Source organism: Cryptomeria japonica, chromosome 5 (assembly GCF_030272615.1).
Source record: "Cryptomeria japonica chromosome 5, Sugi_1.0, whole genome shotgun sequence".
NCBI lineage: Eukaryota > Viridiplantae > Streptophyta > Pinopsida > Cupressales > Cupressaceae > Cryptomeria > Cryptomeria japonica.
Genome location: NC_081409.1, coordinates 395,255,329 through 395,543,686, shown reverse-complemented (window position 1 = coordinate 395,543,686; position 288,358 = coordinate 395,255,329). Strand labels below are relative to the sequence as shown.

At 35.6% G+C, this 288,358-nt stretch overlaps 1 protein-coding gene across 1 annotated transcript; it reads left to right on the top strand.

The window, feature by feature from the left end:
- Positions 1–86,080: 86,080 nt before the first annotated feature.
- Positions 86,081–232,443, top strand: LOC131875938 (glycine-rich cell wall structural protein 1.8-like). The gene is made up of 3 exons (XM_059220677.1): positions 86,081–86,125; positions 140,974–141,172; positions 232,169–232,443. Exons 1-3 carry the CDS (start codon positions 86,081–86,083, stop codon positions 232,441–232,443), a joined length of 519 nt encoding a protein of 172 aa, XP_059076660.1.
- The last annotated feature ends 55,915 nt before the right edge of the window (positions 232,444–288,358 follow it).

Genomic DNA, 288,358 nt, shown 5'->3' with positions numbered 1-288,358 from the left:
TAGTCTTTAGTTGGTTCAACTTCACCCTACTTTGTCTAGTAATCTATGTTGGTGATGATGAACCTAGCTTTAGAAAGTTGTTTTGGAGGGCCTATAGGACCAATAAAATTAATGAGCCATTTTGTTAAGTGATCTATGTTTGTGATATTGAACCTAGCCTTAGAAATCTTTATTTTGCAAATGGAACTTGAGATAGAATTGGGTGTAGGGGTATTTAGTAGGTCATTTTGTGCATTGACAAATATCATAATTTTTAGTATAATTGTTAACATCCTTATATATGTTAGGCAACCATAATTCAACTAGTAATATCTTCTCAGCATTGGTGTCTCCATAATTATGTCTATTGATGATACCTTCATGTGTTTCCTCGAGGATTTGATCTTGCTTATGTTTATAGAATACTCTTTGAAGAATATCATATTTACCTTTTTGTATAATACCACTTCTTTCAATGTAAACAAAAGTGACTTCCATAGTAATACGTGTTTGTCATGTGTGCTCATATTAGGAGGTATTCTCTTGTAGAAAGTAATGTATAAATGCCATGTAACTCTTTCGGTATCACAGTTATTCGAAACATATGGGTGCCAAGTAATTTTTTAGCTTCTTCAAATTATTCTCCTATGTGAATGAGATATAGATAGTCCAGACCTTGATTTTTTTTCCTTGGTTTCACCATAATATTAAAATGAAACTCTTGGAGTAGTAATATCCATTTAAAAATTATTCCTTAGATTACTATTTTATTTAGTAATAAAATTCTCATGTTTTGTGTAAAATATAGAGGGTGTGTGTAGATAGGAGATAGTGACGAAATTTATGTAATTCATAGACCATAGTCAAAGCCTCTCTTTTGGTGGTAGTATATTTTGTTTCTTCTTGAGAAAGCTATTGTCTGAGAAAAGAAATGAGATGATCTTTCATATGTTAGAAGCAAAGAGGAGGAAAACTGAGAGAGGGGGGGGGGTGAATCAGTTTTCACTGGATATATAAAATTAACTAAAAAAATAGATTTGATAAACTCCAGCAATAGTAAGGATAAGAAAATTGATAGCACGACACACAACACCAAGATTTTGATGTGGAAAACCCGGTTAAGGGAAAAACCACGATGGGAACCTACTCATAGTAAGATGATACTCTACAGTAGTATGTGAAAATATTACAATGGGGAATGCACATGCATTTAGGCACATTGCCTAGAGGTCACTGCTCAAAAGATAATGACCCAGAAGACTACAACCCTCAGGGAAGTCTCACAGACTTACAACAAGATTTAGACTACAATCCGAAAGAAATGAAATAATAACATCTCCAAATGCCTGATATTAGTTCTGGTTAAGCACATATGTCTACTCAACAACACCAATATCTCCTCAATCACAATACCAAAGGATGAATCCTTGTTCACACATAAACCTCTCTCTAATAATGCAGCACAACCTCGATACCAAAATTACATGAATATATCACCTATTTATATAATTCATCAACCTTGACAACAAGGTCAGCTAAACCCTCAACTCATAATTATAAAATTACATCACATGATACAAAGATCAACCACTGAATCAATATAATGATTTACATAACATAAAATGGACCTAATTGAAATTTCCAAACTCTCAACTCCATCGAAAATCATGCCAAGATCAACTACAACATACTATACCACCAGAAATACCGTATAACATGAAAATCATCACCGGTTCATAGACACCATAAAAAAATTGCACAAAAATCAATGTTGATTACCAAGACAAATAGAACATGACTAGGAAACATCAACTATTGAACACAATGTATCACTGAGAGGGGGGTGAATCAGTGGTTCCTAAAAATATTTTCTTTTCAAACCAAGCTTTGAGTACCGGTTAACAACCTAAACACTAAGCAATCAAATCGGTAAGATATGTGAGGATATCAAAAGAGGAAAACACACAAATGCATAACCCACAACACCAAATGTACGAGGAAAACCCAATATGGGAAAAACCTCGGTGAGAAATGCTGCTAGAGTCTACTAGATCCAATCCAGCCTCACGATGAAACAACAAATTACAATGATTTAGGGAACCAACCCAAGGAGCACCAAACCCTACTACTTTAGGGAGCCAACCCAAGGAGAACCAGCCCCTACTGCTTTAGGGAACCAACCCATAGAGCACCAACCCATGCACCAAGCACCAAATCACTATAATACAATGAAATACAATTTTAATGCAATGATAGCACCTAGTTGCAAATGATTTCTACAACACCTGATTAATTGTTGTCTATCGGTTACCACCTTCCTCTATTTCACTAGTCCTACTACTACTGGTTATCAAAGTTCTCTCTCTCTGATCACTTACCAATTACTCTCTTCCTTTCTTCTCTTTCTCAGAACCTCACCCTACACAGTCCCACACTTGGATGGCTTCCTAACCATTCATTCTCTACTGGTACACTTGAGTGTTAAGGCTATAACAGTTCACTAGTTTTTTTGTCTTTGCCAGTTAGAACCTCTCACTAGTTCAGCGTGCTAACTCCACACTTGACTCTCTATGAAAGGAACTCTCAGATAGATAGTCTCTCTTCTTTCTTAAGCTCTCTTTACTCTCACAACTCACATCTAGCATCAACTTATTCAGTCTTTGAGTTCACATATTTATATTTGAGGGTTCCCACCAAAAGCAATATTCAAATGGTGGCATGCTAGGGTTTTCCTCTACCAGCTCAATTTGTATCAGATCTGATCAGATCTACTTTTCTAGAATTATGATCTGCATCATATCAATCGGCATCGTCATATCCTTTCCTTCCAATGCATGTTTTCTATTTTTAGACATCTGCAACATGTGTTTCGACCTTTCTCTATACATCATCATTAATGCTTCAGTTTTTTCCTTCGAGCAACAACCACAAGGATCAGATTGTCTTGCAAGCTCCAATCAATCATCTTGCCTCTCTATCTTCTCAAGTCACAACATCCTTCCATTGTTCCATGATTTGTGGGTTCTTCATTAATTTTGACCTGCTCATCAAATTACCACATCGATGAACACTTCACCGACCTCTCTGTGCTTGCCACCTGGTGTCCACCTATCATCATTGTCAACATCCACCTATCCTCAGACTGCAAAGTTGGTTTTACATCCTTCATCGACCAAGAATTACTACCGGTTCAACTCACCTTACCGATATAGCGTAACTTCATAGGTGGACTTTCATACCTATTGACCTCTTCTCTACTGGTGGATCAACTTGGCCTTCCATCAAACATGTTGTTCCATCCATTGAGTCCATTTACTGATTACATTATACTTCTCTTTGTCTACCAATGATCACATCCCTCTGTTCTTCTTTGCTTCTTTTCTTTCTTTCTGGTGCTCCTACTTTATTGGTAGATGCTGCACTTCATATGTATCGGTAATATACTTTTTCTATCAACTTACACACTCCTTCCTTCATACCAGATGAAATAATTACTTAGTTCACCCATATCAGTCACCACTACTTACTCACCAGTGACCATTCCATACCAGCTGACATCAATGACAACCTAATGCCAACAATCTCCCCATTTGGTATTAATGTCAACACACCAGTAGATTTCTCCCCCTTTGACACAATGACAAAGGGTCAGGGTATGCCATTATTAAATTTATTCTCCCCCTTTGATTCATACTTAACTGGGTAGACTGTGGGTACTCCCCCTTAGTCACATCTCCTCTTTGTGGTTACAACCGGGACTGAGACATAAAATCATGAACACTCACTGTGATCAATAGGTGGTTCAAGAGATATAGATACTACAATGAACTCCCCCTAAACCATATATCTCCTTAGAAACTTAAGAGCATGAGGCAGGTGACACAACTCCCAACTTGTGTCTCAAGTACTCAAAAGTGCTTACCGATAGTGGTTTGGTGAAGATATCTGCCACTTGTTCTCATGTAGGGACATATTCCATAATGACTTCTTGTCCTTCAACCCTCTCTCTAAGAAAATGATACTTGATTGCTATATGCTTTGTCCTTGAATGCATCATCAGGTTCTTTGATATGTTGATGGCACTTGAATTGTCACACTAGATGGGAATATGATCAGAGATGTTCACTTGTATGTCCTTGAGGGTTTGCTTCATCCAAAGCACCTAAGAGAAGCATGTGGTAGCAATAATGTATTCTTCTTCAGCAGTTGATAAGGAGACCAAATCTTGCTTCTTGCTATGCCATGAGACCAACCAGTTACCTAGGAAGAATGCACCACCACTTGTGCTCTTCCAGTCATCAATGCAGCCTACCTAATCAACATCAGTGTATGTTTCCAAGATGAATTCCCCTTGCTTAGGGTACCATAATCCATAATTGAGTGTCCCCCACAAATATCAAAAAATTTGGTTGACTGCATTCATATGTGACTTCTTAGGTGCTTCTTGAAATCTAGACACCATACCCACTGCCTGCACTATATATGGTCTAGAAGCAGTAAGATACAATAAACTTCTTATCATGGATCTATACAAGGCATGATCCACTACCGATGACTCATCATTCTTGCTTAGTTTTCTTTTGGTCACCATGGGGGTACTCACCGGTTTGCAATCCTCCATTTGAAACCTCTTTAGCATGTCCTTTGCATACTTGTTTGTGAGATGAAGATTCCCTTATTTAGCTGAGATATCTGCAAACCAAGAAAGTATATCAACTCTCCAAGCATTAACATCTCAAACTCTGACTGCATCTAATCAGCAAAATCTTTGTAAAGAGTGTCCTTGTTGCCTCCAAAAATGATGTCGTCTACATACACAACCACAATGATCATGTGGTTTTCATCTACCTTGATGTATAGATTGTTGTCAATACTTCACTTTTTGAATCCTTTCTCCTTCAGGTACTTATCTAGCCTTGAATACCATTCTATAAGAGCCTGCTTTAAACCATACAGGGCTTTCTTCAACCAACACACAAAGATTTCATCATCATGTAACAGAAACCCTTCTGGTTTCTCCATGTACACTTATTCTTCCAAATTTTAATTGAGGAAGGCAAATTTTACATCCATTTGATATACCTTATAACCCTTGTAGGTAGAAAAGCTAGAAACATCCTAATTACTTCTAGTCTAGCTACCGATGCAAATATTTCTTCAAAATCAATGCCCTCTACTTGAGAGTAACCCTTGCATACAAGTCTAGCTTTATTCCTAACAATTTTACCTTCTTCATTCATCTTGTTCAGGTAGACCCATTTGGTGGCGATGATGTTCTTGTCTATCAGTCTAGGGACTCGTTTGCAAGTCTTGTTCTTCTCGATCTGCTGCAACTCTTCTTCCATGGCATCCATCCATTCCTAACTTTTCCTGGCCTCATTGAATGTCTTAGGTTCCATTTTAGTCATGAGGCAAAAATTGAATTGTTCATCATTCCAGGCAAGTCTTCTTCTAGTCTGTACACCATCACTCTTATTACCTAAAATTTGCTCTTCTGGGTGGTTTTTCTATACATTCCGATTAGGGATCTTATTGGATGCTTCTTCCGGTTCATTGTCTGACTGAACTTCTTCACCTTTATCACTAGAATAATCATACTAGTTCACTTGTGCTTGTCTTCCTTTATGCATATCCTCATCAAATCTTACCTGCACACTATCAATGACTCTTCTTAGTCTTTTTTTGTAGCATTGGTAGGCCCTATAATGAGTTGAGTAACCAAGGAAGATCCCTTCATCACTCTTGGAATCAAAACTACCTAAACCATCCATGTCTCTTTTGATAAAACATTTACTTCCAAATACTTTGAAGTATTTGATTGATGGTTTCCGATCATACCACGGTTCAAAAGGTGTCATATTGTTGTTTGTTCTCAATTGAACTTGGTTCAAAGTATATGCTCCAGTATGAACCGCTTCCTTCCAATACATATCTGGTAAAGTTGCCTCATTCAACATGGTTCTGGCCATCTCCTTGACTGTCCCGTTCCTTCTCTCTACCACACCATTTTGTTGTGTTGTCCTGGGGGTTGAGTATTGTCTTCTGATTCCATGTCTCTCATAGTAATCTTCAAACTCATTTGATGTGAACTCTCCACCCCAATCAGATCTTAGGCATTTTAGCTTGCATCCACTTTCCTTTTCTACCATCTTCCAAAAGATCTTGAATCTATCAAATGCTTGTGATTTATCCTATAGGAATGTGACCCATGTCATTCTTGAATAGTCATCAATGAAGAGCATAAAGTATCTCCATCAATGAAGAGCATAAAGTATCTCTCACCGGCAAGAGCCCTTGTCCTAGTTGGACCACACAAATCTGTATGTACCAGTTGATGAGCCTAAATAATGGCTCTATTTTGATGGATTTTTATATGATACTCTTGTCTAGGTCTTATGATTAGATGACATTTGGATTATAATACTCTCCTAATTTGATACCTTTTAAGTGTTTTTGAAACTGGTTTAACTTATACCTAAGGATGTCATATAATGGTTTAAAATGATCTATCTATGCAAATATCTAAAATTAGTTATAAATATGGTTTACATTATATCATGTTAGCATTAGTATATACACATGTTTGTTCTACACATTAATATCATGATGTAGGATCAACAAAGGTGTAGTAAAGACTAAATGGCGGTTTAAAGGAGCATCAAGTATATGACCGCAATACAAACCAAGTCAGAGAAATTCAATAATGATCAAAACCACTTGACTGGTTCTTCAGCAGATTGATTTATGAAAACATTTATAACTATTCTTAGTGGAGCTTAGATCTAGGAAGTGAGTCATTCTATATTTTCTCGGCTATAGGATAGATGTTGTTCTATTTTCCTGCACTGACTTCTTCTTCTTCTTCTTCTCCTGTTAATAAATCTTGTTCACCTATTCCGTAGGAATGTAGTCAATCAGTTAGAAGTTTGTTATAAGTTTTCCTATAAATAAAGGGATCTCTCTCCTCTCGGGGATAGTAGAGAATGACCATAATATTTTGTAATACATAGTCTTCTGGTATTTTATGTATTTTTCAGTCAAGATGAAATAAAGTGATCGATATGATTTTGAACGATTAAATAATTGTAATCTAAAGTTCTGAAGATACTCACTCAAGGGGGCCCACTTGGTGAGTAATCCTTTGTATGTTCCAGTTAGTTTCATACTTATGTAATAGTTGTTTCTGCAATTGTTTGTTCCTACAGCCATTGGAAACAATTCCTGTGTCTGTTCCTATAGCCACAACAATAAAGTAGTTCCTATTGCTCGCTAGAACTTTATCATTTAACAGTAATTGTTTAAAGTAATTTCCAGTTGTAAGATTAAGTATTAGTTCATTTAAGATTCCGTGTGTTTACTTTAAGAAGAATTTCCTTTCCTGCAATAATATAGAATGGTTGCAATATGAACTTGGTGCACATACAGTGCTGGCCCATTTCAAGTTTACGTCCCTAGTTGATAAATAAATGAGCCTTTGTCACAAGAAAGTTAACTATTCAAGGATATTCAATCTCTGAATTGTGTTTTATTACCTAGTTGACATTCAAGTTGTGAGGACCAACACCAGTTCAAGTGGTCTTGAGGTGTTATGCCCCTTAGTTGTGAAGCTCACCTTAGTCTGCTTTCCTTTCACACATTCATCATAAAATGTGCTTACTACTTTGATGATTGGTGGTATATTTCTCACATAGCCCTTTTTGCTTACTGCAACTAGATTATCAAAATTTATGTGACCTAATCTTCTATGCCACAACCAACTTTCATCCACTTGTCCCAACATGCAATGGGATTCAAAACATTCTTTCAAATTGTATACATTTCCATATGTCCTCTTACCTTCTGCTAAAACCTGACCGATACTCTCCTTCTTTATCTAACAACCGATAGAATCAAAGGAAAATTTATAACCTTTGTCACACATCTGACTCACACTCAAAAAATTGTGCTTCATGCCTTCCATATAAGATACATCATGTGCTTTCATTTTTCCATCAATATTTAGAGTACCTTTTCCCTTTATCTTGATAGATGAGTTGTCTCAAAACCTCACTAGGCCACCATTCCAATCTTCAATCTTGATAAATTTCTTTTTATCACTAGTCATGTGCTTGGAATAGCCACTGTCTACAACCCATAAGTTTCTTCTTTCTACATGTAGGGCAGTCTGCACTATCAGAATTGATTCTGCTTTGTCCGTTTCTTTCTCAACCCAAACCGGTTGAGTTTCCTTCTTCTTGTCAACTGCAATTTTATACTCCGGTTTGGCTACCAATTCCTGTTTAAGAGCTATCCTCTTCTGCTTGATTTTCCTATTCTTACAATGCTTTACAACATGTCCAAACTCATGACAATTATAACACATTACATTTATATTAAATGATGAGTTTGGAAAACTATTGTAGGAAACCGGTTGACTTCTCCTACACTCATAACTCCTATGACCCGATCCATTACACTGATAGAAGATTACATTAATCTCCTGGAGTGTAGAAAAAGAGTTTCTATTTTCATAACTCATAGTGGGCTTATTAATTAATCTACTGTTAGCTAACCTATGTCCAAATTTGTTACACCGGTAACTATAACCATGAAAGTTTGGAACATACTAGTTTGGTTGCCTTGGTCCTGCAAATGTCTGTCTCATCGAGGGTCTTCCTTTCATGCTGCAGATACCCCAAACTTATCTCTTAAATAGAAATATGTATCTGTAGGCAAAGGCTCAGTGAAAATATCAACAATTTGTTCCTTTGTAGATACATACTCCATCTTTACTTTTTCTTCACTAACTTGCTCTCTCAAGTAATGATATTTTATTGACACATGCTTAGTCTTTGAATGTTGCACTAGATTCTTTGACATGTTAATAGCACTAAAATTATCGTAGTATATGATAGTAGGCTCATCATAGATAATTCATATATCTTTCAACATTTGCTTCATCCAAACTACCTGCAATTACTAGCAGCAACAATGGACTTAGCTTTAGCAGTAGATAAAGATACTGAATCTTGTTTCTTACTAGCCCATGAAACCAACTTATTTCCCAAAAAGAATTCTCCACTGGTACTTCTCTTCCGGTCACCAACATCACCAACCCAATTAGTATCAGTGTAAGAACATAAAATGAAATCATCATTCCCCGGATACCACAAACCATAATCCATAGTTCCCTTCAAGTATCTTAATATCCTCTTCATAGCAGTGACATGACTCTCTTTCGGATCAACTTGACATCTAGGAGCCATGCACACAACATGCATAAAGTCTGGTCTAGTCTGAGTAAGATATAACAATCCACCAACCATAGATCTATACAAACTCTGATTAGCTTTCAGAGAGTCATCATTCTTAGACAATTTACAACTAGTCACAATAGGAGTTCCAACCGGTTTGGAGTCATCTAACCCCCACACTTGTTTAACAATTCCTTCACATACTTAGTTTGAGATATAGATATACCCTTTCAAGTCTATGAAATTTGCAAACCTAAGAAAAATTTCATCTCACTAATCATAGACATCTCAAATTATTTCTGCATATCATCGACAAACTTCATGCTCAAGTCATCATCTCCTCCAAAGCTAATATCATCAACAAAGACTTCAACAATCAGGATGTTATCATTATCAATCTTAAAGTACAAATTACTATCAGCAACACCTTTATTAAATCCCAATTTCAATAAATACTTATCTAGTCTAGCATACCAGGCTCTAGTGGCTTGCTTCAATCCATAAAGAGCTTTCTTCAATTTACATACCATGTCTCCATCATCTGATAATGAAAATCCATTACGTTGATCAATGTAGACTTCTTCCTCATGATCACCATTCAAAAAGGAAGATTTGACATCCATCTGATATACCTTGAAATTTTTATAGGCATCATATGCAAGCAATAGTCTAACAGCTTCAAGTGTGGCCACTGAAGCAAAAGTCTCCTCATAATAAATTCCTTCTTTTTGAAAATATCCTTTGCAAAATAGTCTAGCTTTATTTTTGACAACTTCACTGGCTTCGTTCAATTTGTTCATGAATACCCATTTAGTACTAGTAACATTCTTATCCTTAGTTCTAGGCACAAGCTCCCATGTATTATTCTTTTCAATCTGATCTAATTCTTCTTCCATAGCTCTCATCCAATTTTCATCTTTACAGGCTTCAACAACATGTTTAGGTTCAACTTTAGAAAGCAAACATACTTCTTTAGAAACTAACCTTCTTCTAGTCATCACACCTTTATTCTTATCACCAATAATCTGATTTTCAGAATGATTCAATATTACATACCTTAGAGTCTTCTGATTGTTCTGATTTTTCAGGTTCCTGCACCTCTTCACTGGCAACAACAACATCTAGGTTAACTGTCTCTACTAGATCAGTTTGCTTAGGTTCTTCAGTCTAATGGGTTTAGAACAATATGCTGACCATCATCACATCCACATGCTTTGATCTCTTTTCCATGGTTTTCATCCACCTTCACATTTGCACTTTCCACTATATTTCTCAATCTCTTATTGTAGCATTGGTAGGCTTTTCTTTTTGTAGAACATCCCAAGAAAATTCCTTCATAACTTCTAGCATCAAAATTTCCTATATCCTCATCTCTCTTGATATAACATTTTCTATCAAATACTCTGAAATATCTCACAGTAGGAACATGACTAAACCATAACTCATAAGGGGTCTTATGGGTATCACCTTTAATATGATCTTTGTTGAATGTGTAAATAGCAGTGCTAATAGCTTCTCTCCAGTATATCTTCAGAACATTTCCTTTAATCAACATAGTCCTTGCAGCATCCAAAATGGTTATGTTCTTCCTTTCAACAACTCCATCCTACTGAGGGGTTCTAGGAGCAGATAATTATCTTCTAATTCCATGCTTCTCACAGAATGAATTGAACTCACCAGAACAAAATTCTCCACCTCTATCAGATCTTAGATATTTCACCTTTAGTCCAGACTTAGTCTCCACCTTTTCTTTGAATATCTTGAACTTGTCCAATGTTTTTGATTTCTCCTTCAAGAAGACAACCCACATCATCCTGGAATAATCATCAATTAGCAACATGAAATATCTGTCACCCTGCACACTTCTAACATTTTTAGGTCTACATAGGTCAGTATGCACAAGATCTAGCAATCCATCAAATGTATACTATTTTCTCTTGAAAGAAATCCTTGTTTGCTTACCCAATTGACATTCCTTACATATCAGATTAGTAGGCTTAATAAGCTTAGGCAGATCTCTAACAACTTGTGTAGAATTGATCTTAATAATTGAATCAAAATGTACATGACACATTCTCCTATGTCACAACCAACTCTCATCAATCTAAGTAATCAAACAAATTTTCTCACCGACATTCAAATAAAAAATGCTACCTTCAGTCTTAGTTCCAGATGCAATATCTATACCAGAGGCATTTAGGATTTTGCATTTTCCATTCTTAAATTATAGATCATAACCTTTATCAACCATCTATCCAACACTCAAAAGATTATGCTTCAAACCTTCAACATACAAGACATCATCAGTATTATGCTTACCATAAAAAGAAATAGAAACTCTCCCATGGATCACACAGGCTTTGTCATCTCCAAATATTACTATTCCACCATCATATCTTTATATACTCACAAATTTTCTTTTATCACCAATCATATGATGTGAAAAACCATTGTCAATTATCCATTCATCTTTCTCTTCAACTTTAGCAGCTAAAGCTTTCTCCTCAACAGTACAGCTAGTGGAATCAATAGGTACAGGTCCATCTTCTTTAATGGCAAGGAATACAACTTCATTCCCTTCAAATTCATCATCTATAGCACCTTCATCAACAAAATAATAGTAGTTCTTCTGATTTCTATACTTTCAGCTAGGTTTGTAAGGCTTGCAATACTTCTCATGCTTCTCATATCTATCATTCCTATCATGCTTATCAAACTTATCATGCTTGTCATACTTAGCCATTCTCTCTAGGCATCTAGAAGAAAAATGTCCTATCTAATTGCAAGAGAAAATTTTCAAAGGTAATTTTCCATCATACTTACCGACTCCTTTAGGAAATCTCTGGGCAATCAATGCTTCAAGATCATCTAGCTCTTTTTCTTCATCTTCCATCTCTCTTCTCTCTCTTTCATATCTAAATATTCTGCAGTCATCAAAATCATACTTCTTCTTTCTGGATACAAATGCTGATGCTCTAAATGCTATCTCAGAATTTCCATGTGATTCTCCAAACCCACTTAGCTCAAATGCAACAATCTTCCCAACTAGCATATATCTTGTCATGGTAGTCACACTCTAGATCTCAGTAATAGCAACAACTATGTTTATAAGTAGGAGGCGAAGATCTCACCACCTTGGCAACTATCTCATCTTCTTCAAGGGTTCCACTGACACATCTATCAGATCATTCATGTTTGGCATGAAAGACTATATATTTTCATCTTCTCCCATCTTCAATGTCTTATACTTTCCTTTCAAACTCTGTAACTTAACAAATTTCACTTGTTTATCACCTTCATATAGGATTTCAAGCTTCTCCCAGATATCATGCGCGGTTTGAAGTCCCATTAAATTTGTCATCTCAGAATCAATCAGGAAACTAAGCAATGCTTCCTTCACTCTATTATTATGTTTAGCTTTATTGATCTCATTAGCAGTAACTGGTCCTTTTAGAGGAGTAGAATAGGCACTCTTTGTAATCTTCCAGTAATATTCTCCAAGACATTTCAAGTGCACTTTCATCCTATTCTTCCATATAGAATAGTTACTTCCATCAAACCTTGGAATATCCTTCTTAAAGATAACACCTGTAGCTTCCATCCCGGATCTCCTCAAGCGGTTAAGCTTCTTTCGGAGGATCTAGCTTTGATACCAATTGTTAGCAGCAAAGAAGAGGAAAATTGAGAGAGAGGGGGTGAATCAGTTTTCACTAGATCTACAAACTTAAATACAAAAATAGATATGATAAACTATAGCAATATTAAAGATAAGCAAATTGATAGCACAACACACAAAACCAATATTTTGACCTAGAAAACCTGGTTAAGGGGAAAACCTGGTTAAGGGAAAAACCACGATGGGAACCTACCCACAGTAAGATGATACTCTATAGTAGTATGTGAAAATATTATAATGGGGAATGCACATGAATTTAGGCACACTACCTAGAGCTCACTGCTAAAAAGATAATGAAACAGAAGGCTACAACCCTTAGGGAAGTCTTAATGACTTACAAAAAGACTTAGACTACAATCTAGAAAAAATGAACTGAAAGAATAGCATCTCCAAATGCCTGATAATAGTTTCGGTTAAGCACAAATGTCTGCTCAGCAACAACAATCTCTCCTCAATCACAATATCGAAGGATGAATCCTTGTTCACACATAAAACTCTATCTAATAATGCAGGCACAACCTTGATACCAAAATTACATGAATACATCACCTATTTATACAATTCATCAACCTTGACAACAAGGTCGGCTAAACCCTCAACTCACAATTATAAAATTACATCACATGATACAATTATCGACCACTAGATCATGATAATGATTTACATGACATAACATGGACCTAATTCAAATTCCCAAATGCTCAACTCCATTGGAAATCATGCCAAGATCACCGCAACACGCTACACCACCAGAAATACCACATAACATGAAAACCATCACTGGTTCATAGAAACCATCAAAAAATCACACAATGATCAATATGGATTATCAATACAAATACGAAATGACTAAAAAACATCAGCAAGAACATTAGAATCATCATGAACAACTACACCAACACCACTTATCAAATCTTCATCTTTCAATGTTTGAAACTCAAGAACACAACCAATCAACAACTGTCACAAAGAAAGATAACTTGTGAAGCACCAAATCATGATCCATGTGAAATGAAGATACACAAGACCATTCTAAGCAATCTCCCAAAATCACAGCTCAATATCTTATCACACCATAATATATCAGAGGAAATACTGAACTCTGCAAAATAGTGATCAACAAAACAAAACTGCAAAACCGGATCATAATATCTTCTCAATTTGCAATCACCAGAGAAAATAATAGGAATATGTTGACATCAATGAGAACAACATATCCTAGTAGCAACAATGACCAACATTATCCAACATATTATCATTGGGCAATGATTGCTCCTATAGCTATATCAAAAATATCCACATGGACATGGAAAGATATTGTTCAATCCATAAATACGAGGATAGGAGATTTTTCTATCATTTGTTCAGTCCATAAATAGTTCTTTTAGGGAGGTTGGTAGGGTGGCATATCCTATGATAAAATTCCTATGATATCTTATGTATCCTAAAAGGTTTTGATGTCTAGGGTTGTCGTAGGTGGTGACATTGTCACAATTAAGGCAATTTTCATTGGGTCTACCAGTAGTCCTTTTTAAAATATTGTGTGACCTAGAAGTGTATCAAATGGTACCAAAAATATGCATTTTTTGATGTTAGGAGATATTTGCATGCTTCTTCACTTTTATAACATGTTTCAGAGATATTTAATTTGGTTCTTGACTAATCCATAAACCATCCAATCATAAACTCTGTGAGTCTATTCACTATAATCCTGCTAAATATCGTCAAAGCTTTTTTTCGATTGAAGGTCATAATTGTATACATAAAGAATCCCCATTTCATAGAAAATTTTATTTTTGGTTGGTCTTCCTCCTTAATCTGGACGTGATGATATCCAAAAAACCTATTAGTGAATTAATAGATCTCTTTCCCTGCAAAAAATTCCAAGATCTCTTTTGTGAAGGTGGTAGTAAAGGGATCATGAATGCATTCTTTATCGATTTCCCATAAATCTCTACATATTCATATTTCACCTATCTTTGTGTTTTGAAATGCCATAGGGCTAATCCATTCAGAATCCTCCACTAGTTTTATGATACCTACTACCAACATCTTATCTAATTCTATCTTCACTTTATTTTTCATGTTTGGATTAAGAGCTAACATATTTTTATATGTGGTCTAGTCCCCTCCTTTAGTTGTATCTTCATTGTCCCAACTTCTTTTATGCCTTTCATTTCTATAGAAGTTCAAGCAAATAGATCTTCATACTTGGTCAATAATTCAATGTTTGATGCAATAACTTGTTCATCCTAGTAATCTATGATCTTTTCTAGTTTTAGATTATCTATAGAGGCTATATTCTCCATTCTTAATTTTAGAGGTTGATTAAAATTGTGATCCTCGAAATTGTTTTTAAGTTGTAATTCCCTTTCTCCATAATTCCTAAGTTTCTATTTCAATTTTCGGGTCTCGATCCTATTCATCTTTTTGTCTTGTGTAGCATCTATTTTCTACCAGATGTGTTTGTTTCTCCAACCATTCAATTAGTTTCCATATCCCTTGATTATGAGGTGGTGGATTCTACAATTGTGGAGTAGTGTCTATATCTAAAGTTGGTCTAAAAATGATTTCCTTGATTTTTGTTTAATATGATACAAATTTGTTTATTTTTATGCTAGAAGGATAATGTGTAAATAAATTTTTATTGAAATTCATCCCAATCTTTAGTCTTTTCTCTTCTTTCTTGATTGATGTACTAGGTTTGTTCTATTGGTTTTAAGATCTAGTATAAAAGTTGATTGGATAGGCAGTGATCGTATTCCCTATACCCTTTCCATGTGGTAATAAATGCTTGAAGGTGATCTACTAGGGTACTTAAACCTGTATTTTGGGATAAGAATACACTCTCCTTCATTTTTGATAACTTAGGGGTACCCTTGCATCTCATCCCAATGTTGGAAGTGTGTGTTGATGTGTTGCTATGGTTGTCATTGATGTCAAACTTCTTGTTTCAGTTTGGTCTAGAATGTTTGTGGTGCAGAGTTATCTTTCTATTTTGTTGGTTCATTTATTCTATTGGTTGGGTCGAAAGTGCTTGGGTCCAGAATCTGGTGTTGGTATTGAGTATTATTGTTATCATTATTGGTTATTTTTTTGGTATCATAGATATGATAATTATGTGGTTTTGAAACATCTTTGTATTCTCTAGGTGTTGTGGTATTGTTCGTTGTCAGTTGTGATATTCTATGTTTGACCTATCCTTAGGTCTGGATATGGTTTGTGGAAGCATGGCTGATATGTTATGGGTCTCATTGTAGCATGTGGAGATCCAAATTTGAGTTATGTGCATTGGAGTTTATGTTTGTGATCATGATTACTTATATTGATGTGTAGCGTGTGGATGTGTTGTTGGTTAGGTTTGAGTGATTGCGAATCAGTGTATTAATCATTAGGAGATGTGTTTTGGTCCCCTCTTTCTTTTGGAGTAGACTAGCGTGTGTGTTTTTGGTTCATAAAGTATATTTTAATTCAGACTGACTTGGTTCAAGATTTGATGATCTATCTTGAATATAAGGCATATGTGTGTTTGAGTTGTATAGGTGTGAGAAGCATGAGATGTGTGAGAGTGTAGATGATGTGGTAAAGAGAGAAGATCAGAGGAAGTTTGATTATTGAAGAAGAGTTGTGATCAAATGATATGCAAGCTATATTGAAGACTATTCTAGAGAGTTGAGACATAGCATTGGCAGTTGAGATCAAAATTGTTTGTTGATATTAGTCGCTTGATGTTCAAGGACAACTTCATGATCAAGAGATTCTTCTTTTCAGATCATTTTTCTGCATCTTTCCCTAAGTGCAGTTAGCTTTAGGTTTTGCAAGTCCTTGTTGTATTTTGTCCCATGAGCAGTTAGCCTTGACATGCAAGTTCAGAGTAGTGGATATGTTCTTGTGGGTTGACTCCTACCGTGATTGTTACCTGTTTAGGTTTTCAACATATAAATATTGGTGTTCATGTGTTGATATGCATTGTTTGTTAATTATTTATATGTTGTATTAATTTATTTATTTAGATTAATTTACCCCCCCTCTCAGTCTTGCCTTGGGTTCAAAAATTGGTATTAGAGGGTGGTTCCTCTTGAGTAAGCTTAACTATTTGAGGTAGATTTTGTATGGTGTAGGACATGCATTACAATTTTCCTATCTTTGATGGTACAAATTTTTTGTATTGGAAGGAGAGAATGGAGTCACATTTGGAGACATTGCAAAATGAAATTTGGAAGATCATTAAAACTGGATATATAGAGTTGCAGGGTGGTGCTAAGACTCTGAATGAGATGAAGTCGAAGGAAGATAATGCAAAGGCTATAGCTATAATTTTTAGTAGTATAAGTGATTCAATGTTTAAAAGAGTAAAAGGTTTGAAAAAAGAAAAAATTGCATGGAATAAATTGGGTAGAAGTACAAAATTGTGTCACGTTTTAGACCAGCTTTTCAGCACAAGTGAATTTAAGTAATTCTAACAAAAAATTAATTTTAGTCAAACATATACTCTATATAGATTCATTATAGCTAAGTTACATATGGACCACAATGTTTTCAATTGGAAGTGTCTAATAAATGTATATTTTCTACCACTTTGGGTCTAATTATCATTTTTTTTTTTTAAACTCAATGTTTCAACAACTACTCTTATAAACAATATTTTTTTTGAAACTTAAAAGCACCCTTATATAGATCTATAAGTGAATTTTTCAATATATATCTTTTAATTTTTTAATTAGTTTTTCTATTTTGTATTGTATTTTTATTGAAAGTAGGTCATCAACCCTAAAATATAAGGTTGGTTATCTTGTCAAGTAAAAATATGAAAATTTATTTAAATTTTTTGAAAAATAATGATGCACTAGAGAAAAGAATCTATGTCAAGATGATATAATTATTTTCTAAATTGGACAAATAATTAAGAAAAAAGGTGGCTCCAAATGGAAAGAGTTATATTTCAGTACACAACATTTCAAATTTATTGAACATATATATATATTTATAAAAAATAGTAAGAAAGACATCCATGCGCTAAAGTCTCAAGTTATCCATATACACATGAAAATTGAAGAAGAAAAGGTAAAATTTTTTATATAAAGTGTGATGCCTTGTGTAACTTCAATTTCAACATTTTATCAACAACTAAATTATAGTCTTTACTTTATAAAAAATCACATTCAAATAATTTTTTTTTTTTTTTAAAATTACAAACATAAAATACACAAAAAATATACATTTTATTAGTTTATATCATTCCAAAATTCAAAACATATATTTCACTTTTTATTGATTCAATTTAAAAAGTTGAATCAACATTGGCCATTTCCTTTATAAAAATATGACATAGCTTTGTACTTTTACCCAATTGTGTTTGGCATATGAAGGAGATCTGAAGAAAAAGTAGGCTAGGTTGATGAATTTGAATCCAAAGTATGAGTACCTAAGAAAGCTTGAATATGAAGGAGTTGAGAACTATATTCAGAGAGTGACTGATCTTGCTGATTACATTAAAGTTGTCAGAGGACATCTGGAGGAATGTAATGTCGTGCATAAGATCTTGTTGACTTTGCCTAAATCCTACAAGCCACAATGATGTTGTATACATGAGATAAATGACTTGAGAAAATATACAATTTTTTCAGCTTATTGGTACCTTAGCAACCTATGAGATTTCAGAAATGGAGGAAGAGAAAAGACAAAAGAGAGAAGAAGCATTCAATGTTTCAAGATTTCATGATCCAGAATGCAGTGGAGACCTAGATGAAATTGAAGCAAATTTTATGAGAAGATTGCAGCGAGGCACTGGGAAATACAAAAGTTACCTTTGAAATGTTTTTCTTGTGGTAGAATTGGACATTATGCTTCGAGTTGCACTTACAAAGAAGATTATAAGAGAATAGATGATGATGAGAAGAAGAAAAAGTTTTGGAGATGCAATTTCAATAGAAAGGAGCAGAAGGGCTTATGCTCTATTGAAGAACATATATCCAAAGAAGAAGAAGATGGTGACTTGAATGAAGAATCCTTGTTTTTAGGAATTGAGGATAAGGAGAGTTCTTTGAAAAAACCGGAGGAGGAGAAATTAGTTAAGACTACATTGCATGCTAAGATAGAATGGAATACATGGATTATAGACTCCAGATGTTCAAATCATATGAATGGTGATAAAGACAGGTTTATTAATCTCAAGAAATATGATGGAGGATATGTAAAGTTTTCTAGAGAAGATGGTGCAACTATTTGAGGTATTGGAAGTATTTCTATTGATGGTAAGCATAAGACTGGTGATGTTTATTATGTTGAAGTATTAAGATAGTCTTATAAGTGTTAGTCAGATGTGTATAAAAGGGTATGAAGTTTTGTTCAGTAGTATCAGATGTGTGATTAAAAAAGAAAAGATTGTTAAAAGAGTTACAAAAGGAGTTAGAATAGGTGGAAATGTTTATTACATTAAAGATAAAGAGGAGAATAAATGTTTTATTTAGTGTAGAAGATTGAGATATTTCTTGCAGTTCCATAGAAGACAAGTGATTCAAAAGAAAGCAAAGAGAAGGAAACAAAAGAAGAAGAAGAAGAAGAAGAAGAAGAGAAATATTCAGTGAAAATTCCTACCAAGTACGTTCAGAAGCATCATTTAGAGAATTAGATAATTGGAGATAAATCCAAAGGTGTTCAAATAATAAGGAAGATTATAGAATCTCAAGATCAAGCTAATTACTATTTTCTATCACTAACCAAGTTGAAGACTTATGAGGAAGCAAGCAAGGATGAAAGTTGGATAAAAGAAATGGAAGAAGAACTACATCGGATCCAAAAGAACAAGACTTGGGAGATGGTATCTAGACTGGTGGACAAGAGTGTAATTGGAACTAAGTGGGAATTCAAAATTAATTTGAATGAACAAAGACAAGTGACAAGAAATAAAGAAAGGCTAGCATGTAAAGGATATTCTCAAGTAGAAGGTATAGAATTTGAAGAAACTTTTTCTTCTATAGCAAGGATGGAAGCTATTCACATGTTTCTTGCATTTTCTTCCGACAAGAACTTTAAAATTTATCAAATGGATGTTAAATGAACAATTTTGAATGAAGATATAGAAGAAGATGTTTACATTGAGCAAGTGGATGGATTCAAATTGATAAAAGACCTAGATGTGATATGTAGATTGAAGAAAGCTTTGTATGGACTGAAACAAGCACCTAGAGCCTATTATGCAAGGTTGGACAGGTATTTACTTCAATAAAATTTTAGGAAAGGTACATAAGACAATAATCTTTATTCCAAGATTGGTGGAGATATGTTGTTGATTGTTATAGTTTATGTTGAAGGAGATGATAACTTGTGCAAAGAATTTGCTAAGGAGATGCAAAATGAATTTGAGATGTCGATTGGTGAGTTATCTTTCTTTCTTGGGTTGCAAGTTAATCAATTAGAAGATGATTTTTTTTTTTAGAGAAAGAAAGTGAAGGAAATGTTGAAGAAGTTTGGTTTTGATGATTGCAAACCGGTTCCTACCCCTCTAACCATTGGATGCAAGTTGAACAAAAGAAGTACAAATCGATGACTGGTGGATTGTTATATTTGACTATGTCTAGTCCAAATATCATGGAGGTTGTTTGTATAGTAGCTATATTTTATGCGAATCCGAAACTGACACATGAGTAAGCTGTGGAAACAAATTTCAGATATTTGAAAGGTACTGTAGATTTTGGATTTTGGTACCAAAAAGGTAGAGATCTCATGTTGAAAGCTTATGCTTCTGTAGAGTGGGCTGGAAATATTGCTGATCAGAAGAGTACTAGTGGTGGTGCATTATTTTTAGGAGATATATTGGTGTCCTAGTTCAGTAAGAAACAAGAGTTAGTTTCCCTATCTATTGCTGAAACAGAGTATATTGCAACAACATCTTGTTGTACTCAGGTGATCTGGATGAGATAGACTCTTAAGGATATCAAGGTAGCATATGATGAATTAGTTCCTATTTTGTGTGATAATACAAGTGCAATAAATATTTCTAAGGATCCTGTTATGCATTCAAGAACAAAGCATATTTCAATCAGATATCATTACTTAAGGGAGAAAGTTGCTGAGAAGGAAAATCTATTGGAATACATTTATAGAATGGAATAGGTTGTGTTATCAGTAATTTGGGTGGTGTTGTAATATTCCTGATATCTTTGAAAGTTTCTGCAAATTTTCAATGTTCCAAGTCTGCAGGTTTAGGGTTTAATGAATTTAAATCATAAAAAAACCTTTATATGTCTCTTGCCTTAAGGGAAGGTATTTTTAATAGTTACCTTTTTCACCACTTAACCGGAAGGGTCATTATGTCATTAAAAGGGGCCATTTAAGTCTTAAGCTTAGGCGGGTTTCATTTTTATTAAAGTTGGAATGCTTTAATATTCCCCAAGTCCTAAATAAGATCTTTAACGCATGTATCAGGTTCTTAAAAGTTAGGAAGTTCTGAAATAATCCAACGGTGGTCGTGAAACCATGAAGGTAAGTTGTGCATTGAATAGTCTTTGTGACTCAGTGACAAGCTGCCAGTGGCAGGGCCGGGTGGAGATCAAACAGTGGAGCAGTGGCAGTCAAGTGGTGAAGGTGTCTTAAAGTTTGAGTGATAAGGATCTGATCCAACGGTAGTCGTGAGACTGCAATGGGAAGGTGCAAGTATTTTACCCATCACGACTAAGCAACTAAAGGAAGACATATATAGTATGGCGGACCCTCTTTACAAGACTTAAGTGATTAAAGGGCATGTTAGATTTGAGCAATCTAACGGTTGTCGCTAAGCCATGAGTGAGAGTTGCAAGTTCTTTACTCTTCGTGGATCAACGACTGAAGGAAAAAGCACACTAAAGTCCCTTCTATCTGTTTGAGTGGAAATTTTGAATTTCAAAAGAATTAAATGCAGAGCATGTGGCTTGGTTAATGAGAATTAATGTTGATTTGCCACCGAGGTTGCTTCATAGAATCTCATTTTTTGAGATTTTGATTTGTAAAAGGATTTCACAAAGGGTTTGCGGAGACAAAGTTTGCAGCTTCTGTGGGTTTTCTGGTGACAAGTAAGTTGTTCTATGACTACTATATTTGCAACTTCCGCTCTTGTGTGTTGGCATTGTCTGGTTCTGGAAAATTTGAAGGGTTGTTTGAATCAAAAAGTTAAAATAAGATAAACCCTAAATTATCAAAATGGCACCACGATGGGAATTCAAAGAAAAAATAGGTTATTAGGAAATGGCCATCTGTGATGATTTTTTAGAACAATTGGTTTAGTCTATGAATAGTTCTGCCAAACAAAAAGAACTTGTACCCAAATCTTTTTGCTTGCAAATTGGTGATGGTTTGTTCGACAAAGGACATTGGTTTAAGAGATCCCTAGATAGGCATGTCTAGTTTAGGCCTATTTAGGGTGGGGTTTAGTCAGCAAAACGCATCTGCTCCTGCAAACAACCTATGACAATTATATGTCGGGAAATTGGTGGTCCCTAGAGTTTTTATGGATGTTGACTTGTTGACCCAGATTGCAAAGAAGTATGACTCTGTTACTAGAATTGTAAGGAATGTGAGTGGAAGCCCTTTGATTGAAGTTACAACTGATGAGATTAGAAGGGTTTTCTGGCTAAATGAATCTTCAAATTATCTAGAGTCGATTGATTTTGAAATGTTAAAGAAGGTCTATGATACTCAAAAATAACATCTTAGAGGTGGACCAATGAGGGAATTATTTGCAAAAATAGGAGGGCTAACATTGGTAGGGCCCAATACAGTTGAATCTTTCCCTATGAATTTTTTCACTTTGAGGGCTAAGGGAATATATTGCTCTCTGTGTTAGATTTTTGGAGAGGATGCAAAAAATACTATGCCAACTCATTATATGCTCATGATGGCACAAATTCATAATCCATCTATAGCAGTAGCTTATGACTTTGCACCTTATCTAGCAAATGTGATCCATGAGGGTTTGATTGGGATTTATATTACCAAGGTGGATAGACCTTTTGGCTAGTATTCTTTATTAATGCACATGTTCTTGTTTAAGGGTGTAGACTATTTTGCAAAGGGTATGGACTTACTGAGAGTAAAATATGGTGAAAACATGCCAGTGCAATTATGGAGTGCAGATCTATCTTGGGATAGAGAAGATGCCAGCTATTTAAAGTTTGATAGATGCTTTACATCAAGGTTAAGAATTCTCTTGTGTCAAGAGAACCCCAGGATCCCAAAAGCTCTTCTTAATTTTATTAGACCCAAGGAATTTGTAGAAGATATCAAAATTGTGCATAATTGGGGTGATATAGTTTTGTATCCTAGTTCTACTATTTTTAGAGTGTATGGCTTTAGGGGAACTCCATATTTTCTCCCTTATCAGGTCCCCTTGAAAATAGGTATTGCTGAGATCATAAGGAAGATTAGGGGTCTGTAAGAAGCAAAATTGACAAATAAGGGCAGAGGAACAATTTTTCCAACTGTTACCATTGCACACCAATTTGTGATTACTAAAGGGGGTTGACTGCATTTTGACAAGTTCTTCAAGCCCTATAGATTGGCAACAATAGTTGTAAGATTTGCTGACCCAGAAGATTTTTTCAATGAAATGTTCAAAAAGAAGGTTAGGTGTGGTGCTGAAAATCATCAATTCCACTTCCCTGAGGATTTAATAAGAAATGAGTTTAATTTGGCAGAGCAAGAGGCGAGGAAAGAAAAATGGTTGGTATATAAAAAACCTCTTGACTTTGTCTAGTATTTTGATAAAAGCTATGATCCACTGAAGAGCTTTCATCCATTTGGGGAAAAGGTAAAGTTTTTAATAGAATATTTTTAGGACACCATGCAAACCCTAAATGAGAAAAAAGATGTAGTAACAAAGGCGTATCCTGAAAAGGCCAAACTCATCTTGACTAAACCTATTTTTTCTAAGATCATTCCTCCTGGTGAATATGTAATGTATAAAAAATCAGGCTATAATGTAGTGATGCCTAGGAGGGATGAGCCTTCTACATCAAAGGGAAAAAGGCCAATGGAGGATGCTCCTAAGTTCCAAACTTCCCCAAAGAGGCAAAGATTAGAGGAAAAGGCACAACTAGGTGAAGCTATGTATTCACCTTCCCAATCCCCATTACCTATAGGTGGTGAGCAGGCCGTAGCTGAGCAACTACTGCAATTAGGAAGCTTGGGACAAATTTCTTTTACTTATGGAGAGTTGCAGGAGGGAGTGCTAGAGGAGCCAACAGGTGCTAAAATGGATTTAACTATTGAGGAATTTGCTAGAAGAGAATTGGATCCTGTTATAAAATAGGCTTGTGATGAGTTTTTGGCCGATGATAATTTTGTGAAATCAAGAGCCTTTTTGAAATTTGTTTGGAGAGAGCATATGGATCAGTTTAAGGAGAGATGTGAAAAAAGACAAGTTGAACAACCAAATAAAGATCCATCTTGTATTGAAGTAGAAATTAAATAAGAAATGCTAAAAGAATTTGAGATGATTACCCTAGAGGAGGGGAGAAAATTGATTGAAAGTGTTGGGGTACTAATTCTCCCAGAGTGGGATATAGCAGATGCTACGATTTTTGATACAGTAAGAAAAGAAATGAAGCCCCTGGAGGGGATAACCTATAGTAATGACCATGCAACTCTTGTAATGTGGTCATTAAAAAGAGAAGAGAACAAAAGAAGGGGTGAATCATCAAGGTTTGATTACTCAGGGGGGGGATGATAGTGAAGAGAGTCAAAGATACAGGGGCAAGAGAAGCTGCTAGCATGACTCTAGAGTATGCTAAGTTTTGAATGGCAATAGCGGAGAAGGAGGCAAAGGAGAAGGCAAATCTTTAGGTAAAATTAGAAGTAATTCTCAAGGCTTACAATGATGAAAAGATTAAAATCACTTGTAAGGACAATACAATTGTAGAATTAAAAGGTAGATTGGAAGACAACAACAAAAGGGTGGGTCCTCTCAATTGATGATTGCATCTTCTCCCACCAAGCCCCCTTCTTCTAGTCCTATCATTGAATTTCCTCCTTCCCCCATGACTTCTATCTTTCAGTTAATAGAGAGTGTTTAAGATGAAATTGAAAAGTTAAAGCAGGCTCAGTCAATATTGGCAAATAAGTATGAAGAAAAAGTCAGAGACACTATTTTGAAATTTGCCAATACTATTCAGGTAGCAATTGTATATTTGAACATGAAAAGAATAATGAATCTCTTGGATTTTTTGGAGGAAAATGATACTTTGGAGCCAGTCTTAGACAAGTGGATTGCAAGAGAAGTGGACTTAGTGTCAATATATTCATTATCTCAAGAAGAAGTAGATATTGATGATGCAATTAAGTCTACTTATGAATTAGTGAAAGACTTGACTTGGTTTGTGGCTAAAAGAATAGATATTGAAAGAAGGGCAAGTTTATTCTGAAAGGAATATGCCAAGGAAAAATTTGAATTGTTTCGGAGAGGTTTCTTAAGCGCAAACAAAATGAAAGACAAGGGAGTATGGATTGAGGAGCTAGATCACAGGCTGTCTCAAAGGATAAATAATATTATAAACATGGATAATACCTTTTTGTTTATTGAAATTATTGAGGAAATTGAAAAGGCAAAATCATATATTGGCTTTTTAGAAAAGGAGGTTAAACAATTAAGGATGAAACAGAAAAGTTTGAATAAACAAAAGCTTAAAATTATCAACTTTCTTTGGCCCAATGATGAGATGTTCAAAGTATGGGAGAGAAAGTACATTTTGAAAGAGACAGGAGAACAAGAAGGTCCCACTGATGCTCTAGCATATGATAGTTCACCGACATCTTGAAGCAGTTGTTTTTTTTGTAATAGATTTTGGGTAATTGGAACCTTAAAGAGTTGAGGACACCTGGCACCTGATCCGTGAATATAGGGAGGTTAGTTATCTAAAAGATGTTGCACGCTCATTTTGAAAAGCACACTGGTATCTCCACCACAATTAATAAATGGCTAATCAAAATATCTTAAGACAAAGGCACCACATCTCAGGAACCTACCCTTTTGGCTGTTTTCTAGCTGGATGACCAATCAGTTATAGAAGCACGTGTTCAAAAAATAGCTATGCTTCTCCCTCAATTGCAGTCTTGTAATCAGTGTAAATTTTGGAAAGAATGATTATCAAGATAGGAATATTCTTCTAGGGAAGTCCGAAGCTTGTTGCATCCAAAGTTATATAAAAGGATACCAGGACTACCTAGAAATCATCACAAAATTTTGTAGCGAAGCTCTGGTGAAATATATGCAGAATTTGTTTTTGGCAATTTGAATCATTCTTGTATCTCTGTAATCTTTGATGAGGGAATAATATACAGTCAAAATATTTTGAGCTCAGATCTGCGTTGTCTTTATGTTTGCATGCTAGTTTTCATTTTTAATTAATTAATCAAGGATTGTTTAATTAGATGATTTGCAAGTCAATTAATGGGAATGTTTTAAGTCTTTTTCTCGAGGAAAATTAAATATACTTAATTCATCTTCATTGATATCAGTATATTCACATGATTTTGATGACTAGGTCTAGTATAGATTAGAAGTCTGTAAATGTCAGGCATATACAAATTTAATAGATAAAAAATAGTGATATGTATATGAATTCTGTTGTCAAATTTCAATCTAGTTTTTGATGACTTTGATGCCTGAATAAGGCACTAGTCTAAATTGCTAGTATTTTTGACATCTTTGTGGTCCCATACAATCAAAGAAAAAATTCTTTCATGTTTGGTTGCACTAAAATGAAGAAGTTTGCAAAAACTTGCGCTAGTTTTCTATAAACCATCTACTAGGTTGTGAGAAAGTAGTCACAATTAGGTTCACCCACCTAAGCTTTGTAAAGCTTTAAGTGTAGGAGGTTTTTTCCTTGTAAACCTCATTAATGTTGTCTTGTTTCCTATTTTTGTTGTTCTCTTCTTTTGTAAATAGAGGCATAATTTGTGAAGAGAAAATAAAGTAGTCAGAAATCAAGACCAATAGGTTGCAAATATTTTCACTAAGGAATTGGCAAAGGATACATTTGAGTTTCTTCAAGAGAAGCTTAGGATCATTTCACATCCTTCTAGCTAGGTGCATTATGGGATGCATCTTTCTAGGGGGACCTTTCATGCCTTTTTTTTCATGTGGCTACTCTCAATGGATGCAATGGTGTAGTGGTATGTGTTGATGTGTTGTTGTGGTTGTCATTGAGATTATTGGAAGTATGCGTTGATGTGTTGTTGTCATTTATGTCAAACTTGTTGTTCCAGTTTGGTCTGAAATGTTTGTGGTGCAGAGTTATCTTGTTTGGTTGTTGGTGTAGTTATTCTATTGGTTGTTCTAGAAGTGCTTGTGTCCAGAATTTGGTGTTGGTATTGAGTGTTATTGTTATCATTATTGGTTATAGTTTCGGTATATAGATATGATGGTTGTGTGGTTTAGAAACATCTTTTCTTTTCTTTGGGTGTTGCAGTATTGTTCATTACTGGTTGTGATATTCTATGCTTGACCTATGCTTCGGTTTGGATATGATTTGTGGAAGCATGGTTGATATGTTATGGGTCTCACCATAGCGTGTGGAGATCCATATTTGAGTTATGTGCATTGGAGCTTATGTTTGTGATTAGTGATTGCTTATATTGACACATAGTGTGTGGATATGTTGTTAATTAGGTTCCGGTGATTGTGGATCAGTATATTAATCCTTGGGAGATATGTTTTGGTTCTCTCTTTCTCTTGGAGTGAATCAACATGTGTGTTTTTGGTTTGAAAAGTATATTTTGATTCAAGCTGACTTGGTCCAAGCTTTGATGATCTATCTTGTATATAAGGCATATGTGTGTTTGATTTGTAGAGATGTGAGAGTATAGATGATGTGGTAAAGAGAGAAGAATAGAGGAATTTTGACAAAAGCAGAAGAGTTGTGATCAAATGATATGCAAGTTATGTTGAAGATTGTTGCAGAGAATTGAGACAAAGTGTTGGCATTTGAGATTAGCATTGTGTGTTGATGTTAGTCACTTGATGTAGAGTTCAAGGACAACTTCATGGTCAGGAGATCCTTCTTTTCAGATAATTTTTCTATATCTTTTCTTGAGTACAGTTAGCTTTAGGTTTTGCAAGTCCTCATTGTATTTTGTCCCATGAGTAGTTAGCCTTGGTGTGCAAGTCTAGAGCAGTGAGTTCTCTTTTGTAATCATTTCTATCTATAGTGGATATATTCTTGTGGGTTGAATCCTACCATGGTTTTTCCCTTTCTGAGTTTTCCATGTATAAATATTTGTGTTCATGTGTTGATATGTATTGTTGGTTAATTGTTTATATGCTGTAATAATTTATTTATTTATATTGATTCACCCCCCTCCCAGTCTTGCCTTGGGTTCAACACCTAATAATTCCCACTAGACCTTGTTAGGATAACCGGTGGACAAATGAGAGCGGGGGGGGGGTTTTATCAGTTGTCAACAAATTATAAAAATTTAAGCTCACAAAACCTTCTACTGGAATGCATAAACCAAATACCGGAATAGCAGCTATAACAATTAAGAATAAACATAAATTATAGAATAATTAACCAACCATCCATAATATATAACACCAAGATTTGTATGTGGAAAACCCGGTAAAGGGAAAAACCACAGTGGGAAGCCTACCCACAGTCAGATAATACTTCTATAGAAAGTATGTGATTACAATAAGAGGGGCCTACACATGTTGGAAGGCACACTACTCATCACAAGAGCCTCACTAACTATAAAGGAATCCAGACTACAATCTGGAAAGATGAGTGAACTGCAAGAATATCATCTCCTATGCCTGAATACAATTCCAGTTAAGCTCAATACTGGAGGTCTTAAACCTCTTTCACAAAACCAATTCTATCACCTATGATCAACCAAAACCTCTGGATATGAGTACAACATTATTCACACACAGATAATCCTATATCCCATAAAACCACGATCTACAAAGAGATATTACATCATATTTATACCAACCCAGGACCTAAACAATTAAGTCGGCCACCTAAAAGATAATACAATAGATCCATTACATAATCCTGCAAACCAATGATAAACCAAGTTGACTTAAGACCAAAACAATAAATCTAACTGGTGATGCATCGGGAGCATCAACAAACACATTACACAAACTGGTCCATAACCTAGCAGAATAAGACCAAACCTATAATAGGTCGCCATAAGACAAATGAAACACCACCAATCAGCTAGAATATGAAAAAGATAACCATCAACATATTGATAACTTTCTAGAAGCCGCACCAACACCACTTATCAGTTTCATAAAAATATCTTCATCAAAGTGCTGCCGATAAAACCCTTACTGGTGACCAAAAGGCTTACTAGATCAAATGATAGCATCCAGATCATCAAATCCTGAACCAACTAAATGTGATACACATCAAGAACACATGAATAAATAATCCAAGCCAAACCAAATCAGAGAATACCAGAGATGGTCTCCAGATCAATATCATAATCCAAACACTCTACTAGAAGCTAGTAGACAAAAATATAGCTAGTGTTGGCATCAATGACAAAACATCAATGCAACACATAATCAATTCCTTGTAATTTCCAAAAATCTCCCCCTTTGGCATGGATGGCAACACTAGATGTGAGAAACATCTAAGTGCCAAGAAAATGCCAAACAAGTCTCCCCCAATGGAAGACATCCAACAAACTCTCCAAGAAGATATGACAATGAAGTTCTGAACAAAAAACCTAACTCCCCCTAAGAATGATATCATAGTAAAGCTCCATTTTTCACATACATCTCTCCCCCTTTGACATCAATACTAGAAATCTAACATAAACATCAAAGAAAAATCATAAAACCTCTGAACCACACAACTGACTACTCCCTTTGAGTAGTAGCAAAACACATCAATCCATAATGAATGATAGAACTTGATAAATGCATACCAGACTGATGCCAATTAACATCACTCAAGTCTCTACCGAATGGGTAGAAACTCCCAATCTATCTCTGAAGTAATCAAATGATTCCACATAAACTAGACTGACTTCATTTGCTTCCACCTTCTCCTTCAGAAAATTATACTTGATAGAAATGTGCTTAGTCTTGGAATGAAATACCAAATTCTTTGATATATCAATAGTAGCAGAGTTATTGCAGTGAATAAATACCGGTTCATTGTAATCAACCCTTATATCCTTCAATATTTTCTTCATCCATAAAACTTATGTATAGTTAGTAGCAGTAACAACATACTCAAATTCAGCAGTAGATAAAGAAGTACATTATTGTTTCTTCCTGATCCATGAAACATGCTTCTTTAAAAGAAAGAAAGCTCCACCAGATGTGCTCTTCTGGACATCAACATCTCCAACCCAATCAACATTTGTATATGCACATATTGTAAAGTCATCATCTTTAGGATACCACAAACCATACTTAGTTGCTCTTTGCAAATACCTGAAAAATCCTTTTCACTGCACACTCATGATTCTCTCTAGGATCACTCTGATATCTTGATACAATGCCAACATCATTCATTATATCTAGTCTAGTATGAGTCTGATATAAAAAACCTCCAATCATAGATTTGTACCTTGTAGGATTTACCATAGCTGATACATCTTTCTTTGTCAATTTCTCACTTATAACCATAGGGGTACCAATCGGTTTAGAATTTCCCATACCAAATTTCTTCAAAAACTCTCTAGCATACCTAGTTTGACAGATGAAAATACATTTATCATTCTGAGTAATCTAGAAACCTAAGAAAAATTTCATCTCCCCAATCATAGACATCTCAATTTCATTTTTCATATTTTTAGAAAACTCCATGCATAATTTATCCTCACCTCCAAAAATGATATCATCAATAAATACTTCAACAATCAATATGTCATCATCAATGATTTTATAATATAATTTACTTTCAGCATTACCTTTAGTGAAAACAAGCTTCAAAAGATATTTGTCCAATCTGGCATACCAAGCTCTAGGGGCTTGTTTCAATCGATATAATGATTTCCTTAACCCGCAAACCATGTTTTTATCATCTTAAAGTGAAAAACCATCAAGTTGCTCAATATAAATTTCCTCTTCAAGATCTCCATTAAAAAATACACAATTAACATCCATCTAATAAACCTTGTATTTCTTATGGGCAACATAAGCAAGAAATAATCTCACAACTTCAATCCTAGCTACCAGAGAAAAAGTCTCATCATAATCAATTCCTTCCTTCTAAGAATATATTTTACATACGAATATAGCCTTATTCCTCACAACTTATCCATCCTCATTAAATTTCTTCCTAAAAACCCATTTAGTTCCAATAACATTCTTATTTTTAGGCCGGGGAACTAAAGTCCATGTGTTTTTCTTTTCAATCTGATCCAATTCCTCTTCCATAGCTTTCATCCAACATTCATCTTTACAAGCTTCAATGACTGATTCCGGTTCCACTTGAGAAATTAAACATACCTCATTAGTTCCCAACCTTCTTCTTGTCATTAATCCTTTGCTCTTGTCTCCAATGATCTGATCTTCTGAATGCTTCAATCTTACATACCAAGGAGTCTTCTGACATTCTATTTCTCTACTCTGATCTTTAGTCACTGTTGAATTTTTTAATACTGTTGGAGTAGCTGGTTCAACATTCGATTCCGGTACAGGTGCTACTGGTTCAGTTATGATCATCTCCACTTCTGGTTCTTTCTCATAAGTTCTGATTTGACCTTTGTACAACTCATCCACCTTGACATTAGCGCTCTCCATAATTCTCTGTAGTCTCTTATGTTGGTATTATGGATATGTTGCATTTGTTTTATCATTGATTTCAACACTTATCAACAATTATCCTTCTAGAGATCTTTGATTATGTTCATCGACAAGTTCAATGACTTATGCACAGTCACCGATATTTGGTTCACTGGAAGGTTATATTGTTCACTGACATTGAGGATGACTTGTTATCATCTGGAGATCACTTGGTTATGTCAAAGACATGGTTTGGACACTTGGTTTTGGAGATTTGGTTATTGGTCTAACCGGGTTGACATCTTTGCTATTATCGGTAAATTGGTCTAGATTATGGACTGACATGCGTTATCTATTCTAGATCAGCACGATACGTAATGGAGATAGTTTAATCAATTAATATTGTTGTTGAGCCGACATGATGCATCACATCTTGACTTGTTGTAATTTATTTTATTGTATTATTTTTAGTAAGCCGACCTACACATTTGGTCTTAGGTTTTGGTATATATGTAAGATCTCAATTGTGAGATTCATATAGAGATGGTATGTAATAAGGTATTATAAGGTTGTGATATTTGGTATATTTGAATATAAGTAGAGCTGCTCACATAGAAATCATTTGAAGATTCAAGAAAGGTTTGAAGAAGACAATCAGAGCTTAACCGGTACTGAATCCAACATTGGAGATGCTACTTTGAGCAGTACATCATCATTGGATTTAATCATCCAATTTTAGTCAGTGTGACTCCTATTTTGTGATTGAGCAGTGAGCTCTAGGAAGCTGGCCTTTCTACATGTGCGAACCCCATTTGTAAACACCTACTATCTGCACTAGTATCATCTGATTGTGGGTAAGGTTTCCCACCATGGTTTTTCCCCTTACAGGGTTTCCACGTACAAATATCTATGTTATGTGTTGTAGATATTGTTTCTCTTTCTGTTTCATGCATTAAGTTTCACCGGTACTATTATTAGCTGTTAATCTGTTTACCGATATTAAGTTTGGTTTACTAGTATTAAGTATCAAGTTTGGTTAAGTTGTATTTGAGATAAAATTATTAGACAACAAATTCACCCCCCCCTCTCAGTTGCCTCCAGGTCCTAACAATTGGTATCAGAGCTAAGTCCTCTTTTGCAGAAGTTTAACAACTTGAGGAGATTCTATGGCAACTAACTATTTTAGGAAGGACAGTCCGAAACTTGATGGAACTAACTATGGTATATGGAAGATTAGAATGGAGACACATCTAAATTGCATTGGAAGAGACATATGGGATGTTACACATAATGGTTATGTTGGTCCTACACCAGGTCAACCTAATCCACCTACATTGGCTAAGGATCAAGAGAATGATTGCAAAGTAAGAGAAGCACTCTTGAGTGACTTGTCAGATCAACAAATCATGGGATTATCAGACTGGTCTACTGCTAAAGCTATTTGGGACAAGTTGGAAACATTGAATGAAGGAGATACCAGTGTCAAAATTGCAAAAAATGAATGCTTCTGGGTTAGGTATGAAAATTTGAAAATGGAAGAAGATGAAAGAATTTTTTCTTTTATGGAAAGGGTTAATGAAATTGTTTTGGGAATAAAATGCTATGGAGGTTCCTTAAGTGAAGATGAAATTGTTTCTAAAGTTTTAAGAGCATTGCCACCAACATACAAAATGAAAGTAACTGCTATAAATGAGTTGAGAACCATGCCTAATACATCAGTGTTTAGAGATACCTTGGTTGGAAAACTTTCAACATTTGAGCTTGAGGAATTTGGTCCTATTGCTATAATTAAGACAGATTTAGCTTTCAAAGCATCATCATCTGCAACATCCTCATCATCAGCTGATAAATTTGATTGGAAAGCACTTTATGTAAGAGATCTTGAAGACATCAGGAATGAAAATGAAGAACTTGAAGAGCTTGAAGCACTATTTGCAAGGAAAATGCCTAAAGGTCCTATTGGAAGTAAGTATGAAGGTAAAACACCTTTTAAATGTTTTAATTACAATAAAATTGGTCATATGGCATCTAGATGTCTGGACAGACATGCAAGATTGAGAGAAGAAGCTAAAAGAACATATAAGCCTAACCCTGAATATTAGAGATACGGATTTAAGAAGAATAGAGACAAATCTTGTTACTATATGGATGAAGGAGTTACTGATGATTCTGATGAAGAACTAGGAGACAATGGATGGGCTTTTGTTGCAATAATAGAAGATCAACCGACACCTACTATTACATTGGTAGAGCAGGCCCTGGAAGCTAAAATAGAAGAAAAGGATGAATGGATTATAGAATCCGGATGTTCACATCATATGACTGGTGATAAAAGTAAATTATTATCTTTTTAGGTATAAAATGGAGGTCTAGTAAGATTTGGAGATGACAAAGCTTGTTTGATCAGAGGAAAAGGCACTATATCTTTTGATGGTAAGCACAATAATGACAATGTTTATTATGTTAAAGGTTTGAAGCATAATCTTCAAAGTGTTGGTAAATTTGTTGAAAAAGGATTTCAATTGCAATTCAAGAATGGTAAATGCAAAATCATGAATAGAACTAGTTTGGAAATTTCAACCGGTAATCAGACTAGAGGTAATATCTTTCATTTGAATAACATTGAAAAGACATACTTGATTGAACATATTGATGAAAGTTGGTTATGGCATAAAAGACTTTGTCATGTGAATTTTGATTGCATTGTGAAGATTAGTTCATCTAAGGAAGTAAGGGATTTACCTAAGATTGTAAAACTTCATAATTTGGTATGTAAGGAATGTCAAATGGGAAAGCATGTTAGAACAACTTTCAAAAGTATTTCTGAGAAAACCTATGATGTTCTTGATTTAATTCATACTGACTTATGTGGTTCGGAAAGAACAAGAAGTCTATAGGGAGATAGATACTTTATGCTTATCATTGATGATTATTCTAGAATGTGCTGGATTACTTTTCTCAGGGGGAAATCATAAGCTTTTGGGAAATTCAAATTATTCAAGGCATTTGTAGAGAATGAAATCGACAAGAAAATTAAATGTTTAAGATCAAATCAAGGAGGTGAATTTACATCTAAGGAGTTCAATACATTTTGTGAAGTGAATGGAATCAGAAGACAACTATCAACACCCCAGACACCTCAGCAAAATGGAGATGTGGAAAGGAAGAACAAAACTATTCTAGATGCAGCCAAAAGCATGATATCAGAAGCAAATCTACCTCATGTGTATTGGAGAGAAGCAGTGAATACAATGATTTTCACTTTCAACAGAGTTCACATCAAAGGTGAAACCGGTAAGACACCCTCTAAATTATGGTTTGGTAATATTCCCACTCTTAAGTACTTCAAAATATTTTGAAGCAAATGTTACATTAGGAGAGATGAGTATATTGGTAAATTTGATCCTAAAAGTGATGAAGGAATATTTCTTGGGTATTCATCTAAAAGCAAAGGATATAGATGTTTTAATAAGTGTTACTACGTTATTCATTCCTCATAACAAGAGCGAGTCATCCTAATAATATAAAATTCCATTCAGAGTCCTTGTCTTTCTTGTCACACCTTGGTTCAAGCCCTTAGTATGTTTGTAAATCATCTTTCAATCAAAGAGGTCAAGTTTTAGTATTTGGTTGAACTCTTCGAACATGTTGAACCATCTTGAATCGGGTTCAACAAGTTTATTTATGTTCCATAGGTTCCTAGGTGTTCGGGAAGGTTTTCATACTGACATTTTCTTCAAGTGTCTTGCAATGGCTCTTTAAAAGTTTCTTGTTCGGTAATGTGTTTCTTCATTTCTCTCTGGGCATTGAACTCATTGAACCAAGTTCAAGAGGCTCAAATGTGTTCAACATGTTCAATATAGCACAAATGGTCAGCAACTTGGCATAATTAATTTTTTCGGCAAAGATTTTCCTTGAGTGTGGTGTACATCTTGAACTATTTGAATGCTAATGAAGTCTGTTCAGGATGTTCATATGTGTATGAAGTTGGTGGGTCCCACGGGTTAAATGATTTGATGCTGCATTTATTGCCAAATATGAGGAAGGTGAACCATGTCTTAAGTGACGTCAATCCTTGGCTTTTCAAAGTAAGTAATCATTTTGGGAACTGGCGGTTACTTCAAAAACACCGCCATGCATTCAATGCATGCATGCGAGGTCCAATCCACAAACTTAACACACTCAGACTGACAATTAGAATTATTGCATTTAATGGTTCTGTATCATTGCCCTCATTATAAGGTATGAAAGATTATTAGTGCTCTGCATTTGTTCCTCGCTGTTGCGGTTTTGTTTTTCTTGGATAGGAGTCTTGTTTGCTGCTAGTCGTCGTCTGGTTGTTCAACTGTGAAGGTGAGTCCTTTTCTTGTTCTCTCCAGTAGTTTTTACTTGCATTTTCTCTCTCATAGAAAGGTTTGCTGCAACCAATTAAGGCTTATTGCTTTGAATTATGAAGTCCACACTACATTTGTTCGAGAATGTTTTTAGCCTCGCATGTACTGAACCCATAGTTAGCGATACTGACCTTAAAGGGGAAAATATTGAGGTTTTAAAAGAGAGGGTGTTCAAGGGAATTGACAAATATTTTGGTGTGGAAATTTTGAGTAGTGGTCTCATATAAGCGGCAAATTTTCCCCCAGCCATTCCTTGCCCAGAATTGATTCAAGAATGTATTGCTAGATACGACCCAGTCTCTGAGACCATTAGGAGAGACAATGGTGAAACCCTTCTTGCCATAAATCATGAAGTAATTTCCTCCATCTTCAAGATACCTGATTACCAGTTCTCCAACTTTTCCCCTGCTCAGTCAATCACCGAGTTCAACGTGGACAAAACTAGACACCGTAAAAACATAGCAAAGTTCTAGTTGAAGGTTCCTCAAAGAGGTGGTTCTAGGTTACCCAAGAATCCTAATAAGAATCACATATTTCCTCACATTCATGATGTTATGCTTTTGTTGCACTAGGCCAGAGGGTCTACTGAAGCTTACAACTTCGACGACTGGATTTATTGCTACGTGCAGCTGGTTTTGGAGGGGAAGCAGTAGCTTGATTGGGCTGAATTGATTACTGATTCAATGAGAGAACAACTGAGTATGGCTAAACAATTCAAACAAAACTTCTTTATGTCTTCATATCTCTTGTATTGTTTGGCATGTGTTAAGGAGTTAGTTGGAATACCAAAATATCTCACTGAGGAGGATGTTCCCATGTATGAGTTCTATCCCATGCTGCAAAAGGATAAGGCCTTGCAGGATTTCAGAAGGGTGCACAATGCTTTTTTGGGTGACTTGTGCCATGAATTGAAGAATATAAAAGCCAAAAGAATCTCCAAGGATGCGCAGACATTGATAAAGAGGTTTGGCAGTTTCTATATCCAGTTTCCATGCTTCTGTTACATAAGGATAGGCAGTTTTGAAGAGGAGCCTTTCAAGCTCCCTCATTTTTGTTTAGATTGCTTTATTCTGGCAGAGATATGTAGGTAGTTGACTTCTGTAATAAAAAAGGCACAACCCAGGGATAAATGGGAGAGTCATTTTCCCATCCAATTGGGTGTGTTGTCCTGCAGTTCGATGTTCAACACTTTGAGTATTGGAACAAATCTCAGGAATTTCAACTTTTCCTTGTATCTTGAAAGGAAAGGTTTTGATAATAAGGGTTTTTCCTAAAGTCTTGGTCTAATGCCATACCTCCCAATGCCACAATTAGAAGACTTCTGGGAAGATTGTAGCGATGAGCTCAAGGTTTTCAAAAAGGAAAATATTAGGATGGTGTTAGAACAAGTTGGACACTAAGGGGCTTGAAGAGGACTATCTAGAGCTATTCAAACTAGGATACTTAGCCCGTGTAGAAATTGAAATGCCTCCAATTGACTGGGACAAGGAAGAGAAAGATGATATACAATTAAGGACCAAAGGAGTTTTGGAAAGGACCGGATCGTGGGTTGCCAGGAAGAAAGCAGTGAAATTAGGCATTAAGTCTAATTCTGCGAGAAGTAATGAGATCCCTCTACGTTCACCAAAGCATCTTTCTAACAATGCTTCTATGTCTGTTCATGCAGGTAAAGATAACAGGCCACCCTAGCTTAGACATAGGTCTAATTCAGCTTTAGATTTCTGTACTCCTTGGCATACCCGATCCCGAAGTGCCACTCAAAGAAAGATGGATCAAGCAAAGGATACAGGGGTGAAAGATATAATTCTTGATGCCCAAATATTTGAAGTTGAAGACTTGGATAGTGATGTTGCTAATGCCCTAGATTCTCATACAGTGAGCGTGGCTATGACACCACCTTCCAAAGTGATCGAAGGAACAACCAGTTCCAGTGCAACTCCTAAGTGGTTGACCACTTCGGTGAACAGAAAGCGGAATTTTCTTCCCATGACTAGTCCAATTCAAGAAATGGTCGTTAAGTACACAGAAAAGAGCCCCAAGCCAAAAAGGTTCAAAACCGCCGCTCGCCTGGACAATGATGAAGGAACTAGAAAATGGGTCGCTGAAATCGTCTCATACAAACCCAAGGATGAAAACAAGGAAGCTAGCCCTGATGATTTTGAGATCATGAAGGTGGAACTAGAAAATATGAGTAGAGACTCAGACAATCATTTCTTCCAGGTATCGGCAAAGAAAATGCTCACCAGATCGAAGAAAGATGGGCGGGAAAAGAGAGAGCTAAAGCGACACATAAATGTTCTTGCCCAGTTCATCGATAGTATTGGTTGCTTTGGGGCACTCCCAATATCTCATGCTATAGAGAACTTCGACCCAACTTCGCTAGAAAATAAAAAGTTAATGAGTCAAGTTCAACGGGCCAAGAGTATTGCAGAAGCCGTGGAGAAATGGATTGAGGGAATAATCAAGGATGGGGAGAAGTATATCACCGACTCCCAGAAATTATGTGATGAGATACAGAGTCTTATCGCCAAAGTTCAAAATCATCTTATGCCATGGGAGAAAGAGGAACACAAGTGGTAGAATATCTTGCCATTGTTCGCCAAAATAGAAGAATATGGAGTTACCAGGTTTCTGACGGAACACTCAATCAAACTAGTAGTGGATGAATGTCAGCTCTTTATGTTGAAGAAGACCATAATGTGGTGGGTGCTTACCTTCAAGTCTGTGATCTCTGATGCTAATACCTCTATTTATGAGCTCCAGGATCTCCAGTGCAGTATAGTTAATGATAACAAGGTGGTTAACCTTGACCATGATTGGCAATTGGGAATTTGTGAGTTGAACACACAGGATGCAATTAGAGCTTTTCGGATAAACATGGAGAAAATCAAAGCCAAAGGTAATTTCACTTCAGAAGATATAACAAGGGTGGCTAGGATTGAGTCCATGACCTTCATTGGAAATGATTAGTTGCTGAAACATGCTGAAAAGATGGTGAAGCACTGGTGGAATAAGGAGGCGGCAAAGGAAAAGCTCAATGTGATGAAGGTTCCAAACCAATCTATTATTCAGGAACTCACAACCGCCCATGACACCCATGAAAGCGGAGAGGATGATGATGATGGGAAAGCGACATAATGCATTGATCCAGGCTCGGTTTCCTTTATTTTTGTAATTTCTCATGTTTATGCAAAGACTTCGGGACATCTGTCCCAAAAATACATCTTGTTAGTTTCATAATTGTTTTGGGGGAGGTCAAGTTTTCAAGGAGACCTCCCCTGTTCTAAAAACTATAAATTAAGGAAAGATAGATAGAATAGGGGTTAGATTTGGTGACAAATTTTGGTTAGTTTTTGTTTTTCCTCTGTCTTGTAAAGTTTCTATTTTGTAGAAGGAAGAATCAGACTTTTAAATCTGGAATGGAAAAGGATTTATAGATGTATTATCATGGCTTTGTCGCATAAGATTATATATATATACAAAGATCATACTATTTTTGGGAGAAGGACAATCTATGGGTTCTGAATCTATGTAGACACATATCTTTGCATATGCCTATCTAATCAAATAACAGTAATGACCTTTCTATTGTAGAAAATTATTATTTTTCTGGTACTCCTTCCTTTGAGTGTTTGTTTCTTTTAGAAAAGATTCATGTTTGAGAATAGATTCGGTTTCTCTTATCTGTTCGTTCTTTATTGAAATTGTGGAAATGGTGTTCTAAACTTTGATTTAGTTACTTTCATCTCTTGTGTTGAAAAGATTGAAAAGATTGTTTTTCTCAGAAATATGTGTGAAATATTGGCCTCTCATCCAAGAATGAAGTAGGTAGCCTTACATGCTTTCAAGTTAAAAGCTACTGCTCAAATAAAACTAATTAAATTATTCCTTGAATAACTAAAATAGGGAGCTGTACCTATGGAAAATTCAGAGGGAAGTGGTTTATACAACACTTACCCAACTATTTAGTGGAACTCTTATCTTTAAAAGAAGGCGACAGAGTTTAAAATTGATCATTTTAAGAAAGGACAAATCTATTCACTAACAATAAGAGATTGCAAAAAATCATTGAGAGTGCAAATGTGAAGATTGATGAACACTTTAGAAGAAATTCAAGGTCTATGGATTCTAAACCGATAATTGAGATAATCACAAATGAGCCTATACAGAGTGCACCAGTAAAGAATGTTGATCCAGTCAAACCGACATCATTAGAGAATTCCATAGTGACTAAAGAACAACAACAAGTGAACACACCCATGTATGTAAGATTGAATCACTCTAAAATTCAGATAATTGGGAATAAGTATCAAGGAGTTATGACAAGAGGAAGAATGACAAATGAAGAGGTATGCTTAATTTCTAAAATTGAACCAACATCTGTCATTGAGGCATGCAAAGATAAACATTGGATTAAGGCTATGGAAGATGAATTGGAACAAATTGAAAAGAACAATACATGGACATTGGTTCCTCGGCCTAAAAATAAAAATGTAATTGGAACTAAATGGGTATTCAAAAATAAACTTAATGAAGATGGTAAGGTAATCAGAAACAAAGCAAGATTAGTGTGTAAGGGATACTCACAGAAAGAAGGAATTGATTACAATGAAACCTTTGCACCGGTAGCTAGAATTGAGGTAGTCGGATTATTTATTGCATTTGCAGCACACAAAAACTATAAAGTTTATCAAATGGATGTTAAATGTGTATTTCTGAATGGTGATCTTGAAGAGGAAGTTTACATTGAACAACCTGATGGATTTTCATTGACAAATGATAAAGATATGTTTTGCAGATTAAGGAAAGCTTTATATGGATTGAAGCAAGCTCCTAGAGCTTGGTATGCTAGATTGGAAAAATATCTTATGAAGCTTGGTTACACTAAAGGTAATGCTGACAACAACTTATATTTCAAAGTGACTAATGAAGACATTTTGGTTATTGAAGTTTTTGTTGATGACATCATTTTTGGATGAGAAGATGGATTGTGTAAAGACTTTTCTAACAAGATGTAGGAATAATTTGAAATGTCTATGATTGGGGATATAAAATTCTTTTTAGGATTGCAGATTTCATAGACTGATAAAGGTATATTCTTATGTCAATCAAAGTATTTGAAGGAATTATTGAAGAAATTTGGTATGGAAAACTCTAAACCGGTACGTACTCCTATGACTACAACTGATAAACTATTATTGAAGGATGATTCAACTCCTATTAATCTGACAAGATACAAATCTATGATTGGAGGTTTACTATATTTGACACAAACAAGACTTGATATAATGAATGCAGTGTGTATTTTTTCAAGATTTTAGAGTAATCCTAGAGAAAATCATGAATCAACAGTAAAAAGAATTTTCTGGTATTTACAAGGCACAACAAATCTTGGTTTATGGTATCCTAAAGATGAAAGTTTTGAGTTATGTGGATACACTGATGCTAATTGGGCAAGGGATATAGATGACAGAAAGAGAGCCACCAACGGGGCATTCTTTCTTGGTAGCAGATTGATTTCATGGTTGAGCAAGAAATAGAGTTGTACATCATTATCAATAGTAGAATTAGAATATGTTGCAGCAACAACCAATTGTACTCAGGTATTATGGATTAAGCAAATGTTGAAGGACATAAAGGTAAAATGCAAAGAGCCTATAATCATCTATTGTGATAATATGGAAGCAATTGATATATCTAAGAATCCGGTATTTCACTCTAAAACTAAACATGTTTCTATCAAATACAATTTTCTTAAAGAGAATGTTGAAGCAAAAGAAGTGAGATTGGTTTATGTGAATACTAAAGAGCAGATTGCAGACATCTTTACTAAGCCTTTGCCTAAGGACACTTTTGAATATCTCAGAGAATGGCTTGGGGTCATACCCTCATTGGTAGAGACTTAGACAGTTGATGCTTGGCATAAAACTGATAGAATTTATAGAGAAACCTTTTTCCGGCTTTGATGGAGAAGAGCTACTTCTCAAGGGGAGTAGTTGGTTAAGTTGGTATTTTGGTTCTATGAACTAATTTTATCTGGTATATGTATTGCTTTGGTATTTGATGTCAAAGGGGGAGAGATATCTATGGAAAAACATTAAACACACTATCCTTTGAGGAGAGATTGTTACTCTCTACATTTGTATTTTAATTTCTGGTATTGATCTATTCTGAAGATTGTTGGTTTTTGGTCTATTGGCATTTCTGCTTTGGCACTTAGATGGTTTTTCCATCTTGTGTTGCCATCAATGCCAAAGGGGGAGATTTTTAGTATTATGGATATGTTGCATTGGTTTTGTTATTGATGTCAACACTTATCAACACTTATCCTTCTAGAGATCTTTGATTATGTTCACTGACAAGTTCAGTGACTTATGCACAGTCACCGATATTTGGTTCACCGGCAGGTTATATTGTTCACTGACACTGAGGATGACTTGTTATCATCTTGAGATCACTTGGTTATGTCAAAGACATGGTTTGGACACTTGGTTTTGGAGATTTGGTTATTGGTATAATTGGGTTGACATATTTGCTATTACCGACAAATTGGTCTAGGTTATGGACCAACATGCATTATCAATTCCAGATTAGCATGATAGGTTATGGAGATGGTTTAATCAATTAATATTGTTGTTGAGCCGACATGATGCATCGCATATTGACTTGTTGTAATTGATTTTATTGTATTATTCTTAGTAAGCCGACCTACACATCTGGTCTTAGGTTTTGGTATATATGTAAGATCTCAATTGTGAGATTCATATAGAGGTGGTACGTAATAAGGTATTATAAGGTTGTGATATTTGGTATATGCAAATATAAGCAGAGCTACTCACATAGACATCATTTGAAGATTCAAGAAAGGTTTGAAGAAGACAATCAGAGCTTAACCGATACTGAATCCAGCATTGGAGATGTTACTTTGAGCAGTACATCATCATTAGATTTAATCATCCAATTGCAGTTAGTGTGACTCCTATTTTGTGATTGAGTAGTGAGCTCTAGGTAGCTAGCCTTTCCGCATGTGCAAACCCCATTTGTAAACACCTACTATTTGCAGTAGTATCATCTGATTATGGGTAAGGTTTCCCACTGTGGTTTTTCCCCTCATACGGGTTTTCACATACAAATATCTATGTTATGTGTTGTGGATATTGTTTCTCTTTCTATTTCATGCATTAAGTTTCACCGATACTGTTATTAACTATTAATCTGCTTACCGACATTAAGTTTTTTTTACCAGTATTAAGTATCAAGTTTGGTTAAGTTGTATTTGAGATAAAATTATTAGACAATTGATTCACACCCCCCCTCTATATTGCCTCCGGGTCCTAACATCTTGTTATAACATTGATATGCTTTTATTTCATTAGAACAACCAATAAATATCTCTTCGTCACATCTAGGATCAAAATTTCCAATGGAATCATCTCTTTTGATATAGCATTTACTACCAAAGATTTTGAAATACTTAACTGAAGGTGTATGGCCAAACCATAACTCATAAGGTGTCTTACCGGTGTCTCCTTTGATATGAACTCTGTTGAATGTGTATACCACCGTGCTCACAACTTCTCTCCAATAAACATGAGGCAAATTAGCTTCCATGATCACATTTCTAGTTGCATCCAAGATAGTTTTGTTCCTTCTTTCCACAACACCACTCTTATTGAGGTGTATGGGAGGAAGATAACTATCTCCTTATCCCATGCTTCTCACAATAATTGTTAAATTCACTGGATGTGAATTCACCACCCTAATCTAACCTTAAGCATTTAATCTTCAACCCTGTCTCTGTCTCAACTTTAGCTTTAAATATATTAATCATTTAAAAAGATTCATATTTTTCCCTCAGAAAAGTAACCCACATCATTCTAGAATAGTCATCAATGATTAGCATAAAATATATATCACCCTAAAAACTCTTTATTCTAGCAGGAACACATAAATCAGTATGAATAAGACATTAGATTTATCTTGAATACTCTTAAAAGAAGTTCTGACTTGCTTTCCAAATTGACATTCCTTACATACCAGATTATAGGGCTTCATAATCTAAGGTATATCTCTAACAGCCTTAGTTGAACCGATCTTTACAATGCAATCAAAATTCACATGACACAACCTCTTATGCCATAGCCAACTCTCATCAATTTGTGCAATCAAACATGTTTTCTCACTAGAGTTTAAATGAAAGATGTTACCTTTAGTCTGTGTACTAGTTGCAATCTCCAAACTAGATTTGTTAATGATTTTACATTTTCCACCCTTGAACTGTAATTAAAATCCCTTATTCACCAACTATCCTACACTCAAAAAATTATACCTTAAACCTTCAACATAATAAAAATTATCAGTATTATTCTTACCATCCAATGATATGGTTCCTCTTCCTCTAATCATGTATGCTTTGTCATCTCCAAATCTAACCAATCCATCATCAACTTATTGCAAAGATAAAAACTTCCTTTTATCTCTAGTCATATGATGTGAACAACCACTATCTATCACCCATTCATCCCTGTCTTTGTCACAACCCTCCTTTATCACCTTTTTTTGATTTAAAATACAAAACTTTATTTATACTCTTTGGATGAATTATTGAATGAATATTGTAAGGGAATGAATTAATAAACCACACACACATGGAAAATGCTTATATATTTTAAATTGTTATTTAATTTCCCTCACCCAAATTAAGGCACATGTTGTAGGAGGAATAAGAAGCTTCTAGAGGCTTCTCCACCTCCTTGCATGTAACTCCTCCCACTAAGCCTAATTAATTTGCATGGAGGCCAAATTGGGAGAAGAATCTCTTTTTTTGAATTAAAAAAATAGGTAGTGGGAAATCGTAATTTCTTTTATAAAATGGGAACAAGTTTCAAAGGAAAAGCTAGCTAATCTTGATAAGAAATTTCTGCAAGTTGAATTCTCTTTGGTAGTCCACTTCATTGGCAGCTAGGATTTTGTTGGAGGATTTTTCTTCAAATTGGAGGATCAAGGAAGACTCCACACCATCTTCAAGCATCCAGGTTCCTCCAACTTAGTTCATGCATCTCATTTTTATGGAAGATTAGATTTGATTGGATTAATTATGAGTATGAAATTTTAATTGTATTTTGTTAAAGAATTAGTTTAGATTTTGTAGAAAATGAGAATCCTGGTTTTAATAAGATTCATTGTTAAATTTCTTGATATGAATTTAGTTTTTAGATTTTGTAAAGAATGAGATTTATTGTAAAATAAGATTCATTGTTAAATTTTTAGTTTCAGATTTTAGAAAATAAAATTCATTGTTTTGTCTTAGATTTTGTAGAATGAAATTCATTTCTTTTGAAAATAAGATACATTAGTTTCAGATTTTAGAGAATAAAATTCATTATTTTGTCTCAGATTTGTAGAATGAAATCCATTCTTTCTTGAAAATAAGATTCATTGTTTTAATTCTGATAAGAAATTAGTTTTAGAGTAAATGGAAATTAGATTATTATCTTCAGTTTATTTTGATAAAAATTAGATCTCCCTGTGTGTATAAATAAATCTCCTTCCTCTGTGAATGAATTTTCCCTGTGAAAAATAAAAATAAAAATGGATAACTCTCTCTGTGAATGAAATTTTTTCCTGTGTAAAGGAATGAATTCCTTTCTCTGTGAATAAGTTTTCCCTGTGTAGGAAACAAAAGAAATGAGGAAAAGAAATAAACTCTCTTTATCTGTGAATGCATCTCCCTGTAGAAAACAAAGAAATGGAAATCCCTCTGGTTACTGCTTCATTCTATCCCTGAAATTAACCTACAAACATTGTTAATTACTTATTATTACCCTGCTCTGAGTAATCTTCAAATATTTTTTTTACAGATATAATACTCCTGTATAAAATGATAATGATAATACTGTAACATATATATATATCTATATACATATATATATATATATATATATATATATGCATATAAATAAATAACCAAAAAAAAAGAATAGCAAAGAAAAAAACAATTCGAACTCCATATCTCCCCTCGGGCTCCGTAACGCACGGCGTTTCACGTCGGCCAGCATGCAGCGGTTACAATGTAACCGTCGCAGTATGTACGGGGGGGAACCCGCGGGTCCCCTCATCTCTGCGGACCTGCGCATGCAGGGCCGCAGGGGTGATGGGACCCGTGGTCCCCACCCCGCACCCTATGCCATATTAAAAATAACATGCGTTAATTAAAGTTGTTTCTTCTTTCCTCTAAATTTTAATCGAAATTTTTCTCTTGGGGTTTTGTTTCATAAATAGATTAATACTTTATGTTAATTGCTAAGTTATTAAATTTTAGTTGATAATGACATTTAGGAATTAATACTTAAGTCATTTACTAAGATATTTAGTTAAATTTTTTTTTTGTAGATAGTAATGGCATTTAGGAGATGATGTTTTTTTGATTATTTTGGTTAACCTTAAGACATTGTATTTCGACTTAGAAAAATTGGGCTAATATGTAGCAAGCTCATAATTTAAATTTCCTTAGCAAGCTTTTTTTTAAAAAAAAATTGTAGACTATTTTTAAGTTACTCAACCCATTAAGAATCGTTGAGACACTTGATTGGTCTTTAAAACAAATGCTTAAATGTAATCGTTATTTTGGACCCATAGCATGCGAATTTTTTTTTATAGAATATTTATATCTTCATGAAATTATTATTATGCCAGTTTCATTGTTATGCAAATTACACCTCAAGTAGTTACTTCAATTATTTACGCTCTCATTTTGTTATTCGTAGTTAGAAAACTAAATAAAGGAAGTTGGAAAACCAAAACTAGCAGCGTTCGGTATATATGGTGCCTCTGGGTCACGCTTACGGGTAATGCCGTCGTGTTGAACTACTGCACTTAACGCCTAATAAAGCTGCATTAACGACGTCTGTGGCATCATCCCTATAAATCGTCGGGGAGTAATAAGGGACATTTGGAAGTTAAAAATCCAAGGGGCGGGTAATCCCTCTTGGATCGATAATTTAATAAGATAACTTTTAAATGAATTTCACATCCGTTGAGATAAACCATAGTAAACCCCTCTTAGGGATGGTCAAGTTAAAAGCTCTCGTGAAATTTACTTTATTTATTTATTTATTTATTCACCTCGAAGGGATATTGGTGATTTGCAATTGGGTGACGTTCATGATAAGTATTAGGTTCTAGTTATTTTGTTTAGGCCACAAGCAATAGGCCATCTTGAGCCTTCGCTTGAGTGCTACCTTCGTGGGTAGCAACCGCAGAGAAACTGTCTGGGACACTGACCCTAGAAAGGGTTGCGTACCCACAAAATCAGTTTACATCTAACCATAGATTAGAAAACAGAACTACATACTTTACGCCTTGATCCCGTGCCGAAGCGGGTATGTAGGCAGTCTTGGGACGGAGTTGTCCCTCGTACTCAGGCGTTCGTGGGTGGGGTTTAGGCTTGGTTGAGTAAGAGTCCTAATTGAAAGATAAGATAATCAAACTTAATTCGATGCATACTCGGAAGGAATCCCGTATGGATTCGCTTGACTTCCCGAGGCTTTAAGCCAAATTCCGAGGCGGAATTCAAGCTTGTATTATTTTCTTATTACTCCTAAGAACGGCGACCTCGGTGCATTCTTGTTAGAAGAATGTAGTACTTAGTGAGTGGCTCAGGACCCGAATGGTCCCGATGAGTCTAAGTCTCTGGCCAGAGCATCTCCTATCCCGTTTGGATGGATGCCTACCCCCGTATGGGTAGATGCCTATCCCGTATTGGATAGATGAAAATTACGTCCCGTATGGACAATTGCCTAACCCGCATGGTTAGGAGCTCATCCCGAATCATGAATGCCCAATCCTATTTGGATGGATGCCCAGAGTATGCAATTGAATAAAACATAATAAAAAAAAATATATATATATATATATACTCAATTTTTGTTGGATGAATTAGGGTGGGTTATTACATGTGGTATCAGAGCAAAGGTTCAAATCTAGGCCTTGTGCTCACTTCAATTTATTCAACTAAGGGAATGTTTTACAATAATAGAAATTAAATTTTATTCCACAAAAAGAAAACTAACTACATAATTTAACTTTCAGGTAAAACCTAGAATGGCAAGAGGAAGAGGAAGAGGAAGAGGAAGAGGAAGAGGAAGAGGAAGAGGAAGAGGATGAGGAAGAGGAAGAGGAAGAGGAATAGGAATGGGTAATGGAAGACGTAATAGGAGTCAAAGGGAGGAAAACCATGAGGAAAACCATGAGGAAAACCATGAAGGGAACCATGAGGAAGACCATGAAGAGGCTCGACACAACCTAGGGAATAATGGAGATGGGGTCCAAGCTATAATCGACCTTCTAACCGAACAAAGAGATAAAATCAACTTCCTGGAACAATCACTGCAGGACCTTAGAGAAAGGCAGAATGACTATGAGAACAGAAGTGGTACCGAGAATGGAAACCCTGGTAGCAATCAAGGAAATGTGATGGGTAATGGGAAGGAAAATAACATATTGGAACTCTCCAAGGATTTAAAGAAAATCACCCCTCCTAAGTTCGATGGGAGGCAAATTGGTGAAGGGGCTGAGAATTGGCTAAATGAAATGGAAAAATATTTTGAGTTAAGAGATTTTAGCGAAACAACTAAGGCTTTATGGGGCTCCTATCAACTCACAGGGGAGGCGGCTAGTTGGTGGACCAACACCAAGGAACAAAATGGGTATAACAGGGATACAATCACATGGGATCAATTTGTTCACCATTTTCGAGATAGGTGGCTCCCTCAATTATTCTTTGATGAGAAAGTGACAGAATTCCATAACCTACGTCAAGGGTCCCTATCCGTTCAACAATATTGGGATAAATTCGCCAAGTTGCTTAAGTATGTGCCTATGTACCAAAGGGATGAAGAAGGCCAAGCAAGGAAGTTCATTTTGGGGCTGAATACCAACATAGGGGCAGAGGTTGATATGCATGGACCCAGAAATATGAATGAAGTACTTGAAAAGTCCCTAAGGCAAGAGAGGAAGATTCAGACACTAGCAGGACGGAACTATAATGGGAATCACTCATTCAAAAGGAAGCAAGAATTCAATGGAAACACTAACTTCAACAAGGGTCAAAGGAATAACTCTTCCGAAAGGAGACCACCACCTAATCAATATCAGAGGAATGGAAATGATAATAACAGGGGCAACAATAATAGGGGCAATGATAACAGGGGCAATAATAACAGGGGCAATGATAATAGAGGCAACTATAACAGGAATGACCAGCAGAACAGGATAACTTATCCACCCAGGGGAAATGAAACAAGGAATGATCCCCCTAGAAATCAAGGTAGGAGAGGTCCTCCAGGTGGATGTTTTATGTGCGGGGAAAATCATTTTGCTAGAGACTGCCCCAGGATGCAAGGGCAAATTAGAGCCAATCAACCCCAACAAGGGCCCCAACAGAGGATTCATGCAGCAGTTAGGAACCAAAGAAGAAGATACCAGAATGTCCCCGTGGAAACTACAGGTACACTATTTGAACAACCAATATCAATTCTAATTGACACTGGATCATCTGAATGTTTCATCTCACCTGAATTAGTGAACAAATATGCATTAAAAGTTAATCAAATGGAGTCATCATGGACGGTTCAATATGGGGATAAGGCAACTAGAGAAGTAACTAAGTGTTTACCAAGGGCAAAGGTACAATTCCCTGAGTTCGAAACAAGGGTAGATCTCTATGTGGCACCCTTAGGATTATATGATGTAATTATGGGAATGAGTTGGTTAGCAGACCATCAAGCTAATGTAGATTGTTATAGCAAAATTGTTGAATGTTTGGATGATGGGGGGAAAAGGGTCAAAATCCAAGGAAAGTTTAAACCCATTAATATAGAAACTATCTCAGCAATGCAATTAAAGAAGGAAAGGAGAAGAGGAGGACAAATCTTTATGGTCGAAATTGATGAAGGAAAGGAGGAAAATACACCAACATTTGAAAATACCCCTTTCTTAAAGGAGTTTAGGGATGTTTTTCCAGAAGAACTACCCGGTTTACCCCCTAAGAGAAAGTTTGACTTTTCTATCGAAGTACTCCCAGGAGCTGAACCAGTATCAAAGGCACCTTACCGGATGAACACAACCGAATTACAAGAGCTCAAAATGCAATTAGAGGAACTCTTAGCTAAGGGATTAATAAGGCCAAGTGTATCACCATGGGGAGCGCCAGTTTTATTTGTTAAGAAGAAGGATGGAACCTTAAGGCTATGCATCGACTATAGGATGTTGAACAAAGTTACCATAAAGAATAGGTATCCCTTACCTCGCATAGAGGACCTTTTTGACCAAATGAAAGGAGCGGCAGTTTTCTCCAAAGTAGATCTTCGGTCAGGGTATCATCAACTCAGAATTAAGGAAGAAGACATCCCGAAGACAGCTTTCAGGACAAGATATGGACATTATGAATTCACAGTAGTTCCTTTTGGAGTAACTAATGCCCCAGCTGCATTCATGAACCTGATGAATAGTGTATTCCATGACTACTTAGATAAGTTTGTTTTGGTATTTTTGGATGACATATTGATTTATTCTAGAAATGAAGAGGAACATTTAGCGCATCTACAAATTGTTTTGCAAAGGTTAAGAGAACATAAGTTATATGGGAAATTGTCCAAATGTGCCTTCTTTGAGGAAAAGATTCACTACCTTGGGCATATAATATCAAAGGAAGGAATAGCAGTCGACCCAGATAAAATAAAGGCGATAGTAGAATGGCCAATCCCTAAGAATGTTTCAGAGGTAAGAAGCTTTATGGGGCTAGCAGGTTACTATAGGAGGTTTGTGGAAGGATTCTCTAAGATAGCAAATCCCATCACCTCGTTGCAAAGGAAGGGCAAAAGGTTTGTATGGACCGAGCAAAGTGATAAGGCATTTCAAATCTTGAAGGGAAAACTAACTTCAGCACCCATTCTAAAGGTACCAGACCCAAATGGACACTTCACAGTTGTAATAGATGCTTCTATTGAAGGGTTAGGAGGAGTACTTGTCCAAGATGAAGGGGTAGTGGCTTATGAATCTAGGAAGCTAAAGACTCATGAAGTCAATTATGCGCCCCACGACTTAGAGTTGGCAGCAATTGTGCATGCCCTACAAAAGTGGAGACACTTCCTACTAGGGAAGCCCTTTGAGCTTAAATCGGACAACCAAGGACTAAAATACATCTTTACCCAACCTCACTTAAATGCCAGACAAAGGAGGTGGTTAGAGTTTCTAAGTGAATATGACTTTGAGATTGAATATATTAAAGGGAAAGAAAATAGGGTGGCAGATGCCTTAAGTAGGAGGAGACACTTGATGACTATAGCAACCTTCAAAACCTCTTTCAAAAGGCAAGTAATGGATGAGCAAGGACATGACCCATGGTATGAGCAAGTCAAATTAACTATAAGACACAACCCAACCGACCCTAAGGTCGAAGGGTATACATTAGATGAGGATGGGTTGCTCAGATACAATAACAGAATCTATGTTCCTAATTCAGGGAATTTAAGGGAAGTAGTCTTATCGGAGGCTCATGATGCCCCTTATTCAGGCCACCCAGGAGTTAACAAACTTTATGCAGATCTAAAGAAGCTATACTTTTGGCAAGGATTGAAAAGCGATATTGTCAAGCACGTAGCTAAATGTTTGGAGTGTCAAAGAGTTAAGGCAGAACATAGGCACCCCACTGGATTGTTACAATTGCACGATGTACCTCAACATAAGTGGCAAGTTATTAGTATGGATTTTGTACAAGGGTTACCCATGTCACCTTCTAGGCATGATGCAATAATGGTGGTAATTGACAAACTCACTAAGGTGGCACACTTTATACCAGGGAATCTGACAGATGATGCACCCACCTTGGCTAGACGTTTCATTAAGGAGATAGTTAGGTTGCATGGAGTACCAGAGAAAATCATATCAGACAGAGATGCAAGATTCACCTCCAGGTTTTGGACCACTCTTCAATCAGCTCTAGGGACTAAACTAAATTTTAGCACCGCATACCACCCGGAAACCGACGGTCAGACAGAAAGGACAAATCAGATTATGGAAGACCTGCTTCGTATGTACTGCATGGACCAACAGAGAAAATGGGAAGAGTACCTACCTTTGGTAGAGTTTGCCTACAATAATACATATCAAACATCTTTGGGAATGGCACCTTTTGAAGCCTTGTATGGTAGACCATGTCGAACACCTTTGAGTTGGGATAGTCTTGAAGATAGAGTGATTATTGGGCCAGATATGTTGAGAGAAATGGAAAGGAAAACTAAGGAAATTAGGCAAAGGTTGAAGGAAGCCTCGGATAGGCAGAAAAGTTATGCAGATAAAAACAGAACACCAAGGGAGTTTGAAGTAGGAGAGAAAGTCTTCCTAAAGGTTAGGCCACACAAGAGTTCCGTAAGATTTGGGAAAAAGACTAAGCTTGCACCTCGTTATGTCGGACCCTTTGAAATATTGGGAAGAATTAATCCAGTTGCTTATCGGTTGGCCTTACCTCCCCAATTGAGCCGAATCCATGATGTCTTCCATGTATCTCTTCTTAAGAAGTATGTACCTGATGAGAAACACATTTTGAATTGGGATGCTTTGCAGGTCCAAGAAACGGGGGGAATAATGATAGAGCCATTCAGAATCTTGGAGAGGCGCCACTGCCAGTTGCGCAACAGAGAGGTTGATCAGTGCAAAGTGCAATGGGACCAGTATGACGAGAAGAATGCCACGTGGGAGGATACTAAGGAGATGCAGCAGCTATTTCCCTTTTTGTTTTGAACATGAACTATAAACTCTTTTGAATGCATTTAATAAGTGCATCGGGACGATGCACCGATTAAGGGGGGGAGGATGTCACAACCCTCCTTTATCACCTTTTTTTGATTTAAAATACAAAACTTTATTTATACTCTTTGGATGAATTATTGAATGAATATTGTAAGGGAATGAATTAATAAACCACACACACATGGAAAATGCTTATATATTTTAAATTGTTATTTAATTTCCCTCACCCAAATTAAGGCACATGTTGTAGGAGGAATAAGAAGCTTCTAGAGGCTTCTCCACCTCCTTGCATGTAACTCCTCCCACTAAGCCTAATTAATTTGCATGGAGGCCAAATTGGGAGAAGAATCTCTTTTTTTGAATTAAAAAAATAGGTAGTGGGAAATTGTAATTTCTTTTATAAAATGGGAACAAGTTTCAAAGGAAAAGCTAGCTAATCTTGATAAGAAATTTCTGCAAGTTGAATTCTCTTTGGTAGTCCACTTCATTGGCAGCTAGGATTTTGTTGGAGGATTTTTCTTCAAATTGGAGGATCAAGGAAGACTCCACACCATCTTCAAGCATCCAGGTTCCTCCAACTTAGTTCATGCATCTCATTTTTATGGAAGATTAGATTTGATTGGATTAATTATGAGTATGAAATTTTAATTGTATTTTGTTAAAGAATTAGTTTAGATTTTGTAGAAAATGAGAATCCTGGTTTTAATAAGATTCATTGTTAAATTTCTTGATATGAATTTAGTTTTTAGATTTTGTAAAGAATGAGATTTATTGTAAAATAAGATTCATTGTTAAATTTTTAGTTTCAGATTTTAGAAAATAAAATTCATTGTTTTGTCTTAGATTTTGTAGAATGAAATTCATTTCTTTTGAAAATAAGATACATTAGTTTCAGATTTTAGAGAATAAAATTCATTATTTTGTCTCAGATTTGTAGAATGAAATCCATTCTTTCTTGAAAATAAGATTCATTGTTTTAATTCTGATAAGAAATTAGTTTTAGAGTAAATGGAAATTAGATTATTATCTTCAGTTTATTTTGATAAAAATTAGATCTCCCTGTGTGTATAAATAAATCTCCTTCCTCTGTGAATGAATTTTCCCTGTGAAAAATAAAAATAAAAATGGATAACTCTCTCTGTGAATGAAATTTTTTCCTGTGTAAAGGAATGAATTCCTTTCTCTGTGAATAAGTTTTCCCTGTGTAGGAAACAAAAGAAATGAGGAAAAGAAATAAACTCTCTTTATCTGTGAATGCATCTCCCTGTAGAAAACAAAGAAATGGAAATCCCTCTGGTTACTGCTTCATTCTATCCCTGAAATTAACCTACAAACATTGTTAATTACTTATTATTACCCTGCTCTGAGTAATCTTCAAATATTTTTTTTACAGATATAATACTCCTGTATAAAATGATAATGATAATACTGTAACATATATATATATCTATATACATATATATACATATATATATATATATATATATATGCATATAAATAAATAACCAAAAAAAAAGAATAGCAAAGAAAAAAACAATTCGAACTCCATATCTCCCCTCGGGCTCCGTAACGCACGGCGTTTCACATCGGCCAGCATGCAGCGGTTACAATGTAACCGTCGCAGTATGTACGGGGGGGAACCCGCGGGTCCCCTCATCTCTGCGGACCTGCGCATGCAGGGCCGCAGGGGTGATGGGACCCGTGGTCCCCACCCCGCACCCTATGCCATATTAAAAATAACATGCGTTAATTAAAGTTGTTTCTTCTTTCCTCTAAATTTTAATCGAAATTTTTCTCTTGGGGTTTTGTTTCATAAATAGATTAATACTTTATGTTAATTGCTAAGTTATTAAATTTTAGTTGATAATGACATTTAGGAATTAATACTTAAGTCATTTACTAAGATATTTAGTTAAATTTTTTTTTAGTAGATAGTAATGGCATTTAGGAGATGATGTTTTTTTGATTATTTTGGTTAACATTAAGACATTGTATTTCGACTTAGAAAAATTGGGCTAATATGTAGCAAGCTCATAATTTAAATTTCCTTAGCAAGCTTTTTTTTTAAAAAAAATTGTAGACTATTTTTAAGTTACTCAACCCATTAAGAATCGTTGAGACACTTGATTGGTCTTTAAAACAAATGCTTAAATGTAATCGTTATTTTGGACCCATAGCATGCGAATTTTTTTTTATAGAATATTTATATCTTCATGAAATTATTATTATGCCAGTTTCATTGTTATGCAAATTACACCTCAAGTAGTTACTTCAATTATTTACGCTCTCATTTTGTTATTCGTAGTTAGAAAACTAAATAAAGGAAGTTGGAAAACCAAAACTAGCAGCGTTCGGTATATATGGTGCCTCTGGGTCACGCTTACGGGTAATGCCGTCGTGTTGAACTACTGCACTTAACGCCTAATAAAGCTGCATTAACGACGTCTGTGGCATCGTCCCTATAAATCGTCGGGGAGTAATAAGGGACATTTGGAAGTTAAAAATCCAAGGGGCGGGTAATCCCTCTTGGATCGATAATTTAATAAGATAACTTTTAAATGAATTTCACATCCGTTGAGATAAACCATAGTAAACCCCTCTTAGGGATGGTCAAGTTAAAAGCTCTCGTGAAATTTACTTTATTTATTTATTTATTTATTCACCTCGAAGGGATATTGGTGATTTGCAATTGGGTGACGTTCATGATAAGTATTAGGTTCTAGTTATTTTGTTTAGGCCACAAGCAATAGGCCATCTTGAGCCTTCACTTGAGTGCTACCTTCGTGGGTAGCAACCGCAGAGAAACTGTCTGGGACACTGACCCTAGAAAGGGTTGCGTACCCACAAAATCAGTTTACATCTAACCATAGATTAGAAAACAGAACTACATACTTTACGCCTTGATCCCGTGCCGAAGCGGGTATGTAGGCAGTCTTGGGACGGAGTTGTCCCTCGTACTCAGGCGTTCGTGGGTGGGGTTTAGGCTTGGTTGAGTAAGAGTCCTAATTGAAAGATAAGATAATCAAACTTAATTCGATGCATACTCGGAAGGAATCCCGTATGGATTCGCTTGACTTCCCGAGGCTTTAAGCCAAATTCCGAGGCGGAATTCAAGCTTGTATTATTTTCTTATTACTCCTAAGAACGGCGACCTCGGTGCATTCTTGTTAGAAGAATGTAGTACTTAGTGAGTGGCTCAGGACCCGAATGGTCCCGATGAGTCTAAGTCTCTGGCCAGAGCATCTCCTATCCCATTTGGATGGATGCCTACCCCCGTATGGGTAGATGCCTATCCCGTATTGGATAGATGAAAATTACGTCCCGTATGGACAATTGCCTAACCCGCATGGTTAGGAGCTCATCCCGAATCATGAATGCCCAATCCTATTTGGATGGATGCCCAGAGTATGCAATTGAATAAAACATAATAAAAGAAAAATATATATATATATATACTCAATTTTTGTTGGATGAATTAGGGTGGGTTATTACAGTCTTCAATTCTTGAAGTAAGGGCCTTTTCCTCATTTTGAATAATAGGTACCAAAGTGTCTTCCTTAATAGCCAAAAATACCCATTACTTACCACTACCGGAGCCACTAGCCGAATATTATGCTGGTTCATCATCAGAATCAGTTACACCTTCCTCATCCACATAGTAACATGATTTGTCTTTGTTTCTCCTGTACTTATGCATTTTTCTAATAATTATGGTTAGGCCGAAAAGATCTTCTAGCTCTCTCTTCAAATATTGAATTCCTCTCAGGATATCTAGATGCAAAATGACCCATCTTATTACATGCAAAACATTTAAAAGGTGATTTTCCTTTATACTTACTTCCAACATGACCTTTAGGTACTCTTCTAGTAAATAGGGCTTCCAGTTGCTCAAACTCTTAATCTTCTTTCTTCATTCATCCAGTTCCTTTGCATATAAATCTTTCCAATCACTCTTTCCAGTTGATGATGTATGTGCATGAAAAGCATATTCAGTCTTTGCACTCCTTGAGCACCAAAATTTTCAAGCTCAAAAGAAGACAATTTTCCAACCAAGGTATCCTAGTTAACAAAAGTGTTAGCCATTGTTCTCAACTCATTGATTATAGTAGCCTTCTATTGGAAATATGGATGAATTGATTATGTGTTGCATTGATTTTTTTTCATTGATGTCAACACCATCTGTTATGGTTGGTTACCGGAAGACAGGTTTTGGTTATCGGTAAGGGTTTAAGGTTTAACAGACAGAGCTTTCACTGAGAATCTTTGACAAGATGTGCAAGTGGTGTTGGTGCGGCTTCTAGATGGAATTCAGGATGTAGAAGGTGATCCTTGATCATGTCTTGACTGATTGGTGACATCAATTTTCCATGTTGGACCCAGATTAGGTCTAGTACCTATCTAGGTTATGAACTGGTATCATGTTAACGTGTTCTCTACACGTTACCGAGATGTTATATGGATTGGTTATTGTTGTTTTGGTCTAAAGCCGACATGCCATATCATTGTAATATGGATGTATGTAATGATCTTATTGATATATATTTTAGGTGGCAGACCTAATTGGTTTAGACCTTAGGGTTTGTATAAATTGATGTAAGATCTCATTGTAGATCATGGGAATGGTATGGAAATAAAGTGTATCATGGTCATGGAATGTAATATCATATGTGAAGGATATTTGGTCGATCATAGGTGATCGAATTGGGTTTAAGTAAGAGGTCAAAGGCCTCTGATATTGAGATTAATCGAGATTGTAATTAGGCATGGTAGATGATATCTTTGATAGTTCATTCTTCTGGATTATTGTCCAATTATCTTGAGGTGGTTATAACCTCTCTGTAGTTAGTGAGACTCTTTTGTCATGAGAAGTACGCTCTGTTGGTATTTTGTATGTGTTGCATTGGTTTTTTCATTGATGTCAACACTTGTTAACACTTGTCAATACTTATCAACACTTAGAGATCTTTGGTTATGTTCATTGGCATGTTCAGTTATTTATGCATAGTCATCGATATTTGGTTCACCGACAGGTTATATTGTTCACCGGTACTTGGAATAACTTGGAGACTACTTGGTTATGTCAAAGACACTATTTGATCACTTGATTTTGGCAATTTGTTCATTGGTTTGCATATTTGCTGTTACCGAAAAATAGGTCCAGGTTATGCATCGACAAGCATATCTATTCCAGATCAACATGACACGTCATGAAGATGATTTGTTATTATTGTAAATGCATCAGGCCGACATGATGCATTGGATATTGATTAATTTGTAATTGATTTTATTGCAATATCTTTAGTGAGTTGACCTACTCAATTGGTCTTAGGTTATGGTATAAATGTAAGATCTCATTTGTGAGATTGATATGGGATTGTAAAAAAAGGGATTGTAATAAGGTATATGCAAAAATAAGCAGAGCTACACACACAAACATCATTTGAAGATTGAAGGAAGGTATTGAAAAGATAATCAAAGCTAAACCGGTACTGAATCCAACATATGAAGATGCTATTTTGAGCAATACATTATCATTGGATTTAACCATCCAATTGTAGTTAGTGTGACTCCCATTTTGTGATTGAGAAGTGAGTTCTAGGCAGTTGGCCTTTCTGCATGTGTAGACTCCATATTGTACACACATACTATCTGCAGTAGTATCATCTGATTGTGGGTAAGGCTACCCACCATGGGTTTTCCCATTATAGGGTTTCCACATACAAATATCTATGTTATGTTGTGGATTTTATTGTCTTTTTGTTTCATGCATTAATCTTTACCGGTATTGAAATTAATTGATAAACTGTCTATCGGCATAAAGTTTGGTTTACCGGTATTAAGCATTAAGTTTTGGTTAAGTTAATTTTGGTTTGAATTTATTGGACAACTGATTCACCCCCCTCTCTTAGTTGTCTCTGGGACCTAACAATTGGCATCAGAGCTGAGTCCTCTTTTTGCAGAAGTTTAACAGCTTGAGGAGATCCAATGTCTACTAACTATTTCAGTAAGGAAATTCAAAAACTTGATGGAACCAACTATGGCATATGGAAGATCAGGATGTAGACACATTTGAATTGCATTGGAAAGGACATATGGGATGTTACAAAGAATGGTTATAGTGCTCCTATTCAAGGTCAACCTAATCCACCAACCTTGGCTAAACATGAGGAAAATGATTGCAAAGCAAGAGAAGCACTTTTGAGCGCATTATTAGATCAACAAATCATGAGATTATTAGACAAATCTTCTACTAAATCTATTTGGGACAAATTGGAAACATTGAATGAAGAGATTCCACAGTCAAAATTGCAAAACTTGAATGCTTCTGGGTCAGGTATGAAAATCTAAAAATGGAAGAAGATGAAAGAATTTATGCTTTTATGGAAAGAGTAAATGAAGTTGTTTTGGGTATACAATGTTGTGGAGGAACCTTAAGTGAACATGAAATTGTTTTTAAAGTTTTAAGAGCTTTTCCACTGGCATATAAAATGAAAGTTACTGGTGTAAATGAATTAAGAACAATGCCTAATGCATCAGTATCTAGAGACACTTTGGTTGGAAAACTTTTAGCTTTTGAACTTGAGGAATTTGGTCTTGTTGCTACAATTAAGACAAATTTAGCTTTCAAGGCATCATCATCATCTAAGAAATCTGATTGGAAAGCCTTTTATGGAAGAGAACTTGAAGAAATCAGAAAGGAGAATGAAGAACTGGAAGAGCTTGAAGCACTATTTGCAAGGAAAATACCTAAAGGTCTAGTTGGAAGTAAGTATGAAGGTAAAGCACCATTTAAATGATATAATTGCAATAAGATTGGTCACATGGAATCTAGGTGTCCTGATAGGCATGCAACATTGAAAGAAGAAGATAAAAGAACATATAAGCCTAACCCTGATTATCAAAGATACAAATTTAAGAACAATAGAGACAATCTTGTTATTATACTGATGATTCTGACGAGGATCCATCAGACAATGGATGGTCTTTTGTTGCTATAATAGAAGATCAACTAGCACCTACTGTTCAACCAGTAGAGAAGGCCTTGGCAGCTAAAATTGAAGATAAGGATGAATGGATCATTGATTTTGGATGTTCACATCATATGACTGGTGATAAGAGTAAATTCTTAACCTTTCAGGAATACAATGAAGATCTAGTGAGATTTGGAGATGATAAAGCTTGTATGATCAAAGGAAAAGGCACTATATCTTTTGATGGTAAGCACAATACTGATAATGTTTACTATGTTTAAGGTTTGAAGCATAATCTATTAAATGTTCGTCAATTAGTTGAGAAAGGATTTCAGTTACAATTCAAGAATGGTAAATGTAAAATCTTAAACAGAACTGGTTTGGAAATTGCAACCGGTAATCAGACTAGAGGTAATGTCTTTCATTTGAATAAAAATGAGAAAGCGTGTTTGATTGCTCATATTGATGAAAGTTGGTTATGGCATAAGAGACTTTGTCATGTAAACTTTGATTGCATTTTGAAAATCAGTACAACTAAGGCAGTAAGAGATTTACCTAAGATTGTTAAACCTCAGAATCTGGTATGTAAGGAATGTTAATTTGGAAAGCAAGTTAGAGAATCTTTTAAGAGTATACCAAATAAATCCAATAATGCTCTTGACTTAATTCATACTGATTTATGTGGTCCAACAAGAACTAGAAGTATACAAGGAGATAGATACTTTATGCTAATCATTGATGACTATTCTAGAATGTGTTGGGTTACTTTTCTCAGGGAGAAATCAAAAGCCTTTGGGAAATTCAAACTATTCAAGGTGATGGTAAAGAATGAAACTGGTAAGAAAATCAAATGTTTGAGATCAGATCAAGGAGGTGAATTCACATCTAAGGAATTTAATACATTTTGTGAAGTGAATGGGATCAGAAGACAATTATCAGCACCCTGGACACCCCAGCAGAATGGAGTTGTGGAAATGAAGAACATAACTATCTTGGATGCAACTAGAAGCATGATATCAGAAGCAAACCTACCTCTTATATATTGGAGATAAGAAGTGAATACAATAGTTTACATATTCAACAGAGTTCACATCAAAGGTGAAACCAGTAAGACCCCTCATGAACTATGGTTTGGTAATATTCCTACTCTTAAATATTTCAAAATATTTAAAAGTAAATGCTATATTAGAAGAGATGAGTATATTGGAAAATTTGATCCTAGAAGGGATGAAGGAATATTTCTTGGTTATTCATCTAAGAGCAAGGCATATAGATGTTTTAACAAAAGATTGTAGAAAATTGTTGAGAGTGCAAATGTGAAGATTGATGAATAGTTTAGAGGAAATTCAAGGTACATGGACTTTGAACCAGCAATAGAGATAATAACAAATGAACCTACAATGAGTACACCAGTACAAAATGTTGATCCAGTTACACTAAAATCATTTGAGGATTCAATAGTCACTGAAGAACAACAAGTAAAAACACCCAGGTATGTAATATTGAACCACTCTAAAGATCAGATAATTGGAAACAAGTATCAAGGAGTTATGACTAGAGGAAGATTGGCAAATGAAGAGGTATGTCTTATTTCTCAAATTGAACCTACATCAATTAATGAGGCATGTGAAGATAAATATTGGATTAAAGCTATGGAAGATGAATTGGAAAAAATTGAAAGGAATAACACTTGGTCATTAGTTCCTTGACCTAAAGACAAAAATGTAATTGGAACTAAATGGGTTTTTAGAAATAAACTTAATGAAGATGGCAAGGTAATCAGAAAAAAAAAAAAAAAGATTAGTGTGTGAGGGATATTCATAGAAAGAAGGAATTGATTACAATGAAACCTTTGCACCGATAGCTAGAATTGAGGCAATCAGACTATTATTGGCTTTTGCAGCTCACAAGAACTATAAAGTATATCAAATGGATGTTAAATGTCCATTTCTGAATGGAGATCTTGGAGAAGAAGTTTACATTGAACAACCTGATGGATTTTCTTTGACAGATGACAAAGACATGGTTTGCGGGCTAAGGAAAGCTTTATATAGATTAGAGCAAGCTCCTAGAGCTTGGTATGCTAGATTGGACAAATATCTTTTGAAGCTTGGTTACCTTAAAGGTAATACTGACAACAATCTATATTACAAAGTAACTAATGATGACATCTTGGTTATTGAAGTTTTTGTTGATGATATAATCTTTGAAGGAGAAGATGAATTGTGTAAAGACTTTTCTAATAAAATGCAGCAAGAATTTGAAATGTCTATAATTGGGGAGATAAAATTATTTTTAGGATTGCAGATTTCAAAGACTGATAAAGGTATATTCTTATGTCAATCTAAGTACTTGAAGGAATTACTAAATAAATTTGGCATGGAAAACTCTAAACTGATAAGCACACCTATGACTACAACTGATAAATTATCATTGAAGGATGAATCAACACCTATTAATCTGACAAGATACAAATCTATGATATGAGGTTTACTGTATTTGACACAAAAAAGACCTTATATTATGAATGCAATATGTATTCTTTTAAGATTTCAAAGTAATCCTAAAGAAAATCATGAATCTACAGTAAAAAAAGATTTTCCGGTACCTACAAGGCACTACAAATCTTGGTTTATGGTATCCTAGAGATGAAAACTTTGATTTATGTGCATACACAGATGCAAATTGGGCAAGAGATGTAGATGACAAAAAAAGCACCACCGACGGTACATTTTTTCTTGGTAGCAGATTAATTTCATGGTTGAGCAAGAAACAGAGTTGTACATCACTATCAACAGCAGAATCAGAATATGTTGTAGCAATAACTAATTGTACATAGGTATTATGGATCAAGCAAATGTTGAAGGACATAAAGGTAAAATGCAAGGAACCTATAACCATTTACTATGATAATATGGCAGCAATTGATATATCTAAGAATCTGGTATTTCACTCAAAGACTAAACATCTTTCTATCAAATTCAATTTTCTAAAAGAGAATGATGAAGCAAAAGAAGTGAAATTGGTTTATGTGAATACTAAAGAGCAGATTGCAGATATTTTTACTAAGCCTTTGCCTAAGGAGACTTTTGAATATCTCAGAGAGCAGCTTGGAGTTCTACCCCCATCGGTAGAGACTTAGATAGTTGATGTTTGTCATCAACCGACAGAATTAACAGAGAAATATTTTATTCCAACTTTGATGAGGAGAGCTACTTCTCAGGGGGAGTAGTTGGTATTTTGTAATGATTTGGTATTTTGTATTTGAATCTGGTTTTTTTATTGCTTGGGCATTTGATGTCAAAGGGGGAGAGATATTATGGAAAAACACATTATCTTTTGGGGAGAGATTATTCCTAGGGGGAGAAATATTATGTATTTTGATTTTTGGTTAATGATCTCTTTGGAGATTATTGTTTTTTGTTTTTGGCATTTTTGTTTTGGCCCTTTGATGGTTTTTAAATCTTGTGTTGCCATTAATGCCAAAGGGGAATATTGTTGGTATTTTGGATGTGTTGCACTGGTTTTATCATTAATGTCAACACTTGTTAACACTTGTCAACACTTATCAGCACTTGGAGATCTTTGGTTATGTTCATCGACATGTTCAGTGACTTATGCACAATCATCGATATTTGGTTCACCGACAGGTTATATTGTTCACCGGCACTTGGAATGACTTGGAGACTACTTGGTTATGTCAAAGACACTATTTGATCACTTGGTTTTGGTGATTTGTTCATTGGTTTGCATATTTTTTGTTACCGGCAAATAGTTCTAGGTTATGCACCAGCAAGCATATCTATTCCAGATCAGCATGGCACGTCATGAAGATGATTTGTTATTATTGTAAATGCATCGAGCCGACATGATGCATCAGATATTGATTAATTTGTAATTGATTTTATTGTAATACCTTTAGTGAGCCAACCTACTCAATTGGTCTTAGGTTATGGTATAAATGTAAGATCTCATTTGTGAGATTGATATGGGATTGTAAAAAAAGGGATTGTAATAAGGTATATGCAAAAATAAGCAGAGCTACACACACAGACATCATTTGAAGATTGAAGGAAGGTATTGAAAAGATAATCAGAGCTAAAATGATACTGAATCTAGCATATGAAGATGCTATTTTGATTAGTACATTATCATTGGATTTAACAATCCAATTATAGTCAGTGTGACTCACATTTTGTGATTGAGAAGTGAGCTCTAGGTAGCTAGCCTTTTTGCATGTGCAGACTCCATATTGTACACACATACTATTTGTAGTAGTATAATCTAATTTTGGGTAAGGCTTCCCACTGTGGTTTTTCCCATTATAGGGTTTCCACGTACAAATATCTGTGTTATGTGTTGTGGATGTTATTATCTTTCTATTTCATGCATTAATCTTTACCGCCACTGAAATTAACTAATAAACTGTCTACCGACATAAAGTTTGGTTTACCGGTATTAAGCATTAAGTTTTGGTTAAGTTAATTTTGGTTTGAATTTATTGGACAACTAATTCACTCCCCCCCTCTCAGTTGTCTCTAGGACCTAACACGCTCTAGGCAGTGTTCCTTTTTGCATGTGCAGGCCCCTCATTGTATCACATACTTTCTGTAGGAGTATCATCTGACTATGGGTAGGCTTCCCACCATGGTTTTTCCCTTTACTAGATTTTCCACATACAAATCATGGTGTTATGTGGTATGGTTGCATTGTGTTAAATCTCTATTTCATTCTTAAGTTTTATTGCTTACTGGTATCTATTTCTGCTATTTCGGTATTCAATGTTTATGTGCTCCAATTAAAGGTTATAAAGTGGTTTGATTGATATAATCTATTAACAACTGATTCACCCCCCTCTTAGTTGTTCACCAGTTATCCTAACAATTTGTATCAGAGCTTTGGTCCTCTTTTGCAGAAGCTTAACTGCTTGAGGTAGATCCTATGGTAGCTAATACTTCAAATCCACCAGCAACTATTTTTGGAAGAGAAATCCCTAAGCTTGATGGAACAAATTATGGGATATGGAAAATCCGAATGGAGACTCATCTTAGATGTCTTGGAAAGGATATTTGGGAGATCACTGAGAAAGGATATACACCTTATGATCTGACATCTAGCAATCCTGCTCCTGCAGACCTGGACAAGAATATTGAAAATGATTGCAGAGCTAGAGAAGCCCTCTTGTGTGCATTTAATGATCAACAAATCATGGGATTGACTAATAAATCATTGGCAAAGGTTATGTGGGATAAATTGCAAACTCTGAATGAAGGTGATCTTATTGTCAAAATTGCTAAACTTGATGGTTACCGGGTAAGATATGAGAAGTTGAAGATGGAAGATAATGAAAGAATTGCTACATTTATGGAAAGAGTAAATGAGATTGTCATGGGAATTCAATGTTGTGGAGGATCTCCGAGTGAAGATGAAATAGTTTCCAAAGTCTTGAGATCCCTTCCACTAACTTACAAGATGAAGACAACTACAATTAATGAATTGAGAACAATGGCAAACACTTGAGTTAACAGAGACATTTTGATTGGGAAATTATCTGCTTTTGAGCTTGAAGAATTTGGACCTTTTGGAGCTACAACGTCCGAACCTGCTTTTCATGCATCATCATCCACCAAAAAAAGTGATTGGAAAGCCTTATATGAAAAATAATTGGAAGATATGAGGAAATAGGATGAATAATTTGAGCAACTTGAAGCCTTATTTGCTAGAAGAGTACCTAAAGGACCGATGAGATGTAAGTATGAAGGAAAAGCACCTTTTAAATATTTTGCATGTAATAAGATTGGTCATTTTGCATCTAGATGTCCTGAAAGGAATGCAAGATTTGAAGAAATAGTTAAGAAATCATTTAAGCCTAATCAAAATAGATATAGATTGAAGAAAAAAAACAATGCTACATAGTAGATGAGGAAGGAGTAAGTGCTGACTTAGAGGATGAACTAACAACAGACTTTGCTAGTGGATTTGACAATGGGAAGGAATGGGTGTTCTATGCTTTAAAAGAAGATGAATCGAAACCGGCTATCATGAATGAAAAAAAGGCCCTGGTAGCAAAAGTTTAAGACAAGGATGAATGGATAATTGATAGTGGATGCTCATATCATATGACTGGAGATTAAAGAAATTTTTTGTCCCTACAAGAATACAATGGTGGTCAAGTCAGATTTGGAGATGACAAAACATGTATGATCAAAGATAGAGGTATTATTTCTCTGGATGGAAAGCATAGTACCAATAATGTCTATTATGTAGAAGGTTTAAAGCATAATATTTTAAGTGTTGGTAAATTGGTGGACAAGGGATTCCAACTTCACTTTAAAGATAGAAAATGCAAAATCATTAACAAAGTGGTTTGGAGATTGCAACTGGCACTCAAACTGGAGGTAATATCTTTCACTTGAACACTGGTAATAAGAAAATGTTTGATTTCTCATATTGAGGAGAGTTGGTTATGGCATAAGAGGTTGTGTCATGTTAATTTTTATTGTATTGTTAAGATTAGTTCAACAAAGGAAGTTAGAGATATACCTAAGATTATAAAGCCTCATAAGTTAGAGATATACTCTAGAATGATGTGGGTGACTTTTCTTAGGGAGAAGTCTGAAGCTTTTGAGAGATTCAAGATCTTTAAAGAAAAGGTGGAAACATAAACTGGATTGAAAATCAATGGTCTAAGATTAGATCAAGGCAGTGAGTTCACTTCTCATTAATTTAACATTTATTGTGAGACAAATGAAATTAGGAGACAGTTATCTGCACCTCAGACTCCTCAACAGAATGGAGTAGTGGAAAGAAAGAATAGAACCATCTTGGATGTAGCAAGAACTATGATGATGGAAGCCAAATTGCCTCACATCTACTGGAGAGAAGCAGTGAGTATAACATTCTACACATTCAATAGAGTTCACATCAAAGGTGAAACTATAAAGACTCCTTATCAATTATGGTTTGGACATACACCTCTTGTTAAATATTTCAAAATTTTTGGAAGTAAATGTTATATCAAAAGGGATTATTCAATTGGGAAGTTTGATCCTAGATGTGATGAAGGGATATTTCTTGGATATTCAATTCAAAGCAAAGCATATAGATGTTATAACAAAAGATTGCAGAAAATTGTGGAGAGTGCAAATGTGGAAGTGGATGAGAAATACAGAAATCAATCTATATCATATGATAGGGAACCAATAGTGGAAATGATCATAGCTGAACCAACAATGCCTTAATCGGTACAAGACACTGAGACAGTTACACTGGTACAATTAGAAAATTCAACTATTACTGATGATCAAAAGACACCAAGGTATGTAAGGTTCAATCATTCTGAAGATCAAATCATTGGAGATAGGAACAAGGGAGTTATGACAAGAAGAAGACTCACAAATGAAGAGGTATGTCTTATTTCTCAAATTGAACAAGCATATGTTATTGAATCTTGTAAAGATAAACATTGGTTAAAGGCTATGGAAGATGAATTAGACCAGTTAGAAAAGAATGAGAAGATGAATTAGATCAGTTAGGAAAGAATGAGACTTGGGCTTTATGTTGTGCCCAAACTTTTTGACAAAAACACAAACAATTTTTTTTTGAACACTTAATTACATGCATCCTATGCTTAATTATTGTGACAACTTAACAAGTTGTTCCAATGAAACCTTAATTGATATTAAAATGGGTTTCTAAAGTGAGCGATGAATTAAGATTTAACTAGAAGCCTTAGGTTTCGATAAAACTCCTAGATGATAGAGTTAGAATGTTACTTACGTAACAATTACGATAACTCCTATTATCAAGCGGAACAAATTAATTTAAAAAGGACAATAATAAATTCACTCAAATGTCCCTTCCATTTCAAATGTGAATTATAATATTTAATTAGATCAACTTCTACTACATAGACATTAATAGAATTACTCAATTCAATAATTATTCATCTAGGTAGAGATATATCAAGCATTCCCCAATACATTGGTATTATAACCTCTTCCTTTATAACTTAATTAATTCTTAAATCTATTAATTCAATATTAACATGATTTCAATGTGTTAATATTAATTATTAGAGCAAATAAATTTAAAGTGCCAAACGTTATTATAATAATTATTTCATCAAATAGAAAGTTTCGCTTGGGATAAATAAATTCACAAGATCAAGTTCATTGACTTATTTTAGAAATACATATAAATCCGCTACAATATCCTCTTTCAAATAAACATTTAAAAATCCTATATTAAACCCTTCTGTTTAATTATAAATATCATTAAAATCTCTAAAAAGTATTTATATAACTTAAATCAAATTGCAATATATATATATATATATTAATCCTCCAAACATTAGGTATTAAATATTTAATACTCAACTTTTAAATTACCTCTAGATTTTAAATCTAATTATTAAATTTTACGAAAACCTAACATTAAACTTTTTTAATAAATTTACTCAAAAGAGTATATTATTTCTCTATAAATTAATCACTCCCCAAATTTAATAAATATTGACATTATAAATACTTTTTGAACTTAATTTAGATAAACATACTATTCAAATTTTTCTTTAATAAACTTTTCAATCACAACCTACCCATAAAATGGAAATGAGATGATTGTAAACAATTAATTCTTAAGACAAAAGTCAACCTCAAATAAAATATTTTAAAATTTAATCAAATGAAGATAACCCAATTCAAATTTTGAAAAGCAATCTTCCCCCCCCCCTTTTTACTTATTTTATTAATATCCTCTTAAATAACCCTAACTAGGGTTTGCTTTATTCTTTTATTTTTAAAACTATAAACTCTCATCAAAATCTCTTTTCTATCCATTTGCCTTTACCCTAACCCATAATTGGGTTAGGGTTTATTTTTCTTTGATGAGTGTGTATGCAGGGTATATGGCGACGAAGGAGGCCGGTGGAGGCAGCCATGGTGGGGGACAGGGTGAAACTGGCTTGCCGCAACACGGTGGAGGCCGACATGCTCCACTGTGGTTATCCACAGCGGCGGCCTCGACGCCACCCACTGTGGATACCCACAGTGGCAGACGCCACGCCACCCACTGTGGATACCCACAGTGGCGGACTATGCGCCACCCACTGTGGCTAACCACGGTGGGGTCAAGTCTGCCTTGGTTATTTTATTTTATTTATTTTTTATATATATTTTTAAATATATATATATATATATATATATATATATATATATATCAACCTCATAGGGATATCTAGAGCTATATTTTTAGATTATTTTCTTTTATAAAAGTACTCCCTTTTTTAAAAATTTTTTTAAACATGCCGAAATTAATAAAATATGGACAGCATATAAATAGATATGCATCTCCTTTCTTAAGTATGATTTATTTTAATATGTATACATTAACCTTATTTTATTCTTAATGTAGGGTATTTAAACTAACTATTTTCTTTTCAATAGCTTCAAAGTATAAGTCATGCAACTATGTTAAAAAAAACCAATGATATTAAATGACTGTTAGGAATGATAAAATAAAACATAGCTTTCTCTTTCATGTTTATAGCTATCTTTTCTAAACGCAGAAGGCAGACTTCTAAAACTAACAAAGTTAAATAACTGCATTCTTGTTCATTTTAAATTTCTAATAGTTAACTATAGGAAAATATTATTCTATCTACTTTTATCTTCTCTATTTTTTTTTAATAAATGACAAAAGAAAATAAAATTACAACAACATTAAAATAGTCTAGAAAACACTTTAAAAACGTTATCATTATGTACAATGCAAAACTACTTTACTTCTAATGTCTATTTAAGCATAATTTGCATTAAGATCTAAATAACTAGGACTAAATGTTTATTTTTATCTTACTAACATTCCAACTTTTCTAATTCATAATATCTCCATTTTACTTTCTACATTTTTTTTTTGTTGAATAAATGACAGAGATAACCAAATGACAACAACATTAATATAATCTAGAAAACACTTAGAAATATTAAAAATGCAGAACTATTAATTCTTCTAATATCCATTTAACGACATTTTGCAATATCAACTTAACAAAAGAATACATTTCTTATAAGGAAAATCTGAATACAATATGTCAACTTAACAAATGGGTGAAATACCCAACTAGCCTCTCATTCCTAATAAATGAGGACTTAAATAAATAAATACATTTCTCTCTCTTTTTTTTTTAATAATGCAACATAAAACTCTTCTCTTTCATTTTTGCAACTAAGATACCACAATAGGAATAATTTCAAGGCTTTTCTTTCAATCTCTTCCCAAAGCAACCTGCAATATAAAATCTTAAGGTTGTGACCATGGAGGGCTGACCTCCCAACCTAGGCTAACTAGAAGCCACCCTGAGCTTAGAGAACCAAGACCTAGATGGGTTATTCTCAAACAATATCAAACAATACACAAACAACCATGGAAAACTCAAAACAAACACATTCCCATCCCAAGGCTGAACATCATCACATAATGTGATTTTTTTTTTATATATGGGTGGAAGTGGACCAAGTACCTCGAGGAGATCTGCAAGATAGTAGATCACAAACCATCTCATGGCAACCAAGAACACATGACAAGTCCTGCAAGATAGTAGATCACAAGCCATCTCATGGCAACCAAGAACATATCACAAGTCTATCTTGACCCAACATCCTTATGACCCCCAAGGCATACATGCCATAATTTCTCCCCTCATGACCCCCAAATGTATAAACAAAACTATGCAGCAAGGGTCACATAAACAAACCCTTGAGATCACTCTGTTAAAGATAGCCTCTCACTCTAAGGCTGTCAAACACCTTCCACCCCCAAGACCACTTTGCCCTCCCAAGGGTAAGGTGGCCTTGGATACTCCCAAAACACAAAAAAATGCATACCAAAAATAAGAGAAAGATCACATAAATATCTTCACAAAGGAAATACAAGGGAATCAAACAACTTCATTCAAGCAATCTTTCAAAATAGATTTTCAACATACAAAGTAAGAGAATGAACCAACCTTGAATCTGGCAAGGGTTTACTAGGGATAGTTTGGAGAAGAGCAGCCCAAATCGACACTTCTTTTCTTCAACACTTAGCCAAAAATTCTATCAAAAACTTGTTTCCAAACTGCAAGATCTCATCTCTAAAGATGGAGAGTGGGTGATTCCCTTCCTAAGTGTCAATCTCTTGCCTAAGAAGGCTTCTCTCACTCTTTCCAATCCTCTTGGATTGAGTGAGAAGCTCCCATTGGTTGGTCTTCCCTAGGTCTTACACACTCCCTAACCAAGGTACCTCAAAAAGGGGAATGAAATGGGGAAGATGAATGATACATACCAAGAAGGTTATCCAACCAAGAATGGCTCTCCTAAAGATGAAATTCGGCCATCTTGGGAAATCCACTTTTTGGGGAGGTTAAACAAGTCCTAAGGGGTGGACACATGGCCAAATTGGGCCTTCACCCATAGGTACCCCATGAGGCCCATTAAAAATGCTCCAAAACTGACTCTAGGGGTTGGTTTAACCCTTTGAAATCCCACCTAAAGTTTACCTATGGGTCAACTCTGAGTTGACCCTCCTAATGCCTCACTATCCTAGATATACTTGGGACCTTCAAGGATAATTTGAAAATATATCAATGGTAAAAATAAATTTCACAAAAGGTGACATGACATTGCCAACTCAACATACAACATATCTGTCAAGTGACACTACAAAAGGAATTCCACATCACAAATACACACATGGCAATTGTCTCATGTATGATTTAAACAAATTAATAAATACAATTTACACACATGAAAATATTTATGTTTACGAATAAAATATGATACATATGGGGTGTTGTCTCTCCAAATAGACAACCCCTGGTTTTACAAACATACATAGGTCTAGGTTTGATTCTCCATAATATTTCCATGGTCACATGGATAATTTCCTGCGCATCTCAATTACACATTAGTACTTCCCAAATAGCCTCATATAATATTAAACACATAAATAAGAATACAAATCAATCACTTTGCATACAATTGACATCATACAAATCAATTTACCATAAAACACTTCAATCCATATAAAGCAATTATCATAATCCACTTAAATCCCAACCATTCATGAGGCATGCATCATAATTTCTAACATCACAATAAAGTCCTGCAAATTCAGATATAGCTGACATATGTCATATCAAGGTTTTCAAATCGGTGGATCCTATAGGATCTAAATCCATAACACATCAAAATGTGCACTGCAAGGTAAAATGCTTCCATAACCTGGTTTAATTACTTTTCTCACTAATTTATCCATCTAACATAGCTCATCCTATTGAATTATTGCATTTATTAATATAGTCAACCTTGGTCAACTAAGTTAACCAGAGCTTGATTGGGGAGGGGCTCTACACTTTAGTTCCCTGACCTAAAAATAAGAATGTTATTGGAACTAAATGGGTTTTTAGGAATAAACTAAATGAGGATAGTCAAGTTGTATGAAACAAGGCTAGATTGCTTTGTAAAGGATATTCTCAAATGGAAGGAATTGATTATGGTGAGACATTTGTACCTGTAGCTAGAATTGAAGTTGTTAGACTATTTCTTGCCTATGCAGCTTATAAGAACTATAAGGTCTATCAAATGGATGTTAAATGTGCATTCTTGAATGGTGAACTTGAGGAAGAGGTATACATTGAGAAACCTGATGGATTTTAACTGACAGATGATAAAGATATGGTTTGCAGGTTAAGGAAAGCTTTATATGGACTGAAACAAGCTCCTAGAGCTTGGTATGCAAGGTTGGATAAATATCTTTTGAAGCTTGGTTTTACTAAAGGCGGTGTTGATAGTAATTTATATTATAAGATCATTGATGATGATATTTTGATTATTGAATTATTTGTTGATGATATCATTTTTGGAGGTGAAGATAAATTGTGCATGAAATTCTCTAATAATATGAAGAATGAATTTGAAATGTCCACGATTGGTGAGATGAGATTTTTCTTAGGTTTCCAGATTACTCAAACTGATAAAGGCATTTTTCTCTATCAAACTAAGTATCTAAGGGAATTGTTGAATAAGTTTGGTATGGATAATTCCAAACTAGTAAGTACTCCTATGGTGACAAGTGAGAAATTATCTATCAAAGACACATTTGCACCAGTAAATCCAACAAGGTATAAGTCTATGATTGGTGGCTTGTTATATCTAACTTAGACTAGACTAGATATTATGAATGTAGTAAGTATTGTTTCAAGATATAAAAGTAATCCTAAAGAAAATCATGAATGTGCAGTAAAGAGGATATTCCGGTATTTGGAAGAAACAACAAAATATGGCTTATGGTATTCTAGAGATGATAACTTCACTTTATGTGCATATATAGATTCAGATTGGGAAGGAGATACTGATGACAGGAAGAGCACTTGTGGTGGAGCTTTCTTTATTGGAAAGAAATGGGTTTCATGGATCAGCAAAAAATAGTCATGCATTTCTTTATCTATTGCAGAAGCTAAATATGTTGCAGCAACAACTAATTGCACTCAAGTCTTATGGATGAAGCAAATGTTGAAGGACATCAAGGTAAATTGTAGTGAATCGGTAGTTATCTACTGTGATAACTCTATAGCTATTGACATGTCTAAAAATCTAGTATTTCACTCTAAGACTAAACACATTTCAATAAAATATAACTTTCTGAAGGACAAGGTGGAAGAAAAGGAAGTAGAATTGGTTTATGTGAACACTAAAGAGCAGATTGTAGATATATTCACTAAACCATTGTCTAAGGAATCATTTGAGTATTTGAGAGACACTTTAGGGGTATCTACCCCTCCAACAGAAACTTAATTGATGGAGTGAACCATCAATCCGGTATGTATCATCAACTTTATCCTTTGCTCCGGGTTGATGTAGTGGTGCTATTGCTCAGGGGGAGTAGTCATCTTTGAGATTCAGAGGCTTATATTCTTGCTTTGATATTTTTGTCAAATTTTTGGCATTGATGTCAAAGGGGGAGAGATAGTGATGTGAAAAATAAATTCAGAACTTTATAGAGATTATTTATAGGGGGAGAGTTATTGATATTCAGGAGATTGTTGGTTGTCTTCCACAGGGGGAGACTTGTTTGGCATTTATTGGTACTTATATGTTTTTCACATCTAGTGTTGCCATCAATGCCAAAGGGGGAGATTGTTGGAAATATGGATGAATTGATTATGTGTTGCATTGATATTTTTTCATTGATGTCAACACTATCTATTATGGTTGGTTACCGACAGACAGGTTTTTATTGCCAGTAGCAGATCTTGTGTTATTGGTAAGGGTTTAAGGTTTAACCGGCAGAGCGTTCACTGAGAATATTTTATAGGATGTGCAAGTGGTGTTGGTGCAGCTTCTAGATAGAATTAAGAAGGTGATCCTTGATCATGCCTCGACTAATTGGTGACATCGGTTTGGCGTGGTGGACCTAGATTAGGTTCGGTACCTATCTAGGTTATGGAGCGGTATCATGTTAACATGTTCTCTACACGTTACTATGATCTTCTATGGATTGGTTATTGTTATTTTGGTCTAAAGCTGACATGGCATATCATTGTAATATGGATGTATGTAATGATCTTATTGTAATATCTTTTAGGTGGCCGACCTAATTAGTTTAGGCCTTAGGGTTTGTATAAATTGATGTAAGATCTCATTGTAGATCATGGGAATGGTATGGAAATAAAGTGTGTCATGGTCGTGGAATGTAATATCATATGCGAAGGAGATTTGGTCGATCATAGGTGATCGAATTGGGTTTAAGTAAGAGGTCAAAAGCCTCTGGTATTGAGCTTAACTAGGACTGTAATCAGGCATGGTAGATACTATCTTTGGAAGTTCATTCTTCTGGATTGTTGTCCAATTATCTTGAGGTGGTTATAACCTCTTTGTAGTCAGTGAGAGTCTTTTGTAATGAGAAGTACGCTCTTGGTAGTGTGCCTTCCTCCATGTGCAAGCCTCTCATTGTATCACATAATTTCTGCAGAAGTATCATTTGACTATGGGTAGGCTTCCCACCATGGTTTTTCCCTTTACTGGGTTTTCCACGTACAAATCATGGTGTTATGTGGTATGGTTGCATTGTGTTAATTCTTTGTTTCATTCTTAAGTTTTACTCCTTACCGATATTTGTTTATGCTATTCCGGTTAAAAGTAATAAAGTGGTTTGATTGATATAATTTGTTAACAACTGATTCACCCCCCCCTCTCAGTTGTTCATCGATTATCCTAACACCTTCATCTTGTAATCTGGTGGCAAAGTTCTCAAAAATTTAGAAACAATCTCATCTTCACTCAAAGATCCACCACTTCATTGAATTCCCATAACAATTTCATTAACTCTTTCCATGAAAGCAGTAATCCTTTCATCTTCTTCCATCTTCAGGTTCTCATACCTTAACCGGTAACCATCAAGGTTAGCATTTTTAATAGTAGGATCACCTTCATTCAAAGCTTCCAACTTATCCCATATGGCCTTCACATTAGATTGGTCAATTAATCCCATAATTTGTTGATCAGATAGTGCGCTCAAAAGTGCTTCTCTATCTCTACAATCATCTTCAATGTCCTTATCCAGGCTTGCTAGAGGAGGATTGCCAGATGGTGGATTATGAGGACTATATCCTTTCTCTGTGATCTCCCAAATTTATTTCCCAATACATCTCAAATGAGTCTCCATCTGAATCTTCCATACTTTATAATTTGTCGAATAAAGCTTAGGGGTTTCTCTCTAGAAAATAGATGCAGTTGAACTATTAGTTGCCATAGGATCTTCCTAAAGTGGTTAAGCTTCTGCAAAAGAGGACCAAGCTCTGATACCAATTTTTAGGATAACCGATGGACAACTGAGAGAGGGGCTGAATCAGTTGTCAACAAACTTTAAAACTTTAAGATCACAAAACCTTCTACCGAAATGCATAAACCAAATAATGGAATAGCAGTTGTAACAATTAAGCATAAACATAAATTATAGAATAATTAACCAACCATCCACAATACATAACACCAATATTTGTACATGGAAAACCCGATAAATGGAAAAACCATGGTGGGAAGCCTACCCATAGTCAGATTATACTTATGCAGGAAGTATGTGATTACAATAAGAGGGGGCTACACATGCAGGAAGACACACTTCCTAGAGCACACTTCTTTTCAAAAAAGGAGCCTCACTGACTACAAAGAAATCTAGACTACAATCTGAAAAGATGAGTGAACTACAAGAGTAGCATCTCCTATGCTTGAATATAGTTTTGGTTAAGCTTAATATCGGAGGTCTTAAACCTCTTTCATAAACCCAATTCAATCACCTATCATCAACCAAGACCTCTGTATATGATTGCAACATTATTCACACATAGATAATCCTATATCCCATAAAACTATGATCTACAAAGAGATCTTACATCACATTTATACCAACCTGAGACCTAAACAATTAGGTCAGCCACCTAAAAGATAATACAATAGATTTGTTACATATTCCCATAAATTAATGATAAATTATGTCAGCCTAAGACTGAAACAACATAATCCAAACAATAAATCCAATCGGTGATGCATCGAGAAACCTAGCAAAATAAGACCAGACCTATAATAGGTCCCCATAAAGTAAATGAAACACCACCGATCAACTAGAACACGAATAAGATAGCCATCAACATCCTGATAAACTTCTAGAAGCCGCACCAACACCACTTATTGGATTCATCAAAAGATCTTCATCAAAGCACCGTCAGTAAAACCCTTACCGGTGACCAAACTGCTTACTAGAACAAATGATAACATCAAGATCAACAAATCTTGAACCAACTGAATGTGGTATGCATCAGAAAACATGAATAACCAATCCAAGCCAATACCACAAGCCAGACCAAATTGAAGAATACCAGAGATGGTCTTCGGATCAATATCATAATCCAACCACTCTACTAGAAGCCAGTAGACAACAAAAAAACTAGTGTTGACATCAATGACAAAACATCAATGCAACACATAATCAATTCCTCCAAATTGCCAATAGACCTTTCCTTGGGCTTATTTTTTATGCCAAGTTGTGGTTCCTGTTGGTAGTGGGCTAGCGTCCCTTGTGGGGATTCCTGACATGGTTCAACGGCCTCTTGTGGATTGTATAAGTCTAGTGGTTGTATCGGGCTGTAGAGCCCCTCTCCAATCAAGCTCCGGTTAACTTAGGTGACCAAGGGTGACCAAGGTTGACCATATTAATAAATGCAATAATTCAATAGGATGAGCTATGTTAGATAGATAAATTAGTGAGAAAAGTAATTAAACCAGGTTATTGAAGCATTTTACCTTGCAGTGCACATTTTGATGTGTTATGGATTTAGATCCTATAGGATCCACTGATTTGATAATATCAATATGATGTATGTTAGTTATCTCAGAATTTGTAGTACTTCATTATGATATTAGAAAACATGGATGCATATCGTATTAATGATTGAGTTTCATAAGGATTATGATGATGCTTTTTGAGTAAATTGCATTATGTGGATTTTACTGGATAAATGATAAATTAATTGTTATTATTGAAATTACATGCAAAGTGTCTGAATTGTAAGCGATGTATGAATTGTATTCTTTTGATAATATTATATGTGATTTTTGGAATTACTAATGTGCAAGTGAGATGTGCAGGAAAATTATCCATGTGACCATGGAAATTATTCAGAGAATCAAGCTTAGTCCTTCATGCGATTGTGAAGCCAGGGGTTGTCTATTTGGAGAGACAACCCCTCGTTTGTAAATGTTATGCTTGGATGAGTGTTTAATTTGGAAATTTGTTTAATTTATAAATTTCAAAAAGGAACAATTTCCATGTGTGTTTTAGTGATGTGTAATTCTTTTTGTAGTGTCACTTGATACATGTGTGGTAAGATGAGTTGGCATTGTCATGTCTCCTTTTGAGGAAATTTATTTTACCAATGCATATATTTTCAATTATCCTAAAATGGTCCCAAGTAAACCTAGGATAGGGATCCATTAGAAGGGTCAACTCAGGGTTGACCCGTAGGTTAACTTTGGGTGGACTTCCAAGGGGTTAAATTAACTCGTAGGGTTAATTTAGGGGCATTTTTAGTGGGCCATATGATGTACCTATGGATGAAGGCTAAATTTAGCCATGTGTCCACTCCCTAGGGCTTGTTTAACCTCCCCAAAAAGTGAGTTTCCCAAGTTGGCCGAATTTCATCTTTAGAAGAGCCTTCCTTGGTTAGATAACCCACTTCATGAGTGTCATTCCTTTTCCCCATTCCATTTCCCCTTTTTGAGGTGCCTTGGTTAGGGAGTGTGTAAGGTTTTGGGAAGACCAACCAATGAGAATCCTTCACCCTTCCCAATTGGATTGGAAAGAGTGAGGTGTGGCTTTATAGGGAATAGTTTGGGAGGGAAAAATTTGATCACCCACTCTTCATTTTGGAGACTTAGAATTTTGAGAATTTTTGGCAAGTTTTGGGTAGAGAATTTTTGGCTAAGTCTTGAAGGAGGAAGATAGGGGATTTGGGTAGTTCTTCTCCAAAGGATTCATCACCCTTTTGTTGGCAGATTTGAGGTTGGATAATTTCTAATTCTTATATGTTTGTGTTGATGAAAGTTTTGTTATCAGATGATTTCAATGTTGGTTACTTTGTGTGTGGGAAGATTGTTGAAGTTCTTCCCCATGAGTTTTATTTCTTATTGTTATAGTGTTTCCTTGAGTTTTATTTTTGGGAGTTTCCAAGGCCAAACTCACCCTTGGGAGGGTAGAGTGGCCTTGGGGTGAAGGGCTGTTTGACAGCCTTTGAGTGAGAGGCTCTCTTTGGAAGAGAGTGATTCTCAAGGGATTTTGTGACCCTTGTTGCATTATGAGTGTTTATACAATGAGGGTCATAAGGGGAGTTGTTGGCTTGTATGCCTTGGGGGTCATAAGGAATTATAGGGATAAGTTTGGAACTTGTGGTTTTGTTATATTTGTAGCCCTGTTATGGCATATGTTCACTATTTGCAGCCTTGTTATGACATTATGTTCATTATTTGCAGCCTTATTATGGCCTTATGTTCACTATTTGTAAAATTCTCCTCAAGGGTACTTAGTCCACCTTCACCCCACTTAAAAAGTCACATAAGTGACATTGTTTAAACCTTGGGTTAGGAGTGTGTTTTTTTTGTTGTTTTGAGTTTCTACATGTGTGTGTTTGTTTGTGTGTTTCCCATCTAGCCCTTGATTCTCCTAGCTCGGGGGTGGCTTCTAGTAAGCCTAGGTTGGGAGGTGAGCCTCCATGGTCACAACCTCAAGCTTTTATTGTAGGTTACTTTGGAAAAGATTTGGAAAGGAAAGCTTGGAGATGATCCTATTGCTAATTGTATTTTAGTTCCAGAAAATAGGAGTTTATTATTGTATTTTAGTTGTAGAAAATAGGAGTTTATTATTATATTTTAGTTGCAGAAAATATGAGTTTATTATTGTATTTTAGTTGCAAGGAAAAAGAAAAGGAACCATGATGTCTTATATGTAGTTATTTGACTAAGTTTTATTAAGAAATAAAGATGTAATTTATTAAAGTATATTCTTGCAAAGAAAAGAATGAAATTTGAGTCATTTCCCTATAGATATTTGAGTTATTCTTTATTGATATTTACTTCTTGAAATAGATTAGAAATGAAATTTTTCTGTTTTATTTAGCTATTGGCAAGGGAATGAAATAAATTAAATGTTGTAGAGTAGTTATTACTAAAAAAGAAATGAAATATTTACTCATGAATATAGTTTGAAGCACCGAAGATATATCAATATACATTCTAAGAGTTAGTTTAAATCTTGCATTACATCTTGTTGTTGTTGATTAAATAGATCTTAAAGAAAAGTTAGTTGCAGTTGTAGATAAATTCATTATTGCTATAATTTACTATTCTGAAAATGCATGAGTAGGGAAAGATAGAAGATATTGTAAATCTAGATATTGTTGTTTTAAATCAAATAGGAAATTATATGTTACGAATAGTATTCTATTCTATTTATTTATCATACCTGTTCTAAATTAGTGTAAAAGAAACTAATAGTGCTGATGTAAATATACATTTAAACATGCATGTTTTATATTCTAAATACCTATTGCGTGGCATCAATCTAATTTGTTGTTATAAGATAAATTTAATAAGATGTGTTGCATCCAAAAAAAAAAGAGAGATTATTTTAAACTGTGCAAATATATTGTATATTTCTACATTCTGGCTTAGCTTATTAGATTAATCAAACTTTAAAAAAAAAATAGATATACTTGCAGGAGAATATATATATATATATATATATATATATATATATATATATATATATATATATATATATATATATATATATATACAGATACATATATATATATATATATATATATATATATATATATATATATATATATATATATATATATATATATATATATATACAGATACATATATATACATATATATAAACATATAAATATATAAATTATATTAATGCTGTTGTGGAGAACCAACAAATTTCATATAAAAAAATATTTAAATAAAAATATATTTAGGGCAAGTTGTTATGGCAGCCACCGTGGGCAACCATAGTGGGTGGTTGCCGCCACTGTGGATAACCACAGTGGGTGGCACCACTGCCACCACTGCCACTGTGGTATCCATAGTGAGCAGCGATGCTGCCGCCACTGTGGGTATCCATAGTGGTGCCCAGATGCCCTTCGTCCCCACTTTTTCACCCCATGGACCTGCACATTTCTGCAGCCTCCATGCAATAAACACTTTGGCCCTCGTTGGCCCTTTACCATGCTTGGCCTCCTCCGCCACACCTGCACACACACATACATTTAAAAAATAAAATGTTAAGGCAAGAAGACCTAACCCAATTTTGGGTTAGGGTTAGATAAGGCTTAAAAAAAAAATGTTTAGTTATGGAATAAAACAAACCCTAGCTAGGGTTTTAAAAAGATAATATTATTAAATAAATAATAAAGAGAGGGAATGCCATTTCAAATTTTGAAATGAGAGAATCCCTTTTGGTAATGGTTAGCAAGTTAATTCTCCTTTGATATAGGGGTAATTCTTGCTTTATATGTAATCTTATGTTTTGGGCTATTAAATATGAGTTTATATATATATGCTAATTAACATATATAAATATGTAAATGTCTTTAAGGTAGATTTGTTTAGTAAATTTTAGTATTGGAAACTATTAAAAGTAGAATGGTTAGACCATAGGGAAAATATTGGTGTAAGATTTAATAATTGGTATTTAATAATCACAGGGGATTAAATTTGACTTTTAGGTGAATTGAATTTGTTAGACAAATATTATATTCGTTCGGGATAACTTTATTAGTCTAATTTAAAATCTTTAATTTTCATTCGCTCTACTGATTAATGTCAATACTCTGAGCATGAATAATATTGATTTAACGGATTCTAGGCTTATTTAAATTATATAAATACATTTGGGAAATTCTAATGGTATTCATTAGTTGGAATTATTTATTGAAGGTTATCGAAAGATTATTATTGACTTAGTAAGAGGGTATGGTAGTGGAATAATGCACTTTTAAAAAACAAAGCTATTGGACTTAGTCTTGCGAACTTATTTAACCCAAGTGGAACCTTTTATTAAATAATTAAATTATTATAATAATGTTTGGCACTTTGATTTTATTTGCTCAATTAATTAATATTAACACATTGAAATTGTGTTAATATTGAATTAATAGATTTAAGAGTTAATTAAGTTATCAATGAAGAGATTATAATTATAAATGATTGGGGAAACTTGATATCCCTTTTCTTAAATAAATAATTGATATCAATTCGAGAAATTGTATTAATGTCAATATAGTAGAATTGGGCTATTTAAATATTATTAAATGTAATCAAATTGAAGGGGGGGCTTTTGTGCGCATTTATTTAATATCTAAAAGGATATTGTCCTTATAAAATCAATTTATTCTGTTCGGTTAATAGGAGTTATCATAATTGTTGCGTAAGTAAAATAAAAAATAAAAATCTTATTTTGTTGCTTAGGAGTCTAGGTTGAAACCTAAGACTTCTAGATAAATTTTAATTCAACGATCACTTTAGAAAACTTTTTTTTATATCAATTAAGATTTCGTTTGGTACAACTTGTTAAGTTGTCACATCTAATTAAGCCTAGGTTGCAAGTAATTAAGTGTTTAAAAAAAAAATTGTTGTTGTGTTTTTGCCCAAAAGTTTGGGCATGACACGGGCATTGACAGGTCAATCTTTTGGTACAACGACAACCGTAGCTTGTAACAAGTGGTATCAGAGCTTGGTCACAAGTTTGAATCATGCAGGCCACGATGAGTGACACTAGGAGGGGGATTGTTGGCAGTGGGCTAGCGTCCCTCGTGGGGATTCACGACATGGTTTAACAACCTCTTGTGGATTCTATAAGTCTAGTGGTTGTATCGGGCATTGACAGGTCGAACTTTGGGTGCAACGATAACCCTAGCTTGTAACAGTTCCAATGGGGTGAGATGAGGCTATACTAGTCCGCTAGGGATGGGTGAAACAACTTGTAAGCCACACCTTATCAAGTTAGCTCAACCAAAGAGAGTTGAACCTTGGAAATGCATGGGAAAAATGCAAAGAGTTAGTAAAATCTTAGCAACTAGTTTTGGGCTATGTGGTTATCCCGTTCTGCTTCTTTTATCTACGAGACCTTGATCAAAATTTTGAAGACATGCCATGCGAGAAAACTATATCAATTTGTATTCCACCAACAAGATCAATACACACTAAAGTGTCTTAAAGTGTAGTGGTCCATGTGCATTCATCTTGAAAGGTCCTTTCTATATCCAATATATATTCTTTTATATCTCACCCCTAAAAACCTTGGTAATTTGATGTGCGACATGCCCTTCTCAATGTGATTGATTTATTTTGTACCTTCTATTTTGGTGGGGTGAAATTTTTCTAGTGTATTTGTTAGATGATTTTGTATCATGAAGGACCTTCAAAATCCATACATCCTATTGGTGCCTTGTGGTTGTTGTTTAGTGGTAGTTATTTTATACATTAAGTAGATCAATCACGGACTTCTATCTTTTATTGCTTCCATGTATGTCCTATCTCCCCTTTTTCCTAATGGAATGCACACTATTTTATTGTTATTTACAAAAGATATATCCTCTTTTCTCAAATCTACAATTTCATTGGAATATAAACAATTTGAGGCCTAACAATGCCTAAAAGTGTTGAATGGCTCCTTCATTTCCACAACCTCAAATTCTACTAGTTCCTTAAGTGCTTGGATATTTACTTCCACATTTTACGTTCTCAATGTTTCCATACTAAATCCATCTTCCAAGCTTATTTTCTTTGGATTTTTGACCAACTATGGCTAAACTAGTCTTTCTCAAGTGGTTTCCAAAATGATTTTAAGATCCACACCCAAGTCTACCATTACATGTTTTACTTTAACATTATTGAGGTGTGCGATAATGAAAAGAGGTCCATTCTTTTAGTTCCACTCTTCTATGATCTGATGGATATTGTTTTTGTTTATTCCAATATTTCTTTAATTGTTTCAAGTTAACTAGTATATCTTTTTGTTGGGACAAAGAGGCCAAAGTCTTTAACATCATCATTTCTTCCTTTTAAAAAATTCCACATTATCATTTTTCTATTGTATAATATGTTGCTTTCCATTTTCTACAATCTTATCATGTTGTTTCTCATTAGATCAAAAGATCAAAAGTAATCATATTTTGCTTCTTCTGATTTAGACTCCTTACTAACTTTATTATTTCTTAATTGTTTCTTCTGATATTAATATCTTGGAACATGAGAACTATAGCTTTGTCCTTTTTGTTACCAAACTTCTTTTAGATTGTCCACATATGTTCTTCTTCTCCAAAATACTTCTCATTCAATGTACAACTAACTATTGATCTATACATTGACATCCTATCAACCCCTGTGGTGGAACTCTTTTTACTACTCTTGCTCCTCTATTTCCTTGCAAATCACACTCCTTGATTGTGGTGCAACATTTTGAAAATATTGTTGGGGTTTATCACTTTTAAATATATCACATGTATAATATCTACAAAAGGCACAATTTTCTTCTTCTTTGAGAAAAAATAAGTTTCAAAGTGTACTACTTTCCCATAATTGTAGAATGTTGCATCATTTCTTTGATAGTCATTTCTGGTGCGTCCTCTTCCACCTCTACAATTAGATTGTCTATTGTCCTTTGAGTAGTTTTGAAGAAGATTATTTTGTAGTGTAAAAATTTCTATCATTTCTCCATTGTGGTTTCCTATATCCCGCATCATTGGCATATAATGGGTGCTTTTCAAGGCCATTAACATAATGTGATGTTTCTGTCTATCTCCTTATCATAGTCATGGTATAGTTGGCATCTAGGATCTAGAAAATTTGTAGATTTTTGATGTTTGTAGCTTATTGATAGGATAATTCTATGTGAGGTGACTATCCCATTCACCACAAGTTCCACAATATAATAAATTTTATTTGACCGATACAATTCTGGGTTGTACTTGTAAAGAAATTGTTGTTCTTACCCCTTGGGCCATAGGACATTCATTCCAAACATGGTCTTCTCATGAATAGTATGAACACCATATATGTTTATATTTATTTACTTCCCCTAGACATAATAATATTTTGTAGTGTTAGTTATATTGGGCCTCTACATGGTAAGCTGTTGTGACAACACCCATATAGGTATAAAAAGCTCTTCCACCATCTAATGTTGCTTTGATGTCTTTCTACATTCTAGAGATTAACCATTCAATCTTTTATCTCTTAGTATATTGGTGTAAATTATTTCTCATAATTATACTTTACTTAAGTTCACTTAAGGTAATGCATTTCATAGTAGTTTGGATATGAGACACTTAGGGAAGTGTGCACATAGGGATGATGTATGTAGGAGAAATTCCACCTTTTGTGGTCTTATCTTGTTGTTACATTCCACCTTCGGTGGGTGATCCACCTCTTGTGTAATATTTTATTATTTGTCCTACCTACCCCTACCTACCTTTGTATCTCATTGAGCCACATGTCATGATTGTGTGCTCACATATCTATATGGCATCGCCTTTATAAGTAGGCTCATCTTACATTGTATGTAATGATCCAGTTGATACTATTTTCATCTTGATTAGAATATAGTTTATTCTTATTAAATCTAATATATCTATTTTGTGTTGTTAATTGTGCTCTAGATCTTGTCTCTGAAAAATTTTCAGCCCTTCTCATTTATCTTTTTGGTTTTGAGGGCGAACTTTGGAGGCCCATAACTTGCTCTATTTAGCTCCTTTTTAAGTGCATTTTTTTTTTATTTGGGATAATTTTTCATGCTCTTCATAGTGGTGGTGGATTTTTATTATTTTGATATTATAATTTTTTCAAAATTTTAGTTTCTCACAATTGCAGAGGCTTCATTCGGGCTCATACGAACTCCTTTTCAGGTGTCATTTTTTTTTGAAGTGCATAATTTTTCATCTTATTTCATGTGGTGCTATAAGATTTTAACCATTTTGAGTAAAATTTTTACTTTCAGTATTTGGTCATTTTTGGCCTATTTGGTACTTGTATTTTGCTTGGATCTCACTTTAGATCACTTCCAATATTTGTTGAAGTCTCCTATAGCCTTTTTTAGATAGTTGTAAACTTGAAATCAGAAGTCCACTTTTCCCTTCTTTACAAGTGGCCCATTGTACACGCACTAAGTATAAAATGCCAAATCAGCATTTTTTTTTTTTGGGGGGGGGAGGTGTTGTGTGATTCTATCTCTCTATGTTGTGATTTTTTATTTTGGTGATACGGGTTCTCCTAAATTTCTACTTATAACTCACTAGTACATTTGGGGCTGATTTTTGACAGCTTATCATCAAAATTTTGACTACTTTTTGTTAGACTGCCAACAAATGAAGCCACCAAAAACTCATCATCGGACATTCTGATGATGCCATCTAATGTCAGAATTCTGACGACATCCTGAACTCTTCCGACAGTGGCCATGATCGCTCCTCCAGCCAAAAATGTCATCGGATGGCCATCTGAATTCTGAGGCTCACCACGAATATGCATCGACTATGACTATGACGACCATCCGACAAGAAAGTTTCATCAAACATACAACATCCTCGTCAAATGTTTCTTCAATTGGCGTCAAAATTTTGACGAAGATTTATTTCAAAAAAAAAGAATATGCATGCCAATTACAATGGTTCTTGTCAGTTCCCTTTTACAATGTGGGGTATGATTCAGACCTTGACCTTGATTTTGAGACCTCAGGTATTGGAGGCTATTAAGCCTATTGGATGGGGTCTTCAACCTACCCATTCCCAAACAACTCACCTTCTGTTGTTCTTGGTACAAACTGATAAGAATTGGGTCTATCTGGTGTGTATGCACCTCTAAATAACTGACATGTTAATTTTAGGATCAGAATATAGCAAAAAATAGCAATAACAGAAAGCAAAACAATGTTCACAAGAAACAATCAGAAGTATCTTACAATATGGCTTCAACACTTGAAGCAATCAGAATCAGCAAATTATGCACAATAGGATAACGCCTTCAACCAAGGATATACAAATGATAAAATTATCTCTAAGCGTAGGGTATCTACTGTTAGGGAGGTTCGCTACCCCAGAGATAGGGTTCATTGCTCTAGGATGAAGATCGTTATAATCAATGATAGTTCGAAGCCTTCAAATGAAGCTTGTTGTCCACAAGATGAAGTTTGCTACCCTTGAGAATAGTTCATTGTCTCTAGAATGAAGATCATTGTCACTACAAGATGGTTCACTATCCTTTAATTATAGTTCACTGACTCAGAGAAACAATTTGCTGAATGAAGGAGATAATTTTTTGATTGAAGACAATTCCTTGAGAGTGTGTGGATACAATGACTAAGCCTTTGTATGTATATGTGATTCAACCTACCAATCCACTCTAGGTCAGCCCTTTCAATTTGGTGCCAAAACATAGGGTTAAGATTACAAGATACATAAGATAGGGCCTGCCCTATTCACAAGTTACAAGTTATATTCAACATATGACCACAAGTTACATCGCCCAATTAGGGTCAAACCAAATTACAAGTTAAATTTATAGGGCCTGTCCTATCCACAAGTTACATTATATATATGTCTTGCCCAATATTCATAGCAAGACATAGTTACAAGTCACATGTATTTGGGCCTAGCCCTAAGTGGTTCGAATTGCATGAGAGGCATAGGATTTTTAATTGTCATTGACAACATTAAAATTCAATAGTCAGGTATCCGAGCTAGCTACAATTTTCAACACACAATAGAGATCACTGCTCCACTAAGGTTGATATTTCAGCACTAATAATAAGGTTGCTGCCTTAGTTGATAATAGGACCACTCCTCAAAGACAATGATAGATACCTTGATTGCTGTGTATCTATCATTCTTTGCATTAATAAAGGGTCAGATTGATGTTTGGGCATGATTTGAGTTATAGAAAATTATGAAGTCTTGAAACAAGACAATTTTCCCTTATTAGAGATGATGTGAGTCTGGTTGTCATGGTGGGGATATGATAGAATCTTGCGCATGAGAGTTAGAGTTGAAATAGTTTTCTATGTAAGGGTGGGAAAGTGTTTCATTTTGGTTCTAAGGGGAGATTAAACCCTTCTAATAGGATCCTCCAATATCCATGGCCATGATGTAGTGAGATAATGATTCATTTTGTAAGGTTTGTAGCAGTTTGTTGCATATTGTAGATTCTGTAATTGATCTCCCATTATCTATTAGGGAGTGGGAGACACTGATTGGGTGACTCCCTTGATTTGTTCAGGTCAATTTGACATTTATTATTTATATGATTTGGGTTTGCATATGAATAATTTGAGTATTGATTAAGGCGCATGTTGGTCATGAATTGTGAATGTGAGGGTCATAATTCCCAATTGTATAACACAAGTAGTAAAAATATAAAAAACATATTAACAACCCAAATAGTTATGAGAGTTGAACTTTAGGCTAGATTTAGTTGTAAAGTTGATAATGAATTCAAATGATAAAAAAAAATACAAGGAATTCTTGTTATCTTTCATGCTAGGGCAACAAAAGATCATGTACAATATATAAATAATTAGTTGTCTATATATTTTAACTTTTCTCCAATCCAATAACAAAATATCCTTTTGATTGACCAAGCAAAGTGATCTAAACCTTAGAAACTAATAAACTTATCTTGAAGATTTGCCAAAAATAGTGATTCAAAACCTTAAAACATTAATCTTTCCTTGATAATTGCTAAAGAAAAGTGATACCCAACACTAGAAATAAATAAAATTATATGCATTTTATCTATAAAGTCTGCAATTATTAACTAAAGAAATATGTATATATAGTGCATGGCATCTTTCAAAAGGAATTTAAAGTGTTCACCAAATGAGGAGAGGAAAGTTAGATGTACGGGTGCTATTAAGTTTAGAGCAATATCATTTTGGAGGAGATGTAATTCTAAAATTGTGGTTTGGAATTCTCTATTTAGTAACATTCATTTGGTTTTTGTGTGTGTGATATGCTTGCGTTATAAATCTTTGAATTACAAAATGGATACCTGCAGTCTAACCTTAGATATAGAAATTTTGTGCACAATGAATGATGATAATAAAGAAAAGGAATACCTAAAGTTTTGCCTCAAACCCAGCAAAGCTAGATTGATCAATATTCTCAAATCCAGCCATGTCTACTAGCATCAATCTCCCTCCCATGACAGGTACATCCAAAGTTATCAAATAAGAATGATAATGGAAGATATAAAAGAATGAATTGCATGAAGATCTACAAGAATAAAACAAACTTAAAATAGTAAATATTTTATTAGAAATAATTGTCCACCTCAAGAGTGTTTTATTTTTCAAGAGCTGCTCAAGTCCAGCAATTTTAGACTCATTTCTTTGACTTTCCACTGGGCTAACTTCTCCCTTTTTATCAATCAAATTTGTTAGCAGAACATTCTGGAGACATATAACAAGTAATCAAACTAATTAAGAATGAAATACAATGAAAAACAAACTCAGAAATATAATTTCACTGCAAGAGATTCCAATACTCCAACCAGTAGTATTGTAATTGACAACTCATCTAATGCTGAAGTATTGCAGTTGTATGGGATGTTACTATAAAAGTTGAACATCAAAGTTGATTGGATTACAAAATTGAATAAGACCTTCCAGTTGAATAAGACATTACTTTACACAAGCTCCAATATTAGAATTTATTGCATTACAAAGTTGGATAAGACCCTCCAGCTTCCAAAAGTGCAGACAGTCAACTATACATGCTGCTGTCCAATTAAAGGATTCAATATTTTAAGTGAGTTGGGGAGCTATTCCAACACAAGTTGCAAACTAACCTCAACAAATGAAATTTTGGCACCATGCAAATTTAGTTACACTATCAACTACTCTCCCATTCAATTTGATCCTGGAAAAATCAAGGTGACATGATACCTAGCATACCCATGCAAACTCAAATAATTGCACAACAACATGAGTATGCATTAGGTAGGACCATACATCCATGAAGTAATCATGTTGAAATCACAACAACATGAGTCAACCCCATAAAGGATGAAGTATTTACATAAAGTATGAAATATACCTTTGACACATATAGTGCGCAAGACACATGAATACACATAAGATATCTATCAAACATAAATATTGGATCATACCAATAAAGAAGTACATATAGATACATAAATACATTTAAGGCATGATTCGAATAAGGATAATACATGTGAATATATGTATCTTATAAAGCATGGGATGTTCATTGTAACACTTAGAGTGTCCATGAATTCACTTAAGCACAATTGTTGTACATGGAGCATGAATAATACACTCGAAACATGAGGAATACAAATGAATATACATGAGTCATAAGACATACATTAAATGAATACCTTGAAGCATGAAGCATGCAATGAGCACTTAAAGCATGAAGCATACAAACTAATACACTTGAATTATGGAGCATACAATGAATACTTAAATCATGAAGCATACTCGTGAATATACTTAACGCATAAAGCAGGAAGCATACATAAAGCATGAGGCATCCAGATGAATCCAATAAAGTCATAAAGCATACACTTGAATAAATGTAGAGAATGAATTCTCTTAAGTCATGAAACATACATATTGTTACACGTAAGACAAGAGCATGAAGCATCCATGCAAGACATGAAGTAATACACACAAATACCCCCTAAGGTACAATGCATATATGAAAAAGTACATGTATAAATCATACAATGAGGAAATCATGTTGAAGACACAACATACACATTAATATCCACAATTTATCAGGTATATATACATAAAACATGCATTTAAGATAAATATACATGAGGCACATGGATGCACTTAAAGCATGAAGTATGCACATAGAACATAAAGAATACATATAGAGGATACAAATGAATATACTTGGGGCAAGAAGCATTCATGAAAAATATAGAGTTTACACATAAGGCACAAATACATGTAAAGTATTAAGTGTACGCATGAATTCACTTAAGGCATGCATCATACACATAGCCTAAAGTATACATAAATACCATAAGATGTGAAGTGTACAAATAAGGAATAAGATAATGGATACATGTAAGCAAAGAATCAACATACATGAATATATGAAAGGCATGAAGTAATGCTCATAAGGCATGAAGGAGCTATGTAAAGCACAAACCATACATATGAAAACATGCAAGGCATGAATCATACATGTAAACCATGAAGTAATACATAAATACACATAAGGTACAAGCATATATGAGAAAGGTTCTCATGGAGTGGACATGATGAAGATGCATCGATCATGGAGCATACAAGAGAGAGGTATTCATGGAATATACATCTAAAAACATCTCATTCATGAAGTAACACAAACACACATATGATATAAAACACATATTCTAGACACATGACAGACATGGTGCAAGCACAAGGTATACATGAGGGAAGTATACATATAAAACACCCATGGAGTAGGCATGCTCAAAACATATTAGAAATTAAGAAGTTAAAGGCATACTCATAAGAATGCAATGCTGGCCAGATCAATTCAATTTTTGATTTATTTAAGAAGAGGGTTGAATCATTAGTTCTAACTAAGTATTTATTAAAGCAGGTTCATCCAACAGGCTAGTAGAATCATGCTCTGAATATTGTCAATTATGTTTGATAATATAATTTTCATGCTCTACATCACAATGCTCCAATGTTGACCTTACCTAATTCTTTGTTGCTCATTGAAGCTTAGACAAATGCTACTGAGGATGTCATGGGAGCCATCTTGTTATAAGATGGCAAAATAGTATGATACTATTCAAAGGTTTTCTTTTCAACAATGAGGGACTATCTAGCTTATGATAGAACTTTACGCATTAGTCTAGGCAATGAGAAACCATATAAAAAATAGTATGAGAAAGACTCAAATTATGGGGAATACAAATAGAAAGAAAATACATGATCATCGAGGGATAATCTAAGTTTGGTTGACAAATATAAGATAACAACCATGCAGATCATACAACAATGATAAGGAGAATGCCTAAATAATAGTCCATATGAATCACCAAGTAATATCAGCATATAGTCATAATAATCCTCACACAGAGAAACCATGGAGTCAATTAATAAAAACTAGAACAATAAATTTCATATAAAAGTGGTTAGACTTAAAATGATAAGGAAAATTTAAAAATGCTAAAGAAAATGCCAAGTAATAAAAAAACTTACAAGGATGAGGCATATTCATAACTTTTGCAGTCCTACCATGGATATCAACACTAGAAGCAACTCATATTGTTAGTGTACATACAAGACAATATGGGAGTTCATTATACCCAGCAACTTGTGGTGTTGTTGTTCGTGTTGGCTCTATTGGACCCTACAATTAAGATTAAATATACATTATTCAATAAGATTAATTGTGCAACATTATCTTATTGAGCTTTACTTGGTTTGAAGAATAGTTTAATATTCTCTACTTTACAGGGCCAACCATGTGAAGGTGGGAGCTCATTTGGCCCCTCCCCCCCTAACATCACTCTAAATTCCCCATTAACATCTAACATGAATTCATTCATTCTTTCTACCATTAATAAAATATAACACTCATTCATTAATATCACATAATGTTCATTAACACATAACATTGATTAACATTAATTAACATGTAACATTCATCAATATTAGTTAACACATATCATTCATAACCATTCATTAGCACATAATTACATTCATTAACATATAAAAATCAGTCATTATCAAATAAGGTAGACTACAATCATTTCTTTTTTTGTTTTTTCTTTGAAGCTATGAAAACACTAAGTGGAACATCATTTTCTTCATCATTTCCCCCCTCTTCAGTTGTTTTGTCATCTGCTCATGATCTCGATGTATGCCCAGTCCTATACTGAGGATGAGGACACTGAAATGAAGGAGGGTCCTTTGCAATAACAAATAAATGGGTTAAATTCAAAACATTTTTTATTATTGTTACAAGTATTTCATTAATTTAGAGAACATAACTGTTGCACTCTTTACCTGATGGGGCCACATCATTTTGTCTAGCCTCAACCTCAATATGTTGAACACCCTCTAGATCCTTTGGAGTTGAAATACTAAAGGTTACATTAATGCTAAACACCAATTGCAATTAAATTTGTTTAAAGGAATAACAATGGTCCTCTTTACTTGATTGGGGAACATCACATTCCAGATATTGTGTACTCGGATCATGCTCCACTTGGTCACCACCGATTGCATGCTCTAAAATATTAACAAAAAAGGTTACATAATTACTACTCTAATTACAAATTAAGATGTTTAATTGTATTAATAATTACATAAATAAATTTGAATAGCAAATGAATACCTCCACTACTAGGATGCACATCCAGACCTTCATGTGCAGGTGGTGTTTCATGATTAGCAAGCTGCATTCCAATGTCATGCACATTGTTATCATTGCTTGCTTATTTAAAACAAATATAGTCACTTTATGTTGGAACTCAACATCAATTAGATTATTGCAGGTAAAGTATTCAATTTGAAAGAATTTTTATTTAGCTTATTTACCTCTGTGACGGATGCACCAGAATCTTGTGTTTTCCCACTCAATTCTCATAGCCGATCAGCCACAACTATATAGCCTTGCTGGTAGGTAATTCTCTTGTCATCTTCTATGGATTCTCTATTGAATTCAAGGCCCTGCATTTTTGCTTGGTATCATGAATTTTGCTTTCATTGTTTGATAAAAAAAAAATCGTTTGCAATTTAAAAATATTTTGGTGTGATATTTCATTTATAGACACTTACAATTCATGTGGCATGTTTCATATAACCACCAAAAATGAGTTTGTGTTGCCCATGCTTTTATTTTCTTTCCTTGGCTGCCTTTGATGTGTCACTCAATCTATGAAAATTTTGAAATATGTTAGATTATATAAATATAAAGAGTAATTAATTAGTACATAATTACATTCTTAATAGTATCCCATACCTTCTTTTGGTGTCTGGTGGTGTATTTCCTTTTTTCCTTTCAATTATCTCCTTGGCATCCAAAATCAGGTCCATCCACTCCCTCTCTGGAATCATTGGGGGATTCTCGTACTTTACGTTCTTCTCTAAATGGGTCATGTATTGGTCCCTCACATACTTTAGATATGTGCCAGCTTTTTCAAGGAGCTTAGTTTTGTCAAAGGTCTCATTTCCAAACCACTCAACCATATGATTTGTTAATTCATCTTTTAACCTTTTTTCTTGGTCATTCCACCTTTTAAAGCAAAAACAAACCTGTTAGATTAAGAAATGAACTGAAGCTACATTTATTATAGTTCAAGAAATGGATCAAAGGAAAACTATTCTAGCAATGATATGAAATCAAAATAGTGGATTAGGGTTAGTTTACATATGATGTTCCACCTTTTACGTATGGTGGGCCCAAATATATGCAATGTAATGTCATTAAATTTTTTATTAAAAATATCATTTACTACAAAAAATTCATGGGATCATTAGTCCAAATTGAGTGATCATAAAGTAAATTACAATTAGACTATATATAATAATAATTTTAAAGTGCTTGGAACCTTTTGTATGTTTAAGGGAATCATTTCTTTGTCGCTCACCACCAATGTGGCCTGCAACGTTCCTATACTAGCAATACGAGAAGATCCAGGAAATGATGGTATGTTATCAGCAGTACTCGCCTCATGTGCATCTCCTATTGTAGAAAATCAATCCACTATAAAATATCCCCAAGAAAGAACGTTTGAAGGGAAATAAACACATAACAAAAGATAGAGCAAAATAGGGATCTACCAATAGTGGGCGGGCCAATATGATGTGCAGTAGAGGATGTTTGTATGTTGCGTGTTGCTGACATTGTAGTTAGCAATATAGGTGGGGCTAACCTCTGATGAGGCACCGACGACATTTGCACAAGAACATTGACAACACTTGAAGAATAATACATTAAATATATAAAACATTAAATATATGAAAAGTGCAAGAATTGTAAACAAGGATGAACCTTTATTATGAACATTGACAGTAACAAGTATGATGTATTTTGGGTACTCAATGTGATAAGCCAAGAAAATTGTCATCAGCTGAACTACCTGCAACACCCTGATCATGGCCACCAGTTTCACGAGGATGCATAAATTGTTGTAAAAACAACACATACATATTTTAGTTAATGACACAAAAGAGTATAAAATATAAACCATTATTGAACTTTTGTTATAATTAAAGCTTTCATTACTACTTACTTGCAAGTTTTCTACTTTCTGATTCAATTTTTGCACCATGTCTCATATCTGATTAGTCTAAGGCTCCACAGATGCCAAAGCAACAATCTCTCTACTAATTTTTCTAATAGACTTTTTTATCAATTCCATAGGGTTTGTGGAATTTCCAGGGTCATCATCGCTTAATCCTATTGAGTCCACATCCCTAGAGAGGTACTCAAGTACTGCAGCTCCCTTTCCCTTTCCCCGAACATCCATCTGTGACAAGAATATCATTAACAATTATAAAATTAGTCTAAAACACTAAAAAAAAGAACATAATAATGTAATGGTTTGCTTCTATCTAATTTGTACAATTACAATGAGGTTTACCTGCTCGGTAGAAGTGTCACGATCTACATCCCTGTCTACACTATGTGATGGATCCATGTCACCCTGTGACAAAGAAACTTCATAATAAAATGGTATATTGGAGTCATTAATTGGAGGTTAGTTAATTTAAATGGTATATAGTACGTACCACCCCCATGACAGTAACTTTGTTTGTATCTATATGATTCAAATTGTAATCGATTAGCAGCTCTTCCCCTGCACTTATTGATTTTATTGCACATACGAATACATGATTTCCCTCGTGCACCTCAAATATGCAATTGGGTTGTTTATTAGTTGACCCAGGTTACATACTATTTATAAAACCTACAATATTCCTTGTTGCTTTTGGGCTTCCATCAATGTATATAGCCACTTGTTTACTTTGATCATTATCTTTCTATTGTATATAATTTGCTGACAGTGCATACCTACACATACTTTTTTTATACCAAACAATTTGCATCCAATTATTGTAATTGTAAAAAGGTTCGACAAACTCCATCAATTCAACAACTTTGTTGTAACAAACCTTTATGTCGTCCATGGAAAATAGGCCTGGAAAATAGGCCCAAACCATGTAACGATGAAGGTGTTATGCGATATATCCTATCGTTAACACAAAAATTGATGTTTATTGGAGGAAGTTCCTTGGGTACCCACTGTTTCTGTAGATGTTTGTACCTCAAGGGCACCTCAATGTCACCTTTGGTCTCATCATTATAAGAACATGACCCCCCTTGACCTCTAGTTGATCTCCCTTTTGTAGACCTACTACATGTCTCACTTTCATTTTCTATTCCTACATTTTCCTTACTTGAGGAAGACACATATGACAAATACCTATTTGGTGGTACCTGCACTCCATCAAACGAGAGAGTTAGTTGGTAATAAGAGATATTTTGCAAATGAGGGTAATGTTGATGAAGAAGTCGACCCTAAAGTTGATGTTGAGATTAAAATTTGAATAAATCCAACTGGGGCCTCAAGTGTTGATAACCGTATTAGATTTGCTACTAATGTCAAAGTTTGAAAAACTGAGGAAGTTTGTTTTCCAAGTAAGTTTTAAAAAATAAACTGTTTCTATAGGTGTATTGACTTATACCTATTGATCCATGAGACTGTACAGGATCCTCGTCAAAGGGGTTCAGGTTCCTGCACATGTAATTCAATTATCTTATGTTAGCTAAAAATTACATAGTACACACCATGAACAACATGAACTTTGTAGACAAAAAGACTATTAAATAAAAAAAGATGTTGTCATCATAATCATTGTAAATTTTTTATTTCCTTACCTTTACTTTATGTAGACTATGTAGGATCCTCAACTAAAGGGTTGACGATGTCTGTAGTCAATGACCTATTCCCACCAAGGGTGACAACTTCACACAAAATATATACATGAAATCAACACCATCAATTGAGCATCATAAGCATTACATTTGTAAGTTGATAAACTATAAATACATATGTATCATAAGCATCACATGATGTATCATCATATATGTAATTGAGCATCATAATTAGCATCACACATCTGTCATCATAAACATGTAATCCATCACATATGTATCATAAATCACCATCCATCACATAGGTAATAAATAATCAACATTCTATAAATGAACACAAAGTTCAAAAAATGTCACATGTATCATCATAAACATGTAATCCATCACATATGTAGTTTAAATTAGCATCCATCACATAGCTAATAAACAATCCAAATTCCATAAATAAACACAAAGTTTAAAAAATATCACATAAATAGTCACTCTCCCTATCTCCATCTCCTCGGGGTGGCATAGTTCTACTATAAGGACCTGGTAGAGGTCATGGAACATGAATTAAAAACATTAAAAGGTGCATAATGAATTAATTATGTAATGGCATTAGAATTCAAATTATAATGAATTAATTATGTAACCATATAAGTCAAATAAATTTCTATCAAGAAATCAATATTAAATAGATAATATACTAATCGCATACCTCATACATTCCATTCATCATCATGACCACCACCACTACCACCACCACCACCACCACCATCATCATCATCATCATCATCATCATCATCATCATCATCATCATCATCACCACCACCACCATCACCACCATCATCATCTTCATCATCATCATCATCAGCATCAGCATCAGCATCAACATCAACATTAGCATCAGCATCATCATCATCATCATCATCATCATCATCATCAACTTCTTCTTTTTCATCATCATCGAGTAATTGTCAATTGTGATCATCATCTACATCATCTTCTACTTCTTCAGTATCTTCTTCTTCCATCACATTATACTTTATCGGCCTTCCTCTTGGATCATGTCTAACAACAAATGACCAACCCGGTTTATGTGGAACCTCTGAGTGAAATACCTGGTCACATTGGCTTGGAAAAACATAGGGCTCATCCCCAACTGGTTCAAATGACCTTGTATTAACCATTGTAAAACCATTATCATGTTCAATAATAGTTCTATCAGGATCATTTTTTATAAAATCATAGCCTGTACCATTTGACGATGAACAAAACTAATTTGAAGGAATTAAAGTCACACTCAAGTATATCATCCAAAATGCCATAGTATCAAATTTACGACTCTTGAGGATGTATGTCATTTATCGATGAAATATTTGTCACCTCAAAGACTACAGTTATCCCAGAATCACAAGTTTTCTCTAAGTCATCCAATTTTTTTATGCGAAATTTATGACCATTGCAGCACATAGCGTTGTGGTGTTTGACCTGCGATATGTCAAACATGTAAAAATTATTGCATCGTGAGTTGATAACATATGGGTGATTAATAAATTTAAGGGGAACCTCATCTATACTCAAATCATGACCCTAAGGATGAAGACTAGGATCATTAGAGTGTCTTAGTGTGTCTTGTGTTTCATGTATGCAATAAACCCTACCATGTAATCCCATGTCACCAATTAGGCAATTTGATAAGCCAATTGGGACAATGTGGTCAATAGGGGTAGTAGATGGTTTAGTTTTATGTTTGATAGGTTTTAGAAATTTCTTAGGAGTGTTTGGTTGATCCATGTGTGTGGATTCCAACCTTAGAAAGTATGACAACATTTTGTGCAAAATTGCAAAATTGCAACTTTGTAAAATGCAACTTTTGAGTGCAAAAGTGCAACTTTTTGAAATTCAGTTGGGGGAAGCCTTTCAATGGATCCAAACTACTCCAAATTTAGTGGGAAACCATTGGAGAGTTGTATAATCCATTTGGACATGATTCCCAAGGTTGTTGTTGTTGTAGTTTGAGTTTGTGAAGCAATAAAACACAAAATACTACAATTTTCCTAAAAGTTTTGAGTTTGCAGGAGTTGCATGTGCCTGTACGGGTTTATTTGAATCCCACCATCCATGGAGTATATATAGGGATGAATAAATTTTTTTTTGTGGTGGTGTGAATTCCCAATTGTTCTGGATTAGAGATAGCCCTCCATTCTTCTGACTGCAACCCAGAAATTGAGGGTTTGGAGAGGGTTTTACACAAACATGGCCTTATCTTACATTCTAGTCCATTAGAAGACTCTTCCTTTTGAGGGATTAAGGATAAGCCTTTTTACTTTATCTTTTTCATGGTTTGTTGCAAGGGAAACTTGGTTGTGTGGAGAAAGGAGCAAAATTAGGTAGGCATCTCTATGTGACTACCTAGGACAAGATTTAGGACAGTCATCATAAATTGTCATAGCAGTGGATTCCAGGTGTGTAACCCTAAAATTAAAGATTACTCACCATCCTTCACATTCCCATAGAGTTTTTTTTTCATTTTGGATTCACTAGTTGGTAGTTTCTTTGGAAAATAGGCCTAATTGCCCCTATTAGGTCCCTTGGCCTCTAAAGGGATTAGACCTTGTAATTGCAAACCTGGTCAAACCATTTTGGGGGTCAGTACAACTTCCAAAAGGGTGTTTGAAATGGTGATTATTTTTAATGGGTGTGTGGAACATTTTTGAGTTAAGATCCATTTTATCGCCAAATAAGGCTACAAGCCTAGTGGGTAGGTTTCTAAAGGAGGTATAAGAAACTAGAGTCTAATCCCAAAATCAATGCTTGGACCAGTTTCTAATGGCCATAAATGAACCAAATCCTAAGCCCTTGGGAACAAGGTGTCATAGGATGGTGTAGGGTAGGTATTGAGGTATTTTCTCATCTTGAGTAGGCCCAAGCCTAGTGAACTTGTATGTAGTTTCATCCAAGGTGTGGAGTCCTTCCTTGTAGGACCCTTGTGATCATTTGAGGAGTCATAAGTCTAACCTTGTTTGGGCTTGTCCTTAGGTGTGTGGGTAGGGCTCTGCATCAAGTGGTATCAGAGCATAGGAGTGTTCTTTGGATAGAAGGAGAAGACAAGATGTCAAAAGAAGAGGGATCCCAAGAGGCACCTTCAAGAATGACCAATGCTGAGTTGAATGTCTTGGTGAAGAAGCAGATGGTAGAGAGTAGAGCAGTCAGGGCTGAGAATTAGGCCTTGAGAAATGAGATGGACTAGTTGAAGGATAGAGTGGAGAGGGGAGAGAGAGTCTCTGGAGAAGAAGGGGATGAAGAGGATATCCCTAGGCAGGAAGAGCTAGAGGTTCCTGCAGACCAGAGACCCCTGATGAGTGTCCTCAAGTCCATGAAGAGAGGAACAATGGATGTGAAGATGGATCGGCTAGTATTTGTAGGTAAGATGGAGCTTGATACAGTGATGGAGTGGATAGACTCCTTGGACAATTTTTTTGAAAGTGAAGACATACCAGACCACCAAAGGGTGAAGATGGCCCAATCCAAAAAGAAAGGGGCTGCACTGACTTGGTGGAATTTCATCCAAGATGAGAGGGTGAAAGAGGAAAAGAGAAGAGTGGCTACATGGAAGAAGATGATGGCCTTGGTGAAAGAGGCCTATGTCCCAATGGACTAAAATATCCAATTGCATAGGAGACATAATTTGAAACAAAAGGAGATGGACGTGAGTTCCTATACTAAGGAGTTCATGAAGTTGTGTGTGAGAACCAAGGTGAAAGAGAGTGAAGATGAGAAGGTGGCAAGATATCTCAATGGGTTGAGATTTACAGTCCAAGAAGATTTGAATCTCCCCACCCCGGAGACAGTCCAAAAGCGCTTTCAATTGGCACTCAAGGTGGAGGAGAAGTTGAACAGGAGGCAGGAAAAAAATGGCAGAGGTAAAGGGAGAAAACAAAGATGGGGAAGAGGCCCTTTCAGAGGTAGAGAAAATGGTTTTGGATACTAGGGAGACTCTAACCAAGAAGACAATAGAGAAGAGAGAAGTTACAACCAAGGAGGAGGCTACAATCCAAGAGGGAACTTTAGGGATAGAAGACCAACCTCTAGAGGAAGATCCCAAGGCAGAGGACCTCCTAAGAGATACAATTGCAACCATGAAGGGCACATGGCCAATAGGTGTCCGGAGAAGGCTTCTAGCTCCATGGGAGAAAGGAGAAACAATTTGGTGCAGGAATCCGATTGTCAAAGTGTGGCAAGTGCAAACTCTTATCAAAGTGTTAATGCCCCTGATAGCTATGGCTATCCTGAAAGAGGGGAGGGTCTGATGATGAGGAGAGTAGTAATCATCATGAAGGTACTTGAAAAGGAGCCTACACAAAGGAAACCTCTTTTTAAAACCACTTGCAAGGCAAGAGGAAAGGTATGCAAGGTCTTGATAGACTCTGGATCCACTGAAAATTTTGTATCACTTGAAATGGTAGAGAAGCTTAAACTTAGAAAGCTACCTCATACTTACCCCTACAAGGTCTCATGGCTCACCCAAGGTCAAAAAGCAGTGGTAGAAGAGCAGGGTTGGGTGGAGTTTCAGATTGGATCATACAAGGATAGATTGCTATTTGACATAGCCAAAATGGATGCATGCCATCTCTTGTTTGGGAGACCATGGCAGTATGATTTGAAAGCTCATCATGATGGGTTGAGAAACACCTACTCATTCACCAAGGATGGTAAAGTGATATAAATCTTACCCCTAATAAAGGAAGAGATGGAATCAAAAGGGAAGGATGCAAAGGTGCTGATGGTAGAAGGTAAATAGTTCATGAAGAAGATTGCAGAGAAAGGTGCAGTTTTCTGTGCCCTCATGCCTAGCCCCAAGGTGACAAGGAAAGAGAAACATGTAGAAAAGAAAGAAGGAGGACAGAAGCACATGGACCCTACAGTTAGATAGTTGCTTGATAAGAATCAAGGCATCATCTCAGATGGAATGCCAAGATCCCTACCACTAGTGAGAGACATCAATCATTGCATAGATTTGATCCCTAGATCTACTCTCCCAAACATTGCAAGGCAAGTTGAAGAGTTGTTGGAATCGGGACTAATTGGCAAGAGCTTAAGCCTATGTGTAGTACCTATTGTCCTTGCACCCAAGAAACAAGGCACTTGGAGGCTTTGTACAGACTCAAGGGCCATCAACAAGATAACTATAAGGTATAGGTTCCCAATCCCTAGGATAGAGGATTTGCTTGATTGCTTGGGGAGTGCTAAGTATTTCACCAAAATGGATCTAAAAAGTGGATACCATTAGATTAGGATAAGGCTAGGGGATGAATGGAAAATAACTTTTAAAACCAATGAGGGGCTATATGAGTGGAAAGTCATGCCATTTGGGTTATCCAATGCCCCTAGTACCTTTATGAGGCTGATGAATGAAGTCTTGGTGGAATTCATATGCAAATTTGTCATAGTATACCTAGATGATATCTTGATCTTCAGTCACACAAGGAAAGAACACCTCAAACATATAGATATGGTTCTCAAGAGGTTACATAAAGAGCAACTAATGATAAATATGGATAAGTGTTTTTTCATGCAGGATGAGATCATATACTTGGGCTTTGTAATCTCAAAAGGTGAGTGCTATACTATATTGGCCAACACGTAAGACTATGAATGATTTTTGGAGCTTCCATGGTTTAGCAATTTTTTATAGGAAGTTCATAAGAGGATTTAGTCATGTTTGTGCACCCATGCTTGACACCATAAAGGGAGGAAAAAAGTGCAGGTTCAGTTGGACCAAAGAGGCAGATGATTCATTTGAAAAATTGAAGAAGAAGGTTGCAGAACAACCAGTCCTAGCCTTACCAGACTTCAACAAGATATTTCAGGTGGAATGTGATGCAAGCCATATGGCTATTGGGGCAGTGCTCAGTCAGGAAGGAAGGCCTATTGCTTTTTTCAGTGAAAAGCTAAATGATGCCAAGAAAAGATACTCATCTTATGACTTGGAGATGTATTCTCTGGTACAGTCTTTGAAGAAGTTGAGCCACTATTTATTGCCTAAGGAGTTCATATTTTTTACTGATAATCAGGCACTTAGTTTCATAAATAGCCAAGAGAAGCTAAACCATCAGCACATGAAGTGGGTAGAGACCCTACAAGCCTTCACCTTCACCCTCAAACACAAGAAGGGAGTCAAGAACAAAGTTGCAAATGCTTTGAGTAGGAGGGTCTTAATTATCAACCAGATCAAGATGGAGAGTGTTGGTATTGATTCCTTGAAGAGTATGTATGATGTTGATGAAGACTTTGGAGAGATATACAAGGTATGTGTAACATTTGGTGAGAGGTATCATATAAAGTTTTCTAAATTTTCTATACAAGATGGATTGCTGTTCAAAGGAGTGCAGTTGTGTATTCCTAAGTGTTCCATGAGGTTGAATATCATTAGGGAAAAGCATTGTGGAGCCATGGCAGGTCATTTTGGCCTTGACAAGACCCTAGACCTTGTGAAGAGACACTATTACTGGCCTAAATTGTAGTCAGATGTAAGATATACATGTGTAATATGTTAGAAAGCCAAGGGAAAGTTCATAAATATAGGTTTGTATCAGCCCTTACCCATTCCTTCTAGGCCATGGGAGAGCATAAGTATGGACTTTGTGTTGGGTCTGCCTAGGACAAGGAGGGGATTTGACAATGTCTTTGTAGTGATGGACAGTTTTAGTAAAATGGCTCATTTCTTACCATGTAAGACTTCTTGTGATGCATCATATGTTGTAGACCTATTCTTCAAAGAAATAGTCCAAATACATGGATTGCCCCTAAAAATTGTTTCAGACAGAGATGTGAAGTTCATAGGTCACTTTTAGAGGATCCTTTGGAAGAAGTTGGGGACTAACCTAGCTTTCTCATCAGCCTAACATCCTCAAATGGATGGGCAAACTGAAGTTGTCAATAGGTCATTGGGAAACCTATTAATGTGTTTGACAAGGCAACATGGAGAAAAATGGGATAGTATACTATCACAAGCAGAGTTCTCTTACAATGATACTATCAATAGAAGCATAGGGAAGTCTCCTTTCTAGATTGTATATGACATCCACCCAAGGGGAGTATTGGAGTTAAGGGATTTACCCAAGGAAGAGCCCATTAGTGCAAATGGTGAAGCTTTTGCATCAACCATCAAAGAGGTGCATGACCAAGTGAAGTCTCATCTCCAACAGTCTGCAGTGAAGTATAAGGCTCATGCTGATAAGAAGAAGAGAGTTGTATAGTTTAGTGCTGGGTATTTGGTATGGGTACATTTGAATAAGGAGAGACTCCCAAAAGGAAAACACACCAAGCTCATGTAGAGGAAGATTGGACCATGTCAGATATTGAAGAAATATGGACAAAATGCCTATGAGATCCAACTTCCTCCTGATCTTGGATTATCACCCATTTTTAATGTGTGTGATCTTACACTTTTCAAAGGTGCTAACAATGAAGGGGAGGAACCAATGCAGGTTGTAGCAGACAATGACATTCCAAGGCATGAATCACCTAAGTTAAGTAAAGTGTTAGACACGAGAGTCACAAAGAAGACATGGAACAAGGAGTAAATTGAGTTCTTGGTGGCTTGGCAGGACAAACCAGACTGTGAGGTAGTTTGGATGACAATTGAGCAAATATCCAACCATTGTGCATATTTACAAACTCTGATCTCAAGTGGGCTTGAGATCTCTTCTTTCGAGGAGTATGGTGCAAGGGTACCTCATCTACACTCAAATCATGACCCTAAGGATGAATAATAGAATTATTAGTGTCTTAGTGTGTCTTGTGTTTCATGTATCCAATAAACCCCACCATGTAAGCCCATATCACCAATTAGGCAATTTGATAAGCCAATTTGGACAATGTGGTCAATAGGGGTAGTAGACGGTTTAGTTTTATGTTTTATAGTTTTTAGAAATTTATTAGGAGTGTTTGGTTGATCCATGTGTGTGGATTCCAACCTTAGAAAGTATGACAACATTTTGTGCAAAATTGCAACTTTTGAGTGCAAAAGTGCAACTTTTTGAAATTCGGTTGGGGGAAGCCTTTCAATGGCTCCAAACTACTCCAAATTTAGTGGGAAACTATTGGAGAGTTGTATAAGTCTTGTGGACATTATTCCCAAGGTTTTTTCTATTGTAATTGGAGTTTGTGAAGCAATAAAACACAAAATACTGTAGTTTTCCTAGAAGTTCTGAGTTTGCAAGAGTTGCACGTGCCTGTACGGATTGATTTGAATCCCACCATCCATGGAGTAGATAGAGGGATGAAATATATTTGTTTTTGTGGTGGTATAAAGTCCTAATTGTTCCAGAGGAGAGAGAAACCTCCATTCTTCTGACTGCAACCCGAAAATTGAGGGTTTGGAGAGGGTTTTAGACAAACATGGCCTTATCTTGCATTCTAGTCCATTAGAAGACTCTTCGTTTGGAGGGATGCAAGATAAACCTCTGTACTTTATATTTTTTTATGGTTTTTTGCAGGGAAAACTTGGTTGTGTGGATAAAGGAGAAAAATTAGGTAGGCATCTCTATGTGACTACCTAGGACACAATTTAGGACAGTCATCATAAAATATTGTAGACGTTTAAAAATGGTCAACGCTTGCAGAGTCATACTTTAACATTGGTGCATTGCCTTATTTTAGGGTTTTTGCATTGCATTAACATTTCTCCTATGTTGCGCACTTGGTCTTTATCATTTGTGAGCATCAAGTCCTTCTGCATTCTTCATCTATCTCACTTTCGAATTTGGTCTTGTCAATAACAATCTTCAGTCATGATTTTGGTCGATCTTATCTTGGCGCATCAATGTGTGTTCTCATTTGGCATATTTTAACATCATCAATTCGATTTCATTTTGGACATCATCAATCCTAATCGATGATAGAATTAGGGTTTTTTCCTCTTGTCAATCTTGCCAATTTTGTGATCGATTTGTCATCGATCATTGTCCTTGTCAATCTTGTCATCTTGCGATCAATTCGTCATTGATCCTTGTCCTTGTCAATCTTGTCATTTTGCGATCGGTTTGTCATCGATCGTCATCCTTCTCAATCATGTCAATTTGGATCAATTAGTCATTGTTCCTCGTCAATTGGCACATTTATCAATCAAATGGTTTATCAGCATTGGTCCTTTGTTAATCAGAATCATGATCGAATCGACATCAATTATCTTTTGTCAAGACCTAATTGTCATCCTTGTATTTCTAATTCATCTTCTAGGGTTTTATGATTTATTCATTTAACCTTGTTTGTCATTTTCCCTCTAGGTTAAATAATTTATTTTTTTATCCTAAGTCTTCTTGTCACAATTAAATATTTATTTAATTGGCTAACTAATTCCTCCCTCTTTTTGTGAATTTATTAATAAATGAAAAATTATTAATTAATTTACCTAATTTTCTAATTTTCATCAATTTTCAAATTTCCTAATTTCTAATTCATCTAATTTTCTATTTTCTCTAATATTTCTCCTAATTTCATGGGAATGACATAACAAATTTGTCATAATTTGTCATAATTTGTCAATCAATCAATTTTGCATAGCAACCTTGTCAATTTGTCATAATTTGTCAATCAATCAATCTCGCATAGAAAGTGTCAATTTGTCATAATTTGTCATATTTGTCATTCTTGATTTGAAATTTCCTTTCAAATCTTTTCATGCTAATCTTGTCATCTCTCCAATTTGTCTATAAATTGGATGAATTTCTTCAATCAAAGGATCCTCGAATCAATCACGCTTCTAGTATTCTTGCGCTACCATCTTGTCAATCTTGCTTTCACATTATGCTTATGCACTTGAAGGTTAGATCCACAAACAAAGCAATTTGAAGGAGAAAGAAGGACAATGGAGAATTCTGGAGGAGACATTCACGTTTGCGATGGTTTGCATTTGATTTGAATGTTTTGTTTTCATGTCTCTATTGAGTATTTTTAGGATTCTTGTCATTGCATTTTAGTTTTCGTGATTGAGCTAGTTTAAATGTCTATTTGCTTTGATGATTTCCAAATTCCTATCTACATTAATTGGTGAACCTGATGTGAAACTAACTATTTAACCATGTTTTGAGTGCCTTTTGAGTTGATTTGCAGGTAAAAATCCAAGAAACAGGGCAACTCAGGGATTTCTGGGCACTTCTGCGCCTATGTCAAAGGGATCTGCGCCTGTGTCAAGGGATATGCGCCTGTGTCAAGGCATTATGTGCCTATGTCAAAGGGATATGTGCCTATGTCAAAGGGATATGTGCCTATGTCAATGCATTCTACACCCGTATCAATGCATTCTGCACCTATGTCAAGACATCCTGCGCTTGTGTAAGGCCAGAAACATGGGTAAAAACCAGTGTTTTACTTGCAAATTACTTTGTTTTGCATTATGTTCTGGTATTCTAGTTTTCTTTGGTACTGATTCTTTGTGCAGCACCTTGTAATTACGTATGGTGAAGACAAAAATGAAACTACTAACAAATCTTATGCAGGTTCGCTAGTCAAAGACCAAACAAATCAAACTTCTAACTTAGTGATTTTGCAGGTTGCCTTGTATTCCAACCGAACTTTGTGTTTGTGATTCATAATTAGGCACCTAGTATGTTTGCTAAGTAGGATGGAATGAACATGTGTTTGCTTTTATTGTCAAGTTTGACATTGGAGTAGGAGAGTATGCTCTCATCCTTCTTAGGGTGATCAGAAATCTAGATCTTCAATACCATTCTCATGTCTTGGATTGTTTGTTACCTTTAGAGGGCTTGCCTTCCCGACCATTTTCTTTCTTTTGCAAGCAAGTGACAATCATGAGAAGGGAACGACCCAAAGTGAGCACAGCTAGAGTACCTTGGCATTCTAACTCACTATAAATAAATACCTGATGGGTGAAAGCTTTGAAGGAAGGGTTACGTGGGAATTGTAATTACTTGGGAAGTGATGACCCTTGGACTCTTTCTCATATCAACATCTAAGTAGGGCCTCATGACCTAAATTGTGCTTGTGTGACTACATTTGTTTGGTATCTTGGTGGACTTATGTCTCAATCACACTTGCATGACACCAAGGAGTAATGCTTAACATAAATCCCTATTAAACACCTTGTATTTAGAGGCCAAAAATCCTTCTAGTTGCTTGAGAAGGAGGAGTTTGGATACTTGGAAGAGATACTAAGTTCGCCATGGGGAGATTTCCATGGGGACTGATGCTTGGCTACCCTGAGAAGTGAGTGCCATGGAGGGGAGCCCATGGGGTCAAGCATCTATGTATTCTCCTTGAATCTCATAACGAGTCTACCTCTCAAGTACCTACTGTCCTTACCTACCATAAGAAATGTGTGAATGAGCATGATTGTTTTGAGTCTAAGTTAAAATATCTTGTCTTCTTTGCTTGTCAAAAGTTGAGTTGTGTCTCATTTCAAAAATAAGACAAATTGATTCAAAACAAGGTTAAACACAAGAGTATTTCATTCAACAAAGTTCAAAACACCTTCAAACATGGTTGTCAAACATTTTTCAAAATCTTGTCTCAACATTCATGTCACTTAGATTTAGGTTCATCCTAGGTTTGCATTTTGCAAGTTCATCGTCAACTACCAAGCTTAGGTTTCACCTAGGTCATACTCCTTTGCATATCAATAAGGGTCATCTATTTGCATGTGTCCTCTTGCATTATAGCAATACCATTTCATAATTCAACCTTAGGTTTGGCCTTAGGTTGACATTATCATACATTTGCATGTGCATACCCTAGGTCCCTTCATTAAGCTTAAGTCATTATCATATCATATTAGGGTTACTTGCATAGTAATTGTCCCTTTGCATATAGTGTCAAAACTAGGTTTTGTCATACTTGAGTAATGCAAATCTTTGATAAAACACTAAGTTATTGTTAGGAAGTCTAGACCTTATCATACCTTTTTCTTTTTGTCATCAATGTCATTTCATCAAACCTAGCTTAGTATCCAAGCATATAGGGGAGACATTGTCATTTTGTCCTTTTGTTACTTGGTCCTTTTGTCCTTTGAGGTCTAGACATTATTTCAATTTCCTAAGGGTCTCATTTTTAGATTTATATTCCAAAAAGTTTGTCAAAATCTTGAAAAACAACAAAAACATAGGTTGCATTCTTGCCATAGATTGCATTCTCATCTATTTTAGTTTGCATTTAGTTGCATATCATATATCATCCTTGAAAAATTCCAAAAATATTGCATTTACATAGTGACATGCCTGTTGAAACAAGGTCAAAATCTAAGAAGATGGGCGAACCAACGTATCAACCCATTGACAACATATCAAACTCACAGTTTCAAACTAGTCAAATAGTACAAATTGAAGGTTCGTCAAGCACATCATTACCACCATATGGAATGGTTCAACTTGGACCACCTCCATTATATGAACTAGTGTTTGTACCCATGAAACCAGGACATGGGAGTGTTCCACCAACACCAAGAGGAAATGAACCTTTTGATTGGAAGCAACCGAACTTGCAACATGACATTCAAACTCAAACATTATATGAGGAATAAACTCTTTCACAAGGATTTGGTTTAGATCAAGGCATTCAACAAGAAACAAATCCAAATGTTTTACCAGATTCTTCCTCAGATTCTGATGCTTCTGATGATGTTGATATGTTCCTTAAAGATCCAAAGTTGACGAAAAAGATGGATAAATTCTTGAACAAGGTCTTTAAGATGTTCCCACAAAAATATCTTGACATGATGAGTAATGTGACCTCCTCAAGTGAGCAAATCAATGTGCAAAAACAACAAGGCGGTGAGCTATTAAGTTTCTCTCCACATCCAAACGAAGAAAATGTGCAACAAGAAACTCAACATACCTTGATGAGTAAACGTGCTTCAAAAGCGTTGATAGTGACTATTCCTCAAAAGTCACCATTTGAAACAATAAATAATCCATTATTTAATACAACACCTGTAACACAAGATCAAATGAGGGCCACACAAATATTGACAGTTGTCCCTAACAAGAAGTGGTTCCTTGCATGCATAAAATTGGATCAAAATCTAAGATGCAAGAAAGCTTTACGACTGGAATGCCTGATCTCACCAATGTCCAAAATAATTCCACAATACAAAAAAGTTCATATGTCCCATTAAGTTCAATATATTGCCAAATACACAAGTACCTATTATGCAAACTATTGTGACAAATCCTTCGATAATGGTGACACAAAGAGCTACAGATAGTGGTTTGCACCAACAACAAATGTTGCAACAATTGAGTAACACACAAAAGGTACAATCGAATGTTGAAACAAACAATGCACAACAACATCAATATCACATTCGACAACAAGTTGTAGTGCCCTCTGCACCATTACAAGTTAATGCAAACTTGCAACCACCACAATGGATTGGACAAACAACACAACAAGTCAATGCAAGTGTCATACCCCATCTTAAGAAGAAACAACAAAAACCTCCCAAAAAAACATTTTTGCAAATGATGGGATTTACATCAAGACAACAACAATTGGCACAAAGTCAGCAAATTCTGATTCATCAGCATCAACAACAACCTATGCCTCAATATGTGCCAAGGCAAACAAGTTATCATACTTCACAACCGCAATTGACGTCTGTGCAATATCAACCTAGGCTACAAACGATGATTCCACCACAAGAAGCACAACAACAAGGTCAATATCAAGGCATGGCACAACCACCACAACAAGAGGTGTACCAGGAACATTATATGCCGAAGACACCAAAGACAGCAATTTTAGAGCATCAACAACCAATGGGAAATAGGATGTATCGACAAAGCCTACACCCAAGAGTAAATGATGAACTTCCAAAATCTTCACTACCTAACGCATTTGCACAACAACTTGAGAAGTTACAATGACAAGTCGACGCATTGGAAACCAAAAGAACAAAGAAGTTGTACATAGATCAAGATTTATGTCCTAATCCATTTGACAAGAGCTTGTACATGCCTCCCTTCCCTAAGCATTTTGAGGCACCTAATTTTGAGAAATATAAAGGGAATGGCAATCCAAAAGACCATATTTGAGCATTTTTCGTGGCATGTACTGAAGTGAGTTATGAGGAAACATATTTAATGAGCTTGTTCGCACGAAGTCTCACCAAACAAGCCATGGATTGGTATTCGCATTTGCCAGGGAATATAAAAAACTTGGTCGGAATTGGCTCAAAAGTTTATATCTCACTTTGCATTCAACATTGACAATGACGTGACCATGTCAGATTTATGCAACACCAAGCAGAAGCAAGGTGAACCATTAGTGACTTTCTTGCAATGATGGCAAAGCTTGTATAGTCGTTCTTCCCTAGATATACCTAAAGAACAACAAGTGAACTTATTTATTCAAAATTTGGTCCCAGAAATGATGTATGAACTCAAATTGAAAAGTCCTAGTACCATTGAGAAACTCATTAAGAAAGGGATGAACATTGAAACTGCTCTTGTAGCTAAGGGAATCATTAAGCTCAACAAAGACAATGACAACACAAACAATTCAGGGGACAGAAATAGATTTTGGTACAAAAACAAGAATGTCACTAATGATGGATTTGTTGACACAAGAGCGGTGAATGCAAATCAACCCCCATTCACAATCAAGAAATTGAGTGCTCCTAATATGTCAACTATGGAACAAAATCAAACAACAGCAAGCAATGTTACTCAACAATACACTCAACAATATAATCAACAACAAGGTCAGCAATGAAAACCTTTCCGATCAAGGGATGGACCTCCTTGACAATTTACGCCATTGGGAGAGCCTATTGAGTCAGTAATGAAACAATTAATACAAGCAAAATTTATCAAGTTACCAGATATCAAGGCAGAACCATTGGTAAAGCCGCATTGGTGGAATGATAATGCATATTGTGAATACCATCGGTCAAAAGGACATAAAACTGCATCATGTTTTCAATTGAAACATATGATTCAAGACTTGTTAGAGCAAGGAGTAATCGAGGTAGATCCACCCAATGCGACCTCTAACACTGATCATACAATTTTCAAAACTCCTTTGCTTGATCATGACAAGGGTAAAGCATCTTCTTCAAACTCTACCCAAACAGCAAATTATGCAAATACTGGTTATAACAATGTCATCAATTGTTTTTGAGCATCAAATGAGTATGTTTCCACCCTAAGAATAAAGGGACAAGATCCTTCTTGTGCAGTCACCACTCATCGATCCAAAATAGTCTTGAAAGGAGCTCCTGCAGTTCCTCCCAAATCAACTTCTACAAGTCAATATAATCTCCTAGATCATCTGGGGAAGACACCTGCACAAATGTCAATTCTTGAATTGTTGAAAATGTGTCCTATGCATCGCGTAGTCCTAGATAAAGCTTTAATTGAGTCCACTATCCCAACAGACATTGATGTTGACCAGTTTCAAGCCCGAATAGGACATCTAGTTGTTTCCCAACACATTGCATTTTCTGATAATGACATTTCACCTGATAAGCTCCCTCATAATGATCCTTTACATCTTGAAGTCTTTGTCCATAATTGCAAAATCCAATGAGTCTTGATAGATGGTGAAGCAGGTCTTAACATCTGTACCTTGAGAGTGGTCATTGGTCTTGGTTATACAGAAAATGATATTGATTCTTCCAGAAGAATAACAATCAAAGCATATGATGATGCTGAGCACCCATCTAAAGGGATAATTACATTGCCTATCAGAGTCGGTCCAGTGATAGAAAACACTTTCCTGCAGGTCCTAGACCTCGATCTCCCTTACAATATGATTCTTGGTCATCCGTGGATCCACGCAATGAAAGCAGTTCCATCCACTTATCATCAATGTTTAAAATATCCTTACAATGGAACTAAGATAACAATTCCAGGAGATCCTAATCCATTTCAATTTCGTGCTACTCTAAAGGATTCCCCGTAGCAGCAAGTCCTAGTTAATAGAGAGGCCCACTCACATAGTTATGTGGATCCTAATGAATTGGTAGAAGTTGTCAAAGGTAAATTGAAAATACAGGACCAAGGATGCAGAGAGTATTCAATGGCTCAAACATTCCTCATTGGGAATTTACCAATCTCTCCAAAATCACATGGCAAACCACATTTGTTGCAAAAGGAACCTAAGATAGTCATTCAATATCAGCCCCCCACTACATTTGCAAGATGGGGTGAACTTGACAAAGAAACTTTGGATGATGATGTCATAGATTGGCTTTATAAGGATCCAACTGGGACCCCACCTGTCAAGTTGCTGGTGGAGTGGTATGGAAAAGGATTTACTATGCTGCAGAAGAAAGAATATGACGGTTGTAGTGGCTTAGGCCCTGACAAGAAAGGAAGGCTAGAACCTATTATACCCAAGATGCGACCTCCAACTTTAGGGTTAGGTTTTGTACCATTGCGAATTGGACCCTCGTCTACCAAAATGACCACGTGTAGAAAGGGGCGTGACTCTGATGATGAAACAACACCTGAGGATACCTGACCCGAAACTGATTCCAATGAATGGGAGTGGAGTTCTTTTTCTTCTAGCTCCTATGCCCTTGACAATGTTTTCCTTGACCTTGATGATTTGCCCATGGAAGACAAACATGAAATAACTCCCCCTCCTAAAACATATCCTAATTCTTGGATAGAGTCATTCTGGGACCCAAGCTCTGAATCAGATGTGAGTAGTTCGGACAGTGATACCACAGACATTTTCATCTTTACCATCTTGGCCCTCTCTCTCCTTAAAACCAATGATGACATGCCCCTTGTCTATCCACAGCTTATCCAACATGACCAACAAGAACCACTCACATTGGATTGTTTTCAAAATGATGAAGCAATTGCAGAATTCCTTGGACTATGAGAAGGCATACCACAAGGTGATCATAAGGTAGGATTTTCTATTGATCTAGATTCCACAACATATTTTGGGGAGTCAACTCCATCTTCCAGTCATAAAAATGGAAAAAAAAAAGAAAAAGTAAAAAATCAAAAGAATGAGTCTTTGAGTGAAAACCGTAAGGCACTCTCTGATCATGAAAAAGTAAAAATAAAAGACGTACCTACGGGTGAAAACCTCTCTAAGGCACCCAAAGGTGGAAAAATGGACATGCCCCTATCAAGTTAGGATAAATCAACATCGCTTGTGGAGATGACCGAAGAGATAAATTTGGGTACACCTGACAACCCTAAGGTCATTCATTTTGCTGCTTCCCTATCAAAACAGGAAAAGATAGATTTTGTCAATTTCTTTCTTGAGAAAAAGATCAGTTTTGCATGGTCCTATGCAGATATGCTTGGCCTTGATCCAGAATTAGTCCTTCATCACTTGCCTTTAAAAGCAGGTGCCAAGCCTGTCAAATAGAAACTTAGAAAGATGCATCCCCAGGTGGCTCTCTTGGTCAAGGTAGAACTAAAAAAATTACTAGACATGGGCTTTATCAGACCCATTGATTATGTAGACTGGATTTCCAATTTGGTACCAATTAGCAAAGTAACTAGGGGCATCAAAATCTGTATGGATTTTAGGGATCTCAATAAAGCATGCCCTAAAGATGACTTTCCACTGCCAAATATAGACATCATAGTTGACATGACTGCTGGATATGAGATGCTCTCATTGATGGATGGTTTCTCTGGCTATAACCAAATTCACATTGCTTCTAAAGATCAACATAAGACTACATTCACATGTGCTTGGGGGACTTACTGCTAGAATCTGATGCCCTTTGGTCTTAAAAATGCTGGAGCAACATATCAAAGAGCTATGATGACAATTTTCCATGATTTCATGCATACTTTGATGGAGGACTATGTTGATGACTTATTATGCAAATCTGTCACAAGAGATAGGCATCTAGCCATCCTGGGCCCAATCTTTGACCGAATGGAGACTTACAAGCTCATACTCAATCCAAAGAAGTGTGTCTTTGGTGTCACAGCCGGCAAATTACTAGGGTACATTGTTTCTCACAGAGGCATTGAAGTCGACCCTGCCAAGGTTAAAGCAATAATGGATATGCCTCCTCCTTCCAATCTCCATCAACTAAGAAGTCTGCAAGGAAAGATACAGTCAATCCACCAGTTTATAGCTCAATTAGCAGACAAATGTCATCCTTTCCAGCATTTATTGCATAAAGGTGTCGCTTTTAAATGGACTGAGCAATGTCAATCATCATTTCAAGCTCTCAAGGATTATCTATTATCGCCACCTATTCTAATGCCTCCTATAGAAGGGAAGCCATTTATATTGTATATTTCTGCAACTGAAATGACACTAGGAGTTCTCTTGGCCCAACAGGATGAGAAAGGCAAAGAGCGGGCTATTTATTATATCAGTCAGACACTAGTGGGCTATGAGCTGAATTATTCAACTATTGAACGGGCATGTTTAGCAGTAGTCTTTGCAACATAGAAGCTTCGACACTATATGTTAAGTCATCAGACATTGTTAGTTGCAAAAATTGATCCCTTGAAATACTTGCTTAGTAGGGCAGCTTTGGTAGGTCACCTAGCAAAGTGGGTTATGATCCTCAGTGAGTTTTGATATTGAGTACATGGAGAAAAAGGCAATAAAAGGACAAGTCATAGCGGATCAACTTGCAGAGGCTCCTATTTATGATGATCATCCCATGTTGACCAATTTTTCGGATGAATCAGTCTTTGCTTTCACATCTTCTAATGAATGGAAGTTATATTTTGATGGATCCCATACCAAGTTCGGGTCCAGAGCAGGTATATTGTTTGTCACCCCTCAAGGTGATGCTATTCCAAAATCCTATAGAATAACTTTCCATTGTACCAATAACATTGCAAAGTATGAAGCTCTGGTCACAGGACTCCGAGTAGTAGTCCACTGGAACATCACACATTTACAAGTCTATGGAGATTCTCAGTTAGTCATTCGTCAAGTGAATGATGACTACGAAACAAAAGATGAAAAACTTATTCCCTACAAGCATATGGTAGATTTCTTCAAGACAAAATTCACGACTATCCATTTCAGTCAAGTTCCAAGAATTCAAAACAAGTCGGCAGATGTGATGGCTATGATTGCTTCCATGTTAAATATGCCCCACAATATGGACAAATGTAAATTTTTGGTCAAATAGTTGCTTGTCCCTTCTTTTGAAATTCTGACAGTGGATGTGATGTGTGTTCTTGTTGGTCCTAACTCCCCATGGGACAATGATGTCTATCAATATTTGAAATCCCAAACCTTACCACCTAACCTTTCCGCTAACCAATGCCGAGCCTTCATCCAACAGATAGCCAAATATGTCATCATTGCCAACACCCTTTACCATCATTCCTTTGACCATACCCTCCTTAGGTGTTTGGATTCTGACGAAGCATAAACAACTTTACATGAGGTTCACGATGGTATATGTGGGGGCCATTTCAATGGTCTGAGCTTAGCCAAAAAGTTGATTCGTGCTGGGTATTATTGGCCCACTTTGGAAAAGGATGTTCATGATTTTGTTAAGAAATGCTACAAATGCCAAATCCATGGAAATTATATTCATGCACCAGCCCAAGAGCTTTATTCTGTCATATCTCTGTGGCCCTTTACTCAATGGGGATTGGATCTTATTGGCTAGATTCACCCGACATCTACAAATGGACACAAGTTTATCATTACAGCCACAGAGTATTTTACAAAATGGATCGAGGCTATCCCCATGACCTATATCATTGGTGTGCAAATTTCAAAATTCCTATTGAATTATATCATATGCAGATATGGGGTTCCCCTTGCCATAGTCACAAATAATGGTCGTCCATTCAAGAATAAAGATGTCAAGGAACTCTGTGAAAAGTTCCACATCCAACACCATTTCTTTAGTCCATACTATCCATAGGGTAATGGTCAAGCCGAAGCATCAAATAAAACCATTATCAAGATCCTGAAAAAGGTTGTTAATGACGTCGATTGAGATTGGCATGTATAGTTGAATCCAACACTATGGGCTTATCATACTTGTATCCACACACCTACTGGCGCAACACCTTATTCCTTGTTGTATGGTGCAGAAGCTATTTTACCTTTGGAAGTGGAGATTCCTTCTTTGCGTGTTTCCTTGCAACATCCGATTGATGTTGAGATGCACAGAGTCTCTCGGTTGTATCAGCTTGAGATGTTAGATGAGAAACGTCAGACAACCTTGACACATTTGCAAGCATATCAAAACTGTCTCCGTCGCTCTTATAATAAGAAGGTCAAAGGGTGACACTTCAAAGTGGGAGATCTGGTTTTAAAGGCAAACCCTAAGAATGCACAATCTACTGACATCATCAAAGGCAAGTTTGAACCTAATTGGGTTGGGCATTTCATAGTTACTGCAACTTATGGCTCGGGGGCATATCAGCTTGCCACCCTAGAAGTTGAACCTTTGTTAGATCTAGTCAATAGTATGCACCTTCATAAGTAATGGGCATAATTTTCTATCAGCAGTTCTTCGAATATGATCCTGAAAAAATACAAAAAAAAATCAAAAAGCTCAAAAAAATACAAAAAAAAGTGAAAAAAGAAAAAAAAGAAAAAGAACAAAGAGTAAAGAAAAATGGTTCGCCCTCTAGTGAAAACCTGGCAAATAGGCGCTTTGGGCAAGTACCATGGTGAAAACCTGGCAAACAGGTGCCATGTGTAAAAAGATCATTGCTCCATCATCTATCATGACCTCTAGCTATGCTTTCTCTCTACAGGTTTATCGTGCCTATCCTTGTCCTGACCCAATGTTCTGTTCCAAGCCTGTGATTGGTCAACATAATTGCCTTGCATACTCTGGTTTCTTGTGCATATGTTTCAGTCCTGGTCTCTATATATGTCTTTCAGATGTGCATTGGGTGCTTGCCCCTTGTCATGATCAATCACTGGAACTTTCGAATTGAAAAATGTCCTGAACAAATCATAAAAAATCAAATAAAGTCCTGAAAAAATTAAAAAAAAATCAAATAAAGTCCTGAAATAATCCAAAAAAAAAATCAAGTAAAGTCCTAAAATAATCCAAAAAGATCAAATAATATCCTGAAAAATCATATAAAGTCCTGAAATAAATCCCTAAAAAATCAAATAATGTCCTGAAAAAATGAACAAACAAAATTGTAAAAACTTGAAAAACAAACAAAAAAATATCCCCTTTGTGCATAAGACAGATCACTGAGCATCCCTCCAATGACATGCACTCACACATTGTGCTTTAATGAAATCACGCATTCATAGATGAACTTTTTCAATCAAACCAAACATTCAAACTGATTAAAATTGTCATATCAATCAATCAACATCAATATCATTCATCCTTGGCACATTATCATGAGTCTTATACAGGATGTGGTATGCTCATAACCAGACTGTGTCTTGTCTTAGATGGGGTACCACATGTCTTGAAACTAGACAACATGATTGTTCTATCAACACTTTCAACTTTTGACAATGAAGATCAAGATGTTTGTTTGACTTGTTGGAATTAGCGAGTCTTATCATTTATTGATTTATCTTCGATCATGTTCCTATGTTGCTCGATGATGTCACTAAGTGATTTAGAGTAACCGGGAAGGTTCATGGTCCTTTTTTTGTGGTGTTTGCTATTTGTGGAATGTTTGTCACAAACTGGAGCAACTATATCATTGGGTGTCTATGATAAGTATGTTCACTTTGTGAATGCCGCACATACCTTGACCCTTGATGTATGCACCCTAGGATGCTTCACTCATTCCTTGTGTGTGATGTGTCTGTATTTTTTGCAAAAGGGGTTGCATTTCAGCTCTGGCCTTCAATGCCATGATGCTATGCATCCATTTTGCTACATTAAAGAAAGGTTCTCACCTACAAAGTGCATTAGTGAAAGCAAGTTTTTCTTCATCTCTAACTGTCCTCTATCTCATTTCTTCTTACTAACATTTCTTCCATCAGTTTGGGTAGTCAGTTCGGTCTAGTTCTCTGATCTCCAAAAAAATAAGCTACATCCTGCATTCATTGATTAGTAAATTTGCATTATAACCATTGGTTAGTACATTTGCATTATATCAAGCATTTTATCGATTTCATATTATAAATGCATAAAAAACACATAAAAAATATATTCATACATGTTCCACAATGGTACATAAATAGTGCATAAGACATCCATACATGAAAAGTCAACATAAGTCATAAGTCATAACATATTGCATCCCATCATATATCAAAATAATATCAGAGTACAAAATTGGACTGTCTGTCCTAACTATGGCCCATAGGCTGACTACATAATGTCAACTATTTGTCATAAGGAGTACGTGCCTCTGTCACTAGGTGCTCCCCCTATCCTCCTCATCCCTGCCATGTCTCAAGGATGATGTCCCTCCTATCCCAAGTCCTGGCTGTGGTGGTCTCATAGGTCCACTCACCCCCATGCTGCTCACTGACCTCTAAGAATGTGGCCTACTCTCTGTCCTTGATCATGCCTGATATGACACTGCTCTTTGCTTTGGTGGAGCTACACTCTCATATAGTGTCCTCCAATGGCGTATCTCCTCTCTGGTCTCTACCAATATTTGTGCCATCTCACGTGCACTGGCATCCCTAATTGACCCAATATACTCAGTGACACTCTGCCCTTCTTGCTGTGCCTGGGCTATCGCAGTATCTTGAGCCACTGTCAATCTGGCTATCTCTACTCTGAATTGATCATGCTCTATCCTCAAGATAGCATTCTATCTATCTAATGTCATAATGTGATCATGCTGACTCGCTATGGTAGCCCTGCACATCTCCATCTCCTCTATCCTAGCTGTCTCCAGCTCTATGGGTATATCCTGCAATGACTCCTGATCGGCTGAATCTGGCTCATACTCCTCATCCTCATCATCTCCATCCCTATCCTCCTTGTCATTATCATCATCTCCATCCTCATCCTCATCTCTATCCTCATCATCTCCCTCCTCTCTAGCTAGTGGGAAGTCCTCCTGTCTCCTCGGTACCGGAATGTCAAGATCTGTCAATGGCATTGGCCGTCATCATGCAAACCATCGCTCATACTCCTCTATCATCCTAGCATCCACCATATCTGATCTCCAATCCCACTATCTCTACTATAGCTGTGTGAAGTCAGCATATGCTATGTGTGGCTGAATCATCCTCCCCCACTGACTCGTCTCTTTGTGAGATCGGGCAAAGTGTACAGTCCCTCTAGGTACATCCTGCCTCTCTCCAAACTGTCATCTGACTCTCTCTAGCAGGTACATCTCAATCACTCTTTGGTGATTCACTAGTCGCCCAATCAGGTACCTTTCTTGTTTGTAGTATGGTAGCTCATCACTATCATTTGACCATCTAGGGCAATCAAGATATGGCCTCCATGTGAACTCTCTCAATCTATCTAGCTCATGTCGCCAATACAGTATGTATCCGAATGGACCCTGTCTCAATGTACCCCCATAATAGTACACATATGGTTGGTGTGGTACTACCTATCTCTCTGCAATCGGTCGACATATGGCTATGTGCTCAAATGCCCATACCTGTAATAGTGTGACCCCACAGCTCAAAGTCTGCACTCCCTAATATGCTATCTGATGTAACTGAAAATATAGCATAGCCAGTACACATGGTCCCCATGCGTACACAGTCCCCTCTATCGCCATCCGCTCTAGCACTCTTCCCCATCCAATAGGGAATCCATGTCCTCATCTGTCCCTTGCTAATAGGCATGTTATAACCACTGCTATCACCACATATCACTGATCATACTCTGATACCATGGTCTCCCAGCCAATCTCCCTCTCTATGATATCAAGGTCATCTGCATCGCACTCAAATAATCTGCACAAAGCGTCTCTCCCTATTGCCGAGTCATACTCTATCATCTCCCCATGAATCAAAATGTGGAGGATACACCATACATCCTCTAGTGTCACCATCACCTCTCCAGTCACCAGATGGAAAGAGGAAGTCTCTGAATGCCATCGCTCTGCCAATGCGGTCAACAGTCCTATGTTTTCCCTAATCTTGGGCATGAATGTGATATAGTATAATCCAAGTCCTGCTAATGTATCTCTATCCATGCTCTTGAGTCTATGTCACAACATGAAGTAGTCGAGTCTATTCTCCCACGTAATCAGTGGATACTATCGACTCTGCATCACAATTGGGGCACATTTTGTCAGTTTTAGGGTTTCCTCCTATGAGCTACATTTCCTTGTTTCATCCACAAATCAGGGTGTTTCTAATCTATTTTGACCTATCCTACCCTTATCCCCCTTTTCAGGATCATTCACATGTTGTTTTTGATCAAATTGGGGTTCTCAGTGCACAACTGCGTTTGTGTGCTATGTCCTATGCTTGTGTAGCATCAACTTGCACCTGTGTACCCTACACAAGCATAGGACATCCTACACAAGCGCAGGATGTGCACACATAGGTGCAGAAGTCATTTTTTCCATTCCCTGTGGGCCCCGTAATGTCCCGCAAGTGAGCACAATTCATGAAATTGACAATATGGGTTTTTGAGATACATACCGCTACTCTCGCATTGTCTGGTCATCTATAGGTGTGTACACATTCCCCAAGGTGATCTGCCATTGGAACGTTTTCCATCTCTCTACAAGCATCCTTTTCCAGAGCAACAAATCCTCCACTTTGGCTAGTGCAAATGAGCTCTTTTCATTCTCTTGGTCTCTTATAGAGCTCTTTGTCAGTGCATAGATGGGCGTGCACCCTCTCCATCTTATGCTGGTCGTGGTCTTTTACACCTTCAATTGCTTGTCATTTATGCATTTGATCCCCGATTTTCAGTCCATTTCATCTTATCATTTTCTATCATTCTTATTGATTAATTGGCCTCTCTTTTGGATGTTTCCGGCCAATTCCTCGAGGGGGCATGCATGCATATGTCATTGTTATTGTCTGGCGCTATTATTGTCTGGGGCATTTTCATTATTGTTCTTTGAAACAACGCTTAAAATGACATTGTCTCAAAGAGGGGCAAAATGTAGACGTCTAAAAATGGTCAACGTTTGCGGAGTCATACTTTAACATTGGCGCATTGCCTTATTTTAGGGTTTTTGCGTTGCATTAACATTTCTCCTATGTTGCGCACTTGGTCTTTATCATTTGCGAGCATCGAGTCCTTCTTCTACATTCTTCATCTGTCTCGCTTTTGAATTTGGTCTTGTCAATAACAATCTTTAGTCATGATTTTGGTCGATCTTATCCTGGCGCATCAATGTGCGTGCTCATTTGGCATATTTTGACATCGTCAATTCGATTTCATTTTGGACATCATCAATCCTAATCGATGATAGAAGTAGGGTTTTGTCCTCTTGTCAATCTGGTCAATTTTGCGATCGATTTATCATCGATCATTGTCCTTGTCAATCTTGTCATCTTGCAATCGATTCGTCATTGATCCTTGTCCTTGTCAATCTTGTCATTTTGTGATTGGTTTGTCATCGATCGTCATCCTTCTCAATCATGTCAATTTGGATCAATTAGTCATTGTTCCTCATCAATTGGCACATTTATCAATCAAATCTTTTGTCAGCATTGGTCCTTTGTTAATTAGAATCATGATCGAATCGACATCAATTATCTTTTGTCAAGACCTAATTGTCATCCTTGCATTTCTAATTCATCTTCTAGGGTTTTATGATTTATTCATTTAACCTTGTTTGTCATTTTCCCTCTAGGTTAAATAATTTATTTTTTTATCCTAAGTCTTCTTGTCACAATTAAATATTTATTTAATTGGCTAACTAATTCCTCCCTCTTTTTGTGAATTAATTAATAAATGAAAAATTATTAATTAATTTACCTAATTTTCTAATTTTCATCAATTTTCAAATTTCCTAATTTCTAATTCATCTAATTTTCTATTTTCTCTAATATTTCTCCTAATTTCATGGGAATGACATAGCAAATTTGTCATAATTTGTCAATCAATCAATTTTGCATAGCAATCTTGTCAATTTGTCATAATTTGTCAATCAATCAATCTCGCATAGAAAGTGTCAATTTGTCATAATTTGTCATTCTTGATTTGAAATTTCCTTTCAAATCTTTTCATGCTAATATTGTCATCTCTCCAATTTGTCTATAAATTGGATGAATTTCTTCAATCAAAGGATCCCCGAATCAATCACGCTTCTAGTATTCTTGCGCTACCGTCTTGTCAATCTTTCTTTCACATTATGCTTATGCACTTGAAGGTGAGATCCACAAACAAAGCGATTTGAAGGAGAAAGAAGGACAATGGAGAATTCTGGAGGAGGCATTCACGTTTGCGATGGTTTGCATTTGATTTGAATGTTTTGTTTTCATGTCTCTATTGAGTGTTTTTAGGATTCTTGTCATTGCATTTTAGTTTTCGTGATTGAGCTAGTTTAAATGTCTATTTGCTTTGATGATTTCCGAATTCCTATCTACAAATATCATAGCGATGGATTCCAGGAATGCAACCCTAGAATTAAAGGTTACTCACCATTCCCTAAATTCCCATAGAGTTGGTTTTCCAATTTGGATTCATTGGTTGGTAGTTGCTTTAGAAAATAGGCCTAATTGCCCCTATTAGGTCTCTTGGCCTCTAAAGGGATCAGACTGTGTAATTGTAGAACTAGTCAAACCATTTTGGGGATCAGTACAACTTCCAAAAGGGTGTTTGAAATGGTAATTATTTTGAATGAGCATGTGGAACATTTGAGTTAAGATCCATTTTATCGCCAAATAGGGCTACAAGCCTAGTGGGTAGGTTTCTAAAGGAGGTATAAGAAACTAGAGTCTAATCCCAAAACCAATGCTTGGACTAGTTTCTAATGGACATAAACAAACCAAATCCTAAGACCTTGGGAACAGGGTGTCATAGGATGGTGTAGGGTAGGTATTGAGGCATTTGCTCATCTTGAGTAGGTCCAAGCCTAGTGAACTTGTATGTAGTTTCATTCTAGGTGTGGAGTCCTTCCTTGCAGAACCCTTGTGATCATTTGAGGGGTTAGTAGTCCAACCTTGTTTGGGATTTTCCTTAGGTGTGTGGGTAGGGTTCTGCATCAAATTTATACATACCTGTTTATCTCCTAAACCATATTCTAAATCAATTTCCCTTTGCGTAATAGTGGAATCTCCATTACGATGAGATTCTTTAACCAATGAAGCCACACCTTCCCATGTTAAGATGCGAGCATAATTTTAAGAATTAATTAACTATAATAACATCTTATAATTACCTCTCACTTTCCTCAATCTACCTTTCCTCGTCAAGTAGTACCCTTCAAATTTGTTAATGGGGTTGGGATCCCAAATGCGATCCATGTGGATCTTTGCTGCAAACTTAGGAAGATATTCATAAATGTACACCATAGTCTGGTATACCATATATCCCTCCACCATATAATTGTTAGGATGTGCTCTTTGTCAAACCAAAGCCTTCAAAACTTTCAAGTTCCTCTCAACCATCCACATTGACCTAGTGTGTACAAGTCCACACAATTCAATCTCCTCAACTTGGTGTATGAGGTAGTGTTCCTGTATATTGAAAAAAAACTGAAGGTAGACAATTTTGCATTTCACACATTAGATGAGGAATTTTTCTCTTCCACTATTTTATATCTTCTTTATGGATTTCTTTACATGACAACCACCTACAAGATATTCAAGACGCAAAAAAATATATTACATAACAAGTAAAACAAATTGCAAATATAATATCTATACAATCAATTGAACAAATATCACTACTTACCTCATGTATTTTCCAAGATCATATATGACTTGCTTGACATTATTGTCGAAGTCATCTGGGAGATATAGAGGTAGAATGTACTGCAACAATTGTAAAATTATCTTTTCATTTTTTTGTAGCATAATACAATGAAAATTACATGCATAGTATACAAATATATAGTAAAAACACAAGAACATGAATTACCTTAATGAAGGTATGCCAATCATGCATTTTCATCCCTGGCCCAAATTTACTTTTCTTTGATATGAGATTGTTTATTTGCAGCAAATCCCATGGGAAACCGAATTTTTCATATGACTTCTTATATAGCATTGCTTTGCTGGTCCGTTAATAACCAAGGAAGGTCACTTATATTAATTTGGTCTCCATGGCTATTTGATTGAATGATATTTTTCATTGTATGATTGGATTCCTGAATGTCACTACAAATTTTGACAATTTTTTCTTTGTCACGCCTTCCATCCAATATTTTCCATAGTGTCTCTATTATATTCTTTCCAATATGCATAGTATCAAACAAATGCACAATTTGTAACTGCTCATAGTAGGGCAACCTACTAAATTGTCAGGGATAAATTTTTAGTCCCTTAGGAATGTAGTCATTTATGCCTTGATGATCTTCATGATCATCAACCACAACATCAGTAAACAAAACACAATAGAAAAGATGTTTTATGACATAAACCATTAGATGGAATGACATTACCTTGATGATTAATTCTATTATTGTATACACCTAAAAATGGTTTGAAGATATTTAATTAAATAAGCAATTATTTAATTAATCCCCCTTCCTAATTTAATTGAATTCATTAGGCAATTTGATTAAATTCTACCTTTCATTTAATTATTAATAAATCTAAGGAATTATTTTAATAGGTTCATTTCAATGGTCCCCTTTGACTAATTAATTCAAATTAATTAATCCTCCCCCACTTCAATTAATTCTTCTAATCCCCTAATTAATTAAAACAAATCAATTTATGAGTTGTTGAAAATTTATTAGTCTTTTCCTATTATTTGAGTTTTTAAATTCAAATTACCCACATGCCTCCTAACTTCTAACCACCTAACCTAACCATTCCTCTAACCTAACCCATTCCACCTAACCTTGGTTTGCCTAACCCTATCCTATCTTGCACATTCTAACCTCCTTATCCTAACCTCCTATGGTGTGGATATTTTTTTCTTGAGACACATGGCACTTTGGCCACATGTCTCCTCTCTTGGACACTTGCCCTTTTATGAGCAAAGCTCCTTGACACTTGTCACCATAGAGATGACAAGTGTCTCTTCCTCCAACCTCTTCTTCAACCTCCTCCAATTTCATCCTTGATATCTTCAGACTCAATCTTTATCGTTGATTCCTGCCACCTCACCCTGGCCATGGAAATCCTATAAATATCCCCCATTTTGGATCAATAAGGATCCCATCTCATTTCATCTTATACATTGTTACTATAGGCATATCCATTCTAGCATATCATTTGAGAATTGTTATTATAGGCATTTGCATCTCAGATCTAGTTTAATTTGATCATTTTCTAGCATACTTGTTGAATCATGTAGCTTAATCAATCTCATAGCTTAATCATGCATATCATTAGCTTAATTAGTCTCTTGGATCAATCTAGCATAATCAATTGCATCTTTTCATATCATTATCATTTCAAATCCTCCGTCTAGGTGTAGTCAAGTCACTGGGATTGCTTATCTAGATCTGAGAGCAAATCCATGCTCGCATCTCTTAGGAGGCGATAGGTCGCTTTGTCATGGTTTAATATTTCTTTTGCTTATGATTTTTTAACCATGCTTGTAATGATCTATTGAGTGTTTTGTGTTGCAGCTGCAGGTATCACACTTTGTCACAGAGCACGACAATTATATTCCAACTTCCACAGGTGAGGTGTCATTGTTCGTGGCTTTGATGTATTCTCTTCTTTCCTATTGAAAAGATGTTTTTTATTATTTTGATACTTATGATTTTTGTGGAGAAAGTGCTTATTCTCATCAAACACATGCTTTCCTAAACTTTTTGAATGATGAGATTTCATCTTTGGACCACAAACTGAACGTGCAAATTTTCCCTTTGTTTGAAGCCCTAAGAGATAATGCATAATTGGATTAAATATGTTAATTTTTTAAATTATAATTATCATGCGCAACTTGAACACTATAACATACCACAAAAATGTGTTAGCCCTGGGGCATGTCCATACAAGCATCACATGGAATTAAAATTGTCTTTGTCCTATTGGTCTAGAGACGTCATACATAGTGACACCATTCCATAACTCTAGCAACTCATTGATAAGAGGCTCAATATATACATTCATATCTTTAACTTGGTACTTACCTAATCGAATGAACAAAAACATTACATAATTATTATGACCATTTTACTGCAATATTTATAATTAAATGTAGATGACTATTAAATGATAAAATACCTGGAACAATCATTGCCAACATTATGTGATCCCTCTTTATTGACATCCATGGAGGAATGTTATTGTTGATAAAAAAAACAGGCCACACTGAGTAAATAGATCTTATCTCTCCAAATGGATTGAGACTGTCCGCTGCCAATGAAAGCCTGAGATTATGAGGTTCTTCTTTAAAGTGTGGCCACTTTTCCTCTATGTCCATAAATTCTGAACCATATGCAAGAATTAGAATAATTTCATCTCGACTTCTATTGTGTGCATGGTAATCCATAAATTGTGCCAAGCTAGTGCACTTGAATAATCGTTGCATACGTGGAATAATGGGAATAAAATTAAGAACCTTGCGAGGAACCCTTTTTGTTATTTGATCTGTTTGATATCTATTGATATGACATTCAGGGCATTCAGATCAAAATTCATGTTGTTTGTGATATATAATATGATCATTGGGACAAGCATCTATTGCTTGATACTCCATTCCAATATCTTTCATAATGGTAGATAATTATCGGTATGAGCGAGGTAGAATATTTGATGGTGGTAACAAAAACTCACCTATCAATCTACAACAAAAAAATATAATTTATTAATATAAAAAATATTAATGGTACATGATTCACCATTTATTAACTATAATGACATACCTTAACATACGTGAGATTGTTATGTTGGATAAACCATTCATAACCTTCAAGTTCACCAACAACAATATTGTAGAGAGAAGAGTTGTCTAGGAGCCTTCGTAAAGGGTCTCAGATGCCTTCTCAAGTAGAGGGACATGATGAACAACATCAAGGTCATCTTCATCATCATGATCAGCTCCACCAATAATAAATGTTTCATGGATCAATGTATTTGTACCATCATCTTCAATTGTGTTTTGTGGCTCATGATCATCATCTTCCATGGGATCATTATCTTCAGCTTTGATATTCACACCTCAATGATCCTCCACTTCAAAAACCATATTCTTTGGGTTGTGTTGATCCATATCATGTGCTCCAGGGTGCTTGACCTATATAAAATTGATAAACATAAATAAACCATGATCATGATCTCATCATCAAGTGATTTCTTATGTATATAAATTGTTAAAATGATATAATGAAAAACTTACCAATGGATGATAATCATGTCCACCTTCAATGTGACCATGCACCTTACAATGTTTCTTAGCTTTTTTGATTAGAAGTCTTCTAGTCTTTAACCCCTCACAAATTTTGTAGGGACAATAACATTTTCCATCACTGTTTGTTTTCAAGTTAGACCACAATCTAGCAATTGTCTCCTTATTTTGTTGTTTGTTGATATTGTCTGACATGGTCTTTCTTCACAGGAAAAAAAATTGGGCTATAGAACTAGTTATATAGAAGTTGAAATGTTAGTTATGAAATCATGTTTCAGTATAATATACCAAATTAAATTACTTAAACATATCTAATGGATTTGTGGTGATTTAGAGTAGGTGATATGCTAATGGCTTTGTGGTATGCAATCCTTGTATCATATCTTATGTTGACTAATGTCTAATTGGGGTAATCCATGCATGTCTAATGTGAATTCATTATCAATGTTGTAAAGCCATCGAGAGTATGGTGACAAGTAAGACAAAATTCTCAGTCACACCTTGGGTGCAAGTGAATGGTATTACATATACTTTTGGGATGAACACCATTGAGAGTCATAGACCCAAGTTAGTCTAAAATGAAAGTAACTATCCATTCCCATGCTCATGCATACTTACATGACTAATGCTGCCCTTGTGTATCCTAAACATTAGAGAGACCTTATTTGACTTGTTTAATCAATGTGGTTGTTGTCCTAATATAAAATACCGAGTTCTACCCTTACCTCTACATCAAACTTCTCACATCATGTTTCTTCACTAAAACACACTATTCCCAATCTTCCTCAATACCCTCAATGGAGGGGCATGTATAATGGTTTCAACATACAAAGTCAATGATCATACACTCCATTCTTCTAGACAGCCTTGGATACATTACTTGGCTTATAGGCTTGGAAAAATTAATATGAATTGAGCTAACACCATGAGGATAGGGTCAAGTTTCATGGCAACTGATCATAATTTTTGAGCATTCACACATAAGTGTTGGCTCTCAACAATGCCACACTTCTAAAAATTTTAGTCTCAAGACATCTCTTATTGGGTCAACACTCATTGATGGCCACAAGGCCAAATCAATGTATCTACACTTCAAACTCTTTACTCTAGGCTTGGATGACCCTACAAAAGGTCTATTAATTTTACCATTATAATTATTTTTTAATGGATGAGGATCTATATTATGACTTCCAAAATAGTGCTATGCATATTCACAAAAAGAAAGGTAAGTGGAAAGAGTGACATTCTATTGTGATGTATTCACACATCGCCCCATTGCAAATGGGGACCCCCACTTTTTCTCTTTCTAGGTTAGTTGTCTTAGCTTAGTTGGTTGTTGTTGAGTCTTTTTTGTTGAGATTTTGTTCATAGTTGCTCAGGAGCTCACCAATTATTTCTCTTTGAAATAAAGTGAGGTTTAACATTCCCTTTGCCCAACCAAGGTATAATCCCTTCCTCTTATGTCGATCCTATCAGTGGGTGCCCAAACCCAGTCACTCCCATTTCCATTTCCTCCCATTTCCACCTCCCCTAACACTCTTAACTTCCACTTACCATACCTTCTAACTCACCTAACTTCCTATCCTCTATCCTCCATCTACCTTTCATACCCCATGCCTTAACCACCTTCACATCTTAACTTAAACCTACCCTTCCATCTTACACCCTCACCTCCCTCCACTAACTTCCTTTCCACCTTAACCCTACCCCTATTCTATCCTAGTATCTCCCTTCCCCTCATACCTTTGATCTCACACTCCCCTCCATAATACCTACCCCTTTACCCCTTTATTCCCATAAAATCACCTATTCTAACCCACATCCCATAAGTCTTACTTCCTTTATTTCCCTTATCTTACCTCTACCACACACATATTAACCTACCCTTTCCATCTTATCACCTACCCCCATCCTAGCCTACCCATATCCTATCCCTATCCTAACCTACCACCCTACCCCCTTACCCTTTTTCCTTGCCCCTTATAACTCCTATTATAACCTACATCCCCTTTACCCTTTCATTAACCCCTTTTACCTCCCACTCCACTTTATTCCCCTACATATCCTAACTCCAACCCTTTCTACCTCCCACATCCTAAACCTCTTTTCAATCACTTATCTCCTTCTTCCATCATTTATATCCCTTATGTCCCCCTTTCCCCGCACATCCCATTCCCTCCTCTTTCTCCATGTAGAAGCTACCCTTAACATTTCCTACCACTCCCCCCTCATATTTCTCTCCACCGTATCATATCATCCTTTTGGTTCCCACACACTCAAAAATGGAGAATCAAACAAGACCTTTTAAGGACACAATGTAAGGTGTGGCACTTAGGAAATAAACAAGCTAACCTTTGAAGGGAAAGATGTGTCACATGAACAAAACCATTTGGGGGATTTAAATTCAAAATAAAATCATAAGGAGAGCATAATTAAATGACAAGGAAAAGATACAAATTCATATTTGAATTGAGGTAATCAGATTTTAAGGAGAATTCAAGAGGTGCAAATTTAAGTGAATAATCTGATAGACATGGATTTCAATCTACATCAGATTCTGGAAACAAGTATATGTAGTCCTGATATGAATTCAAGAAGAGATTAATGCAATATAGTGAAGAAGATCAAACTTAAGCCAAATTAGAGAAGAAGGGAAGTAATTCTTGAAGACAAACAAGTTGTTCATATTCAAATCCAAGTGTTTTCCTCTCGTTCTTGTGTCACAACTTACCTAGGCTCTGAAGGGAGTCCAATTGCCAAATGACCTTTCCAATCGGGCTCACTACTTATTTTGTTTACTTCAGAGCATCAACACAAATCAGTTCATCATCCTTGATCTTTGTTTTCCTCAAGTGACCTAGATCAACAAATTGAAGGAATTCGAGGAGTTAGTAGCTAGTTCTTCAATATCAATATAGCTTAACAAAATAAAGCACAAAATTGATAATTACAATATAGCTTAACAAAATGATCTTTATTTTAATCGAGTGTGTTTATAAAATGGGTAAACTTTGTAGTAGAGATGAAGGCCTTCTATTCTTGTTACATGATTCAAATTCAGCCACTATATAGCTTCCAAAAAAATGAAAACTTACTAAAAGTAGTATATTAGGGATCTTGGTGGAACCAAAGAATCATCACACCTAGTACTAACTAGTGTTCTTGGAAGTTGAAATGAGCATTCAAATAAGGACAAACCTAATGGAAAACTGAAAAATGTTTGTTGGAAAATTATTTATTTGGCACCCCCATTTGTCAAGGCCATAACTCTTGTCTATAACTGCCATTAAGATTATATTCTCAACAATTGATTGAATCTCTTGAGCTTGGTGACTAAGACACTAGTGGTCCAAAATCGAGAATAGGGTCAAGTGACTAAGACACTAGTGGTCTAAAATAGAGAATAGGGTCAAGGAATTGTTATGGTATTGAATATAATTTTGAGTCAAGGAAGTTCTCTTAACTATTCCATAGATCAATGATAATGAGTGTGTCAATTTAGAAACAAACTTTGAGATGCACACTCTAATTAGTAAGCTCCATTTTAGTAACATCATGTAGCAAAGTCTATAGGTGCTTTGTGTAAACCTTTCCTTGTAGTTTTTATCTTTGTGTTATCCAAAATCTATTTTTCTACATGTGCCATATCCTTGATAATGGAATTTAATAATATGTTGAGCTCATTATTATTTTATTAGACAAACATGTATTCATTTTTTTTTAGCAATGCTTTCTATTTGAGTTGAAACCATAAAATTCTTCAAATAATATTTGAATTTTATATTATTGGAATGTTTATTAATCAAATTAGTGTGTTACATCCATCTAGGATGTTTTCACACCACACTATCATCCTTGACTCATGTGTGTGATGCAGAGGTAGGGGAATGTATAATGGTTTCAACATACAAAGTCAATGATCATACAGTCCATTCTTCTAGACACCCTTGGTAACATTAATTGGCTTCTAGGTTTGGGAAAAATAATATGAAAGAGGTAGAAACTAAAGGTATTCAAGACCTCCAAAGGTCTCTTTGTTGTGTCACAACGATGAAAGATAAATAAGTGTTCATGTTGTTTGGACAACTAAGATAACTACAATTTTTATTCACGAAAGGGACCATGATAAATTGGGATGTTGTTTGGACAATGGGTGTTGATTGTGAAGATGAATATGGGGCTATCATTTTCCTTTATTTCCTTTGGATCTAGTGATGAGTCCAATCTCTAATAATTTTCCTTTGTTGGGAGTTAATATTAGAAACCTCTTGAACTTCTCAAGAGAGAACAATGACATACACTCAAACTTGTTGTTTCCCTCCCTCTAGAGCCAATTTTGTTGACGGGTCTTTTGACACACTCAAAATAGACTAAGTATCACCACTTAATCTCTCTTATAAAATAGTAGAAACTAAAGGTATTCCAGACTTCCCAAGGTAACAATGATACAGGATAACAAAGTGTTCATGTGGCTAGTTTGTTCAAGGGGAAAATGTCACTAATCAAGTTGAAATGTCGATTTATCAATCTGCCTAAGCTAAAAGGTTAAAATAAATTACAAAAGATAGAACAAGGCTACAAGAAAATGAATCATCAATATTACCTAGACCCACATTATCAACAAAATCTAGAAATAAACTTGTATGTAAATAATTTATCATGCCAAAATTGCCAATTCTGGCCTGAAAATGAGACCAAGGAAAGCTCTAGAACAACTACTACTATTCATTCACATCTTCATTATTAACCTCAATCACCACGAAAGATGCACAAATTGATTATAACAAAGAAGATATTTCATAAATGTAAATATTAATTCAGGACTAAGGAAAATGAAAGAAATAGAAGAATACCAAGCAATCAAAAAAGACTAACAATACAGTTGCTAACTATGAACTTCATTTCCATTAATTCTTCAAACTATACTAGCAAAGAACAAGTATTCAATCTACAGCCTCTTGCTAAATGCATTTTGAAAAAAAAAAACTAAGTAGTGTTACTAAAATTGGACCTTAAATAATCAATTCTTAGACCCTCAAAATGAATTTTGAAATTAAATTTATATGGAAACTTTTTCCTCAAAATTAGAGATTAAAATCCACCCAAAAACTTATCAAACTAAGAGGTAAAATCAACACACAAGATACTAGCCTATAACTGAATTAAGAATTATAAGTTGACTCATGAAAATCAAATATAAGTCAGAAGGAACTTAGAATATAGAGTTGTCAAGTGTTGAGAATTGATATTTGTAACTCAAACTATTGAGAATGAGAAATTTGGACCTTTAGTTGAACTGAGAATGATCAAATTGTTGAGAATGATCATACAGTCCATTCTTCTAGACACCCTTGGATACATTAATTGGCTTCTAGGCTTGGGAAAACTAATATGAATTGAGCCAACAACATGAGGATAGAGTCAAGTATCATGGAAAATGATCATAATTTGTGAAGACAGGGTTCACACTCATTGATGGTCATTTTGCAACTCACCTTGAGTCTACATGAGCTGCACAAGCTTGTGATAAGTATGGATGATTGTCTCCTTCCAATATGTAGTCCTTTCATATTTTAGGTGCCTACACACTATGTTGTTAAGTATTTATGTAGTCTTAAGACATCTCATGACTCCATTACATGTCCACACTTGGGTTCACAAACACAACTCTGTCAAAACAAAAACAATATCACTAGTAAAACTATGTCTGTGACAATTAATACCCTTAGGACAGTCAGAAATTTAATCTATTTCATTTGGTTTTTCTCCACAATTCTTGAATGAATGTATGGGGTTAATTGTGGATACATCTCATGTTGTCAATGTGGTGAAAGCCTTAGAGAATTCCATTACCAAACTATATAAATTTGTTAGAGTTGTTGACTTTAGAATCAAATGGGGATAGATGGGCCAAATGAAAGATCTTTAGGCTAATATTTGTATAATTATAAGGAGTATAAGGAAAGGAAAAAGAAGGCTTCCTCCAAAAGAAATCCAAGTCCGAATTGATTTGTTTCAAATTTTGGTCAAGTAGATGGAAAATAATGGATTCTTAGTTAATTCGAAGTGATGACCTATCAAGCTTATCTTTATTTAAGTAAGGGCCCATCCAAATACTATTAGTGATTTCTTGTGTTATCAGACGTAAAAGTATACTAAAATGAAATTTTCTTTGTATTAAATGCTTCACCGACTTGGGAGATCCATTGGATATGTTAGAGGAGTGGATTCTTTATCATTTCCCTTCGATTTCATCCATTTTCATTCATTTTTACAAAGTTAGAGAATATCTAGTAAAAATTGCCAATACCCTAAAGTAGGGTAACCCGAGACAGTAAGAAAATGGTTTGGGGTCATATAGACTCTCTTTATGTTGTATGTTAATTACAAATTGTGACCCTGACACCACTTATAAGATATTGGGAATTCTTAAAGTACAAACAAACCCATTGACCTAGAGAAAATACAAATCCATCCACCTAGCTATTGCCCACCTAGAAATTGCAACCGCCCTCAACAATTAATCACTAATGTTGTATTGTGTTATTTTACTCTAATGATATATTTTATGATGAAAATGTGGTTAATACTTTTTGGCATGCGATGTGCTATTAATCACATCATTGTGGGATACTGAATGGATGCTTATATATTCCCTTAGGACAATTATGGGCACCCACTTAGCCAAGTTTGTATTCCAAACATCTAAATCTCTATCCTCACTTGAAGAAGCCACTAATCACTAATTACTGCCAAAGGATGATCTCAAGATGAAACCAAACATGGCATCCCTTCCAAATCTCTACAACATTTCGTAACTTAATTCCCTACTTGAAAAGCCACTTTGGAACAACCTAAGCTTGATGAGTGGGTTTGCATTATTGAGTTAGCAAAAATACTTGGTGAAATACAATTCCTCTAGATCATGAGTACCTCAATTGCACGTTATAATAAATTCATGAAGATTCTTTTTGGAATGAACATCCTTAATCCTTCTTCATTGGACCTAGAGGCTCCTCTTCATTGCTTTGATGAAAACATTTAGCAACAATATGACAAACTTAGACCAAATAATGGACCAATCCTTATCAAATAACTTCCTCCTAGAATGTATGTAACCTAATGAGACCGTATTTAGAGTCTATGGTTGACCTCTATTGCTCACTAAAATCCAACATTCATTTCGAGTAAGGGTTCATAGGTGAAGACGTAAAAAATTGTGTAGTCTCCCTGATATTTAATTAAAATCCTTAGATACCTCATTGACAAGCTTTAAAGCACTTGCTAGGATCGCCAAATTAATTATTGAAGGGAACAACCTTGCCTTGGAATCATTTGGCATCCATCATTTTACCTCTTAAAATTGTAAGTGTGAAAGATGTGATCCTCAAATTTTCAATTTTTCTATAAAATTTTATCAAGTCACTCATAGACCCATTGTATGAGAGACATGCTCCTTTTGTTTGCCAATGTGCTAATTTTTCTGAGCTTAAATCCATTTATAAGTTAGAAGGTGATACCAATCATGGAACTTTGGGCAACAACAACAACATAAAAAACCCTCACTTCTAATGCATTACTGTTTATCACCTTTTTTTATGCCTGCACCATCAAACTCAAAAGAACATCTTATGAAGACCTACACGAGATTGGAAATCTGAAATTAAGGTGAAGAATCTACCTCCTACATGGGATTGCAATGCACAAATTAATTTGACATGGGTTTGATCTTGTCAGGGGTTGAAGTTGACGCAGATGCCTGCACAAGATTGCAATGCACAAATGACTTTCCCTCTTTTTTTTTTTTTTTAAGTAATGCCCCTTGTCGTCGGAATTCCGATGAACTCGAACACTTTTTTGAAAAAAAAACAAATTTTATTACTAATGCCTTCTCCATTCAAACCAAATGTGAAATTACCATCTAAATTCTGACGAATTCGGGCATTTTGTCAAAAAAAAAATCAAATTGCCTCACAATATACCTTCTTCGTCAGAAACCTCCATTGGAAATCTAGACCAAATGTATTAGTGACTCCACATAATTATGCATCATGGAAAATTAAACCATGGAGTAAGTTAATGGAAAAAGGACTCATTCATTATGTAAATGGAACAATAACAACACCACCTGATCCTAAGGCCAATCCTAATGCTCAAGTTGAATAGCTCACTAAAAATTCTATGGAACTTGGAACTTTGAGAAATTATGTATTAGATGACCTCATTTTTAACATTGAGAAATGCACTACATTTAAAGAGGCTTGGGATATTTATGAGAAATTGTATGTTCAAGTTTGATGGTCAACTAACAACATTGGATCCCAAGGATTTTGATATAATCCAAGATTATGTCATGAAAGAAAATGAGCTAAGAGTAAATCTTAAGGATTATGACATTGACAAGAAGGATGCTCAATTGGTTTACAAATTGTTGGACAAGCTTCCATTAGAGTATGCAACCTTTGTTTCTATCTTTCACACCCATCTATTGGGTCAAGGTGCCTCATACACTCCACCATCATTTGATGCATTCATGAAGATGTTGATTCTTGAGCAATCTAAGCTCACCAAGATAGGGATTCTCAAATCTTCAAAGTCACAAGCTTTGGTGGATAATAAAGGGAAACAAAGCAATCAAGGAAAATGCAAGAACAAAAAGAAGTCTAAGCCAAATCCACAACATGATGGAGCACAATCATCCTCTCCACAACAAGGTGATTCTACATCCTCACCTAAGAGGAAATCATATAAGGACAATTTTTTTTGTGCATATTTCAAGAAGTTAGGACGTGATGAACACCATTGTTACAAGAAAGATATTAATGAATTGAAACATCTTTTTGAGAAGAATAGAATTAGTTTGCCTTCTAGAATGTCTACTTCGGCTTCTTCTTCCAAAGAAAAGGATAAAGGGAAGGATCACACTTTTGGGACAAGTAAAAGATAACTTCTCTGTGCTACTACAAGTCATGATTCAGGGAGACGAATTCTAGATTCAGGAGCTTCTCATTATATGGAATCTTCATATTCTATGTTCTCTTGATTTGAGCCTTGCAACATGACACCGATTTTGATGGGTAATCATACATATATGGATGTGATTGAGAAAGGATCTATTGCCATTGGGGATAACTCCTTCAATGATGTGTTGTGTGTACCCCATTTGACAAACAATATTCTTTCCATCTATCAAATCACTCACAGGGCAACACAGAAAACTATGGAGTTCACAGTTGATTCAGTTATAACTAGAGACTTGGAGAGTAGAGCTATCATTGCAACTGGGGAGGTTGATCATACATCTTGGTAGTACTCCTTTGCACATTTTGGTCCTATCGATGGGGTTGATTCTTCACATGATGATTTAGATATAGAGGAGAATTTTGGGTACTTGAACTTGGGTATTCTCACATGTGAACCCATTCTTGAGCCTTTCATTTCATCTCCTCCTATTGATATTACATCACCTATTGCACCTGATGATGTAGATATTGCAATATTTTTGCCTTCTTGTGATTCAGTGTAGTGAGATATTCCTTGTCTTCCAACTTTAGTTTCTTGGGATGACTACTTGAAAGACATTGTAGGTTTGTTTGTGCAGTCGTACATTGTAGATTTGAGAGACATCATTGATGACATTCATCTTCTCTTTGACAAAGATGATTCTTCTTCGATTGGTGCGAGGGAACACTCTAACACTTTTATTCATTCTCTACATGATCATTCTTTTGAGGTTGATATGATTGTGGATACTTATGTACAACACTTGGAGGAGGTCTCTTTATCCTTAGAGGAGACATGTGTGTCTTTGGATCATGTTCTACATTCATCTCTACTTGATCTTGGAGTGCATTTTTTAGTAGTGTGGACTGATACACCTAATTTGGAGGGGTAAATTTCAACATCAACATGGGGACACTTGAGAAAGTTTCAGAGACTCCATACATCTTGATTTTTTTTCCTACATCTTCCCTTCATGATTGGTGAGACTTAATGGATACATCTTTGGTTTTGTTTCTTCCTAAGGAGAGGAATGTTGTTTGATGATCATGGAGTATTTTTTTCATTAAGTTTTGAGCTTCTACCATTGGTGCATATTCTCCATTAAGGGGGGGCTACTTGGTCTCTCTTCTTCTTTCTTATGGGGGGGGGGGGAATTTTTCCTCACATGGGGTTTTGTCCTTCTCATACTTATTTGAGAGTTCTTTTGTATAGTTTTCATCTCTCTTTTGGGGGGAAGTTTTCTCCCATTGGGGTTTTCTCTCTTTCTCCATTTGTGGGAGATTGCATTGAATTTCTTTGTTTGCATTTGCATTTGTACATGGATACCTAACATGGCCTAGTAGTCAAGACCCATCTTCTATTGTTAGCTTGAGTCTACATTCCCCTACGTTGCACTTAAGGGGAAGTGTTGGTTTAAATTATGTCTCATAATTACACTTTACTTAAGTTTAATTAGGGTAATGCATTTCATAGTAGTTTGGATATGAGACACTTAGGGAACTGTACACATAGGGATGATGCATGTAGGAGAAATTTCCCCTTTTGTGGTCTTATCTTGTTGTTACATTCCACCTTCGGTGCATGATCCACCTCTTATGGAATATTATATTATTTCTCCTACCTACCGCTACCTACCATTTTATCTCATTGAGCCACATGTCATGATTGTGTTCTCACATATCCATATTGCCTAACTTTTATAAGAAAGCTCATCTTACATTGCATGTAATGATCGAGTTGATCGTATTTGCATCTTGACTAGAATACAGTTTGTAGACACCTAAAAGTAATGTTTAATTAATTTAAGCCTGTCATCATAATTAACCAATTTAATTATGTTAATTCCCTTCTTCTTAAGGTTAATTAAATCAAATTTAATAATTCTTGTCACTATAGTCCAATAATTAATTTATCAAATAAATTAATTATTTCCCTATTTAGCTAAAGTCAACCAAATCATTTAGTCTTCTAAATTCCTCTTAATTAATTAACTTAAGCCATGTGATTCCTACAAATCACTTTTTGTAATCCCCACTTAGCCTAATTAATTCTTCCTTAAACCATACTTATCATTATTCTCCAATTTTATATTCTTCCACTCATGCCACATCACCTTTGATCCTTTCAAGGAAATTCAAATTTCTTGAATCTCCCCATGCATCCTCTTCCCAAGGATTTATCCATTTAGTCTTCCCACACATCCTTTATCTTGGAATTTTTATTTCCTCTCCTTTCCCCAAGGATTTTCATATTCCTTTTTATTCTCCCAATATACCTTGATCCATGTCTTTCATCCCAAATCAATCTCAACCCTTCATACCAGAATCAATCTTGGCCCTCCATTGCTCTCCTCCAATTTATAAATTGGAGTCTCATTTCCTCACAAACTACATGGAATCGTCCTCTAATCTTGTTCTGCCCCTTTCTTCCTCTATCTTCCTCTATCATATAATTATCATGTCCTCATGATCCTTCATCAAATCCAAATCCAAATCCTATCAAATCATTCTAATCTTGTTATGCATTTGGAGAGCATTCCACATCCATCAAGAAGAGCACATCCAATCAGGTTGGAGAAGGGGCGCTACTTCAACCTCATCTCGCTCAATCTGAGGAATAAGGTAAAAAATGAAGGTATAACTTATTCATTTGTTTAATTGTATGTTTTGTTTTTCTTTGACTATTTATTTCCTTCCACCATTTTAACCTACTTCATTCTGGCACGTCCAATGGGACCCACGTCCCTAATATAACCATTTTATTGAAGTTTTTTGTGAGTTTTTGTCGAAGGTTCTAGATTAGCACGAGCGACTGCATTCCAGCATGAGTGATATGGGTTTGGAGCGAGCATTTTGGCGCGACCACTTGCAAATTTGAATTTTCCTTCTCGCTTGCAGAACAGTTTGTATTTAAACGTGATTGTTGTGGGAATGTTGTGTCTTCCTACAACCTCTCTCCATTCACTTCCCTATTTTTATTTTCACTCATTCTCCTTTCTGTTTTTCTAACTAGTTATTAGAAAACATATTAAATGGATAAATTCATGTAAAAAATAAAATAAAAAATAGCTAGCTTGTTTTATTCAATTTTTTCTTTTGCTAACGACATTTTAGCACAAGCGCGAGCACTTTGGTGTGACCAACTATAGAACAACGTGATCACTAGTATTACTTTCTATTTGCTATATTTTTATTTTTGTTTACTGTCTGTCGGTTTTTCCACTGTCTCTAATTTAGTTCAAGCACTCGCGGTTTGGTGTTAGCATCCACAGAACAACGTGAGCACTATATCTGCATAATTTGTGTTACTGATCAGATTTTTGAGTTTTACAGACTTCATCCGAGCAGTCCAAAGCCTCATTTGAGACTACTAATATGTTTTCTTTGCAGGATGTTGTATAGAAGACAATATTCCCACTAGATTAGTTCTTGTGTGCATTTTTTTTTAGATAGATAACACTTGGTTTTGTTTAAGGGAATTAACCACTTGTCTTCCATGTTTTATTTTCATTTTGTTTGTATGTTTTTAACCTTTAGCGGACCTGCCCTCCCGATTCACCTGCCACACTATGTCATGCCCAAACTTTGGGCACGAACGGGATAACTTTTTTAAAAAAAATCACAACTTAATAACATTAAATTTGCTAACATGAAATGCACTAGCAAGTTTGTCTCTACTATGTGAGCTAACCCTAACTACTAACTCTAGTAAGTGATATTAATTTAAATCAAATGTGGAACACTAAAAGAATTATTTATGATCTCATCGATTTTAATCAATAAATTAATTTAGTCAATTAATTGGCGTAGATAAAATTAATCTCCAATAACCATTAATTGTTTTTAGGAACTAAATAAATTAGTCCTAGCACTTAGTTTATAATAACCAAAACTTATTTTAATAATAATTAAAATATGATTACACTAAATTGACATAGGGTCAATTAAATTCATAGGGAATATTTTCCTATAAAGTTTAATCTCAAAGACCTATATCAGATTAAACTCCAAAAAATATAATATAATTTTAAACATCATTTTTTAAAAATATCCTTATGTTTATCAAAACAAATATTTGCCCTTATGCCTATTAAAACATATATAATTTATAAACACTTAATAAAATGTTTAATCTAAAATTTACCATAGCCATTCATATTTTCAAACTATATATATATATATATATATATATATATATATATATATATATATATATATATATATTTAAATATTATAATAATTTTCACATATTTATAAAATGTCCATGTAAACCCTAACTAAGAATATATATATGAATAAACCCTATTATATTTTTCATTTCATAATTCATATGATTAATTTTTGAATACCCTAACCCAAACTAGGTTAGGGTTTCGAATTTATTTTTGTTTTGTGCAGGGCCGAGTGGGCAACAGTGGCGGAGGCAGCGGCCATGGTGGATACGGTGAAGGAGTGGAGTTGGTTAGAAAGGCATTGGGCGGGGGTGCCACTGGGTACCCCCACAGTGGTGGCAAGGCACCGCCCACTGTGGGAATACACAGTGGCGACCGGGCCCTTCCACAGAGGTTACCTGCAGTAGGAGGCCCCCACCTCCATTGTGGCTTCCCATAGTGGCGGCCTCCATGTCATCCACTGTGTGGAGCCACAGTGGCGGCCGAGCCGCCGACGACCCACTATGCTAACACACAGTGGGGTCGACCTTCATTTTTCCCGAACCCTAGGTTATAAAAAAAATGCTTTTTCCCAATTTTTTTTGTTTAAAAATTAATTTAATATATATTTATGTATATTTATATATACACACACACACATATATATATACATATATATACAGATAAATGTATATATATGTATATATGTATTTATATGTATATATATATATGTATATATATGTATATATATATATATATATATATATCTGTATATATATATGTATATGTATTGTAGACACCTAAAAATGGTCAATGCTTGCGGGATCATACTTTAACATTTGCACATTGCCTCATTTTAGTTTTTTGCGTCACATTAACATTTCTTCTATGATTCGCACTTGGTTTTTATCATTTGCGAGCATCGAGTCATTCTTCTACATTCTTCATTTGTCTCGCTCTCAAATTTGGTCTTGTCGACAACACTATCCAGTTATGATTTTGTTCGATTTTATCCTATCATATCAATGTGCGTGCTCATTTGTCATCATTTTGGACATCGTCAATCCTAATTAGGGTTTTGTCCTCTTATCAATCTTATCATCTGGTGATCAATTTGTCATCAATCATTGTTATGTTTGATCTTGTCATTTTACAATCAATTTGTCATTGATCGTTGTCATTTTCAATCTTGTCGTCTTGCAATCTATTTTGTCATCGATTCTTGTCCTCTTGTCAATTTTGTCATTTTGCGATCGATTTGTCATCGATCGTTGTTTGTCTCAATTATGTCAATTTGGATCAATTGGTCATTGTTCCTCGTCAATTGGCGCATTTATCAATCAAATCATTTATCAGCATTGGTCCTTTGTCAGTCAGAATCATGATCATAATCGAATCAACATCAATTATCTTTCATCAAGACCTAATTGTCATTCTTGCATTGTTAATTCATCTTTTAGGGTTTCATGATTTAATCATTTAACCTTGTTTGTCATTTCTCCCTTTAGGACTAATAAATTATTTATTTGTCCTAAGTCTTCTCATCGCAATTAAATGTTCATTTAATTGGCTAATTATTCCTCTTTTTGTGAATTAATTAATAAATGACAAATTATTAATTAATTTACCTAATTCCTAATTTCCTATTTTCCATCAATTTCCTAATTTCTTAAATTCCTCATTTTCTAATTTTCTATTTTTTCTAGTTCCTAATTTCAATTCTCTCCTATTTTTCTCCTAATTTCATGGGAATGACATAGAAATTTGTCATAATTTGTCATAATTGACAATCAATCAATTCTTGACATAGAAATTTGTCATAAAATCCTTGCATAGCAATTTGTCATACACATGTCATAATTTTGCTATTCTTGATTTGAATTTCCATTCGAATCATTATCATGCTAATTTGATCATTTCTCCAATTTATCTATAAATTGGATGAATTTCTTCAATCTAAGCCCCTAATAATCAGATTATCGAATTTATAATCACTTTGTCAAATCACGCTTAGAGTACTCTTGAGCAATCATCTTGTCTACTTGCTTTCATATTATGATCATGCACTAGTAGGTGAGATCTACAACAAAGCTATTTGGAGAAGAAAGAAGAACAATGGAGCCGCATGAAGGAAGCATTCAAATCCACATTGGGTTTGCATAATCTTTAGTTTTGAATGTTTTATTTGCATGTCTTTATTGGATGTAATTAGGATTGTTATCACTGCATTTCAGCTTTTGTGATTGAGATATGACTAATAATTGATTTTCTTGTGATGATTTACCAATTTCCTAGCTACATTAATTGGTGAACCCGATGTGAACACTAACCATCTAACCCCTTTACTGTGTTTTTGAGTGCTTTTGAGTTGATTTGCAGGTCAAAAAAACCCAAAAATAGGGTAGTGCAGGGTTTTCTGGGAACTTCTGCGCCTGTGTAAGACAACTTGCACCTATGTTAAGCATTTTGCGCTTGTGTTAGAGACATTCTGCACTTGTGTTATGAGTTCTGTGCCTGTGTCATGGGTTCTGCGCCTGTTTAAAGTCTAGAAACAGAGGTAAAAATGCAGTGTTTTATTTGAGAATTGTTTGTTTTTGCATTCTATTTTCTGCTTTTTGGTTTTTGGTACTAATTATCTGTGCAGCATCTTGGCATACGCATGGCAAAGACAACAATTGAAACTACTAACATGTTTTATGCAGAATCGATAGTCAAAGAATAAACACCTCAAACTTCTAACTTGGGTTTTGCAGGTTGCCTTGGAGAAACAACTAAACCTTGTGTTTGCAATTAATTTTTAGGCACCTAGTATGATTTCTAAATAGGTTGGAATGAACATGTTTTTGCTTTGATTGTTGAGTGTGACATTGGAGTAGGAGAGTATGCTCTCATCCTTCTTAGGGTGATCAGAAATCCAGATCTTCAATACCATGCTCATGTCTTTGATTGTGTGTCACCTTTAGAGGGCTTGCCTTCCCGACCATTTGCTTTTGCAAGTAAGTGATAATCGTGAGAAGGGAATGACCCAAAGTGAGTATGGCTAGAATACCTTGGCATTCTAACTCACTATACAAAAATACCTGATGAGCGAAAGCTTTGAAGGAAGGGTTACGTGGGAATTGTAGTTACTTGGGAAGTGATGACCCTTGAACTCTTTCTCATATCAACATCTAAGTAGGACCTCATGGTCTAAATTGTGCTTGCGTGACTACATTTTTTTGGTATCTTGATGGGCTTAATGTCTCAATCATGCTTGCGTGACATCATGGAGTAACGCTTAACAAAAATCCTGACTAAACACCTTGTTTTTAGAGGCCAAAAGCCCTTCTAGTTGCTTGAGAAGGACAAGTTCGGATACTTGGAAGAGATACTAAGTTCGCCATGGGGAGATTTCCATGGGGATTGATGCTTGGCTGCCCTGAGAAGTGAGTGCCGTGGAGGGGAGCCCGTGGGGTCAAGAATCTATGTATTCTCCTTGAATCCCATAATGAGTCTACCTCTCAAGTACCTAATGTCCTTGCCTACCATAAGAAATGTGTGAATGAGCATGATTGTCTTGAGTCTATGTTAAAATATCTTGTCTTCTTTACTTGTCAAAAGTTGAATTGCATCTCATTTCAAAAGCAAGACAAATTGATTCAAAATAAGGTAAAACACAAGAGACATTCATCCAACAAAATTCAAAAACACCTTCAAACATGGTTGTCAAACATTGGTCAAAAATCTTGTCTCAACATTCATGTCGCTTAGATTTAGGTTCATCCTAGGTTGCATTTTGCAAAGTTCATTGTCAAGTACCAAGGTTAGGTTTCACCTAAGTCATACTCCTTTGCATATCAATAAGGGTCATCCATTTACATGTGTCCTCTTGCATTAAAGTCATACCATTGTCATACATTCATATTTGCATACCCTAGGTCTCTTCATTAAGTTTGGGTCATTATCATATCATATTAGGGTTATTTGCATAGTAATTGTCCCTTTGCATATAGTGTTAAAACTAGGTTTTGTCATACTTGAGTAATCCAAATCTTTGCTAAACCCTAAGTCATTGTTAGGAGGTCTGGACCTTATCAAACCTTTTCTCTTTTGTCATTATTGTCATTTGGTCAAACCTAGCTTAGTATCCAAGCATATAGGGGAGACATTGTCATTTTGTCCTTTTGTCACTTGGTCCTTTTGTCCTTTGAGGTCTAGAAATTATTTCAATTTCCTAAGGGTCTCTTTTAGATTTTCATTCCAAAAGTTTGTCAAAATCTTCAAAAAACAACCAAAAACATAGGTTGCATTCTTGCCATAGATTGCATTTTCATCTATTTAGTTTGCATTTAGTTGCATATCATACATTATCCTTGAAAAATTCCAAAAATATTGCATTTGCATAGTGACATGTCTATTGAAACAAGGTTCCAAGCACCAATGATGCAACAAAGTTTGACATATCAACCGGCAATGTAATCAAATTTTAATCCAAGGCAATCACAATTATATCGAACCCAACAACAAGGCAATATCGATCAAACTCTTTATGATGAAACAAGTCTCCAAATACAAAAACTAGAGGAGAAACTAGCTCAAGAAGAAGAGATATTGGAACAAAGAGTGAAAAACATTGAGAAGAATAGATCACAAATGTCCAAAGTGTTTCAAAAATTTCCAGGTTAAAATCCAAAGATTGAGCCAATTGATGTAAGATCTCTTCTTGAACGATCAGACATACCAGCTCTCCTCTCTCAAATAGAGATGATGAAACAATTTCAAGAAAGGAGACAACATCAATTTCAACATTACGTGCCTCCACAACAAGGTGTTTACTATCAATCAGATTTTCAACCATCACAACCAATTGTTCAACAATTTCAACATATACAACCAATACAACCAATGGTCCAATTTCAACAATATGTCCAACCAACCATACAATGTCAACAAATAGTCCAACCAATGGTGGAATATCAACAAGTTCAAGTTCAATCAACATATCAATGTCAACAAATACAACCAAACATTCAAAAACAAAGGTTGCAGCACACACCAACCCAAGTTTCAAACATGTCAGAACAATTGAACCAAGTCCAATATCAAAACATGACATCAAACCAACTCCTTGCCAAACAAGTTCAAATTCTAGATACAAATATGTCAAAACCTCGAAAGAAAGGTGGCTTTATTACAATGATCTTAAGGAAACTACCAAGTGAGTTCTTTGAGGAAAATCAAAATAATACACTTATGTCTAGCAATGCCTCATCTCCCCGCAAACAAATTGACTCTCCAGTGGCATCTATCCCTACACCTCTAGAAGTTTCACAAGAACCTTCCATATTATCCTCATCAAGCAATACACCCAAGGATGCAATTATCCAAGAGCTATCCATAATTGATTGCCATGATAATTCAATTCATGATGCACATCCTTGTCATGTTTCAGAAATACAAGATCCAATGCCACCATGCACTTTATTGCCATTACCTGTTTTAGAGGACCCCATTTGAAGTCCCTCTTCCTCATGTTCAAGCATTGATTCCTTGCCAGAATCCATCACAAATGTTCAAAGTGCATTTCCTTCATGCCAAAATATTGATTCCTTGTCAGAATCCTCCATGCATATCCAAAGTCCAACCCCATGTCAAGAGGATAATTTAGAGCATGAAGAAACGTGTCTTGAAATGGATGAAGATCAAGATCTTGAAACCTTATCATCCCATCCAATTTTTGACCAGGACCCCATATTCCCAGACACTCATGATGATTCCCCTATTCTTGTCCATCCTATCCAAAGTCCTATTGACACTCCTTTCCCCGGGAAAGATCAAGATATCCCGGTCCATCCAATCCCAAATGATCCCCTTCCATTTCATGAAAAAAAATGTCCTTTCAAATCCCATTGACATTCCACTTCCTAAGAAAGATCAAGATATCCCTTCCATCCTTTCTGATGATCCCATTAAAAGTCAAGAGCAAAGCACCTTTAAAGAGGATTCCCATGATCTTCCTCCTTGTCAAGATCAAATTATTCCTTCAGATCCTCCACAAGATCCATTTGTTCCTCCACCTCCTTGTCTTAATCCTCCATATACACTCCAAGATCGCATTTCTTTTGATGATCCCATTATTTCTCCCATTCCATCTCTTGAAGAGCCTGTCATTGAACCATGTCCACTACACAATTCTAGTCCCCCTCATGATCCTAATCCCCTTCATGATTCTAATGTGTCAGTGCAAGATGTTCATGAACCCTCGACATGCATAATGGGTTCTTCCACTTTCGTGCAATCCAATCCACTTCAAGATCTCATTATTTCTCTCATATCATATCCACTTCATAATGGACTCACGTCTTTTTTCCAAAGAAAAGAGTATCCTACAAGTCAAGATATTCATAAAGGAAAAGGAGTAGATCTCCATAAGCAAGAATCCCTTCATGTTAAAGAAGATCTTAAGGGTCATGTCTACACAACTCACTCTCAAGACGTTGGTATCCCTCCATCAAAATCCAAACATATCCCTTCCCCATCATCCCTTCCATCCATCTTAGGTCCTTATATCCCTTCATCCTCTATGCAAGGTCAGCAAAGGCACACATCCTTGAGTAAATGCCATCCATCCCATAGGCCTCCATATCATTCCCATCCACACCAGCATTCATTTCCCCCTCCAAGAAATTTGGATGCTAAGTATAAACGTCATAAGTCTAGCAATCCACATGTATTCAAGGATCAACATGTCCAATATAATCGACATGTCAAAAGAAAGAAAAATATGATCTCTAAAGAAAAAGAAATATCCAAAAGGCCACAAAGGCCCACTAAGAAAAATAAAGAAAAGTCAAAATATATATGGGTTCCTAAATCCCTTGTGCAAGCAATGCACTCCAAGGAACCACAAAAGCATGAAAAATCAAAAACCATGTGGATCTCTAAGCAGCTTCTTGAAGCACAAAAAGAAACATCCAACTTGGCATCCAAAGTTTCTATTCCTCCATCCAAACCTCTCAAATTTGTTCCTCCATCACCTTCTTCATCCATTTTGGGCCCTTATGTCCCAAAATCCATAGTCGTTCCTTCGTCAAAATCTCAATATCCAAAATACATTTGTCCTCCATCAGTCCATCACCCCTCAAGGTGTGTGCCAATGTCAATCTTGCCTTCATTTCCATCCACTGAAGCCCAATTCTTCCAATACCCTATCCATTATCCAATGCATATTTTCCATCCTTCCATCCCTTTAATCCCATCCTTTGCATAAATCCTTGCCTTAGTTTCATCTCATTTTCCATGTCCTTATCCTACCAACGTCTTTGAGCATACTTTTAAAGGTCATGGTCCATTTTTTTTTTTTCAAGGCTACTATCCAAAAAAAAAAAAGATGCTTGTCCTTCTTCCATCCCCTATCATGTGTCCATCTTCTATTTGAAAAAGTCAAAAAAAATCAAAAAATAAAAGTGAGAAAAAAAAAAAAGACAAAAGAAAAAAGTAAAGAAAAAATAATTCGTCCTTTGGTGAAAACCTGGCAAACAAGTGCCTTGGGCAAGTACCGTGATGAAAACCTAGCAAACAGGCATCATGCATAGTCTATGAACTTCTTGCACACCACACTTGGGGGCAGATTTCCTCCTTCATTAACCTATCGAACCCCTGTCATTACCCTTCATATCCTATTGTCTCTCATGCCCAGTTTCCTTTTTCCACCTTTGATCTTGACAAGGCTGAAGATCATCATGAGCATCATGCATCTTGTTTGTAGCTTTCAGTCTATCATAGCTTTTGGTCATTTATCCATTTGCATATTATAACTTTTCATCCATATTCCCTGTCTTATTGCAACTTTTTGCCACTATCCCGTATCCTACCCCGACCTTCATTCCATGTCCCTTATCCATTCTTGGTCTTGCTTATCCTATCCATATCTTATCACTATCCATACACTCTTTTTCATTCCTTGATCTTGATCTGACATAAGGACGCAAAATTTAAATATGGTTTCAAAAAAACCTCTTGACATGTCCCTCATGCCACATCACTGCTTTACATTGTCATATCCAATCTTTTGTCCCATCACGCAATAGCCCTTGGAAATTGCATCCGTATTGTCTCCATGATAATAGGCCTTTGTCTTCCCTCTATACACCATTATTTCAGCAAGCCTATTTATTCACCTGTCATATTCCTTGCCTTGCTAGACACTGGGGGCAAAATCTCTAAAAAATTGAAAAATGTCCTGAAAAAATCTCTAAAAAATTGAAAAATGTCCTGAAAAAATCCAAAAAAATCAAATAATGTCCTGAAGAAACTCCAAATCCAAAAAAAAGCATTTTGCATTTTGTCAATAAAGGATCTCTTTTTGTGCATAAGACAGATCACTGAGCATCCCTCCAATGACACGCAATCACACATTGTGCTTTAATGAAATCACGCATTAACAGATGAACTTTTCACTCAAACCAAACATTCAAACTGATCGCACTTGTCATGTCAATCAACCGCAAATTTATTTGTCCTTGGCACACTATCATGAGTCTTATACAGGGTGTGGTAAACTCAAAACTAGACCATGTCCTGTCTTAGACGGGGTACCACATGTCCTGAAACTAGACAGCATGATCATCCTATCAGCACTTTCAACTTTTCACAATGAAGATCAAGATGTTTGTTTGACTTGTTGGAATTTGTGCATCTTATCTTTTTATTGATTTATCTTCAATCATGTTCCTATGTTGCTCGATGATGTCACTGAGTGATTTGGAGTGACTGGGATGGTTCATGGTCCCTTTCTTTTTGTTGTGATTGTTGTTTGTCTATGATGTGTCTGTCTTTTGTAAAAAGGGTTGCATTTCAGCTCTGGCCTTCCATGCCATGATGCTACGCATCCATTTTTCTACATTAAAATAAAGGTTCTCACCTACAAAGTGCCTTACTGAAAGCAAGTTTTTCTTCGTCTCTAACTGTCCTTTGTCTCATTTCTTCTTACTAACATTTCTTTCGTCAGTTTGGATAGTCATTTTGGTCTAGTGCTCTGATTTCCCCAAACACACATGCTACATCCTGCATTCATTAGTTAGTACATTTGCATCATATCAAGCATCTTATCCATTTCATATTATAAATGCATCACAAAAACATAAAAAAATACATCCATACATGTTCCACAATGGTACATAAATAGTGCATAAGTCATCCATACATAGAAAATAACATCAATCATAACACATTGCATCCCATCATATCGATGCATATCATATCATATGTCACAATAATATCGAAGTACAAAATTGCACTGTCTATCCTAAGTATGGCCCGCAGGCTGACTATAAAATGTCAAACAACATAATGTCCACTGTCTATCCTAAGGAGCATGTACCTCTATCACTGGGTGCTCCCTCTATCCTCCTCATCCTTGCAATGTCTTGCAGATGATGTCCCTCCTGGTCCTGGTTGTGGTGGTCTCATAGGTCCACTCACTACCATGCTGCTCAATGACCTCTGAGAGCGTGCCCTACTCTCTGTCCTTAATCATGCCCGATATGAAGCTGCTCTCTACTCTGGTGGAACAACACCCTCATATAGTGCCCTCCAATGGCATATCTCCTCTCCAGTCTCTACCAGCATCTGTGCCATCTCCCATGCACTAGCATCCTGGATTGACCCAATATACTCAGTGACTCTCTATTCTTCTCGCTGTGCCTGAGTAATCGCTGCATCTCAAGCTGCTGTGAGTCTGGCTATCTCCGCTCTGAACTGATCCTATTGTCTCTCTAATGTCACAATGAGATCCTGCTGACTCGCTATGGCTCTATGGGAATATCCTACAATGCCTCCTGCTCGTCATCCCCATCCTCATCTCCATCCCCATCCTCATCTCCATCCTCATCATCCCCATCCTCATCCCCATCCTCATCTCCATCCTCATCCTCCCCATCCTCATCTCCATCCTCATCCCCGCCCTCCTCCTCCTCATCCTCATCATCTCCCTCCTCCTCTCTGATGAGTGGGAAGTCCTCCTATCGCCTCGGTACTGGAATATACGGATTTGTCAATGGCACTGGCCGTAGTTGTGCAAACCATCTCTCATACTCATCTGTCATCCTAGCATCCTCCGCATCTGATCTCCAATCCCACGGTCTTTGTTGTAGCTATGAGAAGCCAGCATATGCTATGTGTGGCTGAATCATACTCCCCCACTGACTCGTCTCTCTATGAGATCGGGCAAAGTGTCAGTCCTCCTAGGTACATCCTGCCTCTCTCCAAACTGTCATCTGACTCTCTCTGGTAGGTACAACTCAATCACTCTCTGGCAATTCACTAGTCGCCCAATCAGGTACCTCTCCTATCTACAATAAGGTAGCTCCTCACTATCATCTGACCATTTCGAACAATCATGATATGGCCTCCATATGAACTCTCCCAGTCGGTCTAGCTCATGCCGCCAATATAGTATGTATCCAAAATGACTCTGTCTCAGTGCTCCCCCATAGCAGTACACATATGGTCGATGTGGTACTACCTATCTATCTGTAATCGGTCGACATATGGATATGTGCTCAAATGCCCATACCTGTAGCAATGTGACTCCACAGCTCAACGTCTGAACTCCTTGATACGCTATCTGATGCAGCTGAAAATACAACATCGCCAGTACACATGGTCCCCATGCATACACCATCCCCTCTGTCGCCATCTGCTCCAACACTCTTCCCCATCTAATAGGGAATCAATGTCATTGTCTGTCTCCTGCTAGTAGACATGCTATCACCACTGCTATCACCACATATCGTCGATCATACTCTGATGCCATAGTCTCCCAGCCAATCTCCCTCTCCATGATATCCAGATCATCTACGTCACACTCAAATAATCTGCACAACGCATCTCTCCATATCACTGGGTCATACTCTATCATCTCTCCATGAATCAGAATGCAGAGGATACGCCATACATCCTCTAGTGTCACAGTCGCCTCTCCAGTCACCAGATGGAAGGAGGAGGTCTCTGAATGCCATCACTCTGCCAATGTGGTAAGTAGTCCTGTGTTTGCCCTAATCTCGAGCATGAATGTGATATAGTATATCCCCAGTCCTGCTAATGTATCTCTGTCCGTGCTCCTGAGTCTATGTCAGTTCTCCCGCATGATCAATGGATATTGTCGCCTCTGCATCACAATTGGGGCACATTTTGTCAGTTTAGGGTTTGCTCCTACGAGTTGCATTTCCTCATTTTCATGTCCAAATCAGGGTGTTTTTCATCTAATCTAACCTATCCTACCCTTATCCCCCCTTTCCGGATTATTTGCATGCTGTTTGGACCAAAATTAGGGTTTTCAATGCACAACTACGCCTGTGTCAAGAAACCTATGCCTATGTCATGTAACCTGTGCCTGTGTACCCTACACAAGCGTAGAAGACCTCACACAAGCGCAGGATTCACCCTACACAAGCGTAGAAGTCAGTTTTTGCACTCCCTGTGGGTCTCGCAATGTCCCGCAAGCAATCAAACTTCATGAAATTGAAAATATGGGTTTTTGAGATACATACCGCTACTCCTGCTTCATCCGGTCATCTAAATGTGCGTACATGTTCTCCCAAGGTGATCTACCATTGGAATGTTCACCATCTATCTGCAAGTGTCTTTGTCCAGAGCAACAAATTCTCCTCTTAGGCTAGTGCAAATGAGCCATTTTCACCTTCTTGGTCCCATTTATAGATCTTTGTGTGTGCATAGATGGACGTGCACCCTCTCCATCTTATGTTGGTCGTGGTCTTGTGCACCTTAAATTGCTTGTCCTTCATGCATCCGATCTCCGATTGTCAGTCCGTTTGATCCTATCATTTTTATCGATCAATTGGCCTCTTCTCTGCATGTTTCTAGCCAATTCCTCGAGGGGGCATGCATATGTCATTATCATTGTCTGGGGCATTTTCATTATTGTTCTTTGAAACAACGCTTAAAATTGCATTGTCTCAAAGAGGGGCAAAATGTAGACACCTAAAAATGGTCAACGCTTGCGGGATCATACTTTAACATTTGTGCATTGCCTCATTTTAGTTTTTTGCATTGCATTAACATTTCTTCTATGATTCGCACTTGGTTTTTATCATTTGTGAGCATCGAGTCATTCTTCTACATTCTTCATTTGTCTCGCTCTCAAATTTGGTCTTATCGACAACACTATCCAGTTATGATTTTGATTGATTTTATCCTATCATATCAATGTGCGTGCTCATTTGTCATCATTTTAGACATCGTCAATCCTAATTAGGGTTTTGTCCTCTTATCAATCTTATCATCTGGTGATTGATTTGTCATCAATCATTGTTATGTTTGATCTTGTCATTTTACGATCAATTTGTCATTGATCGTTGTCATTTTCAATCTTGTCGTCTTGCAATCTATTTTGTCATCGATTCTTGTCCTCTTGTCAATTTTGTCATTTTGCGATCGATTTGTCATCGATCGTTGTTTGTCTCAATTATGTCAATTTGGATCAATTAGTCATTGTTCCTCATCAATTGGCACATTTATCAATCAAATCATTTATCAGCATTGGTCCTTTGTCAGTCAGAATCATGATCATAATTGAATCAACATCAATTATCTTTCATCAAGACCTAATTGTCGTTCTTGCATTGTTAATTCATCTTTTAGGGTTTCATGATTTAATCATTTAACCTTGTTTGTCATTTCTCCCTTTAGGATTAATAAATTATTTATTTATCCTAAGTCTTCTCATCGCAATTAAATGTTCATTTAATTGGCTAATTATTCCTCTTTTTGTGAATTAATTAATAAATGACAAATTATTAATTAATTTACCTAATTCCTAATTTCCTATTTTCCATCAATTTCTAATTTCTAATTTCCTAATTTCTTAAATTCCTCATTTTCTAATTTTCTATTTTTTCTAATTCCTAATTTCAATTCTCTCCTATTTTTCTCCTAATTTCATGGGAATGACATAGAAATTTGTCATAATTTGTCATAATTGACAATCAATCAATTCTTGACATAGAAATTTGTCATAAATTGTCATAAATTGTCATAAAATCCTTGCATAGCAATTTGTCATACACATGTCATAATTTTGCTATTCTTGATTTGAATTTCCATTCGAATCATTATCATGCTAATTTGATCATTTCTCCAATTTATCTATAAATTGGATGAATTTCTTCAATCTAAGCCCCTAATAATCAGATTATCGAATTTATAATCACTTTGTCAAATCACACTTCGAGTACTCTTGAGCAATCATCTTGTCTACTTGCTTTCATATTATGATCATGCACTAGTAGGTGAGATCTACAACACAGCTATTTGGAGAAGAAAGAAGAACAATGGAGCCACATGAAGGAAGCATTCAGATCCACATTTGGTTTGCATAATCTTTAGTTTTGAATGTTTTATTTTCATGTCTTTATTGGATATAATTAGGATTGTTATCACTGCATTTCAGCTTTTGTGATTGAGATATGACTAATAATTGATTTTCTTGTGATGATTTACTGATTTCCTAGCTACATGTATATATCTGTATTCAAATTTGGATCAATGTATTATATTTTTTTTTGAACCTTGTTGTTTAAATTAGAGATAGACTAAATAATTTAGATTTGCTTTCTGCAATAAATGAATGACAGAAATCCAATGAAATTAAACAGCAACTATTGAATATGATTTAAAAAAATAAAAAATGAAATAGGCTATTTATCTCTAGATTTTATTTTCTACAATAAGTAAATAACAGTGTTTAATGATTTTAACAACAACTATAGAAATATATGACTATTTAAATTAGATAGACCATTTAATTTCTAGATTTAAATTTTTGCAATTAAATATGTGATTTTAATTCCTGCAACTTTATTTATCTAGAATCATTTGAATCTATCCTTAGAGATATGCAAATAGGAAATAAACTAAATATTTATTTTCAAAGTAACATGCATGCATTCATTAGCTTTTTAAGAACAATACAAGCTAAAACCCAAAAAAATCATTTCATTTATGCAATAATAAATTAACAGAAATAATGCATTTATTTAAGGCATTTTTAGAATACAATATAGACATTATTACAAGAGGGAGAAAATACCCAAACTAGTCCCTCATTTCTATTAAATGAGGACTTCTATTAAAATAGATACATTATCTTTTTCAAAGTAATTACAATCCCTTTCACATTGCTGCACTTTAAAATATAAATATTTCATTCTCAAATCTTTTCTGCAAACAATAAATCCAACAATCTTCTACTTGTCTTTTTTTTTCTTTCAACAACCTGCAAATACATCAAAAGAGCTATGACCATGGAGTGCTCACCTCCCAGCCTAGGCTAACTATTAGCCACCCCCGATCTTGGAGAACCAAGCCCTAGTCAGGTCACACACATCAAAACACAATAAGCAAGGGAAAACAATCACAAACATATTCCCAACCAAGGCTACATTGCACCACACATTGTGATGTCTTTACACGGGTGGTAGTGAACCAAATACCCAGAGGAGACTGCAAGTTTGGTAAAACACAAAGCCACCTCATGGCAAACAAAGATATATCATAAGCATAACAACCCCACATCCTTATGCCCCCCAAGGCATTCATGTCTTCTTTTCCTCCTTATGACCCCCAATTACATAAACAAGCCATGCAGCAAGGGTCACATAGATATCCCTTGAGATCACTCTCATAACGAGAGCCTCTCACTCGAGGGCTGTCATACTTCTACCACCCACAAGAAAATACTCTCTCCCAAGAGTAGGAGGTCTTGGTTACTCCCAAAACATAGAATGCATACAAGAAAACAAAGACATTATGCGTAATAATTTTCACAAACTAAAATGCAAGAGAACAACTTTTTCCACACAAACAACCTTTCCAAAATAACATGCAACATGAAAGAAAACAATACAAAGGAAATTTTAACCAACCTTGAACTACCCAAAGGTATGCTAGATCTAGTTGAGGATGAGCAGCCCAATTCCACAATCCTCCTTTCACTACACTTAGCCAATTTCTTATCCCAAATCTTTTTTTTTCAGAATTGCATTGTCTCCAAAAATGGAGAGTGGGCGATTACCCGCAAAATCTCTCATTTTTGCCTAAGAAGACCTCAGTGAGAGTTCTCATAGGTTTCTAAAATTGAAAAAGGAAAAAGTCTGAAAAAGATCAAAACGAGCTCTCATCAAAAGGAAAGTTAACTAACCTAGATGATGCCTTCTAAATTCAATTTTCGTACATCTTAGAAAACTCACTTTTTAGGGTGATTAAATAGCCACATGGGAGTTGTCACATGCCCAAAATTACTCCTAACCCTTAGGTATACCTTATGGGCTTTAGGAAACACCTTTAAACTACCCCTATGAGTCCATTTAACCCCTTTTAAACTCATCTAAAGTTAACTTTCGGGTCAAACCTAAGTTGACCACCCCAAAGATTTTCTACCCAAGGAAAATATAGAACCACATTAAATTATTTGAAAAAGCTATGGTTAAAACAACTCCCTCCAAGAGACAATTCAAAAATCAAGACATAAATCAACACATGTGTCAAGTGACACAATAAAAATAGTTTTACAAAATTACACATGAAATTTTGTCTCTTGTTGGATTTACACAATTTAATAAATTCAATCTAACACACATGCCACATTCACTTTCACAAATAAAATACGATACAAACGGGGTATTGTCTCTCCAAATAGACAATCCTTAGTTTTACCAATGTACATAGGTTTAGGTTTGGTTCTCCATAATATTTCCATGGTCACATGGACAATTTTCCTACGCATCTCAATTACACATTAGTACTTCCAAATATCCTTATAGAACATTTAAACACATGAATAAGAATACATGTCAAACACTTTGCATACAATTTTAAACAAAATCAATATATCTTGTATCAAAATAATCCACATAAACAATTATCATAATCCTCGTAATTTTGATCCATTCATAAACATGCATCCTATTTCAATCATCATAGTAAAGTCCTACAATTCCAATAATGACATACATCATCACAAAGTAATCCTATTCTAGAATCATATAGAGTTCTATATTTATAATGCATAGAAATGAAGCATCATTATATATCAATGTTATCCAAATCATGAAATCATATAAGTTCCAAATCCATAATGCATAAAAATAAAGCATCCATAATAGTCTCAACATGAAAAATACTAAAACACTACGATGAGTCGGGGTAGGGCCTCACACACAAGCACAGGCCTTAATTCCAAGGAGAGGGAAATGACCCAAGTGAGTACGACTGAACCCAATAATTCCAATTCACTATAATGAAATCGCCTTTTGAGATGAAAATCTTAGAGGACTGAGCTATCTAAGTTTACTCTCATATCAAGCACTTTGTAGGGCCATTGGGGTCTAAATCATGCTTGCGTGACTACTATTATGCTTTGTACTTTGTTGGGCTATAGGCCTTAATTATGCTTGCGCGACTACAAAGGATATTCTTTAAATGTAAACCCTTACTAAGCACTCTAGGAATAGAAGCTACCCAGTTCACCTTCGAAAGGTGGATAATCTTTGTGCAAGGGAGATAGTAACTCCCCCAAGAGACTTGCCATATCGTACCCCCATTAGTGTTTGGATTCAGCTAATACAGCGTTGAGAATCCATTGCACGAGACTTAGTGGCCCTATTCTGATTAGCTATTGGGTGTGTACCTAAGTTAGCAAGAAAAGGTTTTCCTCCTCAACTAACTTCCTAGGATAGAGTGCTATGTCTGGAGTCTCTATTTGCATCAATGGCTAATGTGTTTTCTATGTCTTCTTTCCAAGAGTAGAATTAGTGTAAAAGACTATCCCTTCAAATTCCACCTTGTCATTATCAAACCCCTATTTTCCTTAGCATCATCATCCATATCAAATCCCTAATCCATTTTCATCCATCCAAACAATCATCAATCCCCAACCAATATTTCTATTCTATCATTAATCTAATCTGGGGTAACCTTCCCCTTCCTCTTCATACTATCAATCCATTCTTCCACAATCATTTTCATTCCATCCTCAAGGACTTATCACATTAACCTAATCAAATTTCCAAAATCCCAATCGATCCTAATCAACCCAATCAATCAAATTATCTAGTCAATCAATCAATCAACCTCATCCTAAGATCGACACTTTGTGAAAGTTTAATTTAGACCTTTATCTTTAATTAATCAATCAATTAGCTTTTGTTCTTAGGAAAGAATCACCCCCAAGTACCTTTGCTTAATCATTTTGGGTTGATCAAAACCCTAATCCTTAAACCCTCTTTTGATTAGGAATATAAGGCTACCCTAAGTATAAGAAGGTTTGATCATTATCCTAAGGTCTAAATTTTACCTAGCTTGGTTGTCACCTTGCTTGTGGTCCACATCATCAATTCCCATCTAAGTCCTAATCTAGGGAATAAGGTGTCATCCTAATCCAAATCAATCTTGTCCTAATCCAAGGACCATCCCAAATCAATCTTGTCTTGATCCAAGGACCAATCCAATCAAATCAAACCCAATCCAATCCAATCCAATCCAATCCAATCAAATAAAATCAAGTCCAATCCAATAAAAGAAAATTAAATCAAATCTAATTCATCCTCAATCCAACCCAAATTCGCTAAATCCTAATCCTCATCTTCATCTAGCATCATCTCATCACTTTTATCTCCTCATTCTCATCATGGCTTGGTATGAGAAAAGGTATATGGAAGGTCAAGGATCACCTTATCAACCATGTCCATCCAACTCATGAATTCCTTAATGCTATCCAACTTCCACCTACTCATGTCTCCCACCCCAACCCAGTTACCAAGTCAATCCCATAACCCCCAATCCATCTACCCTATCTTCATCCTTTTGATCTCACCAAATTATATTCCTTATCCCTCCTCTACCTTTGACAAGGGAAATCCATCTTATTCCCCATCCATGTCTTCATATTATCCCACATCCACATACCCCTTCAATCCAACATCTATACCTCCATATTCTCCCCCAATCCATAATCCCAATCCTCCATATAATACCAAACCTCCATATAATCCTAATCCTCCAAAATCTGCATCATCCCCATCCTCCAAGTCCTTAATCCATAATCTTATCCAAGACATGCTAGCAAAGGAGACAAAATCCCCACCTCAAAACAAAGTTGCCAAATCTTCTCAAGTCCTCCACCCACCTCCATCACCTCCAAATAAAGATGAACCTCAATTTCCTTGGCTTCATGATAATACCATCTCTCCATATACCCAATTTGAAGCTTCCATATCCTCCTTCATCATACAATCCCCACAACTCCAAACATGCCAAGATCTTGTTCCAGCACATGCTAGCATATATTTCTCTTCACCTCAAGATCAAAGAATCCATCCATCTCAAAATCAATGTCTACCTTCCACTCCATCTAATGATCTCATCCCCTCTGATTCCTCTCATGATCATATAATCCCTCCATCCAATCCTATCCCTCCATCGCATGGTCCTCTTCCATCTCAAGATCCAATAGTCTCTCCCACTCTACCAGGTGTTCCCCTCCCAAGTCAAGATCAAAATATTCCTTCCTCTCCATCTCACGATCCTAATCCCACACATGATCCTAATCCTCCACATGACTCCAATCGTCCACAAGATCCCATCATCCCTATCCAATCTATCGATGAATCACATACCTATCAGCTCGACTCTTCCACATTCATCCATTCTGGTTTGCTCCAAGAGCTTACGATCCCTTCCACATCCCATCCGAATCAAAATGGACTTGCATCTTGTTTCCGAAATGATAAGTATCCTATTGGGAATAGAAACACTCAAGATGTTGCTACATATCCTATTCCTCCTAAATCCAAAAGAATTTCATATAGATCAAAAACCCACCATCCCCCATCATCCGCATCTATCTTAGGACCCTATGTTAAAAAGATAAATCCTCCATTCCTTCCATCCATTTTGGGTCCTTACATCCCTCCATCCACCACCCCATCACCTCAAATAATCCCTAAGCAAGATCAACAAAGGCACACATCATTTAATCCCTCCCAACACTTTCCCTCCATCATCCCACCATCCATAAAATCCCTAAGTCATCCATCCCCATTCACTCGTACCATTGCTATTGGAAGCAATTTGGATATCAAATCTAAAATGAATAAAGTCAAGAATCCACAAAAATCAAAGGATCAACATGTCCCCTCAAAAATACATGCTCAATAAAAAAGGCCACAAAGGCCCCAAAAGAAAATATCAAAAACTATGTGGATTCTCAAACTACTCATAGAAGCAATGCATCTCAAAGTAAAATCCAAATTGGCATCCAAACATGTTAATCCAAAATCTCCCACCACTCATAAGTCCTCCAATCCCCAATTTTCAAAATCCATTTTGGGTCCTTACGTCTCAAAGTCTACTATCTTAAGTGCATCACCCCCTTCATCTATTTTGAGTCCACATTTCCCAAAATCCACATTTTATCCTCCATCTAATTTAAAACCCCCTCCTCCACCACTCCACCACCCTTCAAGGTGTGTGCCAATGTTCATATTCCATAAGTTTTTCAAAACCCCATCCATTATCCAACATCCATTTTCCATAATACCATCCTTCGTATAAATCCTCATCCCCCTCCGTCCTTCATCCACTCCATCTCCCTAATTATTTCTAACAACATCTATGAGCATACCCCCGATTCAAATAAGCACTAAGAGGTACTATCCATGGAATTATATTCTTGAGTCCTCCCTTAGTCCTTCATGCATCCACTATCTTCCACATCCACTTATCCTCATCTATTCCAAAAAATATAAAAAAAAAAAATCAGAAAAAACAAAAGAGAAGAAAAAGATTAAAAAAAGTAAAGAGAAAAAAAATCATCCAATGGTGAAAACCACATCTTTTGGTGCCTTGGGTAAGTGCCATGATGAAAACTTGGTAAACAAGTGTCATGTGTAATCCCTCCTCCTCTTGTACTCTACACTTAGGGACAAGCTTCATCCAAACCATCCTACCATTCACATCATCCATATCCCTTATCCTCTATCCACATCCTATCTAAGTCCATCCTCCTTTCCTATCTTTGATCTTGACTATCCTACCCATATCCTCCATTGCATATCCCTCATCATATCCAAATCCATTCTCCATTCCTACCTTTGATCTTGATCAAGATATAGGTAAAATAATATGCATGCATGCTGTGGAAAAATACAAGCCTTAATTCCTCTACCATCCATATCCATTACACATTATCCTCCCATCTCATACATCTTTATCCACCATCCTTCCATCCTTAATTCTACTACCTCTAGTGTGGGGTATTCCACTCCTTTTCAACATAATCCTTGGGTCTCCATCATCCTACCCTGCATCCTTTATTCCTCCATATCCCATCCATATCCATCCACTCAATTCATCTATCACCTATCCAAACAATATCTCCCTCCAATCCATCCTTTTCCCAACCTTGGTTCTCCCTTGTCATTGGTTCCAATCCATTTATCCTATATCCATAAAAAATCCTATCCATTCAATCATATTCCCCATCTCATCAATCTAATTCAATCATATTCCCCATCCCATCCAATCATATTCAATCATTAATATACCTCCCATATCCAATCCATTTTCCCCATCAAAACTGAGCTTTTCCCATCTATCTAAGCCTATATTGACTTGCACATAATCCAAAAACCCATCCATACTATGCTAATCAAATCCAAGTGGAAATTTTTCCATCCATAGACTCTACACAACCATCTTGTCTCTTACATCTATCAATCTACCCGTACCCTACTCATTAGGATGCATCCTTACCATGTTTGGCAATCTATCAAAATCCATGTCCTACTCTTGGCAAAAGATATTAGTTTTCCATGTGCATGTTGTTTGCATGATTGATATTTTTTCTTTGATTTTTATCTTGTGTCCCAGGACTATACTTGTTTAGGACTTCCTTGATCATCCTATATCTTGGTATGTCTTCGCTGGTGTATAATGGGGCATAGTTTCAATGGTATGCTGTGTTTGAAGGTTTCCCTTGTAGGTACTAGAAACCCTGCATTTTTGTTTATCAACACTTGCATGATTGTGTGCAATGCATACCTGCTTGTCTAAGAGTATAGTCCATGCCTTAGATATTCAAAACATCCTGATTCCTATAATCAGCGATGTAGATAATCTATGGCAATATCAAAACTAGGTTTTCTCTCCATATTTGCACAACAAGAAATACCATCCATTTCAATTCATTCGTTCATCTCAGAGACTCCAATTCATTTATTCCCTCTTTCATCATCTTCATTCTTTTATTATCTAGTCTTCTAATCCATTTCAAGAGCACACCCGTGTTCTTTAAACCTGCCTGTTCTCTCGAGGGGGCATACCACTACTTCCTCGTCATCCTTCCTCCTCATCATTCTTCATCTTTTCATGACTGGGGCATCAAGCTACTAGTCCTTATCCTTACCATCCACTATGTTCTACTCTTCTTTGATATAACATCACCTCATTCTGCTATATCAAAGAGGGGCAAAATGTAGACACCTAAAATTAATGTTTAATTAATTTAAGCCCATCATCATAATTAGCCAGTTTAATTATGTTAACTCCCTTCTTCTAAAGTCAAACAAATCATTTAGTCTTCTAAATTCCTCTTAATTAATTAACTTAAGTCATGTGATTCCTACAAATCACTTTTTCTAATCCCTACTTAGCCTAATTAATTCTTCCTTAAACCATACTTATCATTATTCTCCAATTTTATATTCATCCACTCATGTCACATCACCTTTGATCCTTTCAAGGAAATTCAAATTCCTTTATTCTCCCCATGCATCCTGTTCCCAAGGATTTATCCATTTAGTATTCCCACACATCCTTTATCTTGGAATTTTTAATTCCTCTGTCCTTTCCCCAAGGAATTTTATATTCCTTTTTATTCTCCCAATACACCTTGATCTATGTCTTCCATCCAAAATTAATCTCAACCCTTCATACCAAAATCAATCTCAACCCTTCATACCAAAATCAATCTTGGCCCTCCATTGGCCTCCTCCAATCTATAAATTGGAGTCTCATTTCCTCACAAACTACATGAAATCTTCCTCTAATATTGTGCTACCTCTTTCTTCCTCTATCCTCTTCTATCATATCCTTATTATTTCCTCATGATCCTTCATCAAATCTAAATCTATTCATTTCCATTCAATCTAAATCCAAATCCTATCAAATCATTCCAATCTTGTTATGCATTTGGAGAGCATTCCACATCCATCAAGAAGAGAACATCCAATCAGGTTGGAGAAGGGGCTCTACTTCAACCTCATCCCGCTCAATTTGATGAAGAAGGTAAAAAAAATGAAGGTATAACTTGGTCATTTGATTAATTGTATGTTTTGTTGTTCTTTAACTGTGTTATTTCCTTCCACCATTTTAACTTGCTTCACTATTTATTCTTATCAAATCTATTGTCTCTCTTTTGTGCTATTCATTGTGCTCTAGATCTTGGCTATATTTGATAAATTCTTACATAATAAAAGGTTATTTTAGTTTCCAACAAACACTTTAAATACTTTGTCTCATTTTAATAGACTCATCTTCTTATAGACCACTCATTTTGCTTACACTCTCCATAGGGATATCTAGAGTATCAAATTTTTTTAGGGAGCCCTTTGTTAGGGGTCCCACAGATATTGAGAGGGGGGGTGAATCAGTATCTAACCGGTAATAAGAATTTCTTAAGTTAAAACATGCAGAACATAATATAACAGTGTACCGGTATGCAAGAAATAATGCAATAAATAGAATCAAGAATATCCACATGAAAAGTACACCATAACACAAGATGTTAACGAGGAAACCCGGTGTGGGAAAAACCTCGGTGGGATTTGTGACCCACAATATTCACTCACTAGCCAATAAGAGAATATTACTTACAATAGGGGCCTGCACATGCAGGAAGGCCAACTGCCTAGAGCTCACTGCTCAATGGGAAGTCACACTGACTTACAATAAGGATTATATTAATCCAATGACTTGTACTACTTTACAATAGCATCTCCAATGCCAGATTCAGTACCAGTTCCTGCTCTGTTCTTTACATATACCCTTTGACCTATATTTCCCACATTAGGTCTACCTAATATTTTCCTTAATACTTTTTCTACCTCTATATCAAATGTCTATAATGATCTCCTTTATATATAAGAGTCATTTTACAATTTTCCAAGTCGGCTTACAATAATAAACAAAATATTATATAACAAAAATCCTGTCGGCCTTTGTGCCGGTATACTTGTTCTCTTCTGTGTCGATGCCAGTGTCCTGAGTGCCGGTGTAGAGTGTGATCTGTTGATGCCGGTGCACTATCTTGCCGATGCCATAGGATTGCAAGGTTGCCATCAATGACAAAACCTTCAATCACATACAATGTCTCATTGGAGTGTGCACATGCCAACACCCTTCACTTTTTCCTTTTTTTTTTTTTTTGTGCTTTGGGTATTCTTTCTTACCAATCAAGTGTATCATTTGACAAGGAAGCCACAAAGTCTAATTTAAGCTTATCCTCAATCTCATGTCTTTCCCACAATGACTCTAATAAGAAAATGAACTCTATGTATTTTGTTGTATCCAAGCCAAATATTGGTAGCTTAATAGAGGACTCAAGTTCTTTTTCTTTCCTTCCTATTTTTTGGTTTGCAGATTTTTTGACTACTTATCTTTCATTTCTTTATACTTTTCACTATGTGGGGTCTATGTTATTAGACCTTATCTATTGCTAACTTAATCTCAAAGTGGTCCTTTCAAAGAATCTCTTCCCAATCCATTGCTTTGTATTTTTTTTACCTATCTCTTCTATTTGCAACATTTTATTGATTGAAATTCTCCTACTCTTATGCAACATGGGGGATGGTTCCTAGTCTTGGGGTTGTGAATCCTCATAACATGTCTTCATCTTCTTATTTTTAACATCATCTGATTGGTTAGTGAATATAATTCTTCTCCCAAATTATATTTAATCTTATTTTCATTTTCTATTTCTTAATTTCTTATTTTGTTTATACTTATATTAACTAATTCCTCCAATCATTCTTTTAGAATGGATAAAACCTTTTTTGAAGTTCTATTTTTTTTAGAAATATATTACCCAACTTGACCATTAGTTTTGGTTTATTTTATATGATATTTGGACTCTCAAAGAGTTGTGGTAGTAGTGGGGCCTTTGTTCTACCTCAGTGTCCTAACCATTGAACTTTCTAGATCTTCAATAGTTGTCAATGTTCTTCTCCAAACTGGTTAACAATTGTTGTACATTTTCCCACTTTAAACTTGATTTTTTTGGGCACTTCCATGCTTCTTATTATTTGTTTTCTTTTTTGTTATCCTCTTTAGAAACACTCTCCTTGGTGCACTTTGTTGAGCATTGAATTTAAATCAATGGAATCCTGTGGTTTCATTAGAAGCTACAAAAGTTTTCTTGAAAAAATGGAATCAAGCATGCCCTTAAGAATTTTGATAGAACCCTTGGCATTTCCATCAACATCAAAATCCCAAAAAATTATCGCTCAAACCAAGGCCATCAGATATACATACTAATCCTTCACCGAAATGCCCAGACTGACTGAAATGACTCTATCAAATAAGCCTACCACTATCCTATCGATAAACTGATTTATCAAAAAAATCTTGGCGGTGATGGGCTTCCAAAAGGATTCACCAAAACGTTAGTTCCATCAACCTAAAGCACATTGAGGAAATCAGGAGTGGTCCCTCTGATGAAATAAAGAGCTTCGATGAAAGTATAGTATCGATGAGACATGTGAACATCTCGCTGAGGGAAGAAGTTTGGCCAAAAGAATAAAATTGAATGAACCCACATATATCTTATCGAGGAAGCTATTTCGAGGAAAAGGAGTGTATCGAAGAGGCAGAAAGGATGTTGATCGAAGATAGCTTCCTCATCGAAGGATAAAAGATCGATGAAACATGAGAAATTTCTATCGATGACTTGTTATCGGCCGAACATAAAGGGTTGAAGAAGAATATTTTTCTTTTACCGAAAGAGGAAATATCATCGACGCTAGTACAAAGGCCGGATAATGAAGAACTATTTCAATGGAATTCTAACATCAATAAAATGATGGAGGGACTTAGCGATAAAATCATTTTCATCAAAAAGGAAGATTTCGATGAACTAATAAAACATTATACCGACATAAACACTTATAGCGAGTCTTCAATGAAATAAAGATATCGATGAGACCAAGAGAAGTGTCGATGATGATGTCAATTTCACAAAAATAAAGAATGATGTCGATGGAATATGGTGCTTTAGGAGACATATGATTTCATCGAAGTACAACATAGGTGTAAGGTTGAATAAGTATCAGTGAAAAATTCAAAGCATTGCTAGACAAATGATTACCGATTGTCATGAAGATCAAAATAAATCTCAGTAAAGTCACATCACCATAAATTCAAACAAATATCTATGTGACCGTTGCTTAACTAGAATTATTAACTGGTAAATTCACCATAAATTATCAATAAATTGATGAAATAAGAGACATTGTTGACAGTGCCTAAGAGACTTCATAGAGAGCGATTCAGAGCCAGGCCATTCAGAATTGGATTTGCAAGAAAAGCCCTTGGAATTCACAGACTATAAAAGCTCTAAAAGAACATGCGAGAATTAAAGGCGAGATTGCAAGATGTATTGAAGGACAATGAGGCCATGACTACAGAAGAAAGAGTTTAAGGGGACCAATACCCGATGGAGCATGATAAATATGCATACACACTAAATAAAGATCTCCAAACATTGGATGAAGAATGTGTTGCAACAATATCGGTTGTCTACAAGGATGGTGAACTGGCTCCATTGGAGAAATAGCAAAAGGAATTTGCATAGATTAAGGAGAAAGTCATGGCCTGATTTAACCAAGATGAAGATGTAGCCCCACATGTCAACCAGGTAGTGTTTGATCTCTTTTCATTGGAGATAGATATGAAAAGAAAGAGTGTGGCCGTTAGATGCTATAAGAGTGACAAATATATTAATCATTTTGGCATGATTAATCTCTTTATCTTTCACTTTGTTAAGAAATTGTAATTAGGTTGTTAATGATGAAGAGACATAGCTTCTCATAGAATAGGTGTTTCTCACTTATTTATATGAGAAAATTTTGTAAAATTAAGACATTATTAGAATACTAGACATCAGACAAATAATATAGCCTCTGGCATACTATTGTACCATTTTGGAAGCTTTAATAAAATCAGTCATTTTTCTCTGCATATGTGTTGTGGATTATCTCATTTTCTGTAGGCAGTTGTTTGTGATATTATCTAAAGGAGATAAGTTTATTCATATTCTTACAGTGAAGTTTATGTTCCTATATTATAAATTTGGATTAAAAAGATCTGCTCATGGATTGTAATTGTTCCTTGTAGTTCTTCCTTGAATGGTCGATTAAGGTTAGGGTTAAATTCATTCAGGTGGTTTATGACATAAACATTTAGCAGATCTCATAAGAAATAGTAACCGACATATTTACCAAAGGGGGTAGTTTTAAAAACTGTCTCACAAATCATACATTAAGTCCTAGGGAAATATAAGGCTCTGTAGCCCAAATAACAGGAAAGACATTGGTCATTCACAAATCACAATATTTACCATATTAATTAATTTTGCATTTAAACAATAGGAATAGTTGAGTAGGACACATAAAATTAATTAGCAATAATATACATACTTATAAATTTCAAGTACAAAGATCGAATAGCTTTCACAACAACAATATTGAACTCATCTAAAAGCCACCTATCCTAGGAACCTATGCCATTCTGAGGTAGGGAAGAATTTAGATCAAGATACTCAATCTTCTATAAAATGCATTAGTCATCAAAAGCCACTAGTGAATAGGTATACCCGCCTAGGTCTTGTAGAACCTAAAGTGAGGGAGTTAGTAACCAAATAGGTTCACTCTATAAGTTGGCCAGGCCAAATTGGAGGGTTTGATAATAGGAGTTGGCATTTCCTTAGAACTTATCCAATCTATTGATTCGAGATCCAACACACTCAACAACATCCTCATTAGCACGCTCAATCCTTATCTTCTCTACACTTTCCAATCTTTTGCAACATCTTTCCTTTCAACATTTTACCTTTGCCTCCTTTTTTCTTCATTTGGGCTTGCACATTATATAAGAGATTATAGGAGGGATTTGTTGGCACCTTTTTATGTTGAACAACAAAATCAGCAACCAGTGTAGTCTGCAACCCAGCTTAGAAAGGTATCTAACCTCAACTATGATTTCAAAAGACAAACTGGACCAACTTAACAAGGATATTAATCTTTCTTCTCTTTAGGCTCTACAAGGCCTAGGTGGGTTTACCTATGATGCACTTTAAATACAGTCTAAAACTCACACACATCATCACCATTAAAGCAGAAATATTAGACATAGCTCAACAATAAGGAAAGTATTGCAAACTAGCTACATTCACATTGACTCTCAACTACATTGGAGCTTGAGATGGGTGGGACATTACCACAAAATAGAAAGAAAAGATATTATGATTTGATTTTAAAATGCTGCAAATAACCTCTGGCTGTAATAGATCAGTGCCTCAATCTGGGCATAGAGTCAATACAAATAAACATAAATGAAATCCAAGCTGCACGTCAAACTCATTGAAAAGATATCCCTGTATTAATGCCTAACATTAATACATTCTAAATTCAATCAAAGGATCATACATAACAAAACAGTAATTCAAATTCACAACTTTTGCGCATAGAATTTAAATCCCTTCTGTAAAAGATGCCTAAGAACAGGAATTACACTCTCCCTTGGAGAAGATAAATTCAAACTCCCTTGAAGACTGAATTTATTAAAATTGAAAAATGTCTGAAGACAATCCAATGGAAATGTATATATGCCTTACATATATATGACCTGCAACTAAGAATTTACAACTAAATGTATCTATTCAATGACAGAAGAATGAGAACATCAACAATTACAACCCAAAAAATTAAAATGCATAAGACTGGAACCCCTCTTGGAAATCTCCTTTAGATAATTTCTCAAAAATTAGAACCCTTTCCAAGACCTAGGAACATAGAACTCTGGAGCCTTCTCACAAAAATTATTGAACCCTTACAAATGAGAAGAAATGAGAATATGAAGGAGAGAGAAAAGACCAAATTTCATCAAAAATTGCCAAGTGTCCTCTTTCCCCAACTGAATTTTATTTCCTTTCTCCTTCTCGTGGAAACTACTCTCAAAATATCAGATGATTGTTGAAACTAACTACATGACCAGATTCCTTGTCCAAAAAGCTTTTTGACGGTATATAATATGTCTATGTTTGGGCAAAAAATACCTCTCCAATCAATTAATTCTGACTGTGGACCCATCATTTAAATTTTTGGAATTTTTACAATAGCCAAGACTTTACCTTTAATTTTGATTTTTCACCAATTTCTTGACCTGCACTCTGCCACATGGCACCTTCTGATTCGATCATGAGTCTTACTAGGATGACACCTCACTACCACCTCATCTTCCTTGCCACTTATCCACCACCAGACTGCCACCTCAGCGGGGCTCGCTAGCTCACCAACCACCCGGACCTGCTAGCTCACTTGTCTCTAGTTCGCAAAGGGTAATGGTCAAGCACCTTCACTTTGCAGATCAACAACAACCGTCCGATCATCTCAAACTTGCTTGATCTTTAATCTGCCCTTTTTTGCACATGTCTTATCACTGGTTCGTGAAGGGTAACGGTCTAGCACCTTTGCCTAGCGACTTAGCAACCACCGTGAGATCATCTCCAACTTGCGCGGCCTTTAACTCGCCTTTCTACTGCAAAATTTGGTTGCCTCGGGAATCATGCATGCATGGGGTCCACATGCTCGCCAACTAACTCTTTGTTGTCTTGGGATTGGTGTACGCATGCATGGGGTCCACTAGGAGCCAAGCTTGCACTTGACCCTATGATTTGCTCATGAGTCTTACTGTGACAACACCTCACCGCCACCTCATCTACCTTGCCACTTGTCCGCCATCGGACTGCCACCTCAGCGAGGCCTGCTAGCTCACCAGCCATCCGGACTTGCCAGCTCACTTGTCGTTGGTTCGTGAAGGGTAATGGTTGAGCACGTTCGCTTTGCGGATCAGCGACAACCGTCCGATTGTCTCAAACTTGCTTGATCTTTAATCTGTCCTTTTTTGCACATGCCTTGTCGTTAGTTTGTGAAGGGTAACAGTCGAGCACCTTCGCATAGTGACTCAGCGACCACCGTGAGATCATCTCCAACTTTCTTGGCCTTTAAATTGCCTTTCTACTACAAAATTTGGTTGCCTTGGGAATCGTGCATGTGTGGGGTCCACCTTCACCTTCGCTTTGTGGATCAACGATAACTGTCTGATTGTCTCAAACTTGTTGGATCCTTAATCTGCCCTTTTTTGCACGTGCCTTGTCACTGGTTCACGAAGGGTAATGGTCGAGCACCTTCGCATAGCAACTCAGCGACCACCGTGAGATCATCTCCAACTTGCTCGGCCTTTAACTCACCTTTCTACTGTAAAATTTGGTTACCTCAGGAATCATGCATGCGTGGGGTCCACCTGCTCGCCAGCTAACTCTTTGTCATCTCAGGATTGGTATACGCACGCATGGGGCCCACTGGATGCCAAGCTTGCACTTGTGTCAAAAGCCTCAAGGCTTTGACACTATGGATTCGTATGTCTTTGAATTTAAATATCGAAACTTCCCAATGACCACTCGATGTGGGATAAACGGTTTGCCTGAAACTATATTTTCTTGGAAATTTTCTTTGCCATTCCACCATACCACACATGAGATGATGGCTCTAGTCATGGATTTACTCTACACCTTCCAACTGCATTTGCTTTATTTCTCTAAGGTTTTCTAGAGTGCCTTTTACCCTTTTCATGTGCCTAGTCAGTGCTTTTGCTTTAAAGTTTTCCATGGTTCTTTCCTGATAGTGCAGGGGAGGACTTAGCATTTTAACCTAGCAAATGCATCTGCACAAACTTTTTAAATTCCCCTTCACCACTACGTAGGAGAGGGTGCTTGGCATTCAAACCTACCATATAAATTTGATTGGAAGTTTCATGCCTTAGCTTGCTACACTACCTTTATTTGCTTGGAGTTTTAACTTTCCACACCATGCCAAATGGGGGTCTTTGGTATTACACCTACCAATTGCCTTTTCTTGAAGTTTTAGATGCCCATTTACATGCCACGTAGGAGGAGGTTGGTTGGTTTGCAGCTGCTAATATGCATTTGTTAAAACCTTCTATGCCTCCCAAACACCACGCAGAGGAAGGAAAACACTTGCAGAGGCTTGGATTGGCATTACACCTACAAACTGCAATTGCATTGAAAGTTTATAACCTTTTCAACGTTTCCCCCTAGGAGGAAAAATGTTGGCAGAAGTTGTGGAATTTGTTTTACATATGCCAATGGCATTTACCTTCAAAATCTAACGCCTTCTTCTCTAAAGTGTAGGGGGTGTTAGCAAAAGGTGTGTTGATTTACTTCACACCTTCCAATTGTATTCTACAGAAAGGTTTAAAACTTCTGCTCCAAAGCCATCGCCTTCCATTTTCTTGAAAAACATATTTAGTGCATCCCATTTGTAAGTCCAAACATTAGAGAAACATCTTTTGCAAAAGGATGACAAGGTTGCTTCAAATTTCCAACATCATACATGACTTTGTCTTGCAACGTTCCACCCAATATTTTTTTCAATGGATCAAAAGCCTTCACAACATTTTTCAGGAGTGAACTTCCAAGATCCTGACAATCAATTTGCTGAGACTTCTAAACCCTTATCCATTGGGTGCCATCTGCCAGGTAGATTGGGCACTATGCCTTCCAGTAGCATTTGCCTAGAGTTTATTAAGCTTGAAGGTTTCCACTCCATGCAACCCCATTTCATTTGTTTTGAATGCTTCTATGGCCTTAGACATGCTTTTCACTTTTTTTCACTTGATGACATGCATCAAGAATTTTAAATCTCCACTCTAAAAATGACTTAGCAGTGTTTCAGATATATGTGTCCATTGGTCAATATGTAACAAGTCAAATGAAGTCACCTCTCATGAAACCGAATTGCCAAAGTGCATTCAAGCCAATATTGATATACATTGCCATGAATTAAGACCATTTTTGCCATAAAATTAATGTACGGGCATGAGCCAGGTTGGGCCCCAAAGTGGGCCTAACTAAAAAAAAAATCATTTTCATGCAACTGACCTTTGAAATGCCTCAGGCACCTTGAACATGCCTTTGAAGTCGATCGACACAATTTTCTAATCATTGAACTGATTTTTACAACTCATTGGCAACTGTGCCATATTTTTGCATTTAAACCCAAAGATGCAATTTATAAACTGGTCAGAACACCTTTCTGGACTTTGCAAATTGATGGGCATACTGTCTGATATACTAGCATTCACTCTGCTAGACCATTTATCATAACGAATCCCAAGTGAAGAAATATTAATGGTCAAAGATGACCAAATGACTCTGTCAGCACTATGAACTTGATAAAATCAATGCACAAAGACCTCAAAGTGCCTTTCTTAAAAATATCAAATGATCTTCATAGATCCCCAAATCTGGGGAATAGATACTTTGAAGTACAGAGAAGACTACATAATGCTTAGTTTGACTAAAAGGCTGACTGAGTGCAAATGGTGAGCTCATGAAAATGACAACTTTAACAGATGCAACAATGAAAGTGCAAAAAACTGAATAAAGTGGCTCAAGAAATCATCTCAGAAAAATGATCAAACGGATTGGCTATGACTTGAAACTTGGCGTGTGGACTCACCTATATGCATAGAAATCTATGTATTTTGAATTTCAACATGACACTCAACTGGGAAAAAGTTATAGGCGCTCAAAGTAGGCCACTTAATAAAATCTGCATTTGCACCTATGATGCAGTTTCAGCTCACCCCTTGAAATGGACACTTGATGAACCGATCCAAACTGAATTTGAAAGTTGAAAAACACTTCATAGGCCAAATGAAAGGTGTACAATAAGAGTCCAAATCTTTACCACTTAATAATCAACTGGCTCCATTTTACACTTCAAAATAGGCCTATCAGGTTGACTCATTAGGTGGTCCTTTGAAAGTGCACAACAAAATTTTGAAATGGGCCTCTCAAAATACTCAAATTTTATGAGTCCCAACAGGATCATCTTGTAATTAAGAGGTAAATTTTGAAACAATGAACTAATCCTTGATTCTTCTTGTAAAAAAAAAAATCTTAAAGAAACCACTTTAAATTTTTAAGTTAACTTCTACAATTGATGATCTTAATTACACTACTTTAAACTTTAAAAATTATAAAGAGCCCCACCTCATCAAATGGTTTCACCTTCCATACACATAAAGATCAATTAAATTTTGACTTTCCTTATTGCCACTTGCAATTATGTATTTACTTTGGCTAGAAAGCTTCACTTGTCAACCAACCCATTCAAAAAAGATTGAGATTCATGAATTGCATACATTATTAATATTGCATGATCCTAGAAATATTAACTCATCAATCAACCCATTCAAGAAAGATTAGGCCACAATGCATGTTCCCTATGCATTTCATATAGTATTAGTATTGCATGATCCTTCGTAAGAGTTGATGGGAGATAACAATATTATAAGTTTAGATTCTCAATTTAGAATTACCCTAATGCACTATATACTCATCAAGAGAAGTCAATAGATTTATTTTGTCATATCTTGAGTGTATTGAATGTGTAACATTATTTTTTTATTCATTTCTATTACATATATGTGAATTAAGATAGATGGTCTATTAATTAATTTGTGTAAAGTTATTTGTATGTCTACAATTAATATGGATAACTAGCAAGAGATTTTAAATTTCTATGTTTCATTTATAATTAGGTTCTATATCAATTAGAAAAATTGATACTAGAGCATTTTTCCTATCTTCATATTATTATTTGTGTTGTCTTCACATTTGTTCAATTACTTGATATTAAAGACATCTCATATCCCCCACAATGATTTAGGAAGTTGATATCAGAATAGACCTCACATTGTTTTTGTCATGTCCTCTTTTTCCATAAGATTTCAACTCGTTTCTTAAGGTTATTTTTAATTTCTTGTGGGCTTGTCGAATAAATTAGGGAAAGTAATTTTTAATATTTAAGTGTGTTATAAAGAAACCACTTAATTGTTTAGATGAGGGTAGAATCCGTGACTTAGAAAAACACAACCATAGAGACACAAAGGATGCTTTTATTATTATTTGTAAACTACTTTCAATACATGCAAATACATAAAGGAGGATTAAATCCTCAAAGGATGCAACACCTTACAACTCACACAATTTTCTGGAAAATACCCTTTCCCACAATCCAACTTTTCCCTCCCAAAAAATATACAAGTTTTGCCAAAAAGGGTCATAAATAGCCCCCCCATGGTTTGGATCCAAAAGTACTATAGACACTTAAAAATAATTTTTTTAATTATTTTTAATGCCTCACATAATTAATTAATTAATTATGTTAATTCAAATTCTCCTCAATATTAATTAAATATAATTAATATTGTCACTATAGAATGTGATTGATTTATTTAATAAATCAATCCCTTTCTTTATTCTTCTAAGAAAATCAAATCCTCACAAATCTTCCTCTTAGCTAATTAATTTCAATTAATTAGTTAACCTACATGATTCCTACAAATCATCTTCTTAATTCATCATTAACCTAAAATATTCTTCTAGAAACTCCCTAAACTCACTTAACATTATTCTTCTAATTTTTTATTCCCTCCACTCATTCTCTCTCCTAGTCAAATTATCCTAATCCCACCTAACATTTCCTCTAATCCCCTCCTAATGAATTGTTAATGGCTAATTAGCATGATTAGCCACAAAGTCAACTCCTTGCTTTTAAATAATCTTTTCCTAGGTGAATGTAAGATTTTCGAAATCTCACATTCCTCCAGGTATCCCCTCTCTCAAGGAATTTTTAATTCCTTTTTTATTCCTCCAATCCCCATAATATCCTTTTTGGGAGAATTTTTAATTCCTCCAATGCACCTTGTGGAGTGTGGAGATATGAAATGCCTTTAAGGCATATTTCTTGGTCTCCACACCCTCTCTTGGAGCTTGTGTGAGCTCACAAGTAAATCTTAGCCCTTCATCTTGAATCCATCCTAGCCATCTATTTTTCTTTCCTCTTCCTATAAATAAAGGGCTCCATCCCTTCATTTGAACATCTCAAAATCCAGTAAGCTTATGCTGCCCAGGAAATCATCTTGGTAGCTTCATCATTTTCATCCTTATCATCCTCCTGAAACCCATTTCATGTTGTGCACATCATTGGAGAGCCATCCACATCCAGCAATCAAAGGAGCACATCAAGTGGAGCATTATCAAGGGGCGCCTTCACTTCATCAAGCTCAATCTGAAGGAGAAGGTAAAATAGCAAGGTAAAATGGTCTTTTCATCTATTTTAGCATTTTGCAGGTTTATTTTGTTATGTTTTGATCATTTAACCTTCTAATATATTTTCCCCTCTTCAAGTACAATTTGAAATTTGAAATTTGGCGAAGTGGCACCAAAACTTGAAATTGATTTTTTTTGAATTTGAGAAAAATTTGAAAATTGGAAACTTTCCCAAATTTTCTATTCTAAAGTTTCCCACAAACTTTTGTCTCTAACCACCTTAAAATTGAAACTTTCTAAAAATAGCAAGTTGGCTAAAAAAACAACAAAACAATTTTAAACTTGTTGGAATTTCTTGTTTGCCCAAATGGGTATCTAGAATGCAAAAAAAAAGAAGGAAAACTATCAAAAAGGAAAATATTTTTTTTGGGTGATGCTGGATTGCCCTTACACCATCGGATGTTGCTGCATCAAACACTTGAGGTAGTTTGACAAGTGACCCCATCACATCTCAGCTGGTTGAGGAAAACCCAAACGGTCAACATCTTCCTTGGATAGCCATAATGAATCTTCAACAGCTCTTCCTTTCCATTTCACTAGAATTTCCTCATAATGCCTGTTTTTTGTACTCCTTTCTACATGGGTATCCAAAATTGCTTCAATCTCCTCCTACTCTAAACTAGGTACATGGATTTTACATTGATCTAACACTGGTTCCTCCTCTATACCAACTTCATAATATTTTGTTAAGTATGCAATTTTGAACAGAGGGGAAATATTAATTTCATCCAACAACTCTACCTCATATGCGTTCCCTGAATCATGCTTCTTCATTTTCAACTTATTGTAGGTAACATTTCTTTCCTCAAATGGACCATCACTTAATCTCCAATTTGGAACTCCTTATACCTATTGGCAATATGAAGGAATTGATTATGTGTTGCATTGATGTTTTGTCATTAATGGCAACACTTTTTGTTTTGGTTGTTTACCGGTTTCCAGTTGGTTCTGGTAGAGTGGTTGGATTACAATATTGATATGGTATGCTCCGGTATGATTTGGTTGGTGGAATTGGTTTGGATTGGTTATTCATGTTTTCTGATGGATATCACATTTAGTTGGTATTGACTTTATGATCGGATGCTATCTTATGTTCTGGTAAGCCTGCTTTGTAGGTCTGGTAAGGGTTTCAATGACAAATCCTTATTGAAGATCTTTGATGTAATGCATAAGTGGGCTTGGTGCAACTTCTAGAAGGGATACATGATGCTGATGGTGATTGTGTTTGTGCCTTGACTGATCAATGTCACTGCTTTGGCATGTGTGGATCTAATTTAGGTTCGATGCTATTTATGTTATAGACCAGTTTCATGAAACGTGTTGGGGGATCCTTCTGATGCACTTCCAAGATGTTTTATTGATTGGATGATGTTTGTTTGGGCTTAGACCGACATTTTTTATGATTTTATTTCAGGATTATGTAATGGATCTATTGAATTATAATTTGGGTGGCCTACCTAATTGGTTAGGTCCCGGGTTGGTATAAAAGCTATGTAAGATCTTATTGTAGAATACACATACTTAGGAAATGAGCAAATAATGTAATAATCATTTGTTCAAAGGATTTGGTTGATCATAGTTGATTGATTTGGGTTTATGTAAGAGGTTTTAGACCTCCGATATTGAGCTTAACCGTAGTTGTAATCTAGCATATTTGATACTATCATAGGTAGTACTTCTTTCCAGATTGTTGTTCGAATATTTTGAGTTGGTTAACCTCTTTTGTAGTCAGTGAGACTCCATTATGATGAGAAGTGTGCTCTAGGCAGTGTGCCTTCCTGCATGTGTAGGCCCCTTTTTGTAATATTTATTCATCTGATCAGTGGATAAATATTATGGGTCTCCAATCCCACCGTAGTTTTTCCTCTTTGAGGTTTTCCACGTATAAATCTATGGTGTTATTGTGTTCATCTTTGGGGTTGCAGTGTTTCTTATTTTTATATGCTTTTATGTTTACTGGTTGTTGAGTTGTTATAATAATAAGGTTAAATTTTTCCATTCTAATAGAACACTGATTCAGCCCCCCCGCTCTCAGTGTTCTTGGATTCCAACAGTTGGTATTAGAGCCTTGTGCCTTGGAGGAATCCTAACAACTTGAGGGAGATCCTGAAACTGGAATCCATGGAGATGTGTTTGATCAACAACTTGAAGTTTCTCTTGAAGATTTTGAAGCTGAAAAATTTAAGAACATAAAGCTAGAAGATGAACCTAGATCTGCAAAAGAATTCATTATCGCTATGCAAGAAAAGCTATCTAATGCTCAAGCTAAAAGGAAGGAACTTTTGCAAAATCAGGATGATGAAGAGAAGGATGACCTTAGGGAACAATGTCAGAAGCTAAGTCAAGAGAATGGTGTGATAAAGAATGAAATGCAAGCCCTAACTATGAGGATGTGCAAGGAGATTGAAGACCGGAAGAATGAAGAAAATATTGCTATATCTCTGAAAGACAAATATGAGGAATGCATTAGGTTGGTGCATGAGAATGATATGTTGAAAACTAAATTGGTGCAATCATAGAACAATGAGCAAGAGTTGGAAACAATGATGATACTCCCAAGAGGAGATTTGGATGTTGCAAATGAATACAAAGATAAGTTCAAGGTTAGGTTTTCTAAACTTGATGAGCTACTGAAGGATCAAAGGTACAAGGGAGACACTAGAGGAATTAGATTTGAACAAGCTTAGAGCTCTAGTAGTGCAAATAAAGATCAGACATCTGGTATGCAGAATGATCAGAAGGTCAACCAGAATTAGAGGTCACCAGTAAGGCAACCCAATGCACATAAATTCAATGCTAGATTATTTGTTTGTAATAAATTTGGTCATATGGCTAGACATTGTAGATAGAGAAAATCAAAATAACAATGGAGTTCTTTCGCCATATCTTCTTTATCTTGACTCCATTTTCCTCCAAACTCCACCAAATTCTCCGCATTCCCATTTTCCACATTTTCTTCCTTGGGGGCCTTATCCCAAAAATCCACTTTTTGAAGCCTAAATCTCATATTTCTCTATTTTTAGGGTTTGCCATAACTTCTTCCCCTTTTATCCAGTCACCTCCAAATTTTTCCCATATTATCCATCTCCAACTTTTGCTTCTTTGTCCCTGTCTGACAAATTTTCCCATTCCTTCATCTCTCCTCCAAAATCCCCTTTTTTTGCTCGCTTATCCCTTGGAAAGTGGCAAAAAACCTAGTCAAACCCCATTTACCCATCAAAGTTTCCTTCAAATCCACATTTTTCATTAGTAAAAAAGTTTTTATTTATGTTTTTCTACTTATTCCCGAAAAATCAAAAAAATTAATATTTTGTCATTTTGTTGTCTTTTGCAGGACACTTGTTGAAGACTCCATTTTTCAAACTACTAATCAAATTGTTTTGCAGGACACTTGTTGAAGACTCCATTTTTTTCAAAACTACTAATCAAGTTGTTTTGCAGGTTGCCTAGCTGATTCAACCAAATCTTGTGCATTTATTTAAACTAGGCACCTAGATATTAATTAAAATGGAATGAACCATTGTCTTATGTGTCTTTAAGAAAAGCATAAAGGTAGGAAAGTATGCTCTCGTCTTACAAGACGATCAAAAATCCAGACCCTCCAACCTTTTCTTGTTTGATTGTGTGTTTACCTCTAGCAGGCCTTCCCTCCCAACTTGCTCTTTGAGAAGGTAAGAGGGGAATGACCCAAGTGAGTACAACCAGACCTAGGGTTCCCAACTCACTATAATAAATAGGTCATTGACTACGAAAGGGTTAATGGTTGGGGCTATATGAGAGTTCACTCTCACATTGGGTGCTTAGTAGGATCCTAGAGATCTCAATCATGCTTGCGTGACTACTAAGTTCTTGGTGCTTCGTTGGGCTATAGGCCTCAATTGTACTTGTGCAACTTCGAAGGGTAGCTCCTAACGGGAAGACTTACTAAACATCTTGTTCATAGTGGCCAAAAACCTTCTAGTCATTGGTGCAGGAGGTCGGACCTCTGAAGCGGCCCATATTCTTATGACCCTTAGTAGAGACACAAAGTTCGCCATGAGGAGTTTTCATGGGAATTGATGCTTGGCTGCCCCAAGAAGTGAGTGTCGTGGAGGAGAGCCAGTGGGGTCAAGCATCTAAGTGTCCGCTTTGGGTAAGCGTAGATGGGAAACCAATTGGGATTCAATGACTACTGTCCTTGCCAGCCTTAAGAATGTTGTATATGAGGATGAGTGTCTTTGATATAATATGCATTTGATCACTGTGTTTGCTTTGTTTGATACATACTTGCCAAGAGAAGACTAAAAACAAATCACTATCCCCAAACACTTTGCAAGAACACTTGTCAAGACACAAACAATTGTCCAAGTCATTACCCACACCAAGTCCAAAAAAAAAATTGCGTCAAAGCTCTGTCCATCCCATATTTCATAAGCCTAAGAGAGAAGCTAAGAGTTTGTCCTCTCCATCAACATTCAAGTTTTTCCTTTGAAACACCAATTATTGTCCAAATCAAGGTGGTCGTATCCCTTCATACAACTTGCCATTCGAATCGATCCTTCATGTTCATACCAAAGACAACCTAGTCATCAAATTTCTTCTAAACCATCACTACTATACCTCCTCCATCAATCATCCTCAAAATTTCCTAAGTCCTTTCATCACAAATTTCTTAAGTCCTTTCATCACAAATATCGTGTATGGTCCCAAATCGATCCCAAAAGAAAAAGATGGTTGAACAACAATATGTCATGCTAGACATTGATGTCCTATATGAAGATCCCACGCAAGATCATACACAAGATCAAAGCCAAAATCCTGACATGGTTAGCCAAGATGAACTTTGTTCGGAAGTGCAAACATTCCTAGCAGATTCTTACAACCAAGAGATGATGGACAATTTTATTAAACACAATCCTACTGCACTTCTGAAAGCTCTTCTTGAAAATGGAGCTCAACTTCTGCTTGAGTTTAATAGATCTTCTCTCGCCCAACAACCACAAGGAGACCTCGCTCCCACACAAAGTGCTGCACCTACTATTCAAATTCAATCAATTGCAGCCCCATCAATCATCCAAGCTCAATCAATGCCACCCGTGGTACCTCCCACCATGGTCTCCATCCCACCTTCTTCCTCCTTACCATCTATACCACTATCAAATCCGATCTCATCTATTCTCCAACAAACTTATATACCACCTCCTTCTATTCAACCACATATTTCTATTCCACCAACTTCCCTTCCTCCCAACAATGTCGCAAATTTTATCCAGGCCATATTCAATCCTGTCACAACCATTTGCGGACCACAACCAACTGTCACTCAAACCCTAGTGACATCGGTCATCACATCCCACGTTCCCACCTCCTCATCCTATCAATATATTGGTGTTGGTGTAGCTTCTTTGGCTCATCCAATTCTTGGGGCAAATACAATTCATCATTATCAAAGCCCACAACAAGACCTCATCAAGGAAATTCAAGACATGAAAAATATCATCAAGGACATGAAACAAAGGACTAATAAAAGAAAAACTTACTCATTTGAAGAGTTTTGCCCTTGTCCTTACGACCCGTCTATATTAGTTGCACCATATCCCCCGGGATTTGAGATCCCTAAATTCACCAAGTATGAAGGCAAAGGAGACCCCCACGATCATGTTCGAGAATTCCACATCTTATGCCAAGAAGTCTCCTATAGTGACCTTTATCTTCGCAGACTCTTTCCCAAGAGTCTCACAGGAGACACCCTGGCATGGTTCTCATCTCTACCACAAGGTTCCATTGTCTCTTTTCCAGACTTGGTAGAAAAATTTGTGGCCCACTATGCATACAACATGGGTAATGATGTTTCTATGATGGACCTATGTAATACAAAACAAAGGCCTAGAGAAACCTTCACCAATTTCCTACAAAGATGGTGACATCTTATCAAGAAATTCCAGTGGGACATGCCAGAACAACATCAAATTGAACTATTCCAAAAGAACTTGGTGCCTGAACTTTCAAGACCCTTATTATCCCAATGCATCAAATCGTTCCAAAAATTAACTGATAAGGGCCTCGCCCTCAAACGTGTCTTGTTGGAGGAAGGAACCTTGAAACATTACCAAAAGTCGACACAAAGTTCTTCCTCTTATCATAATGACAAGGCAAAATTTTGGTCTAAAAACAAAAACGTGGTCAATGATGGCATAATTGATGCAAAGCGGGTCCAAACTGTGGCCGCTCCCCCAAAATCCACCACCAATAATCATCAATTCAATAATTGAGACAATCCAAATCAATCCAAAAAACCTCACAACAATGTCTCAATCTAGGGACGACCACCTCAATCGAATAATAGGACTCCAAGAGATTTCACTCCTCTGGCTGAGCCTATTGAAGTGGTGTTTCAAAAACTTGTCCAAGTAGGTGTAGTGGTTTTTCCAATCACTCACCCATTTGACCCCAATCAACCTAAACCGAGATGGTATAATGAAAATGAGTATTGTGAATACCATCGTATCAAGGGACATGATACACGAAAGTGTATGAAATTGGATATCTACATACAAGATCTCATTGATAGAGGTGAGATTGAAGTAGCAAATGCAAAACCTGGTAATAACAATGACAAACTCAAAATGTACCAGGAACCCTTCCCAAATCATGATAAAGGAAAAGGCTCATCATCTAACGCAATGGGTTATGACTATGCTAATCACATAACCAGTTTTGATTTTTTAGTAGGTCGCATTGAACCTGCAGACAATCATGTCAATGTCATAACCATCCAAGGAGTCAATTCTCCTTCTTCTCAAAGCAGACCAGATCCTACTAGGATAGTCATTCAAGGCACCATGCCTTCCACCTCCCATTTCCAAAATGACTGCAATGCAACTACACACTGAGGAAGAGTCACCATCCAAGGATTTCCTCCCCCACCAAACCCCCCACCCATGTCTTCCACCCACCAATATGATCTCCTTGATAAAATTGGGAAGACACCCACGCAGATCTCCATTTTAGAACTTCTCAAGACTTCCCTGGTCCATAAAGAAATTTTAGAACAAGCCCTTGTCCAATCACGCGTTCTTCATAACATCAACACCACCCAATTCCAAGCCATCACTAGAAACCTTTCTGCCTAGCAACACATTGTATTTAACTCCAAAGATGCTCCCATAGATGAAGACCATAACAGACCTTTGCACATCGAAGCTCTCGTCCACAACCACAAGGTCAAACATAGCCTAATAGATGGTGGATCCGGGCTTAATCTGTGCACATACAAATTAATAAAACAATTAGGACTTTTTGAGGATTTGATAGACACATCAGGAAGGATCACAATAAAGGCATATGATGATGCAGAAAGAATTTTAAAGGGCATGATCACCTTACCTCTTCAAGTGGGCCCCATTACAATTGAAACCCCTTGTCAAGTACTAGTTCTTGATCTCCCCTACAACATTCTCCTCGGGAGGCCATGGATTCATTCCTTGCAAGCCGTACCCTCCACCTATCACCAATGCATCAAATTCCCCTATAATGGAAGAGTGATCACTATCAAAGGTGATCCCCAACCTTTTCAATAATGCAAACTATTAGAGGGCAAGCATCCATATCATTACCCACTAAATAGACCCTCGCCAACGCCTCCATCTGACACATCAAATGTTGCTTCCACATCATCCCAACCAAATAATCAAATCAAGATCTTGGACAATGGCTATGGAGAATACAAATTGGAGGATGTCTTATTGATAGGCAACCTCCCTCTCTCTCCTAAGTCATTTGGAAAACCAAAAGACCTCAAAAAGGACCCGAAACCAATCATGCAATGCATAAACACCACCTTCTAGCAATGGGGCCCACTTAATAATGAGAGCCTTGAAGTAGATATCTCTTCATGGCTATACAGGGAAGAGGATGAAGATCCAATAAGAATATCCAAAAAAATGTATCCAAAAGCATCTACCATAGTTGAAAAAATGGGTTACAAAGGACATGGCCTGGGACCAGAGGAAAAAGGAAGAAAATCACCCATAAATCCTATCTCTTACAGATAAGACAGAGGCTTGGGGTACACCCCGATGCCTAAGATTACTATTGCTGGTGCCCCTTCTAGTCCTTCTTCGGATATCGAAAGCGCTGATGAAGAGGAATTCCATGAAATGCCTTATGAATACAAGAAAGATGTCTTCTTGTATGCTTACATCAATATCATCACCCCCATAACCCTTCCCACTTCACATGAGCTATATCTTGTCCATCCTGAACTCATTGACTGGGGCCAGTGAGACAAACCCACTTTAGATATCTGCACTGATGATAATGCTCCCATTGCTCTCTTGACAGTGCAAAATCTGGAAGATTGTAACATAATTGAGGGTATTAAACTACATGAAAAGGGATACTTTGGTAGTCAGGTCAATTCCCTTATCCACAAAAAAGATAATAAAAGGAAAATACATGATTTTGTAGGTGAAAGCCTCCCCGAGGCACCTTTGGATGATCAAAAAATAAAAACAAAGGGTGTATCCAAAAGTGAAAACCTGGAAAAGGCACTTAATGATGAGGGATTTGACCTCCCTACCATTGGTTATCTTCCACAAGACAAATCAAATTTGCTGATAGAAGAAATAGACAACATCAACATGGGCACCAAAGTCATTCCGAAAAATGTGCTCATTGCCAAATCCCTCACAAAAATAGAGAAACAAGACTTCATCAACTTCCTTACAGAGGTAAAAATCAATTTTGCATGGTCCTATTCTGATATGCTAGGGTTGGATCCTACCTTGGTGGTTCACAATCTCGCCATCCGCCCATATGCAAAACCTGTAAAACAAAAATTGTGCAAAATGCACCCACATATTGCACTCCTGGTCAAGGCGGAACTCCAAAAGATGTTAGACACAAAATTTATCAAACCAATAGATTATGCTGAATGGGTCTCCAACATTGTACTTGTCGGCAAACCTACTGGGGGCATCCGCATCTGCATAGATTTCCAAGATCTAAATATAGCTTGTCCTAATGATGATTTCCTGCTCCCAAACATAGATATGATTGTGGACCTTACAGCAAGACATGAGATGTTGTCGCTTATGGATGGATTCTCTGGATACAACCAAATCAGGATTGCAGATGAGGATCATCATAAAACTGCATTCACAACACCATGGGGGACTTTCTATTATCGAGTCATGCCTTTTGGTCTCTAAAATGCTGGAGGTACATACCAACGTGCAATGACAACAATTTTTCATGACCTCTTACACAAACTTATGGAGGACTATGTGGATGATCTGCTAGGCAAATCTAAGACAAGACAAGAACACATTCCCATTCTAAAGAAAATCTTTGAAAGATTAGAAAAATACCAACTACGGTTGAATCCAAAAAAGTGTGTGTTTGGAGTCACATCGGGAAAACTATTAGGATTCATTGTTTCCCGTAGAGGCATCGAGGTCGATCCTACAAAAGTAAAAGCTATCATGGAAATGCCTCCACCAAAAACTCTCAGACCACTGTGCAGTCTCTAGGGAAAACTCCAATCTATTAGGCATTTCATTTCACAACTAGCAGATAAGTGCGATCCATTTGCACACCTCCTACACAAGGATACAAAATTCAAATGGGACTACTTATGCCAAAAGGCCTTTGAGAAACTAAAAGAATATCTAGCATCACCTCCAGTATCGATGCCTCCTGCTCCTGGAAAACCTCTTATTTTGTATATATGCGCTACTGCAGTGGCATTGGGGGCATTATTGGTACAAACAAATGATCAAGGGAAAGAACACGCCATTTACTACATCAGTCATACACTAGTAGGGTATGAACTCAACTATACCCCCATTGAAATAGCATGATTTACATTGGTGTTTAGCACACAAAAACTCTGACACTATATGCTAAACAACAAAACAAAACTAATTGCTAAAATTGATCCACTTAAATATCTCTTGTCCAAGGCTGCTCTCACTAGCCGAACGGCTAAATGGGTCATGCTTTTAAGTGAGTTTGATATTGAATATGTGGACAAAAAAGCAATCAAGGGACAGGTCATTGCAGATCAGTTGGCTGAAGCTCCACTTCTAGGTGACCATCCTCTTCTCACAGAATTACCAGATGAGTTCATTATGACTGTTACTACATCCTCCACATGGAAATTGTATTTTGATGGCTCCTACACTCAAAATGGATTGAGGGTAGGAATATTATTGGTCACACCTCAAGGAGATGGCATCCCAAAATCATACAAGATAGTCTTTGTATGTACCAACAACATAGCAGAATACGAGGCCCTCATCACAGGTTTACGCTTGGTTATCCACTGGAAAATAAAGGAATTACAAGTCTATGGTGATTCCCAGCTCATCATAAAACAAGTCAATGATGAATACCAGACAAAAGATGATAAAATCCTTCCCTACCATACCATGGTTGAAGATCTTAAGCAACATTTCACGACAATCAAGTTTGATCAAATCCCATGAGCAAACAACAGGGTTGCAAATGCAATAGCCACCATTGGCTCCCTCCTCCAAATGCCAGCACACAGTTAGAAGTGCGAGTTCTTGGTCGAGCAATTATTTATACTAGCATATGACCTACCAGAGTCTGAAATGGTGTGTGTTCTCATTGGTCCTGAGTCCCCTTGGTACCAAGATACCTTTGCTTTCCTCAAAGACAACACCATTCCCCCACACCTCACCAAAACCCAACAACAAACCTTCATCTGCTAATGTACCCGTTACACCATCCTTGTAGACACCTTGTTCAGAAGGCATTTTGATGGTTCCCTCCTAAGGTGTTTAGATAAATAAGAAGTAGAATGGGCATTACACAAAGTACATGAGGGTATCTGTGGGGCACACTCAAGTGGACTCACATTGGCTAAAAAATTTTTGAGAATAGGATACTATTGGCCTAAAATGGAAGGAGATGCATACAACTATGTGAAGAAATGCATCCCTTGCCAGCAACATGGCGACAAGATTCATGCACCGTCACAAGAATTGTAGCCATTCATTACACCATGGCCCTTCTCGTAGTGGGGGCTCGATCTCATTGGGAAAATCCACCCTTCATCTTCCAATGAACATAAATTCATTATCACCACCACCGAATAGTTCACCAAGTGGGTAGAGGCTATCCCTCTTACTCTCACCACCGACAAGCAAATATCCAAATTCATCCTGAACTACCTAATTTGTCGGTATGGCATCCCAAAAGTTATCATCACAGATAATGGTAAACAATTTAAAAACCAGGATGTCAATGAACTCTGCCAAAAATTCAACATCCAACACTGCTTCTCCACTCCATATTACCCCCAAGGCAATGGCCAAGCTGAGGCTTCTAATAAAACCTTAATAAAAATCCTGAAAAAGATAGTCAATGAAGTGGGTCATGATTGGCACCTCCAAATCTGACCTGCATTGTGGGCCTACTGCACCTCCATCTGCACCCCCACAGGCACCACTCCTTATTCCCTAGTATTTGGTTCCGAAGCCATCCTTCCTATTGAGATCAAGATCCCCTCTCTAAGGGTATCACTGCAAAACATCCTACTAGAGGAAGAATATAGAATTGCCCGCTTACAAGAGCTAGAATTATTAGACGAAAGGTGCCTCAAGGCCTTGAATCATCTCTGGGTATATCAAAAATGTCTATGCATGAGTTATCATAAAAAAGTCAGAACCTGAGAATCCCAAGTCGGTGATCTTGTCCTCATGGAGAATCAGAAAAATCTACAAGAAAGAGAAAAGAAAGACAAGTTCGAGCCTAATTGGCTTGGACCATATGTAATCACAGTGAAATATGGATCAGGAGCTTATCAGTTGGCTACTCCTGAAGGTGATCCTATGGATGATCCAATGAATATCATGCACCTCAAAAGATTTTATGCTTAGTCCTCAGAAAGTCTTAAATTGTCAAAAAGAAAAAAAATCAAGAAAAAAATTAAAAAATCAGAAAAAGTTCTTGAAAAAATCGTCACTTTGGTGAAAACCTGGCAAACAGGCACCTTATGACACAAGAAAAAAAAATTTAATTAAAAAATCAGAAAAAGAAAGAAAAACAATTCGTCCATTAGTGAAAACCACTTGGTGGTGCTATGGACAAGTACCTTGGTGAAAACCTGTGTGTAGGTGCCAAGGTAAATAACCGGATCCACTGTCTATCATGTCGATACTACAAATCATCTGCCATCAAGCCCACTCATGCGCAACATTCCTTCTTTTCTGCCTCCCAATAAAACATGTGTATGATGATGAGTCTTCACCTGAGTCATGAACAAGGAATGTCCCATTGAAACTGAGCTTTTATGCCTCTATGTAAGCTTCAAGAAGTCTTGAGCAACAATCCCAAGTCCATCCTAGTTCTACTCTTGGCAAGAGGTATCATTTGGTCGCAAGGAAGAGACTTGTTAGATCTTTTCATATAGACTTGCATCTTTGCCCTACGACTGCCACTATTTACAAATTCCTGGATTCTTTCATATCCAGGTACATTATGATAGGCGCATACTAGGGCATATTTCATAGCATGGAATGTTTTAGATTCTTCTTGTATAAACCGGCGACCTAGTACCAGTGTTTACCAGCACTTACCTTCTTGTGTACAAGAGGTATCGGTGTGTTTGAGGGTTTCCTTGCATGAACCCACAATTTTGTATTAGTGTTTCTTAACACTTGCATTGTTGTATGCAAGAAATTCCCATTTGTCTACAGAGTTAGTCCACGCCCTGGGTTTCTCATGGCATCCTGATTTCTATAATCAGTGGTGCAAGTCACTCAGGGCAACATCAAACTAGGTTGGCTCTCCACATTTGTTGTGCACAAAATCTCACCATCATTACATCAAATCCTAAACTCAATAATCCCATGGAGTTCTCAATTACCCCCATTTTCCTCTGCGGTCTCGCATCTCTTATTCTTCTTTCCAAATACCTCATGACTACTTCATATATCTTCCTCATTTATCCCTTCCACCCTAATTTTTCTTCCTCTATTTTTCATCACATAATCAATTTAGATTTTGATTCATGTCTTATATAGGATGTATCCTTCCTGAAACCAGACGCTCTAATCATGTCTTATACGGGATGAATCCTTCTTGAAACTAGATGTTGTGATTGATCATGTCTTATATAGGATGAATCCTTCCTGAAACCAGACATTGTGATTGATCATGTCTTATACAGGATGTATCCTTCCTAAAACTAGATGCTCTGATCATGTCTTATATAGGATGAATCCTTCCTAAAACTAGACGTTGTGATCGATCATGTCTTATATAGGATGAATCCTTCCTGAAACCAGATGCTTTGATCATGTTTGTCTTATATAGGATGAATCCTTCCTGAAACCAGACATTGTGATCGATCATGTCTTATATAGGATGAATCCTTCCTGAAACCAGACGTTGTGATTGATCATGTCTTATACAGGATGAATCCTTCCTGAAACTAGACACTTTGATCATGTTTGTCTTATACAGGATGAATCCTTCCTGAAACCAGATGCTTTGATCATGTTTGTCTTATACAGGATGAATCCTTCCCGAAACCAGACGCTTTGATCATGTTTGTCTTATACAGGATGGATCCTTCCTGAAACCAGACTGAATCTAGATCTTATCAATCCAATCGAATCAAATCTATCGGGAAATCAATCTCACAAAACTCCAAAGATCAATTACCTCAATTGATTTCCCGAGGGGGCATCACTATACCATAATCTATCAATCAAGAGCCAAGGCATCCTATCAAACCAATATCAACATCAAAACAAGATTATTCTTTGAATCAATGCGTCATCACACCTCGCTTCAAAGAGGGGCAAAATGTAGACACTTAAAAACAATTATTTTAATTATTTTTAATGCCTCACATAATTAATTAATTAATTATGTTAATTCAAATTCTCCTCAATAATAATTAAATATAATTAATATTGTCACTATAGCATGTGATTGATCTATTTAATAAATCAATCCCTTTCTTTATTCTTCTCAAAAAATCAAATCCTCACAAATCTTCCTCTTAGCTAATTAATTTCAATTAATTAGTTAACCTACATGATTCCTACAAATTATCTTCTTAATTCATCATTAACCTAATAAATTCTTCAAGAAACTCCCTAAACTCACTTAACATTATTCTTCTAATTTTTTATTCCCTCCACTCATTCTCTCTCCTAGTCAAATTATCCTAATCCCACCTAACATTTCCTCTAATCCCCTCCTAATGAATCATTAATGGCTAATCAGCATGATTAGCCACAAAGTCAACTCCTTGCTTTTAAATAATCTTTTCCTAGGTGAATGTAAGATTTTCGAAATCTCACATTCCTCCAGGTATCCCCTCTCTCTAGGAATTTTTAATTCCTTTTTTATTCCTCCAATCCCCATAATATCCTTTTTGGGAGAATTTTTAATTCCTCCAATGCACCTTGTGGAGTGTGGAGATACGAAATACCTTTAAGGCATATTTCTTGGTCTCCACACCCTCTCTTGGAGCTTGTGTGAGCTCACAAGTAAATCTTAGCCCTTCATCTTGAATCCATCCTAGCCATCCATTTTTCTTTCCTCTTCCTATAAATAAAGGGCTCCATCCCTTCATTTGAACATCTCGAAATCTAGTAAGCTTATGCTGCCCAGGAAATCATCTTGGCAGCTTCATCATTTTCATCCTTATCATCCTCCTAAAATCCATTTCATGTTGTGCACATCATTGGAGAGCCATCTACATCTAGCAATCAAAGGATCACATCAAGTGGAGCATTATCAAGGGGCGCCTTCACTTCATCAAGCTCAATTTGAAGGAGAAGGTAAAATAGCAAGGTAAAATGGTTTTTTCATGCTATTTTAGCATTTTGCAGGTTTATTTTGTTATGTTTTGATCATTTAACCTTCTAATCTATTTTCCCCTCTTCAAGTACAATTTGAAATTTGAAATTTGGCGAAGTGGCACCAAAACTTGAAATTGATTTTTTTTTGAATTTGAGCAAAATTTGAAAATTGGAAACTTTCCCAAATTTTCTATTCTAAAGTTTCCCACAAATTTTTGTCTCTAACCACCTTAAAATTGAAACTTTCTAAAAATAGCAAGTTGGCTAGAAAAACAACAAAACAATGTTAAACTTGTTGGAATTTCTTGTTTGCCCAAATGGGTATCCAGAATGCAAAAACAAAGAAGGAAAACTATCAAAAAGGAAAATATTTTTTTTGGGTGATGTTGGATTGCCCATACACCATCAAATGTTGCTGCATCAAACACTTGAGGTAGTTTGACAAGTGACCCCATCACATCTCAGTTGGTTCAGGAATACCCAAACGGTCAACATCTTCCTTGGATAGCCATAATGAATCTTCAACATGTCTTCCTTTCCATTTCACCAGAATTTCCTTGTAACCCCTATTTTTGGTACTCCTTTCCACATGGGTATCCAAAATTGCTTCAATCTCCTCCTACTCTGAAGTAGGTACATGGATTTTACATTGATCTAACACTGGTTCCTCCTCTGTACCAACTTCATAATATTTTGTTAAGTATGCAATTTTGAATAGAGGGGAAATATTAATTTCATCCAACAACTCTACCTCATATGCGTTCCTTGAATCATGCTTCTTCATAATCTTACAGGGATCGAATTTCTTCATTTTCAACTTATTGTAGGTAACCTTTTTTTCCTCAAATGGACCATCACTTAATCTCCAATTTGGAACTCCTTATACCTATTGGCAGTATGAAGGAATTGATTATGTGTTGCATTGATGTTTTGTCATTGATGGCAACACTTGTTGTTTTGGTTGTTTACCGGTTTCCAGTTGGCTTTGCTAGATTGGTTGGATTATGATATTGATCCGGTATGCTCTGGTATGATTTGGTTGGTGGAATTGGTTTGGATTGGTTATTCATGTGTTCTGATGTGTATCACATTCAATTGGTATTGACTTTATGATCGGATGCTATCTTATGTTCTGGTAAGGCTACTTTGTAGGTCTGGTAAGGGTTTCAACGACAAATCTTTATTGAAGATCTTTGATGTAATGCATAAGTGGGTTTGGTGTAGCTTCTAGAAGGGATACATGATGTTGATGGTGATTGTGTTTGTGCCTTGACTGATTGGTGTCATTGCTTTGGCATGTGTGGATCTAATTTAGGTTCGATACTATTTAGGTTATGGACCAGTTTCATGAAACGTGTTGGGGGATCCTTCTGCTGCACTTCTAGGATGTTTTATTAATTGGATGATGTTTGTTTGGCCTTAGACCAACATTTATTATGATTTTATTTAAGGATTATGTAATGGATCTATTGAATTATCATTTGGGTGGCCTACCTAATTTGTTAGGTCCCGAGTTGGTATAAAAGCTATGTAAGATCTTATTGTAGAATATACATACTTAGGAAAGGAGCGAATAATGTAATAATCATTTGTTCAAACAATTTGGTTTATCATAGGTGATTGATTTGGGTTTATGTAAGAGGTTTTAGACCTCTGATATTGAGCTTAACCGGAACTGTAATCTAGCATATTTTATATTATCATAGGTAGTACTTCTTTCCGGATTGTTGTTCGAATATTTTGAGGTGGTTAACATCTTTTGTAGTCAGTGAGACTCCAATATGATGAGAAGTGCACCCTAGGCAGTGTGCCTTCCTACATGTGTAGGCCCCTTTTTGTAATATTTATTCATCTGATCAGTGGATAAATATTATGGGTCTCCAATCCCATCATAGTTTTTCCTGTTTGAGTTTTTCCATGTATAAATCTATGGTGTTATTATGTTCATTTTTGTGGTTCCATTGTTTCTTATTGTTATATGTTTTTATGCTTACTGGTTGTTGAGTTGTTATAATAATAAGGTTAATTTCTCCATTTTGATAGAACATTGATTCACCCCCCCCCTCTCAGTGTTCTTGGATTCCAACAGTTGGTATTAGAGCCTTGTGCCTTGGAGGAATCCTAACAACTTGAGGGAGATCCTGAAATCGGAATCCATGGAGATGTGTTTGATCAGCAGCTTGAAGTTTCTCTTGAACATTTTGAAGCTAAAAAATTTAAGAACATAAAGCTAGAAGATGAACCTAGATCTGCAAAAGAATTCGTTATCACTCTACAAGAAAAGCTATCTAATGCTCAAGCTAAAAGGAAGGAACTTTTGCAAAATCAGGATGATGAAGAGAAGGATGACCTTAAGGAACAATGTCAGAAACTGAGTCAGGAGAATGGTGTGATAAAGAATGAAATGCAAGCCCTAACTATGAGGATGTGCAAGGAGATTGAAGACCAGAATAAGAATGAAGAAAATATTTCTATATCTCTGAAAGACAAATATCTGGAATGCATTAGGTTGGTGCATGAGAATGATATGTTGAAAATTGAATTGGTGCAATCATAGAACAATGAGCAAGAGTTGGAAAGAATGATGATACTCCCAAGAGGAGATTTGGATGTTGCAAATGAATACAAAGATAAGTTCAAGGTTAGTTTTTCTAAACTTGATTAGCTATTGAAGGATCAAAGGCGCAAGGGAGACACTAGAGGAATTAGATTTGAACAAGGTTAGAGCAGCAGTATTGCAAATGAAGATCAGACATCCGGTATGCAGAATGATCAGAAGGTCGACCAGAATCAGAGGTCACCAGTAAGGCAACCCAATGCACATAAATTCAATGCTAGATTATTTTTTTGTAATAAATTTGGTCATATGGCTAGACGTTGTAGATATAGAGAAAATCATAATAACAATGGAGTTCTTGGTCAATGTTCAAATTGTGGTCATAAATCATAAGATTGTAGAATGAATGTGAAATGTCATGCATGTGGAGAGTTTGGGCATATGGATAATCAATGCAGGTCAGGGAATGGTCAAGGTTACAATAAGGCAATTCAAAAGAATAATATCACTTGTTATGCATGCAACAATGTAGGACATATTGCTAAATTTTGAAGAAGCAAGAACCTACTGGCAGGAAGTGATAAATTTGATGAAAGAGGAAAGAAGAAGGTTGATGACATTCAGAAGGAGCATGAGAAGAAGTGGGTTATGAAGTCTAAGGCTCAACCAACGAAATCAGTTCCCCTAGATGTTCATTTGGCTTAAGGATATACCCCACTTACTCAACCAATAGAGAAGAATGTTCCTACACCAACAAGAAACTCATCCGGTAACTAAGGCATTCACCTGAAGGGAGGCAAATTGATAACATATCTTGCATTTCCCTTGGTAGTGGTCTGAAAGCCTATTTCAGATCTTTGGAGAAGCCAATTTGAAGGTTAAACGACAAAGATTTGTTGGATCTTGGATCTGGTTTGGTTTACTAGTAAGTCACTTTATGAGTTATGATTTGGTCATACATCTACAGTTAAGTATTTCATAATTCTTGATAGTGAATTGGAAGTTTGACCCTAGATATAATGAAGGAATATTTATTGGTTATTCAACTAAGAGAAAAGCATATAGATGTTATAACAAAAGACTGCAGAGAATTGTGAAGATTGTTACTAGAAGTTATAAATGAGAACCGAAAGTGGAGATGATCATAACTAGTCCGGTAATGCCTATACCAGAACAAAATATTGAACCAGTTACCGTAGCATCATCAAAAAACTCATCTATAACTGAAGATCAGAGTAGAGAACGTAAAAGTCAGAAGAATCCTAGGTATGTAGGGTTAAATCAAATGATTGGACAAGAAGAAGATTGGCAAACCAAGACGTATGTTTCATTTCTCAAGGTGAACCATCATTAGTAATTGTAGCTTGTAAACATAAATGTTGGATGTAAGCTATGGAAGATGAATTGGATCAGTTAGAAAAGGACATTACTTGGATTTATGTTCTCCGACCTAAAAATAAGAATGCCATTGGAACTAAATGAGTTTTTAGAAACAAATTGAATGAGCATGGACAAGTTGTAAGAAACAAGGCTTGATTGGTTTACAAAGGATACTCTCAGAAGGAAGGAATTGATTATGTTGAATCCTTTCTCCGGTAGCTAGGATTTTCAGATATTTTCAAGGTTTTTCTGGTATGGTTTCTGGTTTATGAGGACTTTACACTATGAGTATATTCAAATGTAGATTGGGAAGGTGATATTGATAACCAGATAGGCTCATCCAGTGGAGCATTCATTCTTGGGAAGAGGTTGGTTTAATGGATTAGCAAGAAGTAATCATGTACTTCTAAAGTTGAGTATGTTGCTACTAACTGTACACTAGTTCTATGGATGAAGCAGATGTTGAAGGATATACAAGTGAGTTGTAATGATCTGGTAGTTATTCACTATGATAACTCTATAGCTATTGACATATCAAACAGTTCGATATTTAACTCCAAGACTAAGCATATTTTTATCAAGTACAATTCAGATTGGTTTGAGGAATCATTTGAGTACTTCAGAGACAGATTGAGAGTTTCTGCCCCTTTGGTAGAGACTTGAGTGATGCTTATTGACATCAGTCTGGTATGCATTTATAGAGGCTCTATTCATTTTGGATTGATGAGTTGGTGCTACTACTCAGGGGGAGTAGTCCGCTATTTGTTTTAGAGGCTCTATGATTTTCTTTGGTGTTTATGTCAAAATTCTGGCATTGATGTCAAAGGGGGAGAGATATACATGTAAAAAATAGAGCTTAACTAGATATCAGTCTAAAGGGGAAGATTGTTGGCACAAGGAGGAGAAATAAAATTTTAGATTGGTTGTATCCCATTGGTGGAGTTTTGGTTCAGGTCTATGGATGGTTAATTGGTACAAAGATATTTGGTTCAAAGCTTCATTGCTATATAATTTTATGGGAGATTGTTGGTTGTCTTCCATTGGGGGAGACTTGTTTGGCATTTCTTGTCACTCAGATTTTTTTCACATCTAGTGTTGCCATCAATGCCAAAGGGGGAGATTGTTGGCAATATGAAGGAATTGATTATGTGTTACATTGATGTTTTGTCATTGATGGAAACATCGTCTGTTTTGGTTTTTAATCAGTTTCCAGTTGGTTCTAGTAGAGTGGTTGGATTATGATATTGATTTGGTATGCTCTGGTATACTTTGGTTGGTGGAATTGGTTTGGATTGGTTATTCATGTGTTCTGATGTGTATCACATTCAGTTGGTATTGAATTGATGATTGGATGCTATCTTATGTTATAGTAATCCTTCTTTGTAGTTTGGCAAGGGTTTCACCGATAGAGCTTTATTTAAGATCTTTGATGTAATGCATAAGTGATGTTGGTGCAACTTCTAGAAGGGATTCAGGATGCTAATGGTGATTGTGTTCATGCGTCAACTAATTGGTGTTATTCTTTGGCGTGTTTGGATCTAATTTAGGTCTGGTGCTATCTAGGTTATGGATCTATTTCATGAAATGTGTTGGTGGATCCTTCTGATGCACTTCTGGATGATTTATTGATTGGATAATATTTGTTTGGCCTTAGGCCAACATGTCTTATGATTTTATTTCAGGATTATGTAATGGATCTATTGAATTATCATTTGGGTGGCTGACCTAATTGGTTAGGTCTCGGGTTGGTATAAAAGCTATGTAAGATCTCGTTGTAGAATACACATACTTAGGCAAGGAGTGAATAATGTAATAATCATTTTTTTAGAGGATTTGGTTGATCATAGGTGATCGAGTTGGGTTTATGTAAGAGGTTTTAGACCTTCGGGATTGAGCTTAACCGAAACTATAATCTGACATGTTTGATACTACCATAGGTAGTTGTTCTTTCCAGATTGTTGTCCAAATATTTTGAGGTGGTTAAGCTCTTTTGTAGTCAGTGAGACTCCATTGTGATGAGTAGTGCTCTCTAGGCAATGTGCCTTCTTGCATTTGCAGGCTCCTTTTTGTAATATTTATCCATTTGATCTATGGATAGATATTGTGGGTCTCCAATCCCACCATGGTTTGTCCTCTTTGAGGTTTGCCATGTATAAATCTATGGTGTTATTATGTTCATCTTTGTGGTTGCACTGTTTCTTATTGTTAGATGCTTTTATGTTTACCAGTTGGTGAGTTGTTGTATTAATAAGGTTAATTTTCTCCATTCTGGTAGAACATTGATTCACCCCCCCTCTTAGTGTTCTTGGATTACAACAATACCTACTCTTCTGATCCGCCTTCGGCTTGTACTACATATTCATCTTCTTAATATGCTTCCTCACCTCTTCATTCATATCTTTGATGTGTTCTATAAAGTCCTCGACTTTGACACTTGTATGCTTCTCCTAGTCTATCTTCCTCAATTCTAGAGTGATCCTTGGATTGCCTCCATATACAATTTGGAATTGTGATCTACCAGTGCTCATGTTGACATAATTGTTGTAATAAAATTATGCCTATGGTAAGATCAAGTCCCACCCTTTGGGTTTATCTCCTACCAATCATCTTAGTAGGTTTTACCTAGACTCCTATTCACCACTTCTGTCTCCCATCAGTCTGCAGATGGTGTGCAAAACTGAACTTCAAATGTGTCTTGAATTTCTTCCATAAGGTCCTCCAAAAGTATCCAACAAATTTGGTAGCATGATCTATAACAATAACTTTTGGTAGACCATGCAGTCTCGCAACCTTCCTAAAGAATAAATTAGCAATGTGGACAACATCATGGGTCTTCTAACATTGAATAAAATGTGCCATCTTTGAAAATTTGTCAACCACCACAAATACTGAATCATTTCTTCTCTATGTCCTTGGTAAACCAAGAGAAAAATCCATGCTTATATTCTCCCATGACCTCTCAGGTATAGGTAATAGCTGATATAGCCTCGTACTCTGAATTACTCCTTTATCCATCTAACACACTCTGCAACTTTACACAAATGTCTTCACATCCTATGATAACTGAGGCCAATAATAGTGTTCACTGATAATGGCAATGGTCTTATCTCGACCAAAATTTCCTATCGTTCCTCCACTATGCTTCTCCTTTATCAAGTTATCCCTTATGGAACTCCTAGGAATACACAACTGGCTTCCCTTAAACAACATGCCATTGTGGATTATGAAATCCAACCATCTTGTCTTATCCAAAGTATTAGGCTCCTTTCAAGCTTTCCAAGCTTCTAAAAAATCTGGATCCTTAAGATACAAGGTCTTGAGTTCATTGAACCCAACCACTTCAAACTACATCTCTATCAACAAAATCTGCCTCCTACTTAAGGCATTTACAACTCTGTTAGACCTCCCACTTTTGTGTTTCAAGAAAAAAGTGTATCTCTACAAAAACTCCACCCACTTCAAATGTCTTTGATTCAATTTTCCTTTGTTGTTTAAGTACTATAGTGCTTGATGATCAATATACAAAACACTCTTTCGACAACAAATAATGTCTCCATTTATTCAATGCCTGAACTATTGCATAAAATTCTTGATCATAAACATAATACTTCTTCTTTGCATCATTTAGATTTTCACTCGAATATGAAATGGCCCTACCTTCCTAGCTAAAAATAGCTCCAATAGCACTACCACTGACAACACAATAAACTTGGAACACCTTGTTAAAATTTAGAAGGGCTAAAATAGGTTGCTCTGTCACCTTCTTCTTCAACATGTCAAAAATGTTTTCTTCTCCTATCCTCCACTTGAACTCTTTTCTATTCCCTCTCATTGTTTCAGTTAGGGGTGCACAAATACTACTGAATTTTCTAATGAAATTTTTGTAAAAGCTAGCCGAACCATGAAAAGACCTCACCTCAATAGCAGTCCTTGGGGTAGGTCATTCCAGAAAAGCCTTCACCTTCTCTGGGTCCATCTTAAGACCTTTTGCTAAGACAACAAACCCCAATTACACTGACTCCTTCATAAAACTACACTTCTTCAAATTAATCAACAATTTCTTGTCTCTCAGCTTCTCAAAGACTCTATGAATATACATTAAACTCTCATCCAATATTTTACTGAAAATCAAAATATCATCTAAAAAGATAGTAACAAACTTGCCCAATGTTTTTTTCATTACTTCATTCATGAGCCACATGAATGTGCTTAGTGCATTGGTTGTCCCAAAAGGCATGACTAGACACTTGTACAAGCCTTATTTGGTCTTGAAGGTGGTCTTCCACTCATATCCTTCCCTAATATAGATATGATGATATCCACTCTTTAGATCAATCTTTGTGAAGTACTGAGTGTTAGAATTATTGTCATTGATGTCAAGGGATGTTAAATGGTTATAGAGAAGCAGGTAGATGTCAAGGGGTGTCCAGAGGTTGTAGGTTGTTGAGAAGCAGATAGAAATCATGCATAACATGCGGGTTATGTTGTGCAGGGGTTTCAACTAGATTCATTGTTGTGGTTTCGGCTAGATTCATCGTCTCCACATGTTGGAATCAATGAACGAGTCCCAAGTTGGGGTTGCGAGCTATCATTTTCACATGGCAGTAGCTGTTTGGTTCATGTGCATCTGTGGGTTCCATGTTGTGTTCATAAGCAAGGAAGAGACCATGCAAGATAACTTTGATGAAAAACAAATGGTGTTCCCCTTATATCACAACATGTTGGTTGAGCATTGAATGCCTCATGGGATAACACAAAAGTGGCACTATTCTCTATCCCGTGTTGTAGAAAAGGTCATGTGTTTTTCATGCAAGATAACTTATGTTCAATGAACAAGGTGGTTCCTCTTATCCCATGGTATCAAAAGTGACCAACAAATGTCACATGGGATAACTTAAGTTTTTTGAACAAAGTGGTCCCTCTTATCCCGCATTGTCAAAAGTGATCAACGATGGTTGTATGGGGTAAGATAGTCAAAAGAGGTCAAAGCAGAGAGATGTTCCCTCTTATCCTACGGTGTCAAAGGTGACCAACAAAAGTCACGTAGAATAAGAAACTAAAGGGAAGATCACAGTTTCCCTTATCCTGCATAGGCTAAGAAGCATACAAAATTTTGCGCAGGCTAACAAGTGAAAGAATGCCATGAAGAAAAACCTTATCCCGTACGAGACAAATGGTTATGCAGTGGTCTTGTGGGACAAGGAAAAATGAAGAAAAAAGAGAGAAACCTTATCTCACATGAAGTAAGAGGCTACACAAGGTTCACGTGGGATAACAAAAGTAAAGGCACCTCCTTATCCCACGTGGTGAAACTTGGAGAGAAATTGTCTTGTGGGATAAGAAATCAAAGTGAAATTGCTTGAAGATGCTCATCCCGCATGAGATGAGGATGATGTTAGTGGACATGAGAGATAAGAAAAAAAAAAAAGGAAGAAAAGGGCCTGCTTATCTTGTGTGACCAAGATGGGATGTGAAGAGGCCTGCAGGATAAGGAAAAGAAAAGATAAAGGAGGAAAACCTTATGCCACATGGGTTAAGAGTCTATGTTAATGTGGTATGGGCTCACAAAGAAAAAGGAAGGCTTCTTGAGAACAAATAAAAGCTTATCCCTCATGGGTAGAATAGGTCAGCATACATGCAAGGTGTATAACATGAAGGTTAGCGATGCTAGTAATTGGAGGAATTAATTAAGTGTTGTATTGATGTTTTTTCATTGATGGTAACATCGACTATTTTGGTTGTTTACCAACTTCTGGTAGGTTTCGGTAGAGTGGTTGGTTTATGATATTAATCTAGTATGCTCTAGTATTCTTTGGCTTGCGGATTTAGTTTAGATCTGCCATTCATGCTATTCAGATGGGTATCAAGATGAGTTGGTTTGGGATTTGATCACTCAGGAGCTATCATTTGTTCTAGTAAGCCTTTTTGTCACTGGTAAGGGTTTTACCGGTAGAGCTTTATTGAAGACCTTTTGATGCACGTGATAAGTGGTTTTGGTGCAGCTTCTAGATGGCTTTTAGGATGATGTTAGTTATCATGTTCATGTTCTTGTTGATCATTCATGGTGGATTTTGGTCCGGACCTAATGCTATCTTATTCGGCTAGGTTATGGACCAGTTTATGTAACATGTTAGTGGATGATCCCGATGCATTATCGGTTAGGTTTATTGATTGGATTGTGTTGTTTCGGTCTCAGCCAACTTGATTGATCCTTGTATTGTGGGTTCAAGTTATGAATTTATTGTATTATATTTGAGGTGGCCGACCTAATTGTTTAGGTCCCGGGCTGGTATAAATGTGATGTAAGATCTCTTTGTAGATTGTGGTCATAGGTTATGGGATTATCTATGTGCGAATAAAGTTTTAATCATATGCAAAGGATTTGGTCAATCATAGGTGATCTAATTGGGTTGGTAAAAAAGGTTTAAGACCTCTAGTGGTACTGAGCTTAACCAGAACTATACTCAGGCATAGGAGATGCTATTCTTGCACTTCATTCTTCTTCCAGATTGTTGTCTGGATCTATCTTGTAGTTAGTGAGGCTCCTTTTTTTATGAGCAGTATGCTCTAGGTTTTTGTCCTTCCTGCATGTGTGGGCCCCTCTTATTGTAATCACATATTGACTACAAGAGTATTATCTAACTATGGGTAGGCTTCCCACCACGGTTTTTCCCTTTACCGGGTTTTCCTCGTACAAATCTTGGTGTTATCTATTGTGGATGGTTGGCAAATGTTATGTGGTTTATATTTGTGCTTAAATGTTATATCTATATTCTGGTAATAAGGATTTAATGTTTAAAGTTATATAATCTGTTGATAACTGATTCGCCCCCCCTCTCAGTTGTCCTCTGGTTATCTGAGTTGTCTAACAATTCCTATCAGAGCTTGGTCCTCTTTGCAAAAGCTTAATCGCTTGAGGAAGATCCTATGGCATATAATAGTGCAATTTTATCAAGTTCATCTATTGCTGTTTTCCGGAGAGAAATTCCTAGGATTGATGGAACAAATTATAAACATTGGAAGATTTGGATGGAAACTCATCTGATATGTTTTTGTTGGGAATTGACACTCAATTGGTTGGTTTCACTATTTTTTCATTGATGGAAAAATGGTATTGTGTTTTAGCTTCATGTTTTGGTTCAGTTGTGTACCAACAGACTCTTCACAGATACTACACTGACACCAGCACCGACATCGGCAGGACATAAGGATTCCTTTGTTTATTGGCAATGCAGGCCGACATGGTTTAGTAAAGGTTTCAGTATTGGAGGCCAACATATGTTGGATCCAACATCAGCAATTGGTTCTAATATTTATGCATTTATGTTATCTGGACGACATTAAATTTGATATTATATATATCTTTGTAAGCCAACATAAGGCATGTAAATTTGTATAGGGTATATAAGTCAGTTTGATAGATCATTTTGATATAGACATGAGATAGGAGATTATGGATATGCAAATATAATATAATGCAAAATATATTAGAGAGATTATGTATGTGAGGAAATTCATGTAAGGGTTATTCTGATAAAGGGTTTAGGGTTTCAAACCAGAATGGACAAAGCTTAAATCAGAATTGTATTCTAGCATAAAAGATGCCATCTTAGCAATTCAACACTTCTTCGGATTTTAGTTTGCATTTTTATGTAGTCAACGAGGCTCCTTTTGTGATTGAGCAGTGTGCTCTAGGCTGTAAGCCTTCCTGCAAGTGTAGGCTCCTCATATTTTGTAATATCTCTTCATATGGCTAGTGGATTGATATTGTGGGTCACAAATTCCACCATGGTTTTTCCTCTTTGAGCTTTTCCACGTATAAATCTGTGTGTTATGGTTCTCATTTATGTGGTTGGATTATTGGTTTCTTTACTTCTTTCAAATCTGTATGTACCTATATACTGGTTGGTGTATGCATGTTTTAATAAGGGTAAAATTAATCATTCTAGTATAACAATGATTCACCCGCCCTCTCAGTGCTATTGAATTCCAACAATTGGTATCAGAGCCTTTTTCCTTGGAGGAAGTTTAACAACTTGAGGATGTTAGACAGTTCAGATAACTGGAAGACAACTAAGAGGGGGGTGAATCAGTTATCACAGATTACCCAAGCATTAGCAATTTAAAGTTTAATACCAAAACCCAAAACAATAAGATCAAAATAGTAGTTAATCCAATTAAGCATAAACAATAATCATAGAATAAAATCCATCCACACAACACCAAGATTTGTACGTGAAAAAACCGGTAAAGAGAAAAACCACGGTGGGAAGCCTACCCATAGTCAAATAATACTTCTGCAGTATGTGAATTACAATGAAGGGGCGTGCACTTGTAGGAAGGCTTTAAGATTCAGAGGATTCAGAGGATTCAGATGACAAAAATATCAAAGAAAAAATAGAAGCCTCTGAATCTTAAAGCTGACTACTCCCCCTGAGCAGTAGCATCTCACATCAGTGCTGGAATGTATAGTATCTCTAATAAAGCATGCCAGACTGATTCCAAACCACATCAATCAAGTCTCTACCGAAGGGGCAGAAACCCCCAATCTGTCTCTTAGGTACTCAAATGATTCCTTGGATAAAGGTTTAGTGAAAATATTTGCAATCTATTCTTTAGTGTTCACATAAACCAGTTTAACTTCATTTGCTTCCACCTTCTCCTTCAAAAAGTTATAATTGATAGATATGTCCTTTGTCTTAGAATTAAATACTAGATTCTTTGATATATCAACAACAGTAGAGTTATCACGGTGAATAACTACCGGTGCATCACAATCCACCTTTATATCCTTCAACATTTGCTTCATCAATAAAACTTGTGTACAATTAGCAGCAGCAACAACATACTCAACTTCAACAGTAGATAAAGAAGTACATGATTGTTTCTTTTTGATCCATGAAACCAACTTCTTTCCAAGAAAGAAATCTCCACTGGAAGTACTTTTCTGGTCATCAACATCTCCAGCCCAATCAACATCTGTATATGCACATAAAATAAAGTTATTATCCTTAGGGTACCGTAATCTATATTCTGATGTACCTTGTAAGTATCTAAAAATCCTTTTCACTGCCATCTCATGATTTTCTCTAGGATCACTCCGAAATCTTGAAACAATACAAACACCATTCATAATGTTAGGCCTACTCTGAGTAAAATAAAGTAGACCTCCAATCATAGATTTGAATCTTGTAGGATTTATCGGTGCAGAAACATATTTCCTTGTCAATTTTTCACTTGTAACCATAGGTGTACTTACCAGTTTAGAATCTTTCATACCAAATTTCTTCAATAACTCCTTAGCATATTTGGTTTGACAGATAAAAATACCTTTGTCAGTCTGAGTAATCTGCAAACCTAAGAAAAATTCTATGCATAGTTTATCTTTACCTCCAAAAATAATGTCATCAACAAATAATTTAATAATCATTATATCATCATCAGTGATTTTATAATATAAGTTACTATCAGCACTACCCTTAGTAAAACCAAGCTTCAAAAGATATTTATCCAACCTTGCATACCAAGCTCTAGGTGCTTGTTTCAATCTGTATAAAGCTTTCCTTAACTTGCAATCCATATCAGTATCATCTGATAGTGTAAAACCATCAAGTTGTTCAATATAAACTTCCTAATCAAGATCCCCATTAAAAAATGCACATTTAACATCCATCTGATAACCTTGTAGTTTTTATAAGAAGTGTAGGCAATAAATAATCTTACAACTTCAATCCTAGGTACCAGTACAAAATTTTCTCCATAATCAATTCCTTCCTTCTGAGAATATCCTTTACAATCCAATCTAGCCTTATTCCTTATAACTTTACCATCCTCATTCAATTTATTCCTAACCACCCATTTAGTTCCAATAACATTTTTATTTTTAGGCCGAGGAACCAAAGTCCATGTGTTATTTTTCTCAATCTGATCTATTTCTTCTTCCATAGATTTTAACTAAAATTCATCTTTACATACCTCAATTACTAATATCGGTTCAACTTGTGAAATTAAACATACCTCATTAGTTGTCAATCTTCTTCTTTTTATCACTACATTGCTCTTACCCCAATGATTGGATCTTCAAAATGATTCAATCTCACATACCTAGGAGTCTTCTGACTCTCTGTTCCTCTTCCATTTTGTTCAGTTACTATAGAATTCTCTGATGTTGCCAGAGTAACTGGTTCAACTCTCTATTTTGGTAAAGGTTCTACGGGTTCAGATGTAATCATTTCCACTACCGGTTTCTTCATATAAACTCTAATTTGACTTTTTCTCAGCTCATTTACTTTGACATTAGCACTCTCCATAATTCTTTGCAATCTCTTGTTATAACATCTATATGCTTTGTTTTTATTATAATAACCAAGAAATACGCCTTCATCACATCTAGGATCAAATTTCCCAATAGTATCATCTCTCCTGATATAACATTTGCTACCAAATTTTTTGAAATACTTAACTGTAGGTGTATTTCCAAACCATAATTCATAAGGTGTCTTACCAGTTTCTCCTTTGATATGTACTTTGTTGAATGTATAAACCATTGTACTCACTACTTCTCTCCAGTAGATATGAGGTAGATTTGCTTCCATCATCATTGTTCTATCAACATCCAAGATAGTTCTATTTTTCCTTTCCACGACTTCATTCTACTGAGGTGCCTAGGGAGCAGAAAACTGTCTTCTAATACCATGCTTATCACAAAAGTTATTAAACTCACCGGATGTGAATTCTCAACCATGATCTTATCTCAAAAATTTAATCTTTAATCTTGTCTCAGTTTCCACTTTAGCCTTAAAGATTTTAAACTTTTCAAATGCTTAAGAGTTTTCTCACAAAAAAGTAACCCACATCATTCTAGAACAATTATCAATGATTAGCATGAAATATCTATCACCATGAAAACTTTTATTTCTAGCAGGGCCACACAAATTAGAATGAATAAGATCAAGAACATCATTTGATTTATCTTGTATACTCCTAAAAGAGGTTTTGGCCTATTTACCTATTTGACATTCTTTAGATACCGGATTATAGGGCTTCATGATTTTAGGTATATCTCTAACAACCTTGGTTGAAGTGATCTGCACAATGCAATAAAAATTCATATGATACAACCTTTTATGCCATAACTAACTCTCATCAATTTTTGTAATCAAACATGTCTTCTCACTGGAGTTCAAATGAAATGTGTTACCTTTTATCTATGAACCAGTTGCAATCTCCAAGCCAGATCTGTTAATGATTTTGCATTTTCCATCCTTGAACTGTAATTGAAATCCCTTATCTACCAATTGTTCTACACTCAAAAGATTATGTTTCAAACCTTCAACATAATAAATATTTTCAGTATTGTTCTTACCATCCAATGATATATTTCCTTTTCCTTTGATCATACATGCCTTGTCATCTCCAAATATGACTAGTCCACCATCAATTTCTTGCAAAGATAGAAACTTCCCTTTATCTCCAGTCATATGATGTGAACAACCACTATCAATTACCCATTCATCCTTGTCCTTGATTTTAGTAGCAAGTTCCTTCTCCTTAGGTACATTCTCTTCCAGTGCCAGATCATCTTCCTTGATAGCCAAGAATACCCATTCCTTCCCATTTCCAGATCCACTAGTAGAGTCTTCTGTCGGTTCATCATCTGAATCAATAATGCCTTCCTCATCTGCTATGTAGGATGATTTGTCTATGTTTTTCTTGAATCTATACTTTTTCTAATATCCAGGGTTAGGCTTAAATGATCTTTTAACTCTTTCTTCAAATCTTGAATTCCTTTCAAGACATCTAGATGAAAAATGACCAATCTTATTACATGCAAAACATTTAAAAGGTGATTTTCCTTCATACTTACTTCCTACCGGTCCTTTCGATACTCTTCTAGCAAATAGTGCTTCAAGTTTCTCAAACTCATCATATTCTCTCTTCATATCTTCTAGTTATTTTGCATATAAAGCTTTCCAGTCTTACTTACCAGTTGTAGATGTAGATGCATAAAAAGCAGGTTCAGTCTTCACAACTCTAGATGGTCCAAATTCCTCAAGCTCAAAAGTAGATAGTTTCCCAACCAAAGTATCTATGTTGACAGATGTATTATCCATTGTTCTCAACTCATTAATAGCAGTATCCTTCATTTTGTAAGCTAGTGGTAGGGCTCTCAAGACTTTAGAAACAATTTCATCTTCACTTAGAGTTCCACCACAACATTGAATTCCCATAACAATCTCATTTACGCTTTCCCTGAATGCAGTAATCCTTTCATCTTCTTCCATTTTTAGGTTCTCATATCTCACCTAGTAACAATCAAGTTTAGAAATATTCACTATAGGGTCACCTTCATTAAGAGTCTGCAACTTATCCCATATAGCCTTTCTAAATGATTTGTCTATTAATCCCATTATTTGTTGATCAAAAAGTGCACACAAGAGGACTTCTCTTTATCTACAATCATTCTCAAGCTCCTTGTCTAGGTTAGCCAGAGGAGGATTGCCAGTTTCTAGATTATAGGGTGTGACACCATTCTGTGTGATCTCCCAAATCTCCTTGCCAAGATATCTCAGATGATTCTCCATCCAAATCTTCCATACTATGTAATTTGTTCCTTTAAGCCTTGATATATCCCTTTGAAAGATAGCTCCAGAATAACTAGATGAAGTTGAACTATTAGTTGCCATAGGATCTTCCTCAAGTAGTTAATCTTTTTGTAGAGAGGACCAAAGCTCTTATACCAATTGTTAGGCAATTTAGATAATTGGAAGACAATTGAGAGGGGGGTGAATCAATTGTCACAGATTACCAGAAGCATTAGCAATTTAAACTTTAATATCGGAACCCAAAACAATAATACCAAAATAACAGTTAATCCAATTAAGCATAAACAATAATCATAGAATAAAAGCCATCCACACAACACCAAGATTTGTATGTGGAAAACCCGGTAAAGGGAAAAATCATGGTGGGAAGCCTATCCATAGTCAAATAATACTTTTGTAGTAAGTATGTGAATTACAATGAAGGGGCATGCACTTGCAGGAAGGCCAACAACCTATAACACACTGCTCATCACAAAAGGAGCCTCACTAACTACATGTAAATCCAGACTACAATCTAGAGAAGCATTGAACTCCAAAAGATAGCATCTCATATGCTTGAGTACAATTCCAGTTAAGCTCAATACCAGAGGACTAAATCCTCTTACACAAACCCAATTTGATCTCCAATGATTGACCAATTCCTCTGCCTAAATAATATTACATTATTCACACATTACATTCCTTGACCATGACCTCTTACAATAACCATGATGATCTATAATGAGATCTTACATCTTATTTATACAAACCCTCAACCATAAACAATCAGTTCAGCCACCAAATAATAAACCAATTAAATAATTACAAACCATTCCGGCCTTAGACCAAACAAATAATATCCAACACATATTACATCCTGGAAATACAACAATAGGTCCTATCTGCATGTTACATTAATCTCGATCCATAACTTAGATCAACCGGGACCAAGTATAGGTCCACACTCTTTAGCAATGATCTCCAAACACCAAGTCTTGAACATGATCACCAAAGCATCCTGAAACTCCATTAGAAGCTACACCAACACCAATTATGAAATGCTTCAAAGATCTCCACCAAAAGCTCTACCGGGGAAACCCTCGTCGGAACCAAAAACCAATCTTCTAAGTAAGCAAGATAGTATCCAATCACCAGACCAAAACCAACTAACCAAATATGATTATGAGTATCATTAACAAGCCAATTCCATCATCAGATTATACCGAAGCCTACTAGATCATCCCAGATCCAAGTTAACAAAAACCTACTCAACCTACAGGGACCAAAAGGGTGTCGGTAAAGAATCAAAACAACTAGTGTTGACATCAATGAAAAAACATCAATGCAACACATAATAAATTCTACCAAATGGCCAATAGAGGAAGATCCCAAAATTGGAATCCATGGATATGGCTTTGGAGAAGCAACTTGAGATGGCACTTGAAGATTATGATGCTGAAAGATTGAAGAACTTAAAGTGACAAGATTAATTGAATTCTGCTAAGGAATTCATTCTAATCCTACAAGAGAGGCTATCATTTGTTCAAGCTAGGAGGAAGGAACTTTTGCAAAGTTAGGATGATGAAGAGAAAGATGCACTTAAGGAACAATGCAAAAAATTAAGTCAAGAAAACATTGTTATGAAAAATGAAATGCAAGTTATAACTATGAGGATGTCTAAGGAGATTGAGGACATAAAAAAAAGGAAGAAAATCTTGTTGTATCCTTGAAGGACAAATTTAAAGAATGTGGTAGGTTTGATCATGAGAATGATATGTTGAGAACTGATTTAGTACAATCCAAGAGTAATGAACAAGAGCTTGAGAGACAAATGATAATTCTGAGAGAAGATTTAACTACTACAAGTGAGTATAAAGAAAAATTCAAGATTAGCTCAGCACAACTAGATGAGTTATTAAAGAGACAAAGACAGATTAGAGATTCCAGTGGACTTGGATTTGAGCAAGGATAGAGTTCTGGTACTTATAATGAAGATCAAAACCATAAGGCACATGTAAGGCAATTTAATGCTTATAAATTTAATGGTAGATGTTTTGTTTGCAATAGATTTTCTCACATGGCTAGGCAATGTAGAAACAAATAAAATTAGAACCCTAATTCTGCTCCTGGTAAATGTTCCAAATGCAATAAGTATGGTCATAAAACATAACATTGCAAAATGAATGTTAAATGCTATGCATATGGAAAATTTGGACATATGGCTAATCAGTGCAGGTCAAGCAATTTCACCAGTTTTAGCAAAGCACTTCAAAGGAACAATGTTACATGTTATGCATGTAATGAGGTTGGATATACTGCTAAATTTTGTAGAAGTAGAAATCCACTGGTTGATAATGGAGGATAAAATGAGAAAGGAAAAGAGAAGGTTAGTGAAATTCAGCAAGATCATACTTAGAGATGGGTTAGAAATATTGAAGATCAATCATCAGATGGGAATGTCCTAATTACTTATCCAGTAGAAGGGGTTTCTCCTGCACCGACAAGTAGCTCATCCGGTAACTAAGGCAAATTCCTTAGGGGTAGGAAAAAATCATGAAGATGTTGCATATGCCCCAGGAAGATGTTCTAGAAGATGTTCCAAATATTGGAGATGATTATTCGGCATGGATATGTTGTGAGAGAGATCTAGTATCTTTCACCGGTAGTCATTTATGTCAATGGAAGATTAGGGTTTTTCTTGAAGGTTAAAAGGTTGAATTGAATTCATTATTGATCACCTTGCATTCAGAGCGATTAACAATGATCAAAGGTAATTCAGAGCAATCAGATTTCTTCTTGAGCGATTTCACTAGCGTCTGGAATAATTTGTTGGAGGTTTTCACCGAGATCGATCAAAAGGTATTTATCTATAAACATGGAAGCGGGATCATCATCTATTGATATTTTTATTGCAAACCTGACTATAGTAGAGGTCAAGGACTGCCCCAGGCCGATTTTCAAGTGGTATCCACATGTGGCTAACCTGGAAGATTCGGTTGGAGCATTTTATCATGTTACAGAGGGAGTTGTCTATGTAGAGGATGATAGTTCTGATACTTAAAGATAAGTACAAATGCCAAGCTAATAAGATGAGAGGGGGGGTGAATCATACAAACTTAATCTTCCATAAAAACATCAGATTCAACCTCGGTAACATATGCTTTAGTAATATAACCAAAACTGCTAAACATGCAAACTCAAAAGCATATAAACATCATAATACTCATAACACCAGATTTAACATGGAAACCCAAATAGGGAAAAACCACTATGGGATTTCGGACCCACTAAGAAATATACTCTTCTAGAGTATGCTTGGTTAAAAGCAAATCCTGTTAAAGATTACAAACACATTGCTAGATGTGACCCGGTTAAGGGATCTCCCTTAGATCTGTTAGGATCTTCACCTTGTTAGAAGTGACCTTGTTAAAGGATTTCAAACACTCAATCAAAATGTCACCTTGCTAGAGGGTTTTACAAATAAGACTGTTAAGTCCACTCGGTTAAGAAAGTTTTTGTCACTTCACAAAATAATAGTAATAAAAATCTATCTGCAACTTCACATCTAAAATGCTAAAGCAGATTCTTATTTGCTCAATACAATTTAGGACTTATCTTGTCCATCTGCTGGGCTCTATACTCTATTATTCAAAATAGGTCTTTAAGCTTCTGTGCTCAGTAATCACTATGTAGCATCCATGTGCATACACTTGCCTGCATACATTGTTTATCAACAATTCCTTACTTATAAACAATAGCTAACCGCTTAATCTCCTTGATCACATTTCCCATGATCAATCATAGCCATCAGATCTTCAAACTTTGACTAGGTTTAATGTATCCTTTCGATCTGAAAATGTTTTACCTTGCCTCAGGACTTGCAGTCCTTTCTTGGAACTTACACAAGGTTATTGTGGTTCAATCTGCGTCATAGATCTTCCTGCTGATTTTCCTTTGCCATAGATTCTTTAATAAATTTCATTCACGACATACCAATCATTTAATCATAGCCAACTCATCAGCTTCCTTCATTAGATAACGCATGCAATCATTTAATGCATTCTATTATTACTCGGTTGCAACTCGGTAAATACTAAACTTCACTCAGTAGACATTCTGCCTTCATTAACCGATAGCGATAACCTTAGGGTTTACTGACTAGTTCCTTAGGGTTTACCGACTAGGTTCTTTGCTTGGTAACATAGTATAGTATTAACCTTACAATCAATAACATATGTATGATATCAAAACAATCTAAACATCATGATCTCATCATTGTCTAACTCGGTAATAGTTGCCCATTGAATAACTTATTCCTCCCCTTATTCATCATATTCTTTCTGTGTCTTTTACTGACATCTTTATACTCATCAAATCATACTTCTCAAGATATGGCAACATCATAATGAATTAGAAAATCAATTTCTTGACATCAATGACAAAATAATAATATTAAGACAGTAAAATATCCTTAATTAGTTATATCCATAATCATCAACAACCTTCTCAATATCCTTATTGAAATGCCAACAAAGGATGTTAGGGCATATATTCACCATCACATTGAGGACTTGGGAACTTCTGAAATTAAGGGCATGTATATGAGTGAGCTGATGAGAGAATCTGGAAAGATCAAACCAACATTCGAGCATATTGAAGACCTAGGGTTTACTGACATTCTGGATATTTAATAATTTGAAGATGAGATAATTGGATATGTTTTGAGAAGATTACATGGGGAATTTATATGGTTAAACAAACCTTACAAAGTGACCAAAGAAGCCATCCGGGCAATCACCAGTTTACCATCGGTTGGGCAACATCTAGACAAGAAGGTTTCAAATGATTTCATAAAAACGATCGCCGATGTGATATCTGACAAGATATCTATGAGAGTGAGCACTATCATTGACATAGACATCAGATTCGATAGCATGATCATCGGGTATAAGGTAACTTAGTCAAACCGACTGAATTCTGTTTCCAATTCATGCATTTTGGCTCATAAAAAATGATGAGAGAGAATGTAAAATTATATCTATGTGGTTGGATGCTAGATGAGTTGTTAATAAACCTAGGAAAAATTAAGGGTGAAAAGAAGGATACATTCTGGTATGGCAACTTGATAGTTTTCTTGATGTTATATTTCATGAATGATACACCTGGTTTTGGTAAGAGGCAATGGGAATTTGACATCCCGGTAGGGAGACAATTGAAATAGTCAATTGCTACTTTAGGAAGTCAGAGAGATGATAAGGTATGAGGATATTTCAAAGCATTCCAGAAATCTATCTAGTCTAGGGTAAGGGTACTTGAGCATATTGTAGAAAAATATTCAACTAGCATATGCTTCATGGTAAAAAAGGATGAAACGCTTATGGAAGTAGTTAAGCCCTGAAAAATTTGGATTGAAGAAATGGGCTATGAGGTGGATGCACAAATTTTTGATGCCTATGCAAAAATGTTGATTGATGCACCAATTGATGAGGCAGAGAAGCCCTGTGGTACTGCACAATAGAAAACATAAGAGGTTGAAACAGAATTCAACTAAAGAAAAGACAAAAGCAGGAAGGGAAAGAAAGAAAATTTGTGGAGAAGGTCTCAAAGGAAATTAAATATTTAATTGATGTTGTCCTAGAGAAAGGTGGGAAGAGGAAGAACCCAAAAGTACACATTGAGCCTATTACAACAGAATCAAAATATGAGGATGATACACTGTTGGCATTTAAGAGGGTTGTTAGGAAGAAAACAGAGGAAACTAAGGTAGAAGATGAGAAGCAATTGGTTAGGAAGGTTACAATCAAAATATTGGCACAAAATCAAGCACCAAAGGAAATGCCTTCATTTGCATCCAGTACTACAAAGAGGAAGAAGAAGAGTGGCATCGACTTAGCAATTAAATCTAGTAATGTGACTATAATACCACCTAAAACTTGTGCAGAATTAGTAGATGAAATCACTAAAGATGGAATGTTGAAGAATATTCAATTTTATTATGAACACTTAGAGGAAGATGAAAAAAGAGAGGTAGAGGAAGTAGTCTTATGTTGGAAACCAATAACACTAAGAGGGGAGGGGGGTGAATCAGTGTTATACTGGAATAGTATATTTTAGCCTTAACAAAACATTCATGCACCAACCGGTATACCAGTATAAAATTTTTTGAAAGAAGTAAAGCAACCAATAAACCAAACACATAAATGAGAACCATAACACATAGATTTGTAAGTGGAAAACCTTAATGAGGAAAAACCATGGTGGGATTTGTGACCCAAAATACCAATCCACTGGTCATATGAAGAGATATTACAACATATGATGGGCCTGCACTTGCAGGAAGGCTTACAACCTAGAGCACACTACTCAATCACAATGGGAGCCTCACTGACTACATAAAATTCTAAACAAAAATCCAAAGAAGTGTGAACTGCTAAGATAGCATCTTCTATGCTAGAATACAGTTCTGATTTAAGCTATGTCTATTTCGGTTGAAACCCTGAACCCCTTTACCGGAATAACCCTTACAATAAATTCCTCACATAAAAAATCTCTTTGATATATTTCACATCATATCACATTTACATATCCATTACCATTGCCTTCTCCTTATTACAAAATGATCTAATCAATCTGCCCTATATACCCTATACAAATTTATGCCTTATGTTGGCTTTACAAGGATATTCACAACATCATATTACATGTCGGCCAGATAACATAAATGAATAAATATTAAAACAAGTTGTCAATGCCAGATCCAAGATAGGTCGGCCTCCAATACCAATAAACTTTACTATACCATGTTGGCCTACATTGTTGGTGACCAAAGAAGTCCTTTTGTCCTATCGGTGTCAGTGCTAGTGTAGAATCTATGAAGTGCTTGCTGGTACACCATATGAAGCCAAAACACAAAATCATGTTGCCATCAATGAAAACATAGTGAAACCAACCAATAGAGTGTCAATTTCCAACAATCTCCCCATTTGGAATTGATGGCAACACTCATATGAAAAATGGTCATGGTTTCATCTGTTGGTTTCATCCTACCTACTCTCCCTGAGCTCAATATGCAAAATGCTCCATATTTCTAAAATTAAAAAAACTCTGTAACTCACCCTAATGTATGCAACCCTTTTATCCTTTTTCACATCTATATTACTTCTCCTTTGACATAAATTCTCAAAAAAAATGTCAAAGAATAAGTATTGTACACTGAATACCTCCAAAAATGTCTTACCGGAGCTTGACTAGTTTCAAGATTTCCAAATAAGATTTCTCCAGTAATTCCATATAAGTATCCCATCCAGTTTTGAATGTGCTAGAGATAGATACAAGTCCACTTAATAAATATGCAAAAGATTCTTTCTTATTGACCTCTACCGGTGTGGGCTTTCCCATCATATCTATGCATTCCTTCTTATGTACACAGAGTGAATCCAATCTTGGACTCACTAAACCTTTGAGACTTCTAGCTCTCCGAATGATTTTATCTCTTTCCTTTTCAAGAGAAAAAATTTGGTTCTCAAAAGTCAAAATTTGACCATCAATTGATGTCATCAATGAAATTAATCCATCAAAAGAGTTAGCAATACTAGCAATATTCTCCAGTATCTCTTTTATCTTTTTATCTACATTTTCTATAAGTATCTCAGTATTGCAACATACCCTGTATATGTTTGTACATTGTTTCAAAGAATTTTCAATTAGAATTAACTTCTCCTCAATCTTTTTCTTCTCTTTCTCAATGATCTGATAAAAAAATGACTCTCTTAGCCTGAGTTAATCTTTCAAGTGCTTGATGGTTAGAGATCTACTATAAGGATTGAAAGTCTTTTGATATGTGCTCGGTGATTACCTTAAGCTTGCCAGAAGGGCTCGCTTCATTCTCAATCTTACAGTTTGGGACCAATCTATGTAGAATAGTGATTGGTTGATCTATAATCCCCTTGTCTGTGGTTCCCTCCTTCATCAATTTCTGAGCAGCAATCATCATTAGTTCAGTGGGACTCATCTCTGTGATGGTTTTCTTTTCAACTTGAGAGGTGTCAATTGTCAACAATGATGGGCTCCCAAGTAGTACCCTACCAGATTCCCCTATTTTCTTTGATGGTTTATCCTTTATTACCTTCTCACTTGCACTGGTGGCTTTGTCACTTGGTGCAATCTGTGTAACTGTTGGTTCCTCTCTAGGAACAATATCCTCAACCTATACATTAGTATCCAGAGGAAAATTGTCCTCAATGTTAGTATCATGTACAATGTTCTTAGCTTTAATCGGTGTTCCAGTATTTGTTTGTACATTTGTGTTTACCAGTGGCTCAATTTCCACTATCTTGATATTTTTCAAAACTGAGGATGGAGTACCCATAATCCCTCTATCTTTCCCTTCAACCGAGGTATCTACAATGTTGGTCTTGGTCTCTGGTGAAGTAAAGAGTCCTTTTTGTTATCCCAAAAATTTAATCCAATCTTTTTGAGTTTCCTTTATTACTTCATTCACTCTTCCTAGCATCAGACTAGTTATCCTGTGTTTGCTATTGAATACCTTTCTATTTGTAGCCTCAATTGTCTTATCTATTTCATTTGGAGTTATACTAACATAGATAGCTAAAATTTCTTGCATTTTAATATGCTTATCCTCTTGCATAGCAGATAACCTCCTAGCATCTACATGTTATATAACTTAGCCAATATTTGATTTTCTACCTCTATTAAGGCTTTCTTATAAATATTTAAGTATAACAAGACTGCTTCCTCTACCTCTCTCTATTCATCAACCTCTAATTTGTCATAATAAAACTTAACATTCTTCAACATGCTATCTTTAGTTATTTCATCAACAATTTATGCACAAGTTTTAGGTGTAGCCTTACCAAACTCAGTTCCATCCTTCTTCTTCCTCTTGATAGTATCGGATGCAGTTGTAGGTGTAGCCTTAGGTGCTTGCTTATGAGCCAGTATCTTGATTGTGACATTTATAACCAGTTGCTTCTTTTCTTCTACCTTAGGTTCTTTCAGTTTCTTCCTAACAACCCTCTTGAAGGATAATGATGTTTCATCCTCTTATTTAGAATCTGTAGTAATAGGTTCAATGTGAACTACCAAATCCTTCCTCTTTCTCCCTTTCTCAGGGACAATATCAATTAGTGCCTCTATGTCCTTTGAGACCTCCTATACAAATTTTCTTTCTTTTCCTTCTTGTTTTTCCCTTCTCTTCTGGTTGAACTTTGTTTCAACCTCTAGAGTATTTTCTTGTGCAATTCCACAGGGCTTCTCTGCCTCATCAATTTCAGCATGAATCTAAATTTTTGCATAGGCGTCAAGGATGAATGCATCTACCTCATATCCCATTTTTTCATAGGTGTCAAGGATTAATGCATCTACCTCATATGTTGGTAGAGTATTTCTCTACTATATGCTCAGGTATTCTTATCGTAGACCTCATAGATTTTTGAAAAGCCTTGAAATAACCCCATATATTATCATCTCTTTCACTTCCTAATGCAGCAATTGATTGTTTTAGTTGTCTTACTACAAGGATTTCAAAATCCCATTGCTTCCTGCCAAAACTGGGTGTATCATTTAGAAATTATAACATTAAGAAGACTAACAAATTTCTATACCGAAAGGAGCCCTTCTTCTGACCTTTAATCTTTCCTAAGTTGATCAATAACTCTTCAAGCATCCAACCACAAAGATTTAACTTTACATTTTCTCTCATCATCTTATATGCAGCCAAAATACATGAACTAGAAATAGAATTCAGTTGGTTTGACTGAGTTACCTTGTATCATATAACCATGCTACAAAACTTGATGTCGGTGTCGGTGATAGTGCTCACTTTCATTGATCTCTTGTCAGATGTGGTGTCAGTGATCTACCTCACGAAGTCATTTGACACTTTCTTTTCCAGATGTTTTCCTACCGATGACAAACCAGTAATTTCTTGGATGGCTTCCTTAGTGATTTTATAAGGTCTATCCAGCCATACAAATTCCCCATGTACTCTTCTCAGTACATATCTGATTATTTCATCCTTAAATTTTGGAATATCCAGAATATCTATAAACCCTAGATCTTAAATGTGTTGATATGTTGGTTTAATCTTTCCATATTCTCCCATTAGTTCACTCATATACATTCTATTGATCTCTAAAGTTCCTAAGTCCTCTAAATGATATTGAATGTATGTCCTCTAAATGATAGTGAATGTATGCCCTAACATCTTCTACATACACCACTCCCTCCGAAATGCGAGAAAACGCTCCAACCGAATCTTCCTTGGTAGACACATGTGGATACCACTTAAAAAGTTGTCTGGGGTGGTCCTTGACCTCCACTACAGTTGGATTTGCAACAAAAATAGGAACAAAAGATGATCCCACTTTCATGTTTCAATAAAAAACCTTTTGCTCGCTCTTGGTAGAAACCTCCAACAAATTCTTCCAGATGACGATGTGATCTCTCAAGAAGAAATCTGATTATCTTTGAATAGCCTCTAATCATACTTAGTCACTTTTAATCGCTCTGAATGCAGGGTGATTAAAAATGAAGTGTATTCGACCTTTTATCCTTTGACAACAATCCTAATCTTCGATTGACATAAATGACTATTGGCGAAAGATACCAGATCTTGCTTAGAACATATCCATGCCGGATAATCCTCTCCAATATCTGTAACATCTTCCAGAACCTCTTCCCAGGGCATATGCAACATCTTCATGAATTTTTTCTACCCCTAAGACATCCGCCTTAGTTACTGGATGAGATCACTGCCAGTGTAGGAGCAACCTTTACTACTGGATTGGTGACCAGGACATTCCCATCTGATGATTGTTCTTCAGTCTTCCTAACCCATCTCTAAGTGTGATCTTGTCGAATTTCACTAACCTTCTCTTTTCCTTAATCATTTGATACTCCATTACTAATCGGTGGATTTCTTCTTCTGCAAAACTTAGTAATATGTTCAATTTCATTGCATGCATAACATTTAACATTGTTCTTCTAAATTACTTTGCTAAAGCCAGTGAAATTGCTTGACGTGCACTAATTACCCATATGTCCAAAATTTCCACAAGCATAGAATTTTACATTCATTAGGCAATCTTCTATCTTATGACCAATTTGATTGTATTTAGAACATTTACCGGGAGCAGAATCAGGGTTCTGATTTGCTCTATTTCTACATTGCCTAGCCATGTGACCCAATCAATTGCAAACAAAACATCTACCATTGAATTTATAAGCATTGAATTTTATTACTAGTGCCTTATGGTTTTGATCTTCATTAGCAGTACCGAAACTCTATCCTTGCTCAAATCCAAGTCCACTAGAATCTCCAATCTGCCTCTGTCTCTTCAATAACTCATCAAGTTGTACTGAGCTGATCTAAAAAATTTCTTTGTACTCACTTGCAACAATTAAAAGTTCTTTTAGTATTATCATTTATCTCTCAAGTTCTTGCTCATTTCTCTGGGATTGTACCAAATTAGTTCTCAACATGTCATTTTCATGAACCAACCTACCATATTCTTCAAACTTGTTCTTCAGGGATACAACAAGATTTTCTTCCTTTTTCTTTCTGTCCTCAATCTTCTTAGACATCCTCATAGTTATAACTTGCATTTCATTCTTTGTAACCATTTTCTCCTAACACAATTTTTTACATTGTTCCTTAAGTGCATTTTTCTCTTCATCATCCTAATTTTGAAAAAGTTCCTTCCTCCTAGATTGAATAGATGATAGCCTCTGTTGTAGGACAAGAATTAATTCCTTAGCCAAATTCAACTAATCTTGAAGCTCTTAGTTCTTCAACCTTTCAACATCATAATCTTCAAGTGCCATCTCAAGCTACTTCTCCATAGCCATATTCAATGGTTCCAGTTTTAGGATCTTTCTCAAGCTGTTAAAATTCCTCTGAGGCACAAGGCTTTGATACCAATTGTTGGAAACCAATAACACTGAGAGGGGGGATGAATCAGTTTTATACCGAAATAGTATATTTTAGCCTTAACAAAACATTCATGCACCAATCGGTATATCGATATAAACAAAATTGAAAGAAGTAAAGCAACCAATAAGACAAACACATAAATGAGAACCATAACACAAAAATTTATATGAGGAAAACCTCAATGAGGAAAAACCACGGTGGCATTTGTGACCTACAATATCAATCCACTATCCATGTGAAGAGATATTACAATATATGATAGGCCTGCACTTGTAGGAAGGCTTAGAGCCTAGAGCACACTGCTCAATCACAATAGGAGCCTCATTGACTACATAAAATTCTAGACAACAATTCAAAGAAGTGTGAACTACTAAGATAACATCTTCTATGCTAGAATATGGTTCTGGTTTAAGCTCTGTCTGTTCTAGTTGAAACCCTAAACCCCTTTACCGAAATAAACCTTACAATAAATTCATCACATACATAATCTCTTTGATATATTTTGCATCATATCACATTTACATATCCATTATCATTGCCTTCTCCTTATTACAAAATGATCTAATCAATCTGCCCTATATAACCTATACAAATTTATGCCTTATGTCAGCTTTACAAGGATATACACAATATTACATTACATGTCGGCTAGATAACATAAATGAATAAACATTAAAACAAGTTGCTGATACCGGATCCAAGATAGGTTGGCCTCCAATACCGATAACCTTTACTATACCATGTCGGCCTACATTATCGGTGACCAAAGAAGTCCTGTTGTCCTATCGGTTCCGATGCTGGTGTAGAATCTATGAAGTTCTTGTCGGTACACCATATGAAGCCAAAGCACCAAATCATGTTGCCATCAATGACAACATAATGAAACCAACCAATAGAGTGTCAATTTCCAACATCTTATTATATCTGGATATTTTTAAGAAAGCCTTAATAGAAATAAAAAATCAAATACCGACTGAATTTTATAATATGATAGATGCTAGAAGACTGTCAGATATGCAAGAAGATAAACATATTAAAATTCAAGAGCTATTTTCTATTTGTGTTACTATTGCTCTAAATGAAATGGAAAAGACACTTGAGCTAGATAGAAATATTTTTAATAGAAAACATAGAATAACTAGTCTGATGCTAGGAAGAGTAAACAAAATAATAAAGGAGACTCGAAAAGAATGGGTTAAATTCCTTGGAGAGAACAGAGGATTCTTTACTTCACCAGAAACTAAAACAGACACTGTAGATACCTCGGTTGAAGGAAAAGGAAAAGGGATTATGGGTACTTCACCCTCAGTTTTAAAAAATATTAAGATAGTGGAAATTGAGCTCCCAGTAAATAAAGATGTACAAACAAATATTGAGATACTGGTTAATATAGAGAGTAAACAAGATAATGTTGTACATGATTCTAATATTGAGGATGATTTTCCTCTGGATACAAATGTATAGGTTGAGTTTATAGTTCTTACAAAGGAACTGATAGTTATAGAGATTGCACCAATTGGCGAAGCCACCGGTGCAAGGAAGTTATAAAGGATAAATCTTCAAAAGAGAAGAAAGGGGAATCCGGTAGGGAATCGATAGTTGGTCCATCATTGTTGTCAATTGACACCTCCCAGGTTGAAAACAAAAACATAACAGAGATGAGTCCCACTGAACTCATGATGATGGCAGCACAAAAACTAATGAAGGAAGGATCCATAGATAAAGGGATTATTGATCAATCAATCATTGTTTTACACAGACTGGTCTCGAAGTGCAAGATTAAAAATGAAACGAGCCCATCTCGAAAGCTTAAGATTATTATTGATCATATTTCAAAGGATTTTCAATCCTTAAAGCATATTTCAAATTGGCAAGCACTAGAGAGGTTTACTTTGGCTAAAAGAGCTGCATTTGATTAGGTAATTGAATCTAAGAAGAAGAAGATTGATGAGAAGCTGAAACTAATAGAAAATTATTTGAAGAAATGTATAAATATATATATATATATGATATGTTGTAACATTGATATACTTATAGCTAATGTGGATATAAAGATAAAAGGAATTCAGGAGAAAATTGCAAATATAGCTAATTCTTTTGACGGATTGATTTCATTGACTACATCAATTGATGGTCAAATTTTGATTTTGGAGAACCAAATTTTTATTCTTGAGAAGGAAAGAGACAAAATAATAAGAAGAGATAGAATTCTAAGTGGCTTGGTGAGTCCCTGGTTGGATTCACTCAGTGTACACAAGAAATAATGCATGGATATGGTGGGAAAGCCAACACTGACAGAGGTAAATGAGAAAGAGTCATTTGCACATATATTGAGTGGACTTGTATCTATTTTTGACACATTCAATATAACTTGGGATACTTATCTTGAGCTACTGGAGAAGGCTTATCCAAAAATTTTGAAATTTGTCAAGCTCTAGTAAGACATTTTGGGATATTCATTGTACAGTTCTTTTTCTTTGACATTCTTTTTTAGAATTTTTGATGGCATTGATGTCAAAGGGGGAGTAGTATAGATGTGAAAAAAAAAAAAAAAGAGTTGTATACATTAGGCGGAGTCATGGAGTTATGAAGTTATGGAGATGTGGAGTATTTTGCATTAATGGATAATGGATATTCAGCTCAGGGGGAGCAGGGCAGGATGAAACCGACAAATGAAACCTTGATCATTTTTCACATGAGTGTTGTCATCAATGCCAAAGGGGGAGATTGTTGGCAATTGACACTCAATTGGTTGGTTTCACTATGTTGTCATTGATGGAAACATGGTATTGTGTTCCAACTTCATGTTTTGGTTCAGTTGTGTATCGATAGGCACTTCACAGATACTACACTGACACCAACACCGACATGATAGAAGGATTTTTTTGGTTATTGGTAATGCAAGCCAACATGGTTTAGTAAAGGTTATCGGTATTAGAGGTCATCATATCTTAGATCCGACATTGACAATTGGTTCTAATATTTATGCATTTATATTATCTAGTTGACATGCAATTTGATATTGTATATATCTTTATTAGCCGACATAAGGCATGCAAATTTGTATAGGGTATATCAATCAGTTTGATAAATCATTTTGATATAGACATGAGATAGGAGATTATACATATGAAAATGTAATATGATGTGAAATATATCAGAGAGATTATGTATGTGAGGAAATTCATGTAAGGGTTATTCCAGTAAAGGGTTTAAGGTTTTAGACTGGAACAGATAGATCTTAAATCAGAACTGTATTCTGGCATAGAAGATGCTATATTAGTAGTTCAACACTTCTCTGGATTGTAGTCTAGATTTTAATGTAGTCAGTGAGGATCCTTTTGTGATTGAGTAGTGTTCTCTAGGTTGTAAGCCTTCCTGCAAGTGCAGGCCCCTCATATTTTGTAATATCTCTTCATATGACTAATGGATTGATATTGTGGGTCACAAATCCCACCACGGTTTTTCTTCTTTGAGGTTTTCCATGTATAAATCTGTGTGTTATGGTTCTCATTTATGTGATTGGCTTATTGGTTGCTTTACTTCTTTCAATTCTGTATGTACCGCTATACCAGTTGGTGTATGCATGTTTTAATAAGGTCAAAATTAATCATTCTGGTATCACTGATTCACCCCCCTCTTAGTGTTATTGGATTCCAATAGTTTGGCAAGGAGATTTGGGAGATCACTGAGAATGTCTATGTACCTCATAATCTGGCAACTAGCAATCCTCCTCTGGTGGGCTTGGATAAGGGAATTGAAAACATTTGTAGAGCTAGAGAAGCCCTTTTGTGTGCAATTTCTGATCAACAAATTATGGACTATCCGACAAATCAAATGTGAAGGCTATATGAAATAAATTGGAGACTTTGAATGAAGGTGACCCTACTATTAAAATTGCTAAACTTGATGGTTACCAGGTGAGATATGAGAACCTGAAGATGGAAGAAGATGAAAGGATTACTTCTTTTATGGAGAGAGTTAATGAGATTATCATGGGAATTCAGTGTTGTGGTGGATCTCTGAGTAAAGATGAAATAGTTTCTAAAGTATCGAGAGCTTTGTCACTGGCTTATAAGATGAAGGCTACTACAATTAATGAGTTGAGAACTATGGAAAACACCTCTGTTAATAGGGATACCTTGGTTGGGAAGTTATTTGCTTTTGAGCTTGAGGAATTCGGTCCTTCTGGAGTTGCAAAATCTAAAGCTTCTTTTAATGCATCTACATAATCTACCAGCAAGAGTGATTTGAAAGCCTTATATGCTAAGGAACTGGAGGAAATGAAGAAAGAAGATGAAGAGTTTGAGCAACTTGAAGCCCTATTTTCTAGAAAAGTACCTATGTTGGCATTTGCATGAAGATTACATTAGTGAAATGTTATGTTGTCATTGATGTCAATTGTAACTGGTAATGATGTTGTTATAATGTTGTTTTGTAATCGATAGGGAGAGCTAATGAAGGGAACTACAACCGGTAGGTGAGTTTGTGGAGTGAACCGGTATTGCTAAGAAGAAGTGAGATCAATCAATAATCCCTACCTCTTGATATGATAAACCCTAACCAATTAAGTTTGGTGAATTGGTTATATTGGTTTATGATATGATGATGAGCGGTAATGATTATGACATATTTGCATATTGTATGAGAAGAGTTTCAAAGTGTTTTTGGTGCATTGAGATAATGGTTTTTGTCTTGAGAATGAGCAAGTATATTGCATGTAATGCAAACCGCATGATGAGTTACTAAGTTCGATGAAGTGGTGATCAAGGAGTGATCAAAGCTATCTTGAATGATGTGCAGAGATTGTAATGTAATCCAATAGTCATACTTGAACCAACTTGTTTGTAATCTCTATGAGAGAATTAGATTTTTGTTGTGTTACCAACCTATTGATTTTTTTATAAGGTCAATGAGTTGTTTTCTTTCAGAGGGCAAATTTCTAGTTGAGTGTGGTTGCTGAACTGGATGATGTATCTACAGTTTGTAAAAGGCAGATAAGAGCATGAAAAGGATTTGAACAAGCAAGTGTAGTTCTATTCAAACAGATCAACAAACCCCTATTGTTTTCTAGCAATTACAATAGTAAAATCCCCTAACTGGGTAAGCTCTCACAAGCTTAGTGTTATTAAAATCCTCTAACCAAGTGGTCCATTAGCTTGGATTTGAAATCCTCTACCAAGGTTACTCTTCACAGGGTATTTCTTTAATAGGGCATTATAGTCAATCCCTTAACTGGGTGGTCCCTATTAGGTCCCGGAGACAACTGAGAGGGGGGGGTTAATCAGTTGTCTAATAAATTCAAACCAAAAACCAATTAACCAACTTGATGTTTAATACTGGTAAACCAATTAAGTATGCCGATAGACAGTGTTAACAGTAAATTTCTATACCGGTAAAGATTAATGCATGAAACATAAACATAAAGTCATCCACAACACATAACACCAATATTTGTACGTGGAAACCCTGTAAGGGGAAAAACCACGATGGGAAACCTTACCAGCAATCAGATGATACTACTGCAGATATTAAGTGTACATAAATGGGGTCTGCACATGCAGAAAGGCCAATAGCCTATAGCTCACTGTTCAATCACAAAATGGGAGTCACACTGACTACAGCTGGATGGTTAAATCCAATAAGAATGTACTGCACAAAATAGCATCTTCATATGTTGGATTTAGTATCGGTGTAATGCTGATATGCTTATACAAAAACCTAGCTTCACCTTCAAATGATGTCTTCATGTATACCTCTACTTAATCTCACATATACCTACACTCAATTCTTTTTCGCATTCCACACTTGATCTTACAAATAAGATCTTACATTTATACCATAACCTAGGACCAATTTTAGTAGGTTGGCTCTACAAGATATTACAATAAACATTTTACAAATTTATTATATGATGCAATTAATTGATTAAACATGTCAGCTTAATGCATTTACATCAATAATAAATCATCTCCATAGCGTGCCAAGCTGATTTGGAAAAGATAAACCTGTCGGTGTAACCCTAGATAACCCTGGACCTATTTGCCGGTAAAAACAAATATGCGAATATGAATATACCAATGATCAATTCTTCAGAACAAAGTGTCCACACAATGTCTTCGACATTATCAAGTGTCTTCCATATCATTCTAGGTACCGGTGAGCATTATATCCTGTTGGTGAACCATATACCAGTAACTGTGCAATAGTTACTTGCTTGCCGGTGAATGTTGCTGGATCTCCAAAGTGCTTGTTTTCAGTAGGTGTTGACATCAATGACAAAACCATACCAAAATACCAACAATCTCCCCCTTTGGCATTGATGGCAACACAAGATGGAAAAACCATCAAAGTGCCAAAACAGAAATGCCAAATACCCAAAACCAACAATCTCAATTTCTCCCCCTGGGAGCAACAAGTGTTTATCCAAAGATTTATTTTCAATACCTATCTCTCCTTAAAAGATAATGTTTTTTTCCATAGATATCTCTCCCCCTTTGACATCAAATGGCAAAGTTACAAAAAAAATCAAGTTCATACAAAATACCAACTACTCCCCCTGAGAAGTAGCTTCCTCATCAAAGACTAGAATAAAAGATTTTTCTTTTAATTCTGTCGGTTGATGACAATCATCAAATGTCTAAGTCTCTACCAGTGGTGGTATGACTCCAAGCTGATCTCTGAGATATTCAAAAGTCTCCTTAGGCAAAGGTTTTGTGAAAATATCTGCAAGCTATTCTTTAGTATTCACATAAACCAGTTTTATCTCTTTTTCTTCAACTTTTTACATTAGAAAATTCAGTTTGATAGAAACATGTTTTGTTTTAGAATGTAATACCGGATTCTTAGATATATCAATTGCTATAGTGTTATCACAATATATAGTAATGGGTTCCTTGCATTTTACCTTTATGTCTTTCAACATTTGTTTAAGCCATAGTACCTGTGTATAGTTAATTGCTGCTACAACATATTCTGATTCTGTTGTTGATAACGATGTACAACTTTGTTTCTTACTCAACCAAGAAACTAATCTCTTTCCAAGAAAGAATGCTCCTCCAGTGGTGCTTTTTCTATCATCCACATCTCCTGCCCAATTTGCATCTGTGTATGCACATAGGTCAAAATTTTCATCTCTAGGATACCATAATCCAAGATTTGTTGTGCCTTGTAAGTATCGAAAAATCCTTTTTACTGTTGATTCATGATTTTCCCTAGGATTACTCTGAAATCTAGAAACAATACATACTGCATTCATAATATCAGGCCTGGTTTGTGTCAAATACAATAAACCTCCTATCATAGATTTGTATCTAGTTGGATTAACAAGTGTAGATTCATCCCTTTGAGATAGTTTGTCATTTATAGTCATAGGTGTGCTTACTGGTTTAGATTTCTCCATCCCAAATTTCTTGAGTAATTCTTTCAAGTACTTGGATTGACTCAAAAATATACCTTTATCAGTCTATGAAATCTACAATCCTAAAAAGAATTTTATTTCTCCAATCATAGACATTTCAAATTCTTGCTGCATTTTAATAGAAAATTCCTTACATAATCCATCTTCTCCTCCAAAGATTATATCATCAACAAAGACTTCAATAATCAAGATGTCATCATTAGTTATTTTGTAATATAAATTGCTATCTGCATTTCCTTTAGTAAAACCAATCTTTACAAGATACTTATCCAATCTTGCATACCAAGCTCTTAAGGCTTGTTTTAATCCATACAGAGCTTTTCTTAACTTGCAAACCATATCATTGTCATCTGTCTAGGAAAATCCATCAGGTTGTTCAATATATACTTCCTCTTCAAGATCTCCATTAAAAAATGCACATTTAATATCCATTTGATAAACTTTGTAGTCCTTGTGAGCTGCAAAAGCCAAGAATAATTTGACTGTCTCAATTCTAGCTACCGGTGCAAAGGTTTCATTGTAATCAACTCCTTCTTTCTGAGAATATCCCTTACACACTAGTCTTGCTTTATTTCTAACAACTTTACCATCTTCATTAAGTTTGTTTCTAAATACCCATTTGGTTCCAATTACATTTTTATCTTTAGATCGGGGAACTAATATCCAAGTATTGTTTTTCTCAATTTGTCCTAATTCTTCTTCCATAGCTTTAATCCAAAATTTATCTTCACATGCCTCATTGATAGATGATGGTTCAATTTGAGAAATAAGACATACCTCTTCATTTTCCAATCTTCCTCTTGTCATAACTCCTTTAAATTTGTTTCCAATTATCCGATCTTCAGAATGATTCAATCTTACATACCGGGGTGTCTTAGTTTGCTATTGTTCTTCAATTACTATGGAATCCTCTGATGATACCGAGGTAACTGGATCTTCATTCTATACCAGTGGATTCAGTGTAGGTTCATTTGTCATAATTTTTGTTTCTGGTTCAGAGTCTATATTGTAGGATTTGAGAAATACAAATCCACAGAACCCAAAAGAAACCTGCATGCAAGAAACCTGTCACAGAGAAAGAGAGAGAACGAATACAAGGGTTTTGGCTCTGACAAAGAGAAAAGATGTATTATCAGAGAAAAATGAATCAAGAATCTCAATAATACAAGAGATCAATCCTTATAAAGGAGATCAACACCAAAAGGAAAACCTAACCCTAAGGTGTGAGCATTTAATAATTAAATATTAATTATTAAATGACTAATGTATGCATAAAGAGAAATCTTAAGAGGAGAGAAAAGTTAATTAATTACTTTACTCTAACACCCCCCCTTAAGATGAGCTACAATGCAGCTACAAACAATGCAGAAGAAAGCAAAGGAACTACAATGCAAAAGAGGGTCCCGGCAACAAGGCCTGATCAGGTACCCGAATACAAGAAAATCTCTATAAAGCGGAGTAAAGGAGAAAACCCAATGGGAAAAAACTCCTCTCCAAAAAGAGATAAAGAATCATGCTAAAAAGAAAACATGAAGGAAGGAAGGCCTCACTGAGACCCCCCAAGGACAACTTCCTTCACCCCAAGCATTGAGCGCAACTGAAGATAGCGCGGAGATGCCAAAGGTTTAGTGAAGATGTCAGCAACCTGCTCCTCTGTAGGAATATACTCCAAGATGAGAGAACCATCCTGAATCAACTGTCTGATGAAGTGCATGTGGATTTCAATGTGCTTTGTCCGCTGATGCTCCACTGGGTTGCGTGAAATGTGAATGGCACTCTGGTTGTCACACCAAAGAATAGTGGGACAATCTGGAGGAAACCCAAACTCTGTCATCGATTGCCGAAGCCATAAAACCTCCTGACTGGCTAACACTGCTGCACGGTACTCAGCCTCTGTAGATGATAATGCAATAGCAGATTGCTTCTTGCAAGACCATGTGATAGGACCAGAACCAAGGCAAAAAATGAAGCCAGAAGTAGACTTCCGATCATTGACATCACCAGCCCAATCGGAGTCAGTGAAGCCAATGATATGAGGGGATCCTGAAGAGTAGTGAATGCCATAATGTGTGGTGCCCCGAATATATCTCAAAATATGTTTGGCTGCTTGCCAATGGCTCTCATGAGGATCATGGGAGAACCGAGAGACAAGGCCAACCGCAAAGGAAAGATCAGGACGAGAATGTGTCAGGTACAACAGACTGCCAACCAACTGCCTGTATAAAGTGGGGTCTACTGAAGGAGTAGAGCAAGTGGAAGACAAAACAACACCTGACTGAAATGGAGTGGGGGCAGACTTGCAATCAAGCATGCCAAATCGCTGAAGCATATCAAGAGCATACTTCTCCTGAAAAATGGAAATCCCATCCGAAGACTGAATAACCTGTAGACCCAGAAAGAAGTGCAAGAGACCAAGATCGGTCATCTCAAACTGCTCCATCAAAGCTCTCTGAACACTCTGAATCATGGAGGATGAGCTACCTGTAATGATGAGATCATCTACATATAGCACTAGAATCAAAAGATCACCCTCCTGACGCTGAATATAGACTGTGTGATCGGAATGACAGCGTGTGAAGTGTGAGGAAAGCAAGAAGGAGTCCATCTTCTCATACCAAGCCCTGGGGGCTTGTTTGAGACCATACAATGAACGTCGAAGTCTGCAAACCAAAGAAGTGTCCTGCACAAAACCCTGAGGCTGCTCCATATAGATCTCCTCATGTAGGTCTCCATGCAAGAAGGCACTCTTCACATCCATCTGAAACACTGTCCATCCCTGTGAAGCTGCAAGTGAAAGTACCAGGCGTATAGAATTCATCTTGGCGACAGGAGCAAAGGTCTCAGAGTAGTCAATACCCTCTACCTGAGAAAACCCCTTCGCAACAAGACGGGCCTTATACTTATCAATAGAACCATCTGCAGCATACTTGGTACGATACACCCACTTGCACCGAACCAACTTTCTTCCCTTAGGAAGAGAACAAAGATCCCAAGTATGATTCTTCATCAAAGAAGAATACTCCTCATCCATGGCCCTATCCCACTCTGGGTGTCCTGTCGCCTCTGAAAACTTTTGAGGATCATCTGAAAGGGTATGACTCAAAAGACTAGAACCAGATGTCTGAGCACGAGTGCGACGAGTATCTGAAGGATCACCTGCCAAAGAACCAGCTGCATCAACAGTATCACGGGCCCACTTCGGCAAAGACGGAGCAACTGGTGGTGGTGGAGATGGTGGATCATGATCTACATCATCCTCAAGAGATAAGTAATCCTCAAGAGATGAAGAGGAAGGAGTAGGCAATGAGGGAGAAGCTGGTGATGGAGAATCCATCTAAGGATAGCACTCATCAAACTGGACATCCCGTCGAAACAAGACCTCTCTGGAATCAGGATCAAACAACCTGTATGCCTTAACATCCTCACAGTAGCCAACAAATATGAGTGGTCGGCTCTTCCTCTCCATGGCTATCCGCTGAGCATCAGGAATAAATGCCCAAGCCTCACTACCAAAAACTCGGAATGTAGAAACATCAGGCTTGACATGGGTCCAAGCCTCCTCAGGAGTCATATGTCGTAATGCCTTATGGGGCATCCGATTCTGAATATAATTGGCACAATTGACTGCCTCAGCCCAAAATGAAGAACTCATAGCTCGAGACTGTATCATACAATTTGCCATCTCCCGTAAGGTTCTGTTCTTTCTCTCAGCAACACCATTCTGTTGAGGGGTATAAGGAACTGTAAACTGATGCTGTAAACCATGCTCAGTGCAAAAATCTCTGAAAGCCTGATTTACATACTCCCCCCCATTATCTGTGCGTATCCTCCTGATAGAAAGTCCAGATTGCTTCTCCACAAATGTCTTAAACTTCCTGAAAGAGTCAAAGACATCAGACTTGTACTTAAGAAAGTACACCCATGTACGTCTGGAGAAGTCATCAATAAAAGTGAGTACATAACGGGCCCCTGAAAAAGAAGGAGTCGGAAAGGACATAAGATCACTGTGTACCAACTCTAGGGCTGCCCTAGCACGAGAGGCTCGACCCTTAGGAAAAGGATCTCGATGATGTTTGCCAAGGACACAACCATGACATACACCATCTGTACAAGAAATCTGTGGAAGCCCAATCACAAGTGCCTGTGTACTCATCTGCTGTAGATATCTGTAATTGACATGACCAAAACGCTCATGCCAAAGCCTGCTCACTGAATCTGCATGTGCTATAAGAGAGGAACCAACAGTGTCTGAACTCTCAAAGCCATCAAAACTATATAAGTGAGATGTAGAATCCACACTCCCAGTAGCCACAACCAAGTCAGGATCATGAAGATCTCGAATAACCACATCATGTGGAGAGAACTCAACTGTCTTACCAGAGCCAGAGTGGCAAATCTGATAAACAGATAGAAGGTTTGTCGAAATGTCAGGAACCAAAAGCACATCCTGAAGACAACCACCATCCAATGAAATAGTACCAGAACCCTGAACGGAAAGTTGTGCTGAGTCACCAACTGCAATATGTCGAGTGCCTGTAGGAGCAAGAGCGGTGACCAAATCATGTGTGTGTGTCATATGGTGAGAGGCACCAGAATCTAGAATCCAAGTGGACGCTGAGGACAATGCTCGTGCAGAAAGAGCATGACCTTTCCCTGTGGGCTGTGAAGGAGGCTGTGGTGCACTGATATTATGCTGCTGCATGGCTTCCTCCAAAGCCTCTAAACGTTTCCAACACCTGGAAACGGGATGTCCTTCCTTGCCACAAAAACTGCAAGGATCACCTGATTTCTTCTTAGTCTTGGAGGAAGACTCACCAGACTTTGAAGATTTGCCCTGTTTAGAATTGAATTGTGTTTTTGAATCAGACTTAGGTGGTGGCTTGGAGGGATTCTCACTAGCCTCTGAATCTTTCTTAGGCTTCGGTTTCTGCTTCTGTTTTCCTTTGGAGGACTGGGCTACCAATGCTTGGTTCTGTGAACCTGAAAGTGAATCCAACTGCTTAAGCTTAGCTTGCTCACGAGTCAGACGATCACAAAAGACCTCAAAAAAAGGCATGACATGTCGAGCACCCAAGGCATCCATGGTGGAATAGAAGGTCGAAGAGAAGATCTGAAATGGACCCCGAAGCTTAGAGAGAATCAGGAAAATGCACTCTGTATCAGTCTTAGTCTTACCACAACCCTGCAAGATAGATCTTTGTTGTTTGAACTTCATCAGAAAGTCCTCAATAGAAGGAAATGAATCAGGTACCAAGGAAGTTAACTCTGCCTCAAGCTGCAAAGCTCTGAACTCGTTGACAGTACCAAAAAGTCCCTCAAACTTGGTCCAAATGGCTCGAGGAGTGATACAACCCTCAAGATGAAACTGGAGACTGTCAGAAATGTGTAAAGCCATCAATCCCATAGCCTGATCCATATTGTTCCTGTGCTGCATAATCTTAAAAGGACGTGTCAACTGAGGCTGAACCTCATCCAAACAGGACCATAACCCTTTTGACTGGAGAAGAGTCATCATGCGACCCTTCCAAGTGTGGTAATTATGTGGTGTGAGAGATTCAATAGGTCTGTCTGCCATCCTGTGAACTGTGCCTCAACTGCTCTGAATTTTTAATTATTATTAAGTGGTCTTTCAGAACTAGACAGAAGATGCAGAAGGGGGTTTGATTTTTTTTTGTATTGGTGTTTGTAAATTCTAGTTTTCTGATGTAAATAACAGAAAGCAAGAGAAAACACCCCCCCACAATGCAAAAAACTAATCCCCAGTACAAACTGAAAGCCAGAAAATGATAGAAAGCAATAACGGGTTGAGACAAAATTTGGAGCACCTGAAGATTTTTCTGATGAAATAGACTGTAGATCTGAAAAGAGCACAGAACCACCTTTCCGACGCCTATTCGCTTTCAAAAAACGGAGTCCGTATGCAAAAGATATGGCTCCTGGAGTGCAAAAAACTTGTTCTGACTTCGACTGGCAAAAAACACTACAAAACGGAAAAATCAGAAAAAAAGATCTGCATCTTTTAGATCGGGCTCGGAACCAGCTTTCCAACGCCTATTTTCATTCGAAAATCCGAGCTAAAATGCCCGAGTTATACCCGATTTAGTAAAACTGCTCCAAAAAAGCCCAAATAGGCCCTTTAAGCCCTCAAGGGCTTAAAAAAAATAAGCCCCTGGTCCTCTGGGCGACCAGGGGCGGGCGCAGGGGGCGGTGGCGCGGGGGCGGTGCGGCTGGCGGTGGGCGGCGCGCTGGCTGGGCACGGGCGGGTTGGCGGCGGCGCGCGGGCGGGCTGGCGGCGTCGCGCGGGCTGCTGGCGGCGCGCGGGCGGGCGGGCTGGCGGCGTCGCGCGGGCTGCTGGCGGCGCGCGGGCTGCGGGTGCTGCACCGGCGGCGCGGCGGAGGATACCGCCGGCGGCGGCGGTGGCCGAGCGGGGGGCCGCCTGGAATGGGCTGCGCGTTTTTAGATAAAAGAAACCTGCGTTTTTTATATATTTTTTTTTTATTTTTCCGCCTCGATTTTCGTGCCCTAGGGTCGTACGGCCTTGGGGCCAAAAAAAATTTGCCTCCTGGTGCAACTGTGTCCAAATCGGACGAATTTTATATGGAAATAGGGGTTTTTGGGTGCTACGAGCTCAACGGTGAGGTCCGTTTGGGCTCAAAGTGCACCGAAAAAAAAATACCCCCTATTCCAAAATAAAAAACAGAAGACAAACACAGATCTGATGCAACCAAAACCTGGATCTCAAAATCTTTCAAAATTCTGAACAAGCTGCAGCAGATCCAGCTCTGATACCATATAGGATTTGAGAAATACAAATCCACAGAACCCAAAAGAAACCTGCATGCAAGAAACCTGTCACAGAGAAAGAGAGAGAACGAATACAAGGGTTTTGGCTCTGACAAAGAGAAAAGATGTATTATCAGAGAAAAATGAATCAAGAATCTCAATAATACAAGAGATCAATCCTTATAAAGGAGATCAACACCAAAAGGAAAACCTAACCCTAAGGTGTGAGCATTTAATAATTAAATATTAATTATTAAATGACTAATGTATGCATAAAGAGAAATCTTAAGAGGAGAGAAAAGTTAATTAATTACTTTACTCTAACATATATACCTTGAAGTTCCTCTGAATTGTTCATCAATCTTTACATTTGTACTCTCAACAATTTTCTGCAATCTCTTATTAAAACATCTATATGCCTTGCTCTTAGATGAATAACCAAGAAATATTCCTTCAACACTTCTAGGATCAAATTTGCCAATATATTCATCTCTTCTAATATAACATTTACTTCCAAAAATTCTGAAATACTTAAGAGTAGGAGTATTACCAAACCATAGTTCATGAGGGGTCTTACCAGTTTCACCTTTGATGTGAACTTTGTTGAATGTATAGACAATAGTGCTAACTGCCTCTCTCCAATACACGTGGTAGATTTTCTTCTGATAACATACTTCTTGCTGCATCCAAGATAGTTCTATATTTCCTTTCAACAACTCTGTCATGCCCAAAATTTAGGGCAAGAACGGAATAATTTTTTTTTAAAATAACAACTAAATAACAATAAGTTTCTAACACAAAAACGCACTAACCAGTTTTGGTCTTAACTAAGTTTAAAATGAACTTTATCTACTCACTTAAATAACGAAAATAATTTATGAATAAATGAATACGGATTAAAATGGACTAGCTTTATTGTCACTCGATTTATTTAACTTATAATTTAAAGTCAACTCCATTAATAGTTAGTTCATAAACATTCAATCTATTTAAATTTTAAAATAAACATTAACTTCATTAATATTTATTTCATATACACTCAAATCTATTTAAATAAATATTAATTTCATTAATATTTAGTTCGTTAACTTCTAAACCCGTTTAAATTTAAAATAAATATTGACTTCACTAATATTTAAATATCTCATCTTAATTAAATTTTAAAATCAAATATTACTTCATTATTATTTGTTTTACAACATCTCAACCTTTCAAAATTTAAAATTAAATAATTCAGCCATATATATATATATATATATATATATATATATATATATATAATGCACCTAAAAGGGTTTACCCATGCAAACCCTAACCCTTATTTATTCTATAAAATAACCCCTTATTTTATTTTAATATTCACTCTTTACTTATTTACCCTAGCCCTAACCGGGCTAGGGTTTCATCTTTTTTTTTTTTGTGTTGCAGGGGAGGTCGGCCGGCGGCCATGGCGAAATCTGCTGAGTTTGCCACAGGGAGGCGGCGATGATTTTAGCAGGGGGAAAAAGAAGGAGGCGGCGGTGTTTCCCATAGGCGCCGCTCACGGTGGGTTACCATAGTGGCAGCGACCACTGTGGTCGCCCACAGTGTCGGCCTTAGGGTCGTCCACTGTGGGAGGCTGCAGTGGCGCCGACCACTATGGTCGCCCACAGTGGTGGGAGCCCGCGCTGTTCCCATTGTGTTAACCACAGTGGTTCAGCGTGCCGACCACTATGTTTAACACAGTGGGTCAGGCCGATGCTAGGTCCTTTTTTTTTATTTTTTTATTTTTGTTTTATTTAAACAAAATGAAATTTGCTAAATGTTTATTTAAAAAAAATATATATAATTAAATATATTTATATATATATATACACATACATATATTTCATTGTCTATATATATATAGCATTTTTATATACATGCAGACATAAATACCTTATTTGTATTTTGGTGACCATTATTCTAATTTTAGTTAGAAAAATATAAATGGTCTAATACTTTCCTAAATCATTCACAGCAAGGATATTTTTTTTTAAAACAAAATACTTTATTTCTAAAACATAGATGAAATATATTAACCTTAGATTTATCTCCTACATACAGTAACTGACTGGATTAAATTAATTTTATATAGCAAATTTAACAAGTTAAAATTTTACATTTACTAGATGAAATATCTATTTAGATACTAACTTTCTGAAATAGATGACAGAATAATTTCTAGAACTTTATTGTACTAAATTGCTTTTACAGAAAACAGAACTATATAATTTATTTTCAATCTACAATATGCATGCAAATCTAATTTATGCCTTTCCTGTTTTATTTTATTTTAAATGCTTAAGAATGGAATAAATTTCCTGCTAATCGATTTATCATAAACACATTAGATATACGATATTGTTTTTTTTTACTTTGGAAATACTAATTTAGGAATACTCATTTCTTTTCTGCAATAATAAATAAATTTACTGATTCTGCAATTACTACAACAACTAAATAGATAATACCTTTTTATTAAAATCTATCAACAACTACAACTCACATTTTTTGCAATTAAAAAAGAAGACAAAATCGTAGATAAAAAGGAAAACACAGAATTAAATAAAAATGATTTTTATATTTCAGTGGGCTATTGCATGCAATTTCAAAAGCATTTCTTTTCAAATAGAAAGAAGAGTATATCTAGCTTATTTCATTCCAAAAAGTATTCTACAAAATTTACAAGATGTTTCTTTATCTAAATAACAAATAACTAAATCTCATGTCTTTATTTCTAATTTACATTTAGCCTCTCATTTCAACAAATGAGGATATATTTCTCCTTTTAAAACTAACAATTACAACTGCAAATAATTTCTACAACAATAACTCCTGCAACCTTCCACTTGTCCTATTCTTTTCTCCCGACAATCCTGCATATTAAATCACAACTATGACCATGGAGTGCTCACCTCCCAGCCTAGGCTAACTGGTAGCCACCCCCGAGCTCAAAGAACCAAGCCCTAGATGGGAAACAAACATGCAAACACATAGAAGACAAAATGCACATAGATTTCAAACACACTCCCATCCCGGCTACACTGCACCACACTTTGGTGATGACCTTTTTTAAGGGTGGTAGTGGACCAATACTCTGAGGAGAAATGCAAGTATGGAAAAATGTGTAGCCACCTCATGGCACAACAAATACATCAAGAATTTCAATCCCTTATTCCTTATGCCCCCCAAGGCATTCTAGCCTTATATCCCTCCTTATGACCCCCATTACACAAACAGGCCATGCAGCAAGGGTCACACAAAAATCCCTTGTGATCACTCTCATAACGAGAGTCTCTCACTCGAGGGTTGTCACTGCTACCACCCACAAGACCCTCCTCTCTCCCAAGAGTAAGAGGTCTTGAAGACTCCCAAAAACACATACAAAACATAATACAAAAGACCAAATGAAATCCCCAAAAAGGACATACAAGGAAACGGATTTCTTACACCAACATACTTTCAAACACATGCAAAAAAGAAGTCAATTTAAGAAGAATGTAACCAACCTTAATCTTCCCCAAAGGTAGGTTAGTAATGTTGAGGATGAGCTGCGTAATTCCGTGGATCTTCTCCTTCTACCCTTAGCCAAATTTTACTATTCCAAATCTATTCTATTCTTTTCAAAATTTCTCTTGTCTCCAAAAATGGAGAGTGGGTGATTACCCTCAAATTTTCCAATTCTTGCTTAAGAAGCTCATTGTGAGAGTTCTCACAAGTTTCTAAAAAACTAAAGAGGAAGGTAAGATAGAATGGGAAAGGGAACTCTCATTCCAAAAGGAAAGTTTACAACTAGGTTCAATCTTCTAATTTCAATTTTTGCACAACTCAGAAAAGTCAATTTTTAGGGTGTCTAAAAGGTCAATTAGGAGTAGAAACTTGCCTAAAATTACCCCTAACCCTTAGGTATACCTTATGGGCTTTAGGAAACCCTATTAAACTACCCCTAGGTGTTCATTTAACCCATTTTAAACCCCTCTGGAGTTTATTTTCGGGTCAAACCTATGTTGACCACCCCAAAGATTCTTTACCCAAGGTATTTATGACATCACGTTACATTATTTGAAAAAAGCTATAGTTGAACACTTTCCCACCAAGAGACAAAAATAAAAATTCAAACTTAAATCCACACGTGTCAAGTGACACAAAGAAAACACTTTTACAATTTAATACATGAAATCGTCTCTTGTGGATTTTACACAAATCAACTAAATAACACTTAACACACATGCAACATATACTGTTATGAATAAAATACAACACAAATGGGGTGTTGTCTCTCCAAATACACAAACCCTGGCTTACGAACATACATAGGTCTAGGTTTGGTTCTCCGTAATATTTCCATGGTCACATGGATAACTTCCTACGCATCTCAATTTACACATTAGTACTTTCAAAAGAATAATAATACACATCATCACTTGCATACAATTTACATCTGAACAAATTAAATACATCTTTTATCCAAGCAATATCATAGTAAAGTCCTGCAAATTCAATAACGACATTTATCACCACAATTTCATCTTTTTCAAAAATCATGTAGTGTTCTATCTCATAAAGCATATAAATAAATCATCAATATATAGCAATGTTATGCAAATCCTGAAATCATATAAGTTCTAAATTCCAAAATGCATAAAAAAAAAGTATCCATAATAGTCTCAATATAAAAACCACTGAAATGTCAGACTGAGTCGAGGTGAGGCCTCACAAACTCCATTTTGCTGTGGTGTTCGAGGTGTTGATAACTGTCTTCTTATTCCATTCACTTCACAAAATGTATTAAAGTCCTTAGATGTGAATTCTCCTCCTTGATCTGATCTTAAACATTTGATTTTCTTACCGATTTCATTCTCAACCATTGCTTTGAACAGTTTGAACTTCCCAAGTGCTTCTGATTTTTCTTTGAGAAAAGTAACCCAACACATTCTAGAATAATCATCAATAATTAGCATGAAATATCTATCACCTTGTAAGCTTTTAGTTCTAGCTGGACCACATAAATCTGTGTGAATTATATCAAGAGCATTATTGGATTTTTCTAGAATACTTTTGAAACTAGCTCTAGCTTGTTTGCCAAATTGACATTCCTTACAAATTATATTCTGAGGTTTCATAATTTTAGGTAGATCTCTAACTGCCTTAGAAGTACTAATTTTTACCATGCAATCAAAGGTTACATGACATAGTCTCTTATGCCATAACCAAATTTCATCTATATGTGCAATTAAGCATGCCTCTTCACTGTTATTCAATTGAAAGATATTACCTCTAGTCTGATTACCAGTTGCAATTTGTAGACTAGTTCTATTCATGATTTTGCATTTTTCATTTTTAAATTGTAACTGAAATCCTTTCTCAACTAATTGACCAACACTTAAAAGATTATGCTTTAATCCTTCAACATAGTAGACATTGTCAGTGTTATACTTACCATCAAGAGATATTGAACCCTTACCTTTGATGGAATAGGCTTTGTCATCTCCAAATCTTACTAAACCTCCATTGTATTCTTGAAAGTTCAAGAATTTACCTTTGTCCCCAGTCATGTGATGTGAGCATCCTGAGTCAATGATCCATTCATCCTTTGTTTCAACTTTAGCTGCTAGGGCTTGTTCTACCGGTTGAGTAGTAGGTGCCAATTGATCCTCTATTATAGCAACAAAAACCCATCCATTGTCTATTGGATCCTCATCAGAATCATCAGTCACACCTTCATCAGCAATGTAACAGGATTTGTCTTTGTTCTTCTTAAATTTGTATCTCTGATATTCAGGATTAGGCTTGTATGTTCTTGTAGCTTCTTCTCTTAGTTTAGCATGTCTATCAGGGCATCTTGAAGCCATATGACCAATCTTATTGCAGTTAAAATATTTAAAGGGTGCTTTACCTTCATACTTACTTCCAACTGGACCTTTTGGCATTTTTCTTGCAAATAGTGCTTCAAGTTCTTCAAGCTCTTCATTCTCCTTCCTGGTTTCTTCAATTTCTCTTGCATAAAAGGCTCTCCAGTCTGATTTGTTAAATGATGGAGTAGATGATGTTGATTCTTTAAAGGCCAAATCAGTTTTTATAGTAGCAACAGGACCAAATTCCTCAATTTCAAAGGCTGAAAGTTTTCCAATCAATGTATCCCTAGTTACTAATGTATTAGGCATTGTTCTTAACTCATTTATAGCAGTAACCTTCATTTTATATGCCGGCGGAAATCCTCTTAAGTTTTTTGAAACAATTTCATCCTCACTCAGGGTTCCTCCACAACATTTAATACCTAAAACAATTTCATTTACTCTTTCCATAAAAGCAGAAATCCTTTCATCTTCTTCCATTTTCAGATGTTCATACCTGACTCGGAAGCTTTCAAGTTTTGCAATCTTGACTATGGAATCTCCTTCATTTAGTGTTTCCAAATGATCCCAAATAGCTTTAGCAGTAGACCTATCTGATAATCCCATTATTTTTTGATCTAATAATGTGCTCAAAAGTGCTTCTCTTGCTTTGCAATCATTCTCTTCATCTTTAGCTAAGGTAGTTGGAGTAGTCTAACCAACTACAACAACAGTATAACCATTCTTTGCAGCTTCCTAGATGTCTTTACCAATGCAATTTAGATGTGTCTCCATCCTGATCTTCCATATCCCATAGTTGGTTCCATCAAGTTTAGGACTGTCCTTCCTGAAGTAATTAGTAGACATTGGATCTCCTCAAGTTGTTAAACTTCTGCAAAAGAGCACTAGGCTCTGATACCAATTGTTAGGTCCCAGAGACAACTGAGAGGGGGGGGTGAATCAATTGTCTAATAAATTCAAACCAAAAACCAATTAACCAACTTGATGCTTAATAGCGGTAAACTAGTTAAGTATGTCAGTAGACAGTGTTAACAGTAAATTGCTATACTAGTAAAGATTAATGCATGAAACATAAACATAAAGTCATCCACAACACATAACACCAATATTTATACATGGAAACCCTGTAAGGGGAAAAACCACGGTGGGAAACCTTACCCACAATCAGATGATACTACTGCAGATAGTAAGTGTACATAAATGGGGTCTGCACATGCAGAAAGGCCAATAGCCTAGAGCTCACTGCTCAATCACAAAATGGGAGTCACACTGACTACAGTTGGATGGTTAAATCCAATAAGAATGTACTACACAAAATAGCATCTTCATATGCTGGATTCAGTATTGGTGTAATGCTGATATGCTTATACAAAAACCTAGCTTCACCTTCAAATGATGTCTTTGTGCATACCTATGCTTAATCTCGCATATACCTTCACTCAATTCTTTTTTCGCATTCCACACTTGATCTTACAAATAAGATCTTACATTTATACCATAACCTAGGACCAATTTTAGTAGGTCGGCCATACAAGATATTACAATAAACATTTTACAAATATAATATCCGATGCAATTAATCGATTAAACATGTCGGCTTAATGCATTTACATCAATAATAAATCATCTCCATAGCATGCCAAGTTGATCTGGAAAAGATAAACCTATCGATGTAACCCTAGATAACCCTAGACCTATTTGCCGGTAAAAGCAAATATGCAAATATGAATATACCAATGATCAATTCTTCAGAACAAAGTGTCCACACAATGTCTTCGACATTATCAAGTGTCTTCCATATCATTCCAGGTACCGGTGAACTATATACCAGTAACTGTGCAATAGTTACTTGCTTGCTAGTGAAAGTTACTGGATCTCCAAAGTACTTGTTTTCAGTAGGTGTTGACATCAATGACAAAACCATACCAAAATACCAACAATCAATCCCTTAATCGGGTGGTCCCTAATAGGATTTGTTCTTAACAGGACTTTTGTAAAGCAATAACAAGCTTGGCTCCTAACAGGGCGAACTTCAAAAGAGTTCAGAATACTTGGGGGTACTCATCCTGTTGGAACCCTAAAATTTGAATTTTTTTAGAGTTATAGATTCATGCCAAAAAGAGGATTTCTCAATCCAATTGTATCCACTACCTATGACCAGCTCCTAAAAACCTATGAACACATTAAGAGATCAATTTCTAGGTATGTATATGTATTCAAAACTTCAATTTTCAGGTATGCCCTTCTGAATAAAAATTCATTTCATTTGAGTGTAATTATGTCAAGTTATTGATTTCTTTGCATTTAGTGTACATTCAAACATTACCATGTCAAATTTTAGAGTCTTATGATATTATTTACTATATCATTTTTAAGTAAATTTAAATAAGTCCATTATGTATCATTTTGAATTTTCTTTAAATAATGGCATTTGGATATTAACGGTTCTCTTTCTTGCAAGACCATTACTCTAAGCCAATCATTTCCTTTAAATGATTATGATTTATTGAACCTAATGCAGAATTTTGGAACCATATGTGTTCATGTCATATGAGAGTCATTTTATTCACATCTTATTTTAATTTTTCCTGCAAAAAATTATTAATTTTGATATATTAATTTAGATATTGTTATAACATATTCATTTATTTGTGTTATAAGATTTCAAATGATTTTTTTTATTAACAAAAATTTTAATTGGCATTGTTGTGCTATATGCAGGGTTACTATAAAAGTAAATAAAAGTTTATTTTCAAGACGGTAAAATATGAATGCTTTTACAAAATATATATCAAGTTCTATGGAGAGCCTATTTTGTAAATCTTTTAAATAAAAGATTTAATATATTGCCAAAAAAATAAAAAAAAATTCCAAAAGGTAAATCATTTTTATTTTAGAAAACTTTATAAGTAAAAGTGGTATTTGCACAAAGTGGGGCCTAGTGGGTGAAACCCATCGGGCATCGGAGTAACTAAAAAAGTGTTACCCCAATAAGAGCAAGCTGCCTCGATGGTGAAGGTATTGAATTTTAGTTTTTATTTGCAAAGAGGTAATGTATTTTGATTTTTGCTTCTAATTTATTTTTAAAAGGTAAAATTGATTTTAAGAGGTTATTAATTAATATTTTACCTTTAATTTAATTTTTCTTGAAAGTAAATAATCTCATGTGTTTTCTATATAATATATTTACATTTTGAGATTTTTTAAATAATGTATGAAGTGACTTTTATAGATTTGTTTTCTTTAATCTTTGATTATTGTAATTTAAGGAATGTCTCATTAGATATTTTGCCCTAATGGTTGTGTCATGTAAAGTTAATTTCCTTTTAGGGCAAATTAATTTTTACTAAATATTTCTAATGGCATTATATTTCAAGATAACCATATCAAAGGAAAAGTATTGAGTTTATTGCAATATCTCATTATGGTATTTTGTGTGTAAAAAATTATATTTGCTTCTTGGGCGAACATTAGGAGGGAGTATTTCTTACTTAAAAGATTAAACATGATTCTTGATACTTCCTTATTTTAAGATAATAATCTCTTATTATTCTTAAAAGTATTATTGTAGGGAAATGTTATTATTTTAAAGACTAATGATTATTAGTTTTCCAAAAGTTAAATTTCCTTACCAAAAGAGGTTATTATAGCAAATTTCTTTTTACTTTGGAAATTATTCAAGTGAAAGTAAATCACTCTCATTGGAATATTTACTCAAGGAGATTTCATTTACTTTTGGAGTCTTATTATATCATATTTTTAAGAAATATTTTTACTCTAATTATGTGTAAAGATTATATATCTCTTTAGGGTAAAGTATTTTTACTTTTTCCAAAGCGGTTCATTAAGTAATTTTTTTTAAGGTTTTGGAAAGTTTTAATTCAAGTGTAATGTATTCCCAAAATGTTATTAACACAATATTATTATTCTTAGGGAATATTATTCTTTTTTAATTTTTTATTTTGGTAAATCTTGTGACTATATGGCACAATATTTTGAGTTATTTTTTCCCTAAGTATATATTGTATATTTCCTTTTAGGTCAAAATTGATCTCGCAAAATGTTTCTAATATTATTAAAGATATTATTTTAGCCCCAGAAGGATAAATGTTTGATTTATTGCAATATCTAAATAGTGTCATTTCATGTGCAGAGAAAACATATTATTTCTTCCATGGGACGAGAAGTATTTCTTACTTTAATAAATTAATATAATACTAGAATATGTAATGATTTTATTATTTATGAAAAATACATTAAATCATTATCTTGGAAATACTTCCTCAATGGATGAAATATATTCAATAGTATTCATGAATAATATTGGATTAGTCAATTGGATGATATTTTCACCCTAAGTGAATTGAGTGGAACATGTGTATTAGGGTTAATTTTTTATGCAGAATCAAAGTGAATTTTTGTAAAAGTATTTTCTAGAAAAGTTGTAACAACTTTGATTAAGGAGAATTATTATTTATGTATCTGAAAAGATCTAATTTTTAATGCAAAACTTAACCAAAGGAAAATCATGATCTACTTTCCATTTGAGGAACCTGATTGGTTTAATTTATGTGCAAGAAACTTTTATCAAAGCTTGGAAATTAGGAACTCAAGCGGAAATGAAATATTAAATCTGCATTATTAATGTCTTAGTGTTGTATTCTAGGGATTCATTTGTAAATGTTTTTTCAAACCAAAGGGTGTGTCCTTTGGGAATGCAACTGTCTGTAACTCCCTCCTGCGTATGAAAGGGTCTGTCCATTCATATGTGCCTTTTGTAATGGAGTATCTACAAGTGCAACTTATGTATGCAATCATTTCTTGAAGGTTAATACACAAGGTTCGTTGTTTCTTTTCTAAATATTGTGGACACTTTTGTGTTGATGATTATCTTTGTCCTCTTGATAAATTTGTGTATAGATTTGCTATGATGTGAATCACATGATGTTGCATTAAGTGAAAGATTGAGTTCTTATTGTTTTTGTAACACATACTGAACCTTCATAGTTGATGAGAAATTGTCTCTTGAGTTGATAAGATATTCTATCCACAAAGTGTCATATATATCCTTGGATAGAGGCACTGGTCTGTTATTGATAATTCAAGGTTTTGATCTGTACGCATTCAAGGTCCTTGACAGAAAAATATTCTTCCCAAATCCTATATGAACTGATCTATGCATATATCTTTTAGGTCCTGAAAGCAATCTCATTTTCAATATACATTCACAACTATTTCTTTTTAAAGGCATTCACTTAAAGCACATAATAAAGCATAATTGCAGAACAATCATTTGCCAGTTTTGCATTTGCTAACCATAAAGCTTAAATCCACTTTAAATAACTCTTTTTGTGCTTGAGAGGGAGAGGTATACCTACCTAGGTTCAGTGGAGCATTAAGTGTAGAGGGATTTGGTCTTCGACCATCCCTGTTCGTTGGCCAAAGCTAGTTGGATTAGTTGAGGATTTGGCAAACCCTTAAGTTTTCCAATCTGTGGTTTTCAGAACCAACAAATTGACGATTCTACTAGGGATTTGTCATACATAGTTTGATATTCACCTAGAAGATCTGGTGTTTTTCATTGAAGATTTGATAAGTTTTGTTTTCCCCATCTGAGTCACACAATAGATTGGTGACTCTGCTAGGGAGTTGTTTAGAAGAAGTTTTCAAAATCTTTTGTAGTTTGTTTCAGACTCTACTAGAGGGAGGATCCTAGAAGATCAGTTAAGTTGGTAATATTTTCTTCTTAGGAGGTGGCAACTCTATATTAACAGTTTTTTCAATTGGTGACTCTACTAAGGGAGGAAACCCAGAGGGAAATGAGAATTCTTCCCTTTGATAGTAAAAGGAAATCTATTACAAAATGTCTCAAAATTGGTTGAGTAAGCTATTATTTCCAGTTGACAATAGGCCATTGGACCTTAGAAAATTTTCATGTGAGATTGATGATATATTTTTACATTTTATGCAAGTTATAATAAAATTTTATGGTGAACATAATGAATCAACAGAGTGGCATTTAAAAATATTCTATTTGTTTATAGAAAACCATGACATTGATGATGAAGGACAGGTAATGATGCTATTTGCCAGAACATTGAAAGATAGGGCAAGAGAGGAGTACGATTCATTACCCACGCAGTGGAGGGATTTTGAGCAATGGTTTTTTCATATGTTTCATGATGCAGGTGAGGAAGAGGATGACATCTGCTATGAGCTTGATGGAAACCAGATTTACACTATGGAGGAAAAATCTTGCATTTCTCCTATGGAAACATTTCTTGACATAGAGAAATAGGAAGATGAATCTGCAACACAATTATGTGTGAGGATGTTTATTATATACGCAAAAATACCTTCAAACATCAAGCCCTCATTGTCAGAAAAAATGCAAGAGTTGGGGATTTATCATGATCCCTAGGTAAGGTTTCTACTTGAAATTATATATTAGAGGAAGAATATAGTGATGATCCATTTTCAAATAGCGAAGAAACTATGGATTTAAATATCAAAGAATCCATACGCGCAGAAGCAAATATAAATAATAAAGAGGAAACATTTCTTAGTACAGAAGAAATTTCTTATCTGTTAGAAAAGGAATATGAAAGGTATGTTCAAAAAAATATTCCAATTTTTTTTCAAATAAAGCAAACTAATGGATTAGGGCACATTCAGGGTGTGTTTGATGAAGTAAGTGATGATTCCTAGGAAAATATGTCAAAGGAATTCGTACATGGTGATGAGTATAATAGGGGATGTGTGCCTGGAAATAGTTTTTCAAATCTTCAGTACAACAAATCTCCAGAGGAAATTGAAGAAAGGTTTCCAAGATATGAATTATTTTCTAATCCATTTTGTGAAATAGATATACATACATTTTATGCACAGGAGGACGTCTCTGTAGAGGACATTTGTGAAGACATTATTCCAAAAGATAAAGCATGTGATCAACCACAAAATAGCTTTCATGAAGCTATGCATAACTTTTATACTCATCCATTGTGTGGAGAAGTAGAAGAAAATATGCATGAAAATAATTTTGCAAAAGTAGTATACACAGAGACTATAAAAGAGAATATGATAATACTGTGCGGTAAGCAGGATGAAATATTTTTACAAAATAGTCATGAGGATAATATATGCCCAAATCTATTATATGATAAAAGTGAAGTATTTCCTCAAGGTTTAGATAATACTCTGAGAGAAGGGAATTATAAAGAAAATCTACCACAAAGGTTCTCTCTCAAAAATAATGTCAAAATTTTTTCAATTTTTCACTATGATAAAATGATATGTGAAAAGGGTTCCTATGTGTGCCCTATTTTCCTAGTTAAAGGAAATGAAATATTTTGCCAAAATAAAGAGATGATAAAAATGAAAAATATAGATTACAATTGGAGAGAAGTAAAGCATTTGGAATGCTATAGCAAGGGTTGTGCAGAGCCTAATGTGGATATTTCATTGGGAGATCCAAATATTTTTCAAGGAAGAGGAAGTGGAGAGACTTTTATTTTCCCTCCGAATAATATTGCACAGTTGGAAAATGTTAAAATTACACCCATGTAAAAATTATGTATAGTGAGGTTCATTTATTTTCTTCAAGAAAGGAGGTATATGATGAAACATTAGGGTTTTCATTTGAATGCAAAGAGCAATGGAAAGATGAGTATAAGGTTAAAAATCATAAAACACAATTTTCACCAAGATGTGAGTGTAATTACTTATTTTTAAAACAAGTAATATTAATGAAATACATTTGTGAGAAATGTGATAAAATAGAGAAGAGGATTATAAATGTTGATGGAAGTGAGAGTAATATATTCTAAAAGTTCACATGGTTACAGAACCAGAGTTGTTTGACAGAGGGAAGAAATGATGTAAATTTTTGGGGGCCTGGGGCCACCAAATTTTATTCAAATAAAAACCTACAAAGGGGAGTGCTTTTACATGGTCTGCTCTTCCAGAGACAACTAGAATCTCGTTATTCTCTCAGGGAGCATACGTCCCTAGAAAGAGCCACTATTGGAACCCTAAAATTTGAAATTTTTTAGAGTTATAGATTCATGCCAAAAAGAGGATTTCTCAATGCAATTATATGCACTACCTATGACCAACTCCTAAAAACCTATGAACATGTTAAGAGATCGATTTCCAGGTATGTATACGTATTCAAAACTTGAATTTTCATGTACGCCCTTCTAAACTAGAATTCATTTCATTTGAGTGTAATTATGTCAAGATATTGATTTATTTGCATTTAGTGTACATACAAACATTACCATGTCAAATTTTAGAGCCTTATGATATTATTTACTATATCATTTTTAAGTAAATTTAAATAAGTCCATTATGTATCATTTTGAAATTTCTTTAAATAATGGCATTCAGATATTAACGGTTCTCTTTCTTACAGGATCATTACACTAAGCCAACCATTTCCTTGAAATGATTATGATTTATTCAACCTAATGTAGAATTTTGGAACCATATGTGTTCATGTCATATGAGAGTCATTTTATTCACATCTTATTTTAGTTTTTCCTGCATAAAACTATCAATTTTGATATATTGATTTAGATATTGTTATAACATATTCATTTATTTGTGTTATAAGATTTCAAATAATTTTTTTACTAACACAAATTTAAATTGGCATTGATGTGTCATATGTAGGGTTACTATAAAAGTAAATAAAAGTTTATTTTCAAGAGGGTAAAATATGAATGCTTTTACAAAATATATATCAAGTTCTATGGAGAGCGTATTTTGTAAATCTTTTAAATAAAAGATTTAATATATTGCCAAAAAGAATAAATTTTTTTTCCAAAAGGTAAATCATTTTTATTTTAGAAAACTTTATAAGTAAAAGTGGCATTTGCACAAAGTGGGGCTCGGTGGGTGAAATAGAAAGCGTAAAGGTATTGAATTTTAATTTTTATTTGCAAAGAGATAATTTATTTTAATTTTTGCTTCTGATTTATTTTTAAAAGGTAAAATTGATTTTAAGAGGTTATTAATTAACATTTTTCTTTTATAGATTTATTTTCTTAAATCTTTGATTATTGTAATTTAAGGAATGTCTCATTAGATATTTTGCCCTAATGGTTGTGTCATGTAAAGTTAATTTCCTTTTAGGGAAAATTAATTTTTACTAAATATTTCTAATGGCATTAATTTTTACTAAATATTACAAAATATTTTTGATCTCCTTATTCTTAATATAAAAAATAAAAGATAACCATATCAAAGGAAAAGTATTGAGTTTATTGCAATATCTCATTATGATATTTTGTGTGCAGAAAATTATAGTTATTTCTTGGGTGAACATTAGGAGGGAGTATTCCTTACTCAAAAGATTAAACATGATTCTTGATACTTCCTTATTTCAAGATAATAATCTCTTATTATTCTTAAAAGTATTATTGTAGCGAAATGTTATTATTTCAAAGACTAATGATTATGAGTTTTCCAAAAGTTAAATTTCCTTACCAAAAGCGGTTATTATAGCAAATTTCTTTTTACTTTGGAAATTATTCAAGTGAAAGTAAATCACTCTCATTGGAATATTTACTCAAGGAGATTTCATTTACTTTGGAGCCTTATTATATCATATTTTTAAGAAATATTTTTACTCTAATTATGTGTAAAGATTTTTTATCTCTTTAGGGTAAAGTATTTTTAATTTTTCCAAAGATCATTAAGTAATTTTTTTTAGGTTTTCGAAAGTTTTAATTCAAGTGTAATGTATTCCCAAAATGTTATTAATTTAATATTATTATTCTTAGGGAATATTATTCTTTTTGAATTTTTTATTTTGGTAAATCTTGTGACTATATGGCACAATATTTTGAGTTATTTTTTCCGTATATTTCCTTTTAGGTTGAATTTGATCTCGCAAAATGTTTCTAATATTATTAAAGATATTATTTTAGCCCTAGAAAGATAAATGTTTGATTTATTGCAATATCTAAATAGTGTCATTTCATGTGCAAAGAAAACATATTATTTCTTCCATGGGACAAGAAGTATTTCTTACTTTAATAAATTAATATAATACTAGAAGATGTAATGATTTTATTATTTATGAAAAATACATTAAATCATTATCTTGGAAATACTTCCTTAATGGATGAAATATATTCAATAGTATTCATGAAAAATATTGGATTAGTCAATTGGATGATATTTTCACCCTAAGTGAATAGAGTGGAACATGTGTATTAGGGTTAATTTTTTATGCGGAATCAAAGTGTGAATTTTTGTAAAAGTATTTTCTAGAAAAGTTGTAAAAACTTTGATTAAGGAAAATTATTATTTATTTATCTAAAAAGATCTAATTTTTAATGCAAAACTTAACCAAAGGAATATCATGATTTACTTTCCATTTGAGGAACCTGATTGGTTTAATTTATGTGCAAGAAAATTTTATCAAAGCTTGGAAATTAGGAACTCAAGCGGAAACAAAATATTAAATCTGCATTATTAATGTCTTAGTGTTGTATTTTAGGGATTCATTTGTAAATGTTTTTCAAACCAAAGGGTGTGTCCTTTCGGAATGCAATTGTCTATAACTCCCTCTTGTGTATGAAAGGGTGTGTCCTTTCATATGTGCCTTTTGATTCATATATTTAAAGGGAGCCAGGTTTGCAAAGGGGAGGGAGATTTTTCATAGAACATCATGTTGCTGTAAGGACTGAAATTCATTTGTACTAGGAAAGTCTGTAGGAAGAAGAAGTACCATTTTGTGTAAGAAATTTGTAATGGAGTATCTGCAAGTGCAGCTTATGTATGCAATCATTTCCTGAAGGTTAATATACAAGGTTCATTGTTTCTTTTCCAAATATTACGCACACTTTTGTGTTGATGATTATCTTTGTCCTCTTGATAAATCTATGTATAGATTTGCTATGATGTGAATCACATGCTGTTGCATTAAGTGAAAGATTGAGATCTTATTGTTTTTGTAACACATACTGAACCTTCATACTTAATGAGAAATTGTCTCTTGAGTTGATAAGATATTCTGTCCACAAAGTGTCATATATATCTCTGGATAGAGGCACTGGTCTATTATTAATTTTTCAAGGTTTTGATCTGTACGCATTCAAGGTCCTTGACAGAAAAACATTCTTCCCAAATCCTATATTAACTGATCTATGCATATGTCTTTTAGGTCCTGAAAGTAATCTCATTTTCAATATACATTCACAACCATTTCTTTTCAAAGGCATTCACTTAAATCACATAATAAAGCATAATTGTAGAACAACCATTTGACATTTGCATTTGCTAACCATAAAGCTTAAATCCACATTAAATAACTCTTTTTATGCTTGAGAGGGAGAGGTATACCCACCTAGGTTAAATGGAGCCTTAAGAGTAGAGAGATTTAGTCTTTGACCATCCCTATTCATTGGCCAAAGCTAGTTGGATTAGTTGAGGATTTGGCAAACCCTTAAATTTTCCAATTTGTGGTTTTGGGAACCAATGCATCCCCACCGTGGTTTTTCTCATTTGGGTTTCCATGTCAAAAATATTATGTCAAGTGGTGAATGTTTTTGTGGTTATGTTTACTATGGTTGAATTGCTTAAATTCTTAATCCACTTTGATATGTTATGTTAATCGGCAGCAATATGAAATGAGGTTTTACCTATGTCAGTAAAGTATTTGGATGTTTGTGAGTTTCAAGTTGCTTACTTTTAATCTATTTTAAGAGTCAACTGGTTTATCTTGATAGTGATATTGCATTTGTACTTTAGTGGTTTAACTTGTCAATTATGAGTTTACTTTGAGAGGTTGATTTTGAGATTGGTAAAATCTTATATCAATTTTCTATCTATTGATTCCCCCCCCCCCTCTTAGTATTTGACCAGATCCTTATTATTTCATCATACCATCGATTGGTATTAGAGCTTCTCAATTCCTCTAAGGTCCAAGCCTAACAACTTGAGGTAAAGATTTTGTAGAACATGATGAAAAAGGAAGGTCCGAAGTTTAATAAAGAGAAGTACAAAATATGGAGTGATAGAATGAAAATTTATATTAAGAGTTTAGGAAGTCAATACAAAGAACATGTCGGTACTCAATATGTTGCACCTAGTGGGATTATGATTGATGATCAAAAGAAAGAGAAACAAGAAAACAATCAAGAACTGGAGGCTATTATCAGTGCTTTGTATGATGCAGAGTATGTAGATGTTCATGGTCTAGAGACTGCATATGAGGTATGGAAGATACTTGAAGATATTTATAGTAGTGATGAACATGTGAAGATTGCCAAAGAAGAGAGTCTAAGAGGAAAGTTTTATGACATGCAGATGGCTGAAGGTGAGAATATCCAATAGTATGGTCAGAGGATAAAAGAGATAGTTGGTGAGATCAAGACTGTTGGTGGTAAAGTGGAAGATGTCATAATAATTAGTAAGGTGTTGAGAACCCTTTTACTAGTCTACGCTATCCGAGTTGTAGCCATTTAGGAGCTAAAATCAATTGACAAAACTAAGGTAACCCTTGACTCCATCATTGGTAAGCTTATTGCTTTTGAATTAAATGGTTATGATGGTAGTGTTCAGAAATTTGAATATGCATTTAGAGATTCAATTTATAACCCATCTACGAGGAAAAGTAGAGATGTCAGTCACAATTATGAATCTAGATCCAGCAGAGAAGTTGATGATGAAGACAGTATGGTTGAGCTTGAAGCATTGTTGCCCAAGTGGTTTCCTAGAGGTATCGATAAATATAGAGGTAAATTACCTTTGAAATGTTTTTCATGCAACAAGATTGGACACATTGTAGCTAACTGTCCTAATGGTGATAATGAGAACAAGCAAGAGAAGTTCAAGAAGTACAAAGGAAAAGGCAAAAGAGATTGTCTTATTGCAGTTGATGGTGGTATCCTGATGAGGAATCTGAGGGTGATGCTAATGAAGACATTGTCATTGTAGCTATTAAAGAGGAGACATCTGATCAGAAGGCTTTAGTTTCTTGCATGGATAATTTTGATGATTGGATCATTGATAGTGGTTGTTCACATCACATGGCCAGTGACCGGAGCAAATTTCTTTCTTTGAAGGAATTTGAAGGCGAAGTTGTGAGATTTGGTAATGACTCACCCTGCATGGTAAAAGGTAAGGGAACTATTTCTCTTAATGGGAAGAGCAGTGCCGATGATGTCTACTGGGTTGAAGGACTAAAGAACAATCTTTTAAGTGTTGCTCAACTCAATGACAAAGGATATCCATTGGAGTTTAAGAATGGTATGTACAAAATCTATGGGAGCAAAGGTGAACTGATTACAACTGACAAGCAAACTAAAGGTAACCTATTTCACCTGGATCCTAAAGTCAACAACTATTTAATTGCTAAAGTAGATGATAGTTGGCTTTGGCATAGGATATTTTATCATATAAATTTTGATAACATTGTTAAAGTGAGCGAGTCCAAGACAACAAGAGGTTTGACTTAGTTGGACAAACCGGTTAATGCTCTATGTAAGGAATGTCAGTTAGGAAAGATGACATCCTCAACTTTTAAGAACAAATCTTTTTCAGCAGAACATATGTTAGATTTGGTTCATACAAACCTCTATGGACCACTAAGGACCAAAAGTATTCAAGGTGATAGATATTTTATGATCTTTACTGATGAAATTCTTAAAGGATAAAATAGAAGCATTTAGTAAGTTCAAGGCATTCAGTGCCTTAGCTGAAAAGGAGAGTGGTAAGAAGATAAAGTGTCTGAGGAGTGATCAAGGTGGTGAATTTACTTCTAAGGAATTCACTAGATATTATGAAGACAATGGTATCAAACGATAGCTTTCTGTAGCAAGGACACCATAGCAGAATGGTATTGCAAAGAGGAACAATTGGTCAGTTGCTGAAACTACTATAATGATGTTGATACAAGGAGGTGTAGCAAAAACATTTTGGAGAGAAGCTGTCAGCACAACTGTCTACACTATGAACTAGATTTTGGTAAAAAGAGGTAAGGATAAGACTCCTTATGAATACTAGTATGGTAGATCACCCAATGTTAGTTATTTTAAGATATTTGGCAGCAAATGTTTTATTAAGAGAGGTGACTATGTTTGTAAATTTGAGGATAAAAGTGATGAAGGTATATTTCTTGGTTAATCCACCAAGAGTAAGGCCTACAAATGTTACAACAACCATACAAAGAGAATCATTGAGAGTATTGATGTTCGAGTGGATGAGTATCCTAAAATCTCAAGGGAAACTAGTATGGAGAAAAAGGATGAAGATTCTTGCATTTTGTTTTTGGAACCAGAACCGGTGAAACATGAAACTGATAAAGAGAATATTGTTGTACCAATTCAACTGGAATAGATAGAGTCAGAAGAAGATAATGATAATGAAGAAGAAGAACCTAGAGATAATGATCATGTTATTGTAAGGTATGTGAGACTTAATCACAATCTTAACCAGATTATTGGAGATAAGGATGTTGGAGTATTAACCGAAAGAAGAATTAGAGAAAATTCTTGCATGATCTCCATTATTGAGCCTAAAACTGCTAAGGAAGCATTTGGAGATGATCATTGGGTCAAATCTATGGCATAGGAGCTTGATCAAATTGAGAATAATAATACATGGACCCTAGTACCCATACCGGTTAATAAAAATGTGATAGGTACTAAGTGGGTATTCAGGAACAAACTGAATGAATATAGTGTAGTAGTCTGAAACAAAGATAGATTGGTTTGCAAAGGTTATGCATAGGAAGAAGGAGAAGATTATGGTGAGACTTTTGCACCAGTTGCTAGACTTGAAGGTGTCAGGACTTTACTTGCATTTGCAGCACATAAGAGATTCAAAGTATATCATATGGATGTGAAGTCATGGAATACTAGAAGAAGTATACATTGAGCATCCAAATGGTTATGCTTTGATTGATAGAAAAGATATGGTATGCAAGTTGCACAAGGAACTATATGGGTTAAATAAAGCATAGAGAGCATGGTATGAAATGCTTCATTCACACATGATGAAGTTAGGTTTTCAGAGAACTAGTGAAGACAACAACATATATCTCAAATCTGAAGGAGATAAGATATTGGTTAGTGAAGTGTTTGTAGATGATATCATATTTGGAGGCAATGATGACATGAGAAATGAATTTACAAATGAAATGAAAAATAAGTTTGAAATGTCTCTAGTGGGAGAGATAAAAAATTTCATAGGCTTGCAAATTCAGCAAATGGAGAGTGGTATTTTTATCATGCGGTCTAAATATGTGAAAGAGGTATTAAAGAGATTTGGAATGAGTGATTGTAAACCAATTGGGATAAAAATGGTTATAGGATGTAAATTGTATAAGGAAGATGAAGCCACATTTGATGATGAGAAGGAGTACAGGTCAATGATTTGGAAATTGCACTATGGTGTTCACAGCAGACTGGATATAGCTCATGTGGTTAGTCTAGTTGTTAGATTTCAGAAGAATCTCAAGGAAACACATTTGATAGCAACCAAGAGGATATTCATATATTTGAAAGGTACTATTAACTATGGATTATGGTATCCATATGCAAGTAACTTTGATTTGAAGGTGTATATAGATGCAGACTGGGCAAGAAATGTTGATGATAGGAAAAGCACAACCAGTGGAGCATTCTTTCTTGGAGGAAGACTTGTTTCATGGAATAGCAAGAAGAAGAGATGTATATCATAGTCTATTGCTGAAGTTGAGTATGTTGCAACTTATCTGAATTGTACCCAGGCCTTCTAGATGAGGCATTTTGGAAGGTTTCAAGATGAAGTTTACAGAACCTATAAAGATCTTATGTGACAATACCAGTGAGATAAATATTTCCAAGAACCCTATTTTTCATGCACGAACCAAGCATATTGAATTGAACTATCATTTCTTAAGGGAAAAAGTGTAGAGTAATGATGTGATATTGGAGAATATTTCTACCAAGGAGCATCTTGCAGATGTCTTTACTAAACCTCTTTCTAAGACTACTTTTGAGTATCTTAGAAGTCAGCTAGGGGTTGTATCCCTCCATGAGGTCAATTGAGTATGATGTAGAGTACATCAGTCTCGGAGCTACTTGCAGAATTTTATAGAAGGATTGGTGTAGGAGTGGAGTTATTCCATAGGGGGAGCATCAAGTTGCAGGTTGTTGATGCTGAACAATGAAGTTTGACATTGCATGTTTTACTTTCACTTTGGCATTGTTGTCAAAGGGGGAGAAGAACTATATGATTATGGGGAGAAGAATTGTATGATTGATAGAGAGAAGGTCTATAGCCAGCTACTAGCTGAAGACAAGGAGAGTACATGGTAAAATATAAACCAGGATTCTTATTCACAATCATAGAAATCAATGGTATTGATATTTGTATTGCCATCAATGCCAAAGGGGGAGATTGTTGGCATTTTCTTGAAGATTGCATTAATGAAATATTATGTTGTCATTGATGTCAATTGTAACCGGTAATGATGTTGTTATAGTGTTGTTTTGTAACCGATAGGGAGAGATAGTGAAGGGAACTGCAACCAGTAGGTGAGTTTGTGGAGTGAACTAGTATTGCTAAGAAGAAGTAAGATCAATCGGTAAACCCTACCTGTTGATACGATAAACCCTAACCGATTAAGTTTGGTGAATTGGTTATATTGGTTTATGATCTGATGATGAGCGGTAATGATTATGACATGTATGCATATTGTATGAGAAGAGTTTCAAAGTGTTTTTGGAATGTTGAGATAATGGTTTTTGTCTTGGGAATGAGAAAATATATTGCATGTAATGCAAACCGCATGATGAGTTACCAAGTTCGATGAAGTGGTGATCAAGGAGCGGTCAAGGCTATCTTGAATGATGTGTAGAGATTGTTATGTAATCCAACAGTCATACTTGAATTGACTTGTTTTTAATCTCTATGAGAGAATTAGATTTTTGTTGTGTTACCAACCTATTGATTTGTTTATAAGGTCGATGAGTTGTTTTGTTTAAGAGTTGGAAAATATCTAGTTGAGTGTGGTTGCTGAACTGGATGATGTATATGTAGTTTGTGTAAGTTAGATAGAAGCATGAAAAGGATCTAAACAAGCAATTTTAGTTCTATTCAAATAGATTAGCAAACCCCTATTATTTTCTAACAATTACAGTAGTAAAATCCCCTAACCGGGTAAGCTCTAAAAAGCTTAGTGTTATTCAAATCCTCTAAATAGGTGGTCCATTAGCTTGGATTTCAAATCCTCTACTGAGGTTACTCCTCAAAGGGTATTGCTTCTAATAGGGCATTATAGTCAATCCCTTAACTGGGTGGTCCCTAATAGGATTTGTTCTTAACAGGACTTTTGTAAAGCTTTAACGGGCTTGGCTCCTAATAGGGAAAACTTCAAAAGAGTTAAAAATACTTATGGGCATTTATCCCCACCATGGTTTTTCCCATTTCAGTTTCCACGTCAAAATAATTGTTTCAAGTGGTAAATGTTTTTGTGGTTATATTTACTATGGTTGAATTGCTTAACTGCTTAATCCACTTTGATATGTTATGTTAACCGACAACAATATGAAATGAGGTTTTACTTATGTTAGTAAAGTATTTGGATGTTTGTGAGCTTCAAGTTGTTTATTGTTAATCTATTTTAACAGTCAACCAGTTTATCTTGACAGTGATATTGCATTTGTAGTTTAATGGTTTAACTTGTCGGTTCTTGAGTTTACTTTGAGATGTTGATTTTGAGATTGGTAAAATCTTATATCAATTTTCTATCTACTGATTCATCCCCCCCTCTCAGTAGTTGACCAGATCCTTATTCTTTCATCATACCATCAACCTAAACATCTTGCAGGAAGTAAATATGAAGAAAAATTACTTTTTAAATGTTTTGCATGTAATAAGATAGGTTATTTTGCATCTAGATATCCTGAAAGGAATTTAAGATTTGAGGAAAGAGTTAGAAGATCTTTTAGGCCTAACCATGATTATCAGAACACACATAAGTATAGGAGAAACAAAGAAAAATTATGCTACTATGTTGATGAGGAAGGTGTGACAGATTCTGATGATGAACCAACATAAGATTCAGCTAGTGGATCCGACAATGGAAAGTAATGGGTATTTTGGCTATCAAGGAAGATGATCTGATATCTGAAGTAAAGGCCCTTGCTGCTAAAATTGAAGACAAGGATGAATGGGTGATAGATAGTGGATGTTCACATCATATGACTAGAAAAAAAAAGGAAGTTTCTATCTTTGCAAGAATTTGATGGCAGTCTGGTTAGATTTGGAGATGACAAAGAATGCATGATCAAGGGAAGATGAACTATATCACTAGATGGTAAGCATGATATTGATAATGTTTATTATGTTGAAGGTTTAAGGCATAATCTTTTGAGTGTAGGATAGTTGGTGGATAAGGGATTTCAGTTATAGTTCAAGGATGGAAAATGCAAGATTATCAATAGATCTAGATTGGAGATTACAACTGGTACTCAAACTAAAGGTAACATCTTTCGTTTGATCTCTAGTGAGAAGAAATGTTGGATTGCATAAAATGATGATATTTGGTTATGGCATAAGAGGTTGTGTCATGTGAATTTTGATTGCATCTTAAAAATCAATTCTACTAAGGCAGCTAGAGATATACCTAAGATTGTGAAGCCTTATAATCTAGTATGTAAGGATGTCAAATGGGAAAGCAAGTAAAAAATTATTTTACGAGTATACAAGACAAATCTAATGATATTCTTGATCTTATTCATACTGATTTGTGTGGTCCTGCTAGAATCAAAAAATTTCAGGGTGATAGATATTTTATGCTAATCATTGATGACTATTCTAGAATGATGTGGGTTACTATTCTAAGGGAGAAATTTCAAGCATTTGAAAAGTTTAAAATATTTAAAGCTAAAGTTGAGACAGAGACATGATTGGAGATTAAATGCTTAAGGTCATAGCATGGTGGAGAAATCACATCCGATGAATTTAATAGTTATTGTGAAGAGAATGAGATAAGAAGACAGTTATCTACACCCTGGACACCTCAGTAGAATGGAGTTGTGGAAAGGAAGAACATAACTATCTTGGATGCGGATAGAACTATGATGATGGAAGCCAATCTACCTCATATCTACTGGAGAGAATCTATGAACATGGTGGTATACACATTCAACAAAGTTCATATCAAGGGAGACACCAGTAAGACACCTTATGAGTTATGATTTGGTCATACACCTACAGTTAATTATTTCAGAAATTTTGGTAGTAAATGCTATATCAAAAGAGATGATTCCATTGGAAAGTTTGATCCTAGATGTGATAAAGGGATATTTCTTGGGTATTCTAATGAAAGCAAAGCATATAGATGTTATAAAAAAAGATTGCAAAGAATTGTGGAGAGCACTAATGTCAAGGTGGATGAGAAAAACATAAATCAAATCAAAACTTATGAGAGAGAACTGATAGTGGAGATGATCATAGCTGAACTGGTAGCACCTACACTAGAATAAAATATTGAACAAGTTACTCTAGCAGTATCAGAAAATTCAATAGTATTTGAAGATTAGAGCAAAGGAACAAAAACTCAAAAGACTCCTCGGTATGTAAGGTTAAATCATTCAAAAGATCAGATCATTGGAAACAAGAACAAATGAGTGATGACGAGAAGAAGGTTGGTAGTTGATGAGGTATATTTAATTTCTCAAATTGAACCAGCATCAGTAATTGAAGCATGTAAAGATGAAAGTTGGATGAAAGCTATGGAAGTGGAATTAGATCAAATAGAAAAGAATAACACATGGACTTTAGTTCCCCGACCTAAAAATAAGAATCTTATTGGAACTAAATGGGTTTTTAGGAATAAATTGAATGAAGATGGACAAGTTGTGAGGAATAAAGCTATATTGGTTTGTAAAGGACATTCTCAGAAGGAAGGAATTGATTATGATGAAACTTTTTCTCTAGTAGCTAGGATTGAAGATGTGAGATTATTTCTTGCTTATGATGCACATAAGAACTACAAGGTTTATCAGATGGATGTTAAGTGTGCATTTCTAAATGGAGATCTTGAAGAAGAAGTTTACATTGAGCAACTTGATGGATTTTCACTTTTAGATTAAAAAAACATGGTTTGTAGGTTAAGGAAATCTTTATATGGATTAAAACAAGCCCCCAGAACTTGGTATGCAAGATTGGATAAATATCTTTTGAAGCCTGGCTTTGTCGTGCTCAAACCTTTGGGCTAAAAACAAAACAATTTTTTTTTTTTGAAACACCTAAACTCTCAAAATAATCTACATTTAAAGTGGAATCAAATAAGTCTTGTCTTCACTAGGATGTAAATAGAATTGTTTTCTAAAGTTGGATTAGTTAACTAACTCAAATAAGTGACATTAATTTATGGAGATTAATTATTCCCAAGAGGGTTATCACAATATAATTAGTTAATTTAATTATCTTAAATAAGTTACCGCTAATTAAAGTCGAGGGGTATTCAGATATCTCAAATGCATTTAAAAGTTATGCCAGGCTAATTGGATGATGATGATGATATCTTAAATTAAAAATTTAATTAATCGAGCGCACACAAATTCATTATTTAAATCTAACCGATAAGGTTTCAAATTTAATAATGTCATTTGTCAAATAAATCCAATTTTATGCTATAGTCAATTTTAATTTCCCCTAAACCTTCAAATTTGATGATATAAATAATCTGGCCAACGTTGGCCTCATAGCCTAAAAATTCGTAAAAATAATTAATAATTTTCAATTATAATTTTTTTTTTCCAATTTAAAATTTAACTTAACGTCCATGTTTAATTGAATATATCAAATAACTATATAGTTTCCCTAGTTGAATAATTTAAATCAATTATGCGATTAATGTAACCATATAACATTAATTTCCATTTTAAATCTTATAAAATAGACTATATTAAAATTAATTTTCTCCCAAATCAAATAAAGAGTTTTAAATTAATAACACATATGGCTAAAATTATATGGGGGTATCTCTTTCAAAATTAGAAAAGTATTTCCCCCTCTTCCTATTTTAATTTATATTTTAAATCTCAAACCCTAACTAGGGTTGAGTAATTATCTTCTCCTATATTTTATTTAAAATCCATTAAATAATCCCTCTCTTTTATTTTTATATTATTAGCTAACCCTAATACTTTATGTCTTTTATTTGAATGCAAACCCTAATCTAGATTTGGATTAGGGTTGCATATTTTATCCAGCTAAAAACTTAATCTTATTGTATTTCCTTTACCCTAACTCGAAACTAGGTTAGGGTTTATCTCTTTTTTTTTTGTATGTGTGTATATTGTGTGTTATGCAGGGCTGAACAGGGCAAGGTGGCGGCCAAGATAGGGCAAGGCGGGGGCCAAAAAGAGGTCGGGTTTTACAGTGCGGGCTCCCCCTGGATGCCACTGTGTTTACACACAGTGGTGGGCGATGTCGTCCACTGTGTGTAAACACAATGGCGGCACCTCCCACGCCATCCATTGTGTCTAAACATAGTGGCTCGGCCCGTGATCCATCCAGTGTGTTAACACAATGGTTCAACCCTATGCCCCCTAATTTTGTTTATTAATTTTTTATTTATTTACAAGGTTTAAAATGTGAATATATATATATATATATACATATGCATTTCCAAACTCTTAGGGTTAGGATCTTTTTTTTTATAATAAATTTATACATTAGCATGCAGGTATGTTAGAAATGTACAGGTAGCCCTTACATAGTTTTAGTTGTATATTTTCTTTTTTGAAAGGATTTAATTATTCATAATTAGTTTAACTTATACCTTCATTGTCTAGACTAGATCTACATGCATTTCTTCTCTTTTTTTTTTCCCTAAACAACAATACATTTTTTTGATAGTAATACTAACAGCAAGCTAAAGACTATAATTAGGTTTTATTATTTCTTTTGTTTATAGATTAATTTTCTACTATGTATAAACAGAAGTAAAAATGACAGAAATAACAACATTTAAATATTGCAGGAAAATACTTAAAAACACATTGCACTTCTCCTTTTTTTTTTGCATCTTTTATTTCTCTTACAAAAATTGTAGAAATAAACAATAACAGATTTCAGTTTAAGACAAAATTAAATAAAAATAACAGTAGCAATATATTACAGAATTTAAATTAAAATGATGTTCATATATGAATGGTTTGAGCACAAGTTGTCAATTTTTTTTTACAAATGGGGAAAAATACCCAATTAGTCTCTCATCCCTAATAGGTGAGGACTTAACTAAATAACACATTTCTATCTTTCAAAATAATTACAATAAATACATCTTTATTTCTTTCTTTCTGCAACTAAGTAAAATCTGTAACTCCTAGCTTTCCTTTCCAAGCAACCTGCATTTAAAATATTAAGGTTGTGACCATGGGGTGCTCACCTCCTAGCCTAGGCTTACTAGAAGCCACCCTCGAGCTTGGAGAACCAAGTCCTAGATGGGTTACACTCAAGCAAACACAAACAAGCAAAGAGGAAAACATAACAAACACATTCTCATTCCCAAGCTGAAACTTCATCACATAATGTGATGTTTTACTAGGGTGGAAGTGGACCAAGTACCCTAGAGGAGATCTTCTAGATAGTAACTCACAGCCAACTCATGGCATCCAAGAAACACAACAAAAATCATCTTAACCCCCATATCCTTATGACCCCCAAAGGCATACCTACCATATTTTCTCCCCTTATGACCCCCGAATGCATAAAGAAAACTATACAACAAGGGTCACATGGACAAACCCTTGAGATCACTCTCACGATGAGAGCCTCTCACTCTAAGGCTGTCAAACTCCTTCCACCCCCGAGACCATTTTGCCCTCCCAAGGGTAAGATGGTCTTGGATACTCCCAAAACACAACAAAATGCATAAACAGAAATAGGAAAAGAATCACATAAAGCTTTCACAAATACAATACAAATAAAAAAATACAATATTTTCATTCAAGCATTCTACAAACATATTTTAACATGTAAGCAAGGAAATGCACCTACCTTGAATCTGCCAAGGGTATTCTAGGGAAAGATTAGAGAAGAGCAACCCAATCCATAAAACTTTTTTGCAACACTTAGCCAAATTTTTCTATTCTCAAACTGGTTTTTCCTTCAAAAATTGTCCAAAATCTCCAAAGATGGAGAGTGGGTGATTATTTCACTAAGCCTCAATCTCTAGCCTAAGAAGGCTTCTCTCACTCCCTCCAACCTCTTGGATAGAGTGAGGGACTCTCATTGGTTGGTCTTCCCTAGGTCTTACACATTCCCTAACCAAGGCACCTCAAGAAGAGGAATGACACAAACCAAGAAGGTTCTCTAACCAAGGCTGGCACTCCTATAGATGAAATTCGTCCATCTTGGGAAAACCATTTTTTTGGGTGGTTAAACAAGCCCTAGGGGAAGGACACATGGCCAAATTTGGTCTTCACCCATAGGTACCCCATGAGGCGTAATAAAAATGCTCCAAAACTGACTCTAGGAGTTGATTTAACCCTTAGAAAGTCCACCTAGAGTTAACCTACGGGTCAACTTTGAGTTGACCCTCCTTATGGCTCACTATCCTAGATTTCTTGGTACCTTCAAGGATAATTTGGAAATATAACAATTAAACAAAAAAATAAATCTCTCCAAAAAGTGACATGACAATTGCCAACACAACATACAACATATGTGTCAAGTGACACTACAAGATTAATTCCACATCACAATTATACACATGGCAATTGTCCATTGAATGTTTTAAACAAATTTAATGAATATATTTACACATGCAAACAATTACGTTTATGAATAAAATATGAAACATACGGGGTGTTGTCTCTCCAAATAGACAACCCCTGGTTTTACAAATGTACATAGGACTAGGCTTGATTCTCCATAATATTTCCATGGTCACATGGATAATTTCCTGCGCATCTCAATTTAAACATCAGTACTTTCCAATAGCCTCATATAATATTAAACATGTAATCAAGAATACAATTCAATCACTCTGCATAGAATTGACATTATACAATACAATTTGCCACATATCAAAGCAATTCACATAAGTAATTCATCATAACCCTCATAATTTAATCCATTCATAAGATGTGCAAACATATTTCTAGCATCATAATAAAGTCCTGCAAATCAAATAATGACATACATCATCTCAATGTTACCCTATTTTAGGATCATATAAAATTCTATATCCATAAAAGCATAGAAATGAAGCATCAATATATCAATGTTATCAAATTCGTGGGATCATATAAAGTTCTATATCCATAATGCATAAAAATAAAGCATCCATAATAGTTCTGACATGAAAACACTGAAATGCTAGGATGGGTCGGGGTAGGGCCTCACAGGTTTCACTAAAGGTAATGTTGATAGTAATTTATACTATAAGATCACTAATGATGACATATTGATTGTTGATGTCTTTGCTGATGATATCATTTTTGGAGGTGAGGATAAGTTATGTATGGAATTCTTATAAAATATGAAGAATGAATTTGAGATGTCTATGATTGGGGAAATAAAATTTTTCTTAGGTTTGCAGATTACTCAGACTGATAAAGGTATTTTCATCTATCAAGCTAAGTATGCTAGAGAGTTGTTGAATAAATTTGGTATGGAAGATTCTAAACTGGTTGGTACACCTATGGTTACAAGTGAGAAGTTGACTAAGAAAGATGCACCAGCACTGGTAAATCCTACAAGGTATAAGTCTATGATTGGAGGTTTGTTATATCTGACTTAGACTAGACCGGATATAATGAATGCAATTTGTATTGTATCAAGATATCAAAGTGATCCTAGAGAGAATCATGAGAGTGCGGTGAAAAGTATTTTCAAGTATTTGCAGGGACAAATGAATTTGGTTTGTAGTATCCTAAAAATGATGACTTTACATTATGTGCATATATAGATGTTGATTGGGTTGGAGATGATGATGACCAGAAGAGCACATTCGATGTATCTTTCTTTCTTGGAAAAAAACTTGTTTCATGGATCAGCAAGAAGCAGTCATGTACATATTTATCTACTGTTAAAGCTGAGTATGTTGTTGCTTCTACTAACTGTACACAAGTTCTATGGATGAAGAAAATGTTGAAGGATATAAGGGTGGATTGTAATGAACCAGTAGTTATTCTCTGTGATAAAACTGCTACTATTGATATATCAAAGAATCTGGTATTTTATTCTAAGACAAAGCACATATCTATCAAGTATAATGTTTTGAAGGAGAAGGTGGAAGCAAATGAAGTCGGATTGGTTTATGTAAAACACTAAAGAGCAGATTGTAGATATCTTCACTAAACCTTTGGATAAGGAATCATTTGAGTACTTTAGAGACAGATTGGGGGTTTCTACCCCTCCGGTAGAGACCTGAATGATGTTGATTGGCATCAGTCTGACATGCACTTACATAGATACTACTCATTCTAGATTGATGTGTTGGTGCTACTACTTAGGGGGAGTAGTTAGTTGTGTGGTTAAGTGGATTTATGATTTTTCTTTGATGTTCATGTCAGATTTCTGGCATTGATGTCAAAGGGGGAGAGATATATGTGAAAAATAGAGCTTAACAAAATATCAGTCAAGGGGAGAGATCAAAGCTTAACAAAGATATCATTCACAGGGGGAGCTTGTTAACTTCATTGTTATATTATCTTTCAGGAGATTGTTGACTATCTTCCTTTGGGGGAGACTTGTTTGGCATTTCTTGGCACTTGGATGTTTTTCACATCTAGTATTTCCATCAATGCCAAAAGGGGAGCTTGTTGGCAATTTGAGGAATTGATTAAGTGTTGCATTGATGTTTTATCATGGATGGCAACACCGACTGTTTTGGTTGTTTATCGGCTTCCGGTAGAGTGGTTTGTTTATGATATTGATCCAGTATGCTCCAGTATGCTTTTTCATGTGGATCTGGTTTAGATCTATTATTCATACTATTCAGAAGGGTATCATGATTAGTTGGTTTGGGATTTGATGACTCAGGAGATATCATTTGTTCTAGTAAGCCTTTTGGTCACTGGTAAGGGTTATATTGATAGAGCTTTGTTGAAGACCTTTTGATGCACATGATAAGTGGTGTTGGCGTGGCTTCTAGATGGCTTTCGGGATGTTGTAGGTTATCTTGTTCATGTTCCTATTGATCATTGGTGTTGGATTTGTGTCCGGACCTAATGCTATCTTATTCGGCTAGGTTATGGACCGGTTTATGTAACGTGTTGGTGGATGATCCCGATGTGTTACTAGTTGGGTTTATTGATTGGATTATGTTGTTTTGGTCTCAGGCTGACTTGGTTGATCCTTAGATTGCGGGTTTAAATTATAAATTTATTGTATTATATTTTAGGTGGCCGACCTAGTTGTTTAGGTTTCGGGTTGGTATAAATGTAATGTAAGATCTCTTTGTAGATCATGGTCATAGGTTATGAGATTATCTGTGTGTGAATAAAGTTGTAATCATATGTAGATGATTTGGTCAATCATAGGTGATTGAATTGGTTTAGTAAAAGAGGTTTAAGACCTCTATACTGAGCTTAACCAAAACTGTAATCAAGCATAGGAGATGTTATTCTTGCAGTTGATTCTTCTTCCGGATTATAGTCTAGATTTATTTTGTAGTTAGTGGAGCTCCTTTTGTGATGAGTAGTGCGCTCTAGGTTGTTGGCCTTCTTGCATATATAGGTACTTATTATAATCACATACTTAATGCAAAAGTATTATCTGACTGTGGGTAGGCTTCCCACCGTGGTTTTTCCTTTTAATGGGTTTTCCATGTACAAATCTTGGTGTTATATTTTGTGGATGGTTGGAAAATGTTCTCTGGTTTATATTTGTCCTTAACTATTATATTTGTATTTTAGTAAAAAGGTTTTAATGCTTAAAGTTCTATAATTTGTTGACAACTAATTCATCCCCCCCTCTTAGTTGTCCTCCAGTTATCTAAGTTGTCTAACAAGCCACAATATGAAGTTTAATAGATTTGAGTAGCCCAATAGTCCACATGGGCATTGACTGAGTTTGACCCAACTATGTGGCATGTACAGAGAAAATCAAAGGACACTTGTCAAAAAGATGAAAGGGTATTTTGCTCACAAAATTAAAGATTGTGATGAACTTTGCGGCCATATATGCAAGTCGATAGACTCAGAGGTCCACGTGGATGATTCACCAAGGTTGACCAAGTGACTTGGATGCTGAATAAGAAGATTTATGCATGCCAATAGGCAAAATGATCTACATGGCAGCTAACCAACCTTGACAGAATGATCTGGATAAAAGGAAATGGAGACATATGGATCCTTGGTGGACAAAGAAAGAATCTGATATTTAGAACTCGACGATGATAGAGGTAGTTGTTGGTCTTTTCAGAATAGGTTGATAGAGGATTGAAAACACATTAATGGCAATCGAGTTGTAGGTAGACTGCATGGCTCAAGGAAGGATTGCATATCATTTTGGGTAGAGGAAGATTACTAAACTTAGTAATCCAAGTACAAAGAATGATTTGAAGACATACATGATGCATTTAATTCAGGCAGTTGATCTGAGATCTTATTCAGGACAGAGAATAAAGTCTCTTGAGTCACAGACCTCCAAGACAACTAACTTGAATAAAATATTCAAGTCTACAGTTGATGAAAAATAAGATGTGTACAAAGTCGATCTAATCCAGTAGTAGCTGTAAATATGATTTGACATTGGTTGGTGGAAAATAAGGATATCTCAATAAGTTAACTGATGGTGTGTGTGGAGAGAATATATATACAGTATGCTAAAGAGAGGTGTGTTGTTGTGGTGAAGTATAGAGAGTGTTGTTGTTGAGAGAGAGATAGAATGTGTAGCTACCAAGAGAAAACATAGAAAATTTATAGAAGTAGAAAGTGTCCGCACAGAGCAAGAATAGAAAATTTTAGAGAGTGATGTTATAGCAGAGAGAAGAAGATAACTAGAGGAAGGAGGAGAAATAGAGAAAAACCTTCAGCAGGCAAAGAAGGTCATTCTCATGATATGAGAAATGTGTAAGTGTTAAAAAACTCATTTGTAATGAGGTTTCATTATAAATTTGATCAATCATTGTATATTTCTGAGTTGGTGCTTAGAGAAGAGGTAGGTGCTCCTTTGAGTAGGTGCTCATAAAATAAAGGGTTGGTGCTCCTTTGGTTGGTGCCCTAAATTTTTAGGGGTTGGTTCTCCTTGGGTTGGTGCCCTAAACATTGTAAACTATTATTTTCTATGAGGCTAGATTGGAGCAGTAGACTCCAACAACTATTCTCACTGAGGTTTTTCCCAAATTGGGTTTTCCTCATACATCTGATGTTATGTGATGTTCTCTTGTGTGTGTGTGTATTTAAGTTTGCATTACATCCTTAAAATCTACACACTGAACTTAAAGTTTTGAAATAAATTGATTCACCCCCCCTCTCAGTGTCCATTTGTGTTCTTTACTGAGCTCCACTCAAACAGTCCATAAGATCATCCATCCTTGGAAGGGGAAATTTGTACTTGATTGTTATCTTGTTTATGACATTTGAGTTTGTACACATCATCCACTCCCCATCCTTCTCTTGTGCTAGTATTGTAGGTAGCACACACAAACTCAAGCTCTCTCGAATCAATCCTTTTATGAACAACTCTTGAACTTGTTTGTTAAACTCTTCATTTTTTGTTGGAGTCATTCTTTGGGCTACCTTATTTGGAAAATTGGCTCCAAGGATCAATTCAATCTGATGACTAATCTTTCTCACTGGTGTTAAACCCTTAGGCACATTATCGGACATAATATCGTGAAACTCATTCAATAAACCATAAACTTGTACAGGTACCTCTTTACTATCTTCTTTATCCACTTTAGGAATTAAGGCAAAACACATAGGTTCATGTTTCATTCCTTTCATAAAATTATTCCATCAACAAAACATATTTTGGCACTACTACATACCTTTTCTTCTAGCTTCTTGAGGGTCTTCAACTTATGGCGAACTCCATCCTTTGTTAGGGTGTAGGTATTGGCACAACCATCATGTACAACATAGATATCAAACTGCCACGACCTCCCTAACAACATATGACATGCATCCATGGGTATGATGTCACAAATTACCTCATCACAATAACTACCAATCTTGAATTTCACCAGGCATTTCTCATTGACCAAAACTTTGTGTTCCTTCTGCAACCAAGCAATCCAATAGGGTTTTGGATGTCTTTCCCACTTTAGCCTCAATTTCATGACCATCTCCTCAGACACTATATTATCAGGGCTTCCACTGTCAATAATGACATCACAACAATTATCTTCGCATTTGCATCTGGTGTGAAATAGACTCTTCCTTTGATCTAGTTTTTTCTCCTCATTTATTAGGGTTCTCCTAACAATTAGGGCTCCCCCCCTTTTAACATCATCAGAATATTTAGACTGGGCTTCTTCATCTGCATGTACAGCTCGTGCATGGCCTTCATTTATTCTATCTATCCTTCCTCGGTGTTGTGGACATTCATAGGCTCAATGCCCTTCTTCACCACACTGGAAACGGGTTCCTCTAAAACCATCTCTCTCAGATCCTTGTCTAGGCCTTCATCTTCCTCTTCCTATCTATCCACCATTGTTTTGATCATAGGAATGATATAAATTATTTCTCTTTTTATTTCGGTCGGTACCCACATCTTCATTTCTCTTCTGATCCTCATTTCAATTCCCAAAGGATCTTCCACTAGCTCTACCACCTTGACCTTTCCCTTTTTCCTTGACTTCAATTATATTATTCAATTTCTCTTTTAAATTTAATGTAAATTGATATGTATCCTCAATATTGGCCATTCTGACCAAGCTTAGCTCGTCTCGAATACTTGGCCTCAACCCATTAAGGTAATGAGAAACTTTCTCCTTGTTGGCCTCTGCATGGCCTATTCTAATGATAATTTTGTAAATTTCTTCTTTATACTCCTTAACAAAATTGCTACCTTACTTAAACCCTTTCAATTTATTTAATAGATCCAACTCATAATCCAGTGGGATGAACTATTTCTTCAGCTTCTCAACTATCCGATCCCATATGGTGATCTTTCCCTTTCCTCTTCGATTTCTTTCTAGCTGGAACTCCTTCCATCAGATTTTGGCATGACCCTTCAACTTTGTTTTTGCAAACTTGACTCGGTCTGGGTCCTCTACATCCTCATACCCAAAATATTCCTCCATCTCATTAATCCACTCAATCAACTCTTCCAGGTTAAGATTTCTAGAATAATTGGAAACTTCAATTTTGGGTCTCTTCCCGATCTAAGAAATGACCCTTAACAGTCAAGATTGATTTTGATCTATTGCTTCTTCTTCTTCCTCTTCATATGTATCCTTAACCTCTTCTTCATTTTCACTTTCTCCTCTCCTCGGATTAAACCCTCTTCTCAACTTCTCTTGTAGTGCATCAATTCCCTAAAACCCTCATTTGCCAATGTATTTCTTCCACCAAAATTTATGCCACAAGAATTTATGCCACCGCGCATCACTCTTAGAGGCATCTTGACCACAAGACCACAACCACAAGTTTTGGTGTGAACTACCTCATGATCGATGATCTATCCACTTGCTCAGGAACAACCTACTCTGATACCACTTGATGAGGGTAGAAACCATGACTTAGAAAAACACAACAATATAGACACATAGGATGATTTTATTACTATGTACAATCTACTTTCAATACATGCAAATGCATAAAGGAGGATTATATCCTCATAGGCTGAAACACCTTACAACTTACACAATTTTATGGAAAATACCCTTTTCCCACAATCCAACTTTTCCCTCCCAAAAACTATCCAAGTTTCTCAAAAATGGGTCATAAATAGCCTCCCCATGGTTTGGAGCCAAAAGTACAATTTGAAATTTGAAATTTGGCATAGTGGTGCCAAAACTTGAAATTAATTTTTTGAATTTGAGCCAAATTTAAAAATTGGGAAATTTTCAAATTTTCTATTCTAAAGTTTCCCACAAATTTTTGTCTCCATCCGCCTTCAAATTGAAACTTTCTAAAAATAGCAAGTTGTCTAGAAAAAACAACAAAACAATTTTGAACTTGTTGGAATTTCTTGTTTCCCCAAATGGGTATCTAGAATGCAAAAACATAGAAAGAAAACTATGAAAAAGGAATTTGTTTTTTTGGTGATGCAGGATTGCCCTTACACCATCAGATACTCCTGCATCATGTTTTAAAGTGGGTGTTAGATTATAGGGATCTTTTGTGTTATGTAATCAAGATTTATTTCTTTAAGTGGTTTCAATCAAAGGATTGTGAATGGGTTCCTTTTGGAAGGAAAAATAAAAAAAATTGTTGTCTTTTGGAAGGAAAGTGGGTGCGTAAGTGTTTATTTATTATAAAGTCAAAGATAAAAGAGGGTATGCTAAATTTTTTTATCATCTCATTCCTTTAAATAGATTGGACAATCTATTTATTTATGATTGGAGATTAGAGGATGAAAACCCCCTAATTTTTATATCTAGTTAGTAGATAAAAATGCCTAGTCCGACATTATTGAATTTCACATGGGTATTGTGTCTAAGCTTCAATATGTTGGAAATTGACACTCAATTGGTTGGTTTCAATATGTTGTCATTTATGGCAACATGGCAACATGTTTTGGCTTCATATTTTGGTTTAGTTGTGTACCGACATACACTTCACCAACACCAACACCGGCACGGACAGGTTGGAAGGAATTCTTTGGTTACTAGTATTGCAGGCCAACATGGTTCACATTCAAGTTATTGGTATTGGAGGCCAACATCATTTGGGAGATCCGGCATCAGAAATTGTTTTTGATAATCATGTGTTTATGTTATTGAGATGACATGTATACTCATATTGTAATTATCTTTGTAAGCCGACATAAGGCATGATGGATTTTAAAAAGGTATATAGGTTAGTTGATTAGATCATTTTGTAGTATGTAAGATGTAGGATATGGAATATGGAGGAATCAGAGAATGTGATAATGTTTTGTAATGTGAAGTTTATGTAAGCGGTATTCCGGTAAGGGTTTAGGGTTTCAGACCGAAATAGACAGAGCTTAACCATAACTGTATTCAGACATAGAAGATGCTATCATTGCAGTTCAATCATTTCTCTGGATTGTAGTCTAGATTTGTATGTAGTTAGTGAGGCTCATTGCTGTAAGCCTTCCTGCAAGTGCAAGCCCCTATATTTTGCAATATCTCTTCATATGGCTAGTGGATTGATATTGTGGGTCACAAATCTCACCATGGTTTTTCCTCTTTGAGGTTTTCCATGTATAATTTTGTGTGTTATGGTATTCATTTATGTGATTGGCTTATTGGTTTCTTTACTTCTCTCAATTCTATTTGTACTGATATACCAGTTGGTGAATGCATGTTTTAATAAGCTTAAAATTGATCATTCCACTAGAACACTGATTCACCCCCCTGCCCTCTCAGTGTTCTTGGATTCCAACACAATAATCTATTATTTGGATTGTTCCCTCAGCACCCAAGGTTTGTTATTATATAGTGATTTCTTTAGAACCTGATGCAAGTGTATCACTTATTTTGTTTTGTTTCTAAATATTTCTAGATGACATAATTGAGAGGTTGTAATCTCTCTTGAATAATTTTTTTCAGCTAAAACATAAGAGGTTATAGGAAAATAGGAACTGTTATTTAGTTTTCCTAAATAATAGGGAGTGCAATCAGAATGGTTTTAGCCTAAGATTAGCCTATTCTAGTGTATATAAGATAGGCCATGTTTCAGCTAGAGGACAAACAAGAGAGAGTGTCCATGTTAATGAGTAATCTATATAACTCTCAGTACTAGCATATATATTTTCAATAACATATTTTTTTTATTTTATGTTGATTGTTGGTATAGTGTGTAGAAGCTTAGTTTTAATGTGTAGCTACACATTGAGGATTAGCCACTTACTCATCAATAGGTCTAAGATTGGATTTGACCAATGAACAAGATTCAATCTTAGGATTAAAATCTTCTGCACTTTTGGCTTTGCAGGACCAAGGTGGGTGTACCTCAACAATGCCTAAACAAACTATTTGATTAATCACATGGACATTGTTGTTATAGCAGATTTTCCAACAAGAATGTGCTAAGGAAAGCTTATAAACTACAAACCCTGGCTACAATCCCGGTTTTAAAGTTTCACTTAGCCATTGGGACTAATTTTTTACATTATTACTAATCTTACTCCTATTGGTATTTGATAATAAATGATCTTGATTTTGTTTTTAAGAGAATACCTGTGCTTATCCTATGGAGAACATAGTCTAACTACAAATCAATCATGAATAATTATGTTGTATCCCAACATTACAACTCTTCATTAAACACTCCATGAATTGCATACAATGTTAAACTGAAATCAATGTGAATTTCATCACATTCACCCATACACATTGAAATATTCCTAGAACATAATTTAACTCTTGTTATGCTTTGCATACTCCTCCCCATCATTTTTTCTAAGTAAAAATGTGGGTTCCCTTGTCTTTTTTGTTTTCCTATTATTTTCCCTTCCCCTTTGTTTTCTTTGTTTTGCCTCTTTGGGGTTTCAGGTTCTTGAATTCCGAGGGTGTGCCTTTGTGTTTTTGTTTGCTACTTCAGAACCCCAGGTTCCTAGGATCTCAAAGTGTTCATTGTTTCCTTTTTCTTTTTTGGTTTTGGCTTCAGAGTTTCAAGTTCCCAAAACCTAGAAATGTTTGTTGTTTTCCTTTTTGGTCCTTCAGAATTTTGAGTTCTTGGAATCCTGAGGTCTTGTCTCATTCGGGTTTTGGAGCCCCAGGATCCCAGATTTTTGGAATCTCAGGTTCTCTTTGTTTTTCTATTTTTTTTTTTGAATTATGGAAATCTGATGTTGCAAGGTCACTTTCCCATCAAACTCGGAACCTTGGTATCCTATAATCCCAAAGCCTTGTTTTGTTTGTCTTTCTTGGAGCCTCGGGATCCCAGATTTCCAAAATCATGGGTTCTCTTTCTTTTGTTCCTACCTTGGAGCCTTGGGATCCTAGATCTTTGGAATCCCAAGTTCTCTTTCTTTTGTTTGTCTGTCTTTGGAGTTTTAGAACTCTGGAGTTTTGAAGCTTCTTGTCTATCAACCTCAGAACCATGGGATCCCAAAACCCCAAGGTCTTCGTGCCTCAGATCATACGATCATCGAGATGATATAAATAGCCCTAGAGGGGTCATTTGAGATCGTTTGTGCACTTTGGTTTTTTAATCTCTCCTCTCCTTCTAGTAATTTGGTGTTTTAACGACGTGATTTGTGTCCCCTCTCCTTCCTTGTCTAGGTAGGCTCCCGCTTTCTTGTCTTGTGTTTTTTTTTCCTTCCTTGCTTCTCGTTGGTCATTTTTATTGTTTGTTTGTTTGTTTTAGCTTAGGGTTTTTTAGGTTTCAATAAGTCAATTTAATTTTTGGACAGTTAGGTTTTCCTTGGATCCTCGCCTTCCGAGATCCCAGGTTTTTGAGATCCCGACCCTTCGGTCTTGCCCTCACTCTAGAACCCTAGGTCCTCAGTATTTTGGAATCCCCTTTGCCTCACACCCTCTTCGGAACCTTGAGTTCCCAAGATTATGGAGGGTGTTCCTTGCCCCTTTTTCTCAACCTTGAGTTCTTGAGATCCCAAAGTGTGTTCTCCTTATCTTTTTGTTCACTTAGGAACCTCAGGTTCTTGGGATCCCGAAGTGCCCTATGATTGTTCCATTGGAGACTCCAGAACCTTGGAACCCCAGGATTCTAAAATCTCCACAAGCCTTTACCTTTTTCTTCGAGATCTCAAGATCCTAAAGTACTATTATTTATTACCAAAATTGTCTCCAAAATCCTAAAACTCTAAGGTGGGTTCTATATGGGGTTTCTTAGACTCCAAAGCCCTAGGATTTTGGGATTCTGGAGTGCACTACTAAAAATAAGAAATTCATATAGTATAGACCAAGTGATTTTTGTGTAGTGTAAATAATTCTTAAGGAAACATCTATAACCTCAAGGAAGAAGACCAAGAGTGAAGTTGAGCTTGAGAAGAATCTAGATACCATGAAATACCAGTACCAAGGTCAAGCATTGGTCTCCAAATTTTAGAATGAAGTACAATGGGTGACCAACACATAAATAGGACACATTGAGTTGGAAACAATTTAGAAATAAATGACTCAACCAAACCTTAAGGAAGCATATAGGAGAATCAAGAGGTCTGGGCTTATGGAAGCCATAGTCTTCCCTCAAGTAGTACAGTCTCCAAAAATAATACTTGTTATAGCTCAACATTATGACAAGGACACCAAGAGGTGCATTGACACCAAAGAAAATATAGTGGTTGACCTTTCGACCGAGATGCTCTAAATGAGTTTTGGTATTCTCCAATATGAAAAGGTCAATTAAACAACTGAAGAAGAGGTCATCAAGATTTTCAACAAGATTATCGCAGACAATAGGCACCATATAAATGAGGGATGGCATGATGAGCCAAGGAAATCAGGGTTAAAAGCCACTAACAACATTCTAAGAGCTTATTTTAAAGATGTGCCAATGGACTTAATCATTATGCTCTATTGAGCCTTTGGTAAGAAAGATTGCAGACATTATCATTTGTGGATGTTCCATTATATTTACACAATCCTTATAGGAAAGTGTATACCTGAAATGAGGGTTAGTTAATAAACAACATAGACAAGCAAGTGTACCAATGAAACATATTAAAACAAAGATGACAAAAAAATGAAATCATCCATCTCCTAAGATTGTTCCATTGTTCTCTATCTCCAAGGATCCTCAAAATCAAGGTGGCTCTTAGCTTGGATGAGCACTTGATCTCTAGGATGACTACCTAAAGAATGAGGAATATGGGATCAAAGATATAAATGCAAAGAAACTAAGATCTTAGCATGATATGGATATTGAATTAGCTATGATATGGTGCAAGATGATGAGATTAGTGGGTGAACCCACAATAGTGGGTTACACTTTTTTAGACGAAAAAATTTGACTCTTTTGTCCAAAACTCGATTTTAGCCATGTTCTATCAAAACCCCCTTTCGATCGAATGTAAAAAACACATTTGATCGAAACCCACTTCCGATCAAACCCTAAAAGGCATAAAACACAAAATTTGCATTAGGGGGTTCGATAGGACCCTAGGGGGTTCAATCGAACCCCCTTCGATAGAATATATGTTCTATCAAATGTGCTTGGTTTTTGACTCCCCCCAAATATCTCATGGTTTCTACAAATTTTTGGCCTTCAAAGCTCAAATTGGGGGCTCAAATGGACAAATTTTCACAAACCCAAATGCATGATAGTAGTACTTGAAGCAAGCTTTCTAATGACTATTATTTTAATATATAAAGTGTTTATTATGATTTATTTTTTTAGATTAACTAAACATAGGTTTCATACCGAACATCAACTTCCAAGTTCCAAGGTTATGGAAATAGTTAAGGGTAAAAGCACAAAACTGTGTCATGTTTCAGGCCAACTTATCAGCACAAGTGAATTTAAGTAATTCTAACTAAAAATTAATTTTAGTCAAACATATGGTCTATATAGATTCATTATAGCTAAGTTATATATTGGCCACAACTTTTCCAACTGGAAATATCTACTAAATGTATATTTTATACCACTTTAGGTCTAATTACCCAAAACAATAAAAATTCGATGTTTCAACAACTCCTACTCTCATAAATAATTTTTTTTTTGAAATGTAAAAATACCCTTTTAGATCTATAAGTGAATTTTCTAAAATATATACCTTTTAATATTTTAATTAGTTTTTTATATTTAATATTTTATTTTTATTGAAAGGAGGTCATCAGCACTAAAATACGAGGTTGATTATCTTGTCAAGGAAAAATACTAAAATTTATTTAAAATTTTTGAAAAAAATATGATCCAGTAGAGAAAAGAATCTATGTCAAGATGATATAATTATTTTCTAATTTGGATAAATAGTTAATAAAAAAAGTGGTGGGAATTGGAACGAGTTATATTACAGCACACACAACTTTTCAAATTTATTGAAAAGTATATATTTATCAAAAACAATAAAAAATATATCCATGCACTCAAGATTCAAGTTATCAATACTATTTGATAGAACATTTGTTCTACCAAATGTGCTTGGTTTTGGACTCCCCCCAAACATCTCATGGTTTCAGCAAATTTTTGGCCTTCGAAGCTCAAATTGAGGGCTCAAATGGATGAATTTTGACAAACCCAAATGCATGATAGTATTACTTGAAGCAAGCTTTCTAATGACTATTATTTTAATATATAAAGTTTTTATTATGATTTTTTTTTTAGATTAACTAAACATAGGTTTCATGCCGAACATCAACTTCTGAGTTCCAAGGTTATGGAAAAATAGTAAACAAGTGAAAAAAAAATCTGAAAAATATTTGTGCACTAGGTATTGAAGTCCTCTTTCTAACAAAAAAAAATGAATTTGGATACATACATAACAAGTTATGATCAACCAAATGAACATATGTCAAAATTACAGTTAACTCGAACTCAAAACTTAATACAATATGAAATATTGAAGATAATTTTATGAAACCAATTGGAAACATTAGATATAGATGTCATAAAACTAAATTCAAAATAATCACATTCATATATATTTTAGAAAAAAAATTATCCCATACCAAATGAGTATCACTCTTTTAAAATGCTAGTTTTTGTAAAAAACTAGTTTTCAAGGGAGATAGAAAAATGAAAATAAATTGATTCAAAAAAAATTAAAAAAATATATTTATAATATAAACACAAAATGTTACAAATGACTAGTTCACATCATGTGCAAATTCCTTATGGTTTAGCATTAATAAGTGTCCGAATGTGAGGTTTTTTCTGAAAAATGAAAATTGAAGTGTCAAAGTTGGTGAAAAAGCATAACCCACTATTGTGGGTTCACCCTAGTATAATATTTAAGCTAGAATGAAGATGATATTAGGATGATATATTACTAACATGATATGCTATGATATGCTAAACATGATTATTCTAAGATTATAATGCTACTAAATGATCTAATTGCTATTATCAAAGAGAGACTAAAATACTTGATGAAATGAGACTATAACTTAGATGCATGAAGACTTGGATTGATGAATAATGAAGGAAATGAAGCCTATTTATAGAAGAAATAGGCAATTGGAGGGTTAAGATTGAGTAATATTAACAAGGGTTAGGATTGAATGATCTTCAATCCTTGTGATATTTTCAACCCAATCCTAGGTTGACAAGTTTCGCCATTAGGAGGCTTGAGAGGAGATTCAAGAGGCATTAAATGTCTGAGAAGACATGGTAGTTACCTTAGGAGGTAAGGTTAGGGTTGAGTTATTGGATAATTCTCTTACCCAAAGGATAAACTCTTGTGCAAGAATTAGTGGATAACCATGGTCAAAGCAATGAATGCTTGAAGAGACCCATAGGTTAGATAAGGGTTAAGCTAAAGAGAAAGTCTCTAACCAAGGGTTGAGGTTGAGTTAATCATTAATGGTTATTGAAGACTTTGGAGTTTAACTTGTTGGAGACATAAAGCCTTTAATGGTTTATGAAGACTTTGGGGGTTTGAGAGGTGACTTGCTTTTGCTTAGAAATCTGACAATATTTAGAATAGGATTAGATTTAATTAAGTGTGATTTAGGAGGTTCTAGAAGAATTATAAGGATGCAAGTGGGAAATGTAGGAGAATGCAAGTGGGAGAAAATAAGATTTTTAATTGAAGTAAAGTGATTTATTTCAATTAATGGGTGCAACTTGCATTTGTGGGGGAAAACAAGTGGGAGGATAATTTATAAATACATATTGATTTATTTATATTAGAAGATGAATTTAATTAAATGTAAATTCAATTAAATATGGAAAGAGGATTTAATCAAATAAATAGGATTTATTCAATTAATAAAAGGAGGGTTAATTAATCAAATATTAAATTTGATTAATAGTTGAATAGAAGAGAAGAGACATTAATTAAATCTTAATTTAATTAATAGGTGGATAAATCATAATTAAAAAAATAAAATTCATTTAATTAAGTGGATAGAAATAGGTGTCTACAGGAAGGAGTACTTTGACTGGGCACAAATTGTGTCCGATAATATTCATAAGAAAATATGCAATGTATTGGAGACAAAGAAGTTCTTCATGACTTCTTATGTAATTTGGATGGTGGCTAGTAGCGATATCTACCTTGAGTTAAACACTAGCAGTAAACTTGGAGAAACACCTAGGGAATGGAGAGAATGGTAATATTATGCCCAGTTATCCATCCAACAAGCCAAATTGCACTTCAAAAGAATTAATGATACTTTCATCTATGCAGTCATATGAAGATTGACAGGTGATGTTGGCTATCATCTCACTTTCGAGGCCATGAAAATGATAAGAATGGGGAACATGGTTCAATTAGAACCAACACTCCACTTATATCTAGTTGAGTGGATTCATGGGTAAACCCCTACTTCTCCCTTTATAATGCAGCAATAGGATAATTATTCTTGAGTATGCAAGGTAATTTTTAGGGCTTCAAACTCTCATGACCTTGAAACATAAAATTGAGATCACATTCCCAATTGCTCTTGACTACTACAAATGTCATAACTTGAAAACAACCAAAACAACTATTCATGAGTTGCAGGTTCTTATCCTTAAAGAGTTTGACTACACCTGGCAAAGGCATGACCCATTTGGTAAAATTAAAGAAATGATGTCGGTATCCTATGAGGGCCATGTACCAGCATTGAAATATTTCTGGGCAAGTATGTAGGATATCTTTGAAGACAGAAAAAGGGGATTCTACAGGTTAACAATCCCTCAGGTCAAGGAGTTTTATGATAGAAACCAATATTCTTAATGAACTAAGAGATGACGAAGTGATCCTGGACTCGATCTATGATGAAACAATGGTCAACAAAAGACCTCTCTCCCCAATCAGAGGGTTAGAATAGGAAAAGATAGATATCGAAACCATCACTGAAAAAGGTAGTTCAAAGGACATGGCAATGGTTGATCCTCAGGCTTTGTCCTAGTGCGTCAAAGGAAAAGAAGAAAGGGAATCTTACAGGTGATCCTCAGTTAAAAACCATCAAGGAATATACAAGGAGGATAAGGTCTGAATCTATAAAGAATACTTTTGTGGACCTCGAAGTTACCAAACTTGCCATGGGGAAGGAAGAGTTGATGAAGTAGTTGTATGCAAAGATGTTATAATCACAACTCTTTAAAATAATAGTTGAACATGGGATAACAATTAGACTGTTGGCTATGCCACAAGCTTCAATCATGCCTATTGTGCCAACAATTGATATTTTTCCCAAAGAAGGAACCTCATAAGCATAATATATTGAACAACGAGCTCCTCCCACCCAAACTCTAGTATCAACAACACCATCTCATGACAGAGTGATAGTTCATAACATTGAGTCAAATTCAGATGAGGACAATGAGCCTATCTCTATGTTGGCCAGTAAAAGGAGGGATAACCTTATATAGTGGCATGCAAATTCTACACAAAATTTAGGGGAAACAGTGTTGGGACAAGCATCATCTACCCCTCAATATGGATAGATTGCCCAAACATTGGTTAAAGAACCTAAAGATCAAATGATAGAGGTTCCCCAAGAAAAAAAATCTGAAGCTCAAATAGATACTACGGAAATGGATGAAGAGGATGAGAAATATGAATGAAAGGTGCTCAATCCATAGGACCAGGAGCTACTCCTCAAACAATTAGAAGGAGCCTAACAAAAACAACAAGGTAAGACAGATAAAGAATCCTTTGAGCAAGAAGTAGGTGAAAAAATTGAAGAGTTTGCCAAGCAACAACAACAAGGTTTTGAACTAGGATTGCAAGAAAAATTAGCACAAGTGCTATAGCCACAACCACTACATGAACACCCTACAAAACAACCACATGAGAAACATCAAGATGTAGATGAGGAACAACAAGAAGAGTAGGAGCAAGAGAAACAATTATAATCTCATATAGTAATTGTTTAGGTGACCACACAAGGTGAGCAATTGGATAATAGTATGCCACAGTGGCTCAAATTTAGCTTCCAAAAGAAGAATATTATTGTGTTACCAAGCATCACCTTACTTGTGGCAATCACCGAGTCATTAAGGAGAGCAAAGAAATCCAAAACTCTTCACCATCTTTCAAGAAGTGATTCTAGAGATGTAATAGTTAGTGTAGCTGCTCTGGTGCAAGATATAGAAGGAGGAGATCAAGCCTCCCCAAAATATCAAATCTCTTAGGTTAACCTTGGTAAAAAGACCAATTGAGGGAAATAGCTTCTCTAAATGTGTAGCTATTGTCTCCATAAAAACAAGAATTGAAAAAGAGCATAAGTCCAAAAGGGAGGTCAAGGCTCAGTTGCAACAATACAGATAGTTTCTCATTGAAATGTCAAAGCCATTGGATTCCAGGTCTGGTGATACCCTACCTTCCACTTCAACACTCCCACAAGAAGAGGTTAAAGCAATGTATGAAATGAGAAAAGTGGCAAACACTGTGAAAATTTGGACAGGTGATCAGTTAAGCAAAATAAGAATATCCCTGCAAGAAACCATGGAAATATATGGCTCCTTGAAAGGGGTATTATCCTCCACTCCACCTAATGGTAAGCCTAACTTAATAAATTATCAAAGCAAGTCAAAAGATAAAAAGATTAGGAGAAGATGTAATAAAAAGAGAAGATTTGTTAGGAGGAGATGATCTCGATAACTTGTAGTCTTACATTGACATTTTGGAGCTAAAAGTAGATATGATAGATCAATGCAAAGCTAAAGTGCTCCAGGGACACCCCTCCTTCTCAACTGTGCTTGAAGAATACGAGGAATATGTAAAAAAGTTGTTGGTAAGATATGGATAAAATGCCATGCACTCAGGATCACTAAAACAAGAGAAAGTGCTTGAACAATGGGAGGTGTATGTTTCTGAATATTTCTCCTCAACTACTAAATTTTACATCACTGTCATGGATAGGTACATGCACTTATTTCTCCAATCTTACCAAGATACACATACAAAGGAAAAACTTGTTGATAAGGTGGATGAACTAAGAGATAACCTAAGAGTTTCAAAATTCCAAATTCAATATGTACTTGACCCACCGCACACTTCAATAGACTGTTGTATTGAAAAATACAATAGCTACAAGAAGACCAAACAACAAATGAGAGGTTAACTTGTAGTGCACTCCTATCATCATGAAGAAGGAGAATGTAACTTTGGTGTTAGCTGCAACTTTGAGAAGTGACTCAAATTATGCAAGCCATGTACAACACCAGTCTCAAAAAACCACAGCTCGTGGAAGGCTCTGTGTGTGACCTCACTTGAAGAAGACTTCTTGTTCTCATGTACGTAGTTTTAGCTAATTGGGGTTCATAAGAAGTGACTTGCATGTCAATTGCAACCTCTATCATTTTGCAACCTTTTTATAGGAATAGTTTACTCCTGGACTATAAGGAACAAGGTATTATAAATTGTAATGAATCCGACCATTTTGAGGGTCTGAGAATTCATGATTCAAGGCTAGTAACTTGGAAATTTATCTTTTTCTACAATTTTACTTTAAGCTATTGTTACAGTTGAAGCACTTTCACCACCAGTCATTGTTGGTATTTATTTCTTCAAATTAATACAAACAACCCAAGGATTGCATGGTTTGTAGAATGTGTCTTTGTGATTGATATCTCTTGTGGTCTAGTATCTTCACTCATTTTAATTAGAAATTTAGTGTTCAACTTTATCATTTTATGAATCATATTGTGCATATAAATGATGTATGAGGATTAAGCGGTAGTGCAATATTGTGGTCTTGAATATCTTATTTCGTTCGCATGTAAGTTGATGACTCTACATGTCTATTGGAAGTGATGCTTCATTGCTGGTTTTGAATGTTATTGATAATACTTTAGCTATGTGATACATCAATTTCATAACTCGTTTAATTATGTGTTTCAAATTTGTTTATCTCTTGTTACCTTGACTTATCTTTTGATATTTATTTATTAAGTGAAAACCAAAAAAAAGGAAAGATTTAGGTGTTTTGTTTATGAAACTAGAAGACCCCTTGATTGAAACAGACTACATGAACATGGAGTCTCCGTGCATTATTGTGACCCAACAATAGAGACCTTGGGAGGTGAAGGGAATTCTTAATTTATTATCCTCTTTTAGGAGAAGCTTTGATTTACAAAACTTGCGTGTTAGGTGTGTCAAAAGGCCCATCAAAAAATCCTTTACTTGAAAAGAGACCTATTACTAAGAACATACATTCTCCATTAGAGAAGACAAATTATAATGTCATTAACATAATAATTCATGCAACATATACACATATAATAGGAGCAATTTGGAATTGGTTTCTTCTATTAATTTTCAAAAAGATAAGATACATAAAAAATTATTCACAACAGACTTGCAGAGAGAGACAACTTTCTTTATTGCTTTTAGCTCCTAGTACATTCTACTTCTTAAAAATTCTAGAATCCTTTCTTACTGGCACCGATTTCCCTTTTATAGGACAAGGGAATAAAACAAGCTTTAGGTCGAGTAAGACACTTGTCAAAAAATGATTTCTTAATATAATGGAATATGCTAAAAGACATCTTTCATAAGTACATTCAAAAAATCATCCCTGGGAGAGGGGTTGGAAGACAATTAGAATAACAACTTCTTGGAAATAGCGCAGTAGGCTTGATGAGAGTGGGGCTAGTGCATTCTTTTGTTGCAGCATATGTTGCTTTCTAAAAATTGAAATCTGGCCTTGGGAGTTGTATGATACTGGGTCTGGTGCATGCTAATTGTGTGACTAAGAGGTACTTACAAAAATGGAAACCCATAGAAAGAATGTGGCAGACACAAAAAAGACAAAAATTATGACTACTCCTCTTCCTCTAGTTGCTCCTCTTCAAGAGAGTAGTACTATTTGTGCTAGCTGTTTATTTTCTCTGCGGTGGGCCAAGAAAAAGCCTTCAAACCCTGCAATGTATTTATTGCTTCCTTTGTCTTGTGGGTGGGTACAATTTCAACTTCTACAATGATTATGTGATAAAAAGAGTCAATGTCAAGAATTCTTTCAATGATTAAATGATAAGAGTCCTTTTGAGTGGGGTCTCCTCTCACTAATAAATTCAAAACTGTATTGATCATTTCTTTAAAATCTGATTTCCACCTGTCCAAGTCTTTAATCTAGCCATCCCTATTCAAAATCTTAGGGATGTCCCACTTTTGGAGACCCCTAAATGATTCCATTTTCTCCCTTAATAAATTGTCCTCATCCTCCACATGAGGGAGTTCTTTTATCATTAGATTATACCCACAACTTGGGGTGTAGAAAATACATTCTTAGCTACCAAAAGCACATCATTCAACATGGTGGTCTTTGGAAACCACATGGCCCTTAATGGTTGGAAGAATGAAAGAATGTCACCTAATTAGGTGCACACCTAGAATACAAAAGAATATGAGGCATGCACCTCATCTAGATTATTCAACATTTTGTTAGTGACCTACACAATTGTTGCCTTTCTAATTTCTAAGCACATATTTTTGACGTCCTCTTTCATCTTTTGTAGATCTTCTCTCATTTTCTGCAAATCCTCTAGTTTTGTCTCTATCATGGAGGTGGAATCCCTTGTTGCTAGTTCCTCCTTTAGTTTGACATTTTTTTGTGTACAATTCATTATGGCTAACTTATAGAGAAACATTCTTTCTCTTCAGAAGATCATGTCTCTTTTCCTCTTCTTCTACAACCACTTTTGTAAAATGTTAGGCATGGAATGCCAATGTGGCAGCTTCCAAAGTTTTAGTATCTGCAAGAGTTCTAATGATGGCATCACCTACTCTTTGTTCTACCCCATGCAACAAAATTGGCTTATATGTATTAGGGGCCATCACCCATTGTGTGAATGCTTTGATGTTTGGATTGAACCCTGAGCCATTTTTTCCAAATTCTTGGGCATATATGGGTTTTTCTTGCCTCATTACTTGATCTAAAACAAAAATCTTTCATAGATCCCAACTAGGGACTACCATCATGCCACTAGTTTTGATCATCTCTCTAGTCTCTTATGGGGTACAGTCTATATTATCCTTATAAAAATTTATAATTTCCTCATCTGACATATTTTTAATTTCTCTTTCAGCCAAAAAGCCTTGAACTCAGGGGTCTTGATAAAATTATCATCTAACAAGAATTGAGTTACAACAATTATTCTTTCATCTTTTGCCTCATCCTTTGGGATAAAATTTGGCACAATTTCCCTATCCTCATCCTTGGCACAACAACAATATTATCATCTTGTAAAGTTTTTTGAGGAGGATAAGGTGGAGGGACATTTGTATCCACTTCATCATTTGTAATTTTAATAAATCAGACATGGCTGCCTTACCCTTTTCAACCTTTCTAATTATTCTTGCAACTGGTTGATTGGTTTGTGGAAATTGTTGCGGGGCAGCCTTGGAAGACTCCCCTGTCAAAATTTCCTTTCCTTTCAATTTGAAAGATGTTGGAGGCACATATGCAGGCCTTTCCTCCTCAACTCCTTCTACTGGCTATTCTACCTGGGCCTCTATTTGTACCTCATTCAGAATATCCTCAAAACTTCTCAATTTGTACAAAATCCATGCAAAATCATTTTTGATATTAGAACAAAAACTCTAAAAGCTAGTGTCTTTCTCCCTTTTGTCCCTTTCTAATCTTTTAAGATATTCCCACTTTTGTCTTTTTTGCATGGCATCACTAGGGAGGCAATTTTTGATTAGATCTTCATGTTCATCATTTTCATGATATACAACTTTTACTTTCATTTTTTGAGTCCCAAGATCATTTACCTACCCCTCTGGATCATACTCTTGAGCTTTTCCAACGTTGAGGGTAAATGTGTCTACCATGAAATCTTGCATTTTTTCTAATGTCTCACTCCCAACAGTAAAATATTCATATACAATCAGTTAAGGGAGGTGTGTACCTTTCTTCTTTATCTGCACCCATTTCCTTTCCATCCACATGAATTCCATGAAATCCAATCTTGGAGAAAAAATGAGGGGTAGAATGTGAGGTGGTTGGTTGCATCCCAAATTTTTGATAATTTTGCAATCAGAATACAAGAAGAAGTCTCCAAATTATGGGTGAATGAACCCTCTGGGAATTGGACATTCTTGGGCTTGACATTCTTTACTCTTAGTAATTTTACAATATCCTTAGGGAGTCTTGGAATTCAGTACTCACAGTTCCCTATAACCTTAACCACAAAATGATTAAAAAATGTTGTATAATTAGACCACCTGAACCCCTTATCCCATACTTGGGTCCACCTTTGAATCAATCACTTCCTACCTGAATCAAGATTAGACATGTTCACTGTCATGCCCAAACTTTTGGGGACAAACGGAATAATTTTTTTTTTTTAAAATACTTAACCTAGTACAACTAACTTACTAAAAAATGCAAACTAGTTTAGTCTTAACTATATTTGAGTGAATCTAACCACTAAGCCAATTTGGTGAAAAACCATCTAAGTTAAAAGCGGATTATATTTCTCCAAAAGTATTATTATTATCTCCCATTAATAAATGATTAAACTCACTTAACAGAAAATCTCTAAATTAATTGATAAGGAATATAATTAATCCTCATGTAGTCCTTTTATTGCCTAGGGTCTAAATAAATTTGCCCTAGCTCTTAGATTAAATAAACCTATTAAACAAATTTTCCATTAATTAAAATACCTCATAATTTAAAATTTAAAAGGGGGTCAACTTGACATACATAGGTCATTTTAATTCCCTAAAGATTTATCCTCCCAAGAGATTAAATTTAAAACGTCTTATTAAAATGCTTCTTCATTCCTATAATAATTGAAAGTGGTTTAAAATAATTTACAATTAAACTATTTGATTCCATATAAATATAAAATTCTACTTACATATATATATGTAGATGACCATATATCTAAGATATATATATATATATATATATATATATATATATATATATATATATATAAGAGGTGTGAGTGAATGTAAAAATGTACATCTACACACACACACACACATATATATATTCAAAGGATAAAGGGGTGGTTCCCTTTTCTTTTTATTAATTTACTTTTTAAAAGAATTCTAAAAATCCATATGTTAACCTAACTTCTTTTTAACTCAAATCCCTCACATATTTTCTTTTAAAACCCATGTGTGTTTGCCCTAACCCGAAATTTGGGTTAGGGCATGTGTGTGATAAATTTATTTTTCTTTTGTGTGTGATGTGTGTGTGTGTGTGTGTGTGTGTGCAGGTCGTAAGAGTGCAGGGCAGCGGCCATCGAAGGGAGAGGCAGGAGTGTTGCTCGTGGGGCTTATAGTAGGGGGGAAGGGCGATGGCGGTTCCCACGGGGGCTCCCCGCTGAGCAGCTATGGTCGTGACTATGGGTCACGACCCACAGTGGCAGCCTTGGTCGCCGCTGTGGGTTGCGGCCTGCAGCATGGCTGTCGCCGTCTCTGTGGGGTGCCGCCCATAGGGGAAGGCCACAGCCTTCCCGACTGTGGGTTGTGACCCATAGAGCGGCTATGACCGCTGTTGGGGCTTCTCCCGTGCTTTTCTACTTGCGCTGCTAGGGGAGGGGAGGGTTTCACTGAAAACCAATGGTGCAAAATTTTATTTTATTTTAAAAAAAAAAAAATTTCTTTAAAATGTTTAACATATATATATATATATATATATATATATATGTAGACTTCAAAACAAAACATCTAAATGAATAAAATGTATATATATATAGATAGGTATTTATTTTTTTAATAACTCACTTAAACGAGTTTATGAGTCTTCTCTTTTCTTTTTCTTTCAATATTATTAAGTCTGTATAATCATGCAGAAATTAGTAAAATAATGACAGTAAGCTAGAGATGAAGGTTTCTATTTTTTTTATTTTATATGTTAATATGCATGCTTTATATTTTTTTTTTGTTGATCAAGGCATTCTATTTATTTCTATCTTATTTTAAAATAAACATTAACAACAAGCTCTAATCTATCTATTTTCCTTTTTAAGACTTAGCTTCTAACTTTGGAAATGGAACACTAATTAGCTTTATTTTTCTGAAACTAATAAAATGATAGAAAACAGTAATTTATAACAGCAACTACATTAGCCTAGAAAACATGTAAATCAACTTAAAGATAGATAGATTAAACCTATTTAGCACATTTAGTATTTGCATTTAGCTCAAGAGGCCTATATGCATGCTATTCCCTATTTCCATAATTTTATTTGCATGAAGAATAAAAGGAACTTTAAATTTAAAAAAGAAACATGAATGCATCAACTTTTATTTCTTTCTTTTTTTTTGAAACCATAGAACTTAATAAAACTTATGCATTTCATTTTTGCAAAAATAACTAAGTAAAATCATGCATTTCTTTAAGCATTTTTTTTTAATACAATGAAGATAGCGTTACAAATGGGATTGAAACCCTACTAGCCTCTCCTTCCCATTGAATAAAAACTTAAAATAAATACATACATTTCTTTGCTTTTAGAAAATAAATACAACAATGGCTTCTTTTTTTTTTCTTTTTAGCTACAAAATAAATTCATTTTTCATTGAAACTTTTCTGCAACTCAAAACAGCAACAAATCTCTTCATCTTTTCTTTCCCATCCCAAGCAACCAGCAAATAGAATACAACTTGACCATGGAGAGCTCACCTCCCAGCCTAGGCTTACTAGAAGCCACCCCTGAGCTTGGAGAACCAAGCACTAGACGGGTCACAAACAAACAATAGGGCAAAAATTCAACATACATTTTCCCAACCCAAGCTACACTCTCACCACAACTTGTGATGATAATTCCACGGGTGGAAGTGGACCAAATACCATTGGGGAGATTGCAAGCATAATACAACTCAAGCCACCTCATGGCAAATCAAAATACAACAAATACATCTCCACACCCTTATGCCCCCCCAAAGGCATAAAAGCCATATCTTCTCCCCTTATGACCCCCAAATGCATACACAAGGCTATGCAGCAAGGGTCACAAAGGACACCCTTGAGATCACTCTCCATAAGAAGAGCCTCTCACCCAAGGCTGTCATACTTCTTCCACCCCAAGACCATCCTACTCTCCCAAGAGTAGGAGGCCTTGGACACTCCCAAAACAAGAACACATAAAAAAGAACAAGGGAAGGAAAAATTTACATCTTTCTCCTATAGAGCAAATTACATATACACATCTCCTCATACAAGCATTTCTTTCCTTTCAAAACAACATAAACAACATAACTAAAAAGAAGTAAAACCAACCTTAATCTGCCAAAAGGTATGATAGACTTAGTTGGGGATGAGCAGCCCAAATCCACACAAACTCTTCACCAACACTTCACCAAAAATTCTATCCTACAACTATTTTCAAAAATTTCATAATCTCCAACAATGGAGAGTGGGTGATTACTCACTAAGTCCCTAATCCTTGCCTAAGAAGGCCTCTCTCATTCTTCCCAACCCCTTGGGTGAAGTGAGAGTTCCCATTGGTTGTTCTTCCCAACCTCTTACATGTTGCTAAAACTAGAAAGGGAAAAGGTGAGAGAGGATGGGGAAGCGAGTTTGACATCAAAAAGGAAGGTTGTCTATCATAGGAGGAACCTTCTAAGTTGAATTTTCGCTCACCTTGGAAAA

Excerpts from the sequence above, each read along its gene's own strand:
- LOC131875938 (XM_059220677.1), top strand. The coding sequence starts at position 86,081 with ATGTGGGGTATGATTCAGACCTTGACCTTGATTTTGAGACCTCAG. Across the intron at positions 86,126-140,973 it reads CCTTGATTTTGAGACCTCAG|GGCCGAGTGGGCAACAGTGG; the intron begins GTATTGGAGGCT and ends TGTTTTGTGCAG. Across the intron at positions 141,173-232,168 it reads AGGAGGCCCCCACCTCCATT|GGGCGGGCGCAGGGGGCGGT; the intron begins GTGGCTTCCCAT and ends CTGGGCGACCAG.